We start from the raw sequence: 288,358 nt of genomic DNA on the forward strand, positions 1-288,358 counted from the left end.
CTTCTTAGCTCCACCCAGACTGATGCTATATTCAGATTTTCTGAGCCAATATCCTCTCTCTCTATCGCATTGATTTCATCCTTAACTAACAATGCCATTCTACCTCCTGTTCCTTTTTGCCTGTCCTTCCTAAATATTGAATAAACTTTGGATATTCAGTTCCCAGCCTTGGTCACCCTGCAGCCATGTCTCCATAATTGCAATCATATTGTACCCGTTTACATCTATTTGCGCTGTTAATTTGTCTACCTCATTGCGAATGCTCCGTGTATTCAGATACAGCGCCTTTAGACTTTTCTTAACATTTTTACACATTTGTTTTGTACTTTGGCCCAACTTGCTACTAGCCATTGTTTCCTCTGCTTTCCACATTTACTTCCTACTTTTCTGTCTTTCATTCCTATCTTTGTTTCCCTCTCTTGTGTCTCCCTGCTCAGGTTCCCATCCCCCTCCCAGTCTAGTTTAAACCCTCCCCCACAGTACTAGTGAATACCCCTGCGAGCATATTGGTTCCTGGTCCTGCTGGGGAGCAACCCGTCCAGCTTGTACAGGTCCCATCTTCCCCAGAATCAGTCCTAATGCCTCAGGAATCTAAATCCCTCCCTCCTACACCATCTCTCCAGCCACGCATTCATCTGGTCTATTCTCCTATTCCTGAGCTCGTGAGCACATGGCACTCTGGGTAATCCTGAGATTACTATCTTTGAGCTCCTGCTTTTTAATTTATTTACTAACTCCCTATATTCTGCTTTCAGGACCTCATCCCTCTTTTTACTTACATTGTCGGTACCGATATTGACCATGATCTTTGGCTGTTCACCATCCTCCTTCAGAATGTCCTGCAGCTGCTCAGTGGCATCCTTGACCCTGGCACCATGGAGGCAACATACCATCCTGGTGTCACATCTGCAGCCGCAGGAACACCTATCTGTTCTCCTTACGATAGAATCCTCTATCACGATTGTTACCCCACTCTTTTTTCTCCCCCACTGTGCAGCTGAGCCACTTGTGGTACCATGGACTTGACTTTGGCTGCAATCCTCTGAGAAACCATCTCCCCAGCAGCATCCAAAATGGAAAGTTTGTTAGAGAGGGAAATGGACCCAGGGGATTCCTGCACTGCTTGCCTAGTGCTTTTACTCTGTCTAACGGTTATCTGTTCTCTTTCTGCCTGTGCACTCTTTATCCACCTCACTGTACATGCTATGCACAAAACCTCATCCTTGCAGATGCTCCACAGTGACTCTGACTGCAGCTCCAGCCTGAAACATGCATTTCGAGTAGCTGCAGCTGGAGACACTTCCTGCAGAGGTGGTCGCCCCGAACACTGGAAGTGTCCCTGACTTCCCACATCGCACAGAAGGAGCAGTCCACTTGGCCAAGCTGCCCTGCCATGACTTAGCCTTAAATTACTCCCTTTACTTTTACTTCCTTAGTTTAGAGAATATTAAGGACAGAAGAAATACTCACCAGGTCCTACTTACCAAGGCTGCACTCTTCTTACTGAGGAAAGGTAGAAAATGAAAGGATCCCTCCTTCCCTCTTCACCAAATTCCCTCTCACCAAACTCCAATTTGAGCACTCTAATGCAGACAAAAGCAGCACTGTAGATGGCTTGCTTTTATGCTGTCTGAATCTAGCATCTGAAAACCCGTTTAAGCCAGTTAACTAATTAACTAGCTGCAGCTGCAAGCAGAGCCTGTACGACCCCTGTTTTAAAGCTGAACTAAAACTCACCTCCTCCCAACCCAAACAGAAACTTTTAGTTAGTTGCTAAATTAAAGGAAGATTAGACTTTTGATAGAAATTAACCCTTAAAGGTCCCTCTCTCTCCAAATTCCAACTTAAGTACTCTGATGCAGCCCAAATTCTTTCGAGTTATCAACAGTCACAGATTGCAACTCTTTCGAGTACAATCACAGTTCTTGGTTTCCGGGAGTGGGACATGAACCCACAACCCTCTGATTCAAAGGCGAGGGTGCTATGAACTGAGCCACAGCTGAAGCAGCACTCCAGTCACCAGGAAGTCACATATAGGTGGTTGAACTCTCCAGAACACATAAGGTGTATCAATTAGGCATTTTTAGATGATGATCCCAGAGATATTAATCATTAGTGAAACCACACATCCTCTGATCTCAAATAAGCAGACACACAAATGACACTGTGGTGCCTCTTTATCTTAGTGGAAAGTTATAAACTGAATAAAATAACAAGGAAAAACTGAAATAAGAAGGATGCTCCCATAAGTGACTGACATCTTAGGGAACCAGTCAGGAGTCAACAGGAAGTGATGTCAGTAAGGTGACCTTCACCCTTAAGTGACAAATCAGACAGTAATTACACACCACCATCAGTCTCCATTAGGGACTGATCATGCGTTGCCTGGATCAATCAGAGCTCAGGGATGCTACTGACCATGCACAGGAGTGCTAGCAAGGGTTAATAAGCAGCAACTTTTAGCAGCCAGGCGCACAGCATGAAGAAGCAAGAAGAAAGAAGATAGGCTATGGTCAACAGAACACCTCAAGAGACAGCGCCACAGTCAACTGGAAGACATAAGCTGGTGTTCCAAAGTGAACTAATTGCTTCCACTGCCTTTGCTAAGTATTACATTTTTGTACTTAGAATCATATAAAGTTTATGGCACAGAAGGAAACCACTTGGCCCATCATGTCTGTGCCGGCCGTAAAACAAGCCACCCAGCCCAATTCCACTGTCCAATATTTGGTGCGTAGCCCTGCAAGTTATGGCACTTCAGGTGCATATCTAGCCACCTTTTAAATGATTTGAGGGTTTCTGCCTCTACCACCCTCTTAGGCAGTGAGTTCCAGGCCTTCACAACTGTCTGGGTGAAAACATTTTTCCTCTAATCTTTCTACCAATTGCTTTAAATCTATTACCCCTAGTCACTGACCTCTCTGCTAAAGTAAATAGGACCTTCCCATCCACTCTATCTGGGCCCCTCACAATTTTGTACATCTCAATCAAATAGTTCCTCAGCCTCCTCTGTTCCAAAGAGAACAACCCCAACCTATCCAATCTTTCCTCATAGCTGTATTGTAATTGTCTTAATACACTTGTACCCAGCGTGGTTGTATCTAATGGAAACTGAGAGTTCCTTTTAGATAGCTCTGTCAACTCAATCTGATAATTGTAATTGACTTAAGTCATACGATTAAAGCTAAAGTGAACCCCAGATCTTACATCTGCGCTGTAACAATTCTGTAATTTAGGTGGTTGGTCCAGTTAAATTTCTGATCAATGATAACTTCCTTACTTTGACAATGATAATACCATTGAAAGGGAAGGCAGTTAGATTTTTCTCTTGTTGGAGATGGTTACTTCCAGGCACTTATGTGATTTGAATGTTACTTGTCATTTATCAGGCCAAGCCTGAATGTTGTCCAGTTCTTGCTGCATGTAGGCACAGAATGCTTCATTATCTGAGGAACTGGGACTGGAACTGAACATTGTGCAATCATCAGTAAACATCCCTACTTCTGACCTTATGATGCAGCGAAGGATATCGATAAAGCCACTAAAGATGATTTGGCCTCAGGGAGAGCCCTGATGAATCCCTGCAGTGATGCCCTGGGCTAAAATGATTGGCCTCCAATGACCATAATCAAAACAGAAAAGATTAGTAAATAGAAAAAGAACTGTATCCAACAATATCTGAAGGGATATTTATTTGTGAATTTCCAGTGTCAGCTAATTTGCTTACCTGTTGGAGTAGTGACTGCTATGAAATTTTTGTAAAGAAAGAAAGTCTTTAATTTATATTGTGGCTTTGACAACCTCAGGACTTCCCAAAGCATTTTACAGCCAATGAAGTACTTTTTAAGTGTACTGTGGTAATGTATATTGATGGCCAATTTGAATATTGCAAGGTCCCACAAATAACAATGCAATAATGACCAGATTGTCTGTTTTCATGGTGTTAGAGGATAATATTGGCCAGGATATTGGTGCAAATTCCCCTACTCTTCTTCAAAATATTGACCTGATATCTTATACATCTACCTGAGGTAGAAGACAGACCTCAGTTTAACATCTCATCCATAGTGTTGTAATATGCCTTTAAGGGGTATCAGCTTGACATTACTAGAAGGGAAATATCATGTGATCCAATCTTAGTTTCACTTTTGCTTTACGCAGAGCACACATACACAGCTCTAATGACTTCAAGTTTTCTATCCATGTATAACTTTTCTTATGTGCCTAGTCTTAATAAATGTATTTACCCAATCCCTTGTGAGTGATTGGTATCTTGTGTCTAAATAAGCACAAGGTATTATATTATCATAATAACATGGCATAGAGTACTAAGAAATTAGAGTGCAATCTCTGAAAGGCCAATAATGGATGAAGATTGCAGCAGCAGGTAGGGGAGTTACAAGTAAGTAAAGAGGATTGCTTGTCTTTGTTAAATTATTCTTAACTAGCTTGAAAGTGGCTTTGTGCCATTTTTAAAGAATGTCCACCACAGCTATCAACAGCCTTGAGGTTACCATTGACCAGAAACTGAACTGGATCAGCCATATAAATACTGTGTCAGGAAGATATAATAATTTTCATAATGTTATTTGGAGTTTATGGCAAAGTAGAGTAATTGTGAGGTCTCTGTCTATGTATGTGTGTGTGAGACTTAATTGAATTAGAGACAGCTAGTCTGAAGGCTTTGATGTAAGAAGAGACACTAGGTTTGAAATGCTTAATAGGTAAACATGGATGAAGTTTTAGAATGTAAGGTGTAAGGGAATGTAAGGGAACATTTGCATTTTTAAATAAATCAGAGTAGCTGGAATTCAAAAGAGGGGATGAAATATTTCACTTAGCCAGGAGAAGTTAAGAAACAGTGTTTATTTTTCCCAAAGATTACTAATAAAATTGGTACTTTGATAAACTTTTATTATTAGAGAGGTGAAGTCCAAAGGCATAGTGAAACAATGGGAATTTGCATTCAAAGGAGAAAATGTGTATAAAGGAGAGAAGGCTGTGTGCAAGGGAAGGCATTTTTAAGATCTAACACAAGTGTGAAAAACTTCTAGTTCCTGTCTACAAGGAACCGAAGCTGAGGAAAAACTCACTTTGATTTTGACTGTCCAGGGTGTGTGCTTTGCCAGGGTCTGTTTAAATCTATGTGTTTTACTGTTGCCTTAACGGAGGTGTAACTGGGAGTTAGATTAATTAGGAGAGCTAAGAGTTATCATAGTAGTAATTGGTAGACCTATGTATGTGCTTAAAATTATTTCTTTTATTAATAAATGTTTAATTTAGTTTTGTAAAAACTCTCTAAGCCTCTGTGGCTTTCTTTTTATTGAATTCAAAGCCGCATCTCGCAATAAGTACAAATTGTAAATAGTTGTGGCAGATGCTTCAAGTTTCATTCTGGGATTTGAGCAGGTTGGCATTTACCATCCCCCTACCAGAACAAAATTGGGGGCTGTTTGCAGAATATATTTGAATTTCTTGATTGGTTTGGAGATGGTGAATCTTAAGGTTATGAGTACGAGAAGCACTTTAAATTCAGGAGTTGGTGTGAGGGATTTTTAAAGTGGTGAGACTGCAAAAATGGCTGTATCCATGGCTAAAACTTTTTTGGAAGTAGAAGATATAACTCTGATTGGATTACAAAAAGTATCTAAGGGTAAGTTAACAGGTTTGGTGGATAAGTTGCAGTTGAGGTTACCAGTAGGAGCAAAGAAAGCAGACATAGTTGAAGCAATAGCATATCATTTAAAGTTGGAAGTGATACCCGACACTAGTGAGTCACAGCTTGAGGTAGTGAGACTTCAGTCACAAATGAAGAAGCTTGAACTTGAACAAGCAAAGGAACTGAAAAAACTTGAATTAGAGGCAAAGGAAAAAGAAAAGGAAAGAGAAAGGGCATTTCAAAGGGAGCAAGCAGAAAGGCAGGTGAAAGAAAGGAAGCTGGAACTGGAATGCCAGGCAAGAGAGAAGGATAAAGAAAGAGAGGCAAGGGAAATAGAGAAAGATTGAGAAAGGGAATACCAGCTTAAAAGGCTGGAAGTTAAAACAAGAGATCTCGGATTCTGAGGAAAGTTCTGATGATGAAAAAACCTTTAACCTAAAACCGAGTGGGGAGATGTTTAAATTTGTACAAGCTCTTCCAAAGTTTGAGGAAAGGGATGTTGAAGCATTCTTTATTTCATTTGAGAAGATGACGAAACAGATGAAATGGCCACAGGAAAACTGGACATTGTTGTTACAATCCAGGTTGGTAGGTAGAGCACATGAGGTTCATGCTTCACTGTCAGAAGGAATCTCGGTGAACTATGATGTGGTAAAAAAGGTTATTTTGAGTGCATACGAGTTGGCTCCTGAGGCTTACAGGCAGAAATTTAGGAATATGAAAAAACAGCCTGGACAAACTTATATTGAGTTTGAGAGAGTAAAACTAAATAATTTTGACCAATGGATATTGGCACTAAAGATAGAGACAACATATGCAGCTCTTAGAGAAGTAATTCTTTCGTAAGAATTTAAAGATTTGATTTCTTTGGTAGTGAGAACTCATGTGGAGGAACAGAGAGTTCAAACGGTAAGACAAGCAGCAGAAAAAGCCAATGATTATGAGTTAGTTCATAGAGCTAAACCTTTTTTGTCACTTTTTTAAATCAGGAAAGGATAGAAAATGGGAAGGTGAAAGGAAGGTAGGTAGTCAGGGAAGAGGAGTAGGCGGAAATTCACAGGAAGTTTTTTCTCAGAATAACAAGGAAGATGCTGAGGGTAGAAGTGCCATTTGACAATTGAGGTATTTTCATTGTAATAAAGTTGGACACACAAAGTCAGTAGATTGGAAATTGCAGGGAAAATGTGTTGGGATTATTGAGGTACAGAAATATTCTGGAAGTAAAAGTACCATGGGTTTTAAGGTCCAGGCATAGGGAAAACCAGTGGTTTGTGTACAGGTAAAACAGGAAGAATCAGTGATAGGTAAAGAAATGGGAACGTGTTCACAATTTACTTAAGAGAATTCTGAGGAGCAGGTTGCAGAAATGTTTAAAGATTTTGTATGTGAAGAAGTCTTTCCATGTGTACGGGGTGGAGTAGGTAAAGATGTTAAAGTTTTAGGAGACACAGGGGCTTGTCAATCCTTAATGTTGTGGGATAGTGACATTTATTGTTCAGAGGGAGTATTGCAGGAACAGGTGATTAAAAAGTGGGGTTCATGAAGATGCTAAACCTATTCCATTGTGGAAGATAAATTTAAAGGGTAAGTGGAAAACAGGTGAGGTGATTGTTGGAGTAGTAGAAAAATTGTCCATTGCGGGGATTCAATTTATTTTGGGTAATGATATAGCTGGGTCCCAGATGTGGGTGATGCTTATGGTAGATGAGCAGCCTGTAGAAGTGTTTTCAGCAGAAGTGTTGCAGATGGAGCATCCTGGATTGTTTCCAGATTGTGTGATAAAAGATCACAGGCTCACAGGTTGAAACAAGAAGAACAGGAAGTTCACAGGCAGAGCGAAGGTGTGGAAGTCCAATTAGCAGGCACTGTATTTGATAACATTATACAGGAAGAAAGAGTGGAAGACAATGCAGCTGAGATGTTTAGCTCAAAGTAGTTAGTGGAGTTACAGAAAGAAAATTCATAAATAAAACAGGTATATCAGACAGCTTACTCAGACATAGAGGCAGAATGTATCCCAGGATGTTATTACCTTAAGGGAAATGTTTTATTGAGAAAATGGCAGCCATATCTTGTTTCAGAAAATGAGAGCTGGAGGGAGGTAGATCAGATTGTAATACCATTTGGATATAGAAATGAGATTCTGAGAATTGCTCATGAAATTCCAATGGGTGGACATTTAAGAATTAGAAAGACACTGGCAAAAATACACACAAAAAATTATTGGCCTGGATTGCACAGGGATGTGGTTAAATTCTGTAGAACATGTCACACATGTCAGATGATAGAGAAACCACAAGTAGTGATTAAGCCAACTCCAATTCCAGCATTTGAAGAACCTTTTAACATGGTTATGATTGATTGTGTAGAACCCCTCCCTAAGAATAAAAGTGAAAATCAGTGCTTGCTGACAATAATGGATGTGTCTACAAGGTTTCCTGAAGTGATACCTTTGAGAAATATTACAACAAAGAAAATTGTGGAAGAGTTAACTAAATTTTTTACAAGATATGGTTTACCTAAGGAAATACAATCAGATCAGTGTCCAAATTTCATGTCAAGCCTGTTTAAGGAAGTAATGAACAGTTTGGGGATAAAACAACTTGAGTCAACAGTGTACCGTCCTGAGTCACAAAGGGCTTTTGAAAGGTGGCATCAAATTCTAAAAAAATATGATCAGGGCGTATAGTCAGGATTATCCACAGGATTGGGATGGGGAGTTCCATTCTTGTTATTTGCTATTAGGGATGCTCCTAATGCATCAACTGATTTTAGTCCTTTTGAACTAGTTTATAATCATGAGGTAAGGGGACCACTGAAATTGATTCATGAGAAATTGGTGGGTCAAAATTCAGAAACTACGTCCTGGATTATGTATCAAACTTCAGCGAGAGATTGGACTGAGTTGGCTAGGGAACATTTAAAGATATCACAGCAAGTGATGAAAGTGAAGGCAGAAAGGAAAGCTACAGGTCGTAGTTTTGTTGCTGGGGAGAAAGTGTTAGTTCTGTTACCATTACTGGGTGACTCATTAAAAGCAAGGTTTAGTGGGCCTTACAGGATTGAAAAGAAGCTGAGTGAAGTAAATTATTTAATAAATACTCTAGATAGAAGCAAGAAGTCATGTAAATATGCTTAAAAAGTACTTTGACAGGGTAGAGGACCAAAAGGAGGTGTTAGTGGTGGTAGATAATGGGAAAGGGGTAGAAATGCAGGACTCTGAAATTGATTTTGTTTAATCAAATTGGATAATGAGGAGGTACTTGAAAATTTAAATGTAATATTGAGTTACCTTCCAAACAAGTGTCAAAGTGACTTGGAGAAGCTATTGCAGTCACATAAGGCTATTTGTGGAAATAAGTTGGGGAGGACAAATTTAGCTATACATGATGTGCCTGTAGAAGTTTCATCTTTGATAAGACAAGATCTTTATAGATTAAATCCAGAAAAGTTATCACAAAGACAGAAAGAAATTGAATTCACGCTTCAAAATGATATAATTGAGTCTAGTTGCAGTAACTGCAGTTCTCCTATTGTGCTGGTACCGAAACTGGATGGAACACAAAGACTGTGGGCGCAATTTTCCTGAATTTACACTAAGTGCAGTAGTGGCCGGGTAAAACGACTCTTGAGTTTTCATGGCGGGTGGGCTTTAAATCGCCCGCCGGCCATCACGCCACCGCCGCATCAGGCCGGGTGCAATGTTTAAAGTCCAGCTGCAAGCACAGCACTCATTGCTTCCAGCTCACCGCTGCTGCATGGAAGACATTGCCAGCAAAGGAAAAAAGACTGGAGCCCCCCGCTTCAACGACAGTCCCTTGAGTGGCAGCTGGATGCTGTGGAGGCCCGTCGGGATGGCCTGTACCCCTCCTCTGGCCGCAGGACGGGCAGCAACGTGACCAATCCAGCTTGGGAGGCGGTGGCAGCGGTGGTCACGCAAATGTCCTTCAGAAGACAGCCACCCAGTGCCACAAGAGGATAAATGATCTCCTCCATTCTGCCAGGGTAAGCCATCCATGGGACCACTCACACCCACACATGCCAGGCATACTTATCATCTGGCCTGGTAGGCATCCTGCTTACACTTTCTCCATCTCTATCCATGCAGGACAAGCAAGCACACAACAAGAGAGAGAGGTCACAGGCCAGTGGTGGATTGCCTGAAATCAAGGTCCTCACGGACTTTGAAAACAGAGCCCTTCAGGAGCTCTGTTAGGTAGCTGGCCAGCCATGATCTGGACTGGTCCTGTAGTGATGGTAAGGTCTACCAAGTGAGGATCCAGCAGTGCAACATCCATCAGACAACTATGCTGTGAGTGATGCGTCCTGTTTCACAGGTCACTGCCATGCATTAATTATCTCTCCCTGCTTTCGCAGGCACATCTGCCAAACAGCTGATAGAGTGCTTGACCCAGGGCCTCCAATCAAGACCCGAAGAAACCTCTGGAGAGGAATATGGAGGCACCTTCCCTGAAGTCCCGTCACAGCGCTCACCCACACCCTCCACCAGTGCAGAGACACACACCTTGGTGGGACCTCGCTTTAGAGTAGTCCCGGGATCACAATCTGGTGAGCACATCGCACTTCCCAGGTGTCCGGCACTTGGAAGGCTCCTAGAGGCCAGAACGTTGCTTAGTCTGAGTCAGATGATGAGCCTCTGGACTCAGTCATGTCACAGTTGCTGGAGCTACAAAGGCAACCTCGGGAACGTCAGGAAGGGATGTCCACTGCACTCCTCAGATTGCAAGACACAATGGAGGAGTTGGTCTGCTTTCAGGTTAGGTGATAGTGCCGGCATGCAAACACACCAAGGTCAACACTGGTAGGGTGGTGGCGGCCATGGAGACCTTGGTTGAGGACTTCGCTCCTGCACTGCTACGCAGGCTCAACTCCATCGCTGATGCCATAGTTGGCCTCTAACAGTGTGTACGCAAGAGGGGTGCCGGGCAGTTCAATCTCATTCCAGCTACCCCTGCTCCTCAAGGAGTCAGCTTGGGGTCCCCGGGCACCCATAGGGAGGAGGATCAGCGGGTCCACACTCCGGGTCCATCCATCCAGGTGACTGAGAGTGTTCGACTCCCCTCTTCCTGTGACCTCAGCAGCTCCAGCTCCACAGGCCAAGGAGGGTGCCACTGCCCCACAGCATGACCCCAAAAGCAGGCCGGGGCCCTACAAGTCTCAGCCCTCCAGAGGACGCCCACTAAAGTCATCACAGACAGGGCGTTACAGTCAGCAGGCTGCCTCCACCTCCACTGTGGATGTCTGGGGAGCAACAAGACGTAGCGGCAGGGTTAGGAAAGTTAAGGAGAATTAGTTTCACAGCCTGGGCATGGGTGCTAATCGCTTGTACATACTGTTCACTATTGTCAATAAACCCCCAAGACTGTCTCCCTGCCTATGGCTCCTTGTTCTGATGAGCAGTGTTCTTTTCATTGAGATGTGAAACCTTTCTGCACAAGATAAAGGTAGGTGTCTCACTCCAGGGCCTCTTCCCTGTGTTCTGTGCAGCTTTCAGACCAAAGTGATGGTCCAGCCTCACACTCCCTGGAAATATTGCTGATGCCTGCACCTCAGCAGTGCTTGCATTGCTGCCAGAATGTGGTGGGCAGGCACCACAGAGTTTTCTCATTCTCTCGGTGTGCCATTAGCACCTTTGAGGAGGGGCTGTCCCCCATCTCTTCAGCATCTGTGACCACTGATGCTGTGCACCAGCTCCTGAAGGGCTCAGGTTTTGAAGGCGGACAAAGCATCAGAACTTCTGAAGTTTCATGGCTGCGTCTCTATGATATGACCCTGATCACAGAGTGCAAGCTCTCAGCCAGACAGGAGTCAGACACTCTCAGAGGCCATGCTGAGGTTTGTTTATGGAGTGTCCTCACTGCATGTCGTCATCATCCTTCTGCAATCGAGTGACTGTTAGGGCCTCCATGGCATCTCCATGACAGGAGCATTCTCACAGAGGGTATTCGTGCTGCCATAAACCAGACTGGAGTCAAATGTTCACAAATGCGATGTGAGGATCTATGGGGTCACCTCACTGCATGTTGTCATCATCCTCCACAAATCTAGCAGCTATGAAGTCCTCCCGAGTGTGCCTGCATCGTCTAGCCATTGCGAGGGCCTTAGCCCCGTCATTGTCGTCTCCGAGGATCTCCTCAGCCTCATCCCCGTCGGCATCCTCCTCATCGGTGGAGACGTGCAGCTCCTCCAACTCCTCCTAAGCCAACTCGTCTCCATATTGCAGGGCCAGGTTGTAAAGGGTGCAGCAGATGATGACAATGCACGACACCCACTGCGGACTGTATTGCAGGGCTCCACCAGACCGGTTCAGGCACCAGAACCTCACCTTCAGCATCCTGATGGTCTGCTCCACCAAGTTGCAAGCTACAGCTTGAACCTCATTATACCGTCGCTCTGCTGCAGTCTGAGGCTGCCACATGGGTGTCCACAGCCACGGCCTCTGCAGGTATCCCTTGTCCCCGAGGAGCCATCCCTGCAGCTTCTGTAGACCCTTGAATACTCCAGGGATCTGTGACCGACTGAGGATGTAGGCATCGTGCACAGTCCCTGGAAACCATGTGCATACCTGCAGGATGCGTTTCTGGTGTTTGTATACCAGCTGCACTCTCAGTGAATGGAATCCCTTGCAGTTGATGTAACGACAGAGACCTGAGCTCCACATGGGTACAGTCAATCGCACCCTGCACCTGTGAGAATCCCGGGTTCCGGCAGAATCCAATGGCCCTTGCATCCTTGCTGTCCTAGCCCCGGGTGAAATGCACAAAGTTCTGTGCCCTCAAGAAGATGGCATTTGTGACCTCATGGATGCATTTGTGGGTGGTGGGTTGTGATATCCTACAGAGGTCATCTGTGGAGCCCTGAAAGGAGCCACTGGCACAGAAATTAAGCGCCACGGTCACTTTCACAGCCACTGGCACTGGATTACCTCCATGTCCCCTTGGCGCCAAGTCCTGCAGTAAGTAGCAGATGTGAGCGACCAGGTCCCGAGACATGCACAGTCGTCGGTGACACTGGTTCTTGGTCATCTGCAGGAATGACAGGAGGCATCTATAGACCCTGGGTGTCGCTAGGCACTAACCAGTCACGGCTCACTGTCACTTCTGGGCAGCATGTTTGGAAGCCCCAGCAGCCCCTTCTTCCTGAGGTTGCTGCTCCTGCCTTCGTGCGGCCAGGAGCCTCAGTCGCTCTCTCCTCCGTCTTCTCCACTCTCTGTAGGCCATCAGGCATACAGATAGGTTACCAGGCTCCATGTTCCTGGTGTGGTCCTCCTGTGGCATGAAAGAGAGACAAGGGTGTACATAGCGCCTTCCCGGGCCCTGTGTGATGGCCCCTTAACGCTTTCCGGAGAGTGCTGGCCACCCCTCGGACGGCCACAGATGAGGGTGCTGCATGGTTGTCCTGTCAGCCTGCGACACGGGGGAGACTGCTCCTAACCGGGATGCTGAGATTGCAAGGTGCTGTGAGCGCCTCCAGCATTGACTGTCATATGGCCAGTGTTGGCGAGGAGATTGTACAACATGTGCAGCCCAACTGCTCCATGGTCCAGTAAAGTGGCCGTGGATTTGCAGTCTGTGCTGGGGGTCGGTGGGGGTGCAGGGGGGTGGAAGTGGAGGTGGGTAAGGTATGGAGTGCTTGGTGGTACATTGATGCGTCAGCATTGCTTACGTGGGCAGGCAGTCTAGGAGTCTGACCCCAATCATATCACTGTGGCTGTGCCTGAACTATTTCAGTTGCAGAGGAATGGTCAGTTTATACAGATGTCCCTACTGCGTGGCCACTTCCCTCGCCTACCCTGCCCCAACTTCGATTTCTTGTGCAAGGGATCCAATACCAGGGCAGCAGTTGCCCCAGACACTCCCATTCCCTCCCCACCCCCCACCGCCAACAACAGTCGCCTCCGAGGCTGGGTAGCAGTTGCCTTGGTCTCCCACCGCCCCCCCAGACAACAGTTGCATCTGAGGCTGGGCAGCAGTTGCCCCCAGACACCACCTCCCCTCCTCCTGACAGCAGTCGCCTCAGTGGCAGGGTGGCACTGAAGCCTGCAACACAACAGGTGAGGTCTGTAGAATGATGCTGTTCACTCACCTCCAGTTCCCCCAAAGTGAAGGCTGCCAAGTGCACGTCACCTATGTGTTGTTGTGAAACTCGTCGGCTTTCTTGTCGATGTGGACGGATGATCTGGCAGGGGTTCAAGAGCCTGATGGGATGGCCTTTTAATAATATGCTGATGTATTACAATGAGCTCCCTAACTTTGGCGGGAAACGTTCTAAGCCTTTGGTGGGCTGAGCGGACGATCACTACCTACTTTCCTGCTGTTGTGAAACCGATCGCGCCATGTTGTCCACACACGCCACCTATCATGCCCGCTGCCAGCGTGCACGGAAAATTCAGTCCTAAGTGTTTCACTGTTGCTTTGATGGAGGTGTAACTGGGAATTAGATTAATTTGGGGAGTTAGGAGTTATCATAGTGGTAATTTGTAGACCTATATATGTGCTTAAAATTATTTCTTTTATTAATAAATGTTTAATTAAGTTTTGTAAAAACCTTCTATGCCTCGGTGGCCTTCTTTTTACTGAATTCAAAGTCTGCACCTCAAAATAAATACAAATTGCAAATAGTTGTGGCAGCTGCTTCAATTTTCCCCTTGAGATTTGAGCAACTTGGCATTTGCCACCCGCCTGCCGTAACAACTGTGACTACAAGAACAGGTCAGAGGCTCGAAATTCTGTGGTGAAGAACTCACCTCCTATCTCCCCAAAGTTTGTCCACCATCTACAAGGCACAAGTCAAGAGTGATGGATACTCTCTACTTCCCTCCAACAACATTCAAGAAGCTTTACACCATCCAGGACAAAACAGCCCACCTGATCAGCTCTCCATCAACCGCCTTCAACATTCACTTCCTCCATCACCAACACGCAGTGGCCTCCTTTGACAGCACTTTCCAAAGCCGTGATCTCTACCAACAAGGGCAGCAGATGCATAGGAACACCACCACCTACAAGTTCCCCTCCAAGTCACACACCATCCTGACTTAGAACTATATCACCGTTCCTTCACTGTTGCTGAGTCAAAATCCTGGAACTCCCTTCCTTACAGCACTGTAGTTGTACCTAGACCAGTTGGACTGCAGCAGTTCAAGGAGGCGGCTCACCACCACCTTCTCAGGGGAATTAAGGATGGGCAACAAGAACTGCCCTGCCAGCTATGCCCACATCCCTTGAAAGAATAATAAAAACACAAGTACAGCTGGCACAGTCTGCCAATCATGGAACAGAGGCAGAGTTGATGATGCCATAATATCATCAAGTCTGACCATAAAAGCCCCCCTGATTATGGGCATTAAACCAGCAGGACCAGCTTCTGCCCCAATTTGCAGCTGAAACCATTTACTTACTCTGATTCTGTACTGAAATTACACAAAAACATCATAGAAATTCTTTCCCAAGGTGTTTCATGAAATTTATAAATAACTATCAAAGTTTAGAAAGTTATAGCACAGGAGAAAAAACTGAAATCGTGTCAATCAGAAAATCTTTTCCAAAAATCTACTTTATTTATAAAAAAGTACATTACAAGACACTTTAAAGTTCTTTATGTAAAGTTCAAATGAGATAAGAATCTTTCAATACAGTATGTGGCACTCTTAGTTGTCTCACTATACTTGCAATTGCAACTTAAATTTACAATATTCATCCCATGTCAAACAGACAGCCCAAGGGCTTTTACATGGTTTCCAACCTCTCAGTATACTACAGTGGGAGTGCCTTAGACAGGAGCCTTTTCCAATTCTGCCTTTGCAGCAGCTGCCCCAAGCTTTAGTATGTCTCTCAGCACGTGGTCCTGGACCTTGGAATGTTCTGGTCTGCAACACTTGGTTGTCGACAGCTCTTTGCACTGGAAGATCATCAGGAAGAACTGGAATAACAAATAACTTCCCTACTGCAACCCCCTTGGGGGCATCACGTGGAGTTAGTGTGACTTCAGACATGCAGGAACAACCTGACGGTGAGGGCTCTTCTCAACACCAGCCAATCTACATTTTGGTGCTTGTTTGAAAGTTCTGGCAATGAGTCATTCTGCCAAATGACTTGGACAGTCTGTCTGGGGAACAATCCGACAGTATCCACCATTTTTTTCCATAGGGCCTTGAGAACTTGAATTTACCATGCAGGACAGGTAGTATGGCACATTCCAACTGAATGCAGCATTCCGTGACAACATGTCCAGAACCATCTTTCACAACACCAGGGAAAGATAGAACCATGGCAAGTAGTGACACTTGGGCTGAGATCCTCTGGTTAGCGGTAATGCAGGGGTAATTGATGCTGACTGTGAAGATCTCTGCGCTCTTGCCATTTTGCATTCTTCCAGCTGGAACTTCTGATCCTGGCTGCATCAGTGATGATTCAGTGCAACCATTCATGGGGAACACTAGCAAAGAGCAGCATCACAGATGATACTCCCCCATATTTACAACATCAGCTGCCATATTCAGGTAAGTGTTTAAAGATCTCAAAGGTTTTCAGTGAGTGACTGAGCGAGCGGGTGGGTGAATAAGTGGGTGGGTGAGTGAGCGAGTGAGTCCATGTTTCCGTCACTGAGATCGGTGTAAGAGACATTTGCAGAGGGTCCAGGGCAGTGCAAATCAGCCCATCATAAGTATAAACTTCCTGTGCAATTACAGCACCTGTGTGTGCATCAGGACATACTCAGGATCCTGACATGCAACAGCAACTTTCAGTCAGTGCATCGCTGCTCCCAATACTGGAAGATCTGACTGTTGATGTTTGCATGCCCAGGGTGTGGTGATGCAGCCGCACACAAAGGTGGCCGTCAGGAGGACTGCGATGTTGGGTACGTTGTTTTCCTCTTTTATCTAAAGGTTTGTACTCTTGTCACCCTCATCTACAAATGGAAGAGGGAAAAGGAAACAACATATCCAACACCACCCTCATCCTGATGGCCACCTTTGTGTGCGGCTGCATCACTACAGCCTCGGTAGGCAAACACCAAAGCTCAGATCTTCCGGTATTGGGAGCAGTGATGCACTGAACTTCTTCCTTCAGGCGGCTGATCACAGAGCTTTCTCTAGGAAGAGAAAACATGAGCATGTCTCATTCTGCTCCACGGAGCAGACTCTAGACCAGAAGATGATCTTGGAAGCCTCCATGGCAAAGGACGAGTCTTGCTGACTCTTGGAGATCCTCCTTGAAATTGACCCCCATCGACTGCAGTGGAGCAGACCGTGCATGCTTCTCTAGATTTGGGATATTTCCCTTTGTCTCTCCCTTTTCCACCTTCTGAACACCTTTGAGGATTTAGAACCTCTTGATGTTTGCCTTGATTGCTTCCCATTAGTATTTTGAGGACTCACAGAGGAGTTTCACAGTTCTCCAATCATTATAATCTCTTTTGAGTTCCTCAATGTTTTCTGGGGTCAACAATTTCACGTAGGTGACAGTCAGCCAGTAGGAGAGAGTGGTCAGAGAAGAACACCGGCTTGATGTTGGTGGATCTGACCATGATCGCTCAGGATACAACTAGGAAGGCAATTCTGGAATTGACAGACCCATCTGGCCTTGACTGAATGTATATGCATGGCGCTCTGTCCATAGGGTTTTGAAGTAATGAACTACTTGACCCAGCATTATTTCCAATGGCAGTAAAATTCAGGAAAATGGAGGGGGACCAAAGCCTGCCATAAACATGTGAAGCAGACTAGAGTGGGATCACTTAAGCAGCAAGTGGATATTTTTAGCTTCAAAAGGATATTTTTTGTTTCAGGTAGCAGATTCCATGAAAGTTGACAGGACTACCTGCTCTCCTCACCACCACAGAAAAGGTTGTCTATTTAGCATTTTTGCTTTGTATGCTTGTCAGTCTCCTACTCGGATAGCCTGAAGCTGGAGCAATCGGGAAAGCAGATGGGGCTGTGTCTTTCCTTCAAGATACTTTTATGTTTAGAGCCTCAGCTGATCAGATCATGGGAGGGTGACATCCTGTGGTGGCTGTTTGCATTTGCAATCTACACCACTTACAATGGGAGTGCTCTTGCGAATGTCATCCTCCTGCTATGCCTGGTGGCCAGTCGAATCAGCAAATTAACTTCTAAATGTTAACTTTCTGTGATTTGTGTACCAGGGCACCCAAATCCCTCTGAACACCAAGGCCTAAATTTTACCTTTGGCAACCACGCGCCATCGGCGGGCCCAAGAGCGGTTGGGAAACGGGCCCCTGACTGCAATCGGCCCCTGACCGCAATTTCACACTGACTGGCCAATTAATGGCCAGCCAGCGTGAAATGCACGTGAAAAGCTCAGCACTGCCAGGGTGGGGGCGGGAAGAGGGTGGGCGATGATGTTTCTGTGGGTACGGGTGAGTGCTGCGAGAAAGCTCCCTGAAGGCAGACAGCTTGAAAATCATCAAATAAAGGTTTAAAATTCTGCAAAAAATGTCCATGCATCACGATCAGGCACCTGAAAATATAGCTGATAAAAATGCTGCCCACAGATATTTATTTTTATTTTATTTCATCATGGAAATTTCATCTCATCTTGGATGAGGTTTGATGAAAAATCAGAATGTAAAGGGCGCCTGGCCGATTCGCTTGTCTGCCAACTGTAAGGTCGGACGGGCCACAAAAAGTCTGAGACAATTGCGCCGTTAATGAGCTTAATTGCCCTCTTAATTGTTGGCGGGCACAGTTCCGACTTTTGCGCACGCTCGCCAAGCAAAATAGCATGCAAGTGCACAATGACTTTGGGGCACTCTTTCTTGCGCGATTTTACGCTTGATCGGGTCGAGCGCCCATCAGAGAGTGGGTACAGTCCTGTCAACTTTCATGGGAATCTGCTACCAATATCCTTTTGAAACTAAAATTCAGCCCCTACATTTCCCATTTACTCACTGAAAAAAAAAACTTTTCCTGTCAAAATGGATAATTCACATTTCTCAACATTATATTCCATTTGCCTCATTCTTGCACATTCATTTAACCTATTTATATCCCTTTGCAACCTCTTTATGTCCTCCTCGCTGTTTGCCATCCCACCTAACTTTGTATTGTCAGCAAAGTTAGATAATGTACATTACGTTCAATCCTCTCATCTAAGTCATTGGTATAAATTATAAATAGGCCCAAGAAGAGATTCTCGTGTGGCACCTTATCAAATGCTTTTTGAAAATCCAAATACACCACGTCCACTGCCTCTCCCTAATCCACCTTGCTTGTTACATTGTTAAAATATTCTAAAGATTTGTCAAACAAGATTTGCCTTTCATAAATTTGTGTTGACTCTGTCTAATCATATGATTTTCTCAGTGCTCTGTTGCCATATTTCTAATAACAGATTCCAGCATTTTGCCTAAAAATGATGTCAGGCTAACTGGCTTATTGTTCCCTGTTTTCTCTCCCTCCCCTTTCTTGAATAGTGGGGTTATGTTTGCTACCTTCCAATCCAAGGAGATCATCTCGAATTTAGGAAATTCTGGAACATCAAAACCCATACATCCACTATCTCTGTAGCCATCTCTTTTAAACCCTTAGGATGCAGGCCATCAGTTCCATGGGTTTGTTTGCTTTTAGTCCCATTAATTTTTCCGATACTACTCGGCTAATTCTAATATGTTTAAGGCCCCCATTTTCACTAGACCTTTGGTTCACCATTATTTCCAGTGTTTTTTGTGTCTTCTACTGTGAAAACTGGTACAAAGTATTTGTTTAATGTCTCTGCCATTTCCTTATTCCCCATTATAATTTCTACTGTGTGTGCCTCAAGAAGACCCATATTTACTCTCAATAATCTTTTCCTTGCTGCCATACCTATAGAAGTTTTTACAGTTGATTTTTATGTCTCTAGGTGATTTACTCTCGTATCTTTTTTTTAACCAGTTTCTTTACCATCCTTTTCTGAATTTTAAAACATCTCCAATCCTCAGACTTACCACACTTTTTGCAACATTTTAAGCCTCTCACTTTAATCTACTACCATCTTTAACTTCTCTTGTTAGCCACAGCTGACCACTTTTCCTGCGGAGCATTTATTCCTTAAGGGAATGTATAACCATTGCAAATTATGAATTAATTCTTTAAACATATCTTTTGATCTAATCTACCTCAGCCAACTCGCCTCTCATATCCATGTAGTTTGTTTTGTACTAATTTAAGACCCTAGTTTCATACTCAACTAAATCACTCTGAAACTCAATATAAGATTCTTTCATATTATGATCACTATTCCCCATATGTCCCTTTACCAGAAGGTTATTAATTAGTTCTGTCTCATTACAAAAAAATGAAATTTAAAATAGCCTGTTCCTTAATTGGTTCCTTGGCATAGTAATTTATAAAACTGCCTTGAATGCATTCCGTGAATTTGTCCCTCACACTATTACTGCAAATTTCATTTGCACAATCTGTGTGAAGATTAAAGTGCCTCATTATTACTGTATTTCCCTTGTAACTTCATGATTTATACTCAGCCTGACACTATAACTATCATGAGGGACCTATAAACTACACCCACTGATATTTCCTGCCCCTGCTGTTTCTTATCTTTGCCCAAACATCTTGATTTACTGAGCTAACATCCTCTCTACTTCTTTAACTCATCCTTTATTGTCAGAGGAAACCCCCCTCCTTTTCCATTTTGCTACTTCTTCTAAAGGTCAAGTATATAAGGATATAAAACAAAATGGAAGAGGGCCAGTTTCAACGCAGTGAGAAGGAATATGGCCAGGGTGAAATGGAACCAAGGACTGACAGGAAGAACTCTAATGGAACATGGGTTATTCTTAAGGGAGAGATGCTTCAAGTACAAGCTAGGTACATTTCAATGAGGGAAAAAGATAGGGGAGCCGAAAGCAGGACTCCTTGGATGATGAGGGTGATAGTTATTTATGACAAGACAAAAAAAAAGGGTATATGATTCATGTGAGGTGAATTCTTCAAGTGAAGAGCCAGTGTCACGGTCAAGTGAACATGCACATGTGTGATATTAATCTGTAATTTCAATAGCTGATAAAACATATTGAGCTGTTTTAAAAAAGACATTTAAAAAGCAAGCAAAGACACTGACTTAATATGGCTGCCATCAGTCACCTGATATCTGGTATTACAAGTTGACTAGTTTCTGGAAGGTTCCAATGGTGAATTGCAATTGAGATACATTAAGACAACCTCTTAAGGAATTTCACACCTGCTGTTGTCAAGAACTACTTCAAAAGATTTACTGAAACTCACTGGACCTCACCATTTAGTTTCTATAAAGCTACCTCTCAAGCAGAGACAGAAGCTCTACTGGAACAATAGCTATGTGGAAGCTGGCATCAAGATGGAGGTTGGATTATTCAGAAGTTGGGACATTAAGCAATTTAATCACCTAGGCCATAAAGCAATAGCCACAGTCTGTCCAGACATGAGTTAATCAATTGCCTTCTGAAATCATTATAGGGAGAAATGTCATGTGACTGGAATAACTATTTTTGAATGTCTTATTACAATACCCCAAGCGGCTAAGGAGGAGTCTGGAAGAGATCTGCCAATGGTGCAGGAACACCATCTCTCTCTCCCTTGACCCTTTCTCTCAAGTACAAGACCATATCTCTTGAAATCCAGCACAGAGATAGAAAATTTTCAAATGAAAGGAACATCAAGTGCAAAATCATTGACTTTTGGAAAAGATGGATTATGTTTTTAAAAAATCAATTTTCTCCAGAAATTGCAGTTCAATTCCACTGAAATTTCAAGACCACTGTGGAAAAAATCTTTAGCCACAGGTGCCTGACTCAAACAATGGACTTTTTTTTAACCTTTTATCAGTGAATTTTAATTCAGCCAGAAAATAACTTCATACTGCATAACTTGTAATTTTGCATGCTTGAGTGTATGTGTTGCAAATGTTTACTTTTAGAAGCTCAACGTAAACTGGAAGAACAGCACCTCATCTTCCGACTAGGCACTTTAAAGCCTTCCGGACTGAATATTGAGTTCAGCAATTTTAGATCATGAACTCTCTCCTCCATCCCCACCGCCTTTCCGATCCCTCCTTTTTTCCCCCAATAATTTATATAGATTTTTCTTTTCCCACCTATTTCCATTATTTTTAAATGTATTTCCATCCATTGTTTTATCTCTACCTTTTAGCCTTTTTCGAGTCCTTCACCCCACCTCACCCCCACTAGGGCTATCTGTACCTTGCTTGTCCTGCTTTCTACCCTTAATTAGCACATTTCTTAGATAATATCACCACCTTCAACACCTCTTTGTCCTTTTGTCTGTGACATCTTTTAGTTATCTCCACCTATCACTGGCCCTCTATCCAGCGCTACTTGTCCCACCCCCCCCCCCCTTTAAACCAGCTTATATTTCACCTCTCTTCTATTTTTACTTAGTTCTGTTGAAGGCTCATTCAGACTCGAAACATTAACTGTGTTCCTCTCCGCAGATGCTGCCAGACCTGCTGAGTTTTTCCAGGTATTTTTGTTTTTGTTCTTTACTTTTTGTGGGTTTACTTTTTAAAATATCTTTACACATTTACCTGGGTGGGTTTTTGTTCAATAAACCTAACCCGTTTTGTTTAAAGAAAGCCTATCTGATTGGTTTTTTTGCAGTCAGCACGTAAATGGTTAAGCGCGGACATTGAATTAATACCTTAATCCTTAATATGCCTTTATCCTTATAAATTCACAAAAAACCCTGTTACGGTTAGACATGGAGAGTTGGAATAGGGGATTCATTTTTACCCCTCCTCATGTGGTCGTAACACCAGTCAAGTACAGTAGGTTGAGAGGGGAGGTGAAGAGGAAAATAAGGCTGACAAGGAGAGAATGTGAAAATAGAATGGTGGCCAAAATAAAAGGAAATACAAAAATCTTTTACTGGCATGTAAACATTAAGCAAGTAGTAAGAGGTGGAGTGGGCCTTATTAGGGACAAAGAAGATGAATTATGCTTAGAGGCACAGGGCAAGGCTAGAATATTTAATGAGTGCTTTGTTATTGTGTTTACTAAGGAGGAGGAATTTGACAAACTATCGGTCGAAGCGGAGATAGTAGAAGGAATGGATAGGGTGAAAATTGAGAAGGGGGAGGTACTGGAAAGATTGGCTAAACTTAGGGTAGATAAGTCAGTTGGTCCGAATGGCTTGCATCCCAGGTTGTTGAAGGAAGTGGGGGTGGAGATAATAGAAGGCTTTCTGATAGTAGAAGGGCTTGCTATAATCGTCCCTAGATAAGGGGGAGGTGCCAATGAATTGGAGACTGACACATGTGACACACATATTCAAGAAAGGATGTAAGGACAGTTCTAACAATTACAGGCCAGTTAGTTTAACATCAATAGTGGGTAATGTTTTAGAAATGCTTAGCTAACCTAATTTAATTTTTTGATGAGGCAACAGTGAAGGTTGAGGAAGGGAATGTGGTGGATATTGTCTATATGGATTTTAAGAAACTGTCCAACAAAGTACCAGATAAAAGGTTGGTTAACAAAATTGAGGCTCATGGAATAGGAGTGTCATTATCCAATTGGATTAAAGAAAAATGACTTGAGAATAGAAAACAGCAAGTCATGGTATGTGGTTATTTTTCAGACAGGAGGATGATGTTCCCCCATGGTTCTAGAATCATAGCACCATAGAGGATAGTGCGAGAGGAGGACCCTGGGACAGGCAGTCAGCAGCACCTAGAGGAGAGTGCGAGAGGAGGACCCAGAGCAAGGCAGTTAGTAGCACCTAGCACCTAACATCACAGGAGAAACAAAAGTTCGGCTCTCAAGAGTCATACGGACTCAAAATGTTAACTCTGTTTCTCTCTCCACAGATGCTTCCAGACCTGCTGAGTTTTTCCAGCATTTTCTGTTTTTGTTTCAGATTTTCAGCATCTGTGGTATTTTGCTTTTATTATAGAAACATAAGTTTATTGGTTGGTGAGAAACTGCAATTAGGGAGTATCATCAAGGAGCTGAGAATTAGAAAAGCACATTCTTTTTAAAAGGGGTACTTACATTTAAGTAAGAAACTCAAGCCCTAGGAAAATAAAGTTAAGTCTAGGCCAGGTAAAATAAAGTTGCATAAGTGAACCATAGTAAAATGAAGTTAACGCAAGGGAAGTACATTGAAGCCATGGCAGGACAGCTTGGTCATGTGGAATGCATGTCCTGTAATTTGTGGGAAGTTGTAGACACTACCAGTGTCCTGGACAACCACATGTGCAGCAAGTGTCACCAGGTGCAGAACGTTGAGCTCCGGGTTTCAGAGCTTGAGCTGTGGCTGGAGTCGCTGTGGTGCATCCGTGAGGCTGAGAGCTAAGTGGATATCACATTCAGAGACGTAGTCACACCGCAGCTTAGGGACCTGGAGGCAAAAATGGAATTGGTGACCACCAGGCAGTCCAAGAAAATTAGGCAGGTAGTGCAGGAATCCCCTGGGGTCCTGTTCACCAATCGGTTTTCCGTTTTGGATACAGGTGAGGACTTTCGTTCCTCGGAGGAGTGCAGTCAGAGCCAAGTTTGTGGCACCACGGGCAGATCTGATGTACAGGAGGGGAGAAGAAGAAGAGCAGTAATAATAGGCATTTCATTAGTTAGGGGAACAGACAGGTGTTTCTGTGGCCATAGACATGATTCCAGGATGGTATGTTGCCTCCCTGATGCCAGGGTCAAGGATGGCATGGAGCAGCTGCAGGACATTCTTCTGGGGGAGGGTGATCGGCCAGAGGTTGTTCTCCACATTGGTACCAATAACATAGGTAGGAAAGGGGATGAGGTCCTGAAAGCAGACTTTAGGGAGCTAGGAAAGAGATTGAAAAGCAGGACCTCTAAAGCATTAATCTCAGGGTTACTCCCAGTCCCACATGCAAGCAAGTATAGAAATAGGATAATTGAGCGAATAAACACATGGCTGGAAAGCTGGTGTAGGAGGGAGGGCATCAGATTTCTGAGGCATTGGGGTCGGTTCTGGGGAAGGTGGGACCTGTACAAGTCTGACGACAAGTCTACACCTGAACAGGGCTAGGATGAATATCCTCGCAGGGAGATTTGCTAGTGCTTTTGGGGGGTGGTTTAAACTAGATTGGCACGGGGATTTGATCCTGAGGGCAAATTCAGAGCAGGGAACAGGAGATGGAGAATTAATGAGTCACTCTGAAAGACAGAAGCAGCACAGGTTAAAAAGTGTTCAGCACAGGAATTTGGCATTGTTAAAAGGTATATATGTAAATGTAAGGAACATAGTAAATAAAGCCGAGCTGAGGGCACAGATAGACACATGGCAGCATGATATCATTGCTATAACAGAAACTTGGCTTAAGGAGGGGCAAAAATGGCAGCTCAACATCCCTGGATAAAGAGTTTTCAGGCAGGATAGGGAGGGGGATAAAAAGGGTGGTGTTGCAGCATTATTGGTTAAAGAATCAATTACAGCTGTGAGGAGGGATGATATACTAAATGAAACATCAAATGAGGCCATATGGGTTGAGCTCAGAAGTAAAAAACGGGCAGCCATACTGTTAGGAGTGTGCTATCAACCCCTTAAACATTGAGTGAGCCAGACTACGCCGGAGTGATATGGAGACCGAGAGCTCAGCCACAATTTAATCTGAAACAGCCAGAAACTTCCAATTTCCATTGTCTTCAATGAACCAAGAGAGAATCCTTCAGGCTTGCAAGGTTTCAACCACCATCTTGAGGACCTGGAGGCAGGAATCACCACCTGGTGGCTACTGCCCGGAGTGGGGCAGCACGTGCAAACAGTGAGATCGCGAGGCCGCCACTGCTCTTTATGAATCCCAGGGATAGAGGTCCTGTGGGAAGGAGAAAAGAGGACTGAAGGAGTATGTGTGTCTGTGTGTCCTAGGCCCACATTACGGAGCCTGGTCTCCAGTAATCTAGGACCCCGTTGCCACTGGACCAAGGCCTTTTTCTGTCAAGCCTATGTGGTAGCTGGTGTGCAACAGCCACCCCACATTAAAAGACCTCACATACAGGCATCTTCCACCCGCTTAAAATGAAATTCGGGACCTGGGACATAAGGACCCTCATAAACAATCCAACAGCTACAGACTAGAACAGCATACTGCTACCATTGCCTGGGAGCTCAAATGTTTTGACATTGACATCGCCGCCCTAAGTGAGACCCAGTGGGCAGGGGGAGGCCAGCTCAAGAAACAAGGTGATGCTTACACCTTCTTCTGGAAAGGTAAACCAGCAGAAGATCGCTGTCTCCATGGGGTTGGTTCGCCATTAAAAACGAACCGGTTGGCTGTCTCAAAGACACCCCTTGCGGGATAAACGAGTGCCTAATGACCCTTTGGCTCACCCTAGCCCAGAACCAATGCGCTACAGTCCTCAGCACGTACACCCCAACACTGGATGCCACAGGCGAGTTGAAAGAGGAATTTTACACCAGCCTCGAACAATCCCTGGCCCGAGTCCCAGCGGGTGATAAGCTGATCCTCCTTGGTGACTTCAACGCCAAAGTTGGGAAGGACACAGACCTCTGAGGAGATATAATAGACAGAGAGGGGGTAGGGAAATCCAACACCAATGGCACCCTGCTCCTGATAAAATGCCTAGAACACGGCCTTGTTATAACCAACACCTTGTTCCGTCAGAGAGACAAGTACAAGGCCTTATGGAAACGCTCTCGCTCCAAGCACTGGCATCTGCTTGAAAACGACATTGTCCGAGTGAGGGACCGCAAGGACGTGTGTATCACCCGTGCCATGACAGGAGCCGACAACTGCTGGATGGACCACTGCCTAATTTGCTCTGTCATCAACATAATTCACTCCGTCATCAACAACAATGTAGCCCTGAAGCAGCGACGGCAACAGAAACAATGTCACAGGAAAATCAACACTGAGGCACTTAAGGACCTTGATAAGAGAGCCCTATTCAGCCAGCACCTCATTGCCAGCCTGGCAACGCCCCGTGACCTAGAGACACAGAGCATCCACAGCGCCTGGTCTGCCCTCAAGGCCTCCATAATCAGCACCTGTGAAGAGACGCTTCGTCACTAGACCAGGAAACACCAAGACTGGTTCGATGAGAATGATCAGGAGATCCAGGAGCTGATTAGCCCCAAGCGCAAGGCATTTCTGAACCTGAAACAGCAACCCAACTTGAGAGCAAGAAAGCAGCGCTACAGACAACTAATGGCTGAGGTCCAGCAAAAAATCTGCGAACTAAAGAGGAGGATGGATGGAGAAAGCTCAGGAGATCCAACGGTTAGCTGACAACCATGATGTGCGAGGTTTCTTTAGTGCAGTCAAGACCACCTACAGCTAAGGACTCAAGGCCCAAATCCACTGCTGGCCAAGAACGGAGAGGTGCTCATCAAGGACAGAGAGGCAGTCAGCGCTCACTGTTAGGAGCACTTCAAAATCTTAACATAGATTCTGTCTTCAATGCCAATGTCCTCACATCCCTGGCCCAAGTCCGCCCGAAGTGGAGGGAAAGCATCCGGGAAGGAGCTGAACACCTTCAGTCTCATCATCAAGAGCTAGCTGAAGCCAAACGTCAACAGCGAAAGGAGCACATGGCAATCCAGGCACCCCACCCACCCATTCCCCCTACCACCGTCTGCACCACCTATGACAGAGACTGTTGGTCATGCATTGGACTCTTGAGTCAACTGAGAACTCATTCTTAGTGTGGAAGAAAGTCATCCTCAACCTCGAGAGTCTGCCCAAGAAGAAAATAGACCCCCAAATAGTGGAAAGGATTTAGAGGAGCAAATATGTAGACAAATTTCTGAGGCAAAAACAATAGGGCAGTAATCGTTGGGGACTTCAACTACCCCATAGCAATTGGGATATGAACAGTGTGAATGGTACAGGGGACGCAAAATTCTTGAACTGCATTCAAGAGAACTTTTTTAGCCAGCATAAAACAAGCCCAATGAGAGATTTAGTCTTAGGAAATGAAGCTGACAAGTGGATTAAGTAGCAGTAGGGGGTCATTTTGGAGATAGTGACCATAATATAGTTAGATTTAGCATCATTATGGAAAAGGACAAAGAACAGGTGTAAAAGTTCTAAACTGGGGGAAGACAAATTTTATAAAGCTGAGAGGTGAGCTGGCAAGAGTGGACTGGATACAACTATTAGAAGGAAAAACTGTGTCAAATCAGTGGGAGGCATTCAAAGGCAAGATTCTACAGGCATGGTGTAGACATGCCCCCACAAAGAAAAAGGTGGTACTGCCAAACCTAGAGCCCCCTGGTTATCCAGAAGCATACAGGCCAGGATAAAGCAGAAAAAGAAAGCTTATGAAAGTCACAAAAAACTTAATACTGTAGAAAGCCTAGAGGAGTATAGAAAGTACAGGGGCGAAGTAAAAATAGAAATTAGGAAAGCAAAGAGAGGATATGAAAAAATATTGGAAGGTAAAATTAAAGCAAATTCTAAGGTGTTTTACCAATACATTAAGAGCAAGAGAATAACTAAGGATAAGGTAGGGCCTATCAGAGATGTGTATGGTAATCGAATCATAGACGTTTACAGCACAGAAGGAGGCCATTTGTCCCATCATGTCCAAACCGGTCACTTGTGGGTTGATGCAGAAAATGCGGGCAGGGTTCTCAATGAGTACTTTGTCTCTGTCTTCACTAAGGAGAGGGATGATGCAGACATTCTAGTTAAAGAGGAGGAGTGTGAAATATTAGATACAAAAAGCAAAGTGAGGGAGGAATTACTGGAGGGACTGGCATCCTTTAAGGTGGATAAATCACCAGGGCCTGATGGATTGCATCCCAGGTTATCGAAGGAAGCCAGAGAGGAAATAGCGGATGCTCTGAGGATCAGTTTACAATTCTAACTAGATACCGGTGACGTCCCAGAGGACTGGAGGTCTGCAAACGTTGTACCATTATTTAAAAAGGGTGCAAGGGATAGGCCGGTCAGTCTGACTTCAGTGGTGGGCAACTTTTTGGAAATAATTCCGAGACACAGGATAAACTGTCACTTAGAAAGGCACGGATTGATCAGGGATAGTCAGCATAATTTTATTAGGGGAAGATTGTATTTTACTAATTTAACAGAATTTTTTGAGGAAGTAACAAGGAGGATTGATGAGAGTAGTGTAGTAGATGTTATCTACATGGATTTCATTTGACAAGGTCCCACATGGCAGACTGGTCAGGAACTCATGGGATACAGGGGAAGGTGGCAGGTTGGATTCAAAATTGGCTCAGTGACTGAAAAAAAGGTTAATGGTCGATGGATCTTTTTTACGAATGGAAAATGATTTCCAGAGGTGTTCCACAGGGCACAGTTTTGGGGCCCTTGCTGTTTTTTGTATATATTAATGAGTTAGACTTAAGTATGGGAGGCATGATTGGGAAATTTGCAGATGAACACAAAAATTGGCCATGTAGTTGATAGTGAAGAGGATAGCTGTCGACTCCAGAATGATATTACTGGTTTGGTTGAGTGGGCGGAGAGGTGGCAGATGGAATTCAATCTGGAAAAGTGTGAGCTAATGCATTTGGGGAGGGAAAACAAAGCAAGGAAATACTCAATAAACGGGAAGTTATTGAGAGGGGTTGAGGAAGTGAGAGACCTTGGAGTGCATGTCCATAGGTCCTTGAAGGTGGCAGGACAGGTGGACAAGAAAGCATATGGAATGCTTTCCTTTATTGGGCGAGGTATTGAACACAAAAACAGGGATGTAATGATGGAACTATATAAAACACTGGTTAGGCCATACCTGGAATTTTGTGTACAGTTCTGGTCACCACATTACAGGAAGGACATAATTGCTCCAAAGAGAATGCAGAGGAGATTTACAAAAGTGTTGCCAGGCTTGAAAATTGCAGCTACGAGGAGAGATTGGATAGGCTAGGGTTGTTTTCCTTCAAACAGAGGAGGCTAAGAAGTGACCTAATTGAGCTGTACAAAATTATGAGGGGCCTAGACAGGGTAGACAGAAAAGACTTCCTTTCACCTAGCTAAGGGGTCAATTACCATGGGGCATAGATTTAAGGTGATTGGTAGAAGGATTAGTGGGGACATGAGGAAAAGCTTTTTCACCCAGAGGGTTGTGGATGTCTGGAATTCACTGCCTAAATTGGTGGTTGAGGCTGAAATGCTCAACTCATTTAAAAGGTACCTAGATCTGCATCTGAAGTGCTGTAACCTGCAAGGCTATGGAGCAGGTGCTGGAAAGTGGGATTAAAATGAGCTGCTAGTTTCCTTTTTTCTCTTTTTGGCCAGCACAGACATGATGGGTTGAATGGCCCCTTTCTGCACTGTAACTTTTCTATGGTTCTATTTTTTTTTTTTGCTATATATAAATGACTTGGATCTTGGAATTGTCAAGAAAACAAGAAATTGTAATATTTTTCTTCTAGTAATAACCCTGGTATATGTACTGGAAGTCAGGCTGTAAATGGATTAAGCACTAGAGTGATAGCAAGGGTCTAAAGCTAACAGTGGTTTTGATATGTTAATGAACCAAGAGGAACTTCAATCAGAGTTTTACATCAAACAATAACAGTTTTGAATTGAGTCGTTTTAGCTCAAAGTGGGTATATGTAGGTTGTAAAAGGTGTAGGAAATAAGGTAAAGATAAGGTAAGTTTGTTTTTACAAGCCTAAGAGTTAAAGTAAAGAACAATTTAATCAATTCTGGGAAGAAAGCATTTCTGAAAAGACTGGTTGAGATAATAGAGAGCTGAAAGGGAACGCATTTAAGGAAATATTGAAGCCTATGTGAGGGTGTAGCTGCTTGATCTCCCAAAAGACAGGTCTGGCCTTGTTCACACTGAAGACCTAGTTGCTTTCAGCCTCAGAAGATACCCCAAGGAAAAAGCAATGTGTGGTAAAATTAATGGACTTCTATAGATTTGAAGATCTATAAGGATAGTTGCTGAACAGAAAAGGGGTAAGTTAGCTCTGACAGTAATTAAGTTAAAAACTTGTGGAGCTGTTTAAGTACTGTTCACTGTGTAAAGCCGTTCTTGTGTTTAAGTATAATTATGTTTTATTTTACTCCTTTATTCTTTTAATAAAGGTTCACTTCACTATATAATCATTTCCTGATTTCAGAACCTCTCCTCATACTATACAAATTGCAAAAACGGTTTTGGCAGCTGTTTCAAGTTTCCCTGTGGGATTTGAGCAGCTTGGCATTTACCATCAACCGTGCTATAACATGGTTTAGAGCAGAATTTCAAATGTTGTTGACAATGCCAAACTTGGAGCAGTGGTAAACAGTGAGGATGATATGAATCACCTTCAATATGACACAGGCTAGCACAATGGGCAGATAGTGGCACACGGAATTTCATACAGAGAAACGCAGGAGGGATCCTGGGTGTATGTGCATAAATCTTTGAAGGTGGCAGGACATATTCAGTGAATGATTCACAAAGTATATGGGATCTTGGGCTTCATAAATATGAGGCATTGAATACAAAAGTAGGGAAGTTTTTGCTGAACCTTTATAAAACTCTGGTTAGTATTTCTTTTATTGCTGGCAAGGTCAGCACTTGCTGCCCATCCTTAATTGCCCTTGAACTGAGTGGCTTGCTAGGTCATTTCAGAGGGCAGTTAAGGGCCAACCACTTTGCTGTGGGTCTGGAGTCACATGTAGGCCAGACTGGGTAAGGATGGCAGATTTCCTTCCCTAAAGGACATTAGTGAACCAGATGGGCTTTTACAACAATCGATGATAGTTTCATGGTCACCATTACTGAGACTCATTTTCCATTCCAGGTTTTATTAACTGAATTTAAATTCAATCAGCTGCTGTGGTGAGATTTGAATCTGGCCATAAGGGTGGTGGAAGTGGAAACAAGCAATGATTTCAAAAGGAAATTGGACGGGCATTTATAGGAAATAAATCTGCAGGGCTACAGGGATTGAGCAGGAGAGTGGGACTGACTTGATTGCTGTGGAGTGCCGGCATGGTCTTAATGGACTGAATGACCTCCTATCTGCTGTAAATGACTCTATCTTGGAATATTTAATTTTCAACCTTGGTCATTCTGCACCCACAGGTAGAATTTTCTGGACTTAGTCCAGAAATGTGGGATCATTTGTGGGTCAGGAGTGGATTTTACCAAGGATTTTTTACTGAACCATGACATTACCATCTCGACCAGTCAGGAAGGGTGGGTGGGATGACACCCTAATCATGTAATCAAAGGTCTCTATTTAAAGGGACCATGTCAGGGCTCACAATGGTAGCAGTAAGTGCAGCATTGAATGTACTGGTGGGAAGGTGGAAACTACTTGCAGAAAGGCTGCCACCCAGTTCTCAGATATGTCTTTGGAGGTCATGATGGATGCAGTGAGAGCCAGAAGATAAGTTTTCTTCCCTGAGGATGTGAGGATGAGGTCAGCAACTTAATACTCCAAAGATAGACAAAGAACTGGGGTGTCCCTGCAGCCATTGCCACCCTGAATGTGATGGAGGATGATGCTTGGAGTTGTGCAGGGTGGCACAAGTACTGGCCATTGGTGATGGAGATAGGGGGTTGACACAAAGGCCTGGTGACAGTATTAGGTGAAACACTGCCACTTGACTCTTAACTGTCACTCAACGTGAATTAATATCATCATTACATTAAATATGATCTACACTACTCTAACTTTGAAACCTGTTTCACCTACTTTCAGCCATAACTCCAGTCTTGTATCTTGTGCAGGTGCATCTCAGATCCCAATGGAGGGGATGAGGGAGGAGCTCAAGGAAATCTCAGAGCATTCTGAGGGTGCACTGTCACAAGACTCCTATGACTCTCCACCAGCATAGACCTCCGTGGGTCCAGCATTACAGATGGATGGGGAGGTAATGGTGAAGGGCACATCATATTGAATAGCACCAAGTGCTGGAGACATGCATTGGAAAGTCCCCACTGGCAAGCACAGGAAACTCCAAGCTTTGCTCAGCTCAACACATGCTGAGTCTTGGGGGTCATCAATGAAAGGGAACTTATGGAACACCAACGGGAATTCTGCACACCTCAGTCAGCATCTCCAGAGGCAGTGCACACTCTTGCAGAGAGAATGGAGGAGTTCATCTCTATCATGAGTTCCATGGTGTCTCAGGCATTTGAGCTGATGATCACCTCCATTGAAAGAGTGGCTGACCTCATGGAGAGTCAGACGTAGCAGGCTACACCAATGACCTGCACACTCTCGCTGTCAGTTTACAGACAATTAAGTAAAGCCTTGGCAGCTCAGCATCAAAATGACATGCAGCCCAGTACTCTAATGCTCTTGGTTAGCAGGGAAATGCAGGTGGGCCCTGTGAGATGAAAGATGGAGAAGGGGCACATGACGGTGAGGGCTCTTCTCACGATGCCTCACTTCTCGGCCCTTGCCATCCCACCCAGGCAAAGATGCACAAGCTGTCTCCTGCCCTGATGACTGAGTTTTCCCCTGCACAGGTGTAGTTGTGGCAGTATTCGGCAGGGGCCTCACAGGCTCCAAAGCCTAGAGGACAACTGCCACAAGCCCTATGAGAGTCAGAGCAGGAAACTGAGCAGACTGCCCCCAACTCAAAATGAAGCCACAGGGGTACACCATATGAAAGTAAGGGAATGCGCAAGGGGAAGACATTTAGTTTCACAAAGGGATTCACTAGAGTGGTTTTAACAATGTTAGTGTTTCATGAATGCTCTTTATTTCAACGGAAGTGTGAATCAATGTGAACTTCTCATTCTCATGGCCTCTACTATATTTCATCCCACATTTGGCCCAGTTAGTTTCCTTCAGTGAATGAAGCGATCAGCTTTAATGAGGAGGAAAGGGTGTGACTGTGATGGTCAGAGGAGTGACTGTAGGAAGTTGCTGTTTTGGGTGTAGGTTGGTGGAGAGGGGGGTGATTCTTTCCTCAAGATTCTTGATCAAAAGTATAAAATACTGCAAGGACACTTTTTTCCAGTGAAGTATGCCTGGATGAGGCTGTCACGGGCTTCTCTGGCAGCCAGGTGTGTGGCTCCATATACCAACTAACCTCCTCCTCCAGCTCTGAGGATGCTGGGCATTCCTCACCTTCTTTGAGCACCATTTCCAGTCCTTTCTGCAATGTCATGTTGTGAAGGGTAAAGCAGACCCCAGAATCTTGGAGACCCTTTGCTGGGGCATATTGAAATGCACCTCCAGTTTGAGCCAATGACTTAGTCTATTGTCACCCTGAAGCTGACATGGCTTTTGTTATTACTTCTCCTGTGCCTCACTGGGGTCAGCAGCCAGATCTTCAGTGGGAGTCAACTGCTGAGGTAATTTAGCAGAGAGCACTCCTGCAGTACATGAGAATGCCGCAGGATGAAGGAGTCACTGGAGCTGCCTGGATACTTGGTGCAGACATGTGTAATGTTCTTGTGGTGGTTACAGACCAGCTGCACATCAAGGGAGTGGAAGACTTTCTGATTAATGAAGAAGTCTGGCTGATCTGTTGGCACTGTGATTGATTGCACTGACATGGCAATCAGCCCGCGGGCCTGTGGAAAACCTGTGAGTGAAGTAATGTCAACATCCTCTGGGTTTGACTCACCTCAACATCAAAGTTTACCTTGGCAAACATGGCATCGGTGGCCTTGGTTGTGCAGTTGTTTGCTGCAGTTTGTGAAATCCTGCAGATATCACCATCAGATACCTGGAATGAGCTGGACACAAGAGATTGAGGGCTAGCAATACATGGCCACCTGGTTCTCTGGGGCAGAGGTCTGCTTCCAGAAAGATGCCTGTGAATATTTGCCCTGAGAGCTTGAGCCTAATGAGGCATTGTCATTTGGGTATGTCAAAGAAGCTTGCCGTTGGCCTATAAACTCTGTGTTAGGCATATTGTCTCCTTCAAGGTGCTGCTCTGTCCATTCCCTCTGTCTCATGGAGTTGTGTGTGGTTGTAGAGAAGACAGCTGCTGCTGCTTGGAGTTGCTGTGGCTTCTGAGCTGGGCCAAGGTGCTGCTGCTCTTCAGAGGTATTGTACATGCCACTGAAGCATATGTAGTTGCCAAATTGTGGAGAAGTCACACAAGCAAGAAGTTGAAATTTAGCTTGGTTATTGCACAGTGCTATTACCAAAGGAATTTGTGAATTCAGCTAAAAGAACCACAACTGCCAATGCAAGCCTTTCACTGTGGCTAACCACAGGCTTGCTGATTTCAGTCTTTATACTGCTATAATATTTAGCATGATCAACCTAAACGGAGTTAGTGTATTTGGTGACCGATTTGGTGCCTTCAGAGAAGGCATGTTTGGCCAGTTCCCCTGGCAGCATGAGGCAGATGGCTGCTCTGCATCTCCCTGGCCGAGATGATGTGGCGCTTGTTGTAGTGAATGAGGTATGAAGCCTTGGAGGCGATGCGCTTGAAAATGTCGACAATGAAGGAATTCATAACATTCATGGCCTTGGACGAGGTCCTGGTGGAAGGGTGGACCGAGGTCAGCACCCTGTACATGTAAATGGAATAGCTCTGCTTGCGAGATTTCCTCCACTTCTTGGGCGGCTTCAGTCAGCGATTGCTTTGACGCCTTGCGGGACTCATCGCCTTAGCCACAGCCTCAGGCATTCCACTCAACTTGGACCAACTCAAGTCAGCTCAAGCCTACTGCACTTGGTATTCCTGGGCTGTCTCCCATCCAAGTGCTGACCAGGCCTGAGTCTGCTTAGCTTCTGAGATCAGACGAAATTAGGCGTTTTTAGACTAGCATGTTGCTAGCAGGTTAATTTAAGTAAATAATGGCTTCCTGTTGTGCAGTGTCCTCCAGCCTGGCAAGATGTAGAAACAGTGTGGAACTTGTGCACTGGCAGTGAAAGACAGAATGTAGGGTTAAAGAAAGACTTCATTGACTTATTAAGCATTTTAATTGGTTTCCTGACAGATCCAAGTGGGTTCACTGCTTGCCTTGGAACCCACCCCAGTTAAACCTGGAAGAGGGTGGGTTGATGTTAGGTTCCTGATTCAACATCACTTTTAGCAGATTTAATGCCCTGCAAACACCAAAAGCCACCTCACCTTGTCTGGGGAATTTCCACCCTGTACCTCCATAGTAGCTATTAGATTAAAGTCATTAATTTCTATCTGTACTATTAATTCATCTATTTTGTTGTGAATATTTTGCATAAATATAGTGCCACTAGCTTTATTTTTTTTTCTATTTTTCCTGATGTGATCCTAGAGTCTCATGTTCCATTATTTTTGTTAAGCTCTCTCTCCCTTCCTGATCCCACTCTGCTGAATTTTACCCAGATCACTACTCTGCTCTACAGACTCAACATTTCACTCATTGCTTTTGAATTTACCACCACTCACTTCATCAGTTTAAAGTCCCATCTGCTGTCCTAGTTATTCAATTCATCAGGACACTAGTCCCATCCCGCTTTAAAGTAGAACCTGTCCCAGTGGAACAGATCCCTCCTTCTCCTCAAACAATCCCCTCATCCTACGACTCAGCCTAGTGAACCTTAGTTGCAGTTACCCCAAGGTTTGTAAATCCATCCTTAGGTAAGGAGAACAAACTGTATGCAGTAGTCCAGGTGTGGTCTCATCAAGATCTTATGCAATTGCAGAAATATAAATTAGCCTTCTAATCTGTTTGTCCTTATGCCAATTTTCACATGGTTCAGATAACAATGCAGAGATTATTATCCATGAGGTTCTGTGGTTTAATTTAGACTCTAGCTCCTCAAACCCTCTCAGTAGAATGTCATTCCTTGTTCTACTTATGTAATAGGTTCCAACATGGACCATGACAATTAAACACTCCTGCTCTCACTCCAAGGACGGTACTTAAAGCAGGCGACAAGGGTCTTGCCTGCTTGCTGGAGGGCTGGTGAGAGCTCTGCGAAGCCTCTTTTTGGGAAGGCCCACTGAATTAAATGCGAATCAGGCACTCAGTGCCCAGTGGCTGGCCATCCCTGAGATCAAGGACCTCAGGGATGGAAACTACTCTTTAATAGCTGCCAGCCAATCAGAACACCTCCCCAAGAGCCTGCAAGAAAACATGACAGGGTTTGCTTTTACGATTCCCACGTGGTTACTCCTCTGCAGGATGAGGCCCTTAAGTGGACTTAATCAGGACAGATGCATGGAGGCAGCAGGGTCCACACCTGCCAACCTATCACCCGATTAATGCCTCCTCCCTCCAAACCTGCCTCAGGGGAGGGCATTAAATTCCACCCCGAGTTCTTCTCCAGTCTGCAAAAAGATGTCCTTTAACACTGGCACCGGCAAGCAAAACAACCTTCTGAAATCTCCGTTGCATCCTGGGGGAACAGTATCTATCTACCTGATTATACTGTCACCTACCACATTCCATTTCATTCCCCCGCTTGAATCGCCTCCTATATCACAAAGCTAAAGAATGTCCTGCAGTCTTTGCCCTCATCCACACAGGCAGTAAGAACCTCGAACCTGTTGCATAAGGGGAAAGGCCAAGGCTCCTCCAGAACTGCACATGGGGTCCCCTTACCTGTCTAACTTGCTGTCAGACCCTTCTAACCCTGACCACTAACCTGACCTGTACAACTTGCAAACCTAAGTGGTGTGACTGCCTCCTAGATCAAAGTGTCCAGATAACTCTTCCCCCTCCTTGATGTCCTACAATGTCTGCACCTCAGACTCCAGCTTAGCAACTCTGAGCTGAAGTTCCTTGAGATGCAGACATTGCAGACGTGGTTGTCTGGGATCATAGTGTTCTCCACATGGGTTATACGTAGATTACATATTTACTTGTAAATTACCCCCACTGCCCTTGCAATGTTATTTTGTGATTTGTTTTTTCTTATGCTGTTCTCAGACTCACAGTTGCTCAGCACCTCTTTTTCCTTTTCAAATCATTGTTGGTCATGGTTCCTGTTCTTTTTAATCAGTTGTGCAGTGCTAGAAATACATAGCAGCTCTGGCAGCATCTGTGGAGATAGAAGTTAATGTTTCAGGTTGATGACCTTTTATCAGAACTGGAAACATTCCAAGATGTGATAAGTTTTAAGTAAGTATACAGGTAGGGAAAGGGGGAGGTGGGAGAACAAAAGCTCTGTCTAAGGCTAGAGAGGTTAATTGACAACAGAGACAATGGTGCAGGGCAGAAACTGACAGACAAGAAAGGAACAAATGATGAGTCTAGCGGAGGTGTAAATGGGAATAGTAGAATCATTACCCCAACAGCTGCCATCCAAAATCAAAATTTTAAAAAATGGGGGCAGACAGTATGATCTGAAATTGTTGAACTCAAGATTGTCTCAGAAGGCTGTAAAGTGCCTAATGGAAACATGCAGTGTTGTTCCTCAAGTTTATGCTCAGTTTCATTGAAAGCTGAGGACAAAGAGGTCAGAGTGAGAGTGGATAATTAAAATGAGAGACAATCATTTGGGGTCACACTTGCAACTGAAGTGTTCAGTCCAGCTGTTTCTTATGTGAATTTACAGGAGAATGCTGAGGACAATAAATAACTGATTAATCTGTGAAGGGATTATTGAAGGTGGTACTGTCTGAAAGGACAATGACAGGTAATGGCAATGAGATGTGTATAGCTGCTTGACTTGTTTGAAATAATTGATATGTTTAGTAGGATTTAAGGCTTCTTTGTCATTGACCCCTATGGTGACAGGAAATGGTTTTTCATTTGCTCAATATAGGGGATAAACAGGGATTGTTTAAGTGACAGGTTTAAGCGCCAGGCAGTGTATTTTGCGACGCTCATAGCTTTTGTGGGGGCTCTCCCAAAATCCTGATGTAACTTGGACAGAAATACCAGAGAAATGGCACAACTGGTAATTTATGTAATTTCACCAGGGTTTCTGTCAACTTATGCCAAAGGGATCGCGACAAATATTCTCTTCTCATAATTATTCACCTTGATACAGAAGTGTAGAAATATGAAAACTAGCAACTTCACAACTTGCTTGTAGTGTAACTCAATGGTTGTCAGAATCCACAGAACATGGACATCAGACCTTAAATAAATTACCCTGATTCCAGTATTCTTCTCAAATACCAGACCTGCCACTTGTTGGTTACTTGGTATTGCCACTTAAAAGTTTATTTTAAAAAAGATAATGGCCTCCAGCTTTTGAAACAAAGCCAAAGATTTCTACTTTTTATTCAGTGTCTTTCTCACCAAATTAAAAACTCCACTAATTTGTCAATGTTGTATTACACATTTAACTTGTACTGCCCAGCAGGATATGGAAAGCCAACCACTGATAATAAGCTTATTAATAACAGCCTGTTAAGCACTCATTAAGTAGTTAGATCTGCATCAGTCACATTCATAGCCCAATGACTCACTTTGAATTAATGCTGCTGACTATAAATTAAAATAAATTAAGAAACGGGAGTTGACAATGTAATGGAATCAAAATGTGCACATTAAAAATGTCATTTAAAAAAAGAAGGGGGCCTCCTCCTGGGGTCCCCAGCATCACAGATGCCAGTCTTCAGCCAATTCAATTCACATCACTTGATATCAAGAAATGGCTGAAGGCAACTGGATACTACAAAGGCTGACAACAATCTGACAATAGTACTGAAGACTTGTGCTCCAGAACTAGCCATGCCCCTAGCCAAGCTGTTCCAGTACAGCTATAACACTGGCATTTACCCGGCAATGTGGAAAATTATCCAGGTATGTCCTGTCCACAAAAAGCAGGACAAATCCAAGCCGGCCAATTATCGCCACATCAGTCTACTCTCGATCATCAGCGGAGTGATGGAAATTATTGTCGACAGTGTTATCAAGCAATAACCTGCTCACTCTCCACTTGGAGTCATACCTAGCAAAGAAAGATGGCGTGGTTGTTGGAGGTCACTGAATCACAGTGCAGAAGAGGCCCTTTGGCCCATCAAGTCTGCACCGACACGTGAGAAACATCTGACCTACCTACCTAGTCCCATTTACCAGCACTTCGCCCATAGCCTTGAATGTTATGACGTGCCAAGTGCTCATCCAGGTACTTTTTAAAGGATGTGAGGCAACCCGCCTCCACCACCCTCCCAGACAGTGCATTCTAGACCGTCATCACCCTCTGGGTAAAAAAGTTTTTCCTCACATCCCCTCTAAACCTCCTGCCCCTCACCTTGAACTTATGTCCCCTTGTGACTGACCCTTCAACTAAGGGGAACTGCTGCTCCCTATCCACCCTGTCTATGTCGCTCATAATCTTGTACACCTCGATCAGGTCGCCCCTCAGTCTTCTTTGTCCCAACGAAAACAACCCAAGTCTATCAAAAACAAAAACAAAAATACCTGGAAAAACTCAGCAGGTCTGACAGCATCTGCGGTGAGGAACACAGTTAACGTTTCGAGTCCGTATGACTCTTCAACCAAGTCTATCCAACCTCTCTTCATAACTTAAATGTTTCATCCCAGGCAACATGCTGGTGAATCTCCTCTGCACCCCCTCCAGTGCAATCACATCCTTCCTATAATGTGGCGACCAGACTGCACACAGTACTCCAGCTGTGGCCTCACCAAGGTTCTATACAACTCCAACATGACCTCCCTACTTCTGTAATCTATGCCTCGATTGATAAAGGCAAGTGTTCCATATGCCTTTTTCACCACCCCTCTAACATGCCCCTTTGCCTTCAGAGATCTATGGACACACACGCCAAGGTCCCTTTGTTCCTCAGAACTTCCTAGTGCCATGCCGTTCATTGAATACTTCCTTGTCAAATTACTCCTTCCAAAGTGTATCACCTCACACTTTTCAGGGTTAAATTCCATCTGCCACTTATCTGCCCATTCGACCATCCCGTCTATATCTTCCTGTAGCCCAAGACACTCAACCTCACTGTTAACCACCCGGCCAATCTTTGTGTCATCCGCAAATTTACTAATCCTACCCCCCACATAGTCATCTATGTCGTTTATATAAATGACAAATAATAGGGGACCGAGCACAGATCCCTGTGGTACGCCACTGGACACTGGCTTCCAGTCACTAAAGCATCCTTCTGTCATTACCCTCTGCCTCATACAACTAAGCCAATTTTGAATCCACCTTATCAAATTACCCTGTATCCCATGTGCCTTTGCCTTCTTTATAAGGCTCCCATGTGGGACCTTGTCAAAGGCTTTGCTGAAATCCATATAAACTACATCAACTGCACTACCCTCATCTACACACCTGATCACCTCCTCAAAAACTTTAATCAAATTTGTTAGGCATGACCTCTCTCTGACAAAGCCATGCTGACTATCCCTGGTCAAACCTTGCCTCTCCAAGTGGAGATAGATACTCTCCTTCAGAATTTTCTCCAATACTTTCCCTACCACTGACGTGAGACTCACTGACCTGTAGTTCCCTAGCTTATCTCTACAACCCTTCTTAAATAGCGGAACCATATGAGCTGTTCTCCAGTCCTCTGGCAACTCCCCCGTGTCCAGAGAGGAATTAAAAATTCGGGTCAGAGCCTCTGCGATCTCCTCCCTTGCCTCCCTCAGCAGTCTGGGACACAAATCATCTGGACCTGGAAATTTGTCCACTTTTAAGCCTGCCAACACCTCCAATACCTTGTCACTCCCTATATCAATTTGCTTAAGAACCTCGCAGTCTCTCTCCCCGAGTTCCATACCTTCATCCTCATTCTCTTGGATGAAGACGGATGTGAATTATTCATTCAACACTCTAGCGATGTCCTCTGGCTCCACCCATAGATTGCCCCCTTGATATACTTATAGAATATCTTGGGATTTTCCCTACTTTTACCGGCCAGAGCTTTCTCATATCCCCTCTTTGCTCTCCTAATTGCTTTCTTAAGCTCCATCCTGCACTGTCTGTCCTCCACTAATGCCTCTGCTGATTTGCTTCCCTTGTACCTGCTAAAAGCCTCTCTTTTCCTTCTCATCGTAACCTGAATATCTCTGGTCATCCATGGTTCTCTGGACTTGTTACTCCTTCCTATCATCCTAGAGGGAACATGTTGAGCCTGTACCCTCCCCATTTCCTTTTTGAACGTCCCCCACTGTTCCTGTGTAGATTTCCCCACAAGTAACTGTTCCCAGTCTACCTTGGCCAGATCCTGCCTTATTTTACTAAAATCCACTCTCCCCAAATCAAAAACATATTTTTGCAACTTGTCGATTTCTTTGTCTATAACAAACTTAAACTGTACCATGTTGTGGTTGCTATTGCTAAAATAATCGCCCACCACCACCTCAGCTACCTGTCCAGCTTCATTCCCCAATCAACTCAGACCTAGGGCATTGCTGCAGGAGCTCCTCAGGATAGTGTCCTAGGCCCAACCATGTTCAGCTGCTTCATTAGTGATCTTCCCTCCATTAAGGTTAGGAGTGGGGATGTTCAAGGATGATTGCACAATGTTCAGCACCATTCACAATTCCTCAGATACTAAGGCAGTCTGTGTCAATAGGCAGCAAGACCTGAACAATATTCAGGCTTGGGCTGATAAGTGGCAAGTAGCATTCATACCATATGAGTGCCAGGCAATGACCACCCCCAACAAGACAGAATCTAATCATCCTCCCTTGACATTCAATAGCATTACCATCACTGAATCCCCCGCTATCAATATCCCAGGACTTACCATTGACCAGAAACTGAACTGGACCAGCCATATAAATACTGTGGCTATAAGAGCAGATCAGAGGCTAGGAATCCTGCAGCAAGTACTCACCTCCTGACTCCCCAAGCCTATCCACTATCTACAAGGCACAAGTCAGGAGTGTGATGGAATACTGTCCACTTGCATGGATGAGTGCAGCTCCAACAACTCTGAAGAAGCTTGACACCATTCAGGACAAAGCAGCCTATTGATTGGCACCCCTTCCACAAACATTCACTCCCTCCACCACTGATGCATTGTGGCAGCAGTGTGTATGATCTACAAGATGCACTGCAGGAACTCACAAAGGCTCCTTAAACAGCACCTTCCAAACCCATGACCACTATCATCTAGAAGGACAAGGGCAGTTCGCTCCAAACCACTCACCATCATGACTTGAAAATATATTGCCATTCCTTCACTGTCGCTGGGTCAAAATTCTGGAAGTCCGTCCCTAACAGCACTGTGAGTATACCTACACCACATGGACTACAGCGGTTCAAGAAGGTGACTCACCACCACCTTCTCATGAGCAATTAGGGATGGGCAATAAATGCTGGCCTAGCCAGTAACTGCCAGTTCCTGTAAAAGAATATTAAAAAAAACATTATTAGTTCTAAAGTAGTTTGTTCCCTGCGTGGTTCCAGAATGCACTGTTCTAAGAAACTGTTCTGAATACACTCTGAGTTCATCTTTAAGTCTACTTTTGCCAATTTGATTCATCCAACCTACATGAAAATTAAAATTGCCCATGATAATTGCAGTACCTTTCTTACAAGCCACCACTGTTTCTTGGTTGGGGGGAGTAATCAGAAATGTATTGGTAGTAGGGGACAGTATAGTCAGGGGGATAGAAACAGTTTTCTGTAGCCATGAGCGAGAATCCAGAAGGTTTTGTGGTCTGCCCGGTGCCAGGGTTTAGGACACCTGCTTGGGGCTGGAGAGGAACTTGCAGTGGGAGGGAAAGAATCCAGTTGTTGCGGTCCACATGGGTACTCAAGTGGGTACCAGCAATATAGATAGGACTAGGAATGAGGATATGATCAGGGAGTACGAACATCTAGGGGCTATATTAAAAAGCAGAAACTCAAAGTTAATAATCACTGGAGTGTTATCTGAGCCAAGAGCAAATTGGCATAGGGTAACTAAGATTAGGGAGTTGAATATGTGGCTCAAAGATTGGTGCGGGAAAAATGGGTTTTGATTCATGGGGCACCAGCACCAGTACTGGGGAAAGTGGGAGCTGTACTACTGGGACAGTCTTCACCTGAACTGTGCTGGGACCAGTATTCTGGTGAATCATATAACTAGGGCTGTAGAGAGGACTTTAAGCTAAATAATAGGCATGAGGTATTATATGAGGGAAGATTAAATAAAGGGGGAAGGACAAGGCAAGAGAACAAGGTAGCAATAAGGATAATGAGAGATTTTAAGCTACACATAGATTGTACAAATCAGATTGGCAATGGTGGTCTGGAAGATGAGCCCATAGAATGTTTTTGGGGCAATTTGTTAGAGTAGCGCACGCTAGAGCCAACCAGAGCCAGGCTATAGTAGACCTGGAAGTGTGCAATAAGGTAGGCTTTATTAATGACCTTCTTGTAAAGGAATCTCTAGGTAGCAGTGATCACACATACAAACATCCGAATTAGGAGGAGTAGGCCACTCAGACTCTCGAGCCTTCTCTGCCATTCAACATGGTTGATTTGATTGCAACCTCAACCCCACATTCGCAACTACCCCCAATAACCTTTCAGCCCTTTGCTTATCAAGAATCAATCTACCTCAGCCTTAAAAATATTCAAAGACTCTGCTTCCACCACCCTTTGAAGAAGACGGTTCCAAAGATTCACTACCTATTGAGAGAAAAAAAAATTCTCCGATCTCTATCTTAAATGGGCTACCCCTTATTTTTAAACAGTGACCCCTAGTTCTAGATTCTCCCACAAGAGGAAACCTCCTTTCCACATCCACCCTGTCAAGACCCCTCAGGATCATATGTTTCAATCAAGTCGCCTCTTACTCTTCTAAACTCCAGCAGATACAAGCCTAACCTGTCCAACCTTTCCTCATAAGACAACCCTCCCATTCCAGGTATTAGTCTAGTAAACCTTCTCTGAACTGCTTCCAATGCACTTACATCCTCCCTTAAATAAGGAGACCAATACTGTACACAGTACTCCAGACGTGGTCTCACCAATGCCCTGTATACCTGAAGCACAACCTCTCTACCTTGCAATAAACAATAACATTCCTTTAGCTTTTGTGATTCATGCACTAGGACATCAAGATCCCTCTGCTTTACAGAGCTCTGCAATCTCTCACCATTTAGATATTGTCTAAGTAATTAGGAAAGCTAATTCTTCCTGCCAAAATGGACAATTTCACAGTTTCCCATGTAATACTACATTTACCAGATCTTTGCCCACTCACGTAACCTATCTATATCCCTTTGTAGCTTCCTTATGTTCTCTTCACAACTTACTTTCCTACCTTTCTTTGTATTATCAGCAAAAATTCAATCATAACATGATTGAATTTTGCATTTAGTTTTAGGGAGAGAAGGGTGAGAAGTGTGGGTGTAGCGGGTAACATAACTAACCTATCCTCTATCTACGTGACTAACAGGAAGTAGAGATTAGGGATAAATTGGTCATTTTTGGGTTGGAAAGCTGTTACTAGTGGAGTGCCGGGCCTCAACTATTTACAATCTATATCAATTAATTGGATAAAAGGGCTGTAGGTATGGGTAGCTAAATTTTCTGATGACACGATGATAGGGAGGAAAACAAAAGTCGTCAAGAGGACATAAGGAGTCTACAGAGAGATTTAGATAAGTTAAGTGAGTAGGCAAAAATCTGGCAGGTGGAGTATAATGTGGGAAAATGTGAACTTGTCTATTTTGGCAGGAAGAATAAAAAAGAAAATTATTTGAATGTGGAAGAGACTGCAGAACTCTACTGGACAAAGAATTTGGGTATTCTGATATAAGAATCAAAAAATTGGTATGTGGATGCAGTAAGTAATTAAGAAAGCAAATGGAATGTTAGTGTTAATTGCAAAGGGAATTGTTTTTTATTCATTCATGGGATGTGGGCTTCGCTGGCTGAGCCAGCATTTATTACCCATCCCTAGTTGCCCTTGAGAAGTTGGTGGTGAGCTTCCTTCTTGAACTGCTGCAGTCCATGTGGCGTAGATACACCCACATTGCTGTTAGGAAGGGAGTTCCAGGATTTTGACCCAGCAACAGTGAAGGAATGGCAATATATTTCTAAGTCAGGATGGTGAACGATTTGGAGGGGAACTTCCAGGTGGTGGTGTTCCCTTCTATTTGCTGCCCTTATCCTTCTAGATGGTAGTGGTCATGGGTTTGGAAAGTGCTGTCGAAGGAGCCTTGGTGAATTCCTGCAGTGCATCTTATAGATTGTACACACTGCTGCTAGTGTGCGTCGGTGGTGGAGGGAGTGAATGTTTGTGGATGTGGTGCCAATTAAGCAGGCTGCTTTGTCCTGGACAGTGTCAAGCTTCCTGAGTGTTGTGGGAGCTGCACTCATCTAGGCAAGTGGAGAGTATTCCATCACACTCCGGGCTTGAACCTTGTAGATGGTGGACAGGCTTTGGGGAGTCAGGAGGTGAATTACTCATTACAGGATTCCTAGCCTTAGGATTCCTGCTTTTGTAGCCACAGTATTTATATGGCTAGTCCAGTTTAGTTTCTGGTCAATGGTAACCCTCAGGATGTTGATAGTGGGGGATTCAGTGATAGTAATGCCATTGAACATCAAGGAGCGATGATTGGATTCTCTCTTGTTGATGGTCATTGCCTGGCACTTGTGTGGTGTGAATGTTACTTGCCACTTGGCAGCCCAAGCCTGGATATTGTCCAGGTCTTGCTGCACTTGGACATGGACTGCTTCAGTATCTGAGGAGTCACGAATGGTGCTGAACATTGTGTAATCATCAGCGAGCATCCCTACTTCTGACGTTACAATGGAAGAAAGGTCATTGATGAAATGATGGTTGGGCTGAGGACACTATCCTGAGGAACTCCTGCAGTGATGTCGTGGAGCAAAGATGACTGGCCTCTTAATAACCACAACCATCCTCCTTTGTGCTAGGTATGACTCCAACCAGCCAAGAGTTTTCCCCGATTCCCAATGACTCCAGTTTTGCTGGGACTCCTTGATGCCACACTCGGTCAAATGCGGCCTTGATGTCAAGGGCACTCGATCTCACCTCACCTCAGGAGTTCAGCTCTTTTGTCCATGTTTGAACCAAGGCTGTAATGAGGTCAGGAGATGAGTGGCCCTGGCAGAACCCAAACTGGCGTCAGTGAGCAGGTTATTGCTATGCAAGTGCTGCTTGGTAGCACTGTTGCTGACTCCTTCCATTACTTTACTGACGATCGAGAGTAGACTGATGGGGCAGTAATTGGCCGGGTTGGATTTGTCCTGCTTTTTTTTTGTGTACAGGACATACCTGGGCAATTTTCCACAAAGCTGGGTAGATGCCAGTGTTGTAATGTACTGGGACAGCTTGGCTAGGGGTGTGGCAACTTCTGTAGCTCAAGTACTATTGCCGGAATATTGTCAGGGCCCATAGCCTTTGCAGTATCCAGTGCCTTCAGCCGTTTCTTGATATCACGTGGAGTGAATCGAATTGGCTGAAGACTGGCATCTATGATGCTGGGGACCTCCGGAGGAGGCCGAGATGGATCATCCACTCGGCACTTCTGACTGAAGATTGTAGCAAATGCTTCAGCCTTATCTTTTGCACTGACGTGCTAGGCTCCTCCATCATTGAGGATGGGATATTTGTGGAGCCTCCTCCTCCAGTGAGTTGTTTTAATTGTCCACCACCATTCACGGCTGGAAGTGGCAGGACTGCAGAACTTTGATCTGATCTGTTGGTTGTGGGATCGCTTAGCTCCAGCAGTTGCTGCTTATGCTGTTTGGCATGCAAGTAGTCCTGTATTGTAGCTTCACCAGGTTGACACCTCATTTTTAGGTATGTCTGGTGCTGCTCCAGGCATGTCCTCCTGCACTCTTCATTGAACCAGGGTTGATCCCCTGGCTGGATGGTAACGGTAGAGTGGGGGGATATACCTGGCCATGAACACAGATTTTGTTTGAGTACAATTCTGCTGCTGCTGATGGCCCACAGCCTCATGGATACCCGATCTTGAGTTGCTAGATCTGTTCGAAATCTATCTCATTTAGCATGGTTGTACTGCCATACAAAACGATGGAGGGTATCCTCAATGTGAAGGCGGGACTTTGTCTCCACAACAACTGTGCGGTGGTCACTCCTACTGATACTGTCATGGACAGATGCATCTGTGGCAGGCAGGTTGGTGAGGATGAGGTCAAGTATGTTTCCCCCTCCCGTTGGTTCCTTCACCACCTTCCGCAGGCTCAGTCTTGCAGCTATGTAATTTAGGACTCGGCCAGCTCAGTCAGTAGTGGTGCTACTGAGCCACTCTTGGTGATGGACAATGAAGTCCCCCACCCAGAGTACATTCTGCACTCTTGCTACCCTCATTGCTTCCTCCAGGTGGTGTGGTGTTCAACATGGAGGAGCACTGATTCATCAGCTGAGGGAGGGCGGTACATGATAATCAGCAGGAGGTTTCCTCACCCATGTTTGACCTGATGCCATGAGACTTCATGGTGTTTGGAGTCGATGTTGAGGACTCCCAGGGCAACTCCCTCCCAACTGTATACCACTGTGCCGGGTCTGTCCTGCCACTGGGACAGGACATACCCAGGGATGGTGATCATGGTGTCTGGGACATTATCTGTAAGATATGATTCCATGAGGATGGCTATGTCAGGCTCAAGTCTGAGAGACAGCTCTCCCAATTTTGGCACTAGATGTTAGTAAGGAGGACTTTGCAGGGTCAACAGTGGTGTGCCATTGTTATTTCTGGTGCCTAGGTCAATCCGGTTTCATTCCTTTTCTTGATACAGCTGAGTGGTATTTAAGAGTCTTACCTGATCTGGAGTCACATGTAGGCCAGACCAGGTAGGGAACAACAGATTTCCTTCCCTAGAGGGAATTAGTGAACCAACCGTTTCATGTAGGCTTTTATTTTCAGATTTTTATTGAATTGAAATTCCACCATCTGCTGTGGTTGGATTCGAACCTGGGTCCCCAGAGCATTACCCTTGGTCTCTGGATTACTAATCTAGCGACAATACCACTACCACACTGCCTTCCCCCATGGAGTGTAAAAGTAGGGAAGTTATGCTACAGTTGTACAGGGCATTTAATGAGATGACCTCTGGAGTAGTGTGAACAGTTTTGGTCTCCTTAAGATATTGCTGCATTAGAAGCCGTTCAGAGAAGGTTCACTCGAGTGATTCCTGGGATGAAGGGGTTAGCTTATGAAGAGAGGTTGAGTAGATTTGCCCTATATCCATTAGAGTTCAGAAGAATGCGGGGTGATCATATTGAAACATACAAGATCCTGAGGGGGGTTAGGGTGGATGCTGAGAGGATGTTTCCCCTTCTGGGGGAGTCTAGAACCAGGGGACACAGTTTAAAAATAAGAGGTCTTCTATTTAAGACTGAGGTAAGGAGAATTTTTTTCTCTCTCAGAGTTGTTAGTCTGTGGAATTCTCTTCCCCAGAGAGCAGTGGAGGCTGGGTCATTGAATTTATTCAAGGCTGAGTTAGATAGATTTTTGATTGACAGGGGAGTCAAGGGTTATGTAAGGCAGACAGGAAAAGGGAGATGAGGCCACAATTAGATGAGTCATGATTTTATTGAATGGCAGAGCAGCCTCGAGGGGCTGAATGCCTACTCCTGCTCCTAATTCTTGTGTTCTCTGTCCTACAGTTTAGCTCCAGGGGGCTTAGAAACTACTCCCACCAGTGACTTCTTTCCCTTGCTATTTCTTATTTCCACCCAAACTGATTCTACATTTTGATTTTCCAAACCAAGATCATTTCTCACAATTGTACTGATCTCATCATTTATTAACAGAGCTACCCTATTTCCTTTTCCTTTATTCCAATCTTTTTGAAATTTCAAATGCCTTGAATATTCACTTCCCAGCCTTGGTCAACTCTTAACCACATGTTTGTAATGACTATCAGATCATACCATTTATTTCCATTTGTGCTATCAGTTCATTCATCTTGTTACAAATGCTGAATGCATTCAGATAAAGAACCTTTAATTCTATCATTTTATTCTACTCTGGCCTTATTTGCTGGTGCACTGTTACATATACATGCTCTGTCCCTTTCTGTCACACTTTGGTTATCATTCCCCATAACCCGACCCGCATTATTGCCTTGTCCTTTCATGTTAACTTTCAAAATCTTGCCTCACACGAACCCTTCTACCCCCATTATTTAGTTTAAAGTCTCTCTGCAGCCCTAGTTATACTATTCCCCAGGACACTGGTCTCAGCACAGTTCAGGTGAAGACTGTCCCAACAGAACGGCTCCCTCTTTCTCCAATATTGCTGCCGGTGCCCCATGAATTGAAAACCATTTCTCCCACACCAATCTTTAAGCCATGCATTCAATTCTCTGGTCTTACATACCATATGCTATTTGCTCTTGGCTCAGGCAGTAATCTGGAGATTACCACCTTCGTGGTTCTGCTTTTTAATTTAGCCCCCAGCTGCTCCTACTACCTCAGCAGAAGCTCTTTCTTAGACCTACCAATGTCAGTGGTACCCATGTGGACCACAACAACTGCACCCTTCCTCTTCTTCTCCCACCCCATGGAGTTGTTCTGAACCTTGGCAATGGCAGGCAAAACAGCCTTCGGAACTCATGCTCTCAGCTACACAGAACAGTGTCTGTCTCCCTAACTATCCAATCCCCCACTACTACTGCATTTCTTTTTAATCCCCCCATTTGAATAGCCCTCTGTACCAGTGTGCTGTGGTCTGTTTGCTCAGCCTCCCTACTCTCGTCCACACCTGCTGCAAGAAACTCAAACCTATTGGACAAGTTGGACAAGACCTGTTGGCAAATGTTGCAGCTCCCCCACTGCTACCTCTGGATCCCTATACCTGCCTCACTCAAGGTCACACGCTCCTGTCCCTTACCACAGACCCAATCTAAAGTGCCTAACCAAAGGATTGTGACTGCCTCCTGGAACAAAGTATTCAGGTAACTTTCCCTCTCCTCGATTCATTGCAGTGTCCAAAGTTTGGACTCCAGCTCCTCAACTCTGAGCAAAGCTCCACAACCTGCAGACACTTACTGAACACCGCTGGTGTTCACTAAACTCCCACATGCTACAACCTGCAATGAAATTGCAACACATTACCTGCCCTATTATCTGTATTGAATTTTCTTTAACTAATTAGGGTTTCAAATTTAGAAATATCATTCAATGAGTATTTGTAGTTATAGTGAAGAGTTCAACTAGTTAAACTATAAAATATAATACAGGACTTATATCTCCTCAATACTTTTTTGAATTACTGCCCTAGTTTAGCAACCTTAAAAAACATCAATCACCTACCTACTTAATATCTCTGGACTTCGACGTGGGGTGGGGTGATCACTGACTCTCACTCCCTCTTTCAGATCACCTCTTGTCTTGTGAAAGGCCAGAGCAGCACCCTTTCCTTGAATGCATTGATCGCCCTCACTCACCAAATTCCGTGAGTGAGGTATGTAGTTACTCAGTCTAGCAGTACTCTGTCAAGCTGTACTTCATGTGTTAACAAAATCTTCCGTATTTACATAAAAGCAAAATACTGTGGATGCTGGAAATCTGAAACAAAAACAAAAATTGCTGGAAAAACTCAGCAGGTCTGACAGCATCTGTGGAGAGGAAGACAGAGTTAACATTTCGAATCCATATGACTCTTCATCAGAACTAAAGAGAAATAGAAATGTGGTGAAATATAAGCTGTTCAAGGGGGGTTGGACATGTGAAGCTGGATCCTCTTTCGAGTTATCAACAGTCACAGATTGCAACTCTGTCGAGTACAATCACAGTTCTTGGTTTCCAGGAGTGGGACATGAACCCACAACCCTCTGATTCAAAGGCGAGGGTGCTATGAACTGAGCCACAGCTGACACAGGGCCAGTGATAGGTGGAGGCAAAGGAGAGATTGCCAAAGATGTCATAAACAAAAGGTCAAAGGGGTGCTGACAGTGGTGGCTAAAGGATGTGCTAATGGTGACATTAAGGGTAGAAAGCAGGATGAGCAAGTAACAGATGGCCTTAGTGGGGGTGGGGTGATTAGGGTTAGAGTTGTAATTCCAGATACCTGAGGCAGGCCTGCTAGTGAGGGAACCAGTTCAAACTAGCCACCCAATTAACTAACAAGCAAGCAGCTTGTTTAGCACTAAGACTGAAATAAACTACAATTTAACAATAAAGTTAAGTTAAATGCTGCCTTGACTAGATTTTTAAGAGATCACCCATAAAATTCCCTCATTTGCCAAATTCCCTGAGTTACGGAAGTACTCTGTTGAGCTGGACTTCATGCCACTTACTGAGGCAACATGAGGGGAAATTTTTTTATGCAATGAGTGGTTAGGGTTTCAAGGCACTACATACAAGGGTGGTAGATACAGATTCAGTAGTATATTCCAAAAGGGAACTGAGAGAGAGACCACTGGTGGTGAGTTTAACCTGAGGGTTACCACACCTGGAATGAGGTTGAGGAGGCAAAGCCTTCATGGATTACCTCAGCTCGGACGGGAATTGAATCCATGCTGTCAACATTACAAGGCATCACAAACCCTCTACCAACTGAGCTAACTTGAAGGAGAACATATTGTAGTGATATGGGGAAAGAGCCGGAGAGTGGGACGTACTGGATTCTTCCAAAGAGGAAAATTTGACTTAATGGGTCAAATGCCCTCTCTTTACTGCATTTTACTATTAAATGCTGTAATAATCACGAAAACCTCCAACCGCCCACTGACAGGCTCGCGCCATTACCCCCGCCCACTGCCGGCTCGGGCAGTTCGGTGGTGTCTTCTGGGAACCTGGAGCGGCGACTTTCCCCGGGGGAGATAACGCAAGGGATACGACATTCAAATAACCCCAGAGCCGCAACGGCTTCGCTGAAATTACGCAGTAACCTATAGCTGCAAATTCTGAACCTTAACATTAGTCTCCTCCTGACGGTTGTGTAGCCCGTTTGAAGTTACCTGTAAACCAGCCCTACCTCCCAACCCCTTCCCACGTTCTGATGGAACCGCTCAGGTGGGAAGGCGGTGACATCATGAGCCGCATGCACTTCTGGATGTTTCTAGAAGCTACGAGAAGGGCAGTTAACGGTTGAGAAATGGCTAATAAAGTCGGGGTGAGGCTTTTATTGTCTGTCCAAACCGGGGGAACATAAAAGCACTTCTCAGTTTTAACAAATTTCTTCAACATAATCCTGCTCTTGTTTGTTGTTTCTGTGGAGAACGAAACAAAGTGAATGTTTCGAATGGGTGGAGATGACAGACGGACACCAACTGCCGTATAATTTGTGTCTGCGATAACAGGGTCCTCACCCCAGGGACTTCATCGAATTCAGCTTGGAGCTGCGAGCGTGTGTGGCGTTTACTGTTAGCGGCAGTCATTGAAATTTTAGTGTTTTGCGTGCACTCGGTCTCGCTTGATCAATATCAGAGCTTACTTGGTGTTTCTGAGCGGGCTATTGTGTCAGTAGGTGAATTACCTTCGTAACAAGAGGTTTTGGTGGTTGTATCCTGATTGACTGTTTCTCCCTGAAACAGTTTAACCACAGTCAGAGTTTTAACATGCAGCTCCCTTTGACGTAAAAGTAGACTAAAAGGTTTACACCAGTAAATCGTCTTTGTTTTAGTAGAAACGAGTGTAACTTGGAAGAGGGAAGAACAGCTGAAGTCTGTGATGCTTAGTATCTACGTGGAGGGAGTTAGTGTGTCCAAGATGACTATTCACACACACACATTACTTGACCTCGAGTTCAAGGTTTTTAAGCTTGAACAGTTTATGATACTTCAACATCCAGAAAGTTTTGCACGTACATTCCATCACGTTATCAGCCTGCTGGCAGAGCAATTTAGTGAAGAGAGTGGGTGACTATATATTGAGATAGTTCACGGATCTCCCAAGAGTGAATAGGGACAGGAGTGGGCCATTCAACCCATCAAGCTTGTCTGCTATTCAGTCACAATATCGTTGATCTCTACGTCAACTTCATTTTGCCTGTCCTTGCTTCATATCTCTTGATACCCTCACCTACCAAAAATCTTTTACACTCAGTTTTGAAATTTCAATTGACTCAACATTCACAGCAGTGTGGGGTGATTTACACTACACATTGTGTGAAAAAATTCACCCCTACATGTTCCAGCTCTGATTTTAAGATTACGTGCCCTTGCTCTGAATTCTTCAACCAGCGGTGTAGTTTATTTGTATTTACACTCTCATATCCTATATTGTTTTAAATACCTGATTACCTGCAAGTTGTTATCCAACATAAGAAAACATCAAAGCTGCTTCACAGGAGTGTTATCAAGCATAATTTGACAATGAGCCACATAAGGAGCTATTAGGAGGTGTCAGCTGTGGCTCAGTTCATAGCACCCTCGCCTTTGAATCAGAGGGTTGTGGGTTCGTGTCCCACTCCCGGAAACCCAAGAACTGTGATTGTACTCGATAGAGTTGCAATTTGTGACTGTTGATAACTCGAAAGAATTAAGGAGCTATTAGGGCAGATGACCAGAAGGTAGGTTTTAAGCATCCTCTTAAAGAGAGAGAAGTGAGAGGTTTAGGGAGAAAATTCTGGAGTTTAATGCCTTGACTGTCAATGGTGGAGTGATTAAAATAATGGATGATCAAAGGCCACAATTGGAGGAGGGCTGTAGGAGGTTACAGAAGTGGGAAAGGGCAATGTGATGGTGGGATTTGAAAACAAGGATGAAAATTTATAATGTATTTTAACATTTTTTTTAAGTTGCTGTTAAACTGGCAGCCAGTGTAGATTAGAGAGCACAGGAGCGATAACTCCTCAGATGTCTAAATTTGAGGGAATAAACACCAAAGTTCATGCAAGTTGTCCTTGTAATTTACTCCTTTAAACCCCTACCTCACTGATTCTGCACTGTACCTCCAAGACCAATATGCAATTCCTGAGGTTTGTCACCCAAAACAAAAAGCAGTACTTCAAGGTTTACAGCAGTAAATCGTCTTTGTTTTAGTAGAAACGAGTGTAACGTGGAAGAGGGAAGAACAGCTAAAGTCTGTGATGCTTAGTATCTAAGTGGAGGGAGTTAGTCTGATCAGGATGCTGTACAACTGGGGCATTACTTCCTGATATAAAGGCCAACATTGTATTAGCCTTTTTGATTACATTTTGTATCTGTGCTCTAGCTTTTACTTGTATACCCAGACACCCAACTTCCTTTACTCCTTCACAGCTCTTTGTCATTTAAGCCACAAATAAAGTATTTTGATTTGTCTTTCTCAAAGCCAAAGTAGATGTTCAGTTGAAACACAGGTATTTGGTACTGAATAGTTGAGGCAGATTCTTTGAATATTTTAAGGCAGAACTAGGTAGATTCTTGATAGGCAAGGGGGTGAAAGGTTATCAGGGGTATGGAGGAATGTGAAGTTGAGGTTAAAATTAGATCAACCATGATCTTATTGAATGGCGGAGCAGGCTTGAGGCGTTGACTGGCCTACTCCTGCTCCAAATTTACATTTCGTATGTATGCGTTCAGGGCTGAAACGAGGAACATTCTGGGAAATGAAGTGAGGCTGCTAAGTTATATAAGAATACGAGAACTTATTGGGGAAATTGTTACCGCAGCATATGTAAGCTTAATGTAGGAATAGAAAAAGGATGATGAAACCTCAAAAATAAGGATGCTGGGCTGAAAAAAAGGATGAAGAGATCTGTCCCAAATAGGTCAGGCAGAAAAGTTAACAAGCAAGTTGACAGATATGCTGTGGGAAATATTCAAATTTGAAATGATTGCATTCAATGTTCAATTCACATTACCTGTTGAATGTATCTGACAGTTGTAGTCTAAACCAGAGTCCAATGAAATGTTTATGCTATGTTCTGAAGTTGAAGATCACAAGAGTGTGTGTGATGGTAGGAAGTTGTCTTCCCAATTCTTCAGAATGCTGCAAGTTATCTAGATAATGGGCAGGTAAAGGCACACGGGGCCAGAGGGTGTGAGGTTGCCCGTAGTTGAATTATGGATTTAAATGTATTTATCATTATTCAGTAAGTTAAAAACTTACAAAAGATTATCCAAGCCTGCAGAGGGTAGCATGATATGCCACACAATGAGAATTCCATTGCTCAGTTTTGGAGATTAATAGAGCAAAGTAGAAGCTCTTCCAAGTAGAAATTGCAGCTAAGATTCGGTTTCACATCTTACACTGGATTGTGCACAGAAATAACCATGATGAATAATGGAAGGTGGTGTAATGGTTCAGGTGGTAGAGAGCTAGAAAATACCCAAATACTTCTTGGTGACAAACTCCTGCCTCATCTGTCCAAAAAAGTATTGGGTTTAATTTACTTAAATGATTAGCAAATAACTATTTTATAAATGAAAACTAGGTCAACCTTTGCACAAAAATGCATTTAACCAGGAAGTACTGTCTCAGTGGTCCTCACAAACAGCCCCAGAAGTCTAATAATTTTTTTCTTCTTTTCTTTAGCACAGTACATAATACCTGTGCGAGAAAGGATAGCATGCAGGTACAGCAAAGAACTAGGAAAGAAAATGACATGTTGGCCTTTATTGCAAGGGGATTGGGGCACAAGAATAAGGAAGTCTTTCTACAGTTAAACAAGGCTTTGGTCAGATCATACCTGGACTACTGTGTGCAGTTTTGGGCTCCATATTTGGGGAAGGATATACTTGCATCGGAGACAGTAGAGCGAAAGTTTATTAGTATTGGTTCCTGGGATAAGAGGGTTGTCCTATGATGAGGCTGAATAAATTGGGCCTGTACTCTTAAATTTAGAAGAAAGAGAGATGATCTTATTGAAACATACATGATTTTGAAGGGCCTTGACAGGGTAGACGCTGAGAGGTTGTTTCTGCTGTCCGGGGAATCTAGAACATGGGGGCACAGTCTCAGATTAAGTGGTTGATCATTTAGGACTGAAATGAGAAATCTCTTTATTTAAAGGGTTGTAAATCTTTGGAATTCTCTACCGCAGAGGGTTGTGGATGCTTTGCTATTGAGTATATTTAAGGCTGGGATAGACAAACTTTCTGTGTCTCATCGAATTGAGGTATATGGGGAGTGGGTGGGAAAGTGGAGTTGAAGCCCAATATCAGCTATGATCATATTGAATGGTGGAACAGACTGGATGGGCCATATGGTCTACTCCTGCTCCTACCTCTTGTGTTCTTGTGTCTAAAGCACATAATTGAAGCAGAGCAAAGAGAACATTGACTATGTGATGATACAAAGTCAGTTTGAGTATAACATTTATTTCCACATTTTAAACCTGCGTTGGCCTTAAAAGCTGAAAGAATTATTATGAATTGGATCACTAAAGCAGGAAACACATTTTATTTTCTTGCTCTAACATTTCTAACCCTGATAAATTTTACACAAAGACTCAAGTACTATGCTTACTTATTCATTATCAAATTGTTTTAATATAAGCAAGTTATTACTCTTGAAAAATTATGAAAATTATTAAAAATTACCATTTTTTGTTTCTGATTTAAACTTTGCTCTTTATCTTGAGGCTGAAAGCGATCAGCAATTGGAGAATGAATTGGACACACAAGATAATGAGCAGATCAGATCGGAAAGGTAATGATATTGCTTCAAATTTAAGACTGACTTGTAAATCTTTGGGAAGTATTGTTGCAGATAGTAAATACACTTTTGGTGAAATTGTTAAAAACCTTTTTTTGAGTTATTGTGGAATAGCAGCAGTCTTGACTGAAGCTGCAGCTAAGCTGACTTACAAAAGTCTGGAGATCTGTGCTATTAGTCAAGTTGCAAGGGCAATTAGATATGGACAATAAAAAAAATGCTGGCCTAGCCAGCGACGCCCATATCCCATGAATGAATATAAAATAATACATTATGCCCAACAACCTGGGATTTTGTTCACACAGTTGGTTTTATAGGTTAGGCTTTTTGGGCTTTTTCACTTGCAGTCACAATTGTTTTATGAAAGAAGAACATAAAAGTTGAAACAATTTTTTCTGCATCAACCAAAGTACCCTAGTGAAGTTCAACAACAACAAAAACCTGTATTTATTTATACAGCATCTTTAATGTAATAAACCACCCCAAGACATAAGATTACTTAAGTTACACATCACAGAAATAGACTATTCAGCCCAACCATTCCCTGGGGCAGAATTTTGCCCTTGATGGGCGGGCGGGCCCCACCGAATCGGCGGTGGGCAGGCAGCCGATCGCTGCCGCCGAAATGGGCCCCGCCACCATTTTAAGTGGGCGGGCCGCCCGACGGGAAGCGCTATGCGCTTCCTGTGCGGGTGGGGGGGAATTCCCCAACTGCCAGAGTGCGCTCTTTTGCGCATGCGCGCGAAAGAGCGCACATCTGCCTGAGACTAAGTGCTGCCTCAGGGAGAGCACTGAAAGTTTTTGAAAGTTTAAAAATAGAAAAATAAAAAAATCATTAACATGTCCCACTCATGTGACAATGTCACATGAGATGGGACATGTTAATAAATATCACAGAAACTTTATTAAAGTTTTTTAAAACCGACATGAAACCTCATCCCGCCAGGTTTCATGTTTTTTCAGAAGCCCGCCGGGGCTCCTGGCCTGCCCACCAAAGGTTGGAGGGGCAGGGCCTTTAATTGATTTAACTACCCTGTCAATGGCCTCAATTGGCCATTGACAGGTCGGTGGGCAGACAGCTGATTGCGCTGTTCCCCCGCCTTCCTGAATATTTAAGTGGAATGGGATGACGTTGGGGGTTTCCAGCCCCCAACTTGCTGATGGCAAAATTCTGCCCAAAACGTCTTATGAGCTGGATGCTCCTTAGCTGGATAGTGATGAAGGTTTGAACCTTCTATTAGAGTTCTTGGATGAAATTTACAAGAAGTACGATCTGTTAAGTGCCTAGAGGGCATGGTTTGACTTTGATCGATTTTGGAACACAGGTTGGCATTTCATGGAAGAATATATCATGGACTTTAACAGATTGTATTAGGTTTGAAAAATTCAATATAGAGATCCCACGTTTAGTGTTGGCATTCAAATGCTGGATTGTGCTAAGGTGTCACATATGTATAGGCTACTGGTTGTAATTTAGGTTTGGTTCTTGGAGAGGGAGCGCTGTTGCATCAGATGTCAGCTGCCTTGAACAAAATTCTGGGGCAACAATCATTTTCTTAAGCCTTTGGGGAACAAATGGGGCGTTCTTATGTGACACCAAGAATAGAGCATCCAATGAGTGCTAGATTTTGGAATCGTCCAGATATTGGCCACAGGCACTACCAATACAATTGAAGGATTAAAGACGGGCACTATGAGGATGAAAACACCCTTATCAGATCTGGTGAGTAGAGCAGAAGACAGATTAGAACTGCAATAATAGAGAAATGAATCTCAGGAGTGCCCAAGGACCAATTTGTAAGTGTTTCATATGTGACTCAAAGTACTATTATGTGATGAGCTGTCCAAAGTAGAGAGGCAAGATCCTTGAAATGACACATGACAAAAGGTGTTCTGAGGAACAGGATGAAAATAATGATGAATTTGAACACATACTGGTCACAATGAGTTTTAGTCCTCTGAAGATGTTAGTTGTGGACTTATTTAACTACAACACTGGATAGTGCTTGCATTTCAACAACATGTGGAACGGAGTGGTTGAAATGTTATCTTGATTCAGTAAGTGGTGAGGATCAATGCAAGGTTAAGAGATATAAAAAAACTACTTGCATAAGGTTTGGTGATGACAATACATTGAGGTCACTAAACAAAGTTGTAATTCCATGTGAAATAGCTGGAGTAAGTTATTTTGTAAATACTGATATAGTCTTTTGTGAGATACCTATGCTATTGAGCAAACCTTTCATGAAAAAGGCACAAATGGAACTTGACATGGAGCATGATGATGCAGTTATTTTTGGGAATTCAGTTGATTTGCAGTTTACCTAGTCAGGATACTATTTTACCCCTTAACAAAACTTGATGTTTCTCATCAGTGTTTGACAAGTACTAACGGCATTAAGTGGGAATTAGAGAGACAAAATGCAAATTGTCTTTAAGTTACATGGACAGTTTTGTCATTCTACTTGTTATGGCTTAAAAATCCAGCTAAAGGATGCAGGCATGGTTGATGAAGAGTAGATGAGGCCAGTAGAAGAGATTAATGTGAGATCTGTAAAGAAAAAAAAATGACAGTATTGGAGGACACCACCACATCCTACTGGAAGTCTTCCATTGGCATATGACTTTAGTTGCCATGGATCTAAAGGTATGGGATAAAGACAAATATTTTAATTCTACATTCTGTAGACTTGGCAACCAGATCTAGTCTTTCTGAGTAATACTAAGGACAAAAGGGTTATCATAGATAAAATCATTGGGAAGTGGATAGAGATCAAAATTAGCTCAACGGTGAAGTTTCTTTTTGTAAAACAAATTGTTAGGGGTCCTAGAGGAGCTTTGTATAGAATATGGAGTATTTTGATTTAATTTGTTTTGAAATTTTAGTTGTGCATATTAAATTTAAAGAGAGAAAAAAATCTGTTTAATGTATATAAATTGTGTTTAACTATATGCCGGAGGTGGGCATTTTTTACTGGGGATTAACCTGAATGCTGAGACTAAAACTGTGGTTGTGGGGTGAGGAGATATGCTTCTTATGTCTAACTCTGTAAATAAATGGAGGGAAATTTGCCAATGATGAGCTCAGAAACTTGTGAAAACATGATCTATTATGGTACTGAATGCTGCAGTTGAAAGTCCTTACAGCAGTGAACTCTGTGAAAAGAATCATGGATTCATGGAGTTTATTCTGAAATACCAGATAAGGACCACCCACCTTTGTCATATAAGTAGATTTGCACTGAAAAGTTCCTTGAAGATGGGACTCAGAAGGCCAAAGCGAAGCTAGTTGCTAGGGGTTTGGGAGAGCGACTGGTTGATACAGATGTTAGAGTGGATTCTCCCACAGCTGGAAAAGTAATCTTGAAAATCATTTTAGCTCTTTTGGTCATATATTCATGGAGTCTAGCTCAATTGACATAAAAGCTGCATTGCTGTAGGGTGACACTTTTCAGAGGGAAGTGTTCCTGAAATACCCAAAGAGGCAGCAGAGGCAAAAGAAAAACTATGGAAACTAAACTAATACATGCATGACCTGAATGATGCTTCCTGGCTGTGATATCATTTGGCGAGATCTGTTTTGCTGAAAAGCTGTTGCGTTCAGCTAAAAACATACCCTTCAGTGTTTTAGTGGTAAAGGAAAACTTTCAGGCATTTTCATGATTAAGGTAGATTATTTTATTATGGGGTGGTATTGCAGAATTTGCAAAATATGTTGTTAAGGTTAGAGTAGAATTTAAAATTGTTTTCCAGCTTGTGGGTTTTTAAATATATTGGTTTAGATGTTAAGCAGAGTAGATCTGTAATAACTTCAATTCAAAAATCCTATTTGGAGTGTGGTACTCCCATCCCAATTAGTTGTACTAGGTTCTCACAGAAAGATAATGTTATATCTAAAGAAGAGACAGCAATTCTGAAGCTTTGATTGCTCAGTTGAACTGGTTGCGCAGTCAGACTAGACCAGATGCTAGTTTGGATGTGTTCGAGTTAAGTGTTATGATGACAAACCCTAATTTCGAGAATGTTGAAGGATGAATAAAACATTAAAAAAAATTAAATCTGAAGAAATGCACACTTAAAAGGTTTGTTAAAAGAACTTTAACTGCTGAAACACTGGTTCTTGTGGAGGCATTGGATATGGGATTCTAATTGTCAAAATCTTTAAGTTAGATTCTGTACATTGGGCTTACTGAAGATAATGGGCAGGATTTTCCCATTGGAAAGCGGGGGGTGGGGTCAGCTCGCCGACACGTAAAATGACGTGCGGTGACGCCGGGCAGATCTCCTGACGTCACCATGCCACATTTATATTTTCAGGTAGGCAGGGGTGCAGCAAAATCAGCTGTGTGCCCGCCAACCTGTCAATGGCCAATTGAGGCCATTGACAGAGTCATTGAAGTGATTAATGGACCTGCCCGTCCAACCTTAAGGTTGGTGGGCAGGCCAGGAGCCCTGGCAGGCTTCAGAAAAAGCATGAAACCTTATCCACGGCCGAGATGAGGTTTCATGTAAGTTTTAAAAAATTTAATTAAAGTTTTTTTAAAAAGTTATGGACGTATCCCAACTCAGGAGACAGTGTCACATGAGGGGACAGGTCAGGGAATTTTTTTCTTTTTTTTTCTATTTTTTATTGCAGAGCCGATCTCCCGGAGGCAGCACTTAGCCTCAGGGAGATGAGTGCGCTGTTTTGTGCGCATGCGCAAAAGAGCGCACTCTCAGGTTCAGGGATTCCACCCCCGCCCGTACAGGGAGCGCACGCTCCCATGCAGATGTCACGCGGAGCGGGCCTTAATTGGCCCGTCCATGTAAAATGGCAGTGCACCCCTGATCGGAGGCGCCGATCGGAGGTGCGCCTGTTGCGCGCCCGCACTTCTACTTGCCCCCCTGACGGGGGGAAAATCCTTCCCAATATACCCATTGAATGTACACTTTACAAAAAGTGAGAGTGAGAAAAGGTTATGGATTGACTTTGCTGACTTAAATGCTGGAGAGAAAGGAAGTCTTAAAAATTTAATGAGTGGATGCGAGTCATCAACTTGTGTTATTATATGTGTCTTTCTTTTTGTAAAACAAAGAAATTGTTAAGGGTCCTAGAGGAGAGGTAGCTTTGTATAGAATATGGAGCATTTTTAATTTGTTTTGCAATTTTAGTTGTGCATATTAATTATATTTAAATAGAGAAAAGAATCTGTTTATTGTATATAAATTGTGTTTAACTATATGCAGGAAGTGGGCATTTACTGGTGATTAACCTGAATGCCGAGACTAAAACTGTGGTTGTGGGGTTAGGAGGTGTGTGCTTCTTATGTCTAACTCTGTAAATAAATATAAAAGTGTGTAAAGTTGTCTCCAGTTCTATCATTCACCAACTGGCTTTCTGGACTGCAACAAATACTTCGTAATTTCCACCCTTAGTTCCCTCAGCATCTTCAGATATATTCCATCCAATCCTGGTGATTTAAAAACTTTAACTACAGCCAGTCTTTCTAGTACCTCTTTTTTACATCAATTTTTAGCTTAGTATTTCAACTACTTTCTCTTTCACAATGACTTTGGCAGCACCTTATTCCTTGGTAAAGATAGATACAACATATTCATTTAGTTCCAAAGCGATGCCCTCTTCCTACACGTGAGTCTCCTTTTTATTCCCTAATTGGCCTCACTCTTTCATCTTACTAGTCTTTTATGCATCTATAGAAGACTTTTGGATTTCCTTTTATATTAGCTGCCTGCCTCTTCCCCAGTGTCCCATTACCCCTCTTCTTTCCCTTTTCATTTCTCCTCTGAACTTTCCACATCTAGTCTGACTGTCACTTGTATTATCAACTTGACATCTGTCACAAGCCCCTCTTTCCTGTTTCATCTTACTCTCTATCTCTTTTGTCATATGGGGAGCTCTGGCTTAGCTTGCCGTACCACCCCCTTATTGGGAATGTACCTAGATTATACCTGAACTATCTCCCGTTTATGGTTAGCCATTGGTTGATTACAGTTTTGCCTGCCAACCTTTCATCCCAGTTTATCCGGGGAAGATCTATACTCAGCCCCCTGAACGTGGCACTCCTCCAACTAAGTATTTTTACTGCCAATTGCTCATTGTATTTTTCCATAGCTAATCTGAACACTTTAGTACCATGATCACTGTTCTCTAATTGTTCCCTGACTGACACTTGACCTACTTGTCTCACCTCATCCCCTAAAACAAGATAGTCAACTAGATGTTAACACAAGAACTAATGCAACATAAGCATATTTAGTTTTATCTCATGATTAATAAAGTATTTCAACGTAAATTGATAATTTTTTTAATATCATGACAGTGGCCCGCAGCCAGAGACAACTCTAGATGTGGAGCCAACATCTGAAGGTGAACCGCCCTCTAAAATTAAAAGGTTTGGAACTTGTATGTGATAGAGAAAAACCTGAATGTTTTTAGTCATGTTATATCTTTGGAAACAATAATAAGTTAAGGTGGCATTTTTAGGGGAGGGGATTAAAACATGTCACAAGCTGGTAGCTGGATAGTGAAACAGGACAGACGTGTCACAAATTGATCCTAATGGTGCTGACAGCAGAAAAAGGTTTAGAAAAATGCAGGTTTACTATAATAATAAATATTAACTAAACATTTGTTTATTCTGTATTCAAATTTCTGTTCTCTGGAACAAAACTTCAGGATCTTTACTTACCCATAGACTATGTATGAAACAGTTATCCTGTGCAGATTTTTTATATTGATGGCGAATGCCAAGGTAGATCTGTAGTTGTAAGACGTCTCTGGCATAAGTGTGGAGATCTGTGATAAATGTAAAATAATCATTGAGAGAATGTTCATATATTTTAATTCAGATGATATTTCCTCCTTCCAGTCCCACTTCTTCTGTCTTCACACCTGGCAAAAAATCCTCAAGTCATTTACTACTGCACTTATAAATTCACAATTGTCTGTCTGGCCTTTGCTCCTCCATTTGCTACAACATTTCTGCAACTACCAATCTGCTCAACCATGACTTTGCCTCTACCTTTGATGGTCTTGCCTCAGTAAAACCTTTACTCCCTCTTACCCTGGTTGTTTCCACCTGGTACGGTTACCATCTCTGCTCTTTTAAGTCTAGAGGGCACAGGCTTGAAAGTTTATGGCAAACAAGTGGTTTAGTCATTTAGCATAATAGCTGACTGGACCACATAAAGCACGACTGGGTTTTGCTCTCTCTAGCCATTGTTTACTTCTAGCCTCCTCGGTGTTTAATTGGAGGAAATGTTTGCTTATCCAGTACTGGATGTTGAATAAACAGTCTGATAGTTTCCCTTAGAGGGTGAGACTGGGGAATTTAATAATGAGAAAGAAGGAGATGGTGGAAGCATTGAACAGGTGTTTTTTGTTGCCTTCACTGTAGAAGATGCAAAAACCATCCCAAGAGTACTTGAAAATCAAGAGGTAAAAGGGAGATAGGAACTTAAAACAGTCAGGTACTAGGAACATTATTAGAATTAAAGGCTGACAATTCCCCTGGACCTGATGGCTTTCATTCTAGTGTCTTAAAAGAAGTGGCTGCTGAGGTAGTAGGTGCATTGGTTGTGATCTTCCAAACTTCCCTAGATCCTGGAAAGATCCCAGCAGATTGGCAAATCGTAAATGTGATAACTCTATTCAAGAAAGGAGGGAGACAGAAAGCGGTAAACTGTAGGCTAGTTAGCCTAACATCTGTCAAAGGGAAAATGCTGGAATCCATTAAAGATGTAATAGGAGGACACTTAGAAAGTCATAGTAAAATCAGCAGAGTCAACATGGTTTTGTGAAAGGGAAATTGTGCTTGCCTAATTAAATAGAGTTCTTTGAGGAAGTAACAAGAGTGAGAGACTCAAACCTCATCCTGTATATTTTTTAATATAAAATATATAGAAATACGCTCATTGTTATCTCTAAAAATTTCAAACTGGACGAAGACATAAAATGGCTGAATCTATGTCTGTCTGTGACCCCAAACAAAAGAAGCTACCTGACAGTTTTGGGGAAACTCACGTGTCGCTATCCTTAAACAGTCACGGACAACCCCCCTGTGAGCTGCACAGGCCAAATTCAAAGAGAGCTATACAAAGGCCATCTGCATTTCATAACGCAGGCTGGCCAACAGGAGTCTGCCCACCTGCCAAGACAAAGTTCCCCGCAACCTTCCTTTCAATTCTTAATGGTTGAGGCATTTAACAATCTTGGGGACCCAGACGAGGGATACATGTTCTTTGTCAAAGACAGTGTGGAGAAGTGGGAGTCTTGTGACATAGGCCTCTGGCTTGCGGAAAGAGTAATATTGGCTTGCTGAACTGCAAAGTCTCAATTTGCTTTTTTATCATCTGACTAGCAACCTCACAGACAAGGAGCTCTGGCCCGGTTGGACACCTGGCCTCCATCTATGCTGCTTCTGCTGGAAACTCTGTACCATCACCCGCAAGACTGATTCTTCGCTGCATACCTTTCTCATTGCGCAAAGTTATCACCACTGGAAAAGTGATTTATACAGCATCAGCTTCCAGCTCGCTAACCTCCATGAAGAAATTCCTCATTGGACTTTGATTCTGAACTCTGGAACCCACGTGAATCAATATTTATTTTCATTGTGGTCTCTGTATTGTAAATCATTTTCTCTATCCTTCTCTTTACTGTCTGAGTGTGGAGGCGGTGCTGTGAAGATCCTCCCACATGTTGAGTGTGTGCAAATAACCTAACCCTTTGAGTTCACCCTATCTCGAGTTTGTTGTGGGGGTTATTAATAGAAAATTGGATCCCACCAAATCCAAGGTGTTGAGAAATTTGCCACCGCTTATAAAGAGGGAAACAAATCAAAACCCCTTTCTGTTTACGGACGGATGGTGAGCACTAGTAATTAGTGCTGTTTAAATTAACCCATCCCCTCCTCTTGTCTGTCGCAGAAATTGGGAGCTCAAATCCGGGATCACCCATTTCAATCTGACCAAAATCCAAGTAAGGCATGAGCCAAATCTGCAATAAAAGAGCCAATTGGAAACAAAAACGCAAAAACATGGTGGCTGAAACGAATTTTAAAACACAAGTAACTTATCACAGTAAATTCCTTTTCCCTAACACCGAAGAAGGTGGCAACCTTTGATGCCCAGATGTGGGTCAGGCAAGGAAATTTGAACAGCGAAACATTAGCAGCCCTTAGCACAGAGCAACCGAAAGCTGTGGCTAGGGAGGTACAGTTAAAATTGCCCAGCAAAGTGAAGAGAAATGAACTAACCCAGTTGCTGGTAGAATATTTGGATCTCACGTAACTGATATAGCAGTTAGCTCTAGGGCTTGACCATGACTCCAAATCCCCGCACCTCCCCCCCCCAGTCAAATTCGAGCTGGAAAAGCTCAGAATACGGCCAGAATTTAAGGGAAAGAGAGCGAGAAAGGGAAGTTTAGGAGAGAGAAAGAGAGGCTCAGGAGCGGGAACAAGAAAGGGAAAGAGAATTCCAGTTCCTAAAATTAGAAATGGAGCTAGCAGCTCAAAGGGAGAGAGGGAGAGAAAGAGAGAGACCAGAGAGCTGGAAGCTGCAAAGGAAAAACTCTCTATCCAGTAGCACTCCCTTTCTACCTGATCCAGAACCACTCTCTGAGGCCCTCAAATATGTTAGATATATTCCCAAATTCGAAGAGAATGACGTGGACTCATTTTTTGCCACTTTTGAGAGAATAGCAAGACAACTAAAATGGCCATCAGATATCTGGACATTTTTAATTCAAGGGCAGCTGTCAGGGAGAGCCCAAGAGGTCTACTCCATGCTGACTTCTGATTTGCCCATGAATTATGAGGAGACCAAGGCTGCAAAAACTAAATGCCTAAGGGCAGAATTTTGCCCTTGATGGGCGGGCGGGGCCCACTGGCTCGGTGGTGGGCGGGCAGCCGATCACCGCCGCCGAAATGGGCCCCGCCGCCATTTTAAGTGGGTGGGCTGCCCGACGGGAAGCGCTATGCGCTTCCTGTGAGGGGGGGAGGGATTCCCCAACTGTCAAAGTGCGCCCTTTCACGCATGCGCACGAAAGAGTGCACATCTCCCTGAGACTAAGTGCTGACTCAGGGAGATCACTGACAGCGTTTTAAATATCAAAAATAGAAAAATCAAAAAATTATTAACATGTCCCCCTCATGTGACAATGTCACACGAGATGGGACATGTTAATAAATCTGACTAAAACTTTATTAAACTTTTTAAAAACGGACATGAAACCTCATCCCGCCAGTGGATGAGGTTTTATGTTTTTTCAGAAGCCCGCTGGGTTCCCTTAAGGTTGGACGGGCAGGGCCTTTAATTGTTTTAATTACCTTGTCGATGGCCTCAATTGGCCATTGACAGGTCAGCGGGCGGACAGCTGATTTCACTGTCTGCCTGCCTTCCTGAATATTTAAATGGGGCGGGATGACGTCGGGACGTCGGCGAGTGGGCCCCGTCCCCAACTCGCCGACAAAAAAATTGAGGCTTAAGAGTCCCAAATGCATATTGCCAGCAATTCAGGAATGCTTGTAAAAAGCCCACATAAACAGAGTTCGAGTGGGTGAAGCAAATTGCATTCGACTGATGGGTAAGGTTCCTAAGAATCCCATGCACAAATGAGGGGTTGTGTGAGTTGATATTGTTGGAGGAACTCAAAAATTAATTACCCTTCAGCCTGCACTTAGAGGAGCAGAGAATCCTCAAAGCCAACGATGCAGCAGTCACAGCAGACAGCTACGATTTCACCCATAGACTTGGAAACTCAGGCAGACCCTTTCCAAACCATTCCCATGACTATTGGAAAGATAAGCAGGGCAACCCAGATAGGAAAGGCCCCCAACCCAGAGAAGAAAACACAAAGGAGGGTGCGAGAAGCCCTCCTGCAGCCTGAAAGGAGGGATGCTGGTGTGTTCTCATTGCAATAAAATAGGCCATTCCAGACCTGAGTGATGCAGATTGTGAGTGAAGCCTGAAGGTCTAATTGGTTCTCAAAGGACGCCCCGATAGGTAGTGCAGCAGCGCAGTCAGACTCTCGCTACAGAAACTTACCCCTTGGAGGGCATGGCACTATGTGTGCCTGAGCCAGACAAACTCCCAGAGAGCTTCCTGAGTTTTGTTCTGTCAGGAACATACCCATCCCAGAATATGAGCAAATCCGTTGTACTGCTCTGGTACACTGGCCACTCAGTCCTCAATGTTGGAGGGAAACCTTAACCTACTTGCGCTCCCACCCCCCCCCCCCCCCCCCCCCCCCGGCCCCCCAAAGCCCTGATCAGTGGAGTGGGAGGAGGATCTGGTTTGCATCCCTCCATAGGGTCCACCTAGAGTGTGACCTTGTTTCAGGCCCTGTCTTGGTAGGAATTGTCCCTGAGTAGCAGTAGCAGGAATCGGTTTTCTCCTTGGAAACGATTTGGCTGGCAGCAAGGTGTTAGCCAGTGAAAGAAAAGAGGTCAATGTCAGCCAGCAGAAAAATGGAGTAGAGCAGAAAACTGGGAAGGTCCAGAGGCCCATAAGGGTGAAAAAGTACCCATAAGCATTGAGCAAAGACTGTTCGAATGTAGCCAGGTCAAAGCCCGGCCAGTAAAGTTAAGATGAAACGGCTTTACAGAATATCCCCAAATTAAACAGGGACCAGAATAGTCCTGACGCAGGGAAGAGATAGTGAGGGAGATGCCCCATGTAGTTGAAGAGCCTGAAGGAAGATGAGCTATTAAACCAGGAAAGATAAATGTTAAGGAATTGCTGGAAGAATGGCTGGCAGAAATCTTCTTTCCGATATTAAATAGGGGCAAAGGGAGTTCCCAATCGATGAGCAGATAGGGAGTGAGATGCTTCCCCCAGTTGAAAAGCCACAAGGATTGTAGCTGGAGCTGCACCTCCACTTGAGGGCAATGGTGTTCCAGGGGACTTGGAACAAGTCAGGAGACCGGCCTCTCCCAATCTAAAGGCACTGGCTAAGAAGTGAGTGATTGGTTTGGCCGGCAGCTTTATGGCAAATTTAAATGGGGATCAGGAAGGTTCCCAACTTGGCCCAGAAAGAGTGAGGGTGATGGGTCACTTAATTGAAAAGCCACTCAAAGGTACAGCAAGAGCTGACCATCCACCAGAGGACAGTGGTGTTCCAAGAGACATGGAGCCTCCTACCCAACTGACCAGATTGGATCCCACAATGTTCAGCACCATTTGTGACTCCTCAGATACTGAAGCATTCCATGTCCAAATGCATCATGACCTGGACAGTATCCAGGCTTGGGCTGACAAGCGGCAAGTAACATTTGCACTATACAAGTGCCAGGCAATGACCATCTCCAACAAGAGAGAATCTAACCATCACCCCTTGACGTTCAATGGCAACACCATCGCTGAATCCCTCATTATCAACATCTTGGGGGTTACCATTGACCAGAAAATGAACTGGACTTGCCATATAAATACTATGGCTACAAGAGCAGGTCAGAGGCTAGGAATCCTGCAACGAGTAACTCACCTCCTGACTCCCCAAAGCCTGTCCAACATCCACAAGTCAGGAGTGTGATGGAATACTCTCCATTTGCCTGGATGAGTGCAGCTCCAACAACATTCAAAAAGCTCAACAACATCCAGGATAAAGCAGCCCACTTGGTTGGCACCCCATCCACAAACATTCACTCCCCTAACACTGACGCACAGTGGCAGCAGAGTGTACGATCTACAAGATGCACTGCAGGAACTCACCAAGACTCCTTAGACAGTACCTTACAAACTCATGACCGCTGACATCTAGAAGGCAGGAGTTGCATGGGAACACCACCACCTGGAAGTTCCTTTCCAAGCCACATGCCATTTTGACTTGGAAATATATCGCTGAACCTTAACTGTCGCTTGGTCAAAATCCTAGAACTCCCTCCTTAACAGCGCTATGGGTGTACCTGCACTACATGGACTGCAGCGGTTCAAGAAGGCAGTTCACCAGCATCTTCTCAAGAGCAATTGAGGATGGGCAATAAATGCTGGCCTAGCCAGTGACACCCACATTGCATGAATAAATAAAATAAAACACACTCACATTAATGCAGAATTGCGAGGTAATCTGACAGGGTTGCCCACTGCATTTAAAATTATCCATAATAATCCCCCCCGCCAGGCTACAGCACTGTAGCCATACCTAGTATGGATGTGGGAGTGGCCCCTTCCAGAAAACTGTCTTCTATCAATCAAGCCCAGAAAGGCTAGCCCAAGTTCAGGAGCAGATTGCCCGCCTGAAGCCAGGTCAACCTGAAGCACCTATCAACAGAAACTGGAACACCCCAGTTGTGCTAGTGCCTGAGCCGGATACTGAACCGGAATTCCCCAAAGAGACCCAATTCCCATTAAAACACCCCAATCTCCTGACAATCAGTATAACCACAGTCCCTGGGTTTGAACAGCTGAACCCACAGGTTACCAAGCGGGACAAGGAGTTAAGCTGGATAAGAGCTGTTCAGCCCTATGATCAAAAGACCTGGCACCCACAGAGTAAGACACCCAGTATTCTCCTGCAGAAAGCCCTGAGCAGCTTGACCATCACTTAGCCCCTGAGTACTAAACACCCTGTAAAAACCCTCAGACCCTTTCGAGGATACCTAATCAGGAGTTAGGCAGGCAGAATTCTGAAAACAATGGCTTTGCCTATGCCTGATTCTCAACAGAGCAAAATTCAGAATTCTGACCTCGACTAGACGTCCCCATGATGACAGATTTTGAACCATCCCAAGTCAGCCTACACATTCCACATCACAGGACAGAACAATGTCCTTTCTTATGCACTAACTCAGATATGAACGTCAAAAACAGAGAATGTAGCAGTGAGTTGCCATTGCCCCTGCTAGCTCTGTGTCTGTCATGCCAGTATGAATGAGGGAATGAATGCATACTTCTTTACTTCATATTCTTCCTTCACAAGAGCACATATAAAAAAAATGAAAAAGAATTCTTTTTTTTCCCCCTGAGGCTGCAAGGTCAGTGAAGATCTAAGACCTCACCCTGTATTTTTTTTGTAAAATATATAGAGATATGCTCATTGCTATCCCTAAAAATTTCAAACTGGACAAAGACCTAAAGTGGCTGAATATATGTCTGTCTGTGACCCTGAACTAAAGAAGCTACCTGGCAGTATTGGGGAAACTCACTCATCGCTATCCCTGAAGAGCCACTAACAGCCCCGTGTGGGCAGCACACGCCAAATTCAACGAGAGCTATATAAAGGCCATCTGCATTTCATAATGCAGGCTGGCCAACAAGAGTCTGCCCGCCTCCAAAGACAAAGGGCCCCACAACCTTCCTTTCAATTCTTAATGGTTGAGACATTTAACAATCTTGGGGACCCAGATGACGGATACATGTCCTTTGTCAAAGACAGTGTGGAGAAGTGGGAGTCTTGTGACATAGGCCTTTGGCTTGTGGCACCAGTAATATTGGCTTGCTGAACTGCAAAGTCTCAGTTTGCTTTTTTATTATCTGACTAGCAGCCTCACAGACTAGGAACTCTGGCCCAGGTTGGACACTTGGCCTCCGTCTACACTGCTTCTGCTGGAAACTCTGTACCATCACCTACAAGACTGATTCTTCGCTGTGTGTTTATTTCATCGTGCAAAGTCATCACCACTGGAAAAGTGAATTATACAGCATCGGTTTCCAACCTGCCGCCCTCCGTGAAGAAATACCTCATTGGACTTTGATTCTGAACTCTGGAACCCTCGTGAATCAATATTTATTTTCACTGTGGTCTCTGTATTGTAAATCATTTTCTCTATCCTTCTCTTTACTGTCTGAGTGTTGAGGCAGTGTTGTGACATTCCTCCCTCATGTTGAGTGTGTGCAAATAACTTAACCCTTTGAGTTCACCCTATCTCGAGTTTGCTGTGGGGGTTATTAATAGAAAATTGGATCGCACCAAATCCAAGGTGTTGAGAAATTTGCCACCGCTTATAAAGAGGGAAACAAATCAAAACCCCTTTCTGTTTATGGATGGGTGGTGAGGGGCGAAATTAGTGCTGTTTAATTTAACCCCTCCTCTGTCCATAACAGAAGCAAGGTGGATAAAGGGGAACCTGTTGATGTGGTGTACATGGATTTCTAAAAGGTATTCGATAAGGTGCCACATCAAAGGTTACTTCACAAAATAGGAGTTTATGGTGTAGGGATTAACATATTAGCATGGATAGAGGATTGGCTATCTAACAGGAAGCAGAGTAGGGATAATGGGTCATTTTTGCATTGAAAAGCTGTAACTAGCGGAGTGTCGCAGGGATCAGTGCTTGAGCCTTAACCATTTACAATCAATATCAATGAATTGGATGAAAGAACCAAATATATGGCAACTAAATTTGCTGATGACACAAAGATAGGTAGGAAAGTAAATTGCCACGAGGACATAAAAAGCCTACAGAGGGATTTAGATAGTTTCAGTGAGTGGACAAAAATTTGGAAGATTGAGTATAGTGTGGGAAAATGTGAACTTGTCCACTTTGGCAGGAAGAATAGAAAAGCAGTAATGGAGAGAGACTTCAGAATTCTATGGTGCAGAGAGATCTAGGTGCCCTGGTACATGAATCACAAAAAGTTAGTATGCAGGTACAGCAAGTGACTAGGAAGGCAAATGGAATCTTGGCCTATATTGCAAGGGGAATTGAGTTTAAAGGTAGGGAATTGTTGCTACAGCTGTACAGGGCTTTAGTGAGATGCATCTGGATTACTGTGTATAGTTTTGGTCTCCTTGCTTAATAAAGTATATAACTGCATTCCAAGCAGTTCAGGGAAGGATCATTCAACTGTTTCCTGTGATGTAGGGGTTAGCCCATAAGGAAAGGTAGAGCAGGTTGGGCCTATACCCGTTAAGAGTTTAGGAGAGTGAGCGGTGATCTTATTGAAACATAAAAGACCCTGAGGGCAATTGACAGGGTGGATGCTGAGAGCATTTTTTGTCTTGAGAGGATCTAGATCTAGGGGACGCGGCTTAAAAATTGGGGGTTTCCCATTTAAGACTGAGATGAGGAGAATTTTTACTCTCAGAGGGTCATTAGTCTGTGGAATTCTCTTTCCGAGAAAGCGGTAGAGGCTGGGTCATTGAGTCTATTCAAGGCTGAGTTAGATTTTTGATCAACAAGGGAGTAAAAGGTTATGGGAGCATTCTGGAAAGTGGAGTTGAGGCCAAAATCAGATCAGCCATGATCTTATCTATGGTAGAGCAAGCTCGAGAGGCTGAATGGCCTACTCCTGCTCCTAATTCTTGTGTTCTTGTAGTTTCAAAACAGAGGAAGAGTCTAGAGATAAATTGATGATGTATAGCTGCATGTTGTCAGGGTGAAAATTAACGCTGTGCTTTCTGATGATGTCACTGAGGGGCTGCATTTAGATCTGAAATGGGAGGGGCCAAGGATGTTCCTTGGGGGACACCAGAGATAATAATGCAGGAGTAGGAAGAGAAGCCATTGCAAGTAATTCTCTGACTATGATAGATGAGAATGGAATCAGGCATGAGCAGCCCCACCCAGCAGGATGACAGTGTTGAAGGAGGATGGTTGTCAACCATTTTAAAGGTGGGAGTCAGCTCAAAAAGAAAGATGAGGGAAAAATCATTGGCTGTAAAGTGCTTTAGGACATGCTGAGGACATGAGAGAGTGCAAATTCTTTTCTGAACATTATCTCCATTGTACTCATTTCTGTTTTTTTCTTATTTGTTCATGGGATGTGGGCATCGCTGGCTAGGCCAGCATTTATTGTCCATCCCTAATTTCCCTTGAGAAGGTGGTGGTGTGCTGCCTTCTTGAACTCCTGCAGTTCATGTGTTGTAGTCATTTACCCTCCAAAGTATCTTTACATTCCTCATAAACTCTTGTACCCTCTGGTTCATGAACATGACCCATTCTTTTACATTCCTAATCAATATATATTTTTACATTTATTCTCAAATTTATTATATTAGTGTCTCATCATGCATCCCACAGCACTTACAGATCTGAGACTGAATTAAAATTATGAAGACAGACAGCACAGAAACAGACTATTGGACCCAACCAGTCCATTCTGATGTTTATACTCACTCTAGCCTCCTCCCATCCTTTCTCATCTATCTCTAATTCTATCACCATAATCCTCAATTCCCTTCTCCTGTGTATGCTTGCCTAGCTTCACCTTAAATGCATTTGTACTGTTCGCCTCAGCTACTACCTGTGGTAACGGGTTTCAGATTCTCACCATTCTCTGGGTAAAGAAGTTTCTTCTGAATTCTCTATTTGATTTCATGGTGAATATCTTTTACTGATGGCTCCCAGTTTTGCTCTTGCCATAAGTGGGAACACACTCTGTCTATCCTATCAAAACCTTTCATAATTTTAAAGATTGCTGTTAGGTCATCCTTCAGCCTTCTCTTTTCAAGAGAAAAGAAACCCAGCCTGTTCATCCTTTCCTGATAGGTTAATCTCACACTTCTGGTATCATCCTTATAAATGTATTTTTGCACTCTTGCCAATGCTTCTTTGCCTTTTTTGTAATATAGTGACCAGAACTCCTAATTATGGCTCAGCTATAGTTCAATATAAGTTTGTCATAACCTCTCTGCTTTTCAATTCTATCGCTGCAGAAATAAACCCAATTGCTTGGTTTGCTTTTACTTTGGCCTTAATGACCTACGTTGCATGTTTATGTTTTGTGTATTTGCACTCCCAGGTCCCTTTGCTCCTCTCCCCATTACGATTCCAAGTACTGTGCAGTTGTCTTATTTTACTCAAACATTGTACCCAACACTTAACCTATGTCAAAATTCAACAGCCAATGATATGTTCAGTCTGCAAGTTTATGTCTTTTTGTAAGTTGTTGCAGAGCTCCTCAGTGTTGACTATCCAGCCTAATTTGGTATCATCTGCAAATTTAGAAATTGTGTTTTTGATTCCAAAATCTAAGTTCTTAGTATACATTGTAAATTTTGAACAATGGACTTTTCAGCATTGGTTATTGGGATCCATTTATCTTTTGCCAACCTGAACAGCTGACTGTTCCTGAAGTTAAAATAAAAAATAAACCCCCGGATTCCAAATGAATCAGATTGGTTCAGATGAGTAATATTTCTACCAGTCTAATGACATAATGGAATTATGCATGTATAGGCTTGCACACGACAGCAATGAGGGTGATGGTTCCTCAGGACTGCAGCAAGAGCTAAGTTCAGGGCACCACAGGTGGCTCAGCTGCACAGGTGTGACGGAAGAAGAGTGGAAGAGGAATAGTGGTAGGGGATTCCATAGTTAGGAGAACAGACAGGTGTTTCTGCAGCTGTTGATGTGTCTCCAGGATGGTATGTTGCCTCCCTGGTGCCATGTCAAGGATATCACAGAGCAGCTGCAAGACATTCTCAAGGGGGAGGATGAACTGCCAGAGGTCATAATTCACATTGGTACCAATGACATAGATAGAAAGAGGGATGAGGTCTTGAAAGCAGATTTTAGAGAGCTAGGTAAGACATTAAAAAGCAGGACCTCAGAGGTAGTAATCGTCAGATTACTACCAGTGCCACGCGCTATTGAGCATTGAAATATGGGGTTAGAGCTGATGAATGCGTGGCTGGAGAGATGGTGTAGGAGGGAGGGATTCAGATTCCTGGGGTATTGGAACTGGTTCTGGGTGAGTGGAACCTGTAGAAGCTGAATGTTTGCACTTCAATTGGGCTGGGACCAATATCCATGCTGGGAGGTTTACTGGTGCTGTTGTGGAAGGTTTAAACTAGTTTGGCAGGGGGATGGGAACCCGAGGTAGATTCAGATGGGGCAAAATCAGAAATAACAATGGAAGGCAGAAAATCAGTGAGTGAGTCTGGAAGACAGAAGAAACAAAAAATGGAAAATAAAGAAGAGAGTTTTACAGTGCTCAAGGGCATATGCTTCATTGCAAGGAGTATAGCAAATAAACGACACGAGCTGAGGGCACAGATAGAAACATGGCTTAAAGAGGGACAAGAATGGTAGCTCAACCTGGCTGATTATAGGGTTTTCAGATGAGATAGGGAGATAAAAAGGGAGGTAGATGGAAATTTTGGTTAGAGAAGCAATTTCAGCTGTGAGGAGGGATGATAGTTTAGAAAGATCAATTGAGGCCATATGGAGTGAGCTTAGGAACAAACAAGGGCAGTCACATTACTGGGAGTGTACTATAGACACCCAAACAGTCAGAGGGAGCTAGAAGAGCAAATGTATCGGCAACTCTTTGAGAAGTGCACAAACAGTAAGGCAGTAATAGTCGGGGATTTTAACTACCCCAATATTAACTGGGATAGTTTTTGTGTGAAAGGAATGGAGGGAGCAGAATTCTTGGGGCAGAATTTTGCCCTTGATGGGTGGGCGGGCCCCACCGGCTCGGCGGCGGGCGGGCAGCTGATCGCCGCTGCTGAAATGGGCCCCGCCACCATTTTAAGTGAGCGAGCCAATTAAGGCCCGCCTAGCGGGCCACCTTTCAGGAAGTGCCATGCACTTCCTGTGTGGGCGAGGGGGGATTCCCCAACTGCCAGTGTGCGCTCTTTCGCGCATGCGCGCTAAAGAGCGCTCATCTCCCTGAGACTAAGTGCTGCCTCAGGGAGAGCACTGAAAGTTTTTGAAAGTTTAAAAATAGAAAAATAAAAAAATTATTAACATATCCCCCTCATATGACAATGTCATACGAGATGGGACATGTTAATAAATATCACAGAAACTTTATTAAAGTTTTTAAAAACCGACATGAAACCTCATCCCACCGGTGGATGAGATTTCATGTTTTTTCAGAAGCCCGCTGGGGCTCCTGGCCTGCCTACCAACCTTAAGGTTGGACGGGCAGGGCCTTTAATTGATTTAACTACCCTGTCAATGGCCTCAATTGGCCATCGACAGGTCGGCGGGCGGACAGCTGATCGCGCTGTCCCTACGCCTTCCTGAATATTTAAATGGGGTGGGATGACGTCAGGGGGTTCCCCGCCCCCAGCTCGTCGACGGAAAAATTCTGCCCTTGAGGTTCATTCAGGGGACCTGTTTTTGGCCAGTATGTAGCACGTCCAACAAGAGCGGGTGCAATTCTGGACATAGTTTTTGGAAATAAAGCTGGCCAAGTAGAAGGAGTGACAGTGGGAGAGCATGTAGGTGGTTGTAATCATAATTCAGTTAGTTTTAACACAATTATGCAGAAGGATAAAGATAAAACAGAAGTTAAAGTTCTAAATTGGGGCAAGGCCAATTTTACTAAGCTGAGTGATTTAACCGAAGTGGACTGGAAACAGCTACTTGAAGGTAAATCAGTGTCAGAGTCGTGCAGGCGTTCAAAGGGGAGATTCAAGGGGTTCAGAGTAAACATGTTCACATAAAGAAAAAGAGTAGGACGGCCAAATTTAGAGCCTCCTGGATGTCAAGGAGTTTACAGGGTAAGATAAGGCAGAAAAGGAAAGCTTATGTCAGACACAGAGCTCAATACCACAGAAAGCTGAGTGGAGTATAGAAAGAGGAGGGGTGAAAACAAAAAGGAAATTAGGAAACCAAAGAGGGGTCATGAAAGAATATGCACAAGCAAAGTCATGGAGAACCCAAAGATGTTTTATCAATACATTAACAGTAAGAGAATAACTAAGAAAAGAGTAGAGCCCATAAAAGTCCAAAAAGGTTACCTATGCAGAGGCAGAGGATGGGGGTATGGTTCTGAATGAATACTTTGCATCTGTCTTCACAAAAGAGGGGGTCCAAGCAGACGTTGTAGTTAAGGAGAAGGAGTGTAAAGTATTGGATGTGATAATCATAGGGAGAGAGGAAATATTAAGGGGATTAGCATCCTTGAAAGTGAATAAGTCACCAGGGCCGGATGAAATTACCCCAGGCTGTTAGAAGGAGCCAGGGAGGAAATAGCAGAGGGTCTGACCAACATTTTCCAATCCTCGCTGGATGTAGGTAAGGTGCCGGAGGATTGGTGGTCTGCTAATGTTCTACCTTTGTTTAAAAGGTTAGCAAAGGTTAGACTGAATAATTATAGACAGTCTGATCTCAGTTTTGGGCAAATTTTTGGAATCAATTCTGAGGGACAGGGTAAACTGTCACTTAGAAAGCCATGGGTTAATCAAGGACAGTCAGCATGGGTTTATTAAGGGGAGGTTGTATCTAACTCATTTGATTGAGTTTTTTGACGAAGTAACAAGGAGGATTGATGAGGGTAGTGGAGCTGATGTGGTCTACATGGATTTTAGCAAGGCTTTTGACAAGGTCCAACACAGCAGACTGGTTAAAAAAATAAAAGCCTATAGGATCCAGGGGAATATAGCAAGCTGGATACAAAATTGGCTTAACAGCAGGAAACAAAGGGTAATTGTTGATGGATGTTGTTTGTCACTGGAAGGCTGTTTCCAGTGGGGTTCTGCAGGGCTCAGTACTAGGTCCCCTGCTTTTTGTGGTGTATATTAATAATCTGAAAGTTAAATATAGGGGGAATAATCAAGAAGTTTGCACAACACAAGAATTGGCTGCGCGGTAGGTAGTGAGAAAAATTACTGTGGACTGCAGGAAGATATCAATGGACTGGTCTGGTAGGCAGAAAAGTGGCAAATGGAATTCAACCCAGAGAAGTGTGAGGTGTTGCATTTGTGGGGGTCAAACAAGGCAAAGGATTACACAATAAATGGGTGAATACAAGTAGAGAAAGTGAGAGACCTTGGAGTGAAGGTCCACAGATCCCTGAAAGTTGCAGGACAGGTTGATAGTATTTAAGAAGGCATATAGAATCCTTTCATTTATTAGCCAAGGCATAGAATGTAAGAGCAGGGAGGTAACGCTGGAACTATATAGTTAGGCCTCAACTTGAATTCTGTATGCCGTTCCAATCACCTCATTACAGAAAGGATGTAATTGCACCAGGGAGGGTACAGAGAAGATTTACAAGGATGTTGCCAGGACTGGGAAATTGCAGCTATGAAGAAAGATTATATGGGCTGGGATTGTTCTCCTTGGAACAGAGGAGGTTGAGGAGATACTTGATTGAGGTGTACAAAATTGTGAGGGGCCTTAGTGGATGGGAAGGATCCATTTACCTTAGCAGAAAGGTCAGTGACTAGGGGGGCATAAGTTTAAAACGATTGGTAGAAAGATTAGAGTGGAGATGAGGAAAACTTTTTTCACCCAGAGGGTTGTGGGGGTATGGAACTCACTGCCTGAAAGGGTAGTAGCGGCAGAAACACTCAACTCATTTAAAAGGTGCCTGGATATGCACCTCAAATGCCGTAACCTGCAGGCCTACAGACCAAATGCTGGAAAGTGGGATTAAGCTGGGTGGCCGGTTTTTCAGCCGGCGTAGACATGATGAGCCAAGTGTCTTCTTTCTGTGCTGTAAATTTTCTATGATCTCACTCAACCATATATTAAATAATAATTAGATTAATTTCAGGCTTCAATCTGTATTAGAACACTGAAGTTAGTTGACGGAGGGCAGAAAGCTATTGCAGACAGATACCATCGTAGTCAGTGAAAACAAATAGTTTAGTTAAATGTGAGCATTAAATCAGCTCAATGATTTACCATTTTCAATGCTTATATTCATTCTACAATCTCAATATACACTTAAACATGCACCCATGTTTACACAAAATGTTTACACATAAAACACTCATCTCCCCCCTACACAAATATTTACATACAATGAATATATCTCATACCACTCATGCTGAATGAGACTTACAATGTCAATCAATAGAGGCTATAAATTAAATCTTTCTATGATTGACTAGTTGTTTTGTATGTTCAGCTTCTTTAGAGCTTGTGGAAAGAAATATGAACAGCAGCAAGAATTCTTTTCAAAGCACAGAAAAATTATTTATCGTGTAATTCTGATCATCTTCCTGACAGGTAGTGTTTAAGATATTGTGAATAACTGAAAACAACATGATTAATATACTTATATATTGTTATAATCTAGTATATAGTACAAACTTCCTGTCCACGTACATTACTTCCTATAATGTTTTTTATGTTAACACTTATAAGGGAAACATTCCTATGTAAACATTTAGAATGGGAAAAATAGCATGTAAGCATTTGGCTATAACGATTTTGCTTTTTGAAAAGCTCATTTGCAATTTTTTTCACAGCAACTGAAATTGCAATGTTTAAATAAGGATAGGATTTCTGCAGGAGTTTTCATGATCTCTATGTCTTCGCCTTCCAGGTTAGTTAGTGTTTTCAATGTAGAAGCACTGACTGTTTACCTTCAGCCTTGGGTGCATTGGTTGGAGTCCTTTGAGCCACCATTTTGAGCACTTACAAAATCTTCAGGTTAGGACTTACAGGACATCTGTTCTAACATTAGGACTGTTTACCCACTCATTAGCGTGCATCCGGACCCTGGGATAACAGGGGTCCAAGTTGTAAGATATTGTTTCCTTTTGGCCAGTCCTCTCATGTCTTCGTGTGTGGTAGCAAGAAGAGATTACCAGGCTGTCACGGTAACAATACCAGAAAACCACCTCTGTCACAGGTTCACCCCTGAATTCAGTAAGATTCTTGTGTATGTACCCTGGCCCTCAGGTGATAAGTAGAAAGAATACCATAATAAGTGAAAAAACAATTCAGTCGAGCACTAGGGAAAGGAATCTGCGGATAAACATTACATTATTTCGACCATGTTTATAGTAAATGGGTTGAAATATTAAAGGCCTGTTGGCTGAGTGGTATGTCTATATTTGGAAGCATGAGACAAGGTTACTATTGGATTTGACATTGGTGTTGAGAAATGCTGTGGTATAATAGTGGATTGAATATGATCATTACCATGGGCAGGATTTTCCCTTTGTCAGCTGGGCGGGCCTGGGAGCAACTGCAAAGCGGACCGCCACCCGCGATCGGGCCCCGACCGCAACTTCACACTGGTGGGCCAATTAAGAATTAAGCGTGGGCTCCGCATTGGCTGGGAACGGCCGAGCAGGGGCAGGGGCCTGTTGGCCGCTGGTTCCAATGGCGACCCGGTGGCTGGTTTAAAAACGGCCCAGGCAGTTCAGAAGGTTGCCATGGAGGACATCTCCTGTATGTTCGCAATGGAGCTGAGTGTGACTGGAATCGGCAGGCAGGAGGACAGGTCGGGTGGGCACTCAGCCCCCCACTTCTCTGATGAATGCCTTGCCGTCCTCTTGGGACACCCTTATCCCCAGGGATGGGAGGAGGAGGCCACCGCACCTCACCAAGAGGGCATGGGAGGAGGTGGCAGCGTGGTCAGCAGCTGTGATGTGGTGCGGCTTTCCTAAGTGCAGTGCCGGAAGTGCTTCAATGACCTGTTGCGCTCAGGAAGGGTGACTGCCATGTTGGCATGGATCAGTGTGCAGATGTGTTAAGGTCTGGCCGTCCCCCCGTGGACTTCAAGGGTGTTAAAGTCTGAATACCAACTGTCAATCATGTCGGAGCTGGCCAAGGGGGTGAGACCTGGCTTCTTGGACTGATTGCCTTGTGGCTCAAGGGTCATGACTCAGAAGTGCCCTGCCAGGTGCTCCTCAGCTGGTGTTGGCCAGGCTGCAATGCTGCTGCATGTACAGAGTGGACTAATCAATGCTCCTCTGTTCTTTCAGGAGAAGACTGCCCACAACAATATAGAAAGGTCACGGACCGGTGGAGCCCCGCAAGCCTCCTAATCCTTTCGAGCTATGAGCAAGATGCCGTGGAGCTTGAGAACTGGCACGCCCCACGTGCAACTGGGCGTGGAGAGGTGGGGATGCCAGACGAAGGTAAGAGTGCAGTGCACAGAGGTGAGAATTTCAGATTGTGCAACCACTCTAGTGTAGCCTCTTCAATGATGTGAGCCTCGAACCTGGAGTCCGCATTGATCATTGGAAGATGAGGGCACCATGATGCAGATCTCTGTTGTCTCACCAAGGTTCCTGGCATTACAGTGACAATGTGATGACTTTAACTAATGATGTCCTTCTCCTCCCTTTTAGGTTCACCAGCAGGCATTCAATCTCTGGACCCTGAAGGGCCAACTCCGACACTGGAGGACCACTGGGCATCATTTGCACCTACCTCAGAGCCGCTCTTTGAAGCAGGCACCAGTGCAGATACCAGCACCTCGATGGGCAGTAGAGCAGCAGCTAGTGTATCGGTGAATATTGACGAGGGCACTTCACAATTGCTTGAGGTGCGACGGCAGTCAGAGGACTGCTGGGGTTCAGGACGATGCTCAGTCAAAGGCTGATGATGAGCTTCTGGAGGCATCCATTAGGTGTCAGATACTGGATGTCCAGTGGTATGTGCAGGAGGATCTGGCAGAGATCCATGAGGGTCTGCATGCCATGGTCTCCATGAAGGAGACGTGAGCACTGTGGTGACTGTCACAGTTGAGTGCATTTCCTCCTGCATTGAGAGAGTGGCGACTCTCATGGAGATGCAACTCCAGGGACAGAACGAGGGGATCCTGGGGTTGTGCTTGGACCTGCAAGCCCTCACACAGGTGCTGACCTCAGGTGGTCAGTGTCAGTGTGGGAGATGGATGAGGCACCCAGTGCCCGTCTATAAATAGTGTGCACGGAAGTCCACAGCAACTTCACGCTGGCGCACAAACTGCCTGTCGTCTCTGCGGGCTTCTCTCAGGGTGCTCCTCCGCCCCTCCGCCAGTGACCGTGACATCTGATGAAGCTGCAGTGACTGGGGCGACATCAGCCATGACACTGACCGCTCCATCCCAGGTGGGGCCAGCACAGGCTCCACTGGCCAGAGGACGACCTCCAAGGTCATCAAAGTCAACAAGACAGCAGAGTCAGCAGGCTGTCTCCAATACTGGCGCTAGTGAGGGTGGAGCACCTAGATGTAACACTCGCAAACGTGAGTTAAAAGCACCATGAGCACAAGAGGGACAGGTCATGGGTGACTTTATGTTCATTTTTGTTAACTTTATTTATACCAGTCTGATGTTGAATACCAGAAGCGTTCCTATTAACATTATTGAATTGTTAGAATGACATAAATTGTGTTTTTGTCTTCATGGCCTGAGCATGCTTCACCTTTTTATATCGTTGGTGCGGGGAACACCAGTATGTGATGCTGGATGTAGGTGGCTCTGAACTTTATTGCACAGGCACTTAGCGTTCTTTGTGTTCAAATGAAAGGGTCCTTTCAGACATCCGGGATGGAGGCGGCAGCCCTGGCATGTATTTGAAGCTGATCTTTGGTAACCTAACTGAAGGAGTATTGGATCAAGGCATCCCTAGTGTCCCTGCCTCCCTGCAGGTTACTGAGCTCTGGCTCCACGCTGACTGTGTTCTCCTCACCATGCTCCTCTTTGGGCTCACTACTGGACTCATCATCCGTGGCCTGTGGAGCTGCATTACAATCCTCTTCCTCCAGTGCCAGATTGTGGAGAGCACAGCATGCTACCAAGACCAGTGACACCCAATCTCCTGGGTATTGTAGCACTCCCCCTGAATGGCCCAGGCATCAAAAGTGCACCTTGAGAAGACCTATGACTCTCTCTACCACCACCCTTGTGGAGGCATGACTCGTATTGTAACCCTTCTCTCCGTCTGTTCTTGGGTGATGGAGAGGCGTCATGAGCCACCTCTTCCACGATAGCCCTTGTCACCCAGCAGCCATCTATTCAGTTGGGCTGGAGTACTGAAGAGCCTTGGCACCTGGGAGTGTCTGAGGATGTAAGCGTCGTGGGAGCTGCCAGGGTACCTTGCACAGACTTGCAGAATCTGCATCCTGTGGTCACACACTATCTGCACGTTCATGGATTGGAATCCCTTCCTGTTGACGAAGGCTGACCTGCTGGCGCCTTGATGGCCACATGTGTGCAGTCGATGGCACCCTGGATGCGGGGGAACCCAGCAATCGCTGCAAAGCCTCTGGCTCACTCAGCATTGCTGGCCCTGTCCGTACGGTAAAGAATAAATTTCAGTACCCGCCTGAACAGTGCTTCTGTCACCAGCTTGACACAACTGTGGACAGCTGATTGGGAGACCCCACACAGATCCTCCACTGAGCCCTAGAAAGAGCCGGAGGCATAGAAGCTGAGGGCCACATGACCTTCAGAGCTGCTGGCATGGGGTGTCCACCCACACAGTCGGAGCTGACCTCAGGCCGAATTGTCTGGCAAATGGAGGTCACGCTCTCCCTCGAGAGGCAGAGCCTCCTTCGGCATTGCGCCTCGGACATATTGAGGTACCTGCATTGCCGCCTGTAAACCCTGGCAGCGGGATAGTGGAGTCTTCTGCAGCCCCTTTGGCCTTGGACTACCTGCTGGCCATGTACTCCTTGTGCCTGCGCCTCTCCTCCCACAGGTCCCTCCCCTGGAAGCTGCATTGGGACACCTGGCCTCCTCTCCCTTCTGCCCCTCTCTTCCTCCTCAGAGGAGGTGCCTTCAGGGGAGACCACCCAATGTCACTGCACACTATTTTACTCCCGTTCGGGTCAGGTGTGCGCCCGCCCACTGGATGAAAGATTCTGCCCCATGAATCAGGTTCCCTTGCCCCCCCACTTTGTTGATTGCCATCTTTTATTCCCCATCAAAACCTGATCATCTACCTTTGTGAACTGTGCTGTTTCACTTTCCTTTTCAGTTATTTCATTTCTAGACCTTGCTGAAGGCAAAAATTTTAGAGAACACAATATGTGATCATAATTTTGGAGATTTTACTGAGGACAAGCTGCAGGACTTCTGTGCCCAATGTGGCATATAGAATGATTCCTTCAACATTCCAGTAGCTTGTTTGATGTATATTTGGATGTGTGAAACTCATTGCATCATCAGTCAGCAACTGTGTTGATTTAATGTGTCATCAGCTATGAAAGGATGGTGCTGGGCAATTAAACAACTATCTTGAGGGGGAGGGTCTGCGGACACCCTACTCTCAGTGATGGCGTCACCCAGCACAGTTGCAAATGTTTGCAGCCACATTCAGTCAAGTAGTGCCGAGTGGATGATCCATCACTGCCTCCTCCTCTGTCCTAGATACCAGTCTTCAGCCTATCGATTTGTTCCACTTGATATCAAGAAATAGCTAAGTGCACTGAATACTGCAAAGGCAGTGGGCCCCAACAACATCCTGGCTATGGTGCTGAAGACTTATGCTCCAGAAGTAACTGTGCTCCTAGCCAAGCTGTTCCAGAACAGCTACGATACTGACATCTACCTGAAACATGGAGAATCTCCCTGGTATGTCCTGTGCACAATAAAGGGAGACAATCCAACCAATTGCTGCCCCATCAGTCTACTCTCAATCATCCGCAACGTGATGAATGGTGTTGTCAACAGTGGTGTAAAGTGGCACTTGCTGATTAATAAGTGCTCAGCAATGCTCAGTTTGGGTTCTGCCAGGACAGATCAGCTCCAGACCTCATACAATCTTAGCCCAAACTTAGCAAAAGAGCTAAATTCTAAAGGTAAGGGGAGAGTGACTACCCTTGACATCAAGTCAGCATTTGACTGATTTGTGACAAGAAGAAGCTCTAGTAAAATTGAACTCAATGGGAATCAGGGGGAAATCTCTCTACTGGATGAGGTCATATATAGCACAAAAGAAACTTGTTGGGCAGAATTCTACGGCCCCATTTCGGCGGGGACGGGGCCGTAAAATGCGGCAGGCCGTTATAAATCCCATTGACAACAGCGGGAACATAAAATCCCGCTGTCGTAAAATTCTGCCCGTTGTGTTTGCTGGACGCCAAGCATTTCATCCCCAGAACATTGCTGCACGAGTTCCTCAGTATAGTGTCCTAGGCCCAACCATGTTCAGCTGCTTCATCAATGACCTATCACTTCATCATAATGTCTGAAGGGGGGATATTTGCTGATGATTGCACAGTATTCAGTTGCATTTGCAACTCCTCATTCTGCAGGAGCTGGGCAACATTCAGTCTTATGCTAATAAGTGCCAGGTGACATTTCTGCCAAATTATATGTGCCTTTGACATTCAACAGCATTACTATTGCTGACTGATGTGCCCGGCTTCTCTGGCTGTCTCCTCTTCCTCCAACATGTGCACCATATGTAATGGGATTTCCATAGAGAACCTCATATTTAAATTTAATTTAATTTTAATTTTAGAAAATTCCTTTGAGAGCCCACCCACTCCAAGTGGGAGGCAAAGTCTGAGCTCAGGTGTCTGGAGTTCAACAAAACAGTAATTTTCAAAATTGCTCTGCAAAACACAAGATTGCAGGTAAAATGTCAACTCCCTTTTATTAAGTTACTTCTGCCTTGAACAGCTGGCCCTGACAATCAAGAGTATATACTGACAGGTCGGCTGAAAGGCATAGTTACATAATAAAAGTGAAATACTGCAGATGCTGAAAATCTGAAATAAAAAACAAAGTGCTGGAAAAGCTCAGCAGCTCTGAAGAAGAGTCATATTCGATGTGAAACACTAACTAAGTATGTTTCTCTCTCCACAGAGGCATAGTTACATCATGTGTGGCTGAGCATGTGATGCTGTTCACTATTTTAGCAGAATTTTCCATGAGACTAGAAATTGAGCAATAATCCCTGTGGATTTAGTGCTAACCCCAAATCCTGTCCCATGATTTGGTGCTATACAGCCAATAAAGTACTTTTGAAGAGTAGTCACTGTTATAGGGAAATGCAGCAGCCAATTTTCACACAGAAAGATCCCACAAACAGCAATTAGCTAAATGATCAGTTAACCTGTTTTTGTGAAATTAGTGAGGGATAAATGTTGATCAGGACACGGGAAAAATCCCTTCTGAATCCTTCACATTGAAAAGTGCAAATGGATCTTTTACTTCACCTGAGAAGGCAGGCAGTTGAACATCTCATCTGAAAGTCAGCACATCCACAGTATAGTACTCCCTCACCACTGAAATGTCAGAATATATGCTCAAGTGTCTGGAGTGGGACTTGAATCCATGATAGAGATGTATACATAAATTGAAAAGTATTTCATTTCTTTTGCAGGCTACTTTTGCATGGTGATTGCAGCATGTATTTTGAACTTTAAAAGAGCCCTTGGACTCCTTGTGTTAACACTGCTAGCCATTTTTTTTTACTTTTGGGATATGCTTATTGCAAAGTATGAAGACACAATTGTTAAGATGTTTGCTTCACGGAGCGGATTCTTCAAACGGTACTCTATTCTGTTCAAAATGTGAGTAAAGCATGCACTTTTATAAATCCTAGAATTGGTCTGGAGATTCATGTCAACTCAACTTACTTTAATTCTTCTTATACAATTTGGTATATTTTTTGTGCCCATCAATTTAAATGTTGGCACTTAAATTTGTTATTTTACTTTCAGCACTATATGTATCAAGTACTCCCAGCGGTTTTGTGAGGACTTTGGGCACCACTTCTCAGTAGCTGACAGTTGAGATTTTCCAGCTGCATAAGTCTAGCTGGCACTGGGGATTGGCCTCATAGCTCTATGTCAATGAGTGCTCTCTCACTGACTTTGCAAATTCCGGTTGGATCAGTGATGGAGAACGTCCACGGATACAGCCTTGGCATTTACACCTGTGTATTCAGGACAATATTTCAAATGAGGTCATACCAAAATCTTATTATAGTGGCCATAGTTTTATAATGAATCATCCGGATGATACAACTTAAGGCCCTGTTGCAATGCAAGTGACTTCCTGACTCTGAGTCTGAAGGTTGAGAAAGTGATCAATGATGATCCCCAAAACTATTTCCCACGAATTACCTTTAATAGACATGCACTTATTAGATTCTTTGCCCTGTTTACCTTGGGCTAATTTACTCAATCTGTCAAAATCCAGTTTCAACCTATTTTCCTCTTATAAGTTAATGACTTTTCCACCAAATTTGGTAACATTTTCAAATTTAATTAATAATGCTTTGCTGTCCTCTGGAAGTGAACAGAAGAGGATTCAGCATTGAACCCTGGGAATCCTACTCACAATCAGTCCTCCTTGGGAAACTTCATTTGAAACCACTTCTCCTGTACTATTCCATAGTCATTTATTTTCAAACACAGTCATCATTTGATACTTATCAAGAACCTTTTGAAAATCCAAGAAGGTGACCTACTGTGTAGAAGCAGAGTAAAACTCCAGCTCTTCAGCCCAAGGAAATACTTTAAACTTGCCCATAGAATAACATCCTTTCATGTGTTTTTATTTTATTTCTAAGGAATTTTAGATATTTGTAATTAGGCAAACTAACAAAAGCATGTGTATGTTGATTAACTTCTTTAAAAAGAAGGTAGATAAATATCTAGTTGAGGATGGTGTTTTAGATTTATCCAAATGTTACATGATCAAATACTAAACATCTATGATGTTCTGTGAAATAGAACCGGTGGGAAGACGAGCACTGATTGTGTAAGATTGTGTAGAGATGACGGTGTAAGATTGTGTAGTGGAGACATGAGGATGAATAAATATTCTGGAGATAACTTCAGGGTCTTTAAGTATTCATATGGAACTTTCCCTTGGAAGAGTAAATGCTGGGTAGAGGATTTATTTATTTTTTATTTAGTTCTTAGGATGTGGGTGATTTTGGAAAAGCAATATTTTTTTGTCCATCCTGAGTTGCCCCGAGAAGGCGACAGTATGCCTTTTTCTTGAACCACTGCAGTCTTTATGGTGATGGTTACCCCAGAACGGTCTTAGGTAGGGAGTTCCTGAATTCTGACCCAAATGATGGAGGAACAGTGATATGTGTCCAAGTCAAGCTGGTGTATTACTTAACAGGGTGTTTTTCAGGTAATTCCAAAGTTATGTCAGAGCCTGATAGAATGGCTAGAGTTTATTGCTTCCTTACAATGTAATAAAGCTGACCAAACTAAGACTTTGCCAAACTTTTATATTTTCTTTTACTTCAGAGCTCTGTATGTGTCTTTATTTGCATTTATTATACTTTGGCTTGCACTGGACACAGCCAAGCAAGATTCGAACCAGCTCATTTCCTTTGTGGGACTTCTCTTGTTTATTATCCTCTTGTTCATCTTTTCAAAATATCCAGAAAAGGTAAAGTCAGTACATGTTTTTTCAATTTTTGTCATTCCTACCAGGTAACCAGAAAGTAGTTTTAACAAATAGTCTTTAATTATATCCTGTAGTTTTGTTCTTTATTTTGGTCGTGTATGTCCAAATCAGTTTAATCCATGGAGTGAATCATGTTTTTAAAAAAAAAACAGTCGAAATGATGAAGTTTTATACTTAATTAAGATGCCAGTGCTGAGAACTGAAATGTTAGTGCCAGTTACTAGGGGTAGGTTTTTTACTTTGCTATCTGGCAGATAATTTGGCTGTTTTGCAACCTGTGCAATTTTAATTCTGTTGCAATCAATGGACCAGAAATCAGGCACCTTCTACAAATTTTGGGCGATCCGCTCTGCCAGGATACCACCCAGCTTGTAAGGTTGAAAAAGTATCTCCACCACGTTAAGGAGTTTCTGAATCAAGTTAGTCAGGGGTAGAGTGGTGTTTCTGCAGCAACCGACATGAGTCCTGCATGATGTGTTGCCCCCTTCATGCAGTGTAAAGAAAGGAAGGAAAAGGACTGAGATCCTTCAGCCAGAATTTCAAGACCAAAGACCTGGTTTGCTCTCAGTACCATGCATACAGTGAGTATAAGAATAGTTGTAAGGGGTTCTTTGCGAGCGGATCACCCTTACTGTTAGTTCTTGACTTTAGGATTTTATAAAGGTCAAACTTATACGGACACATGGTTTTAGGCTCAACCGCAAACTTGTTTATAAACAAAGCACCTCCAATGCCCTAATACAAGAACTCTAAACTAGTGTAACGACACCACATAACACTCAAAACTACGACTTTATTAATAAAAGCCTCCACTGAAAAGAAAAACCCACAGGCAAAACCCCAAGTTCCTGCCCAAGGTTTACTTGGTCCAGCTCAAGCCCCCTTAGGCTTTAGTTGCTACCCTTAAAACTATCCTTAAACTTCAGCCCCAATGTCCCTCGGTTCTGGCTGATACTTACAACTTCCCACCAGCTGGCTGTTCTGGTGCGAGCTGTAGGTCCGTGAATCAGGTTGACCGTTCCTGATCCTCCTTGGTGACTGCGGTCTTTGGCATTTTATTACAAACTTTATTGACAATATCAAAGCATATTTCCTGGAGACATTCTGTTGGATGGTTGGTGTTTAGCGCCTTTTTAATCTCTTTAGTCTGGTTCCTGCCTTGGTCTAGAAAAACCGTTCATCGCGATATTGTTTCCACGACTGAAACAATGGACCCCATCCAGGTGTGATGTCTCTGACTCCCAAGCTGATGTGCATGTGGTAAAGTCCATTCACCTTAGCTATTGTCAATGCTTGTTTCTGTGATGTCTGTTGTCTGGGGCCACCTGCTGGGATGGTCTCCCAGTTTCTTTAACTGGATTGTCTGATGGCACCTGCATTGTGTCTTTGTGATGATAATGTCCCAGTGTCTTTACATAGTATTGACTCGGTTTTGGCATTGACATGCTTTGAAGATTAACCCCAGGCAGTACAGCCTGCCTCTGTGTGTTGAGGTTTGGCCTGTTTGTTTTGCAGTATTTATGTCCATGAAGCAAAGTTTTTTGGGGGGTTTTATATTCAATAAAAGCCCAGTTGGAGGGGATTCCGATCCTACATAGTAGAACAAAATAAGTTAACCTGTGACTGGAGAAAAGGTGCAGGAGGGAGGACTCCAGATTCCTGGGATATTGGAGCCAGTTGTGGGCAAGAGGGACCCGTTCAAGGTAGACAGGTTACACTGCAGCAGAGATGGTATGTTTGTGCTCATGGGAAGATTAGCTAATATTGTGGAGAAGGATTTAAACTCGTTTGACAGGAGAAGGCCACATGATGAAATACCAGAGAGGAGAAACAAGGTAGACAGAAGGTTGGGAAAAACAAATAACTGCAGAGTAAAGAATAGTTTAGAAACAGGAGGCATCTTGCAGGGGGCAAATGTCAAGCAGCCTAAGATGCATTTGAAGTGCATGTATGTAAATGCATGGAGCATGGTAAAATCATGAGATCATAAGAATTAGGAGTAAATTTGGTCCATCACACTTGCTCTGCCATTCAGTAAGATCATGGTTGATCTGATTTGGCCTTATCTCTGCTTTCCTGCTTGTTTCCCATAACCCTTAACGCCCTTGTCGATCAAAAATCTGTCTAACTTAGCCTTGAATATATTCAATGACACAGCCTCCACTGCTCTCTGTGGAAGAGAATTCTAAAGACCAACGATCCTCTGAGAAAAGAAATTCCTCTTTATCTCTGTCTTGAATGGGAGACCCCTTATTTTTAAACTGTCCCCTCGTTCTGGATTCCTCAGTGAGGGGAAATATCCTCTTTACCACTGCCATTAACACTCCCTTTGTCTTGTGTCCATGATATCTTTGTCAATCTCTCCTTAGCTGTCACCTATCCCCGACCTTCGATCTTGATCCACTTGCTCCACCTCCTCTTAATTGGATAAAATCCATCACATCACATTTCTACTTCTCTTTAGTTCTGAAGAAGAGTCATATGGGCTTAGAACATTAATTCTGTTTCTCTCTCCACAGATGCTGCCAGATCTGCTGAGTTTTACCAGCATTTACTGTTTTTATTTAAGATTTCCAGCATCCACAGTATTTGCTTTTCTCTCAGCAGCTACCCTGTTAAGCCTGTTTGGGAGAGATGGTGGTGTAGTGGTAATGTCATGGGACAAGTAATCCAATGACCCGGGCTAATGCTCTGGGGCCATGGGTTCAAATCCCACCACAGTAGCTGGTGGAATTTGAATTCAATTAATAAATCTGGAATGTAAAGCTAGTCTCAGTAATGGTGTCCATGAAACTATCATCGATTGTTGTAAAAACCCATCTGGTTCACTAATGTCCTTTAGAGAAGGAAATTTGTCATCCTTATCTGGCCTGGTCTATATGTGACTTCAGACTCACAGTGTGGTTGACTCTTAGCAGACCTCAATGAAGGACAATTAGGGATGGGCAATAAATGCTGGCCTAGCCAGCGAAGCCCACATCCCATCAACAAATTTTTAAAAAGTGCCCTCAGAATTTTATATGCCTGGATAAGATTGCCTCTCATTCTTCTAAACTTCAATAAGTATAGGCCCAAATTGCTCAATCTTTCCTCAAAAGACAACCCTTTCATCTAGAAATCAACCTAGTGAACCTCCTCTAAACTGCTTCCAATGCAAGTATATCCCCCCTTAAGTAAAGAGACCAACTGTACATAACTCTAGGTGTGATCTCAGCAATGCCCTGTCCAGTTGTAGCAAGACTTATATGCTCCATCTCCTTTGCAATAAAGGCCAAGATATCATTTGTCTTCCTATTTACTTGCTGTACCTACATGCTGACTTTTTATGATTCAAGCACAAGAACACCTAAATCCTTTTGTACCAGAGCAAAGCGCAGTCTCTCCATTTAAATAATATTCTGCTTCCCGTTTTTTTTGCTTTTTTGTTTTTAAATTATTCTTTCATGAGATGTGGGCATCGCTGGCAAGGCCAGCATTTGTTACCCACACCTAATTGCCCTTGAAATGATTGGCTTACTAGGCCACTTCAGGTAATTTCTGATCCCTGGGCGCTCCACTAGTTACAGTTTGCCAACCTGAAAATGATCCATTTATCCCGATTCTGTTTCTTGTTACTAGCCAATCCTCTAATCATGCTAATGTATCACCCCCCAACACCATCAGCTCTCATCTTGTGCAGTAGCCTTTAATGTGGCACTGTATTAAATGTCTTTTGGAAATCCAAATACACTACATCTCCTAGTCCCCTTTATTCACCCTGCTTATTATACCTTCAAAGAAATTTTCTGAATTTGTCAAATACAATTTCCCTTTCATAAAATCATGTTGACTCTGCTTGATTGTATGATGATTTTCTAAATGTCCTGCTACTACCTCCTTAATAATTAATTCTGGAATTTTCCCAATGACAGATGTTAGTCTAATTGGCCTATAGTTTCCTGCTTTCTGTCTCCCTCCATTCTTTAATACTGGTGTTACACTTGTGGCTTTCCAGTCCTCTGGGATCTTTCCAGAATCTAGGGAATTTTGGAAGAATACAACCAACGCATCCAGTATCTCTGCAGCCACTTCCTTTCAGATCCTAGAATGCAGGCCATCGACTCCAGGGGACCTTTTCAGCCTTTAGCCCTATTAGTTTTCCTCATACTTTTTCTCTAGTGATCATGATTATTTTAAGTTCCTCCCTTCCTTGTACCCATCAGTTTTCTACTATTCTTGAGATGCTTTTTGTGTTTTCTACTCTGAAGACAGATACACAGAACTGATGAGCTGCAGGCTTAAGTTGCCACATGGGATTGTAAAACAACAGTAACAGAGACAAAAACAAAAATAGCTGGAAAAACTCAGCTGGTCTGACAGCATCTGCGGAGAGGAATACAGCTAATGTTTCGAGTCTGTATGACTCTTCATCAGAACTAAGGAAATATTTCTATATTTCCTTAGTTTTGATGAAGAGTCATATGGACTATTTTTGGTTTTGTTTCAGATTTCCAGCATCTGCAGTATTTTGCTTTTATAACAGTAACAGAGAGCTAGCTCAAAGAGGGAAGGATTGAGAAATTAATATTTCTGATCACAAGGTATCTAGGAAAAATTGAGTATAGAAAAAAGGGAATTGGTAGGATTAATCAGAGACTATTACAGCACTGGAAAAGGATGAAGTAGTTGAGAGACAAATATGGTTAGAATAAGGAATAGTAGAGGATCTATTGGGCTACTGGATGTATGCTATTGGCCACCAACAAGTGGTAAGGGGATAGAGGAGAAAATTTCAGGCAAATTACAGAAAGATGCAAGAGCTTTTCCTCCCTAGACGACTGAAAGTGTAGTGCCAGCGGAATGACAGATGGCTAACGTTATACCTTTATTTAAAAAGGAAGATAAAACATGTCCAGGAAACTATAGACCAGTCACTTGTCTTTGGTAGTGGGAAAAATAATGGAATCTCTCTTAAAGAAGAAAACAAAAAATGTCTAGAATCCAAAAAGGTAATATAGAATTGTCAATATGAATTTCAGTTGGGAAAGCCTTGCTTGACCAATTTCATTTAATTATTTGAAGAGGTAGAGAGTGTGGACAATGGTAATGCAGTAGATGCAATTTATATAGATCTCCAAAAAGCCTTTGAGAATGCACCATATAATGGACTAATTAATAAGTTTAGAGCATGCGAAATCGGGGAAAAGTAGCAGAATGGGTAGCTAGCTGGCTGCAGGGCCTGGAAGTGGTGGGTGCGGAAGGTCTTAATCACCAGGGCTTGTGCCTCTAGGGGGGGCCCGGGCTCATTGAGCAAGTAGCCTGACAATCTGGATTGGTCAGTGTCCAAGGCAGTCAACCTGGCACGTAAACCATTCCGGTTGACAGGCTAATCGGCCAATGATTACTGTTATTCTGAACAGTAATAGGATGTGCCAGTTTCCCCAGTCCCTCCTTCACTACCTCCTGGACTTGTATTTGGACCTTGTCATCATTGAGTGCTGCTTCCTTTAGCTTTACTCTTGTTTCTTCAGAGCTGGTTGGAGGCTGCTGGAGCAGAAAATAAGAGGTAAAGCACCTAGTGTCTTGCCTCTCCGGCCCTGCTGACCCCCTCCAGCTGCTACTCTTAATGCAGAGTTCCATCCACCACATCATATCATGTGAAAAACTCTTTCAGCTCCATCTCATCAATATCTTGAAGCAGGCTCCTGACCAATAATTGAGGACTATTTGGTTAACGATTGTTTCTGTATCCCCCAGTTAATTTTCACTGCGACCTGTCCTAGGGCTTCGTGGTGGCACGCTCTGCCATTCCCTAATTTGCTGATCATGAGGCCTTGGGGGTGGAATCTGTATTTCTTGTTTTGTCTCCAGCTTGGGCTATGCTGTTGGGGTTTTAACAAAACAAAGTGGAATTCCAGTGGTGGGGACAATGCCACGAGCAGGCAGATTCTTAGGGATGGAGATTTTACCACATGGTCCTCAGCAACTTTCACCTCCAAAACAGGCTTCAGCTTTACTTCCTCCACAGGTGGCCTGGTTCTGGTTCTGGTTCTAAAGGTTCTATGTTCCTATGTTCTCCCCTGACCTCAGTCCTCCCTTGATGGTGAGTGCAAGTGCGAGTGTGACTTGTGTGAGTGAGAGAGCGAGTGAGTGTGTGAGTGAGAGAGCGACAGAGAGAGAGAATGACAGTGTGTGAGAGGGGGTGTGTGCGTGAGGGAGAGTGACAGTGTATGTCTGTTGGTAAGAGTGTGTGAGAACCCTGAGACTAGGAGTGAACTCAACTCAACTGCTTTCTGTGGTAGCGAATTCCACAGGCTCACCACTCTCTGGGTGAAGAAATTTCTCCCCATCTCAGTCCTAAATGGCCTACCCTGTATCCTCAGACTGTGACCCCTGGTTCTGGTCTCCCCCACGATCAGGAACATCGGGGTACCGCAGGGATCGGTGCTGGGACCCCAGCTATTCACAATATATATTAATGATTTAGATGAGGGAACTAAATGTAATATCTCCAAATTTGCAGATGACACAAAGCTGGGTGGGAGGGTGAGCTGTGAGGAGGATGCAGAGATGCTTCAGTGTGATTTGGACAAGCTGAGTGAGTGGGCAAATGCATGGCAGATGCAGTATAATGTGGATAAATGTGGTTATTCACTTTGGTAGCAAAAACAGGAAGGCAGATTATTATCTGAATGGCTATAAATTGAGAGAGGGGAATGTGTAACGAGATCTGGGTGTCCTCGTACACCAGTCGCTGAAGGTAAGCATGCAGGTGCAGCAGGCGGTAAAGAAGGCAAATGGTATGTTGGCCTTCATAGCGAGAGGATTTGACTATAGGAGCAGGGATGTCTTGCTGCAATTATACAGGGCCTTGGTGAGACCACACCTGGAATTTTGTGTGCAATTTTGGTCTCCTTACCTGAGGAAGGATGTTCTTGCTATAGAGGTAGTGTAGCGAAGGTTTACCAGACTGATTCCTGGGATGGCGGGACTGACATATAAGGTGAGATTGAGTTGGTTCGGATTATATTCGCTGGAGTTCAGAAGAATGAGGGGGGGATCTGATAGAAACCTATAAAATTCAAACAGGATTAGACAGGGTAGATGCAGGAAGGATGTTCCCGATGGTGGGGGAGTCCGGAACCAGGGGTCACAGTCTGAGGATACAGGGTAGACCATTTAGGACTGAGATGAGGGGAAATTTCTTCACCCAAAGAGTGGTGAGCCTGTGGAATTCGCTATCACAGAAAGTAGTTGAGGCCAAAACATTGTATGTTTTCAAGAAGGAGTTAGATATAGCTCTTAGGGCGAAAGGCATCAAAGGATATGGGGAGAAAGCAGGAGCAGGCTATTGAGTTGGATGATCAGCCATGAACATAATGAATGGCAGAGCAGGCTCGAAGGGCTGAATGGCCTACTCCTGCTCCTATTTTCTATGTATGTTTTCTATGTAACTCACACACACACACACACTCACACTGTTCGGTGTGGGGACAGAGACCCTCCCCCTCCCCAAAACCTATCCACACACCGGGTGGGGAGAGGAGGGAAACCCAGGCTGAAAGGCAACCCACTTCTGACCCCAACTTTCATATGAATTCTAGAGTGGCTTAGTTAAACTTACCTCCTTAGCTCAGCTCCTGTCCCCTCCCAGTTCCCTGGTGACCTACACATGGGGCCTAATCTGTCTGTCTCTCCAGCTCTGCTTCTTGAGCGAAAAGGCAGAAAAGGTTTTATTAGTTTGCTCTGCTGCTTGACACTTTTTTATGGTCATTTTTAATAATTAGTTTTTTTTTAATTATCAATTTATTGTTTTGACATTGATTTTTTTTTGGGGCCCAGCAGTTTGTATATGTTTTCTTTATACCTTAACATTTTTTTTGAAATTCATGTTTAATGTTGTGCCAAACCAAATCTCAGGCAGCTGCTGCTGGGTTTCCTGCAAAAGGGGAATGAGAGGCTCAGAAGAAGTCTGATTGCTTTTTCAAGGGCTGGAAAAAGGGTTATTTTTGCTCCAATAGAAACTGGAAATGTTGGAAATGCTCAGCATATCTGATGGCATGTGTGCAGAGAGAAACAGAGGCCTGTGACCCTTTGTCAGAACTAGTGTAGATCATGGACCTGAAGTGTTGACTCTGTTTCTCTCTCCATAGATGCTGCCTGGCCTGCTGAGTGTTTCCATCATTTTCTGTTTATATTCCAGATTTCCAACATCTGCTGTACTTTGCTCTCCTAATATATGCTCCATGCTGGGAATTTCTAAGAGTGTAAGGCTAATTTCAGTTTAAAATTAGAAAATATTGGTCTCAATGCAAAGTGTAATCTTTATGCTAACAAAGTCCGCTTGTATGGATAGAAATAGCTCATTACTGCAGGTCAATTGGTTAGTAAGTTACTGCAAGGTTTTGCCATTTTTAAACTTGGAAGTGAAACCAGGAGTCATGCACCAATAGAATATGTCACTGTTAGTTCAAGATATTCTCATTTATACATACAATTGTTTTTATGGTGCTTGTGAGGTTCAAGTCTTTTGGATTTTGCTGTCCGGATATTGCATGGGGCTAGGTTCAAAGAAGCGAAACTGGATGAATAATATGAACAGTTAAGTTGGATGGACAGCCATGGTTGTAAAGTATATCATGCTGAAACCTGAGCTTTCGATGGTCTTTATAAATAGAGTACAAAAACCAAGAAGCTTTGCTAAACCTATACAAAATAGTTCGACCCCATTGTGGCTCTAGTTCCCAATTCTGGATACCTGAAGGATGTGAGGGGGCGAGTTAAAGGTGGGAGGGGTGGAATAAGGGTCCTGGAAACAGGAGAAGCACCAGGACCCATGATTTCTCTCCCTGGCCCTGGCTGGCTGCAAGACAGAAAGCAGAGTGTAGAGGTAAAGGGTAGCTATTCAGAATGGCAGAGTGTGTGTTGTATTTGATCCAGAATTGAACTTCCAGCCACTAAGACACTACTGCCATCACTAAGACACCTACTTCCTCTGCCTGAACATTATCTTAATTCGCCCACGCCTAAGCTCACCTGCTGCAGAAATGCTCACCCATGCCTTTGATACTGCTAGACTTGATAATTTCAATTTGCTGCTGGCCAGCCTCCCATCTTTCACCTTCATAAGCTTAAGGTCATCTAAACTCTGCCAATGTATCCTAATTTGCACCAGGTCTCATTCACTCATCACCCTTCTGCTCCTTGACCTACATTGGCTCCCAGTTGAACAATGCCTAGATTTTAATATTCTCATCCTTGTTTTCACATCCCTCCATATGCTCTTTGTTATGACCGATCAGTTGGTAAAGCCGAGTTATTTCAAAATCCAAGAGGGAAACTTTAAACAACTGTCATAACCTATAATTTTAAGTGTTATGTTTGAGATGCAACTCTAAATTCAGGAATCAGACCACTAGTTCTCAAGATTTTACATTAAACTAAATGAAACATTTTATTATTTTACACAGGTTAAAATATATATACACATGGCTACAAATTATTATGATCATAACTTTTAACAAATTCCCAAACTAATCTCCATTAAGGCAACAGCAACCCATAGACTTAACCAGATACCAGGCAAAGCATTTCCACCATACAAATTCAAAATGAGGTTCCTTTCATTTTGGTTCCTTGCAGACACAGTGGTAGGTTACAGGCTTTGACCTTACATTGCCTCTGCTCTGCACACCCAAAAACTGCTGAAGTTATACCTAGCACTGTTCATTGAATGTAAATTCTCAATGTATCACCAGCCTCTTTGAACTCCACCTTTTAATAATAAAACTCCTTTCATAGTACCAATTTTATTAGTAATATAAACACATTGCTTGGTATCTGCTAGATATGTGTCAGTTTCACCCCACTTCGTGAATGCTCTATTCAAAAAAATGCATATGCACTCTATCTCTCCCACATATCAAACTAGTACACATCAAAGCACCCAGACTATCTGGCTTTAATCCAATTAAGCCACTGCCACAGATTGAACCTCTATTTTAAAAGAAAATATTTTCCAATAATATTATATACATTAATAGCTTCATGACACTCTCCCATCCCTATTTCTATAATCTCTTTCAGCCCTGCAACCCTCTGAGACATCTGTGCTTCTCCAATTCTTGTCTCTCGCACATCCCCAATTTTAATAGCTCTACAATTGGTGGCTGCACCTTCAGCTGCTTAGGCCCTAAAACTCTCCGCCTTTCTACCTCTATTTCTTCCTTAAAACCTACCTCTTTGACCAAGTGTTTGGTCATCTGCCTTAATATATCTCCTTATGTACCTGATGTCAAAAATTTGTTCTATAATGCTTTTATAATGCTGTGAAGCGCCTTGGGACATTTTATTACTTTAAACATGTTATATAAATACAAGTAGTTGTTGTAGAAGTGGGGTCCCATAAGGGCCAGCACTGGGGATCCCTGGTGTTCATAATTTATATTGATGCTATAGACTTTGGAATCAAGATCACAATTTCTTAATTTGTGGATGACACCAATTTGGGCGGGGGGGCGGGGGGGGGGGATTTTCAACACTGATAAGTACTGCAACAAATTACAAGAAGACATTAATAAACTAGTAATATGGGCATATAATTGGCAAATGGATTTCAATGTAGATAAGTGAGGTACTTCCTTTTTGTTAGAAAAATAACGGTACTTATTACATGGAAAATAAGAATCTTACTGAGAAGCAAAGGGATCTGGGAGTGCAAATATGCTTATCACTAAACGTTGTGCCATGGTCAATTAGACCATAATGAAAGCAAACCAAGCATTAGGGATTATTTCTGGAAGATTAAAATTGAAAAGCAGAGAAGTTACAGTAAACTTGCATTGAGCCTTAGTTAGGCCATATCTGGAATTCTATTTACGGCTCTGGTCACCATATTATTAAAAAAGATATTGACGCACCGCTGGAGGTGCAAATAAAACGGGTTTACAAGATGCTACCAGAACTATGAGATGGTACATATCAGGAAAGGTTGGACAGCCTGGGTCTCTTAAAAAGAGAAGGCTGAGGGGTGACCTAATATTTAGAATCATGAAAAGTTTTGATAGAGTAGACAAAAAGTGTTCCAATGTATGGGGAGGAGCAAAACTAGAAACCATCAATATAAAATGGTCACCAGGAAATCACATCGAGAATTCAGAAAAACTTCTTTACTCAAAAACTGGTGAAAATGTAGAACCCACTACCACAGAGTATGGTTGAGGCAAATAGTATAGATGCATTTAAGGGGAGGCTAGATAAGCAAATACGGGAGAAGGGAATAGAAGGTTATGCTGATTGAGTTAGACAAGGAAGGAGGGGAGGAGATGAGGGTGAGACATATATGGACTGATTGGGCTAAATGTCCCGTTTCTGTGCTGTATATTCTTTTTGGTGATAGTGAGGCACTTCAGTTATCCTAAAATAGACTTGTGATAGTGACAGTGTATGGGGAAAAGTGGGGGAGGAATTCCTGAAATGTGTACAAGAGAACTTTCTTGATCACTGTTTTGAAAACAATGAGGAAGGAAATGGTGCTTGACCCAGTTATGGAGAATGAAACTTGTTTCTGTGGGAGAGCATTTAGGGAAGTGATCATTATATCATCAGGTTTAGAATAGTTATGGAAAAGGACAATGTACAATCAAACATGAAAATGCTTAAATAAAAACAGAAAATGGAAAAACTCAGCATGTCTGGCAGCATCAGTGGAGAGAGAAAAACAGAATTTGCGTCATATGGACTCGAAATTTTAACTCTGTTTCTCTCCTTACAGATGCTGCCAGACCTGCTGAGTTTTTCCAGCATTTTCTGTTGTTATTTCAGATCTCCAGCATCTGCAGTATTTTGCTTTTATTTCAGTGAAAATACTTAACTGGAGGAAGGTCTAACTTCAGCGAGTTGAAAAGAGATCTGGCCCAGGTGAATTGGAATCAAAAATTGGTGGACAAAATGGTAATTGAACAATGGAAGGCCTTCAAAGAGGAGATGGATTGAATATAGAGTCCAAACATTCCAATGAGTGGGTAAAGAAAGGACAGTCAAAGCTAGAACTCCGTAGATGACAAGGTATGGAGGTTAAAGTGAAATAGAAAAAGGAAGCTTATGACAATTGTGGGGTTCCTAATGCAGGAGAGAAACAAGATTAATATAGAAGTACAGAGAAGAAAGATGAAAGGGGGAAACCAAGGAATTACAGACTAGTTAGCCTAACATCTGTTGTCAGGAAATTGCTAGAATCTATAATTGAGGATAGATAGGATAACTGAACACCTTGAAAATTTTCAGCTGATTAGAGCACCAGCATGGATTTGTAAAAGGTGTGTTACTCCTGAAAAATTTGATTAAAGGTGACTAATGTAGTGAACAGGGGAATGTCTATGTATGCTATTTCGATGAACTGTTATGATGTGGCAGATGATGTATGCTAGGCGTCCAAATCCACAAGGGAAACTTGGTAGCGCTATCACAATGGTTTTGCAATTTGTATTTATTATGAGATGTTTGCACTGAATTCAGAAGTAATAAGTCCACCAAGACCTTTAGAGATTTTAAAAATTAAATTTAAATATTTATTAACAAAATATAAAAGATTTCCAGCACATATATAAGGCTACAATTACTTACTACTATAATAACTCCTAAAATTCCTAATTAGCCTGACTCTCAGTTACACTACCTTTAAGACAACAGCCCAAAATAGATTTTAGATTTAAAACAGAACAACAACTTAACACAATACCCACTTGATAGTGGAATTCCAAATGGCTTTTCCCTAACTTCAGTTTCGTTATATAGCAGACATATGCACAAATTCTGGAGACCTCACTAAGGCTTTTTTACACACACCTGTTAGATCTTACATGGCTTTCTGACACATTGCCTTTCATTCTCCTTTATATATGTTTCTCTCTTAATATGTAAATTCTATTGTTCCATATGTCTTTGAAACTGTATCTTCCTCATAATATAAAAAAAACTTTCATGTTGCCAATATTGTCAGTAACCTTTGGGAAAAATAAACACATTCCTTGGTCTTGCTTATCTGGCTAGTTGTAAATAGACTAAGATCACTTTGAAATCCAAATCTCTTCATTTATCTAAAAATGCAAATTCCCTTCACACCTTACATGCTAAGTCAGCATCCATGTTTACTCATTAGCATGTCAAGCACCTAACTTCCTTTGATGATTTCAAACTTGCAGTCTACTTGACTCCAAATATAATTAAATCACACACAGACCCAATTATAGTTAGCCCCATAAACCCACTTCACAATAAACCAGAAAAATATTATCAAAATTATTATACTTTCATCACAGAACTTGCAGAAGGCATTTGACAAAGTTTCTTATAAGTGTTTGTTGAAGCTAAAGTTGAAGCTTATGGAACTGAAGACAAATTACTTGGTTATGAAATTGGCTGAGCAGCAAGAGGCAGAGTAGGGATAATGGGCAAGTACTCTAATAGGCAGAATGTGACTAGCGGTGTTCTGCAAGGATTTGTGTTGAGGCCTCAACTATTCTCTCTATTCATTTACTATTTAGGTGATTGGATAGAACCATATATCCAAATTTACCAGTGACACAAAGATTGTAGATGTATTGTAAGATTGTTAGATGGAAGCTTAAATTTAAGAGAGGCATTGATAGATCAATTGAATGGGAAAAGCTGTGCCAAATGGATTTCAAAGTCGGCAAATGTGAGGTTATCAGTTTTGGACCTAAAAAGGATAGAACAGGGTACTTTCTAAATAATGAAAGGTAGAAACAGTGGCGAACCAAAGAGACTTGGGTTGTGAACAAGTAAAAAAAAATCAAAAGCTAGTGGAAGGCTGGCCTTTCTGTCTAAAGAACTGGAATACATGGGGTTAGAGGTGTAAAGTTTGGGTTTTTTTTGCACACATTTAAGGCAGGAACAGACTTGGCAGCAAAGCTTTGTTGTGAATCAACTTTATTGAGACAAAGTCAGGACAAGTTTGTTCAGTTCTCAGATAACTGTCAACAAACTTGGGTGGTGATTTATAGTTTAACATGGATAATACTCGCTGTGTCAAAATCTAGATGGTAGAGTGCACAAAATGGTTTCTTTCTCAGCTTTGGTCTTTTGGTCTTCGAGCCTCTCTCCCTCTGTCTTTTTTTGTTCTTGTCTCTGAATGGTCTTTCTCTCTGCTGCGAAGTAGGCAAGCTCAGGGCATCCTTTATTCTGGCTGTTATCCAATTAACCCTTACCTCACCCCAATCATCTTCAGCCCTGTGTGTGAGGACACCTTCCTTGACCAACCAGTTGCTAACCTTGCATATTTATGTAAGTACTGTGCTTTGTATCGAAAATGGTATCTCAATGCCTTTACACGCTGTGGTTCCTTATCTGATGGACAAAGACACCTACGTTCTAATCACACACATGCAATTTTTCACAGACAACCTTCAAGGTCGTGTCCATTTTTGCTGTGAACAAGCTTTTTATAACTTGACATAAACTTACAGAATCCCTCTATCTTGGCATCTTTTCTATCCTGTGCCCTACCTCTAAGTTTTCCACTTTATTGTTCTCCAAAGAAGAAGTATCTATAAAGTCAAGTGTTATTAAACTACAAGGTTAGATTTTAGTTTCTTATAATAAAATTAGATTTTAACTATTAGTATTCTTGTTAGTAATCTAATAATCTTACAACTCCCTGGTTGAGTGGAAGATATTTTTATCGACCTGTTACAATTGAGTTCCTGCTAACCTCGCCATTCCTTAGAAAATATATTGATTGCCATTCTACCCATAGATTATTTCATTTGATATCCCTACTTCTTTTGCATTGGTGCTGCTAATCACTAAGCTATTATCATATAAGTACATACAATTAAAGCAACTCTTTCTTCACCTGTATCCATCTTGTGGATAATACTTTTTAAGTATTATTTCTCTCTAGCCTTCGATGCCAACAAAGCCCCAACCCAAATTTTATCCCTTTTACTTAATTTTATTCATTTTGATCATTATCAATGTATTTAATTCTATCCTGATTCCTTTAAAGTCAGTTTCTCTACTGTTATGATCCCAGCTGATGTTATTACTGGACAAGTCAGATCTCAGAATGGAACCTGGCTTGATAGAACATAATCTTAAAATTTTTTTCTTTAAACTGTGGAGGGTACTTACTGTAACAGATTCACAGGAGTCTGCTGTTGATTTTTTTAAACAAAAAGATAAAACATTCGTTAAACAAGAAACATTAACTATATTACACTAGCCAACAAAAAGGTTGGAAAGATTTCAACACAGACACAAAGGGAAAAAAATGATTCAGACTCATGCTATCCCTTTTATGCCAGCAGTACCCTTACAGACCCAACACTCCAGTGAAGAGGTACCACTATTTTCACACCAAGGCTAGAGCTGGTTCAGTTGCAAAGAGGTTTATTTTCCAGTAGACTTCTGAACGTTCAATTGAAATTTTTCCACAATTGATATCTCCCTGGAGATATCCAGAAAACTTACTCTAAATTCACTATTATTTTAACTTTATAGCAATACATATGAGTTCCTTAAACTAATTTCCTCAGCAATCTGGCATCATTACCAGCTAGAGAAATTCTTAGACCTTTTCTGTCTTCATTCTGTGGTATACACATACCAACTGAACTAAAATATGCCTTTCTGCCTCTCCCTGAGGGTCTCTTTCTAACCCCCTGTTGCGAGGCAACAGCAGTTTTTTCCCACTTTTTGTGTATTAACTTCCCTAAACTCCTAAACCCCTTGATAACCTATCTCTTCACTTAAAGAGTTGGAAAATCTCATTAAAAATGCATACAGGCCCCCAGACTTGCTGGCGTCATCTTGCAAAAAAAACTCTAAACTGAAACCAAACCCAGGTTTGATCTTTCCTAATACACAAATAAAAAAGTATATAAATTAAACTTAAAGTTAGATCTTGTTCCTAACACCCACAAATACAACTTACTTAAAACAGCCTCTAGTTCTTAACACTATAGCGTATGTGTTGGTTCCTTGATGATTTAAAATGCTGTCTTATTCTAGTGGCCACATTAATCATTTCATGTCATGCTGTTTGTCAAGTAATTGCTCATGTCTGAGCCCATTCCTCTGAATTTCACAGTGCAATTCTGCATGCTAGTTGCTTTACACATAATAAGTCATATCTGCATATTTACACTGGTGTCCCAACATCATGTCACACATTCTTGACTTTCAGGTGATCTCTCAAAAGATCAAGGAGGGTGGTATCTGACCGAAGAGCTTTGCTTGTCTGCCCTTGCATGGTCCCAATGTCTCGGTTAGTGGCCAGACTATCAAATTCAGTTATCTTAAAAAGTTCATAGGCAAGCTCACAAATATCTCCATGAGAGAGTCTCAGATACATTTTCCTTTCACTAGCGTGTACATCAAATACAGATTGACATATTTCATTGCACTACACCTAAGGTGAGTTATTCTAATTCCCATTTGGTGGAGTGACATTCCTGTCACTATCTTTTATTTTAAGTGGGGAATCACATTATTTACCATTCCATCTCATTCAGGAGCCCTGGAAAGACTTTGCAGCCCAATAAAATATTCTCGTAATATCTTTAAAACCGAAATCAAACATTCCCACGTGGTCTCAGTTATTAACAAATTTTGTTTGTTCTTGTTCTTTATTTCAGATGACATTATTTTCTCAAAAGTAACCCTACTAAATTATACCTGACATTTTTGTTTGCATTTCAAAATTATCCCATATTCAAATAACAGTGTTATTGGGCTAACAGGCTTTCTTAGTGTTCAGTTTATTTCTCTCCAAAATAAAAATTTTTTCTTATTTTTTGATACACAGAAACTACCTAGGCTGGTTTTCCATTACCTTATTTTAATTAAAAAAAACTAAGATTTGATTATCCCTTTAAACTTCAGGTAAATTTCCCTTTGAGTGCTTGAAATAGCAAGTCATATCAATTTATTTTATCAGTTTCAATTTCAGAAACAATTAGACCCAGACTTGGTGGTTTTAAGTGGTATTTTTACAACAGTGACAGTAGTGCTTGCAATGACTTCAGAGGTGACTTCCATATCCCCCGTCCTCAAACATTTTGTTCAGAAGGTAACAAATGGTTTTCCAAACTATGTTCCGTGGAACCTTGAGCTTCCATATGATATATCCTGGGGTTCCACAAAAAAGATTTGTGTAATGTGGGAGTAGGCGAGGTGACAGATTTATTTAGATTAGAGTTGGTCACACTGTGTGAAATTGAAAATGTTTTCTGACGTCATGTAAGTGGCTGTACAAAAGGTTTTGTATCGCCTGCTTGACTGAACACGTTTTGTTGTGCGCATGTGCAGTCGGCTGTTGAAAATGTCTTGTGCTGCCTGCTCGTGGTTGCTGACAGTGCTCAGACTCGCTAGTGATAATCTAGTCGTGCAGTGTTTCAAGGAAACAACACGCTCCTCTTTTGTTTGTCAAATTTCTTAATATTGCCGCATCTGACAATCACTCATAATGTTAATGCATTTGTGAGCAAAAGAAGCAGCTTTACTCCTCCCATTAAAAATAACAAAAAGAAGGTAAGACTTAAGTACTTTGTTGAATAAAATAACTTCTTAATTATAATAAAGGTGTACATATAAAAAATAGAAAACATTTCTATAGAGTTGTTTTTGTATGTTTATTCCTATTGCACAAAAACAATCAATTTTTTGCACTTTAACTTTTCAACATAAGTGTTTCTTACGGGTTCCGTCAATACTTTTGGAGGCCGAAAGTGCTCCGTGGCCGGAAAAGTTTGGGAAATGCTGGTCTGAATGATGAAAGCCAAAGGCGGAATTTTCCGTGCTCACTGGCAGTGGGCGTGATAGGTGGTGTGCATGGACAATATAGCGTGATCGGCTTCACAATGGCGGGAAGGGTGGGCTGCGTTTCCCGGCAACAGTTGTCGGGGAGCTCATTGAAATACATAAGCATATCATTAAAAGGCGATCCCACCAGGTTCTTGGACCCCCGCTGGATCGTCCGTCCATGTCGGCAGGAAAGCATGTCAATGTGTTTCACAATGGCGCACAGGCGACGTGCACTTGGCGGCCTTCACTTTGGGGGAACTGAAATGAGTGAACAGCATCGTTTTCCATAGCTCGCCAGGGTTGCCTGTTGCTTTGCAGGCTTCAGGGGTGCTGCGGGGCCTCAGTGAAATGCCGCCCTGCCTCGGAGGTGACTGTTTCTGTTGTCGGGGGGGGATGTGGGGCGGGAAACTGCTGCCCTGGTGTTGGATCCTGCACACAAGAAATCGAGGTGGGGGGACAGGGTGGGCGAGGGTAGTGGCCACGCAGTAGGGACACCTGTATAAACTGACCATTCCTCTGCAACTGAGACAGTTCAGGCTCAGCCTCAGTGATATGATTGGGGTCGGGCTCTTAGGCTGCCCTCCCATGCAAGCAAAGCGGAGGCACCAACGTGCCACTAAGCGCTCCATACATCCCCTGCTCCCCTAAACATTCCCCCCGCACAGATTGTGAGTCCGCGACCACTTTACTGGGCTGCGGAGCAATTGGACTGTGCATTTTGTACAGTCCCCTCGACAATGCTGGCCATGTAGCAGTCACTGCTGGAGGTGCTCACAGCCCCTTGCAATCTCAGCAACCTGGTTAGGAGCTGTCTCCTCCATGTCGCAGGCTGTCAGGGCAGCAATGCAGCGAACTCACCTGTGGCCATCCAAGGGGTGGCCAGCACTCTCCAGGAAGCCTTAAGGGGCCATCACACGGGCCAGGAAAGGTGCTAAGTTCACCCATGCTAACCAAGTCTCTCTCTCTCTTTCATGCCACAGCAGGATCACATTAGGGGCATGGAACCTGGTAACCTAGCTGTATGCCTGATGGCCTACAGAGAGCGAAGAAGATGGAGGAGAGAGCGACTGAGGCGCCTGGCCGCGCAAAGGCAGCAGCAGCAACCTCAGGAAGAAGGGGCTGCTGGGGCTCCCACACACGCTGCCTAGGAGCGACAGCGAGCCATGGCTGGTCAGTGCCTAGCGACACCCAGGGTCTATAGACGCCACCTGTCACTGCTGCAGATGACCAAGAACCAGTGTCGCTGACGACTGCACATGTCTAGGGACCTGGTCGCTCACATCTGCCAATTACTGCAGGACTTGGCGTCAAGGGGCATCCAGTGCCAGTGGCTGTGAAAGTGACCGCGGGGCTCAATTTTTATGTCAGTGCTCCTTTCAGGGTGCACAGTTGACCTCTGTGGGATATCACAAGTCACCACTCACAAATGCATCCATGAGGTCACGGATGCCATCTTCTCGGGGGCACATAACTTTGTGCATTTTGCCCGGGACCGTGGCAGCCAGGATGCAAGGGCTATTCGATTCGCCCAGACCTCGGGATTCTCACAGGTGCAGGGTGCGATTGACTGCATCTATGTGGCTCTCAGGCCTCTGTTGCTACACACAGTGGACAATGTCAACCGCAAGGGATTCCACTTACTGAATGTGCATCTGGTATGCGACCACTAGAAACACATCCATGCAGGTTTGCGCATGGTCTCCAGGGAGTGTGCACGATGCCTACATCCTCAGTCCCTGGAGTCTTCCAGGGTCCACAGAAACTGCAGGGATGGCTCCTTGGGGACAAGAGCTACCCGCAGAGGCTGTGGCTGATGACACCCGTGCGGCAGCCTCAGACTGCAGCAGAGTGACAGCATAATGAGGCTTATGCTGCAGCTCGCAACTTGGTGGAGCAAACCATCGGAATGCTGACAATGAGGTTATGGTGCATGGACTGGTCTGGTGGAGCCCTGCAATATAGTCCGCAGAGGGTGTCAGGCATCGTCTTCTTCTGCTGCGCCCTTTACAACCTGGCATTGCAACGGGGAGATGAGTTGGCTGAGGAGGAGATGGAGGAGCTGCACGTCTCCTCGGATGAGGAGGACGCCGACGGGGATGAGGGTGAGGTGGTCCTCGGAGGCAACGATGATGGGGATGAGACCCTCACGCTGGCTAGACAAGGCAGGCGCACTTGGGAGGCCCTCATAGCTGCTACATTTGTGGAGGATTATGAAGACATGCAGTGAGGTGACCCCATAGATCCTCATGTCATATTTAACTCTAGTCTGGCTTATGGCAGCGCGAATTCCCTCTGTGAGAATGCTCTTGTCATGGAGATGCAGTGGAGGCCCTAATAGTTGCTCGATTGCAAGAGGATGATGACGACATGCAGTGAGGACACTCCATAAATATTCACATAGCCTCTGAGAATGTCTGACTCCTGCCTGGCCGAGGGCAGCTCACTTGCTATCCCTGATCAAGGCCCTATCATTGAGATGCAGCTGAGAAACCTTAGAAGCATCTGATGATTTGTCTGCCTTCAGCACCTGAGCCCTTCAGGATTTGGAGCACAGCATCAGTGGTCACAGATGCTGAAGAGATGAGGGCCAGCAGAGCACATTGAGGGAATGAGAGAACACTGTGGCGCCTGCCCACTACATTCTGGCAGCAATGACAAGCACCGTCAAGGTGCAGGCATCAGTAATGTTTCCAGGGAGTGTGTGACCAGATCATCACTTTGGTTTGAAGGCTGCACAGAACACAGGGAAGAGGCCCTGGACTGAGACACCTGCTTTTATCTTGTGCAGAAAGTTTTCACATCTGAGAGACAAGAACACTGCTCCTCAGAACAAGGAGCCATATGCAGGGAGACATTCTTGAGAGTTTATTGACAATATTGAACAGCATGTACAAGTGATTAACACCCATTCACAGGCTGTGCAACTAATTCTCCTTAATTTTCCCAACCTTGCCTCTACGTCTTGGTGCCCCCTGGACATCCACAGCTCAGGTGGAGGCAGCCTGCTGACTGCAACACCCTGTCTGTGATGACTTTGGCGGGCGTCCTCTGGAGTACTGAGACTTGGAGGGCCCCGGACTGCTTTCGGGGTCCTGCTGTGTGGCAAAGACATCCTCCTCAGCCTGTGAAGCTGGAGCTGCTGAGGTTACAGGAAGAGGGGATTCGGATGGGTCTGTCACTCCTGGAGTCACCTGAGGTGGATGGGCCCAGAGTGTGCAACTGCTAATCCTCCTCCCTATGGGTGCCCGTGGGCCTCTGGCTGACTTCTTGAGGGGACGGGGTAGCTGGAGTGAGACCAAGCTGCCCGGCACCCCTCTCACATACACACTGTTGTAGGCCAACTATGGCGTCAGCGATGGAGTTGAGCCCGCACAGCAATGCAGGAGCGATGTCCTGGACCAAGATCTCTGCCATTCTACCAGTTGACCTTGGTGCGTTGGCATGCTGGCGCTATCACCACAGCCTGAAGGTGGACGACTCCTTCATCGTGCCTTGCAATGTGAGGAATGCAGCGGATATCCCTTCCTGGTGTTCCCGAGATTGCCTTTTCAGCCCCAGCAACTGCGACCTGACCAAGTCCAGAGGCTCGGCATCCGACTTGGACTCAGCACAATTCTGGCCTTTGGCAGTCCTCCGAATGCCGGGGACCTGGGAAGCCCCTGCCGACGTGTGCTGTGGATCAGACAGTGTAATGTGCTCACCAGATTGTGATCCCATGTCTATTCTAAAGCTAGGTTCCACCAAGGTGCCTCTCTGTGCTGGTGGAGGGTGTGGTTGAGCGCTATGATGGAACTTTGAGGAGGATGTCTTCAGATGCCCCTTCAGAGGTTTCTTCAGAGTTTGATTGGAGGCCCTGGGTCATGGACTCTGTCGGCTGTTTGGCAGATGTGCCTGCGAAAGCAAGGAGAGATAATTAGAGCATGGCAGTGGCTTGTGAAAGAGGACACATCACTCACACATGGTTGTCTGATGGATGTTGCGCTACTGGATCCTTACTTGGTAGAGCAGCGCCGACCTCACTGTCAGCACAGGACCGGTCCAGATTCATGCCGGCCAGCTGGATGGCTCTGTTTTCAAAGTCCGTGAGGACCTTGATTTCGGGCATTCCGCCACCGGTCTGTGACCTCTCTCTCTTGTGTGCCAGCTTGTCCAGCATGGATAGACATTGAGAAAGTGTAAGCAGTACACCTGCCGGGCCAGATGATAAATGTGCCTGGCCTGTGCGGGTGGTGAGTGGTCCCAAGGACGGCTGAGGACAATGAAGGTGTGTGAGAGAGTGAATGGTGATGTCCCTTGAACTGGCAGTGAGTGAGGGCCTGCGGGTGTGTGCTGGGTTTGTGAGTGTGCGAGTTGAGAGTGATGAGTAGAGTAACTTACCCTGGCGGAATGGAGGAGATCATTCATCCTCCTGCGGCACCGGGTTGCTGTCCTCTTTTGAAGGGAATTGGCGCAGACTACCGCTGCCACCGTCTCCCAAGCCGGATTGGTCACGTTGCTGCCCATCCTGCGGCCAGGTGGGTTTGGGACGATACGGCGTGAAAACCCGTCATCGCAGCCAGCGGGTAAAACACGTTTTACCCATTCACTACCGCACTTAGTGCAAATCTGGGAAAATTCCGCCCCTGGCCTCTGAAAGGCAAAGCCCTTAGTCCAAGTTAGAAGTCTTTGGATAAGATCTTGAATTTGCAAGACTCTAGGTCCCTTGTTGCTGTATTGGTACTCGTGGCCCTGGAAACCTGTTTTTAAAGAAAAAACCCAAAAACTAAATCCACAGGACATCCCGGGAGGCTACTACAGCAACCAGCAGTCGCTCAAGGGACCCATCATTAAACTGGGGGGCTGCGGTCTTTTTTCCTTTGCTGGCCATGTCTCCTGGGCAGCGGTGGTGAGCTGGTAGCGATGAGTGGAGTGCTGGCGGCTGCCTTTTAAACATGGTGGCCGGCATGATGCAATGGCAGGGTGATGGTGGAAGGGCGAATGACAGCCCGCCTGCCATGGAAACGGTGTGTTTCCCGGGAGTGCATAAATAATGAGGCGGGTTTGGGACGATATGGCATGAAAACCCGCCATCGTGGCAGGTGGGTAAAATGCCGTTTTACCTGCCCGTTACCACATTTAGTGCAAATCTGGGAAAGTTCCGCCCCATATCTCTGAACGGCAAAGCCTTTAGTCCAAGTTTGAAGTCTGTGGGTAAGATCTTGAATTTGTAAGATTCCTGAGTCCCTTGTTGCTGTATTAGAACTCTTGGCCCTGGAAACCTGTTTTTTTAAAAACAAAAACTAAATCCATTATGGCTCTGGTTATGAGCCCAGCGAGTTAATATGTCCAACCATATCTGCAAATTTAGAAACTCAAAATTTACTAATGTCCAACATATGCATTTGGCAATACGAAAGTTACGTGGTTAATTAAAAAAGCAGTTGTTGGCAACAACAATTAACTTCTCTGCTTGTTTTTCCAAGGGGTGGAGCAAAACACCCTCAAGTGCATTCAATTGCGTCACTTTATGTAATTTTTTTCAAAAAAGTTTCCAATCGAAAGAACCAAACTCCATTTTAAACTCTGCTTTAATTAAAAATTCTTTTGTTACCTTTTCTTCAACTTTGCCCAAATTTTAGATTAAATTCCAATTGTTTCAAAACTTTTTAGCATTTTGTAAGATGTTTCTCAGCTAAGGTTGTTTTTTGGTACAACCAGGACGATTAAACAATCAGAATTAGTTCAAATATCTTAAATTCCAATTCACATCATTGATAATTTAAAATTTGGAACTGCCAAGCCTTTGTGTGAACCTTATATGGAATTATAGATTCCTACATACCTTGACATAATAACTAGAAAATCACCATAGCCACCTAATGAAACCCTAGTTTTCAGAACTTAGCAGGTAGTTAACCTTAATAATCTCAATTTATTTAATACCAACACTTATTAACTAAACACAACATAATACATATTCTAAGAAGAAAAGATAAATTATGTCTTTCTCCAGTTCTCCAGGTGCTTTTCAAATGACTGAAAAGATTAGACAGAAAAAAACTAAAGGAAACGTTAGCTTTTACAGCATTCTAAGAATGAAAAGCGTTAAAGGGGGACACCAGCTTCTTAAAAAGACAACACTACAACCTTACAGACTAACTATAGAGAAAGAACAGAATCTGTCCCACATCGCTTTTGTTTTTCCTTTCTCTCCTTTAAAAGAAGCAAAATGTTTTGAACAGTTAAAATTGGATCCCTTCCAAACATTTTCAAGGTGGGAGCTTATCTCTTACAAGACAAGCTGTCCCTTTCCACAGTTGTAAAATGAATTTAAACATGAATAACACACAAACCAGCAGCTTTAATTTAAAATGTAATATATTTTTTATATTTTTCCAATTCTGGCTGCATGATCTTAAATTAAAACAAACAGACTCAACAATCCCATGCAACTTTGAAATATTGATTTCTGTAATGGGTTATGAATTCAAAGTGCCAAAATCTGTATGTTTCTATTCCCAAGCCTGAGAAACACAGTTTTCAGCTTGTTCATAACCAAAATATGACTCAAGTTTCCACAAAAATATATATGTGTATAAATAGAATAAGAAACAAATTGTACTGACAAAATTAAAGGCCAGATGACAAAGAGTTAATGAATTAACTGCCAATCTCTTTTTATGCTCTCTCCTGGCTTTTCTTATTAGTTTTTTCACTTCCTCTCTAGTCCTTATCTATTCAGCTTGATTCTCCATTGTATTTCCTACCTGACATCTGTTGTACGTGCACTTCTTCATTTTCATCTTCACCCCTATCTCTCTCATCATCCAGGGCGCTCTGGATTTATTTGTCCTACCTTTCTCCTTTGAGGGAATACACGTTGACATTGCCTACAATACTGTTTCTTTGAAGGTGGCCCATTGTTCAGTCACCGTATTTCTTCTAACATTTGATTCCAACTCACTTGACTCAGATGCATTCTCATCCCATCGAAGTTGGCTTTCCCTCCTTTAATTATCGCAGCTCTGGATTGTTCTTGGTCCTTTTCCATGGCCAACCTAAACCTTATGATACAACGTGGTCACTGTCCTTTAAATGCTCTCTCACTGATATTTGATCCACTTGGGCAACTCATTCCTTGGAACAAGGTTCAATAATGTCTGCTCTCTCGTTAGACTGGAAATATACTGCTACAGAAAATTATCACAAAAGCATTCCAGGAACTTTCACCCCTCTTGTCCTTTTGCACTATCCCTATCCCAGTCTATATTTTGATAATTGAAGTCCCCGTTATAATTACTCTATAATTCTTGCTCCTCTCTGTAATTTCTTTACAAATGTGTTTCTCTACATCCCTTCCCCTTGGTTGGTGGTCTATATACCACAACGATCAATGTTATTGCACCTTTTTCATTCCTTACTTCTAGCCAGAGAGATTCCATCCTTGACCCCTGTGGAACATCCTCTCTCTCCAGTACTGTAATGCCATCTTTAATCAATACTGCCACTCCCCCACCTCCCCGGCTTTTCTCCCTTTCATGTCTCTCCTAAGCACCTTGCCCATCTTTGAGCCAGGTCTCTGTTTTAGAATAATACCATAATTCGATTTGTCAAGCTGAGCCTGTAGTTCACCAATCTTAATAATCACACTCCGTGTATTCACTTACATGCACGTTAACCCTGATTTAGCCTTTTTTACTTTCCCTCTTATAACTTGGCTGAGGCATGACTAACCCTGGAGCACAAGTCTTCAGTTGTATTGACGGATTGTTGTCAGAGCCGACAGCCTTTGCAGTATCCAATGCTTTTTGCCATTTCTTGATATCACATAGAGTGAATGAAATGGGCTGAATACTGGCATCTGTGGTGCCCAGGAGGAGGCCTAGATGGATCATCCAGTTTGCACTTCTGGCTGAAGATGGTTGCAAATGTTTCATTCTTGTCATTTGCACTGATGTGCTGGGCTCTCCCAACATTGAGGATGAGGATATTTATGGAATTTCCCCCTTCTGTTCATTATTTAACAATTTAATTCACGACTGGATGTGGCAGGACTGCAGAACTTAGATCTGATCCTTTGGTTGTGGGTTTGCTTAGCTCTGTCTATCGCATGCTGCTTTCGCTGTTTGGAATGCAAGTCATCCTGTGTTGTGGCTTCACCAGGTGGACACCTCATTTTTAGATATGCCTGTTACTGCTCCTGTCATGCCCTTCTGCACCCTTCATTGAACCAGGGTTGGCCCCTGGCTTGATGGTAATGGTAGGGTGGGGGATATGCCGGTCCATGAGGTAACATATTGTGGTTGAATACAATTCTGCAGCTGCTGATAGCCCACAATGCCTTGTGGTTGCCCAGTTTTGAGTTGCTAGTTGTCTTCAGAATCTATCCCATTTAGCACAATGGTTGTGCCAGACAACACAATGGTGGGTATCCTCAGTGTGAAGATGGGACTTCATTTCTACAAAGATTGTATGGTGGTCATTCCTACCAATACTGTCATGGACCATAAGACGTAGGAGCAGATGTAGGCCATTCAGCCCATTGAGTCTGCTCTGCCATTCATTGAGATCGTGGCTGATCTGATAATCCTCAACTCCACTTTCCTGCCTTTTCCCCATAGCCCTTGATTCCCTTAATGATTAAAAATCTGTCTATCTCAGCCTTGAATATACTTAACAACCCAGCCTCTACAGCCCTCTGCGGTAAAGAATTCCACAGATTCACTACACTCTGAGAGAAGAAATTCCTCACCTCTGTCTTAAATGGGTGACCCCTTACTCTGAGATTATGCCCTCTGGTCCTAGACTCTCTCACAAGGGGAAACAGCCTCTCAGCATCTACCCTGTCAAGCCTCCTAAGAATCTTATGTGTTTCAATAAGGTTGCCTCTCATTCTTCTAAACTCCAGGGAGTACAGGGCCCAATTGACTCAGCCTCTCCTCATAAGAAAATCCCTTCATACCCGGGATCAACCTAGTGAACCTTCTCTGGATTGCCTCCAATGCCAGTATATCTTAGATAAGGGAACCAAAACTGCTCACAGTGTTCTAGGTGTGGTCTAACTAGTGCCTTGTATAGTTTTAGCAAGATTTCCCTATTTTTATACTCCATTCCCTTTGAAATAAAGGCTAACATTCCATTTTCCTTCCCTATTACCTGCTGAACTTGGATGTTAGCTTTTTGCGATTCATGCACGAGGATTCCGAAATCCCTCTGTGCTGCAGCCTTCTGCAGTCTTTCACCATTTAAATAATGTTCAGCTCCTCTATTCTTCCTGCCAAACTGCATAACCTCACATTTTCCCACATTATATTCCATCTGCCAAGTTTTTGCCCACTCACTTAACTTGTCTATAATCCCTCCTTGTGTCATCCTCACCATTTGTCTTCCCACCTATTTTTGTGTCATCTGCAAACTTTTCCATAGTACATTCACTTCTCTCATCCAAGTCATTAATATATATTGTAAATAATTGTGGCCCCAGCACTCATCACTGTGGCACTCTACTAGTTACAGTTTGCCATCCTGAAAATGCCCCCCTTATCCCAACTCTCTGTCTTCTATTAGCTAGCCAGGGCAGATGCATTTGCAACAGGTAGATTTGTGAGTTCGAGGTCAAGTAGGTTTTTCCTCTTGTTGGTTCCCTCAGCATCTGCCGCAGACCCACTCTAGCAGCTATATCCTTTAGGACTCGCCCAGCTTGGTCAGTAGTGGTGCTATTGAGCCATTCTTGGACACTGAAGTCCCCCACCCAGAATACATTCTGTGTCCTTGTCGTCCTCAGTGTTTCTTCCAAGCGGTGTTCAACATGGAGGAGTAGGGAAATGCAGATGGCCTTGCCAGGGTGCTCTTGAACAACTCTAGGCCTTGAGAACCTGGTGTCAGATTGTGAAAGGGCCTTTTCATCAGTGCTGTCGTGTTGAGCACTCGCTTTTCCTCCTGAAGGTCTGTGACTCGGCAGGTGGTAGTTTTGGATGCTTGAAAGCAGAAAATCAGAAAGCTTGAGGTTGGGTGAGGGAAAGGCGGTGGGCTGGAAAGCAAGAAGTTCATGGTCACACCATCAGCACCTTGCAGATCGTACCAAATAACAAGTTGAGTGTGAGGAGGAAGTTGAGAAGTTGCAGATGGCAGGAAAACACTGTCATCCTTAATGTTCTAAATTAACCCAGATGCCACAAGCTAAGTTGCAGCTTGCCCCATGATGTGAAAAATCATCTCCTCCATAGGACTCAAGAGGTGCAGATGTCCTTGTTTGCCACAGGTCTGTACTGCATTGGGTGATTATGGGCTACCTTGTCCTGTAAGAAAGAGAAAAAAATGTCATTGATTGTATTGCACTCTGCTTGGCTGATGTACCTGTCACAGTTAAATAGCTGTGGAAGCAGTGGAGCTGAGCATGAGGTTAACATCATTGCCATGTGCATTTGGGTGGAGTGGAATATCTTATTGTTGGGCCTGAGACCTGACTACCAGGGACTGCTAATGGGTGTGTGAATGGCGGGGCTGTGGTGCATTCAGCAGCGAGAAATCGATGGTGTGGTGGGTAGGAGATGTCCTTTTGAAGATACATTCACTGACCTTGATCACCTTTGTGAGACCTTTGAACTTCTTATGACACTGCTGTCAGGTCCCCTGGGCCAGACTTCAGGCATTGACGTCCCTGACCACCTAATCTCTATCCTTTATGAGGGTTTGCCTTGAGGACAACCTTGGTCCCCTGCGGAAACATGACCTCTCTCCTGCCATCCTCCACCACTAAGGTCTCTAGCACTGTATCCGTAAATATAGGAGTCCTCTCTGTTCCCTGGCGCTCTATTTGTGCAGATGCTACTTGCAGCCGTTGTCAGTACAGACAGTCAGTGGCAGCTCCCTTCCACCGTGTGCAGCTTCCCTTTTCAAGGCAGACCACCTTTAAGGGGAGCATGCTGGCTGCACCACATTATATCTGTTGCTAGGCCTGATGCTAAGCACTCAGGCAGCCTGCAGCGCAGACCCCACTCTAACCAATGTTACAATTATATAGCAGGGTGACACCAAGCTTACATGCTACTTGACACAATGGGAACAGGTGCAGGCAGATCACGAATCATGATCCTGTACCTGAAAACAGACTGAAGTGTTTTGTCACTTCTTAGCAATTTAAAAAACAAGTACACAAACACCTATCTGCTTCTAAACCCCCAGCTTCCTGTTTAAAACCGGAAGGCACCTTTATTCTTTTTCTACATCAGAGGGCAATACATCTGGGACTTAGCACACCCTAGTGGCAGGTTTTTTTTTATATAGCACTTCTTTTTAGCTAAAATGTCCTTTTACAAAAAAGCATAAACGTTAAACACAAACATCACATTCCTCTCCCTTTAGCCAGGAACAAATCGGTCAGGCGGTTTATAGATTCGCTTTGGTCTAGAGAGGAATGTTGGCTTTGGAATTTCAGTTTGTTTGCTTAGAAATGTAAGGTTCTGCTGTTCCACTTGTTTCTTTTCAGGTTCAACAGTTGCAGGTACAGGTGCTACAGGTTTGTCAGTTGAATCAAGTCGGGTTTCACCAACTGGAGCAGATGTTTCCCAGAAATCTTCCGTTGTGACTGGAGATTCCTGGAAATTTGGTTCCTTAGATTTGGCTTCTCTGATCTGGTCAGTGTGTCTCTTCCACATTCCACAGGAAGATTCAACATTATAGATCAGTGGTCCTCCATGTTTGATGATTCTTCCCAGGAGCCACTTTGGTTTTCCACAGTAATTTCGGACCAAAACAGACTGATCCAGATTAAACTCACGAGCTGGTTTACTTGTGTCATGTGACCTTTTCTGATCAAGTTGCCTTGAACCAATCTTTCCTTTCAAATCCGGACACAGCAAATCCATTCTGGTATGCAGTCATCTTCCAAACATCAGCTCAGCAGGAGATATGCCTGTTGTTGAATGTGGAGTGTTACAATACATTATCAAAAAGTTGTTCAGCTTCAACTTCCATTCTGTTTGCATCCTCCCCTTCAACATGACTGTTTTGAATGTCGGGACAAAGCACCCCGCTTCACTATTTGAGAATGGGTGGTAAGGCAAGATGAGAATCGGCTTGATCCCATTGTTTTTCAGGAATGTTTGAAATTCACATGATGTGAACTGTGTGCCATTGTCAGACACAATCTGCTCTAGCAATCCAAAAGTTGTGAACACATTCCGGAGAGCATCAGTGGTCTTTGTTGAAGTAGTCGACTTCATGGTAATAACATGAGGCCATTTTGTGTGGGCATCCACCACAATCAGGAACGTATGTTCGAGAAGTGGCCCAGCAAAGTCCACATGAAGTCTCTGCCATGGTAGCCAAGCCAAGCCCATGGACAGGTGCAGGAGAAGACTTCTTTTCTTGGCATGGAAGGCAATCACTGACCAAGCCTTCAATGTCTTTATCCCAGTATGGCCACCATACATGTAGACAAGCCAATGCTTTCATTTTGAAGATTCCCATGTGACTGAGTTGAAGTTCTTCTAACACTTGTATTTGGAATTTTGGAGGAATAACAACTCTGATTCCACATAACAAACAACCGCCTTGCAGAGTCAGCTCAAATGTACACATGTAGTAAGGTCTAAGCTCAGTAGTCACTTCTTGGGGTGTACACCAACCTTTCTGTGTGTATAGGTAAATTTTGGAGAACACAGCAGCCCCCTGCATCTCAAGTCGAATTTGATCCACTTTAGCAGAATGACAAAATTTTAACGGCACAGAAGGAGGCCATTCGGCCCATCTTGTCTGCACCAGCTCTCCAAATGAGCATTATGATCTAGTGCCATTGCCCTGCCTTTTCCCCGTAACCCTGTACATTGTTTCTATTCAAATAGTCATCTCATGCTTTATTAACTGCTCTCTTCACCAGTCCTGCCACCTTCAGTGATTTATGCACATATACACACATATACAGGTCTTTCTGGGGGTGCTGCTGCATCCCCTTCAAAATTTCACCCCTTAATTTATATTATCTCTCCATGTTCTTCCTACCAAAATGCATCACCTCACATTTCTCCGCATTGAACTTCCTCTGCCATCTATCTGCCCATCCCACCAACTTGCCTATGTCCTTTTGAAGTTCTACACTGTCTTCCTTGCAGTTTACAACACTCCCAAGCTTCGTATCATTCGCAAACATTGATATTGTCCACAGCACACCAAGATCTAGATCATTAATACATATCAGGAAAAGCATGGGTCCCAATACCGACCCCTGGAGAACTCCACTACAAACGTTCCTCCAGCCCAAAAAATATCCATTGACCATTACTCTTTGCTTTCTATTTTTCAGCTAATTTTGTATCCACGTTGCTACTGTCCTTTTTATTCCATGAGCAATAATTTTTCTCACAAGTCTGTTGTGTGGCACTGTATCAAATGCCTATTGAAAGTCCACGTACACCACATCAAAAGCATTACTTCATCAACTTTTCCTCTTACCTCTTCAAAAAACTCCAGCAAGTTAGTTAAATATGATTTCCCCTTTAGAAATCCATGCTGGCTCTTCCTTATCGTCCCATATTTTTCCATGTGACTACTAATTCTTATCCTGAATAATTGTTTCTAGAATCGTTCCCACCACTGAAGTTAAACTGACTGGTCTGTAATTCCTGGGCTTATCCTTACAACCTTTTTTGAACAATGGCGTAATGTTTGCAATTCTGTGGTCCTGTGGCACCTCCCCTGAGTCGAGGGAAAACTGAAAAATTATGGCCAGTGCCCTTGCAATTTCTACTTTCACTTCCTTCACTATCCTTCGATGAATCTCGTCCAGTCCCTTGTCAACTTTAAGTGTCTATTCAACACTTTCTCCTTATCAATTTTGAACCCTTCTAGTGACAGTTTCCTTGTCTGTCACCACAGCCTGGGTAGCATCTACCTCCTTGGTAAAGACGGATGCAAAGTATTCATTTAATATCTTAGCAATGTAAAATTCCTTCATCCATGTGTAAATTCCCTTTTAGGTCCCTAATCAGCTCTACTCCTTTTATCACCCTTTTACTATTTATATGCCTATCGAAGACTTTGGGATTACCCTTTATGTTGGCTGCCAGTCTTTTCTCATAATTCCTCTTCGCTTCTCTAAAATGCTTTTTCACCTCCCCTCTGAACCTTTTGTATTCCTCTTGGTTCTCAATGGTACTTTTTACCTGACACCTGTCATCAGCACTTTTTCTTCATCTTAATTTCTATCTCCTTTTTCATCCAGGGAGCTCTGGATTTGTTTGCTCTGCCTTTCTCTTTCGATGGAATATTCTTTGACTGTGCCTGAACCAATTCTTTTTTGAAGGTAGCCCATTGTTCAGCTATAGCTTTTCCTGCCAATCTTTTGTTCCAGTCTATCTGGCCCATTCTTGCTTCATCAAAGTCAGTTCTCGTCCTGTTAATTTTTCTTACCCTGGATTTCCTATTGTCCTTTTCCATCATCATCCTAAAACGTATAATACAATGATCGCTGTCTGCTAAATGTTCCCCCACTGACCCTTGATCTACTTGGCCCACCTCATTTCCAAGAACCAAGTCCAACAGTGCATCTTTTCTTGTTGGATTGGACACATATTGCTGTCGGAGATTTTCCTCAGTACAATCTCGGATCTTTTGCCCCTCTCCACTTTTTACACTACCGCTGCCCTAGTCTACATTTGGGTAATTAAAGTCCTCCATTATAACTACTTGAAAATGCTTGCATCTCCCTGCAATTTCTCTGCAGATTTGTTCTTCTAATTCTTCTCACTAGTTGGCAGTCTATAGGTTGTGCTGAACAATGTAATTGCACCCTTTTTGTTCCTTAGCTCTAGCCAAATTGATTCTGTCCTTGAACCCTCTGAGACATCCTCTTTCTGCAGCATTGCAATGCTGTCCTCAACCAATGCCTCCACCCCTCATCCTTTCCTTCCTTTCCTTTCTTTTCTGAACACTTGTATCTGGGAATGTTTAACACCCAATTCTGCCCTTTCTTGAGCCAGGTCTCTGTTATCACCACAACATCATATTTCCATATGGCAATCTGCGCCTGTAACTCCCCAATCTTATTTACTATACTCCATGCATTCACATACATGCATAGTAATCCTGATTTAGATTTTGCTACTTTCTCCATCATCCTGACTTCACCTGTTAACTTACTATTCTCTACACTAGTGCTATCTGTCCCTCCCAGTATTTCGTGCACCCTGGTATTCCTCTCTAATATTTTCTCTTGGTTCCCATACCCCTGCCGAGTTAGTTTAAAGCCCTCCCAAAAGCACAGCAAAATGTCCTGCAAGGAACTCAGTCCCAGCTCTGTTCAGATGTATAGGTGCCATCTCCCCCAGAGACAGCTCCAGTGTCCCAGGAATCTAAGGCCCTCCCTCCTGCACCATCTTTCCAGCCACACGTTCATATGCCTTTTCCTCCTATTTCTGTACTCACTGGCATGTGACAACTGGGAGTAATCCGGAGGTTACTACATTTGAGGCCCTGTTTGCTAATTTCCAACCTAACTCCCTAAATTCTGATTTCAGGACCACATCCCTCTTCCTATCTAAGTCATTGGTACCAATATGGACCATGACCTATGGCTTTTTACCACCGCCTGCAGCCACTCTGTGATGTCCTTGACCCTGGCACCAGGGAGGCAACATACCATCCTGGAGTCACGTCTATGGACACTGAAACGCCTGTCTGTTCCCCTAACTAATTAATACTTATCACTATTGCTTTTTCTTTCTTCTGTACAGCCGAGCCACTTATGGTGCCACAAACTTGGCTCTGACTGCGCTCCTCTGAAGAACTAGCACCCTCACTAGCTTCCAAAATGGAAAACCGATTTGTGATTTACTTCTCATGGACTGCCTGGTGGTCACCCATTCCATCTCTATCTCCAGGCCCTTTTAAGTTGCGGTGTGACCACCTCTCTGAATGTGCTATCCACGTAGCTCTCAGCCTCATGGATGCACCACAGTGACTCCAGCCACTGCTCGAGCTCTGAAACCTGGAGCTCAGGTTTCTGCAGCTGGCAGCACTTCCTGCATATGTAATCATCTAGGACACTGGTAGCATCCATGACTTTGCACATATTACAGGACACGCATTCCACTCAACTGAGCTGCCCTGCCATGTCTTAACTCTGCCTCCCTTAAGTTAACTTTATTCTACTTTGGATTATTTATATTACTTTATTATATTGGCCCTAAATTTCCCTTATTCCTGGCGCTTCTCAGTTAAATCCAAGTATAGGTACTTGTTTAAAAATATTACACTTTTTAAATTTACTCACCAGGTCCTACTTACCAAGCCACTCTTCTTTCTGAGGAAAGGTAGAAAAGAAAAGGAGCACCTCCTTCTTCCTCGCCAAACTCCCTCCGTCACCTCTGCTCTCGAACTCTCGCCGCTTCTCGTGCTGATTTTTTAGCTCCCCTGCTCTCCTGTAGGTGCTGCTAACTGCCTGGCTCAGGGTCCTCCTCTCACACTTTCGTCTAGGTGCTGCTGACTACCTGTCCAAGGGCCCTCCGCTCACATTTTCCTCTATCAGGTAACGTGTCTATCTGGTTCACATTGAAAGCAGTGACTTCACTTCGGGTTATGGAGCTGTGGTGTAACTGAAGTCTGGAAAGTCCGTTGGCATTTCCATGATTCTCAGTGGAACGAAATGTAATTTTGTACTGGGAAGCAGATAAGATCAGTGCCCACCTTTGTAGGCGTGCAGTGGCAAGTGTCAGGGTTTGTGATTTTGGGTTAAGCAACCAGATCAAAGCTTGTGGTCTGTAATTAACATGAATTTACGCCCATACAGATATTGGTGGAACTTCTTGACTCTATAGATTAGCCCAAGAGCTTCCTTCTCAATTTGGGCATAATTTGTTCTGAATGGTAGTTGTTTATATTGATGTAGACCTCTGTGTGTGCTGATGGTTGTATACTTCCTGGAACCTTCACCCAGCTGCATTTGCAAAAATGCTTGTGATAGGTCAAGCTTTGTGAATAATTCACCTCCATTCTGAGCAGGGAACAGGTCCTCAATTTTCAGTAGCGGGTACTGATGCACTTCTAGGAAAGGATTAATGGTGATATTATAGGCACCACATATCCTGATAGATCCGTTATCCTTCACTACTGGGACTACGGGAGCTACCCACTCTGCATAATCAACTTTCTCAATTATCTGAAAGTTTTCAAGTCATTCTAGTTCCTGCTCGACTTTCTGTCGCATTGAGTAGCGAACTGAGCGTGGTTTGAAGAACCTTGGAGAAGCTTTGGCCTTCACAGCAAGTTTGGCTTTAATGTCTTTAATAACTCCAAAACCTTTTTTGAAGACATTAGTATGCTTGTCTAACAAGGACTGCAACATGGGATTGCAACGCAATTTATGTATTTTATTCCAGTCCAGCCAAATTTCTTTTAGCCTGTTTCTGCCCATAAGCGATGGACGATCTCCTTTCACAATGATAAGTGGCAACTTAGCTATTTGATCTCCATATTTAGCATGAATGGACATTTTTCCAATTACATTCACAGGCTCACCAGTATAGGTGCTAAGCTGGAGGAGGGTTTTCTCCAATGGGCATTTCTTGAAAATTTTCTCCTATGTCTTCTCTGAAGCAATAGAAACAGATACTCCACTGTCAACCTCCATTTCAACCATTTTACCATTTAAGGCCATGCCAGCTTTTAGTCCGTCATCTAGTTTCAGACCAGCCTGAATGCAATATAATTTCTCTTCTGCATTGTCGCTTTTGGTTTCACTTTCTGTCTCAACTGGACTCGCATTACTTTTGTATTTTGTTTCCACATAATGCGCCTTTTTGAACTGCCTGTTTATTTTCAAGCACAACTTGTCTGCGTGCTCTTCATGATGCCCTTTTCTTGGTGGTACTGCTTTACTGTGATTATCCTTTGATCTACATGCATGCTGTATGTGTCCTTTTTTACCCACAGTCATGACAATCAGCAGTTTTCCACATACAGACTTTTACATTATGCCCTATTTCATTACAACGGTAACATGTTTGGAAGCGAGTATTCCCTGACTTTACTGCTTTAACTTTGGCATGGTTAGAATGTGCTTTGAAATTACCAGCTTCTTTCTCTGCCATTTCTATGCTTTGCGCAATCTCGAAAGCTTTCTTGATTTGCTAACAATCTATGCTAAATTCTTTCATTTCTTAGTCCACAAACCAAGCATCACGCAAACTTCTTCCAGGTAACCTTTAAAGTCACAATGTTCCACTAATTTTTTTCAACTCATCCGGAAACTGGGAAACTGACTCACCCTCATGCTGTTCTCCTCAGTGAAACTTGAATCTCTTGACAATAATTGCTGCCCTGGGATCAAAGTGCTTTTTCAAAATGTCCATAAGCGCTTTAAAGTTTTTATCTGCTGGCTTGTCAGGGGCAAAGAGATTTCTCAGTAAAGTGAATCTTTTCATTCCGATGACTGTAAGAAACACTGAGGCCTGCAATGAAAAACTGTTTCATTTGCTTGACATAAACTCCAAAGTCCATAGCAGCTGGATCAAAAACCTCTAATGATGATGATCCCACTCTTGTCGCTATTTGAAGTGTTTTGTCACTTCTTAACAATTTAGAAGACAAGCACACACACACACCCATCTGCTTCTGAATCCCCAGCTTCCTGTGTAAAACCGGAAGGCACCTTTATTCTTTTTCTACACCAGAGGGCAATACATCTGGGACTTAGCACACCCTACTGGCAGGTTGTTTTATATAGCACTTCTTTTTAACTAAAATGTCCTTTTACAAGAAAGTATAAACGTTAAATACAAACATCACACAGACCTTAGTGAATTTTTAGTCCATTCCAACACTGGCCTAATCATTGCCTTCTATGGACTTAGCATTACTTTTTGCTTTCAAACTCTATATTCAATTTATAAAATCTCAGACTTCATATGTTTTCTCTTATAGCTTTATTAGTTTGTCATATCACTTTGTTTGAACCCTTAAGTCTCATTGCTGCTCTACTTTTTAAAGTGTTTCCGTTTAGTGTGCATCCCTTATTCTTCCTCCAAATGTATTATCTCCATATTAAATATAATCTGTCATTTATTTTCCAAATTTGCTAACCTTTCGTATTCCTCTGTTATTTACAGTCTTCACAATTAACCATGCTTCCTATTTTTATTTTGTCTCTGAATATGGATAATGTGCGCACACTCTCATATGTAGACTTGGATAAAGAGATATAAAAGTAATGGTTCCAATAGCTTACATAATTCTACTGCAAACACATCCATTAACTACAATCTCTCTATTCTGTAACTAACTTCCTACCCATTCTTCTATGGTCCCTTTGATACTGTGTAGCTTAAATTTATCAACGAGCCCTTGTTTAGCGTTTGTAAGTGCCTTTTCAAAATCCACATGCATCTATTGTATATTTCCTTTATTGTCGCACACAATAGCAGCTTTATATCACAATTAATGTGAGCTGACTCACATTATAGTACCAGGAAACGCTATAGGGAACATGCACCCTTCTTAGGCATTTCTGATTAAGTATTTAAACTCCTTTCTGCATTCCAGAGGAGTCCTGGGGTCAAAAGATATGATACCAACTGTCACTTTGTTTCCTCAATGATATTTAACCAGGCAGATCTCAAATGGGATGTACCAGTCAGTTCTATTGTTAAATGAGCCGTTTGTACATGCCTCAGAAACTGAAATATCATTCCATCTCAAGCAATGATCCTGTAATCACTTTCACAACTTCTGTTCGCTCCGTATTGGCATACAGAGCACCTATGTGGCTCGGTGGAATCAAAAAACAGCAATATAAAGCCATTGAAAATGTTCAGTAATGGCTTGGAGAGTCATTCCTGGCTCTGATTACCATAGTTGCTCAAATGCTTTACACGATTGTGGTCTGATATCATTTGAGACTTCTGCCATTCTTTTGCGAGATCGCTGCTGAACTCCAAACTTCACTACTTGCTACCCACAGACAGGATTAATTGCAGCTACCAGCCATGGAACTCAAAACAACTAACTGAAATAAGATGTGAAACGACAAAATTTAAGAACAGTCTGATGCTATATCTCTTTTGCACAATGAATAAACTAATGATTGTTAAAATTTAAACTCTGAAAAGAGAAAAACCTAAACTAATAATAAATACATTATTTCACTGCTTTTTCTATAATTTTCTCTGACCTCTTGCCACCCCATCTGCATTCATCAAGCTAATTGCTGGTTTTCACTATGAGAGTTCTTGTAGATTTCTTCCTCTAGCTCAAAGCCAGGCAAATCTTCCAATTTCTTTCCCATAAGAACTCTGTCTCCAAGCTGAGCACAAGTTTTCACCTACATTCTGCATGATGAACAATCTAGTTAGTATTTTCTTTGCTTAAAGTGCGGACCCTGCTAACATTTATCTCTCCTTTCGATGCAGTGAGCTACAACTGTCTGTCTGTCCCTAAAAATGGACTGCTGACTGCTTGCTTCCCAGTCTGCTCCCAGAACCCTTCATAGCTTTCCAAGCTGACCCTGCTGGCAGCTCTCTCTTTCTCTCCCCAAGTGTTTCAATTACACAAGAGCAAACCTGCAACTGCCTTCTGTGAGAAACAGTTAGAAGATTGTTCTAACTCCCACAGCCCACCTCCGTGCTTTGGGATGTTCCCATACAGAAATGCAAACATTTTTTTTTACCTTCAAAACACTATTTGATTCTGTGACTCATATGAATAATTTATGTCTGTAATGACATTAGTGTCCCCCTTTCCCAGAATTGCTAGCTTTAAGTGTCTTTTATTGAGATAATGATAGAGCTGTGTGGCTGTACCAACAGTTCCATAGATGGGTCATCCAATGTTCAGCATTTTCAGGCTCTGACCTTGTAAGATAAACACAGGTTTTCTTTTAACTATAATTAAGCCAGGCTTGTTTGGTTTGTATTCACTTTTAGGGTTGTTTGCTAGGCTCTGAGTCAGGTTTTTCCATTTATCTTCCATTTAATACTTTAATCCCCAACCTCAAAGTAATGTTCCTACAACTAAAAATTATACCTCTAAAACACATGAATTATGGAATCAGATATTATCATCCCCTTTGTCATTTAGTCTCTCCTGCCTTCCATCCAATCACACCTTCTCTCTAGTTCATTCCTCCCTCCCGCTCTTTCCCTACTTCTGTACTTGCTTAAAACTTATTACATCTGTAACTTTTTCTAGCTCTTATGAAAGGTTATTGATCTAAAACATTAACTTTGTTTTCTCTCCACAGGTGCTACCTGAATTGATTTCAGTTTTCTGTTTTTATTTCAGAGTTCCATCATCTGTAGTATTTTGCTTTTGTTTTGCCGATGCTGAGATACTTTTTGCCCAGACAACATAATGTTCCTCTTCTCTTTATTGGGGGTCTCTTAAGGTAACATGCAGGGCTTCAAAATGCAAGAGGTCTTCCATCATAAGCTCCTGCCTATATAAGCACCAGCACAAATATACTCATGTTGGAGCAATTACTTAGAAGGAAGACAATTGAGGACCAAATGAAAGTGCAACAAAGGAGCAGGAACCAGCTGAATGGCGAGTTCTAGATGCTCATCTGCTGGGGTCATAGGACCTGGGCTGCTTTCCAAGTGAACCTGTGCTTCATCTAGTTTTGAGAGTGTTCATAGAGCACCTCCATGGAATGACAGAAGTGCAGTTCTGACTAGCTTTCAACAACACGTGATGTGTTTATAAATATACCGTCCATTGTGTAATAAGTCTCCATGAGAATCTACAACAGAGCTCTGAGGACAGAAGTTAAAAGTGCAGGTGTTATTCCTCTAATAAGCATTATAAATGGCAGCTATGCAATATGGGGCAGCAGCTTAGAGGAGGCTCACACTTTTGGAGGGGACAAACCATAAAATCAGATTGACTGAATCTTGATGGCAAGCTTTGTATTCCTTGGTGATAACTAATGATATTTTTGTAGGTACAGGCATGGCCCTGATATGGCTTTTCACTGGGAACTGAGGGGAGACAAGAGTGTAGCTGCAATCAGAAGACATATAGGCCCAGTGATCCTGCTGTAAGAGGAGAAGCTGAGCTTGCCTATTATTGGCCCAGAATTTGCAGTTGTAATGACTGCAAAACTGTCAGCACTTGCCATCATTGTGCAAAACTGATATCTCCTGATATGAGCAGTTAAATGCAGAAATCTGGAAATTGCTGTCAGTGGTACCCTGCTCCTTCACAGATGAATTGCATTCTTTGCTGATGCAATCAACACAGATTCACTGATTTTACATGAACTTGAACTCCTTATGCCGTATCCTTGCTGTAAAAACTAATGAAAAATGTCTTGTTCAGTCAGGAGTTACTGACAGCTTACTAAGACATAATTACTGCAGAACAACTTTTCTGCCCCTAAAAAGCTAACTTTGCAGGTCTTTCATTCAGAACAGTTCAAAATTGTGTGATTTTAAAAATGTATCTAATTTTTATTTTCTGAAAGTTTCTTTGTTATTTTAGATTCTCCCATAATTCAATTCATATGTCCCAATCTTCGTTTTCCCTGCAATGATTAAAATTTGCATTATAATCCATGCTTTTTACTTCCTGCTTTGCTATCTGAGAATTCTTCAATCTGATTGGCTGATCAGTCTGCCTGCCTGGCTGATCAGTCTGCCTGCCTGTTGTTGGATGCCATAGATGCCCGACAAATGGAACCAAATTCAAAGTGGTGTCAGAATAGATAGGAAATCTATGTTCTAGAGCCTACTAAATCTTTGTGGGTTAGCTTTTTCAACATCGTTGGCGAGTGCTGTCCCTTTACTTCTGATTGCAAAACCTGGGCCATTGTCACCTTTGGATTGCTCTCAGGTCAGATAAGAATCCCAGTGTAAGCTTCACCACCATCTTTTTTGGGGTGTTTAGGTGCCTCATGGATGGATGAAGAGGAAGTTGAGGCTGTTTATACATTATTCCTTGTCCTTTTCTATACCACTCTAAACCCAGACATCCAAATTCAACATAATAACACACAGCTTCGGGGATGAAGGCAAGTTAACACCAAACATATCAAGTAGAATTGCACCTGCCTTTATTTTACATAATGTCTTGTTCCTCTTTTAAATCTAAGACTGCCATAGGAATGCTCAAAAGTGCTGACCATTCACTTTTTATATGTGAAGTAGCATCTGTTAGAGTTTTGAGGATAAGATTGTGTAAGCGACCCTTGACCCCACTGAACCTGGCCTGTTCTGCATGACCCGAAAATTGGCGAGATCTGAAATCCAAGAGAGATTCAGTCCTGAGGTTTCTGGTTTTGAGACATTGTACCTGTAGTTGATTTTCTTTGGCTATGGATACTCAGCATTGATAGTGAATCATTAAAGTATTCTGAACTATGACACAAAGATTCTTCTGCCTCAACTGATTTTAGTTCTGTTCCATGTAAGGTAAGGTGTTTCTCCTTCCATCACTATATTGATGATTGGGGGTAGGTTGATCGGATGGTAATTGCCTGGGTTGAATTTTTCCTTTTTGAGCTCAGGACACACAGTAAGTTCCCCGCTTTAAGTGGCCCCGCTTAACGTCGTCTGGTTTTAAAGTTATTTATTCTTTAGAGTCTGTTTTTCCGATTTGCGTTGCCATTTTTGTTTTTTCATCATTTGTGTACGGTGTCAGCATCGGGGTTGCGAGTCAGCATCGGAGTTGCACATTGTCGTCGCAGATCAGCATACAGGAAGTTAATAGAAATCCTCTTTACATGAATCTGTGGAAATTCAGGCATAGAATACTGGAAACCCATCTGAAGGTGATTGAAGGGTTAATCATCTGTGACACAGGATTAAATGTTTTCTTCAAAAAGTGAAGAATGCCCGGGAAGAAAATCAGGGGGCAACTAAAAGCAATGTGCAGAGATAAAAGGAGATCTGAAAATGTAATGCAGAATTTCATGTTTGAAAATTTACCTTTCAAAAAGATTTTTAAAAAAATGCATTTAGTTGTAAGACTGGAAGAGCTGCAGAAGAAAGCATGTAGGGTACAAGATTTCTGAATCTGACAGAGGAAAATATGGCAGAGATTTTCTGTGGAGTTCAGGGAAAGAGCCAGAGGACCAGACTCAGAGGCCTCTCCTCAGCTTCTAATCATAGAATATTGGAATTATACAGTACCGAAGGAAGCCATTCAGCCTATTATGCCTGAACTGGTTCTTTGAAATACTGTAGCTATCAAACTAGTCCTAATCCCCTGCTCTTTCCCCATAGCCTTGCAATGTTTTCCCTTCAATTTACACAGTATTTCTTGTATATTTAGTGACTTATTTTGTTCTGCAAGTTATTTCAGATAGGAATTCATAGTGCTGCACATGTATGGTAGAGTATTTAAACTTGTTTATTCTGGGCGAGAAATGTCCAAAGGAACCTAACTCTGGCTTTAACATTGATTCCTATGGGAACCCATAATTCACTTAAATTTGTTTCAGTTAAAGTCACGATTTTCAGGAATGCAACTGCAACTTTAAGTGAGGACTTACTGTACCTTGAAATTTTCCATATTGTATTATAACTACTATAGCTAAGGGCGCGAATAGTTCTCAAACAGCCTGCGCCTGGATATTGTCATGGGCTTTGCTGGGTTCAGTGTGCTTACTGCTGCTAGATGTCATGGAGAGCAAATCAAAGTGGCTGAAGACTGGTATCTATGATGGTGGGGACCGAAGCACGAGGCTGAGACGTATTATCCACTTGACATTTCTGCCTTGTCATGCCCCAGTATATTCTGAACTTCAAACTTTTATTTATATTTTAAAATTGGACTCAAAAGAACAATAGAATTCCGGCTGGTCTGTCTCTCTGCTTCACCCTGGACTAAAGGGAACAATGAAACTCAATGGGCTGAATTTTCCATTTGTCGGGCAGGCGGAGCTGACCCAATCGCGGGCGGGCACGGACCCGATTGCCGCCATTTTGCGTGGGCGGGCCAATTAAGGCCCGCCCAGTGCATTTCACACTCCCTTGGAGAGCGGGATTTTAAAAATTGCGGTGGGCGTGTACAGACTGCTGGTTCCAATGGGGAACCGGCAGTTTGTATAAAGAAAGGCCAGGCAGCCTCCTTTAGGCTGATCACCATGGTCAGCTCCAGGTGCAGGGGGTCTGCACAGCAGTGGAGGGAAGGCCAGAGGAGGAGGGCAGGCTGCAGGGTAGGCCAGCGGGGGGGCCAGTGTGCCCCTCGCTTCTCTGATGCCTGCCTTGCTGCCCTTGTTGAGGTGGCAGCACGGCGAGAGGTCCTGTTTCCCCAGGATGGCAGGAGGAGGACCCCACATTACGAAGCTGGCCTGGCAGGAGGTAGCCAGTTCCATGGATGCTGTGCGGTGATCATGGACCCAGTGCTGCAAGCGCTTTAATGATTTGTTGTGCTCTGGAAGGGTGAGTACCATGTTGGCCTTGGCCATTTAACCCAGCAGGTAGCCTTAGTCTTTGAGGCCACCCCCCCCCCCCCCCCCCACCCCACGTCTTAGTGTCGTTACTGCATTGGGCATTTGCCGCATGCTGGGTAGGCAAGCAGATAGTTACCATGCTTACATCAGCCTTAGTGGTTGATGAGAAGATGGGTTCTCCCCACAGCATATGTTGGTGTTTGTCACATTTGAGTAGTCTCGGGGCAACCTGCAGGAGAGGCAGCTAGACAATAGAACTCCAACACATGTCTTATTGACGGTGATGAGATGGTGGAAGGGGAACCTCAAGGTGTCGTGGCCAAGAGCCATCTAGTGACCTTGGCGCCGCACCTAGTTGCACCTCCTTGCCATGGGTGCTAAGACCCGTGTGTTATTGAATGTGATGGACGGTGAATGTGTCCAAGGTGGCCGTTGTGGGGGGGCGTTGGGAGCAGCCGTATTATCTTTTGGTGACTGATCACCAATAGTGTGGACAGGAGCCGCTGGAGGCCTCAGATGGGCCACTGTGGTTGGGGTGCGGCGTGCACATGCAGAGTACATGGGTGATGAGCCCCAATAAATGGTGTTCTCTGTTCTGCAGGCGAAAACTGTGCACACCACCCATGAGCGTTTGCGCACTGGTAGTGGCCAGGCCATGCTCCACATACTGACCCAATTTGAAGAACAGGCCATGGAGCTGGAAAGGAGCCAAGTGGCCAGGTCGGCAGGTGTCGGTGATGCTGGGGTGCAGCGGCCAGGTATTTGAGGCCCACAGTCCCATCCACTCTGTCTTCCCACCATCCAAAGCACTGATGATTGCTGCAATCGTTAATGAAGCAACACTGCTCATTCACAGACTGATACAGTCAGATATGTGGGTCGTACACAAAGATCCCTCGGCCCCTTGAGGATGCATATCTCGAGCACCTTCCAAAGTCACTTTATCCCATTTCTGACCACTATCCCCAAGGCCTAACATGCCATGGCATTGCTGCTGCACATCCAAATACTTATTGCATCTTAGGAGGGTTTGTACCTCCACCACCCTTTCAGCCAGTGCGTCCCACATTACTCTGTCCAAAAGGTCCTCAGCACTTCACCTGTCAACCTCATGGCACTCAACTTAAATAAATGCCACCACGTTAGTCATCCCTCCACCAAGGGGAAATGTTGCTTTCTGTCCACCCGGTCTATGCTCCTCATAACGGTATTAAGGTCAATAATGTGACCTGTCAATCTCCTGTGTTCCACGGCAAATCTCACAAGTGTATGCAATGTTTCCTCATAACTCCAACTCTCCAGGCCAGCGTATATCCTGGTCAGGAACCTATGCACTCTCTCCACTCCAATGCCATCCCTCCCATGAAGCGCAGGTCACAACTGAATGCAGAAGTGTAGCAGAAGTGTAGCTGTGGCCTCAACAGCGTTTTCTGCACTTGCAACATGACATCTCTTTTCCTACATTCTATTCCTCGGCTAATAAAGGCAAGTCTGGCTTTTACCTTGTTAAACGCCTTATGTTCCTGTTCTGCTACCTTAATGGGTCTGCCCAGCAAGGTCCCTGTAATCATCCTTACTTTCCACGGTCCTCCTATTTTTCCTGTATTCCCATACCTTGTTTGTCTTGCCCAAGTGCATAACCTCACACTTATCCACATAACATTCCGCGTGGCATTCCTTAGGCCATCTGACCAGCTTGTCTGTATGCGCATGTAATGTCTGGGCCTCCTCTTGATTATTTACCACCCCATCAATGTTCGTCTCCTTAGGTTCTTGAAGGTTGAGCGCATTATGAGCCTGGGGGGAAAAGGGATGAAATGTGTTACTGACTGAATGCTAACTGATGCACTGTCCTTGTTGTTAATTTCAGCATCACCACCGCGTGGCCGCCAGCAGGACGTCCAGAGTCCCCCTTCCACACCTGAGGGGCGTCAATTGGCACGAGTGTCACATCATTTCAGCGAGCCAGGCACTAGTGCAGCGACTACCACATCGGTGGGGAATATAACGTCGGCTAGTGTCCTGGGGCACTGGAGAGGGCACTTCACAATCACTGGAGCAGATGGCATGGACAGAGTGCCGATGGCGCCAGCAGCCGGAGGACTGCAGGGGGGACCAGGCACATGCTGAGTTGGGCCGTAATGATGTGCCTCTGAAGATGTCCGCCATGCAGCTGCAGGAAAAGCGACCAGGTGCGTGGGAGCATCTGGCAGTGTTCCATGAGAGCGTGCTTCACTTGGTCTCTGTGGTGGAGGAATCCAGGCAGAGTGTCAGTGATGGCATGAACCTCATGTGAGAGCATCAGGCTTCCTCCATGGAGAGATTGGCGACTCTCATGGAGAGGGGCTTCCAACAGATTGATCAGCATCTGATGGGGTTATGCTCGGACTTGCAAGTCCTCACAGCGCTAATGGCCACAGGTGGTCATTGGCAATGTGGGAGATGTTCTGGGCACCAAGTGTCCCAGCTCGGTGCCCACCCATCTGCAGTGAGCAGGGAGGTCCAAAGTGACCTCACGTCGACGCAGCAGCTGCCTGTCATCTCTGCGAGCTCCTCTGGGGGAACTCCGGATGAGGGCAGAAGCTTCTCCACCCCTCTGCCAGTGACCGTTGCATCCGTTGAGGCTGCGACAACTGGGGAGGTGCCAGATCTGGAACTGGCCACTCCCTCCCAGGCGGGGCCAGCACAGGCTCCAAGGGCCAGAAGACGTCCACCAAGGTCATCGAGGCCAACAGGACAGCAAAATCAGCAGGCTGTCTCACAAGCCACTCTGAGCGATGGAGCGGCACCAAGACGAGGCACCCGCAAACGTAAGCATAAGGCACGTTAGGCACTCCACGGGTTTCTCACTGGTGCTTTTCTGTTGCCCCTAGATTAGGGAATTTATATTTGTCAACGTCAGAGCAAAGTTTTGTTTTTTGTGGCACCATCTGATGGATGGGAATAAAGTCCACATTTGTTACCATGGCTGAGGGTGTCTCCTTTGTGCTGCATTTGTATGTTTCACAGACATATCATGAGAGTTTGAGTGGACATTGATGTTTACGTACTAAGCCCTTAGTTGCAGCTGATGAAGTGGAAGATGTAGCATTTAAGTGGCGCGTATGGATGCGCCAGGCAATGCTGGTCCTGCAGATCCATTTGTGTGGATTAAAGTCTCCCGGATGTCTCTGCCTGCTTGGTGTACCTGTGGGTCGGCGTGCTGCTCCTCATCATTGCTCTGTGCTTACTCATCCTCTGAACCACTGCTGGAGTCATCGTGTGCAGCCGCATCCACTGCGTCAAGGTCTTCATCGTCCACTGTGTTCCCCCTTTCCACCGCAAGATTGTGCAGAGCGCAGCATGCTACCACTATCACAGAGACACAATCTCGGGGGTACTTGAGTGCACCCCCTGAGCGGTCCAGGCATCGGAAGCGCATCTTGAGAAGACCGATGGCTCTCTCCACCACAACCCTTGTGGAGCCGTGGCTCCTATTGTAACGCTCCTCAGCTTCTGTTCTTGGATAGCGGAGAGGTGGCATGAGCCACCTTCTGAGGGGGGAGCCATTGTCACCCACCAGCCATCCATCCAGCCGAGCTGGAGCACTGAAGAGCCCCGGCACCTGGGAGTGTCTGAGGATGTAGGCGTCATGGGAGCTGCCTGGGTACCTTGCACAAACTTGCAGAATCTGTATCCTGTGATCACACACTATCTGAACATTCATGGAGTGGAAGCCCTTCCTGTTGACAAAGGCACCAGGCTCACCTACTGGCGCCTTGATGGCCACATGTGCGCAGTCTATAGCACCCTGGACACGGGGGAAGCCAGCAATGGCCGCGAAGCCTCTGGCACACTGTGCCTGACTTGCCTGGTCACAGCAGAAGTGGATGAAGGTCAATGCACGTCTGAACAGAGCGCCTGTAACCTGCTTGGTACAAGTGTGGACAGCTGATTGGGAGACACTGCAAAGATCACCCACCGAGCCCTGGAAGGCACCAGATGCATAGAAGTGGAGGGCAACTGTGACCTTCAGAGCTGCTGGCATGGGGCGTCCGCCCAGACAGTTAGGAGAGATCTCCGGTCCAATCATCTGACAGATGTAGTTGGCTGTTTCCCTTGGCAGTCAGAGCCTCCTTCGGCACTGCACATCAGTCTTTATTGAGGTAGCTGCTTTGCTGCCTGTATACTCTGGCAGCAGGATATTGGCATTTTCCACAGCTCCTTCCACCTTGGACCACCCCTTGGTCCTGCGCCCCTTGTGCCTGTGCCTGGCCTCCCAAAGGTGGCTCCCCTGGAGTCCAATCCTGGCCTCCTCCTTATTCTAGCCCTCCCTTCCTCCTCAGAGGAGCTGCCTCCAGTGGAGATGTCAGAACCCATACCCAGGCTAAATGGAGGCCTCCGGAAAGCTGCAGGCCCGAAAAAGATTCCTGACTGCAGAGTGCTGAGCTGAAGCTTCAAAGTACAGAGAAAGCTGCTGGAATTTGTTCTGAACTGCTACAGATCACACAGGCAAGTTTAAAACACTTGCTGCAATAAATACTTCACATAAAACATTGACAACCCCACTGAGCCCACATATCCCGCCCGTGGATGGGATTTGTTAATAAGTCAATTACCTGCCTGCCCGTTGTGCCCAATCACCGAGCTGAAGATCGCATGGGTGCCTCAAAATTGGTTTCAATTACTGAGTTAAGGGCCTTAACAAGCCCTTTAATTAATGGTGGCTGCGCGTCGCACTTCATCATGCGCCCTCCCAGCTAAATATCGCGATGGCGCCTGGTGACATCTTTACACTCGCCCCACGTCAGCGTGCGCCATTTTAAGTGCTGACGTGCGGGGCCTGCCACCCGCACATTACCCAGAAAATTCTGCCCAATATGTGTAGGCAGATGTGAATGGATCCTATCAACCTTTCATTGTAATATGATGGCTTCCCTCATCCAAACTATGCTGGGTGAATCTCAAGGGATTAAACAACACAGGATGCTTGAATCCATCCACACCCCACCCATTTGTTTGGAAAAAAGACTTTGAACTTGTACAAGTCGCATGTTGAGGAAACCATGTTGCAGCCTGCTTATAAATCAGCTAGAAGCTGTTTTACAGACAGAATTGCACCAAAAGCCATCAAATTAGCTGTGTCTTCCAATTAGCCAAGGTATTTAACAGCAATACCATGAAAGTGGGAGTTCCAAACAGAGAGAAGGCCTCCCTGAACCTGTTCCAGTGTCAAGTTTACCTGAGAACCAGCCTCCTAGAAAATTGACTACAAGAAACCTACCTAACAGCCTGTTGAGAATCCTTTGCTTTACAAGACCCTTACTTTAGCCATAAAGCATTGAAACCATCTAAGAAACCACAGGCCTGACATGAAAGCGATTGAGATAATTACAATCTATAACAGTATGATACCGTCACCTGTATCTAATCTTTGTGTGTGTGAGGGTGTGTTTGAAACAAGTGGGTGAAATTTTGCGTTATTTTCATGGTAAGTGAGTGTGAATAACTAACCTTATTTATTTTTAAACTCAAAAAGCTTGCTGCTGGAATTGTTTAATTGGGTCCCACACGCCAAGGGTAAGAAAACACACAACTTTCATCATAAAACATACAGATCACGGGCAGTAAGGAAACACATAAATTTTGTCCATGACAGTCTGACAATGATGGCAATCCCTTTAGCTTTGTCTTTTGCACTCACATACTGGCCCTCATCATTACTAAAGATGAGGATATTCCTGGGGCTTCCTTTTTTTGTCAGTTCCTTAATTGTCAACCAGCATTCATGGCTGCATGAGGCGGGGTTACAGAGCTTTGACATGATCCATTGATTGTGGAATTTCTTTGTTCTGTTTGTAACATGTTGCTTTTGCTGCTTAGCACGCATGGGCCTGAATATTGCCGTCGGCGGGCAGGGGTGGGCCCGGCACACCGACGTGCAAAATGACGTGAGTGCCCTGACATCATTTAGATCTTTCATTCGGCTGCGCGTCCGCCAAACTGTCAATGGCATATTAAAGCCATTAAAAAACCAATTAAAGTTGTTTGCAATGCTGACCATCCAGCCTTAAGGTTGGCGGGCAGGCAAAGAGCCCAAGAGACCTTTGCATTTTTTAGGAAACCTCATCCATGAGCGGGATGAGGTTTCCTAAAGCTTTTATTAATTAAATGATAAAATTCCCCTAAATATAAAAACATGTCCCAGCTCATATGACACTGTCACATGAGGGGACATGTTTAAATAGTTTTGTACTTTACGTTGCTTTAAAGATTTAATTATAAATAATCTCCCTGAGGCAGCACCGTGCCTCAGAGAGATTCCTGTTGCGAAGGAGCGCAGGCCCCGACTCTCTCTCCTCCTCCCGCTACCGGCCATGCATCACTCTGGGCGGGCCTTAATTGGCCCGCCCACATTAAATGGCAGTGCGCAGCCGATCGCGGGCGGCGATCAGCTCTGCACCTGCCCCAACCCACTCCCACCTAGCCCACCCGACACAGGTAAGTTTCTGGCCATTGTGTTGTAGCATTGAGATTGGCACTTCTTGGCATTTCCAGGTATGTCTGATGCTATTCCTTGTATGCTTTCCTACATTCTTAATTGAGCCATGGCTTCATGATAATGGAAGAATGAGGGGATGCTATAAGTGCTTACAGTTTGCTGTAATATATAGTCCTGCTGCTACAAGTAGCCCACAACACAGCCCCTAGATTTTTGTCTTAATCTATCCATTTAGCAGAGCCACACAACATGATGGAGCAATGTGGATACGGAACTTGGTTTCCACAAAGAAAAGTACAGCACAGGAATAGGCCCTTCGGCCCTCCAAGCCTGCGCCGATTATATTGCCTGTCAAACGAAAACATTTTGCACTTCTGGGGTCCGTATCCCTCTATTCCCACCCTATTCATGTATTTGTCAAGCTGCCTCTTAAACACCACTATCGTACCTGCTTCCACCACCTCCTCTGGCAAATTCCAGACACTCAATACTGTCTGCGTAAAAAAACTTGCCCCGCACATCTGCTCTAAAGTTTTCTCCTCTCACCTTAAATCTATGTCCCCTAGTAATTGACTCTTTCACCCTGGGAAAAAGCTTCTGACTATCTACTCTGTCCATGCCACTCATAATTTTGTAAACTTCTATCAAGTCGCCCCTCAATCTCCGTCGCCCTAGTGAGAACAATCCGAGTTCCTCCAACCTCTCCTCATAGCTAATAACCTCCAGACCAGGCAGCATCCTCCTCTGCACCCCCTCCAACGCCTCCATATCCTTCTGGTAATGTGGCGACCAGAATTGCACGCAATATTCCGAGTGTGGCCTAACCAAGGTTCTAGACAGCTGCAGCATGACTTCCCAGCTTTTATACTCAATACCCCTGCCGATGAAGGCAAGCATGCCATATGCCTTCCTCACTACCTTAACCACCTGCGTTGCTACTTTCAGTGACCTATGGACCTGTACACCCAGATCCCTCTGCCCGTCGATGCACTTAAGGGTTCTGCCATTTACTGTATAATTCCTACCTGTATTAGACCTTCCAAAATGCATTACCTCTCATTTGTCCAGATTAAACTCCATCTGCCATTTCTCCGCCCAAGTCTCCAACCGATCTATATCCTGTTGTATCCTTTGACAATCCTCTTCACTATCTGCAACTCCTCCAACCTTAGTGTCATCTGCAAACTTACTAATTAGCCCAATTACATTTTCCTCCAAATCATTTACGTATACTACAAACAGCAAAGGTCCCAGCACTGATCCCTGTGGAACACCACTAGTCACACTCTCCATTCAGAAAAGCACCCTTCCACTGCTACTCTCTGTCTTCTATGACTAAGCCAATTCTGTATCCATCTTGCTAGCTCACCTCTGATCCCGTGTGACTTTACCTTCTATACCAGTCTGCCATGAAGGACCTTGTCAAAGGCCTTACTGAAATCCATGTAGATAGCATCTACTGCCCTTCCATCATCGATCATCTATCACTTCCTCGAAAAACTCGATAAAGTTAGTGAGACATGACCTCCCCTTCACAAAACCATGCTGCCTCTCACTAATAAGCCCATTTGCTTCCAAATGGTAGTAAATCCTATCACGAAGAATCTTCTCCAATAATTTCCCTACCACTGACGTAAGGCTCACCGACCTGTAATTTCCTGGATTATCCCTGCTATCCTTCTTAAACAATGGAACAACATTGGCCTTTCTCCAGTCCTCTGGGACCTCGCCCATAGCCAGTGAGGATACAAAGATTTCTGTCAAGGCCCCAGCAATCTCCTCCCTTGCCTCCCTCAGTACTCTGGGGTAGATCCCATCTGGCCCTGGGGACTTATCCACCTTAATAATCTCCAAGACGCCTAACACCTCTTTTTTGATCTCAACATGATCCAGGCTATCTACACACTCTTCCCTAGACAAACTGACCTCTAAGTCCTCTTTGGTGAATACTGATGAGAAGTACTAATTTAATATCTCTCACATTTCTTCTGGCTCCACACACACATTCCCACCTCTGTCCTTGAGTGGGCCTACCCTTTCCCTGGCTACCCTCTTGCTTTTTACATATGTATAAAAGGCCTTGGGATTTTCCTTAATCCTGGTTGCTAATGACTTTTCATGACCCCTTTTAGCCCTCCTGACTCCTTGCATAAGTTTCTTCCTACTTTCTTTATATTCTCCACGGGCTTCATCTATTCCCAGCCATCTAGCCCTTTCGAATGCTTCCCTTTTCTTTTTGACTAATCTCACAATATCCTTCGTTATCTAAGGTTCCTGAAACTTGCCATACTTATCCTTCATCCTAGCAGGAACATACCAGTCCTGAATTCTTATCAACTGACGTTTGAAAGCCCCCCACATGTCAGTTGTTGATTTGCCCTCAAACATCCGTCTCCAGTCTAGATTCCTCAGTTCCTGCCTAATATTGTTATAATTAGCTTTCCCCCAATTAAGCACCTTAACCCGAGGACTCTTGTTATCCTTATCCACCAGTACCTTGAAACTTACTGACTTATGGTCACTTTTCCCGAATTGCTCCCCTACTGAAACTTCGACCACCTGGCTGGGTTCATTCCCTAATACCAGGTCCAGTATTGCCCCTTCCCTAGTTGGACTATCTACATATTGTCTCAGGAAGCCTTCCTGGATGCACCTTACAAATTCTGCACCATCCAAACCTCTAGCACTAAGTGATTCCCAGTCAATATAGGGAAAGTTAAAATCACCCATCACAACAACCCTATTGCTTTTACATCTTTCGAAAATCTGCCTACATGACTGTTCCTCAATCTCCCACCAGCAATTGGGAGGCCTATAGTAAACCCCGAACATTGTGATTTCTCCCTTCCTATTCCGCAGCTCTACCCATATTGCCTTGCTGCATGAGATCTCCGAGGTGTCCTCCTGTCGTACAGCTGTGATATTCTCCTTAACCAGTAGTGCAACTCCCCCACCTCTTCTACATCCCTCTCTATCTTGCCTGAAACATCTAAATCCTGGAATGTTTATCTGCCAATCCTGTCCATCCTTCAACCAAGTCACTGTAATAGCAATAACATCATAGCCCCAAGTACTAATCCAAGCTCTAAGCTCATCTGCCCTGCGTGTTATACTTCTTGCATTGAAACAAATGCATTTCAGACCCCCAGTTCTGCTGTGTTCAGTAATTTCTCCCTGCCTACTCTTCCTCTTAGTCCTACTGGCCATATTCACTAGTTCCCAGTCATTTATTTCACCTGCTGACCTATTGCTCTGGTTCCCAACCCCTGCCATACTAGTCTAAACCCTCCCAAGTGACACTAGCAAACCTCGCTGCCAGGATATTGGTGCCCCTCCAGTTTAGATGCAACCCGTCCTTCTTGTACAGGTCCCACCTGCCCCAGAAGAGATCCCAATGATCCAGATATCGGAAACCCTCCCTCCTACACCATCTGTTCAGCCACGTGTTTAGCTGCACTATCTTCCTATTTCCAGCCTCACTGGCACATGGCACAGGGAGTAATCCTAAGATTACAACCCTAGAGGTTCTGTTTTTTAACTTTCTGCCTAACTCCCTGAACTCCCGCTGCAGGACCTCGTCACTCTTCCTGCCTATGCTGTTAGTACCAATGTGTACCACATCCTCTGGCTGTTCTCCCTCCCCCTTCAGAATGTCCCGTACCCGCTCAGAGACATCCTGGACTCTGGCACCAGGGAGGCAATATACCATCCTGGTGTCTCTTTCACGACCACAGAAGCACCTATCTGAGCCCCTGACTATAGAGTCCCCTATGACAATTGCTCTTCTGTGCTTTGACCCCCTCTACTGAACAACAGAGCCAGCTGTGGTGTGGTGGTCTTTTCTATCATTGCTATCACGGATTAATGCAATTGCAGCAGGTAGATTGGTGAGTCTGAAGCCATAAAGGTTATTCCCTTATGTTAGTTGTCTCACTGCCTGCTGCCTGTCTGGCAGCTACATCCTTCAGGACTCTACCAGCTCAATTAGTGTCCGTACTGCTGAGCTAACCTTGGTGAAGGATGCTTGTGCTTTCTTCAATTCTTTCGGTAAGCGTGTTAGACATGGAAGAATGATGAACGTTCATACTGAGGGAGGATGGAATGTGGTAATTGCTGGCAGGTTTCCTTGTTCACGTTTGACCTGAAACCCCGAGGTCATGGAATTCAGAGTTAATGTTGAGGACTTCCCTAGACTCTTATCAGTAAGATTTTAGCTCACTCAAAGCCCAATCACTTACACAGTTAAAATTGGGTTCTATACCATTTACTTCTAGAGAGACAGGACATAAGGAAGGACGGTGATTGAGGAGTGTGGTCACTTTTCTTATAGCTGCATTCAAATCTCCAAAGTGGGGTTTGAACTCACATTCTGCTGGATTATTCATCCAGGCCTCTGGGCTACAAGCCTAATAACAACCACAATGCTACCTAGTCCAGTACACAATGTATTCTTCATGCTGATGATTTCAGCCACCCACCCAGGAAAGGCATCATGAATATATGATACAAAAGTCAGCAGGCTTGGTATTTAGAGCTCAGGAAGTGGAAATTATGTAAAAAATTGACAGAAAACACATTTCAGGAATTAAAGACTTTTTGCTATGAAGGAATAAAAAACTGCAGTCATGTCGGAATTATTGTGTTCCAACTGCAATCAAAAAAACACATCTTATTAAAAAGAAAAAAAAACAATTAAGAAGTAATGGTGATCTGTGCAAATGCACATATGTACCCAGACCATCTAAGATAAAATCCAAATCAAATAGTGTAATAAAAAGGTACTCAATTATTGTTCAAAGTTTAAATGTTTCCACCAGCATGAGAAATTCAACAAGAGATGTAACACACAGGTTACTGAACAAGTTTGAAGAAAAGGGGGCTATCTATATGTTGAATACGTAACTAGCATTGTTAGAAATATACATTTGAACCTGAATACAGTGATTTTGGATTCAGCATCTGAAGCAGCTTGATTTTGGATTGATTTGGGTCTTCTATTTGGTTTGGTTCTTGCTCCCAACAAGATTTTCAGTTAATAATGAGAAAAATGCTAAAATGATGGTTCTGTAATTAAGTTCACCTTCTTAAATCATTCTTATTGGGTTTATTCTTAGGTAAGATGGAGAACTGTTTTTTGGGGCATAGGCTTGCAGTTTAGTTTTGGACTCATCATTTTGCGAACAAAAGCCGGATTCTATGCTTTTCAATGGATGGGAGAGCAAGTACAGGTAAGTGGACGATCAGGAGTTCTTTGAAGAAAGCACTGAACTCGAGTTTGCCAAATAACAGTCGGTCTGCACTATCATTGCTTTTGGTTTGTGGGATGATAGGTTGTTTTATGCTATATACAACGCAGAAGAGCCACTGAATTGTGATTGAATAATTTAATGTTTTTATCATATAATTTGAATGGAGAATGTGCAATACTTTTGAGTTTAAATTCAGTGATTATGTTCATATTTTTGTGGAAAGTGTAATAAACGTTATGAGTTTTTTAAAGCCGAGGATCCAGTGGACGATGGTGGGAAAGATGCTCTGTGTAGCTGGGTAGGTGATATGTGGAAATATTGGAGTGGAGGTGATGATATGGCTGAGTAGTATTGGGAGAGTAGCCCAGGGATCGGGGAGCACTGTGATACTGATGTTGGGTGTAGAAACATTGGGAATGGGAGATACTGAGTGTGTAAATACTGAGGGGAGATATTAAAGGTGAAAATATTAGGATAAGGTTTGCAGTTAGCTGCTGAGAAAAGTGCCATACCTGCATCTCTGGCCATGGCTTGGAAGGTAGATGCAAGTTCTTTAGGCCCTGAAATTGAATAGCCATTCCAGTGGACTTCCACCATATAAATCCAGTGGGAGTTTACTGAAATGGCTGTAATCCAGCACTGGATATGCCCCGCCTGCTACCACACTTCGTGCAAATCTAGGACAATGCTGCCCTTTGGTGAACTATCTCTTTCTTAATTCTTCTTTTCCCACTATTATTCCAATAGAATACCTTGTCTATTTTAACATTCTTCGATATTTTCATTTCTTATTTCCTCCTTGCTTTGCTAATTGTCATTTTTATCTCTTTCCAAAGCTTAACATATTCTCTTCAGCCACCTTCTCCATTGTTGATTATGCACTTTGTTTATGCCTTTTACTTTAGATACAATTTTATCCTCGTCTCTTTACTTATCCAAGCCTCCCAATCTTGGCTAGTTTGTGCTAATGTTTCAGTGGGATATATTTCAGCAGAATTCTGTTGATCTCTCCTATAAATATTGCACATTATTGTTCTAACTCTTTGTTAATGTTTTTCTTGATTTACCTTCCTGAACTCTATCCTCAATATATCATATAGGTTTTTCCCAATCTATTATGGTAAAGTGCCACCGTTTGCATCTTCCTTGTTCGTGTTTTCACTAACCCATGCTTTGTACTTTGTGCACAGCATTGCCCATCGCGTAAGCAATGTTTGCATATCCGCTTATCAACTGAAGTGCGGCCCGCTCGAAGGGATTAACCCGGCTTTGTCCAAATTGCTGGGTTTAGATCTACGATAATGGCTCAATTCAATTTTAAATCTTCACCAATGTATTGCTCAAAGGCTCTCCTGTCTTCCTAAACATGTACTGTGTCACAGTTTTGCTGGAGAATCCAGTACTGTCCTCGCATGACTGGAACCTATCTAATTGCGCCCCATTAAAAAACTTGTTCCCCATTTGCAATTTTGCCATTTGCGAGATTTTGCAGGAATGTATGACCCACAAATGGCGGGACTTTACCGTATTTTGGCCTTTGAACAATCTGTATCCCTTAAGATCAATATCTTAAACCTTATTCTGTGGTGATCAGTGTTAATTGTATCTGAGGAGTCACGAACGGTGCTGAGCATTGTGCAATCATCAGCGAACATCCCCATTTCTGAGCTTATGATGGAAGGAAGGTCATTGATGAAGCAGCTGAAGATTGTTGGGCCGAGCACACTGCCCTGAGGAACAGCTCCAGGACATTACTGCAGGGTGGAGAAGGGGGCGGGGGGGGGGGTGGTGGGGGGATGTGGTGAGTGTGGGGGCGCTCGAAGGTCTTATCAGGATGCCATCAAAGTCAGAGGTAATCAGATTCAGGCTTGTTTCAACTGAGTGTCTCTAACCCAGGAGGAACTGCATGACGTCACTCATTTTGAGTTGTCTGTGAGAACACTTCCATTGAAGATGCAGCCTGGAACAGATCAATTCTTACCACCTGAAGGATCCACATCTGCCCAGTTGTTTCATTGTCACTGTTCTCTGACTCTGGCTCGCTTCACCACTTCATTCCTCTTTTCTTGTTCCACCACGTGTTAATATTTACTTGGTGCTCAAAAAGACAAAAAATGCACTTACAGATGAAAGAAACCCAGTGACTCACTCACTACTCAGCTAGATGCGGTAGCCTCCACTCTCAGCCATTTCTGCAGAGCTGTATGGGATGAGGTCGAGACAGCCTGCTCACTTGACTCTGCTTGCAGCTGAAATGCATCTGGTAGGCTTGTAGCAGAGGTACCAGTTTGGATACCTCAAGAGGCTCTACACTGGCGCCACTGCAGGGGCAACCTTCAACACTGGACCCTGCTGCACAGGTACGTCCTCAGTCAAGAGGGCCTGAGGAGGCCTGTGATGATGATGGCACCCATGAGGGTGGCACTCTCATCCTCTCTGATAGCCTCAGCCCTTGGCTGGCGCTCTGGATGGCTGGAGGGGACCACTAGTTTGGAGCAACTGGCATCTCCTAACATCTCTGTGCCATCAGTGCCACTGATTGGTCTATCTGAGCTGGTGGAGGGTGTGCTTGTAAGCTGTGACGGTGCTTGCTTTGAGGTCTGCTCTGACAGCGCTTGGCCCGATGATGGATCAGGAATTGGTCTTTGTGTCTCGATGACTGAACCTGTGGGAGACACAAGAAGAAATCTTGAAAACTAAACTTAGAGCAGAAGCCTCTGCAGTACCGAGGCTTCCTAAAGCAGCCAAGTCTTCAGCCTGCTGTCAGACTAGGTAGCGTTCAATGTAACCCTTTAGTCTATGCATTCTAGTTTCTACTCACTCTTTCCACCAGGAATGCCCATCTCATCTTCCCCGACCTCCTTATGACTAGAGACCCCCAGTGATGTCCATTGCTCCCTCTTCGATGGTGGTGACGGTGTGGAGGATGGGGACTCCTCCTCCTTCCAGGGCCTTTTTGTGAGCCTGTTTCTCCTGCAAGGACAAAAGAAAGAGAAAGATAAGGCATGCTGGCTTGTTTGGCCAATGCCAAATTCACACATTCGTAAGAAGCTTCATGTTTTGGTGCTGGCAAGTCCTCAACAGTGCTATGGCTCTGAACCTTGCTGAGGAATCATAAGTGCCTTGGACACACATTCCTCCCATGGTCAGAAGCAGCATGTGCCCTCAGGCTTCTCAGATGAAGTGTTTGCTGAAGGTTGAGTAACCAGAGATCTGCCCTGAGGGTCTGTCGAATGTAGAGGCAGAGCCACAGGACCTGGCCAGATCACAACAGGCCGTGAAAAATTCAAAAAAGGAAAGTAGCTGAAAGGAGGAAGAATAATCCACTGTGCAGATGAAAAGAAGAACCTGAGTGAATGCGGAGTCAAGGAACCTAGCCAAATCACAAAAAGGATGAGCAAACTAGAGTAAAAAGGCAGAAATTACCTTTTAAAATAGGCAGCAATCAGGATCAGCACTAGCAAAGCAGAACGCAACTGGAATAAGGCTGCAGAAATGGGTCCATAGCCGGCACCATAACACGTGATGGCCAAGCTTAACTGAAAAAAAGTTTCACAATTGAAGGCAGAGCTTAAAAATTGCCTTCCAGTACTTTTCCTCCAATTTAAAAGTTCAGTAGATTGCCCAAGCTTCTTGTTTTAAAGGTTTCCTGCAGAGAGAACAAGTTTTAGTGTCAGAGCAACTGGAGCCTGCCGAAACCCAACAAATGTGGGAAGAACAAAGAGAAGAGAAAAATTTGGCTGCTGCGGAGTCATCATGAAGGAAAAAAAAAATAAAGAGGTACTCAGCTGTTATGAAAAATGCCATGGATAATAAATTAAACTACTAGTCCAATTTGAGCTCATACAAGTGCCAAACCAGATGCAAAATTGGGTGTCATGGAGAAGATGTTTAGATTACAGGAGTACATCAGGATTAAGTAAGAAATCAGAAAAAGTACAAGTTATTGCATTTTTATTCTTCTTTGGTGTATTTGCAAATGAAGTAATCCTAATGCAAGGCATTGAATTATCCTCAACCACATTTGGTAAGATATTAAAAGCCTTTGACAAATATTTTCAGCTCAAGCCATGGAGAGCGCAGACCTTAAAAAAAGGTCTAGAACATGCCCAATAAAGCACTGAAGAAGCAAGGAGACTCCAAAGCAAGGGAGACAATACTGAAGCAAGCAACAAGGTGGTTGCAGACCAAGTCAGTGCAATGCAATACAGGAGCCAAAGAGTTTAGTGCAGGAGAAAGAAGAGACTGAGAAGCAGCTGAATGGCTTAAAAGTAGAGCTTTTTGAAAATGCCGACACGTTACCCAAACTGCAACAGCAAGTGGCAGTGCAGAGCGAACAACTGGCTGTCAGTGAAAGAAAGCTACCTGCAGTAATCCAAAAGAGTCTGTATCTCAAAGTTGTCCTTGTCCTCAGTTTCATTTTATTCTTCGTCTCATCCGCCGCCTTAACAAAAAACTTCTCTTCCTTTCAGGTATTAAGGAATACAAACGTCAACAACTTATTAATACCAACGCCCATCCAGGACCCTATGCCCCTTCCTGTCCCTCTGACCCCACCCCTTCTTCTAAACCCAGCTCTTGCCATGTATTCACCATAACCTCTGATCTTACCCTCTCTGATGCTGAACGTTCTGCACTCAGCAAAGGACTCAGTTTCACCCCCCTACACCCTCACCTCAACGAATTTAGGGCTCGGCGTGATGCTGAACTCTTCTTCCGTCACCTTCGTCTCCGTGCTCACTTCTTTGGGCAGGAGTCCTCCACCTGTTCACTGGATCCTTTCATCCGCCTCCAGTATTCTCCCTCTACCTGGACCCCTCCCTCTGGCCTCCTGATCGTTTCATTGAGAAGTGTCAGCGTGATATCGGCCGTATAAATTTCTCTGCTCCTCTCACCTACTCCAACTTGCTGCACTCCGTTCCCTCAGGCCCAACCCTGACTTTGTTATCAAACCTGCCAACAAGGGTCGTGATGTTGTTGTCTGGCGTAATGACCCCTACCTTGCAGACGCTGAGCGCCAACTCTCAGACACTTCTTCCTCCCTTCCCCAGGACCATTACCCCACTGTTTCCAGGACTTTCCCTGACCTCATCTCCTCTGGAGATCTTCCCACCACAGCTACCAACCTCAGAGTCTCCCAACCCGCAAAGCCCCCTCTACTTGCTTCCCAAAATCCACAAACAGGGCTGTCCCAGTAGGCCCATCATGTCAGCCTGTTCCTGCCCCACGGAACCCATTTCTTCCTACCCTGCCTCCATTCTCTCTCCCCTTGTCCAGTTTCTTCCCACCTATATTCACAATTCCTTTGATGCCCTACGTCATAGCAACAATTTCCAGTTCCCTGGCACTAGCCACTTGTTCTTCACCATGGATATCCAATCCCTCTACCATCTTCATCCTCCACCAGGATGGTCTGAGGGCCCTCTGCTCGTCCTTGAACAGAGGCCTGAACAATCCCCATCCACCATCATTCTGCTCCGCCTGGCTGAACTTGTTCTCTCACTGATCAATTTCTCCTTTGACTTGTCTCACTTCTTCCAAATAAAGGTGTGGCTATGGATACCTGCATGGGCCCCAATTATGCTGTCTTTTTGTAGGGTATGTGGAAAATTCCTTGTTCCAGTCCTACTCAGGCCCCCTCCCCTCTTTTTTTGGTTCATTGATGACTGCATCAGTGCTGTTTCATGCTCTCATCTGGACCTGGTAAAATTTATTGATTTTGCTTCCAATTTCCAGCCCTCTCTCACCTTCACAAGGTCCAGCTCCGACACTTCCTTTCCCCTCCTTGATATTACAAGAAAACTCAAGATGAAGCAATTGAGCTTCGAAAAGAAAAGGAAAACCTGTTGAAAGACCATCACCCACTATAAGGTTAAAATTAACTCAGGTTAAAATTTGAAAATTACGAAGAGAAGCAAAATGAATTTAATGTCACAACGAATTGAAGAACCAATTGGCAGAGAAGACTCAGCAATGTTCAATGTTCCCGGAGGAAGCCAAGAGGTATAAGAAAGAGACTGAAGAGCTGAAGAACAAGCTGAATGGAAAAGAAGAAACATTAAAAGGAAAAGCCATAGATCTTTCCAAACTGTGAGTATATAAAGAAGCCATGAGCAGCACAATTACAGAACTGAAATAAGTTAAGACTTTGCCAGACATAGACCTGGCTAACATGGAAACCAAAATGAAGGACAATGACAAAGCTCTGCTGCAGGCAGAGAAAGAAAAGACAAAAATAAGATCGGAAAATGCAAATCCAATTCTGAAGCTCAAGGAATTAGGAGAGAAAACAGTGGATGCCTCGAACTTACTGGGAACCTTTAAGTTGCTGCAAAATGAAATGGCTGAAATGAAAATCAAGAACCTAGAATGTTAGGAAAAATTTGAACAGTTGCAAGAGAAAATAGAAGTTCTCACAAAGAAGCATGAAGAGTCTCAGAAGCAACTAGTAGAAGTAAAATTAAAGAACGTGAGTTTTAAGTATAGCACACAGGAATTTGGCTGTGCTGAGGAAAAACCGTTCAATGTAGAGAATCACCTTTCATGTACAGAAGATGAGTTTGTTAATGAAAAATTAAAACTTGAACTTCAAATATCATAAGTATCTGTTAAGTATTGTAAAAATGCATGGAACAGGAAAAGGAATTACTGATGAATCAGAACAGTTGGCTGAATGCAGAATTAACAACCCAAACTGGTGAAATGTTGGAACATCATTGAGAAAAGAGCAATGAAATTCTTGAACTTCGATCCAATCTGAAGAACATGAAAGATGAGCTGTGCAGTATAGAAGAGCAAATGCAGACATTAAAAGCAGATATCTCTGAAAATAAAGACAACTGAATGCACTAGAGTAGTTGTTGAGTTGAACGAATAAGTTCATAAGCTTGAAAAAGGATTGGATAATGAGAGAGTAAACAAATATTTGGCTAAAATTGTGAAACAAGTGGAAATGAAGACTCCATTTTTGAAACATCAACGTCCAGCAGGATCATGGCAGACCCCACGAAAAACAAAAATCCGAGTCCAGCCTAGGAATGAACGGAGTGAACGTTCCCTCCTGAAGGAACAGGACAAACCCATGGTGCCCTAATAAAGCAGGCGGTTGTCGATAAAGAAACACAACTTGATGTGTAAAAAGCGAATGAAATGGAGACAACCAAGTGTCAGAAACACAGAAGACTACAATTTCAACACCAAACTGACGAAGTTAACCCAAAACAACTGAGACTACCATTCCTCTAAATGTGACAGAACATGATCTGGAAGAATTGTGAAGCTTCCAGACAGTCTGAGTTTATAAAGTCAGAGATTTGAGATGGGGATAAGGGGTAACATGGAAGTAAGGAAGATTGTATTGCAAATATATTTGGTAAGGATTTGGGGGGAGGTGTAGTATGAGGGTGTTTTGGCAGAGCAAGGGTTAAAGTGGTGCTGGAGAACAGTACCACCCACATAGTGATGTAAGAGAGTCACATGATGGTATACTGTGTCATTGAGCCTAGAAGAATCCAGCATGGAGACAGTATCCATGCAGGGCTGTACCTTGGAGATGTATATAGTTATGGGTTAATGATTTATGTTCAACTATACAAGCCTCCAGACCTCTTAGAGAGACACCAAACAACCTTACAACACTCCATGGTTGTGATTTTTTGTTTTTTCATCATTGCATAGATTTGCCTCCCTTCATTTCTTTTCCACATATGATGGTCTGTCATGTATCCTTAATAATTTGCCCAACCCCTTCCTTTATTTCAGTTCATATAGGTTATGTTTCCATCTCTTTGTTACTTATGTCCTTCCTTGCTACTGCCATTCTTATTTGAATAACATAGCTAACCTACACCTTTTTTCCTTCCCTAACTTCCTAAATACCTTATAGCCTACAACATATAACTGCTAATTCTGTCATCTGTGCTACGTTGCTTCCATTAAGTCTGTTGCATCTATTACATCACTTTTAGTTGAAGCCTCCAATTAGCCCATTTTGTTGCTGATGCTCTATATGTTATATAAGCAATGTAATATAGTGTTTTTTATTTCATTGCTCCTGCTTCATTTCAACGGGCATTTTATTGTTAGGTCCTATAACCAATTTTGTTCCCTGGGTATTTATGTTGGTGCAAAATTTGATAGCCCCTGATAACAGGCTTGGAGATTGTGATGAGCGATTAACCCACACCTATTCTGATGCTGGCAGCATTCAAACTTCATGCTGCCTTTTCATTTAAATGATTCTAGCATGCAGCCCAGCGCTAAGCATGCTTTTGAGAGGCTGTATGCCTCATCAGGAAGCCTAAGATTGTATGAGGCTAGCACCACTAACAGCCAGTCTGCACCTCTTAAAGGGGAGGCACATTCTGGCTGCAGTGGGTGCTGAAACTGGCTGGGGAAGAGTCTCTGACATTACTAAGGTGCAGCAGGGGAGAGCATACTCCAATATTCTCAGATGCTGCATTGGAGGCTGTAGTGCAGGAGATGGATAGCGGGAGAGGCACAGGGGACCGGGTGGTTGTCATGATCAGTGTCACTAATATACTTTTGAGGACCTGGATGCAGTGCCGCAGGAAGTTCAATGACCTCACACGGTCATCTTCAAATTCCACATCCTCCTTTCCTCTCCCTCTGCCACCGCATCCTGATTACAAAAGCCACTTGTTGGTGAGGTTGTGCAGTATGCAGCAGAGCACAACAATTCTTGACACAAATTCTCACAAGCACTGCAGGGTTCCTCTACAGGTAGCAGAAGTGTTTTTAAGCACCCCAATGGTCTACTTGATCAGATTTTGTGTAGCAATATGGCTTTTGAAGTTCTTGGCTCACCCATTGCACAACCCCACCACTCAAGTATCAAAAATCCCTATAAATCACACTCATACCTGACATTCATATCTTCATCTCATCCTCGTATATTTACCAATGCCGAAAGCTTCACACCGACATTTCCCAGCCTGCACTCGTTACCTACTATCCATATATGAAAGGCAGATCACCTAAACAGATTGCTTTACACTCATTGCAGGGGACTCAGATGAGAACTTCAATCAGGTGGCATACAGAAGAAAGCAGATGGATATGCACATTGAAATGCTTAGTGCATTGACAGACCTGCCAGAAAGCCTGTGCTGAATATCAAATTGCATGGAGGAGTTCAGCACCAGTTTGGCACAGGGCTTTGCATGGAGCTTAGAGTCCATCCTCTGCAGCATGGCAGTGGTGGCCAGCTTCATGAGAATACTTGTGGACCTAAGAATGTTACAGCATTTGAAGGCTGATGGATCAGCTTCTATTGCAGCCAAGCAGAAATTACCCAACATTTAGGTGCCATAATCTTTAGAAAATCGACCTAAACAGGTGTATTTGGTGACTGCTTTCGTACCTTCGGACACGGCATGCTTGGCCAGTTCGCCTGGCAGCATGGGGTGGATGGTGCTCTGGATCTCCCTGGCCGAGATGGTGTGGTGCTTGTTGTAGTGAATGAGCTGCAAAGCCTTGGAGGCGATGAACTCAAAAATGCCAACAACGAAGGAATTTACAACGCTCATGGCCTTGGACGAGGTCCTGGTGGAAGGTTGGACCTGGATCAGCACCCTGCACATGTAAGTGGAATGGCTCTGCTTGCGAGATTTCCTCTGCTTCTTGGGCAGCTTCTTGGTGACTTAAGTCAGCGACAGCTTCGATGCCTTGCGGGACACACTGCCCTTAACGCAGCTGCCACCTCAGGCATTCCACTCGACTTGGACCAACAGCCCAGTTTGATGCCATGCTTGCTGGCACACAGGTTCAGACTGCTGTCATGGAAACTCAGCTGCTGCCAGCATAGCTGCGGATATTAAAGGGGCTTGCAGGATCTCACAGCAGTCTGTCCTCCAACATTACTAGGATTGATGAGGTGCCACCCCATGGAAGTAGCAGTGGATGAAGAACCTGCTGTCCTTTATCAGGATGACAGCATTTGTCCGCCAGCCACTCCAAGTGTGCTTTCTGTTGCCTGCCAGCCAGCCAGCCCAGAATGTTGCTATTTATATCAAGGTGGCGCAGTCCGAAGTGAGATCTTCTAGGGTCAGACCTTCTTGAGGTCATCCAGCAAGGTCACCTGCATTCTCACCCAGTGAAAGTCAGCAACCTTCTATTAGCCAAGTTGCAGCATTGGGGTAGTTGTACATTGGAGAACTAGGATAGATAACGGCTCACATAAGGCTGATTAATTGACTTCTATATGAAATATTGGATGGCTTATGGCTGATTTATGAAGTTCATTTGGAATATTTGTTTTATGGTGGCTTTTATTATTCCATTGTGGCTTAGAGGACGATGTGATTGTCAGTAACAGGGAAGGTAAGGTGTGGAGCTTTTAGTGAATGGAGAACTGGGAATGTGTTCACTGACGTCAGAGTTAGATGAATTGATCACAGTCAGCTTGACCAGAAAGATGTGTTGGATGGCTCCTCCTTTCCTCTCCCCCTTCATGTTCCTCTGCCACAGTATCCTGATTACAAAAGCCGTGCTCTCTTGTTGGCGAGGTTGTGCAGTATGCAGCAGAGCACAACAATTCTTGACACAAATTCTGGCAAGCACTACAGGGTTCCTCCAGAGGTAGCAGAAGCATTTTAAGCACCTCAGTGGTCAGCTCGATCAGACTTTGTGTGGCAATATGGCTTTTGTTATATGCACCATGTTTGCTTAGATTGTGCATTGGAGCCATCAGTGAGGCATCAGCTGTCCACTGGTTTGTCATGGTGGTACAATGGACTGCTGCAGAATGAAGACATCATGACTGTTGCCAGAATACTGGGCATTGACCTGCATGAAACCCTGTATATTGTTGTCTCCTAGCTGGACATTGTGAGAGTGGAATCCCTTCTGGTTGTGGTATGTCTCAGATTGCACATGCGACACCTGTAAAGCAAAATGTGTCCAGTCAGTGGCAACCTCCACTGTGGGGAGGCTTGCAATCCTTGTGAAGTTGCATGCTCTTTTTATCTGTTTCTTTTTGGCAAGAGAGAATAATGTTGTCTGCCCTCTTTGCATATAGTGCAGCTGTGAATGGCAAACTGGGGGATGTTGCAAATATTGCCTGTGAAAACCTGAAAGGTACCCAATGCATTCATGGCCACGATCACCTTCATATTCATTACCAATGCTGTTCCCGTCCCGTTCTGTGGCTGCAGTTTTGGCTGCAACAGGTGGCAGATTTTAGTGAGCACCTCCTTAGTGAAATAGAGGGGTCTAACACTCTGTTCCTTGCTGAAAACCTTGGCGGATTCGGCCTTTTGACAGCCCTTCTCTCACTCCTCCTCTTCCTCTTGAAGCAGTTTGTCCTCCTCTGTGTTGTCTTTGCTCATTATCCCTGTCATGCTGTAGGCCAAGGGGAATACAAACTACTGCGGTCATGTCTGAAAAAAAGTGTTAAGACCAGAACTCTTGGAGTCAGGACCAAGTCCCTCAGTACATGCTACACCATGTGCAAATTTACTTAACAACACAAATGACGAATGCCTTCCACATACTCAGCAACAACCAGCGAAAATTAAGCATCATCTAACCTGAAATAATTGATGATCATTTTAAATAGTGCTGGTTTGGGGGTGGTAGGAGGGTAGGGGTGTGGAATCCTTCTTGCTGGTGAATGCGTGTTCAGCTTTGTGAGGTTAAGAAAGGGAATTAGCTGGAGTGTTGAGGTTGAAACAGACAATTCTGGCTTCCAGTCAGTGTTACATACTCTCTGATGTCATGATCTGCCCAGTTTTCTTACTTCTTGCACATGGTCACTGCCTACATGCTCACACCCTCAACTAAATGTTGCCTAGTGTGCCCAGCACCAAAATTGTGTGTGCATGTCCCAGACATCATTCTGGCACTGAAATGGCATCCATTGCACTGTAAATAAGCAACCACATTTTGTAGCCTGCATCTTGCATTTTGACCCTTGCTCTCGTCACTTTGTTTTTGTTAGGCTACTATTATATCCAAAAAAACTATCTTCCGCTTTAAAGTGCTTTGTTTTGTCTTATTTATCCTTCCACTATCCTCCCAACCTGTGAACTTCTTTGCGGGGGGGGAGTGGGTGCCCCCCAATTCCACCCCCACCCCCACCCGGTTACTCGGCCCTGGAGCTTGGCAGTTACGGCCCATTATCTCCTATATATTTCTCTAGTATAATCTCTTTAAGCATCTCAAAATAGTTAATGGTGCTTCCTCATCCTAGTGCTGAGATACCAGCATGAATAGAAGATGTACTCGGCTAGGGGGTTTTCACTTGAGTAGAAATTCTAGCTTTGTTTACTGCTCTTGTAAAGACCTCAAATTGTCATCCAGTGTGATGCTGACATTTGTGCTGGTCTACTAATGCCCTTCAGCACTAGTCCTGTTGGAGTGTGGGATAAGGGTGAAGGCACCTCATTTGCATTTCCTGTGTTATTCGTAACACATCGTAAGTGCTCATTGTCCCAAAAGTGCTAGAAAATCTGATGAAACTTGAACATACCCTGAGAGATTGTTGGGCACCCCCAGTGCTGGAAAGCACTTATCATTGCCTCCACAGGTTCCCTTTGTGAGACGGCTGCAGTTACAAAAGCTTTTAAAATTCAAAATGGCGCTTACACAATCCCAGCCTGGACTCACTTCTACTCTTTAGGTGGCCAGTATGCCTTTTCTCCCCCAGCACATGAGCTTCCACAATTAAACTAGATTCCTCCACTCGAGGGAATCTCTTTTGTATCAGCGCTTTGATTTGGGCGAACAGATGCTCCAGCTCCAAACAAGTCTACAGAAACTTCCACATAAACTGAGGGCCTTATATATCTGGGTTTTGGCAGAATTTGGAGACATTTCATTGGACTCCTAATGGAGTCATAGTGATAGTTTGCTGGAATGAACAAGCCATTTCAATTTGAAATTGTTTTTGACAAACCTTTTCTATTTATAGAGGAAAAAAGCTGTATGTGTTTTTTCACATGGACATCGCATGCAGTTGACAGAATGATGAGTTTTGACGTGATTCATTCACATGCACTTTTAAAAAAAAATTCGTTCATGGAACGCTAGGCCAGCATTTATTGTCCATTCCTAATTGCCCTTGAGAAGGTGGTGGTGAGCCACCTTCTTGAACCACTGCAGTCCATGTGGTGTAGGTACACCCACAGTGCTGTTAGGAAGGGAGAAGAGAGAATTGCTGAGCCCAGTACTTCAATCTCCTTTATTATTTTCCTAATCCCACGATCAGGCTTTTTTCTCTTGTCTACTTCCTTTCTGTTCATGCAATCAAGCCAATTTTCATTTCTCCCTCAAGTATTTTTGCATTCTCTATCCTAACCCATCATAATTCTTCTGCCTTCCCACTCTCCTGTTATTCTAGGCCTGAGTGTCCTTTAGCTGTTTTGGCCACATTGTTTGGAATTCCTTCCCTACACCTGTCTGTTTGGGTACCTCTCCTCTTTCCAGACCATCCTCAACAGCCATCTCTTTTACCAAGCTTTTGTTCACCCTTCCTAATATTCCTTCTTTGGCTCAGTATCTATTATTTGATCGCCTTTGCGAAGCAACTTCAAATGTGTTTTTACAATAAAGCCACCATATAAATGCAAATTGTTCATTTACAACATACATTTGTAAGCAAATAGGGTTTGTCAAACATTTGTTGATGGTGATAGTGTTATTTTAAACGTTTATTTTGTGAAGCCATATATATTAAATATTTGGCTCTTATGTATTATTATGAAGCTTGACAATTATTCATATGCCTTTGAAGAAACATTTACACAATTTAATTACTTACTTACAGATTTTTTTGAATTACGCGGATGCTGGTTCAAGATTTGTATTTGGTGAGGCGTACACAAACCACTTCTTTGCTTTTAAGGTCAGTTTAACATGCATCTTGCACTTTGAAATGCCTAAAAAGAGCTGGTGATGCCACAATTTAAATGCCAACATTCCACAAGAACACAAAAAATAGGAGCAGGAGTAGACCATATGGCCGATCAAGTCTGCTCCGCCATTCAATACGACCATGGCTGACCTTGGGCTTTAACTCCACTTTCCCGCTCACTCCCCATATCCCTTGATTAACTGAAAGACCAAAAATATATCTATCCCAGCCTTAAATATATTCAATGTCCGAGCATTCATAAACCTTTGGGGTAAAGGACTCCAAAGATTCACAACCCTTTTAGTGAATTAATTTATCTTCATGTCAGTCCGAACTGATTGGCCCCTAATTCCGAGACTGTGCCCCCGTGCTTTCGATACCCCGATCAGTGGAAACAATGGGCAGAATCTTCCAGTCCCACCAGCAGCGGGAAGCGTGGCGGGCAGGGGAGCCTAATTTGGCATGAGGCCAAAAATCAGTTCCCTGATGTTGGGATGAACTGTAGGAATTCTGTTCTTGGAATTTTAATAGCAGCTTAAAGGTGGGTGGAGCTTCCTGATGAACAATGTTGGGAAGCCTTTTTGCATGTACGAGCATGTTCACTAAAAGGTTACCTCGCCAGAATTAAGTTACCCGTCCAAATTAATTTCCCTGCCAGCGAAAAATTAGACTGCTCACTTTTCCGACTGTATATAAGTGGTATGCACCTGGTGAGCTTCACTTCTTCCATGACTTTGAGGTCAACAGACACTGTTTTCACCTTTTTGGGGATGTTCATAACTTGACTCATATTGGGTGCCGGTAGCAAAAGCTGTGCAAAGGCAGGAAACGGGAGGCATACGCTGGAATTGGGGGTGTAGGGTGGAATGGAAGCTGGACATAGGAGGCAGGTGAAGGGTGGAGGGGGTTAGGATGGAAAGGTGGAGCGGAGGCTGGACATGGGAGGCAGGTGTAGGGTGGAAGGGTAGAGTGGAGGTTGGACATGGGAGCTAGGTGAAGGATGGAAGTGGGAGGCTGAGGAAGGAGAGGGGAGAGTGTCTGGGGAAGGAGGGAGGCAGTGAGTGGATGCAAGGGTGCAGCGACATTGGATGGAAAGAAGGGCGTTTCTTGTTGGGTCTGGGGCTCCTGCGGCTGGCTGGGGCTGGGGGTTTTATGGGCAAGGATGGTTGGCGACAGCAGGTCCTAGAGGGTGGTGTCCTGGGGGCTGAACTGAGGGTGCTGGGCAGAGGAGGGAACAGTCAGAATCAGAGGGGGGAAGTTGGATGTGGTAGGGTAGCAGGTCTAAAGTGATAGCCTGGTGGGTTAAGGTTTCCATGGGTGGGGGCTGGTGGGTCACGGAGGTGTACTACACTGGTGGCTCAGTTAATAGGAGGAGTCAAGGTGGACATGGGGACGGTAATGGGTGTTGGCCATGAGGGGAGGGAGGGCATGTGGAGGTGAATGGTAATAGGGTCCAGGATAATGGGGGGAGGTTCAAAGGTAACAGAGGGGAGAGAAATGTTGATATTGGGTGTGTCAAGGGTGATGGGGGAAGTTGGTGGGTGACGGGGAGGGTAGAAGGTTGTGGAGCGAGTTTGAAAGCTAACACGCACCATTTTCTGATTTTCGGCAATGCAAATCAATCAATTTAAAACTGCGATATTTTGAAGTAGGAGGAGGGTCTATTTGGGTGGGTGGATTTCAAGGTCAGCACAGTTGGCCAACTAAGAGGACACCCTAATAACCATGAGGCAACTGGATGTCAACCATGCACAGTTGTCTTCTCTCTGTGGTGAAGCCCAAACAGCAGCAGGCTTGTTCCTGACTCATGGGTCCCATAACATTGAGGTTCCAGCAAGGTTTGGAGCTGCCATTCATTCTGTGCCATTTGCCATCTGCTGCTGTCAGAGTCAGGGATAAAGGGAGGGATGGAGGTGGATGCCTCCAAGGGAGCGCAGCTGGTGGGCAGCAGCTAATCCCTGACTCCAAACCTCCATCCGCACGGGCGAATAGTCATAAAAACAGAAAATGCTGGAAAAGCTCAGCAGGGCTGGCAGCATCTGTGGAGATGGAAACAGAGTTAACGTTTCGAGCCTGTACGACTCTTATTTATGACTTCTGAAAAAGAGTCATACGCACTCGAAATGTTAACTCTGTTTCTCTCTCCACAGATGTTGCCAGACCTGCTGAGTTTTTCCAGTATTTTCTGTTTCTATTTTTGATTTCCAGCATCTGCAGTATTTTGCTTTCATCAGATGAATGGTCAACCCTGACAAGAGCTCATGTGGTTAGTCTTTCTATGTTGCCAAGGCAATGGTGTCTCCATAGATTCTCAAGGCAAGCAGAATAGTGTCAGAGGGAGGCTTCTTGCACATGGCTGTCATCACCCTGGTCAAAGAGCAATGTCCCCATGCGCAGTCATGTATGAACGGGAAGAACATTCACCTCTGGTCCTCCAGGATGTCTTTCACCTGGAAGTGGGATGAAATGGGGATGCCATGTCTAGATGAAGGCCAGGCACAGGGCTTAGCACTGGCTTGGTGGCTCTGAGATGGGGGAAAACTTGTAAAGAATGTGCTCACTATATTTATGACTTCAATGCGTTCACTGATCCACTGAGGCTGAGATGATGCAGGGTCCCAGCAACCCTGCCTTGGTACTGGTTCAGCCAGGTGAGGAGAAGGAAGGCTCATCACAGGTTGGCACAGGGCCAGGAGGAGCAATGGCCTGAGCAGCAAAAGGCTGCATGGCCTCAAAAAAGCCAGGATGCTGGCAAACAGGGTCACCTGCATCACCTGCAAAGGTGAGCATTGGCCCAACTACGGGTGTGTGGCAGCTATCTACAGATGAGTGAAAGGCAATACCAGAGGCGCCTTAGAATTTCCAGAAATATGGTTGCTCACATCTGCCAGCTTCTCCATGATGATCTGTGGCTGCAAGGACTTGGAGGGAATCCCATGCCAGTGACATCGAAGGTCCCTTCCACCTTAAACCTCTTTGCTAGTGGTTCCTTCCAGGGTTCCACTGGGGACCTAAGCGGTATCTCCCAGTCAGCGACACGCAAATGCATGATGGAGGTGACAGATGCCTTGTTCAGGGGAGTGCATCACTTTGTCCAATTCCACCTGGATCCTGAAAGCCAGGCTACAAGAACATTGCGATTTGCAGCAATCTCAGGCTTCCCGCAAGTGCAGGGCACTATTGACTGCACACATGGCCTTGAGAGCTCCCTGACGACAGCTAGTCGCACTCCATGTGCATCTCATATGTGATTGCAGGAGGCAACTCCTGCATTGTGCTCAGTTCCCAGGGAGCTCTCATGATGCCTACATTCTGACCCACTCCCAGGCGCCACAGATTTTTGAAAGACCTCAGCGATTGCAGGGCTGTCTCCTCAGGGACAAAGGATACCCCAGAAGACCTGGCTGATAATGCCAGTTCACCATCTGCAGAGGGCTGCTGAGGAGGGCTACAATGATGCACATTCCTCCACCAGCTCCGTAATTGAGCAAATGATAGGTTTCCTAAAGATGAGGTTCAGATGTTTGGACTGCTCAGTCGGGGCACTCCAATACTGCCAGCAGAGAGTGTCCCACATCATTGTTGTCAGTTGCACCCTGCACAACCTGAAGAAGTAATAGAGGACCACGATGTCTCCTCCAGCAATGAGGATGGCGAAGGGGATGGAGCTGACGTGGGCCAGGCTGTCGATGAGCCACATGCAGAGGGCATAGCAGTGCTACGACATGGCAGACGGGTCCATGCCAATTTAATAGCTACCAGATTCCAGATAGATTAAGATGCTGACACGTTTCTTTAACTTTTTTGTTTTCTATCCTCTGCTGGCTGGAAAGCCCCAGCTTCATTTTAGTTACAGCCATTATACTTTGCTCTAATGTACCTTGATTTAGGAGAACTGAGTTAAATTGCACTAGTTACTGTCTGCCCTGTTGGTGGTTTGATCCTTTACATGCGCCAAACTATGCTAATATGCAGCACTCTGGTGCCAAATGCACAAATTAAAACCTGCACAGCACTCCATCCTCCCAGGACCTTGGGCACATGGAAGTGGAATTGTGTCTTTACCCATGTTCTCACAAAGTCTGTGTGCATGGCAACTTGGAAGCAATCTCAAAACCAACCTTGGCAGGGATGCACTCATGTCAACCTCACACCTGCTCCCAAAGGCCGATCTGGAAGAGAGCTCTTTCAGGCAGAACCAGATAGATAGGTTCACAGAGGAGCAGCATGAGAACACTATTTGGCCCCTCGAGATCGCTCCTCCATGCAGATTGATCAGGGAAGATTGTGTTCCAGCCCCCACAATCGCCACACCTCATAGTAAACCCATATCCTTTGACATCCTTATAATGCTGAGAAGTTTCAAGATCATTTTGGAGTCCACTCACTGAGTCCCTCGCCTGCACTATGGGTGACTGAGATGCAACTACTCCAGATCGTCCAATCACAGAGACTCCGACAAGTCTCAATCCTAGATGGCCTTAGCATTAGTGCGAGACTGTGATCGTCATTCGTCATTGTGGACACCCCAACCAAGGTAAACTTCTTTCCTGCATGGACCCTGCAGAGGAGACCTGCTAGAGCTGTTGATGCTGCACATGGAGAGCCTCACAGTCCGCAGCACAGTCCAGCACATAGGCCCATTCTATTCTTTCTCTCCTCATTGTCTAAAGCACCAGTCCTTCAATGATGTCCCATGCATTTGAGTTGCAAACCCTTTATGCGAGATCTACTGCCACCCTTGATAAGGAGACAAGTAGGCCAAACAAATATCCATGTGAGGTCTGACAAAGGCTTCAGTCACCTGCACAAACATCTCTTAAATCCTACACTGAAATTCCTCTTGCAGTCAAGCCTAATTTGCCCATGGCCTCCACTGACAGGCTTCATCTGAATATTAGCTCAAAATGACAAATCGCCAAGGAAGGCCATTAACAATTGGATGTGCTCACTACAGCTTTCTCCTGACATATTGGGCAGCCTCTGGTTTTCTACTGTTAAGATGTCAGTGTACAGCTTCACTCTCTCACCCTTGAAACTGCATCTACAGTTTTCCTTGCCACTCACATAGCAGATTTAACTCCCCTCTAGTACTTGTGGCATCCGCCTATGTCTGACATCAGGGCAACAGTAGCAGGAGATGCAATGACCTCAATGTGCACATTTTCAGAGGTCAGAACATGGTGAACTGCAAGTAATGGCATGCATGATGCATGGCCAGGCAGCACATTCACAAATAATAGCCAGTGCTTAAATCATGTACGTGTAGGATTATTGAGTAATCATTATGTTGATCATGTGAGAGATGTGAATCTATAGGAGTTCATGGTCGAACCCTGATGGAGGCCCACAATCTAAACTCCTAAATACCCACGACTATTGAAGCAACCAGCAGCAAGATGAAATCCAGGACACTTCTAAACAGTACAAGTGAACAGATATTTACAAATGCCAAAACTATATACAATAGTTGTACACCCATGCTACCTGTGTGCCTTCAAAACTTCTTAATCTTTTGTTGCCTACTGCTATGTCTTGGTGCAGTCTTAACATCCATATCTGAGGTGGAGCAGCCTGCTGACTGCTATGTCCTGCTGATTGTGATGACTTTGGTGGATGTCCTCTGGTGGTCCAAGGCCTAGTGAGCCCCAGTCTGCTAAGGGTTGTCTGTTCAGGTGCAGGTAGAGGTACGCTCTCCTCAGTCTGATTTGCTGGAGATGATGGAGCCCCTGGTAGAGGGGAGGAGTGGCAGTGCACCCTTGGAGTCTCCTGGGATTAAATCCCCAGGGTGCCTGCTTGATTTGCATTCCACCTACAAACATTTACTCCCTCCATCACCAACACAGTGGCATCAGCATGTACCATCCACCAGACACACTACAGGAATGCACCAAGACTCCTCAGACAGCACCTTCCAAACTCACGACTGCTACCATCTAGAAGGACAAGAGCAGCAGATATATGGGAACACCACCTGCAAGTTCCCCTCCAAGCCACACACCATCCTGACTTGGAAATATATCACCATTCCTTCACTGTCGCTGGGTCAAAACCCTGGAACTCCCTATCTAACAGCACTGTGCATGTACCTTCTCCACATGGACTGCAGAGATTCAAGAAAGCAGCTCACCAACACCTTCTCAAGGACAGTTAGAGATGGGCAATAAATGCTGGCGTAGTCAGTGACACCCATACCCCATGAACGAATATTTTAAAAATGCTGCACCTCACCTGTAGCTAAAGCGACGGAGTGCAGGTCCGAGCGCACATCCGGCAGCAATCGTGTGTTCTTTTGGACCTGAGTCTCCAAGGCAGCCGCCATCCTTTCCGTGGAGGCAGATAAACGCTCACATGTTGGAGCCACGACATCAGACAGAACGTAGATGGACTCCTCCATCCTTCGGTCCAGTCTGCGCATGGCCTCTGGCATTTCTGCCAATGTTTCCCTGGCTGTCCCTGCATCTCCAACAAGTCTTTTAGGGCCGAGTCCAGAGGCTTGTCATCTGCATGGGGCTCAGCAGGGGCCGGTCTCCAGCATCCCCCTGAGTGTCAGATACCTCGGCTGTCACTTCCTTCGCCAGCTATGGACCTGTGTCTGTGATGTGCTCAGTAGATTGTGACTTCGAGCCTACTCAAGAACTAGCACCCTCCGAGTGTGTGTATCTGTGCTGGTGGAGGGTGCATGTGAACACCATGATAGTGCATCCCCTGAGGGCTCTGAAGCATCCTCCTCAGAGGTGGAGTTGGAGATGGGGCTGTGGCTGGTCCTAGTTGATGGCCTCCTTTTCTTGCTAGTACCTGGAATAGAGAAAAGAAAGATTTAGTGCTTGATTAAGCAGGCTCCTTAGTTAACTAAATCTCCCACTCTGGGCACAGCTGACAACCACAGACTACAGGCATCTTCACTGGCTTCCTTGGGGAATTCTATCACACCCTTAGCACAGGCATAGTCCTGCTCCTCCCTGGCTATCTCTGAATTCCAAAGATTCACAACCCTTTGAGTGAAGTAATTTCTCCTCATCTTAGTTCTAAATTATCAAACACTTATCCTGAGATTGTGCCCCATGATTCAGGTTCCCCGATGAGCGAAAACAATCTCTTAGCATCCATCATATCAAGCCCCTTCAGAATCTTGTACATTTCAATGAGATCGTCTCTCATTCTTTAAACTCCAGAAAACTTTACACAGCCGTTCACCATAGGCCAAAACTGCAGACAGTGGGTGGAATTGTCCCAGATTTGCACTAAGTGCAGTAGCGGGTGGGTGGAAGGATGTTTTACCCATTACCCATTGGCCGCAATGGCGGCTTTTCATGCCGTATTGTCCCAATCCCACCTCATTAATCACGCATTCCAGGTAACATGCTGGGTGGCTGGTGGGGCGGGGGGGGTGGCCTCTCATTCGCCCACACCACCATCACCACAGGCCTTCAGTAAACTAGGAGCCATATTTAAAAGCCACCCCTGCAAAGAGCTCGTACTCTTCAAGGGATAGGAAACTGCTGCGAACTGATGGCTGCCAAAGGGGGGAAACATGCTGCCCCCAGATTTAATGATACCTCCCTCGAGCATCTATGGAAGCAGTGGAGGCCCACCTTGATGTCCTCTACCCATCTAGGCAAAGGCCAGCATGCAAGGCCAGCAATCCTTTATGGGAGGAGTTGGCAGCAGTGGTTAGCGCCAACGCCCTGCAGAAGAGGACTGCCACCCAGTACAGAAAAAAGATGAATGATCTCCTCCGTTCCACCAGGGTATGCCATTCTTCTCATCATTCTCAACTCTCACACTCACAAACCCATCACACATCCATAGGGATCTCAAACACTGCCAGTTAAAGGGACATCACCATTCACTCTCTCACACACACCTCATTGTCCTCATCTCGTCCATGGCACCACTCACCACCCACACATGCCAGGCATACTTGTCATCTGGCTTGGCAGGCATCCTGCTTACATTTTCTCCATCTGTATTCATGCAGGACAAGATGGCGCATAACAAAAAGGAGAGGTTGCAGATTGGTGGAGGAAAGCCTGAAATCAAGGTCCTCGTGGATTTTGAAAATAGAGTCATCCAGTTGGCTGGCGATGATCTGGACCGTTCCTGTGCTGATGATTAGATCAGCAGTGCTCAACCAAGTGAGGATCCAGCAGTGCAACATCCATTGGACAACCACGCGGTCCTGTCTCATAGGCCACTGCATGCACTAATTATCTCTCCTTGCTTTCACAGACACATCTGGGAAACAGCCGAGAGGGTCCATGACTCAGGTCCTCAACTCAAGCCCTGAAGACACCTCAAAAGAGGGATCTGCCTAAACCCTCATTGAAGACCTGTGACAGTGCTCACCCACACCCTCCACTAGCACAGAGACACACATCTCGGTGGTACCAAGCTTTAGAGTAGCCTCAGGGTCACAATCTGGTGAGCACATCACGTTGTCTGATCCACAGCAGGCAGCAGCAGGGACTTGCCAGGTTTCCAGCGCTCATAGGACTGCTGGACACCTGAAATCTGCTGAGTTTTTATTGGCTTTTTAGCGGTTTGATACAACTGAGTGCTTGCTAGGCCATTTCAGAGGGCATTATGAGTCAACCACATTACTGCGGATCTGGAGTCCCATGTAGGCCAGACTAAGCGAGAATGGCAGGTTTCCTTCCCTAAAAGACATTAGTGAACCAGATGGGTTTTTACGACAATGGTTTCATGGTCATCATTAGACTTTCAATTCCAAATTTTTATTGAATTTAAATTCCACCATCTGTCATCAACCACAGGACCGCAGAGCATTACCCCGGGTCTCTAGATCACTAGTCCAGTGACAAGACCACTACATCACAGCCACCACCTCCCCTCAGATGAGGAGCCTCTGGACTCAGTCATATCTCAGTTGCTGGAGCTGCAAAGGCAAGCTCAGGAAGATCAGGAACGGATGTCTGCTACACTCCTCAGACTGCAAGGCATGATGGAGGAGTCCGTATGCCTTCAGCCTGAGGTGATAGTGCCAGCATGCCAATGCACCGAGGTCAACACAGATAGGATGGCAGCTGTGATGGAGAACTTAGCCCAGGACATTGGTCCTGCACTGCTGCATGGGTCGAACTCCATCGCTGATGCTGTAGTTGGCCTCCAACAGAAGAGGTGTCCTGGCCTCGGCTCTCCAGAGGACACCCGTTAATGTCATCACAGACAGGGCCTAGCAGTCAGCAGGCTGCCTCCACCTCCTCTGTGGATGTTGGGGTGGCACCAAGATGAAGCGGCAGGGTTAGGAACGTTAAAAAGATGTAGTTGCATAGCCTGGGCCTGGGCGTTAATCACTTATACACAATGTTCACTCCCAATTAACTCCCAAGAGTGTCTCCTTGCCTATGGCTCCTTGTTCTGATGAGCAGTGTTCGTGTCACTCAGATGTGAAACCTGGTACCTGCACAAGATAAAGGCGGATGTCTCAGTCCAGAGCCTCCTCCCTGTCCTTTGTGCGACCTCCCCAGCACACTGATGGTGTGCCTTCACTGTCACTGGACACAACAGTCATGCCTGCACCTTGATAGACCTCATTGCTGCCAGAATGATCTGGGCCAGTACCACAGAACTCTGTCATTTCCTCTGATTGCTCCCAGCACCTTTGAGATGCGGCAAGGCCCTCATCTCATCAGCATGTGTGCCCAGTGACAGTGCGGTCCTGAAGGGTTCGGTTCATGAAGGATGCCATAGAATCAGGAGAAGTTAGTTTCTCCGCTGCATCTCCATGATATGACCCTGTACCCAGATCACAAGCAAGCTGCCATCAGCCAGACAGGAGTCAGACATTCACATAAGTTATGTGAGAATCTATGGCGTGTTCCCACTGCATCTGTTATGTCTCCATGACAGGAGCCTTATCACAGAGGGTATGTGCGCTGCCATCAGTCAGACAAGAGTCAAACGTTCACAGATGCAAGGTGACTGTCTCCTCACTGCATGCTATCATCCTCTATGAACCTAGCAGGTATGAGGGCTCCCGAGCGCGCCAGCCTCGTCTGGCCAGTGCGATGGCCTCATTGCTGTGATCCTTGCCTTCGAGGACCTCCTCATCCCCATTGATGTCCTCCTCAACGGAAGAGAATTGCAGCTCCTGCATCTCCTCCTTAGCCAGCTCCTCTCCCCGTTGCAGCGCCAGGTTGTGAAGGGCGCAGCAGGCGACGATTATGTGTGATACCCTCTGTGGGCTATATTGCAGGGCTCCACCAGACCGGTCCAGGCACCGGAACCTCATTTTCAACATTCCGATGGTTTGCTCCACCAAGGTGCAAGTTGCAGCATATGCCTCGCTGCAGTCTGAGACTGCCGCATGGGTGTCATCAGCCATGTCCTCTGCGTGTAGCCCTTGTCCCCGAGGAGACAACCCTGCAGCCATAGAGTCATAGAGCCATAGAAATCTACAGCACAGAAAAAGGCCCTTCAGCCCATCAAGTCTGCGCCGGTCAAACAAGTACCTAACTATTCTAATCCCATTTTCCAGCACTAGGCCCATAGCCTTTTATGCCATGGCATCGCAAGTGCACATCCAAATACTTCTTAAATGTTATGAGGTTTTCTGCCCCTACCACCCTTTCAGGCAGTGAGTTCCAGATTCCCACCACCCTCTGGGTGAAAAAATTCTTCCTCACATCCCCTCTAAACCTCCTGCCCCTACCTTAAATCTATGCGTCCTGGCTATTGATCCCTCCACCAAGGGGAAAAGTTCCATCCTGTCTACCCTACCTATGCCCCTCATAATTTTATACATCTCAATCATGTACCCCCTCAATCTCCTCTGCTCCAGGGAAAATAATCCCAGTGTATCGAATCTCTCCTCATAATTAAAACTCTCCAGCCCAGGCAACATCCTGGTAAATCTCCCCTGCACTCTCTCTAATGCAATCACATCCTTCCTATAATGCGGATTCCAGAACTGCACGCAATACTCTAACTGTGGCCTAAACAGCCTTTTATACAGTCCCAGCATAACCTCCCTGCTCTTTTATTCTGTGCCTCGGCTAACAAAGGCAAGTATCCCATATGCCTTCTTAACCACCTTATCTACCTGTCCCGCTACCGTAAGGGACCGGTGGACATGCACACCAAGGTCCCCCGATCCTCGGTACTTCCCAGGGTCCTATCATTAATCGTGTATTCCCGTGCCTATCTGGGATTAATAGGCCAGATTATTGGCCTATAATCTAGGCCAATACCTATCTGGATTAATTTCCATTTGCCACTGATCAGCCCATCTGACCAGCCTGTCTATATCCTCCTGTAATCTAAGACTATCGTCCTCACTATTTACCACCCCACCAATTTTCGTGTCATCCGCGAACTTCCTACATTCAAGTCTAAATCGTTTATATATACCACAAACAGCAAGGGACCCAACACCGATCCCTGTGGAACCCCACTGGACACAGGCATCCAGTCACAAAAACACCCCTTGACCATCACCCTCTGCTTCCTGCCACTCAGCCAATTCTGGATCCAATTTGCCAAATTGCCTTGGATTCCATGGGCTCTTACCTTTGTTATCAGTCTCTCATGCAGGACCTTATCAAAAACCTTGCTGAAGTCCAAGTAGACTGTGTCAAATGCATTGCCCTCATCTACACACCTGGTCACCTCTTCGAAAAATTCAGTCAAATTGGTCAGGCATGACCTCCCCTTAACAAAACCATGCTGACTGTCCTTGACTAATCCCTGTCTCTCCAAGTGTAGATTCTTTCTGTCCCTCAGAATTGCTTCCAATAGTTCCCCCACCACTGAGGTTAGACTGACTGGCCTGGTTTATCCCTTCTGCCCTTCTTGAATTACAGTACCACATTGGCTGTCCTCCAGTCCTCTGGCACCTTTCCTGTGGCCAGAGAGGCATTGAAAATTATTGCTAGCGCCCCTGCTATCTACTCCCTTGCCTCACTCAACAGCCTGGAATACATTTCATCCAGGCCTGGAGATTTATCTACTTTTAAGCCTCTCAGACCACTTGGAACCTCCTCCCTTTCTATGCTAATTTCTTTAATTATATCACAGTCCTTCTGCCTGATTTCCATATCCACGTCGTCCCTCTCACTTGGGAACACTGATGCAAAGTATTAATTTAGAACCCTACCTATGTCTTCTGGCTCCACACACAAATTACCATTATGGTCCTTAATAGCTCCTACTCTTTCCCTAGTTATCCTCTTACTCTCAGTGTACTTGTAAAATAACTTTGGATTTTCCTTTATTTTACCTGCCAATGTTTTTTGATGCCCTCTTTTTGCTCTCCTAATTTCCTTTTTAAGTTCCCCCCTACACATTCTATACTCCTCCAGGGCTTCCGCTGTTTTGAGCCCTCGGTAACTGCCATAAGCCTCCCTTTTTCTCTTTATCCAATTCTGTACATCCCTCGACATCCAGAGTTCCCTGGATTTGTTGGTCCCACCCTTTGTCTTTACTGGAATATGTTGGCCCTGCACTCTTCCTATTTCCTTCTTGAATGAATCCCACTGCTCTGACTGAAATTTACCTAAAAGACGTTGCTCCCAGTTCACTCTGGCCAAATCATATCTGATCTTATTAAAATCAGCCTTCCCCCAATTTAGAACTCTGATTTCTGGCCCTTCCTTGTCCTTTTCCATAACAACCTTGAATCTAACGGAATTATGATCACTATCTGCAAAATGCTCCCTCACTGATACCTCTACCACTTGTCCGGCTTCATTCCCTAAAATTTAGCTCAGGACTGCCCCCTCTCTTGTAGGACCTTCTATGTACTGGCGTAAAAAGCTCTCCTGGATGCATTTTAAGAATTCCTCTCCCTCTAAACCTATCACACTATGGCTAACCCAGTTGATGTTGGGGAAGTTGAAATCCCCCACTATTACTACCCAATTATTTTTACACTTCTCTGAAATTTGCCTACATATCTGCTCTTCTATTTCTCTCTGACTCTTTGGGGGCCTATAGTACACTCCCAGCAATGTGATTGCTCCTTTTTTGTTTTTCAGTTCTACCCATATGGCTTCATTTGAGGAGCCTTCTAAGATGTCAACCCTCCTTACTGCTGTAATTGATTCCTTGATCAATATTGCGATACCCCCTCCTCTTTTACCTCCTTTCCTGTCTCGCCTGCCTCTGTGGACCCTGGAAGATGTCAGGGAACTGAGACCTACTGAGAATGTAGGAGTCATGGACACTCCCTGGGAACCGTGCGCAGGCCTGTAGGGTGCATTTGTGGTGGGTGCACACTAGCTGAACATTCAGCGAGTGGAAGCCCTTGAGGTTGATTTAGTTGACCGCATGTTGCCTCAGAGATATCAATGCCACATGCGTGTAGTTGATGGCACCCTGTACCTGTGGGAAACCTGAGATCTGTGCAAATCCCAGCTCTCTTGCTTTCTGGCTTTCCTGATCCCGGGCGAAATGCACAAAGTAGTGTGCTTTTGCGAATATGGCCATGGATGCATTTGTGCATGGAGGCTTGTGATGTCCCACCGAGGTCACCTGTGGAGCCCTGAAAAGACCCATTGGCATAGAAATTGAGCACCGCAATCACTTTCACAGCAGTGGAAGTGGATGCCCTCCATGTCTTCGTGGCACCAAATCTTGCGCAGGTGGTAGATGTGACCGACCAGTTCCCTGGACTTGCGCAGTCTTTGGTGACATTGGTTCTCGGACATCTGCAGAATTGTCAAGTGGCGTCTATAGACCCTGGGTTTAGCTGGGCACCGACCAGTGACAGCCCCCTGTGGCTCTTCAGTGGCATGCATGGGAGCCCCAGCCGCCCCTTCTTCTTGAGGGTGCTGCTCCTCCTTCTGTCCAGCCAGGCACTTCTGTCACTCTCTTCTCCTTTGTCTCAGCACTCAATGCCATGAGGCCTACAGCTAGGGCACCAGGCACCATGCTCCTGATGTTGTACTGCAGGATGAAAGAGAGATGCGTGGGTTAGCATGTGTGTACTAAGAACCTCACTTGGTTAAGTCTGAAGGCTCCGTAACGCATCCCAGAGAGTGATGGCCACAACTTAGATGGCTAGACTTTAGTGTGCTGTATGGCTGCCCGACACCTTTTCCACCTCCACCTCAAACCACCTGACTAATTTGTGGCAACTTTGCCCACTGGACTGCATGTTGTGCTCTCAGCTCAGGCACAGGCATTCTCCTAACCCGAACTGCAAGGTTGCGCTGCTAGCTTGAACCATGTGAGAAACTGGTCCAAACCTGAATGATGACATTGCAAGGGGCTGTGAGTGCCTCCACCAGTGACCTCTTCATGGCCAGCTTTCACAAAGATTGTACAACTTGCCCAGTCATCCAATTGTTTGCAGTCCACTCAAACGCTCATTTAATTTGCAGTCCGTGCCCAAGGGATGAAAAGCTCTGGAGTATTTGGTGGCACTTTCACACCTCTGCATTGCTTGAGTGGGCATATAAGCTAGAGGCTTGACTCCAAGCATGTCAATATGGCTGTGCATGAACTGTCTCAGCTGCGGAGTAATGGTCACTTTATATAAGGTTCCCCTAATGCGTGGTCACTTCCCTACCCCATCCCCTGCACGTGCTTGTGCACTACCATCAACCGCAGTGCAGCCCTTGCCCCCGCCGCAACTTGCTCTAACTGCAGTACAGCCCTTGCCTCCCTGCCAACTCGCCCCAACTGCAGTGCAGCCCTTGACCCCCCACAACTTGCCATAACCGCAGTGCAGCCCTTGCCTCAGCATCACACTGTCCATCAGGTAGGGAAAGGTGACTTGCCTCTGCCCCCGCCTGAATGTGGGGCTCCTCAACTTTGAAGTCCAACAGGCAATTCTCAGAAGTACTGCACAATGTTAGTGTGTACTCACCTCCGAGTCTCCCTCGAAGTGCAGCTCGCCAAGTGTATGGCCGACGTGCCTGGATGATCCAATGTGGGAGATGATTCCGGCAAGCAGTGCTTATAATGATATGCAGGCATATTAAAATTAAGTTCCCAATGTTCGGCGGCAGGAAAGGCAGCCCACCATTGACTGGTGGAGTGGACGATTGCAAACTGCTTTCACGATGTCGTGAAACCGATTTTTGGCCTTCTCACCATATTGTCTGCTCATGCCCGCCAGGAAGCCCGACGCCAGTGGGCATGCAAAATTCCGCCCAGTATTCCACGTGTTGTCTCACCAAAGCCCTGTACAATTGTAGCAAGACTTCTTTATTCATGTCCTCCAATCCCCTTCCAATAAAGGCCAACATACCATTTCCCTACTAATTGCCTGCTGTACCTGCATTTTAATTTTCTGCGTCCCTTTTATGAGCACACCCAAGTCTCTTTGAATGGCAACATTTTCACACCTTTTAAAAAATATTATGCTTTTCTATTCTTACAACTAAAGTGGATGACTTTACAGTTCCCCACATTATACTCCACCTGCCAACTTGTTGCCCACTCACTTAACCTGTCTATATCTCTTCACAGCCTCTCTGTGTCCTCCCCACAGCTTATCTGTGTACCTAACTTTGTATCATCAGCAAACAGATACATTACTCTCTGTCTCTTCATCTAAGTCATTAATATAGTTTGTAAATATCTGATGCCTCTTGTGGCACTCCGCTAGTCACAGCCTGCCAACTTGAAAATTCCCTGTTTATGCCCACTCTCTGCTTTCTATCCCTTAACAAATCCTCTATCAATGCTAATATATTACACCCAACTCCATGAGTCCTTATCTTGCCCATTAACCTCTTGTAAGGCACCTTATTGAATGCCTTTTTGAAAGACAGATATACTATATCTACTGGTTCCCTTTCATCTACCCTACTAGTTACATCGTCAGAAAACTCTAACGAATTTGTCAAACAGGATTTGCCTTTTGTAAAACCATGTTGAATTGTAGTAATCATACTATACCTTTCTAATGCATTGTTAAGAGTTACTTAATAATAGATTCCAGCATTTTCTCAATGACTGATGTTAGCATATCTGTAGTTCCCTGTTTTCTCTCGCTCCTTTCTTGAAAAGTGATGTTACATTTGCCAACTTTCAATCTAATGGGACCGTTCCCAAATCTAAGGAATTTTGGAAAATCACAGATAGCACATGCAATCTTTCTGCAGCTATCTCTTTTAGAACCGTAGGGTGTAGACCATCAGGTCTCAGGGATTTGTCTGATTTTAGTCCCTTAAGTTTCTCCGACATTTTGTCAGGGCTGTTATTAATTACCAGAATTTCTTTTCTCTTTCTAGCCCCTAAGTTACCCTCTATTTCTGGTATGCAACCTGTGTCTTCTAGTGTGAAGACAGACACAAACTATTTATTCAATTCCTCTTCCATTTCCCCATTCCCCATGATAATGTCTCCTGCCTCTGCTTGTAAGGCACTAAGGTTTACTTTTGTTACTCTTCCTTTTTATATACCTATAAAATCTCTTGCAATCTGTTTTATATTTCTAGCTAGTTTACTCTCATGCTCAATTTTTTCTCCTTTCTATCAACCTTTTGGTGGCCCTTTGCTCGTTTCTAAAACATTCCCCATCCTCAGAGTTGCTACTGTTTTTTGCAACATTATAAGCTGCTTCTTTTAATCTAATATTTATATCTAATGTCCTGAGTAAGACGCGGGTGTGCCTTCCTTGCTGAATTTTTGTTTCTCAATGGAATGTATTTTGTTGAACATTTTGAATTGTTTCTTTAAATGTTTCCCACTGTTCATTTACCTCCATACCCTAACCCTAACCCTTTCAGTCCATTTACCCAACCAACCTTAGCCAGTTCTCCCCTTATACCTATGTAATTGGCTTTGTTTAAGTTTAAGATTCTTGTTTGTGATTGGAGTATGTCACTTTCCAACTTACATGGAATTCAGTGATATTATGATCACTATTTCCCAGAGGATCTTTTACTATGACATCACTAATCAATCCTGCTTTATTTCGCAATACTAGACCGAAGATAACTTTATCCCGAGTCAGTTCTGCAACATATTGCTCCAGGAAACTGTCACAAAAACATTCTGCAAACTCATCTTCTAGACCACTCTTGTCCTGTCTATATGAAGATTAATTTCTCCCACAATTATTACATTGTTTAATGCTCTGTCCAATGGTATACAGTAACTACTTAGGAGGTCTATCAACTACTCCCACCAGCATTTTCTGACTGTAGCTATTCCTAAATTCCACCCATACTGATTCTACCTCATGAGCTTCTGAGGCCAGCTCCTTTTTCACCAATGTCCTTATGTCATCCTTTACTATCAAGGCTACCCCTCCTCCTTTGCCATTACATCTATCTTTCTGAAATATTGTATACCACGGAATATTTATTTTCCAACCTTGATCACCTTGCAACTATGCTTCTGTAATTATGATTAAATCTAAACCATTTCCCTCTATTTGTGCTGCTAGTTCATCTAGCTTATTGCGGATGCTTCATGCATTCATATCAAGACTCTTTAATTTCATTTTTTACTTCTATTCTCTGCAATGACCTTATTCGCTGGTGCAAAGTTTATGTGAAACTCTTTGTTCCTTCCTGTCCTACTCTGCTTGCCTTTACTCGCATCGCTACATTGTTCAATTGCCTCAACCTTTCTCTTTGGATTTCTAACACTCCCTTCCACCACTCTGTTATTTTAAAGCCCTGAACACAGCCCTAGTTATACTATTGGATAGGACACTGGTCCCAGCCTGGTTTAAAGGAGCCTTTTCCCATATAACAGCTCCCTTTTCCTTGAGCAATGCTGCCAGTGCCCCATGAATCCAAACCTTGTCTTCCCACACCTTGAGCCGTGTGTTTAATTCCCTAATCTGCTTGACCCTATGCCAGTTTGCGTGTGGTTCTGGTAACAATCCAGAGATGATTACCTTTGATGTTCTGCGTTTTAATTTGGACCCTAACTCCTCAAACGCTCCTAGCAGAACATAATTCCTGGTTCTACCTATGTTATTGGTTCTCACACAGACCATGACAACTGGATCCTCCCCCTCGCACTCCAGGTTCCTCTCCAGCCATGAGGAGATGTCCTTAACCCTGGCACTTGGCAGGCAACACAACTTTAGGAGCTCCCGATCATGGCTGCAGAGAACAGTATCTATCCCCCTGACATATACTGTCTCCTATCTTTTTTGCTCTCCTTTCACATTTCTTTTTACTTCTGTCTATTGAATGGCATCCAGCACCATGGTGCCATGATCAGTCTGCTCAGCCACCTTGCAGTCCTTCTCCTCATCCACATACCTTTTGGGCAAAGTCAGGGGCTGATTTTCCTCCAACACTTCAAGCTAGTTCCCCACACTTGCATGACTCGCAGTCACACCCTCCAATCCCGGACCACTGACCAACTCAAGGTGTGTGACTGCCTCCTGGTACAAAGTATCCAGTAACTTTCCCCCTCCCTGATGTGACACAGTATCTGCAGCTCAGCCTCCAGCTCAATGACCCTGAACCGAAGTTCCTCAAGATGCAGACACTTAATGCAGACATGTTTTCCCTGGATCACACTGGCATCTAGGAGCTCCTACTTGCTGCAGCCATGACATATCATCTGTCCTGCCATCTTTATGTGATTTAATTAATTACTTAATTATTTATTCAATTATTTATTTTCTTTTATATATTTTACAAATCCTACCACAAATTCCTGTATACTTTTGAACCTTAGGAATAGAATAGCCTATCCACTTACCAGATACTTACCAAACAGATACTTCCCTCTAGTATAGCAAGAACCAATTCCTTTAGGGTGAAAAACTAGGAAAAAACAAAGGGGGTACCTCGCTCCCCTCCTCATCGAACTTCGTCAGCTCACCAAACTTTCACACACTGTTAAAGTCGCACTCAGTGCTAGTTGCATTGAGAATGTCTGAATTGATATGTCCTGAAACAAAGGGAGTGAGCCCAGGTACAGAACAGAGCTAGGTCCCTTAATTAACTATTTCAGCTGCTGCCAATGGATAGCTTCTGTCTCCCTGTTTAGGCCCTTGTTGGATAAGACTTAGAATTTAAACTGCACTTACAGTATAATGTTAAATCTACACAATATTAGATTTTTGGAAAGAAATTTAAGATTCCCTCAACTGACCAATACTCTCACACTCTGTTGAGGTAGTCTGTAAGGTTGAAGTTACCTGTAATTGCTGGAATTCCCAAATGAAGCAGGTCTAATTGCCGCAGTCACGACACACCAAAGTGTAACACAGCTCAAGTGTAATACAGCTAATTCTGATTTCCTTTATCGCTAGGTTTTGCCAATAGTAATTTTCTTCAGCACAGTAATTTCCATATTATATTATCTTGGGTTCCTACAGTGGTTCATTTTGAAGGTAGGCAAGTGAATACACTTTTTAATTATTTTAAAATGTTATTATTTGCCCTCTATTGGTCAAATGGAAAATACACTAAAATCATAAGCATTAGTGTGGACCAAAGGCAGGTCATTTACCAATGTAGATAAGCTCAACACTGGGAGAACCATAAATGAGGTTTTCAGAAGAATATCTGCCTGATCTTGATAGAGACCTGCACCCAGAAAGGGATGTAAATCAAGTTGCTGTTGAGGCCTTAGGCTTGCACCATGGGAATGAACACTGGTTGTAGGGGTCTTATTGTTTCTCACAAACAACAGCAAAAATATCTTCTGTTCTAATTGGCATCTTGCTGGAACAAAACCACTTGACTTCTGGATGGTGGTAAATGGACTGCTCCGACCCTTTGACTAAATGGGGCTGGGCTCAAGGGTTAGTGCCTGTTTCCTTTGGATTCACTTACTAATAGGCTGCTGTACCAAAAGACAAATGAGTTGAAAGTTTCCCTTAAACCCTTTTTATTTTATTTGCATGACCACTTTATACATATGTCAGCCTCAGGTGCAAACACACCATTCCATCTCAAGGATGCCTATGAAATGTAAGGTGACAGTAACCTGGTGCCTTAATTCCTTTTGCCTTTTTCTCTGCCTGGGATCTGATGGTCTTGCAAGAGTTGTAGCTTGAAATGTGCTGGAAGCGCAATTTGAGCTCTGCTATTTGATCAATGTTCCTGTTTCTTTCCTTTCTTACTCCCTCAAAACTTTCAAATATCCTGCCCTCGGCATGTTTCCGACTTCTTAACATTCCATTTGCGTTGAAGTCAAGACTAATCCACAGTTAAACTCTTAACTTATTCTTTCTTAAGAGCTCAGAATTTGTTATTCCCCCCACTCCAAAACATCTCCCTGCCCATACAATCTTCAAATCCAATCTAGGTACCAACCATTTACTAAATACTGTCATTTTATTCCTTACGAACTTTAGACCTATATTTTGATTTGAATTCTTTCACAATACTGCTATACAAAAATGTGACAAAGAAGATCAAAATTCAAATTTGTTAAAACAAATAGGGAGCAGCTTTATTTAATTCTTCAGCAGCCTCATAATAACAGGAAACAGCAAAAAAAAAAAAAAAAAAATTCTTCAATGGCAAGTTTACGAAAACTGCAATGCAACACGCTCTGCTTTATGTAACATTCATCACTTGGTGTCTTCCAGTGACCTTACATGAATGAAAATGATCAATTTTTCTAATGCTGATAGATCCCCTTTGGAACCATACCACGAATTGTATAATGAAACTTTCCATTATATAATCTTACCATGTTAAAGGAACAACTAAAAATAGACATCATGGCACGTGTTACTCCAGTGATGGAGATATCAAGTATCTACCCATTTTGTGGTCGTTAGTTTGGAATCATTATGCTTCATCTTTCAAATAGCTTTCTTTATCTCAGATTTGGTAAAGGTCATCATCACTTTTCCTTAAAATACCTCCAAATTCAAAAATCAGCCTGTATGTGTAACATTCATCACAGAAAGGTTTGTGACATTCAGGAGACAATGCAAAAAATGTGAAATGACCTAAATATTAAAAATATATGATTTTAATTAACTGAATAGAAATACTATCAAAAGGATGACCAGGCACTCTACTTCAAATGGAAAATAAACAGTAACAGTCGAGAATTCACTTTTACTTCTAGGTGATCCTGATAACAGTCATTACCCACTAGGACACCAGCCTCAATGACTGTTACCATGTTTTGCTAGTTTTGTATCTTTCCAGTCTTTGTGACACATCCATATCGTTTTTCAGGGTTATTGGATACACTCTGGTCACATTGTTTTCCTATCAGATTGTTTCAACTATCTTCTAATGAAGTATCTTAATTGCATTGAAGTTCATTTCTAAATGTCACATATTGGTGTCCATCTTGGTTGAAAACTGGAATGTAATTTAATTATCACAACGAGAATATTGCTTTGATGTGCACAATGTTATCTCAGTTATATATATCATATATATTCTATCAAATGATAGAACAATTATAACAGGTCAATTTTAAACTTAGCCACAAAAACCTCTCCAATGTTGAAAAGATACTCATTTACAAAAAAGTATAATTTTAATATGTTACTGTATTTAATTTTCTTTGTAACAATATTCCATGAGAAAATACTTTAGGCTCTTTTCCATTGTTCAGATTGGCTGGATGATGCAAATTTCCATGAATACATCTCCCACAGAGTCATTGGTGGCAGCAGGCAACATATTTGTGGGACAGGTGAGTGCTACTCAGATGGATAAGGTTAGTAGAGTTAAGATTGGTTATCTTCCAGATTTACACATTACAAGGTCAAATTTTCTTCTGCCATTTGGGAACCAGGCAGACAGAGCTCACCTGATTTGTAATCTATTTATAATGACCTGATCCTGCCTGTATAACCTCTCCACACTCCTGGTGCAGGTTGCGCCCAACAGGGCCTTGTGTCTTGAAATTTTGTTGGAAATACAGCCTCTGCCTTAGGCCTCCCTCCTGGCTTTGCCGCTTTCCCTTCTCAGATATGAAAAGGAGCAGGCATAAAGCTTATGGCCAAACTTTTTTAGTGCCCTAATGTTGTAAGGATGTTCGGTGCTTTGGGTTGACTTTGTCAATTTGGTGATAACATTGTAGAACTCTGTGTTTCTGGCACTTGGTTGTGTCCATTTTGTTCGCCTTTTGTGCCCCCTCGAGTTGAATTTCTGTTTGTCAAGAACCCGTCTGCTTTGTTTGGACACCAAGGGTTTGCCCCACTCCTTCCAGAGGCAATGTTCATGCCATTTATTCCTAGAGTGGCTTGTATGGTTAAACATAAACCACTTATTAGTAACTCATAACTCTATACATCTCCAAGGTACAGCCCTGCATGGGTGCTGTCTTCATGCTAGCTTCCTCCAGACTCTATTAAACACAGTCTAGCATCATGTGAGTTTCCACATCACTATGTGGGCAGTACTGTCCTCCAGTCCCTCATTAGCCATTGCGCTGCCCAAACACCCTTATACTACACCTCCCTCCAAGTCCTTACCCAAATATATTTACAATACAATCTTTACTGGCTACTCCTTCTCCTTCTCCTCCCTGTTCTTGGCACATTTGGAGGAATGATAGTTTCGCTTGCTCTGGGTTGACTTTGTCAATTTGGTGATAAAATTGTAGCATTCTTTGTTTCCAGCACTGGTTGTGTCCATTTTGTTCGCCTTTTGTGCTCCTTCGAGTTAACTTTCTGCTTGTCAAGAACCCTTCTGCTTTATTCAGACACCAAGGGCAGAATTTTGCTGTCGGCGAGCAGGGGGCAGGGCCCGCTCGCCAACGCGTAAAATGATGCAGGATGATGTCGGGCGGAACCCCTGATGTCATCCCGGTCCATTTAAATTTTCAGGAAGGCTGGCCCGCAGCAGTCAGCTGCGGGCCCGCCGACCTGTCAATGGCCAATTGAGGCCATTGACAGATCAATTAAAGTACTTAGTGTACCTGCCCGTCCAACCTTAAGGTTGGCAGGCAGACCAGGAGCCCGGCGGCAAACAGATAAAACATGAAACCTCATCCACAGGCAGGGTGAAGTTTCATGCAGGGTTTTTAAATTTTTAATAAAGTTGTTATGTTGATTATGAACATGTCCCATCTCATGTGACATTGTCACATGAGGGGGACATGTTAGGGATTTTTTCTTTCTATTTTTAATCTTTATAACAGTGTAAGCGATCTCCCTGAGGCAGCGCTTAGCCTCAGGGAGATGTGTGCTCTTTCGTGCGCATGCGCGAAAGAGCGCACTCTCGCTTTTGGGGAATACCCCCCGGCCTGCACAGAAAGCGCATAGCGCTTCCTGCCGGACGTCATGCTGGGTGGGTCTTAATTGGCTTGCCCACGTAAAATGCCGGTGGGGCCCGCTTCTCCGGCGGGGATCGCCTCCCCGCCTGCCGGAGATTGGGTCAGGCCCGCCCGCCCGCCCGCCCGACAGGCAGAAAATTCTGCCCCATGGGTTTGTCCCATTCATTTCAGAGACAGTACTCACTCCATTTATTCCTAGAGTGGACTCGGATTTTCTTTTTCTATGGAGTCCGCCATGTTCTTGTTGGACGTTGATATTTCATAACTGGTACCTTCATTTCCACTTGTTTCAAAATTTTAGCCAAATATTTGTTTACTTTCTTATTTTCCAATCCTTTTTCAAGCCTGTGAATTTTTTCATTTAGCTCAGTAACTACTCTGGTGACCTCAGTTGTCTTTGTTTCAGAGTTACCTGCAAAATTCTTATACATGCTTAACAACTTAATCAGGACATTCAGGTTCTTTCAGAATCTTTCTTCCATGGTCACTGACTGCCCCTTAGACTCGTTCAATTCACTCGTTAGATCATCAATCTGTTTTTTAGATTTTTCTTTTTCTGCTTTCAAAGTCTGGATTTGCTATTCCAAACTGTGCATCTTAATTTTTTTCAGATTAGATTGAAGTTCAAGAATTTCATTGCTCTTTTCATAATTCATTTCCAACATTTTGTCAAACTCATCTTCTGTATGTGAAAGTTGGTCCTCTACACTGAACAGATTTTTCTTAGCAGAGCCTAATTTCCTCTGTGCTATCTTTCAAGCTCATATTCTTTAACTGTACTTCTGCTAGTTGTTTCTAAGACTCTTCATGCTCCTTTGTGAGAACTTCTACTTTCTCTTGCAGCTGTTCAACTTTTTCTTGACATTCTAGGTTCTTAATTTTCATTTCAGCCATTTCATTTTTTAACAACTGAATGGTCCTTAGTATGTTTGAGGCATCCAGTGCCTTTCCTTCTGGTTCTTTGATCTTCAGCATTGGATTTCCTTTTTCCAATCTTATTTCTGCCTTTTCTTTCTTTGCTTGCCACAAAGCTTTGTCCTTGTCCTTCATTTTGGTTTTACTGTTGGCCAGGTCTGCCTCTGGCGAAGTTGTAACTTGTTTCAGTTCTGTAAGCGTGCTATGCATGGCTTCTTCATCCACTCACAGCTTGGAAAGTTCTATGGCTTTTCCTTTCAATGCTTCCTCTTTTCCATTCAGCCCGCTCTTCAGCTCTTCAGTCTCTTTCTTGTACTTTCTGGAATATAAAACATTGCTGCATCTTCTGTGCCAACTGGTTCTTCAGTTCGTTCAGAGTAATATTAAATTCATTTTGCTTCTCTTTGTAATTTTCCAGAGGAACAAGCTTTGACCTGAGGGATCATTGTAGCATGTGAAGGTCCTTCAATAGGTTTTCCTTTTTTGTGAAGCTCAATTGTTTCATCTTGCATTTTCTTGTAATTTAACAGAGTCTCCTCGAGTTTCTTGTGCTGTTCTTCTATTATGCTGTTCAAGATAGCCTTCATTTCTTCATGCTGCTGAAGGGTTATGTACTCCTTTTGTATTTGTTTTGAAGGACAATCAGCTGTTCTTTCAACTGTTTTATTCTTGTTGACTCCTTGCCAACACATGCTGCGCTTCAGTGCATTGCTTTGCCGCTCCTGATAGTTCCAGCGCAGCTTTTTCTGAAGTAGCATTCAACATTCTTTTTAGCTCCTCATGTTTTTCCTGGGTTACGAAATGATTCTTCAAAGAGTCTTTCAGGGCAGCAACTTTTCTCAGTACATTTTCTACATGCTGTTCAGGTGAGTTCTGGTTGAGTTCTTCCGACTCAACTTTGATACAAACATTTTCCTGTTGAATACCTTCATTTTCTTTTTGCAGATTTTGTTTCTTTTGGGTTACTTCAGATACCTTTCCTTCACTCACAGCCATCTGCTTGCTTTGCATTACCACCTGCTGTTGCACTTTGGGTAATGTGTCACCATTTTCAAAAAGCTCTATTTTTAAGCTATTTGGCTGCTTCTCAGCCTCTTTCTTCTGCACTAAAGTCTTCGGCTTATCCACTTCATTGCGCTGACATGGTCTGCCACCATCTTGCACTTTGCTTGAGTACTGTCTCCCTTGGCTGGGGTCTCCTGTCTCTCTCGGCTGGGGTCTCCTGTCTCTCTCAGCTTGGGGCTTCCTGTCTCCCTTGGCCTGGGGTCTCCTCTCTTCCTTGCCCTAGGGTCTACTTGCCCCTTTGAGCAGAATTTTCCATGCCCGATGGCACAGGCGTGATAGGTGGCGTGAGTGGATAATATGGCACGATCAGTTTCACGACGGCGGGAAGTCAGATCGTGATTGTCTGCTCAGCCCTCCGACGGTGAGCTGCGTTTCCCGCCATCAGTCGTCGGGAACCTCATTGTAATACATCAGCGTATCATTATCAGGCCACTGCCTCCCAAGCCGGGTTAGTGCTCTTGCTGGCCATCCTGCAGTCAGAACGGGGTTAGAGGACATCCCGGCGGGCCTCCACAGCATCCAAAAGTCACTCGAGAGACGCATCGGTGAACCTGGGATCTGCAGTATTCTTCAGTTTCAGGGTCATGTCTTCCATTCAGCAGTGGTGAGCTGGAATCACTGAGATGTGTGCTTGCGACTGGACTTTAAAAATGGCGCCCAGCGTGATGCAGGGTCTGGTCTGGAAGTATTAAATTATTATCCATGGCCATTTATTTGAGTAGCTCTTTAAATTTTTTTTCCTCTTCAAGACGGCTCCACAATTCTTTTTTCTTTGATTTTCCCATGCTTGTCAGCTTTTGACAGGCTTCCGTTACGCTGATGGGGCCATTTTTTTTTACTAAGAGTGGAATCGTCCCACATTTGCACTAAGTGCAGTAACAGGCAGGAAAAAGGATGTTTTACCTACCAGCCACAATGGCGGCTTTTCGTGCCATATCGCCCCATTCCTGCCTCATTAATTATGCAGCCACAGGAAACATGCCGTCTCACTGGTGGACGGCCTCCAATTTGCCCGCCACGTTGTGCAATTTGCCCACCTCTACGCTTCCTCATGCAGGGCACCATATTTAAAGTGCAGCTGCGTGCACACTTCTCAATGCTTACAGCCCAGGAGGGCACCGGTAAAGACGTGACCCCAAAAACCAAGATGAGTACAGCCCCTAATTCAGTGATGCATTCCTAGGACACCTTCTGGACACCGTGGAGGCCTGTCATGATGTCCTCTAGCCCGCTCTGGCTGCAGGAGGCCCATCAGCCTAACCACTCCGTCTTGGGAGGCGATGGCAGAGGTGGTCACTGCCAGTGCTGCACACAAGAGGTCAGGCATCCAGTGCAGAAAATGGATGAATGATCTCATCCATGCCGCCAGGGTAAGGCAACCAGCTCATCACTCTAAACTCTCACACTCACAAGGCCATCACACATTCACTGGCATCTCACTCACTGCCAGCTCAAAGGACATCACCACTCTCTCTCACTCAAACCCTCACATCTCCATCTAGCCTCATCTCCCCTGGAGACAGCCTACTCAGCCCTCACCATCTTGAGGTCACTTACACAGATCAACATGTGCCCCCCACACACCCTGGGATACCCCCCTTCCCCAGTACAGCCTTCACCTTGCAGCCCCTTTCATTGCCTGAGGCCACTTCTCCCCCTTCCCCAAGCAAGCCCTTGTCCTGCAGCCATTGAAAAGCCACGCCCGCCTTAATGCTAGTACGGTTGGTAGAGACCTGCCCATGAGCCCCCCTAAAAGTGATGTGGTGTTGCCTGCGAAGCCTGGCGCTAATGACCATGAGTGCTGCCTGAAGAAAAGTAGGCAAGCAAGCCTCAAAGTCCCAAGTGAAGTGCAGCTTGCCAGGTGCACATCACTTATGTACAATATTGAAACACGTCGTTGTCCAATCATGCCAACATACCCAGATGATCCAGTGTGCGGGGATGATTCTGACGAGCATATGCTAATGTATTAAAATGACTTTCCCGACGTCCGGCAGTAGGAAATGCAGCCTGTCATTGATGGGCAGAGCAGACGATCGCAAACTGGTTTCACGACAGTGTAAATCCGATTTTTGGCCTTCTCGCCATATTGTCCGCTCATGCCCACCATGACGCCCGAACCAACGAGTGCGGAAAATTCTGGCCTTATTCTCTCTGCAGGAAACTTTTAAAACAAAAAGCTAGCTACTTGCTTTTTTAAGCCTGGGAATCAATTGGAAGATTTTTTTTTTAGCTCAGTCTGCTGTTTTAAAAACTTTTATTTCATTCGGTCAAGCTTCGCCATCACATGTTAAGGTGCCTGCAGTAGACCTGTTGCTGCAGCTTTCTTGCAGTTGCCTCTGGATGTGCTGATCCTGATTGCTGCCTATTTTAAAAAGGTAATTTCTGCCTTTTTACTGTATTTTCCTCATCCTTCATGTCATTTGGCTAAATCACTTGACTGTGTTCACTCGGGTTCTTGTTTTCATCTGCACAGTGAATTACTCTTCAGCTTTCTTGTTTTACTTTGATTTTTTCTCAGCATTTTGTGATATCGTTAGGTCCTTTGACTCTGCCTCTGTGTCTCATCTGATCTGGCTTTTCATCTGCACAGTGGATTCTTCTGCGGCCTTTCATCCATTTTTACTTTTTTTTGAATTCTGCTCAGCTTTTTGTGATTTAGCTAGGTCTTTTGACTCAGCCTTCAATCAGGTCTGGCATTGGACCTCCATTAGTCCTGGAGGAGCCCTTCAGCCTCCATGTCTGCAGTGGAGCTTCTTTTTAGGAGATATCCAACTGTGTCTTCAATTTAGGTGCATTTCTTTCAGGTCAGGCTACAGTTTCTTTACTTTGTCATACTTTGAAATTATGGGTTCCTGCCCCATCTTCTCTGGGATTTTGGGGTCCATCCTTCACAGCCACCATGTTGTAAGGTTGTTTGGTATCTCATTAAGAAGTCTGGAGGCTTGTATGGTTGAACATAACCGTTTATTAGTAACCCATAATTATATACATCTCCAAGGTACAGCCCTGCATGTGTGCTGTCTCCATGCTGGCTCCTCTAGACTCTACTACACAAAGTCTACCATTATGTGACTCACTACATCACTATGTGGGTGGTACGTTCTCCAGTCCCACGTTAGTCCTTGCTCTGCCCAAACACCCTTATACTACAATGGCCAAAATTTTCTGGTGCCCTAAATTTGGTCAGTCGCCTGGTGTATCAAGGATTTGAGACTCTGATAGACACCTCCTACCTGATGTCCATAGCCATGTCTTGTTTTTGCACCTTCCAATTGCTGATGTTTCTCTCCAGGGATCAATTTCCATGCTATCACTGCTGACCTAGCTTGATGACGGATGGAATATCCTCCCTCATTGGAACACAAGTAGCCACTTTTTAGGAACTAAATTAAAGTTTTTTTGCACTTTCAGCACACCTTTCGGTACTCTGAGGTATAGAAGCTCTCAGAATTTTAGGTCATATCGAGTTGGGTTGGTCACAGCAGATGGAGTGGGCATTGCCTGTAATGTTAGATAATTTGTTGAAAGGGTTCCCCAAGCAGTGGAGAAACCTATTTAAAATATTATTTAAAATACATATTAGCTCTGTTTTGAGTAATAGAATTTTGCCCTCTGCCTGGTTCCCACCCCTGAGCACCATGCCTCCTCAACTCCTGTTCCCACTGAACACTGCAACTGCATATCACTCAGAGGAACTTAATTGCACCCTTCTACTTCACAACCTCTATGATTCAAAATCATTGTTGAGGCTTCTCTTCAAGTATCAAAGACCATGCTCCTGCACACTTCTAAGAGCTGATTTGCCTCCTCCAGCTCTCTCCTTTGACCTCTCGCTCCAACCACCCCAGCTCCCCTACCAACTATCCATGACATTCCCACACTGCCAACACCACCCCATTGCAGAATCCATCAGCAGATTAAACAAATTTGGTTACAAAAAATAATTTAATTCTCCTAATAAGACAACTGACAAGTATGCCCATGGGCAAAGAACCCCTTATTCTGGTGGTAATGATGGGATTCTCAGACTATCTTCTATGAGAAAAAAATGAGATGGGTTCCATTTCAGGCATGTACTCCAGCTTGCCCTATTTTCTGACATTTGCTATGCCTGGGCACAGATGGAGAAAAATCTGCCCTTCAGTCTTCGTTATACCAATGGAGTTATGCATCAGGAGGCATCTGTGTTCTGGAGCATTTTGGAGTATTTCTTCCTGATAATTACCATATTGGACTGCTACCATCCTTGTCAACATATTTTAAAAAATACTTTACTTTTTCTTCTTATGAGCTTGGTATTCTACTAGAAGCCCCCTTTTCATGACAGGACTGTTGAGATCTTCATCTGAATGCCTTTCTGCCGTAAGCTAGTATTTGTTTATATTCTACTCAGAGGCATAATTGCCCAGTTCTACTACTATGGACGGAATCGTCCCAGATTTGTACAAAGTGCAGTAGTGAGCAGGAGAAAGGACGTTTTACCCACCGGCCACAATGGCGGTTTTTCATGCTGTATTGCCCAATTCCCACCTCATTAATAATGCATTCTTAGGAAATATGCCAGGTTGCTGGCAGGGCAGCCTCTGATTTGCCCGCCCGCTGTCACCTTAGGCCTTCAATAATCCAGGCATCATGTTTAAGGGGCACCCCTGTACAGAGCTAGCACTCTCTAAGGCATCAGAAGCTGCTGGAAATTCATGGCTGCCAAAGGGAGGAAACATGCTGCCACCAAATTTAGCGACATCTCTCTCAGGCGCCTACTGGATGCTGTGGAGGCCTGCCGTGAAGCTCTGTACCCCTGCTCTAGGTGAAGACCAGCAAACAAGATGACAAATCCAGTGTGGGAGGCGATGGCAGCGGTGGTCATTGCCAATGCAACCCAGTGCCGAAAGAGGATGAATGATCTCTGTTCTGCCAGGGTAAGTCACTCTCATCACTCTCAGCTCTCACACCCACAAACCCATCACAGATACACAGGGATCTCACTCACTGCCAGTTCAAGGGACATCACCATTCACTCTCTCTGACACACCTTCATTTGCCCTGAAGACCGTGTCCGCATCCCATCCATGGCACCACTCGACACCCACATGTGCCAGGCATACTTATCACCTGGCCTGGCAGACATCCTGCTTACAATTCTCAACCTGTATTCATGCAGGACAAGATGGCACACAACAAAAGGGAGAGGTCGCAGACTGGTGGGGGAATGCCTCTCATCGAGCTCCTCACAAACTTTGCAAATGGACTCACCCAGCTGGCCAGCGACGACCTGGACAGCTCCTGTGCCGACGGTGAGGTTGGCGGTGCTCGACCAAATGAGGATCCAGGAGTGCAACATACAACAGACAACCATGCTGTGAGTGAGTTCCTCTGTTCCGCAGAGCCATGCACTAATTATCTCTCTTTGCTTTCGCAGGGACATGTGGGAAGCAGCTGAGGGGTCCACAAGCCAGGTCCTCAACTCAAGCCCCAAAGACACTTTGGAAGAAGAATCTGATGGCACCATCATTGAAGACCCAGGTCACAGTGCTGACCCACACCCTCTACCAGTGCAGAGACACACACCTTGGTGGGACCTAGCTCTGGAATAGCCTCGGGGTCACAATCTGCTGAGCACATGAACTGTCTGATCCACAGCAGGCGGCAGCAGGGATTTCACAGGTTTCCGGTACTCGGAGGACTGCTGAAAGCCAGAAATATGCTCAGTCCGAGTCACATTAGGAACCTCTGGACTCGGTCATACCTCAGTTGCTGGAGCTGCAGAGGCAAGCTCAGGAACATCAGGAAGGGATGTCCGCTGCACTCCTCAGATTGCAAGGCGCAGTCTGTTCGCCTTCAGTCTGAGATGATCGCGCTGGCTTGCGCACTGAGGTCAACACTGAGAAGATGGTGGCCGCCATGGAGACCTTGGGCCAGGACATCAGTGCTGCACTACTGCGTGAGCTGAACCCCATTGCTGACACCATAGTTGGCTTCCAACGGTATCAACGCGAGAGGGGTGTGGAGCAGCTCGATCTCACTCCAGCTTCCCCTTCTCCTCAAGGAGTCAGCCAGGGGCCCTCGGGCACCCATAGGGAGGAGGATCAGCAGGTGCGCAGCCTGGGACCATTCATCCAGGTAACTCTGGGAGCTTCCGAACCATACAAATTCCTTCTTCCTGTGACCCCAGCAGCTCCAGCTCCACAGGCCGAGGAGGGTGTACTACTGCCACACAGCAGGACCCCGAAAGCAGGCCGGGGTCCTCCAGGTCTCAGCCCTTCAAAGAATGCCCGCCAAGGTCAACACAAACAGGGCCTAGCAGTCAGCAGGCTGCCTCCTCCTCCGCTGTAGATGTCAGTGGAGCACCAATACGTAGCGGCAGGATTAGGAAGGTTAAGAAAGTGTAGTTTCACTGCGTGAGCATGGGTGTTAATCACATGTACATAATGTTGTCTATTGTAAATAAACTCCCAACAATGCCACCCTGTCTATGTTATATTGAGCTGTGTTCGTGTCAGTCTGAAGTGAAAACTTGGTTCCTGCACAAGATAAAGGTTGGTGTCTCAGTCCAGGGCCTCTTCCCTGCACTTTGTGCTACCTTCCCAGCACACTGATGGTGCAGCTTCACAGTCACTCGGCACATCAGTCATGTTTGCACCTTAATGAGCTTATCATTGCTGCCAGAATGTTGTGGGCTGGTGTCACAGAATTCCTTTGAGGTGCAGCTGGCCCCCCATCTCATCAACATTTGTGTCCAGTGACAGTGTGGTCCTGAAGGGTTCAGCTCACAAAGGATGCAATAGGATCAGGAGAAGTTAAAGTTTCCCCACTGCATCTTCATGATATGACCCTGTTCACAGAGCGCAAATGAGCTGCCATCAGCCAGGCAGGAGTCAGACATTCACATAAGCTATCTATATGTCGCCAAAATCCTCCTGGAATGTAGCGACTTGGCCATCTGCTGCGTCTCCATGACAGGAGCCTTATCACAGAGGGTATGTGTGCTGTCATCAGCCAGACAGGAGCCAAGCGTTCGTAGATGCAATGTGAGGATCTATGGAGTGCCCTCACTGCATGTCTTCATCATCCTCCACGAATCTAATGGCTACGAGGGCCTCCCGAGAGTGCATGCCTTGTCTGGATAATGTGATGGCCGTCACCCTCACCTTTGAGGACCTCGGCACCCTCTTCTCCATCAATGTCCTCCTCATTAGAGGAGACATGCAGCTCCTCCATCTCTTCCTCAGGCAGCTCCTACCCCCGTTGCAATGCCAGGTTGTGTAGGATTCAGCAGGTGACGATAATGCATGACACCCTCTGAGGACTGTATTGCAGGGCTCCATCAGACCAGTCCAGGTGCTGGAACCTCATTTTCCACATCCCAATGGTTTGCTCCACCAAACTGAGTTGCAGCATAAGCCTTGCTGCACCTTCTCTCTGCTGCATTCTGAGACAGCCGCACAGGTGCCATCAGCCACATCCTCTACATGTAGCCCTTGTCACCGAGGAGCCAACCTACTGCCTCTGTGGATGCTGGAAGATGTCAGGGATCTGAGACATACTGAGAATGTAGGAGTCATGGAGACTGACTGGGCATTGTGCGCAGACCTGCAGGATGTATTTGCTGTGGTCGCAGACTAGCTGAACTTCCAGCAATCGGAAGCCCTCACGGTTCACATACTGCATTGCTTGTTGCCATGGAGATCTGAGCGCCACATGCATGCAGTTGATGGCACGGTGCACCTGTGGAAAACCAGAGATCTGCGCAAATCCCAGTGATCTTGCTGCCTTGCTTGATCACGGTTGAAATGCACAAAGTTGTGTGCCTTCGCGAATATGGCGTCAGTGACATCCTGGATGCACTTGTATGTGGAAGCTTGCGAGATCCTGCAGAGGTCACCTGTGGAGTCGTGGAAGGAGCCACTGGTGTAAAAATTGAGTGTCGCTGTCACTTTCACAGCCACAGGCAGTGGATGCCCTCCTAGTCCCTGTGGCGCCAAATCCTGCAGCAGGTGTCATATGTGACCCATCTGCAGGAATGACAAGAGCTGTCTGTAGACCTTGGGCCTAGTTAGGTGCCGACCCGTGATGGCTCGCTGTGGCTCTTCAGTTGGTGTTTGCAGGAGCCCCAGCCATCCCTTCTTCTTGAGGCTACTACTCCTCCCTCTGTCCAGCCAGGCGCATCCATTGCTCTCTTCTCCTTTGTCTTCACTCCCTGTAAGCCATGAGGTGTTCAGCCAGGCTCCATGCTCCTCATGTACTCCTCCTGCAGGATGAAAGAGAGAGACACATGGGTTAGCATTGGTCACCTAGGGACCTCTCATGGTTACGTGTGCGGCTCCGACTCTGTCTTAAGGCCCCTCAACCAATGCCAGAGAGTGTTGGCCAGCACTTGGGTGGCCAGAGTTTTGTGCGCTGCATGGCTAGCTGAAACGCCATCCATCTCCGCCCCACTCCACCTGACCAATTGGGGCAGCTTCACCCACTGGACTGCATGCTGTGCTCTCAGCTCAGGCCCAAGCATTCTCCTAACCCGTACTGCTAGGCTGCGCTGTTAGCTTGAACCATGGGAGAGACTGGTCCAAACCTGAATGAAGACATTGCAAGGGGCTGTCAGCACCTCCACCAGTGACTGCTCCATGGCCAACTTTCACAAGGAGTTGTCCAATTGTTCTGCAGCCCCCTAAAACACTCATTAATTTGCAGTCTGCACCCAAGGGTGAAAAGTTCAGGTGCATGTGGTGGTACTTTCATGCCTCTGCTTTGCTTGAGTGGGCAGATAAGTTAGATGCCCAACTCCACACATGTCAATGTAACTGCTCCTAACCTGTCTCAGATGCGGAAGAATACTCATTTTATACACGGTTTCCCTAATGCGTGGCCACTTCCCTACCCACCACCACATGTGCTTGTGCACTTCCATCAGACCGTACTGCCTTGCACTCCCCACCTCGCCCCAACCGATGTGCAGCCCTTGCCCCGGCATCACTTTGTAAGCCAGCTGGGAAAAAGCAACTTGCCTATGCCCTCGCCTGAATGCGTGGCGCCTCTTACTTGAACGGGCAACTCTCACGTGCACTGCGCAACAGTAGTGTGCACTCCCCTCCGAGTTCCCCTCGCAGTTCAACTCGCCAGGTGCACGCATTTTAAATGCTGTTGTGAATCTCGTCATTCTGAAGTCAAGTTGACATGGGAGATAAATTTGATGTGGGGGGATAATTCTATTGGGCAGGCAAGTTGATGAGGTGCAAACGCATTGAAATTATGTTCCCAACGTTGGACGGCAGGAAAGGCAGCCAGCCATTAATGGGCGGGGTAGATGATGGCTAACTGGTTTCACAATGACGCAAAACTGATTTTTGGCCTTCACATCATATTGCTCCCCCTCAGCCCACTATGACGCCCGCCGCCCATGGGGGTGGAAAATTCTGGCCATGTCTTCTGGCTTCCTTGTGCTTAGTATGTCACCTAATGCCCTCTTCTCATCTAAACTATCTACTTTAGTCTGTCCCAGACTATGAGCTGGATTTTATGTTTGGAACTCACTGGGAGTGGGGGAGTTGCTAATGCATGGAAAACCCAGAAGTAAGTGCACAGTGACTATCACTGTCTTTTTAACCCAGCCACTCTGTTATCATATGATTTCCGGGTCTCCTGACCAATTAGTGTCATCAGGGATGATGCATAACATGATTTCAACGACAATATTTATATAGACATTCCAAACATGCATGTTGAAAGAGCTTGCAGTTGAGAGCCAAAGAGAAGCAAGTGCCAGAATGGAATCCATATGGTCGAAGATTGCGCCTCATTTCACTGATGCTTCCCTGGACATGATGCTGGGGTTGTGAGGACCTGGAGACGTGTGCTGTTCCCTAGCGACAGGAGGAAGAAGCTGGCTGGGAATTCCACGCTTCTGGACACAATGCAGGAAGCAGTTCAATTACCTAAACATGGGAAGGTGAGAGCAATGGTCTGGTTACCTATGTCCTGATGTGCGTATCATCCCAACCCCTTCAATCTGTGTTCTCAAGTCTACTCTTGCATATTACTCCTCACACCAACTTATTTTGCCTTACACTGCTCCTTCTTTGCTTAGGCACTTCCTCATATTCCTATCTGTCTACCCAACCCTGACACTCACCCTCAGCCTTATACAAAGGGCTCGATTTTCCCCTTTGAGGTGTGAATTAGGAGTCAGGAAATTTCCCGACATCGTGATTCTACCTCCTAAGTGGCTGTGCCCGCACACCATATTTTCACCCCGCAGAGTTGGGGGCGGGCTAGAGTTGGGATCATGGCCTGTCGAAGAAGCACAGAGGCGTAATCTGCAACACAAATGGTGCTGGGAGTGGAGGCGGGTCCATCACATCCGAGGCCCAACAAAAGGCCTGCCACCAGTGCCATACTTTTATCACTTCACCTCATGTTAAGGTGTTCAGAAAGAGACTGCAAATGCTGAACAATGGTCAGGAAGTGACTGTCAACACTTCACTAGGTGGCTGAACTTTGACCTGTGAGTACATACTGTCATTGTTGATGTAATTGGTTGATACATTGTTGCCCTGTGAGATACCTATTATGAAGAATTCCTTAGTGTCCTCCCAACCTACTGTGAGGTTAATTGCTGTCCTCATCTGCTGCTGTGCAGACTCAACTCTGAGGACTCTACTGGAACAACCTTTTGCTGCATCCCTCCTGCAAGTGTCTGCACTCAACCAAATGCACGTGCAACAGATCACAGCATCGCTCTGCAAGTGCTGCGTAGTCTCAACACATGCTACTCTGCAAATTGTACAAGAACAGCGAGACCACCAAGCCTCTACATGGTGAACCCATCACTAATAATGCCAGGCCACAAAGCACGATCCCCTCACTATCATGGCATCTTGACAAGCTACCAATGCACCACACACTTGGATAACACAGATACTAATTGAAGTACTTTTCTACTCAAATGACAGAATAGCTGAAAGAGAGCAGGCAGGAGACCTAGGACATTCAGGAATCAGAAAGGCCCTGGTGAATCCCAACCCCACTCTGGGTCATCTCGATTGTGGCTGGGCCAGGGCCTGCTTGAGCAGTGGCGTCCTCTCCTGCCAGCTCTTGGTGGCAGGACTTCCTGCCTGAGGGAGGCAGAAGCCATGACTGAAGGCAATTAATTGCCTGAGGTAAAATCCGATCTTGGCTACCAGAGCCGGCAGCAGCAGGGTTGCTCCTCCACATAAAATTTCAGCTTCAGTTTCTCATCTCCCGTGTCTTCTTCCAGGATTCTTCTTGCAGTATCTGTGGAGATACAATGAATCACTGAGAATTTTAGATAGATAAGGTTACTGCACATTTTTCCTTTAATGCTCCTTCAGATGCCTCTCCACGATAATAACTCCAGATACATGAAGGAATAGAATTTTCATTGTGGCACCTTGGACATACTCTTGTCTAGGCTTCTGTAATACAAATTAAGACTAGGTACACAACTAGTATAGCACCTAACTTGCTTCTCTTTTCAAATCACCTTACTTTTTCCTACGTTGCAGGAATATCTGAGGGTTACAGAGGATCTGCTTATCAGTGCACCTCTCAAAAATGCTTGAACTGAGTTTTTAGTCTTTTTGCCTCCTGACTGCAGAATGATGTCCCTATTAGAAACTCCAACTCACTTTATTAAAGTTTTTAGCTCTTCTTTTCACCCTGTTCACTGGTACAATTTCTCCTTTCTAGTTCGTTACATTGTGAGATAAATAACTGGGTCAACATCAGAGTTATAGGGTGTTTTAGAAACTGTGAGCCTCATCTTGAAAACTGAATCTTTATAAAATGCCAGATTTCATTTTACTATGTTTATATGAATTAATCACTCCTCTCTGAAAGAGCAGTGCACTTTTGACAAATTGGTGCTCTAATGTCAGATTTTAAAATGTCTATTTTATTATATGTTCTGGATAGACCGAGTCTCCACTGCTAATTCGTCCATATATAGTGGATCTCACAAGATCGGAAATACATTCTGTAATGACTAGTGGATTTGCATCTGTTGCAGGATCCGTCCTGGGAGCATATATTTCATTTGGGGTGAGTGATTGACATAGGCTATTTCTGAATGACAAAAGTAGAAGCTTTTTGTTCTGTTATGATTGTGCATAATATTAATCTACAAGTTAATCGGAACAATACAACTTTTTCCCAATTTTAACATGGCTGATAGACTCCATGGACTCAGTTATTCTCCTTATATTAGAAGAGGGTGAGAACTGGGCTTCAGCCTGCTGTCCCAACTCGGTTCCCTGAGTTGAGAGCATTACCTAAATAGCACAAGCTCCTGCAGGAACCTCATTACAGAGAGGTAGCTTCCTACTACTCAGGAGGGAGGTGTGGCAATGGAAAAGTGGGATAGTTGTTGCAAGAGCATGAAGATAAGAGGTGATGTTCAAGGGGACAGATGTTTTGATTTTATTTGTTCATGGGATCTGAGCATTGCTGGCCATCCTTAATTGCCTTTGAAAAGGTGGTGGTGATTTGCCTTCTTGAACTGCTGCAGTCACTGTGCTGTGGGTACACTGTATTAAAGTAAGGTAGGGAGTTCCAGGATTTTTGATCCAACAATGATGATGAAATGGCGACATATTTCTGAGTCAGTATGGTGTGACTTGAAGGGAGATTTGCAGGCGGTAATGTTCCCATGTGCCTACTACCCTTGTTAGTCCAGGCATTTGAGATAGCGAGTTAGGAAGGTGGTGTTAACAAAGTGTTTATGAATTATTATAGATGATATACAGTCTGTTGGTGGTGGGGGGGTTGAATTTTTAAAGTGATGGATATTGTGCCAATCAAGTCAACTGCTTTGACTTGGTTGGTGTTGATCTTCTTAAGGGTTGTTGGAGCTACACTCATCCAGGAAGTGGAGAGTATTCCCCATCAGAGTTCTGACTTGTGTCTTGTGGGTAGAGGAAAGGCTTTGGGGAGTCAGGAGGTAAGTTGCTCACCACAGAATTCCGAGTTTCTGACCTGCTCTTGTAGCCACAGTATTTATTTTTGCAGGTCCAGTTAAGTGTCTGGTCAGTGGTTAACCCCAGAATGTTGATGGTGGGGATTCAACAATGGTAATTCTGTTGAATGTCAAGGGAGACCACACCATCCTCCTCCAGTACGTTCAGCTGCCTAGGGCTACTCACACCTGGTTCCATTCTTATCTATCAAATTGCAGCCGGAGTATCTCTTGCAATGACTTCTCTTCATCCTTCTGCACCATTATCTCTGATATGCCAGAATGATCTATCCTTGGTCTCCTCCTACTTCTCACCTACGTGCTGCCCCTTGGCAACATCATTTGAAAGTGCTGTAGTACTTTTCACGTGTACACTGATGACTCCCACTCTGTCTCAAAATCACCTCTCTCGACTCCTCTATTTTGGCTACATCATCAGACTGCTTATACGACATCCAACACTGGATGAACAGAAGTTTCCTTCAATTTAATATAGGGAAGGCTGATGTCATTGTCTTCAATCCCCACTCCAAATTCCATTCCCTAACTACTGACTCCATCTCTCTCCATGGCAACAGTCTAAGACTAAATCAGTCTGTTCACAATCTTAGTATCATATTTGACCCTGAGATGAGCTTCTGACCACATATTCATGTCGTCACTAAAACTTCCTATTTTCATCTTCATAACACCATCCAAATTCGCCTGTGTTTCAGCTAATCTACTGCCGAAACCCACATTCATGCCTTTGTTACCTACAAATTTGACTATTCCAATGCAGTCCTTGCTGGTTTCCCACACTCTGTCATTCATGAAGCTGAGATCATCCAAACCTTTGCTATCCTTTCCTTAACTCTCACCAAATCCTGTTCATCTATCTCCCCTGTGCTCGCTGACCTTACATTGGTTCACAGTCAAGTAATGACTTGATCTTAAAATTCTCATACTTGTTTTCAAATACCTCCATTGCCTCACTCTTCCTTATCTCTGTAACCGCCTCTGACCGCACAACCCACCAAGATATCTGTGCTGATCTAATTCTGGCTATTGAGCATCTCCAATTTTAATTTCTCCACCATTGGTGGTTCAGCTGCCTGGATCTGAAGCTCTGGAATTCCTTCTCTACACCTCTCAGCCTCCCTAACTTGCATTCCTTCTTTAAGGTAATCCTTAAAACCTATCTTTTTGACCAAGCTTTTGGCCATCTGACCTAATAGTACATCAGGAGTACTGCGTCCAGTTCTGGATGCCATACTTGAGGAAGGATATAAAGGCATTGGAGAGAAGACAGAGGAGATTCACAAGAATGATTCCAGGGATAAAGAACTGTAGCTATGAGGATAAATTGGAGAGGTTGGGACTCTTTTCCTTGGAGGAAAGAAGGCTGAGAGGAGACTTGATAGAGGCATTCAAGATCATGAGGGTTATGGACAGAATAAATAGTGAGAAACTATTCCCACTCAAGAGAGCATCAAGTACTAGAGGGCACAGATTCAAAATAATTGGTAAAAGGAGTAAATGTGCTATGAGGAAAACTTTTTTCACCCAGAGGATGGTTGGAGTCTGGAACGAACTTCCTGAAAGGGTGCTGGAGGCAGATTCAATTGAGGTGTTCAAAAGGGAATTGGATTGCTACCTGAAAATAAATAATGTGCAAAGTTATGGGGATAGACAGGGGAGAGAAGCTAGGTGGAAAGCTCTTTCAGAGAGCCAGGGCAGACTCGATGGGCTGAATGGCCTCTTGCATTGTAATGATTCTGTGATTCTATGATTTCCCCACTAGGCGCAATTCAGAAAATTTACCTAATAGATTGCTGTTACAGATGGTCATAATATTGAGCCTGACCACTACCTCCTATTACGCACGATCATAAGATATCAGAGCAGACACAGGCCATTTGGCCCCTTGGGCCTATGCCACCATTCAAAAAGATCAAAGCTGATCTGATTGTGGCCTTAACTCCACTTTCCTGCTGGCTCCCATAACTCTTGACTCCCTTGTAGATGAACAATCTGTTTAACTCAGTTTTGAATATAATCAATGACCAAGCCAACACTGCTCTCTGGGGAAGAGAATTCCAGAGATTAATGATGCGCTGAGAGAAGAAATTTCCCTTCATCTCCATCTTAAATGGGAGACCTATTATTTTAAAACTGTGCTCCCATTTTTTTTTAATATTCTTTCATGGAATGTGGGTGTCACTAGCAAGACAAACATTTTCTCATCTCTAATTGCCCTTGAGAAGGTATTGGTGAGCCACACGCTTGAATCACTGCAGTCCATCTGGTACATGCTCCAGATTCCCCCATGAGGGGAAATATCCTCTCAGCACCTACCCTGTCAAGCCCCCTCAGAATTATTAATATGATCACCTCTTATTCTTCTAAACTCTAATGAGAGTATAGGCCCAATTTGCTCAATCTTTCTTTGTAAGACAATCCTTTCACCCCAGTGAACCGTCTCTGAACTACTTCCAATGCAAGTGTATCCGCCATAAAGTAAGGAGCCAAAACTGTACACAGTACTCTAAGTGGGGTCTCACCAATGCCCTGTACAGTTACAGCAAGACCTCTCTACTTTTGTACTCCATCCCTCTTGCAATAAAGGTAAACATTCTGTGTGCCTTTCTAATTACTTGCTGTATCCACATGCTAACTTTTCGCTATTCATGTACAAGGACATCAGATCCCGTTGGACCTGATTCCAGAATTCCCACCCCCATACCTGGCACCCCCAATTTTCACTAGTGCAGGTTAATGGTTGCAAGCCACTCCCAACCTGGTTGGCTCAATTACAGGGGTAGGCATCTCCTAGCCCCCAACAATTTTCTTAGAGACGGGCCAGCATTTTCACAGCAGACCATTAAAATATCAATAGCAGAGACTTCAAACACTTCACACCTGTTAATCTTCTCTAAATAAACATTGAGACTTGACAAAGAGGTCACAGTCAACTTAGTATAATCACTAAAAGATGTCAATCAAGCAAAGTCACCAATTCATTTCAGTTGTCAAAATAGAACCCCCTGATGAGTTAATGCTTTTATTGGACTGGGCTCACAGCCAAACATGCATAATAATGCTACCATTCGTTAATTATGGATTCCAGCATTTCCCAATGGCAGATATAAGGCTAATTAGCCTGTAGTTTCCTGCCTTCTGCCTCCCTCCTTTCTTGAATAGAGGTGTTAAATTTGTGGTTTTCCAATCCGATGGAACCTTTCCAGAATCTAGGGAATTGTGGAAGATTACAGTACAACCAATGCATCCAGTATTTCTACAGCCACTTCTTTTAAGACCCTAGGATGCAGGCTATCAGGTCCAGGGGACTTTAGCACCCCCATAAGTTTTCCAAGTAAATTTTCTCTAGTGATAGTGATTGTTTCAAGTTCCTCACTCCCTTTAGCCTCTTGATTTTTTAATAATTCAAAATGCTTTTTGAGTCTTCTACTGTGTACACAGATGCAAAATACTTGTTCAACGTCTCTGCCATTTCGTTGTTTTCCATTATTAATTCCCCAGTCTCATCCTCTAACGGACTAACACTTAGTTTAATTACTCTTTTACTTTCAATATGATCCACTGCCTCTTAGACTCATCTCATACAGTGGTACATCCACTTCCCCAGGCATCAGATGAAGTCTGGTGCTGTGTTCTTCCATCATACGCTCAAGGCTGTTTAATGCATCGATCTTTTGTCTGCCTTCACTTTTTTTTGCTACTTTTTTGTTTCTTCCCCCTGCAAACTTTAGAAAAACTGACAATTATTTAAATTAATACTTTCACCCTTTCCCTTCCGTGAGTGTACTTTGTAAGTATTCCTTTTAATTTTCCAGCAGCACTTAAGGTGTTCCGGTATGCCCTTCCTCTTACCTTCTCCCATTAATATATTCCATACCTAGGCTTGTGCACCAGATACATATTAGTATTGTTTAAATCTAAATCTCGTGAACTTGAAGTAATCAGATCTGTGGGCTAGTTGCACATGATGCGTTCCAGGAGCACCCATCCTGCCACCATTGTGATGAGACTACATAATTATTCTCAATATCAGCCATAGTTTCTTACAAAATAACTATTCCTGACAAATGATTGAATGTTCAGGTTTTCACATGCATGGGAACCAAATACTGGTGCTGGCCAGCATACCATTCTCGCCACCAGTGTGTTTCACCAAGGTGGGGGGAGGGTGGCCTCGAGAGCCAACTCAATCTATTAACATCACCAATTAACTTTGTGAAATAACTCATTCAGAGCTCATTAAGGGGCTTCAGATTTTCACGAGAGCACACTGGCTCCTTTCCTGTGACTCCAGCGGCCCTGCTTTTGTACCCAGCTGAGCAGGACTGTGCCCTATATCCTCTGTGGGGGATTTCCCACAGCTGCCTCTGCCTCTGGTACCTCCTCTACCACATTAGTTCCACCTTACCCAACCGTGCATGTGGACACACCAAGGTGACTGTATCTGTGCTGGTGGAAGATGCTCTTGTAAGGCGATGATGCCTCTTCTGAGCCCTGCTGTTGCTGCGCTTGGCCAACTGATGGTGAGGAAGTTGGCCTGATTACCTGGATGTCTACATCTGTGGGAGACATGAGAAGATATCATGGGAACTAGGCTTGGAGAGCGTAAGTCTCTACATTCCTGAGGCTTCCCAATGCAACTGAATCTTCGGTTTGCTGCTGGACGGGTTGGAGTGCAGTGCACCCTCTTAATTAACGCATCAGTTGTTAAAGCCAGTTTCATTCGAGGCTATTTTGTATGCTGGTAACATTACAATAATTGATCAGAGGATATTCTAACTGTAATAAATTGGCCATTTTTATTTAAACACTTTTCACCCCTTCCCCACTCAAAAATAATGGAAGGAGGTTGTAAAGATTAAATCTTTAAAAGTTTTATATATAAGATCTTTAATAAGGCTTTAATCACCATTTCCACCGCGGGTGTTCATTTCACCTTGCCTGATTTCTTTATTATCTGTGACCCTGGTGATGTCCATGGCTCCTTATTCCATGGTGTTGATAACATGAAGATAGGGATCCCCTACTTCTGTTTGGGTCTTTTCCTGGGCATTATGGGCCTGTTTCTCCTGCAAAGACAAGGGAGAGTGTGATAAGGCACTGCTGGCCTCAATGGCCATAGTCATCTGTTCCTATTTATTAGACGCTGCATATTTCAGACCTGGCAGGTCTTCAGCAGGATTATAACTGAGGACTTGAAATATCTAAATTATAAACTTGTAAAAGCAAATTTAACAAATTTGCTTTTACAAGTTTATAATTTAGATATTTCAAGTCCTCAATTAAGTGTTCTTCTTTCTGTGACTGGTTCTCAATTGTTCTCACCAATTCTCTTTCATTATCAGATTCGTCTTTCATACATGAAAGTTAATTTTCTACACTGATCAGGTTTTCCTTCAATTGCTTGTTATCGGCAATAAGTGTTTCATTTTTGGCCACTGTAGTTTCTTGAAGTTGGTTTGGATCAACATGATCAACCGCTTATTGCCACATTACTGTCTCCACTAGCCAAATCATTACCCAGAATAAAATAAACTACTTCAATAGGTGATTTAGGAATAATTCCCATGATAACAGTTCCATTTACAAAGTGACTTTGTAAGTTAACTTCACAAAGAAACAGGTTCATAAATTCCATTACTGCCCCTTATTAATACTTTTTCTTTCATAAAACTACCCGGAATGCAAATTGTATCATCAGTCACCATCAATGATTGATCTGCCCCTGTATCTCTCAAAATTTTGATCTGTTTACTTATTTTATTGAAGGAATAGGGGAACACTTCTCCCTTTGACACAAAACATCCAGAACGTCTGTTAGCCTGACTTCCTTCACCAGTAATAAAAGAAGAATTCCCTGGACTATCCTGAACCATACCCCCCTTTCCTGTATGTTCTCCGGGAACATGTTTCACCTGTACTACTACTACAGTTTTAACAACATTTCCTTTTCTGATGCAACCTTTCCTGAGGATTCCTTAGATGTTCCTACTACTGTAATAGGTCTACCATGTAATCTCCAATCTTCCCTAACATGTCCCACCTTGTTACAATGAAAACGCTTGGGCTTTCGAATGTCACTTCCACCCTCAGTACCTTCCTTTCTGGTCTGAGAAGAAATTTCCTGGGAATTCCCAACTGTCCCTTTTCTTCCCTGGCTACTTGTCTTCCTTTCACCTTCCCACCTTCTATCCTTCTCGGGTTTATGTGGATCACGGAAAAAGGGTTTAGATTTATGGACCAGATCATAATCGTCAGCCATCTCCACTGCCTGTCTAGCTGTTTTAACCCTCAACATGGGTTCTAACTACAAGAGGAAGTGAATCTTTAAATTCTTCCAAGAGAATTATTTCCCTAAGAGCTTCATACATTGTCTCTACCTTTAATGCCTGTACCCAACAGTCAAAATTACTTTGCTTTACCCTTTCAAACTCAATATAGGTCTAGCCAGGCTGTTTCCTTATATTCCAAAATTTCTGCCTCTATGCCTCAGGACTAACTCATAGGCACTCAGACTAGCCTTTTATACTGCATCATAATCCACTGAAAGCTCTTCAGAAAGTGAAGCATAAACCTCATGAGTTCCACCTACCAACCTAGAATGTAAAAATAATGTCCAGATTTCTTTTGGCCTCTTCATTTTCCTAACCACCTTCTCAAATAAAATAAAGAATGCCTCTACATCCCTTTCCTCAAACTTTGGGAGGGTTTGCACAAACTTAAACATCTCCCCACAGGGTTTTAGGTTGAAGCTTTTTTTCATCATCAGAACTTTCCTCAGCATCTGAGACCTCTTTTTTAACTCCAGCCTTCTAAGTTGGTATTCCCTTTCTTGTTCCTTCTCTCTCGCCCTTGCCACTCTTTCTTTATCCTTCTCCCTTGCCTGAAATTCCAGTTCTAGCTTCCTTTCTCTCTCCTTCCTTTCCATTTGCTCCCTTTGAAATGCCTTTTCTCTTTTTTTTTTGCCTCTAATTCAAATTTTTTCAGTTCCTTTGCTTGTTCAAGTTCAAGCTTCTTAATTTGTAACTGAAGTCTCACTATCTCCAGCTGTGACTCACCCCCTGGACAACATGGCCTCTCTATTATCCCTTCCAGTTTTAAATGTTGTGCTATTATCTCAACTATGCCTGCTTTCCTCACCCCTTCGGGTAATTCTATCTCCAATTTATCTACCAAATCCATTAGCTTACTCTTAGTTACTTTCTGTAAACCAGTCAAGGTTACATTTTCCATCTGTAAAAAGTCTTAGCAACTTCCAAAGCCATTTCTAATTCCAACCTGTATAATACCTCACAGCAACTCCTGTTTCTATGTCCAGCACCCCTTTACCTCCACATACTTGTTAAAGGATTCACAGATCCCATCAATGTTCAATCCCAGACCAATTATTATTCTGCATCCAACCACCTGCTGTCTAGGTTTCAAATCCTGCAAGAGCCCCCACATTATTACGATCAGGGGAGATTACCCCTGATCAAGCCTAATCCTAGGGTAGAACCCAGCTTGATAGATCCTAACTTTTATTTGTCCGTTTAAATACGTGGAGAGTAGCTACTGAATAGAGTCACAGGAGTCAGCTGATGAACTTTTGACAAAAGAATAAAACATTTATTAAACAAGAAAAGATGAACTATATTACAATATTCCTTCACCCACAACTATACCTTTTCTGAAAAAATACAGATTTGTAAGGATAACACAAGTTACAAAAGCTATTTTTTACTCTAATATTCACAGTAAGTACACAGTCTGTCTGCCTATGACGACCTGTGGTTAGACACACCACACTCCGAAACCAAGTGACAGATGTCACCTCAGCCAGATGCTATGAGGATCTCTCCTCAACTCCCCTAGACACTTGTTACACCGTAAGCCAACCAGTCTCACTGAACTCCGTCCTTCACACGAGGGTTTCCAATCCACCCTCCACGACCTCACCTTGGAATCTTCTCCCAAACCGACGCTTTCTTTCAGATGCCTTCCACAAGGGGTCATCTCCAGGGTTTCGAACTCGCCTTCTGATTTTCTTCTTCCCTGGGTCACCACATGCATTCAAGCTGCCTTCCACGCACTCTCTCTCACCGACTCAGTGTTAACAGTACACCACTGCATCACATGCCTATAGCAAAGAGTTATAGACCTTCAGTTGTCTCTTTGGACCTTCTGGCCTCTTGCAAGCTGCTCTCACTTTAAATCTGCTTTCTTTAGCTTTTGCTTCTTTAAATTTGAAGTTTGGAGCCTTTCTCTCTGCCCCTCACTCTTAACTTCACTTAACAGGACCTTTTCCAGGTTCCTGCCCTTCTTTTGACCAGAATGTCTGCTGGGGACTTTCTCTTGTTCCACTCCCCTGGATTTTTGGGGTTTTTATTTAGCTTGGGATTGGCTATCTGTCCCCTTTGCTCCAGTCTCCTGGCAACAACTTTCAAAAACCAACTGAACTCCACAGCTTCCAAATCAAAATGCTGTTTCTAGCTTATCTGTGTATGCCTGTGGGAGGGACTTGCTTCTCTGGACCGCTGTTGCTAGGCAATAGACCAATTCTTCCACCCTTGTTTGTTTACCTTAGCTTACAATTGTTAAAAAAACCCTCATTAGAAATGCAAGCACCTTTTTAAAGTGAAACTAAAACTCAATTTGACTTTTCTTAACATGCACATACAAAAATACAAATCAAACTTAAACTTTAAAGCTAAAACTCATTCCTAACAGCTACAACTACCAATACTTAAATTGTCTCTATTTCCTAACAGCGATTTCCCACCTGAGGTGTGTTCAGGACCCAGAAATGGCCCCGACCTCTGTTTTTCACCCCCAGAAGGAAAACCCTACCCAAAATCTCTGACACAATGTACAGAAATGTTTGCAAAGCTGATTTAGGACTTGTAAAAATTTTCTGTGAAGATTTCTAAAACAACTGAATGTCTCAATGAGTATTGCAGTATCCACTTGTGCTTTTATGTGAGTGAAATATAAACTCATATATTGTGCAGGTCAGTATCATCCAGTGTCAATTTTGTTCAGCTCTGCACAATGGTTCATGTCAGATTTAGATTACATTATTAAGAATGAGGCTGTAACGTGCATTGAACTGCATTGTTGCTGTAAGCTAGGCCTAAACTCTGGTATTTCAAATGCAGGTTCCAGCTGCCCATTTGTTAACTGCTTCAGTGATGTCTGCTCCTGCTGCTCTGGCTGTTGCCAAGCTGTTCTGGCCTGAAACAGAAACTCCAAAGATGTTAACTAAGTCTAACCTCAAGTTGAATAAAGGGTAAGTTTCATTGCTTTCTTCATTGCTATATGAAGATGAAAATCATGTATCAAGTATCCTGTACTTCCGATAACAAAAGAAATGAGAGGGAAAAAAAATCCTAAGTGCCAAATCTTGCTAGAATAATTTTGGTTAGACTTCTTCCTGCGTCCGTCAATTCTAATATAATTTGTGGCGTAACTTGTTGGAAGTGCGAAATCTTGCTGGAATGACTTCTTTCTGTATCCTTCAAATCAAATACAGGGCTGAATATTACAATGTGAAAATGGGGGAGTTATGCACCCGCACTGACATATTATTGGTCATGATGATGTCGTGTTGCATTCCTGATGTGTTGCATCACGGCTGTCCCGGATAATATGTCAGGTGGGCGGGGCTAGAAAGCAGGAGCCTGCCCACATTATTCAAATTTATTCAAATGGTATATTTAAGCTCATTAATGGTCCCAATTGACTCCAATAATATGCGGTGTGAGCAATAAAACACTTGGAGAGTGTATTTCATGCCAGGTGGATTTCTCATTTTTCTTAACAGCTTGTTAGGGCAGGTTTAAAGTCTCCAACTTCCAGAAGGAAGACCCTGCCCAAATAAAGCACTGAGTACTGAGTTTGAACTCAGCAGTTCAGGGTGCTATGACTGCTAGTAGTGCTTTATTAAAAAGGGCCGAGTTTCCATTTCATACCTCCCTTATTTTGATGCCTTACTCTCCCCGCTGAGAGGTCAATTTTGACCCTCATCAGCACCTCAGCTTTCTTACTAGGGAAAAAATGGATGAGAAGCGGAGCTAAAATGACAGCCATGGAAGAACCAGGTCCATCGTCAAGCAGACAACTGGGCTACTGAAGATGAGGTTCAGATGCCTTGAAAGAAAAGGAGGGACATTGCAGTACGCTCCATCACATCTGTCACTCATGGTCATAGTATGCTGTGCCCTCCTTAACCTCGCCATTCAGAGAGGGGATGCTCTTGAGGAAGAGGGGATGCCAGATAGCGGGCATTCAACTGAGGATGAGGAAGAAGAGTAGGTGAGGGAACATCCCAACATAGTGGTGCAAGGCCCTGGATATGATCACATGGATGGCTTTGACATAAGGGATGCCTTGATAAGGCAGAGGTTTCAATAAGTTATGTAGTCACAGCCTCAGAGATGCATGCACTATGTCTTAACATCATTCCATGTGGAATGTGAGATTCACGTCACCGTCCTGTCAGCGCAATTGCCATGTTCAGTCCTTGCCATTCAACGCATCCTGCCCTGCCTTTAATTATTAAAGTTCATGTTTATCTCCTGCAGGAAGTTCAACAGCAATGACATATAGAAATAACTTCTGCATAAGGGATAGTAAAGTTAAGGCTTACTAACAGAAGCAAGATGAGACATATCATGAACAACCAGACTGAACACAACCATGTGACCTGCATGTTGACTAGTCTGGAGTTTTCTTAAAGCACATCCCAGTGCTCTGACATAGTGCACCCCCCTCGCTTGTTGCTGCACTGGATAGAGGCTCCTGATCTGTTTCTCCCCTTGCCCTGGATGACTTTGGTCGGTGTCCTCTGTGCGGCTGAGGCCTTGAGGGTCTTGCCACATTAAAAGACTCCTGCAGTGTGGCAGGAGGAGCGTCCGTCACCATGGTACTGGACAAGGAAAGTGTCAATGGTGGATGGACGGAGGAGAGGCTGCCAATCACAAGTGCCCTGAGAGATGCTTCCAGATGGTGGCAGCAGCTGCTCATCCTCTGCCATGAAGACCGCTTGTTCCTCCCTGACTTCCTGTGAAGTCCCAGGAGCTAGCTTAGGGACCTGGCTTTCAGTCCTCCTGTCGTCCAGAGCCAGGGCGATGGTGTGCAGGTCGGAGCACATACCCACTACTGTGCAACATGTTCATTTTTCCCCTCCAGGACAGTCACAGTCTGTCCATGGAGGAAGCTTGGGGCTCTGAAGAGTGGGTGAGCGCAATGCACATGGCCTGGATGGACACCTCCACAGTATGGCCCAGAGCATGCAACCCCTCTGACATATCCACCAAATCTCCACACACCTCATGCTGGATCTCCAGCATCTGGTGCCCTATGGGCAACTGCAGAGGCTCATCTTCCGACTTGGAATCAGTCTCTGGGTCACCTTGGACACTCTTTCGACTCCCCAAGGTCTGCTCCATCACACATTCTGGCAGCTGCATGTGCAACTGTGGAGTGCCCTCACTAGATTGTGCCTGCCCTTGTCCCGACATGCTAATCCCTGCCTAGTTGCCAGTATTTGTGCTGGTGCTTTGTGCAGAGAGAGGATGTGATGGTGCTTCTTCATCTCAGAGGAAATTGTTGGATCAGCATTGATATCGTGGCACATGGAAGAGGCTTCACCTGCACAGGAGACACAGAAAAATGGGCATTAGTTGGCATTGGAAACCTTTCAACGGCTGTGCAAAGTCACAGTGCCCAGCACCATTACATGTGCAATATGAGATATGACACAATGTGATCATTATAGCACACTTGTAGCAGCATCACAAGCTTTCCACTAGGAAGTTTCCCTGGCTTTGAGCAATGAGATGACAAATTTTACATTTGTTGAATCATGCCAAGCATCAGTCCCCCTCCCACTTGGCCTCTCCCCTAATGTCCTGGTTTCAGCCACTTGTTATCTTATCAGACCCATGCCCTCCTCCAATCTTGCCTGTGCCAATCGACCTTAAGGAATCAGCTGAGGAAAGCACGTGAACCTCTTCCTCGTGCAGTGCTAGGATGGCCATTTCTGCCCCTCTCCCTGACATTTTGGGCGCACTTTTCCAGAATGTAGGTGTAACATTGCAATGACTAACGCAATTTGGTTAATTGATGTCACCCTGCCTCCAAGATAACTGAGAAATGCAGCCAAGATGTTGTGCACCTTCCTCATGTACAGCTCCCACTGAACCAAAACGACAAGGCTACAGAGGCATCAACACTAGGACCAATGTCATTGCTGCATAATATTGCCTTGAACCTCTGAACACCCCTCAAGCCTCCAGCATTCTTGAGGCTACCCTGTAGCTTCCTGGCACAAAAATGCGCATAATGAGAACTTACTCACCTGGCTGTCCTCAAGAGGTCATTGAGCCTTTTCTGGCATTGTGTCCAAGTGCAAGGTACTAGCCCTATGCTGTGACCTCCGCAATGATCCCCTCCCAGGCTGCATGTCTGACCGAGGGAGCTCTCTGCCTCCCGTCAGCTGGCCTTAGTTGCTCACACCTGGTGGACACAGCCAGGAGGAGGGCATGGAGAGATGCTTCATCAAATCTTGGGGCTGCTTTTGCCCTTCTTCTCTGCCTGTCCCCTCACTCCGTTGCCCCAGGCATCTATGGAGGGAAACATGCCATAACGAGACAGCTCCTCTATGTTAAGATCTTGAAAACATGCTTGTGTTCAAATTGAATGCCACCTGTTATCAGAGGCATGAAACAACATAGGCTATGGATATTTCAGAGAAATATTAAAGACATTCACACTTACCTGAAACCAAGCCTGATACTATATCCTCAAAATAAATCCTTCAGATCCATGTAGAAGGCAAATATTTGCTGGGTCACCTGATACTGCCCCATACCAGGTGGCCCTTTAAATGAGTGGCTGTGACCTCCTTCCAGGTCATGACCAATGACTTTGGATGCCGTACATCCTGCCTGGATCCAGCACTGATGGGCACTCTCACTTTGAGCCGCGTGGGCTGGAAACCTGCCCTCCGGTCTAAATTTGCATAATTGCCATTTTATTATGCGTAATTTGACGGCGGGGTGGGAGTCAGAAAGCCGTCCACTTCCGGGTGCCAGTCCTGCCCACTCCGACTGCATGTATTATTCAACCCATAATTTGTGCTATAACTTGGTGGATGTGTGAACTGATAATGGTGGGTTGGGGGCAATGGGGCATTTGGGCTATTAGTGAACAAATTGACCAATAATATATCTCCTTAACCAATAGGATTTAAGGATTGAGAAAGAACCAGGTATGACAGAAACAGGGGCCTGTAACTTCCGCGCTCCCCAGTGTCCTATTTGGGGGTACCCCAAAGATACGCTGGGGAATCCCTCTGGCAAGTTCCCAGGTAAGGGTTTGCACAACAATTGCCCGGAAGTGCACACTTCCTCTGGACAATTGTGCTGTGCTGGGAACCATCCAAAAATGTGATTTAAATCGCAAACTTTGGATGGTTCCACCAGGGTTATACCAATAGTTACCCAGAAAAAATAAGAGAAGAATTAAATCCTCTTCTAACTTCTGAGATTTCAAACAGCCCCCCGCACCTTGGACACCCACCACCACCTTGGACCACCCCCCGTCACCCCCCTACCCCCCTCCCCGACCTCGGACAACTCTCCCCGCCCCCCCCCCCCCCCCACGGACTTTGGACACCATCCCCCAACCTCAGGACCCTCCCCCCCGACCTCAGACAGCCTCAACTCCTCCGACCTTGGACACCCTCAAACCCTCCAACCTTGGACACCCTCAACCCCCTCGTCCCCTGACCTCGGACATCCCCCCTCCCCCAACCTCGGACATCTTCGACATACCCCACCCCCGACCTCAGACACCCTTAACACCTCCAACCCCCGGACACCCCCAACCCCCAAATCCTATCTACTTACCTTAAACATTTACCTTCCCTGGTCTATCAATTTCCCTGGCCCTTTAAACTCACCTGCTTTACGGAAGCAAGTGCCATAAAAGGGAGGCGTGGCCTCCTTGAATATGCTGGAGCTACGCTTTGCTGGGGCCTGCGAGGAGTCTTCTAATGCTGGCCCCAAGCAGCTCCGGCAATTGGATGTATCAACGTAACTTTCAAGACCAGGTAAGTAGGTATTTATTTCTTCTAATTTCTGCGGTCCAGCACTTTCCGACACTAGTCGGAGGTTACGGCCCAGGGTGTATTAGAGTCAAATCAGGCGGAGAAAGAGAAAAAAGAGTAAAAGCTTAGATTAAGACAGAGAGAGAAAGGGACAGAAAGGAAAAGCAAGAAAGAAATAGAACATAATTAAATTATAAGTTTTTTAAATCTACTATTTGCAGGAATGAGACTCCACAGTTTAATTTGTTCCCTTTCTGGGCTGGAGAGATTGATTGGCTTTGCATCAACAATTACTACGTCACTAAAAGAGTACTTGCGCTGTTAATTAGTAGCCCTAACTTTCTACGATAATTTTAATGGGCAATTAATATGAAAATCGAACAAGTGCTGAAGAATAGTGGAAAGGGTTAGGTTGAGGTACCTTTCCTATGAGGCAAAGAGCGGAATGGCGTAAATCGATTGGCAGGTTCTGGAAGTCAACAAATCACGGCATTTCTCTTCTTCCCCTGATAGCAAATTGGTGCATTAGTAATGGTGTGTATCATGAAATACCTGTTATTTTTCCAGGCAGATTTGGCCCTAAGAATTTTTGAGTGTTATGTACAATGAATGGTCTTTTACGTTATTTACTTTTTGTTCTACAGTGAAGCAACAAACATCATAGAAGCTGCCTGCTTAGGAGCATTTACCTCAATCGCTTTGGTGGCAAACATTGCTGTTAACCTTATTGCATTTCTGGCACTCCTAGCATTTCTTAATGCTGTGCTCTCCTGGTTGGGAAACATGTTTGATGAGCCTGGGCTCAGCTTTGAGGTAATTTTCTTTTTTAGACCTTATTATATCATTGTTCTTGAGGAAGTTTGTGATTCTGAAGAGTTGAATTCTGTACCTAGAAACCAATTTATATTTTCAAAGCATACATATTTGTTTTAGGAATAAAAATGACTAATTGAATTTTAATAAGTTACCTCCATTATTAAATGGGCATTCATTCTGAATTTAGTTTGGTGATACAGTGCTCAGATATTTATCCAATATTTTGGTCATCCTAAATTCTAAAAAATTGACATGTTAATTGTATATGAAATTGGGTTTAATTATATGGAGCTGAAGGGAATTAATTGGAGTTTCATCTGAGCAGATATAAAGAGACACTGAAACTGGGGTGCAGTTGGGTTAGGTGGTGTATGCTTGTAATGTTTCACTCTCTAACTGATTAAAGATTGGCTCCAGTACAATCCTTCACCAACTGATTCACTGGAATATAATAGCCGAGGTACAGTTCATGTTCCAATCAACAATGTGAGGGCTCTGAGAATCACTAGAATCCTGCTGAATATAGATCTGGTAACTCTGCTTTGAAAGTCCAAAGAGAAATAACCCCCATGTTCATAAGTATAGAACAAGGAAAAGCTATGTTGTCCATTGAATATGCTTCTTCTAATATCACACTGCTGTAAATACCACAAAGCCATCACAAAGAAATCTGCAACTAAGGAGATGTTGGAAATGAAGGTTTAAAAGCACATAAGTGTAGGAATTAAGAGGAGATACTGCAGTTAAGAAAAATATATTGGTAATGCACACAGATCGGGTTGGAATAAACATTTGGAATCATTTATATAGGGATGATTTAGGGCAAGGTGGGGACTGTGTGAGGCAAAGAATAATAGATGCTTTCAAATGGGAGCTTTGGTATTTGTCAGTAAAGACAAGAGTTGATATAGTTGCTAAATGGGATCATGATGATAACATTTTGCAATGGGCTTCTTTTGCAGATGTCTGGCAGCTGAAAATAGATGCTGCAATGCAAGATGTATCTAAATCAAGGTCATGGTTGTATGTTGACCTTGGTCATCTTTTTGTTAATATTCCATGCTGTTAGGAAGCATCATTATGCAGCACCCAGTAAACTAAAGCATTATGAGAGACCTTAGTAGGACTGCACTGGACTGCTTGTCTAGATTAATCTAGGCATCAGAAGGGTGTCTTTAGGATCTCTATAGTCTGCTCAAATATAGATCTGATGACACCAAGACACTTATGGTATCATTCCTTGGGGTTCACTGGGATCTAATGCAATGTCTGCAGCCATACCTAAAGATAGTAGCCTTGGTTACCAGTCAACCATCCAGATACCTCCTTTAAGTGACAGTGGGATTATGGATTGCCTTAAAACTTATAAATATTAAAATTTGAAATAAAAATAGAAAGCGCTGGAAATATTCAACAGGTCAGTAGCACCTGTGGAGAGAGAAACATTTCATCAGAAATTACCTTTCATCAGAAATATTGGACATTCCTTGGATAGCGAGCATTCACGTGCATCACACACGCACACCAGTGCGCATTAACAAACTGATACTCTATCCTGATGAGAAAGCTGATGGCATTGTTGATTGAGGTGCATAGGGGGCTGCAAGTGTTGTCAACTGCATCTTGCATCGAGGAAAATTTAACCCATCTGTAAAAATTGATGGATCTATCATTGTTGTGCAAGATCTGAAGAAAAGATGAATTGAGCTTGTTATAATTTTGGTCGAGACCAGTAACGTTTTTGTAAAAAGAAGAAATCCGAAATCCCAGTTATTTACTGAAGAATGAAGCCCCAAGATTCCACGGTTTAAAACAAAAGAATTTTTAACATTTAAGAGTCAAACATAGAAAACACTACTTTGGGTAATCACCTATACTCAAAGCCCCGAATCAACATAAGTTAAACATGAATTAACAGGCAAATTGTGAACTATAAATTACATATTGGGCTGTCATCGTATTGGTGGGGTACCCCAAAGATGTGCTGGGGAAACTTCTTCAGATGATCACAGATAAGGTTTGCATGGCAATAACCCAGAAGTGCAAATTTCCCCTGGGCAATTGCCTAGCACTGGGAACCATCTTCAAAAATGCGACTTAAATCGCAAACTTCGGATGGTTCCAACTGGGTTACATCAACAGTTACCCAGAAAAAGTTGGAAGAATTAAAACCTTGTCGAGCTTGTGGGTAACCCACGGGACTCCCCCCACACCTAGGTCTACCCATCCCCCCCAACCCCTAAGGTGTCTCCCACCAGACAACCCCCCGCAGGATACCCCCTACTGCACTGGGACCCTTCCCCCACCTATCGTGTCTATGGTGGTTCCCCGAAAGAAATCATAGTTTCAGTGTCCCCAGAAGTTTTGGTTTTCAATCTCAGTTTCAGTCTAAGCTTCCTTAGAAACTGGATGGGTCAATTTCTTTTTTCAGCTAGGGTCTGTCTCAAAAAATACAAACTTTGAAACCACAGGTCCCATCACACATCCCACCCCCTGCTTGGGAAAAAGAAAGCTTTGTCATGGTAAAGTTTTCTTTATAGCAATTTTGAAATATAGCGAGATCTCGTTGTCCTATTTTAGCAAATAGCTTACCACATACTGCACAGGCAATCTTTTCTTATTTCACAATTACACATTATAATTATAAAATTATAAGGGCTTAACTAAAGCAGAAGCAGTTAAATGTAGCAATTGGGATTATCAGGATTCAAACATCATAGAATTATCTTAACTCAGAACCTCACCTCTCCTACACCCCTTCTTTAAACTCCAGACAGAGCACCAGTAATTGCTTTGTTATCCCCAGCAACATGCACAACTCATAGGTTGAAGAGCTGCAGCATCAAACTCCAGCAAAACAACCAAGGAGTCTTTGTGCATAACCTCGCGAAAAAAATAGCAGTGGATTATGATCAGTGTAAATTAATGTTTCTTCTTGATTATTCAAAACATATATTTAAAATTATTGAAGAGCCAAGACAAGACTTAACATTTCCTTCTTAGTTGTAGAGTATTTTTGTTGATATGTATTGAGAATTAACTGGCTGGATGCTCTATACCAGTACCATCATCTTGTAGCAACACCACACCTTCACGCCTACATTACTAGCATCAATAGCTATTTTGAATGGTTTATTGAAATTTGGAGCAGCCAAAATATATGGCGATATAAAGCCTTAAACCTCTCAAAGCTGGTCTGTCTTTTAACTTTTATATTTTTCTTCATTAATGTAGTGACTACTACATTGAAATTCAGGACAAACTTCCTGTAAAACCCAAACATTCATGCCACACAAATGCCAGGCAGTGACCATTTCCAAGAGAGAGTCTAACCATCTCCTCTTGGCATTCAATGGCAATACCAGAATCCCCCACTATCAAAATCTTGGGAGGCTACCATTGACCAGAAGCTGAACTTGATCAGCCATATAAATACTGTGGCTACAAGAGTAGGTCAGAGGCTGAGAATTCTGCGGTGAAAATCTCACCTCCTGACTCCCCAAAGCCTGCCCACTATCTACAAGGCACAAGCGAGTAGTGTAAGGAACACTCTCCCCTTGCCTGGATGAGTGAAGCTCTAACGACACTCAAGAAGCTTGACACCATTCAGGATACAGCAGCTCGCTTGATTGGCACCCCATCCACCACTTTAAACATTCATTCCCTCCACCAGCGACGTACAGTGCAGCAGTGTGGACCATATACAAAATGCACTGCAGCAACTCACCAAGGCTTCTTCGACAGCACCTGCCAAACCCACGACCTCTACCACCTAGAAGGTCAAAGCCAACAGATGCATGGGAACATCAACACCTGCAAGTTCCCCTCCAAGCCACACACAATCCTGATTTGGAACTATATCGTTGTTCCTTCACTGCAGCTGGGTCAAAGTCCTGGAACTCCCTTCCTAACAGCACTGTGGGCATACCTACACCAGATGGACAGCAGTGGTTTAAGAACATGGCTCACCATAAACTTTTCAAGGGAAATTAGGAATGGACAATAAATGCTGACCTAGCCAGCGACGCCAAGATCCACTATCAATGACTGAACTGCCTCAGTATCTCTCAAAATATTAGTTTGTTTACTTGTTTTGTTGGAGGAGTAGGTGAATGCTTTCACTTAGGGATAAACCTCCAGTATCCTGACTCACTTTATCAGTATCCAGGGAAGAATCCCCTTGATTATCCTGAGCTATATCCAGAACTGTAATAGGTTCTGAGGGAACACTTTGCAATTGTACTATTGCTGCTGTTTTATCACTAATTTTTTTTTACTGGTGAAAACTTTTCCGAAGACTCCTTAGGCATCCCTATTACTGCCACTGATTTACCTTCAGCTTCTAAAAATTCACTTTATACTCCCTGTCTTAAGGCAGTGAAAGCAGTCTGTTATTTTTTCACATTACTTTTACCCTTTATACTATCATTTTTATTGACTGGAACAGCTTCTGCTATCTCCCTAAAGCCAGGATTTTTTTTTCCATTTTCTAATTTCTATTCCTCCAGTTTCCCTGTGGGCTTACAAATGGAGATCTACTGCCCTCTAGAGGCCTATGTGCTATATCATAGCCATCTGCCAGAACTACAGCTTCCTTTAGTTTAGGAATCTTATGGGCCTGAATTTCACACTTGGCATGTGCGCTAAGCTGGCAAGAACGGAAGCGGATGTGGAATCCGCTCCCGACTAGGGTCACATTGCAACTGTGATTTCAGGCTGCATGGCCAATTAAGGTCCGGCCAGCGTGAAGCACGCCCTCTCAATGGTTGGGAAGGGCCAGGCAGGGGCGGCAGCCTGTCAGGTGCCAGGTCCAATGGCGACCCTGTGGGTGCTTTAAAACCGACACAGACAGTTCCCTGAAGGCTGCCAGGGGAGAATCTTTGGAGTCTGTCCAGGAGACTGGAACAATGGCCTTACCCGCAGCTAGAAACATCAACTGATCTTCTCTGGATAACTACTACAGTAACATACCAAAATGCTATTGTACCCTTGGTGAATCCCAAACATCAAGAATTTTCTCAGTGCAGCTCTCACTCTGCTGCCATGCCTCTGCTGCCGGAAATGTGGCAGAAATTCTATTTCTTCTCTTTGAATAATTCCTCCTTCATGTCTTTTCTTTAGTTGCCATAATCTCCATTTTACCACCAAAACATTACAAATCACTTTTGTATAGGCTTGCTTCTATTTGTTAGAACAGAAAATTTGAATAACTTCTCAGTTAACCTATTGTAGTAAGTTAAATTTTGGTGAAATTAAATCTTTGCTCTAATCATTCAGCCATTGGTTAATGAAGCAAAGCTAACTAAAGTGCTTTTACTCTCAAGATATTTTCCCCATGAAGTTTAAGGATGAATAAAATGTTGAGTTTGGTTCCACCTATTTATGTCAAGCATGGAGGCCTTCTGTTCTGCCATGTTTTGTTAATCTGTTTACTGGTGCAACCATTAACATCATGTATTATGTTCATTTGATGTGAGTGCCAACATGATATAAATTTTGCTTTTGTCTTAATGGCCTGAGTATGCTTCACTTGTTTTGTAGGTGCAGGGCACGCCAAAGCTGGACGTGAGTTGCTCTAAACTTTATTGCACAGGGACTGAGTGAACTTTAGGTTCAAAGGAAAGGGTAATTTCAAACATCCGGTATGGAGGCGGCACCCCTGGCTTGAGGTGGAAGCAGATCTTTTGCAGCCTAGCTGAATGAGTGTCAGTTCAAGGTGTCCCTGCCTCCCTGAAGGACCCAGAGGTCTGCCTCCATGTCCTCACTCTGCTCCTCACCGGGATCCTCTTCTGACTCACCACTGGATTCATCACCTGTAGCCTGTGGAGCTGCCTCGTGATCCTCTTGCTCCAGTGGATCCCCCCTTGCCAGGGCCAGATCATGGGGAACACAGCATGCAACCACTATCAGTGACACCCGCTCTGGAGGGGAATTGTAGACTCCCTCTGTACTCCCCAGGCATCGGAAGTACATCTTCAGAAGACCTATGCCCTCTCTATCACTGCCCGTGGAGGCATGATTCCTATTATAACGCTGCTCTGCCTCTGTCCTTGGGTAGTGGAGAGGTGTCGGAAGCCACCTATTCAAGGGATAGCCTTTGTCACCCAGCAGCCATTCACTGATGTCGAGCTGGAGCAGTTAACAGCCTTGGCATCTGTGAATGTCTGAGGATGTAAGCGTCATGGGAGCTGCCAGGGTAACTTGCATAGACTTGCAGAATTTGCGCCTTGTGGTCACAAACTATCTGGACGTTCATGGAGTGGAAGCCCTTCCTGTTGCCAAAGGCACCTGGCTGACCTGCCGGTGCCGTGATGACTACATGTGTGCAATCGATTGCACCCTGGATATGGGGGGAACCCAGCAATCACTGCAAACCCTCTGGCTCACTCATCCTGGCTGGCCTCATTCATATGGAAATTAATAAATGTCATTACCCGCCTGAACAGAGCATCAGTCACCAGCTTGACGCAACTGTGGACAGCTGATTGGGACTCCACAAAGATCCTCCACTGACCCCTGGAAAGAGTTGGAGGCTTAGAAGTTGAGAGCCACTGTGACCTTCAGAGCCACTGGCATGGGTATTCTTAGGCCCAATCACCTGACAAATGGAAGTCACAGTCCTCCTGGAGAAGTGGAGCCTCCTTCAGCATTGCACCTCGGACATGTTGAGGTAGTTGCATCGCTCCCTGTAAACCCTGCTGCAGGTTGGTGGCATCTTTTGTGGCCTCTTCCGCCTTGGACTACCTTCTGGCCCTGCACCCCTTGTACTTGCGTCTCTCCTCCCACAGGTCGCTCCCCTGGGAGCTGCATAGGGACACCTAGCCTCCCCTCCATTCTGCCCCTCTCTTCTTCCTCAGAGGAGGTGCCACCAGCAAAGAACACAATTCCCATTACCAGGGTAACAGAAAGCTGTCTGATGTCTGGAAGGGTCCACAGTCAAAATCCTCCAGGGGCTTTGGAGACACCGATGAGTTCTGAAATGAAGCCTAGAAATGCTAAGACTGAAGCTCAGAACAAAGATAAAACTGTCGAGTTCAGATAAGCAACTAACATTAAACTCCTCACTACTCGCAATGGTAATGCTGCAGACCTGCTTTATCTCGCCCTTGGATGAGGTTTCGTTAAAACTGCCTGTTTTGCCCATGCGATGAGCGCGAAATCACACAGGCAACGTAAAATCGAGTACAATAGGCTTTTTAATGGCTTTAATTGGCCCTTTAATTGTTGGCAGAGTCAGCTCCAACACCCGTGTGTGCCTGCCGACTGAAGATTGCTTGCGTGCCGGATGATGCCGGGACGCTTGCCCGGCGTAATTTCGCGCTACTTCACGTCCATTCGAGTCAGGTGTGCGCCCGCCCACGAGACATAAAATTCTGGCCATTGTCTTCCAAATATGACTGAATAGCTATTGGGATGCTGCTTCTAAATTCTTCCATTATTATTATTATGCTCCTTACATCCTCAAAAGTCCCCTTCATTGACAAACCAGCAGTCAAACAACATATCTTTTCCCTAGCAAATTATATGCATGTTTGATTCTGTCTTTCATCAAAGTCCAACATTTTAAGTGATATACTTCAAGAACAAGCTCAGAAACATTAAGTATCGAAGTTTTAACCGGTTCATAATCGGAAGACTGTTCACCTGAAAGACTTGAATAAAAACCCAAGGCTTTCCCTCATAAGACACTTTGCAAAAGAATAGTTCCACCTCCCTGTGGCAAGCTAGTTTTTTAGCAATTTCGTCAAAGTGTTATGATCCTTGGCCAGACTCCAGGATGTGGGGGAGACCCAGTTAGGGACCAATAATGTTTTGTTTTAAGTAGACAAAGTTTGAGATTCAAGACTCTTACTAAGTGAATAAAGCCACAAAATTCCACTGGTTTTGAACAAACAAAAATTAACTTTACAAGTTTAGAAAGATAAAACAATTTACAATAGCTGTCTTATACTCTCACATTCAGAGTAAGTATGAGGTACAGGTGAATTAACAAGCAAACTGTGGTTGAACACATCACACTGCCTAATAAATGACAGATGTGACCAAAACAGATTCCAAGGATTTCTCAACAACCCACCCAGATGTCTGTTACATGTGAGCCAAACAATCTCACTGAAACTTTGTCTTTCTCACAAGGTTTTCCAATTTCCACATTCAAAGTTCTTGCCTTGGGATTCTCTCCAAAAGTCACTCTTACTTGGACGGCTTCAACAATAGCCCACCTCACATGGTTTCAATCTCGCCTTTCAAGATTCTGTTTCTCTGGATTCCCGTGTACATTCGAGCATCATCTTACAATACAATTTCAGATCTTCGGCCATACCAAGCAGAACACCACTGCTCCAAAGGGGTACCTTTGCCCCAATGGCCCACAGCACGGAGTCATCAACCTTTGGCTGCCTTCTTGCATCTTCAGGGCTTCTCTTGAGCCCTCTTTGACTATCAGGGCTTCTCCCGAGCCCACTTCACTTAAAATCTGTTCCCCACAGCTCCTTCCTTAATTGTAGATTGTTTCTCCTTTTCTTAACTTGACTGGGACTTCTTCCTGTACCTTGTCTCTTGTCCCTGCCTCTGGGAAACTCCTTGGGACCTCTCCCTGTCCCCTTCCCTTGTCCCTTACCTGGAACACTTACTGATACCTTCTCCCTGTCCCCCTCCCTTGTCCCTTACCTGGGAGACTTGCTGCTCATGGCACTCCGCACCTAGTTACCTGACCCGGGTTTTCGCACCATTCTTCTTTTTCCTCCAGGTGCAGGTGCGCAGGGCCAGTCCTGAGCCTGAAGAACGTCAAAATGTCAAACTGCACATGTGCAGCCCTCTCCTGGCCTGCGCATGTACTTGGAGTCCTCAACCTCCCCCCCTGACAAGAAGATAAGTATGAGTTTCATAACAAAGGACATAAAGTACCTATCAACTCCTTCCTAATTAATTTTAGGCATGAGGTGAATATCCTTGGCCAAATGAAAACCCAGAAGTGGATTAAAATCATTTTCTAATCTGCCAGTCATTTCCCCTCCATATTAAGGAAGCTTTTTCATGTTCATGCTGCTTAATTTCTTTCTTTCTTTGAAGCTACCTTTCTCATTTTCTTTTCTCCCTTGCTAACTTCTCTTTCTTGAATTCAATTTCAAGATTCCACATTACTCTTTACTTTTCCACTTCAAGCTACTTCATGCGCTATTGAATCCTAGCTAACTGAAGATGTGCTGCATCTGGGTTAGGCTTTTCATCTTGAAATTCCAATGCCTGAATTTCACGCTCCCCTTCCAGCGGGCTTTTAGGCACAGTGGGTGGGGGGGGGACTGTGAAATTGAAGGAACGGGACTCCCTCTGAGTTCCCACCTGCCCCAAGCTTGCAGTGATTTTATGCTGGGGTCGGCTAGGCCTTGGATGGGCAGCCTGCCCTTGCCCAAATTGAGGCCCTTACGTGGATAATTATTGACCACTTAAGAGCCTTTTCTGCCCAGCCTCAATCTTTAAGCTGGCAGAAGGTTTTACCTGGTGTGGGGGAAGCCCGAATAAGAACGGCTTAGGCCACGGGTGGGAAGAGGGAAGGGTGCCTCCATCAGAAGCCCCCTTCTGACTTCAGGCCCCTCTCTTAAGATCCAGTGACCACTGGACCTCCCCCACAACCCTCCCCCCACCGGCCTCTCACCAACTTTCCATCCCCACAGGCCTTCCCTACCCTCCCTGCCCTGGGACCCCCAAAACCTACCTTGAGGTCCGGTCCTGTCAATCTGATTGACTGGAAGCTCTCTATGGCAAGGCTCCCTCCCTCCCTAGAGGCAGAGGTCCTGCCATTTGATGCTCATTCGAGCATGGAATGGTTGTGCAGCAGTCAGAGTCGGTGGGGAACTCTTCGGATAGCAGGAAGATAAACCCCGTCATCTGAAATATTCAGGCCCAAATGCTGTGCTACTGTATCAGCTTTTTCAGCCCCTGTTTTTTACTCTATCATCAACTTTGCTGCTAGTGGTATTAGTGTAACATTTGTTAATTGTTGCAAATCATTCAAAGATAAATCTGCCTTCTCAAGAAAAGCTTCAGCAATTAATAAAGCCGTTCTGCTTTCCAATTGGTACAGTAAAATCCTATTATGTTAAATTTTAGCAAATCCCAGCACATCTGTGGATTTAAAATTCCACAAAGAGCCCCCAATTTTGTTCTAATCTTGGTCAAGACCAGTAACTTTTTTTTAAAAGACAAAATCCAAAATCCCAGTTATTTACTGTGTTAAGATCCTGTTTGGGACTTTTAACATAGAGAAATTCAAACACCTTCCAATTAGCTGACAGAACTATGCCACAAGATTTCACAGTTTTACACAAAAACAAACGTTACTGTATATAAAAAGAATTGAGCAAAGCAATCACTATTAATTTAACACCACAGTTTATTACTACTTATGCTGTGAACTTAGTTCTACTTTTTGCTTCCCCCCCATGAGTTCCCTTATACATCACAAGAATCTTGAAGATTCATTCACTTTTCCTAGGACCAATTTGAAGGTATGCCACATCCCCCAGAAGTCACTCTGATTTCTCCTCAGTATTCCAGCTAATCTCCGAAGTGTGAAATTTCATGGGGATCCTTCCATTAGCATTTGGCTAAGCAATCCTCCAAATTCTCTTCAAAACCTCACAACTGTGGACTTCTCAGCTCAAGCATAGGCTTCACTGCATTCTTGCTTAGAGATTTAAAAATGAGGAACACCCCTGGTTCCTATTGGCCCTCTCTGCTCCAACAATTCCTGGCCCCACAGCTGATTCCAAGCTCCTGGCAGATGATAGTTCTCTGCCTATTTCAAGCTGACTGACTATGCTGACTGCTTCCAAGCTAACTGCCTTCTACCACAAGGCTCTATGGTGACCACTGTAGTTTTTTTTCTCTAGCTTCAAGCTAGGCAAATATTCCAGCATCTTTTCCTTACAAATTCCAATGTGAGCTCAAGCCTCATCTGCATTTTGTGCAGTGAACAATAAAGTTAGCATTTTATCTGTTTAAGATGCAGGCCTGGCAGCTATTTATTTCCATTGGCTCTCCCAACTCAGTGAGCTGCAGTTACAACAAACCAAATACTGCAACTGCCTGATTTCTGAACAAACACTCAGGTAACTTAAACAAAAGAACCTTCTACCCCCACATCCCACCTCTGTGACAGTGTGGCGTGCTTTGGGATGGTCTCAAACAGAAATGTGCATGAATTGTTTTACCTTCAACACAACTTTCTGATCTGCAGCCCATATGAATAATGCATATTCCTAATAGGTGTAATTGCCTTCTTTCCATATTCCCTAGCTCCACGAAGAGGCCCAGAAGTGGGTCACCCATTGTTTACGTTATTTTCACTTTCAACCCTGACCTTGTAAGATTAACACGGTACCTTTTAAATGTAATAAACTCAGGCTTGTTTTTACATCAGGGGCAGGATTTTTCAGTCGGTGTGCGGCGGTGGGCCCGACACGCCGACGTGTAAAATGACATGCGATGATGTCCGGCGTGTGTCCTGACGTCATTGCGCTGTCTCGCGATGTTTCACTCGGTGGGCGCACGCTGGAGTCGGCTATGCATCCACCGATATATAAACAGCCTATTAAGGCCATTAAGGAACTGACTAATGTAATTGTCAATGCTGCCCGTCCAGCCTTAAAGTTGGCAGGCAGACGAAAAGGCCAAGTGACCTTCGCATTTTTTAAGAAACCTCATCCATGAGCGGGATGAGGTTTCCTAAAGCTTTTATTACTTAAATAGAAAATTTTTCATAAATATAAAAACATGTCCCATCGGGGCCATGTTTAAATGAATTTTTAAACCTTTTATTCATTATTTACATGCGTGAAAGAGCGCTGGCCCTGACTCTCTCTCTCCTTGCCCCCCCCCAGCCTGTACAAATAGCACTGAGTGTCATGGCTCACATCTTACGCTGGGTGGGCCTTAATTGGCCCGCCCGTGTAAAATGATGGCACAGAGCTGATCACGGGTGGCGTTCGGCTCCATGACCGCCCTCACCTGCTGCTGCTGAGCCCGCCCACCGCCTGAAAAATTCAGGCCCAGATTTTTTAACTAGTTTTTCAACCAGATGCTCCAATGTTTCTACAGTTGAAACTTTAATTCCTAAGTGGAAAGCTATAATCTAAAACATTTGAATTACGAACTAGATATCTGAAACAACTTTAAGGGATGAAGCCACAAGATTCCATTGTTTAAACAATGTTTACTATACAAGAGTCAAGCAAAGCAAACACTAAATATAATAAACATAAGTTAAACATGAAATAAAAGGCAAATTGTGGTTTGTTATAAAATAAAAATTACACATTAAATGCCAGATACAAGCAAGATAGATCTTATGAACTGGTAGCAGTCCACTTAATATATATATTATCAATCTTAGTCACAAAGTCTTCAAAACTCTGGGCAGAATTTTCTCTGCCCATTGGCGTCATGTGTCATGGTGGGTGTGAGTGGACAATATGTTGGGAACGCCAAAAATTGGTTTCACAACATCGTGAAACCAGTTTGCAATCATCCACTCCGCCCGTCAACGGCGGGCCGCCTTTCCCGCTGCCGGACATCAAGAACTTCATTTTAATACATCTGCATATCATTATAAGCCCTGCTCGCCAGAATCATCCCCCGCTACTGGATCATCTGGGCATGTCAACGTGATTGCATGCCAACATGTTTCATAACTGAACGTAAGTGACGTGCAGCTGGTGAGTTGCACTTCACTCGGAACGTTGAGGCTTGTTTGTCCACCTTCAGGCAGCACTCGCGATCATCAGCAGCAGTCTTCACAGACAGCACCACATCACTTTTAGAGGGGGCTCACGGGCAGGTTTTTACTTATGAGACCAGCTGTAAAGCAGGGGTGGCTTTTCAATGGCTGCAGGGCTATGGCTTGCTTGGGGAAGGGGGAGAAGTGGCCTCAGGCAAGGGAAGAGGCTTCAGGGCTAGGGCATTACTGGGGAAGGGGGGTATCCCAGGGTGTCTGTGGGGACACATGTTGACCTGTGCAAGAGTCCTCAAGAGTGTGAGGGCTGAGGAGGCCAAATGGAGATGTGAGGATGTGTGTGAGACAGTGAGTGGTGATGTCCCTTGAGCTGGCAGTGAGTGAGATGCCAGTGAATGTGTGATGGGCTTCTGAGTGTGAGTTTAGAGTGAAAAGATAGTTGCCTTACCCTGGTGGCACGGAAGAGATCATTCATCCTCTTTCTGCGCTGGATGGCGAACCTCTTCTGTGCAGCATTGGCACTGACCACCACTGTCGCTGCCTCCCAAGCTGGAGTGGTGACACTGATGGGTCTCCTGCAGCCAGAGCAGAGGTAGAGGACATTGCGACGGGCTCCAATGGTGTCCAGAAAGCGTCCCAGGGATGCGTCACAGAATTGGGGGGCTGCAGTCTTCTTGTCTTTTGAGGCCATGTCTTCTGTGCCTCTCAGGTAAATGTAAAATTAAATCCAGTTGCTGTCATCCTAGTGTCATGGACAAATCTTCCCTGAGCCAACATCACTAACTATTTTCTACTTGAGGAACCTTGCTGTGTACCAATCAGCTTTGATAATTGCCTGTGCAACAATGCAACAAAGTGCTATATTTTCTTCTCCTCTTTACTCTTCTCAAGCTAAAAAGGAGAAACACTTGATGTCATATAATATAGCAACATTCTTGAAGTTAGTGTTAATGTCACAGGGGGAAAAAAGAGAGAGCTATTCAATAATTGGCCCTCTGGTCAATGACAAATATTCCTTTCATTAAATAGTGATTATCGTGGTAAGTGGGGGGAAGCATCACATGCGATATAACTATTTGCCCTTGCCACTGGTGGGGCAATGTACATTAATGATGGTACAAAAACTTAACAGAAAAATCATCTTGGCAGCAAAACAAGATTAATTACCCATTTTACACAGGTGAGGAATGAACAGAATTTGGAGCAGGACCAAATTCTGCCAGATTTCTGCCACATCTCTTATGCATTACTAAAATTTCTAGTGCTGACATTAGAAGAGATGGGATGATGGTATTCACTAGAAATCTCACTTCTGTTTTATCTGCTCCCAGTACAATGGAAACCTAAATGATGCAGCTATAGAGGAACTGGGGAAGGTACAAAAAATATTTACAAGGATAATACCAGAACTATAAAATTATATCCATCAGGCAAGTGTAAAAAGCCCGGGTCTCTTGAAAGAGAAGACTGAGAAGTGACCTAATCAAGGTCTTTAAAATTATGAAAGGTTTGACAGAGCAGACAAAGGGCGGAATTGTCCATGCCTGCTGGCATCGGGTGTCATAATGGGCATGAGCAGACAATATGGCAGGAAGGCCAAAAATTGGTTTCAAACCATCGTGAAACACACTTGCAACCGTCCGCTCCGCCCATCAATGGCGGGCTGCGTTTCCTGCCGCCGGATGTTGGGAACTTCATTGCAATACATATGCATATCATTATAAGCCCAACTCGCCAGAATCATCCCCCAACATCAAATTTACTGCCATGTCAGCAGGTAAACATGCAAGTGCAGAACATGTATGACAAGAGTGATGTCCAGAAGTTGGGACTTACTGTCAGGGCCTTGCTCACACTGCAGACACCCGAGGAGCAGACGATGGTGGAGCCCGACTACAACGGGACCCTAGAGGAGCGTCCATCGCATGCTGGGTAGATCCTCATGGACATGGCTCTGCTGCGAAGTAGCTCATGGAAGGTGGAAATCACTGCTTAGGGTCTGCTTCGGGACTTAGTGTCTTGGCTGTGGACTGCTACGGATAATTGTTGAGGGGGTGGAGAGAAAGGTCCAGCTGTGAGTTGGAGAAGACGATGTACTGATGGGTGGAAAAGGATGGTGTATCAGTTGGGGGGTGGTGGGGGGGGGGGTGAGGCGTGAGGTTGCGGATCAGTTTAGAAGTGGGGGAACAAAGGTGTCGGGGGGATGAGGTTGGAAGTTGGGGAGCGAAGGTGTTGAGAGGGTGAGGTTAGAAGGGGGGAACGAAGGTGTCAGATGGGTCAGGTTGTGGGGGAGCAAAGGTGTTGGGAGGGTGAGGTTGGCAGGAGGGGAACAAAGGTGTCAGGGATGAGATTGGAGGGGGGCACAGGAGTACAGGGGAAGAAGGGGTAACGGGGGAGAATACAGCAACTGGGGAGGTTGGTATAAGGGGGAGGAAGGTGTAAAGGAAGGAATTTGGAGGGAGGGAGAGAGGGAGGAGTCCAGAGTGGGGGAGGAGTCTTGGGGGAGGAAAGAGTCTGGAGTAGGGGGGGGAATGCCCAGGTAAACGTGCAATGGAGGGCTTTGTGGAGTCGATGACTGCCTCCTGGAGAGCAAAATGAGGGTGGGCATGGTAGGAGAGAATGGTGAGAACGGTAGAGGGCAGAGTGAGCTGGTGGGGTGGGAGGGAGAGGGTGAGATAGCATCGGCAAAATGGATGGTGTGGGTGGTTGGTGGGGCCTCAGAGGCAGACATGGACCCTGGGGGTGGAAAGAAGAGGTCAGGGCGGTTAATGTGGATGGGGGTGGGATTTTTGGGAAGGTGTGGTAAGTGACATTGGGGAGGTCGAAGGTGATGCCAGAGGTCGACAGTGATGGGGGAAAGGACGCAGGTGACTGGGGAGGGGAAAGGAAGGGGGAGCTAAAGAAGAATGTTAAATGCATCATGCTTGTAAATCCAAAAGTGAAAGGAGACTTGTGGTGGGCAGGAACAGGTGCTGCATGTGGGTATGATCAGTGGGTGCTTAGAGATGCAGGTCAGCTCAGACGGACAACTGAAAGAGAACCCCAGTAGGCAGTATTGAAAATGCTCCGGATATTGAGATGAGTTGATGGAAGAAGGATCCGTGTGCATGGGAGAGTACTTGCATGAGGCTCCGAAAGGCTGTGCCACAAACACATACTTCTCCCTTCAGAATCATTCGTAGGCCAGTTGCGTGTTACTAAACTGCAAGTCGGTTGGGGGAAGGAGAGATGCAGTGGGAGGACTTGCGAAGCCTGTAAATGAAGCTAAAATACACCATTGTACATTATTCAGGTAAAGGGATCTCGGAGGGAGAGGACAGCCTCTGAGATTCCTAAATGGATGATGCAGGGGTGTCCAGCTGGCCCTCTTCCCCCTTCGGGTGCCCGAGGGCCCTGGCCTGACTCCTTGAGGGGAAGAAGCACCTGTAGGGACATCAAGGTGCCCCATTTTCCTTTCGCATTGCCACTGCAGGAACTTGCCCCGGCTAACACGATGGAGTGCAGGTCTGCGCGCATCTCCATGTTCTGCTGGACCAGGGCCTCCATGGCACCCACCACCCTTCCCATGGCAAACTCTACACATGCACATGTGGGCACCATTTTATCAGAGAGCTGACGGACACACTCCTCCAACACGTGTGCCACTCTGTTAAGGGCTTCCAATAGTTCTGCATGATGTCCCCCTGCATTCTGCTGATTCTCCAGGATGAGTTGGAAGGCTGAATCCGGAGGCTCGTCATCTGACTTGGACTCACAGATTCCTCTTCCTCAACAGTCCTCCGAGTGCCGAGGACCTTGGCTGAACCTGTCTCCTCCTGCTGCAAATGCGTGTTTGTGCGGTGACCACCAGATTGTGAACCTGAGCCTGCTCTAGATCTAGGTCCTAACGAGGTTTGCCTCTCTGTGCTGGTGGAGGGTGTGGGTAAGCGCTGTGACAGATCTTCCAGGCTGCTTATTTCCAGCTCTTCAGTGAAGGAGGAGTTCTCTTGGCTGGAGGTGAGGACCTGGATGGAGCTCAGGGACTGGCTGGCTGAAGGTGTCGGTTGCTTGGCAGAGCTCCCTGTGAACCAAAGTAGAGATGATTAGAGTATGACAGCAGTGTCAAAAACAGGAGAGAGAGAACTCGCAGTTGCGTTGAGCGAGGGATGATGTGGTGCAGGATCCTGACGTAGGTGTTCGCTGCCGACCTCACCGTTGCTGCAGGCACGGTCCACGTCCTCACCAGTCAACGCGATGACACACTCCTCAAACTGAGTGAGGGGCTAATGTGGGCCACTCCATCCCCGGTCTGGGACCTCCCCCTGCTGCTTTGAACCAGCTTCTACTGCATTAAAATAGATGGAGAGAGTGTGAGCAGGACACATGACACTGTGTGGAATGTTTGTGTGGTAAGCGGAGCCATGGATGGGATGAGGACGCGAGTGCGAGAGAATGAGTCTGATGGAGACGTGAGGATGTGTGAGAGAGTTAGTGGTGTTGTCCCTTGAGGTATGAGATCCCTGTGGATGTGTGATTGGTTTGTGAGTGTGTGAGTTGAGAGTGCTGAGAAGTGTGATTTACCTTGGTGGAACAGATGAGACCATTCATCCTCTTTCAGCACTGGGTGGCTGTCCTCTTTTGCAAGGCGTAGGCGCTGACCACTATTGTCACCACCTCCCATACTAGATTGGTGATCTTGATTGCTGTCCTTGGCCCTGAGCAGGCATAGAGGACATCATGGCTGCCCTCCACTGCGTCTAAAAGGTGCTTGAGGGAGTCCTCAATTAATTGGGGGGCTGCAGTCTTCTTGCCTTTTGGAGCCTTGTCTTCTGTGCAGCAGTCCTGGTCCGGAAGCACTAAGATGTGTGCACATGGCTGCACTTTAAATATGGCACCCGGTCTCAGGAAGCGGTGAGATGATCATGTGGTGGGTGAATGAGAGCCTGCCTGCCTGCCATCGAAACAGTGTGTTTCCCAGGAATGCAATAATAATCAGGCAGAATTGGGATAATATGGGTGAAAAGCCGCCATTGCAGCTGGCATGTAAAATGTTCTCTTTGCCGCCTGCTACCTCACTTAGTGTAAAACTGGGACAATTCCGATCAAAAAGACAGTGTTTCCATTTATGGGGAAGAGCAAATCCAGAAGCCACCGGTATGAGAAAGTCACCAGGAAATCAAACAAGGAATTCAGAAGGAACTTCTTTACACAAAGAGTGGTGAGAATATGGAACTCAATACCACAGGGAGAAATTAAGGCAAATATTATAGATGCATTTAAGAGAAGTTAGATAAGCATATGAGAGAGAAAGAAATAGCTGATGGTTAGATGAAGGAGGATGTGAGGGGGCTCAAGTCGAGCATAAGTGTTGGCATGGATGGTTGGGTGAAATGGTCTGTTTTGTGCTATATATTCTATGTAATTTAATGATCCAGGCTGGCACCTAAGTACTGTACTGAGCGAGCACTACGCTCTTGAAGTTATTGTCTTTTGGCGGACTATAAAAAATTCCATTAAAAAGCGCAGGGGAGTTCTCCCAATGGCAAATATGTATCCCTCACCTGACATCCCATGATCTGGACAGCTTATCTGGCCATCTACCTCTGTTTTTGGGACCTGGCATTGTGTGAATTTGGTGCAGTATTTCCTGCATAACAACAGTGATCACACTTCAAAAATATTTAATTGGCTGTAAAATGCTTTTGGATGTCCTGATGTTGTGCAAGTTGCAATATAAATACAAGTTCTTCCCTTTCATTAAGTTGCAGCTCTGAAATTACTGCTTCAATGATAGATACTAGCCGAGGATCAGAAGTGCGACAGGTATTCACTTTTCCATGGGAATATTACTATCTCTGGAATGTGGAGTTAGGCTAAATTGCCAGCACTGCAGTGGGGCACCAAGAATTTTGGGCTTAGACTAAGGTATTGAAATTAGATGGTAGGAACATTGTTTTGACTGGAGTTTGGGAGAGAAAACAAATGATAGATTTCATTATAATGGAACAATCCTTACTAAGGTGATGAGAGATCTGGGCCGAGAAATTGTGCTTCGTAGCACCACTGGTGCCGGCAGTGCTGATGTTGGTGCTATATGGAAGCAAGCAACTGCAAAGACATCGCTGAGATGCACCTGGCCACTTCTGACACGGCTCACATGGTGCACAGACTGTAAGGGAGATAGCTCAGACATACCATGCATGCGTTGAAAGTATGCAGAGTTGGTGGATTGTGATATCAATCAGTGTCAAATGCTGATTAGTTGCATGATATGCCATTTTGTACTGTGCAGGTACAGTTAACACCCTCTTTTAATCACTCCTAGCTGAACATGTGTTCAGCCACATAAAGCCCCTCCCTTCCCTACCACTAGTGCTATTTAAAAAGTTAAGCATCCAATTTTCAGGTTGAGTGTGCCTTTAACTTTCTTTTACTGATACTGTTAGTGGAAGCACTGTTTGTAGAGAACAGGTCTCTGCATATGAATGTATGTTGCTTCTAGCAGGTATAAATGAGCCACGTTATGAGCTCAACTGATTGATTATCTTAAATTGGTTCTTAGTGTAGCTATTAGTATACTCAGGATTGTTCAGCAAGTGCTGCCCAATCGAGGAACCATATCTAACAGTAGACATTTTGTTTTGGGTTTTGTAAACTCGAGTTGGCTGAGTTGGGACATACGGCCTATGTACCTGGCATTGCACCACCACTGAAATTCATACATATTGCATACATGGATTCTTCCACTTTTGCGAAGACTATATGTGTCCTTCAAACTGATAGCAATGCCTTGCCCATGTGCTCGCTCAACATTGCGACATTTGCACTGCATTTCCATATCATGGCAGTACAGATGCGTCACCATTTTCTAAATCTGTATTCATTGAACTAATGAACTAAGCAACTCACACAGTCAAATTCACTTTTAATGACACCACATATGCCCAAATCAATAGTGTGGCCATGAGACCCCTTCTAGGTCCAGTGCTTACTAGCATTTTCGTCAGTTTCCAGAGACACACGTTTTTGATGGAATGATACCCTAACCTACCCCGTGCATATTTCTGATACGTAGATAATACATTTGTAATCTTTGAATCTGCAGTCACGTATAAGGATTACCTCACCTTAATACACTCCATCCTGCGCTCCAATTCACTTTTGAGATGGAGCAGTTTAACGTGCTTCTTTTCCTCAATGTGCTAGTTAAGAAACCCTCTAATGGGTTTTCCACTACTGTCTACTGCAAGCCAACTTTCACCAGTCAATATGCTGATTCTTATAGCTCCACTGGCTATAAGAATGGCCTTATCAGAACCTTGTAAATATGGCCCTAGCCGTTTTCTCACCTTGCAAGCTTGATGCTGAAATAGAGCACATCAAAGCTATCATGTGGGACATTGGCTATCCTGATCAGATCATTGTTGGCTGTGTGTCATGCAAATGTGCCACTTTCAGATCTGAAAATTACCCAGTCTGTCTCAAATTGCCCTGGAAAGGCACAGCATCACCAAAATTTGAACAGATAAAGCAAGCACGCTGCCTCTATGCAGTGGCTACACAAGTAATATTTTCCACTAACAGGTTGCTGCCCGCAGTCCAAAAAGATGTTCTGCCTACCACACAATTGAGCAATGTCGTGTATAAATTTCAGTGCCAGTGCGATGTCAGGTACATAGGCCGTACATCCCAATGAATGGCTGATCAAATCAAACAGCATGTTCCTTTAGTTGTTCATAATAAGCAGAGAACATACTTTGCTCAACCGAGCTTACAAAACCCAAAACAAACTGTCTACTGTTAGATGTGATTCTGCGATTGGTTAGCACTTGTGAACAATCTCAAGTGTGCTAATAGCTACACTCGCAACCAATTTAAGATAATCAGTCAAGCTCGTAATGTGGCTCATTTACACTCGCTAGAAGTGACATACATTCATATGTTTTCTGCAAACAAAAGGATTATGTTCAAACTTTGTGCCTTTTTTGAATTATATTGGAGTTTGGGAAGTCTATAGTTCCCCATGTTTCCTCCATGGCAACTCCTCAGCCAATCAGAGTTGGCTTGCCAACTGATCAGCATCCTTTTCTCCTGTAGCGTAAATTGTTGCGATCATTTGAAATTTGGCGTTCTTGTGTTTGTCCTGATGAGTCCAAGACTTAAAGCTTTGGGAACATGTCCCTCTTTTCAGTAAACCAAAGAGAAGGTCTCTGACAGGCTGGGGAGCAAAAGAGATTTAATTTCAAAAGCTTTCATGGTACAAAGCTAAAGGGAAAGGTAATGGAACAAGTAATGAAACAGAAACACGTATAGAGGAGTTGTGAATGGCAGGATAGTGGCCTTCCAAATGTAAAGTAACGGATTTAAGAAAGAAACGAGAAAAAAAACGAACCAACAAAAAAGCCAAAAACAAAATGGGGGCAGATTTTATGATCTAACCATTGTTGAGTTCAGAAGAAAGGTGAGGTGCTATTCCACAAGCTTGCGCTGACATTCATTGGAACACTGCAGCAGGCTAAGGACAGAAAGGTCAGACTGGGAGCAAGGTAGAGAATTAAAATGCTAGGCAACTGGAAAGTCGGGGTCATGCTTGCAAACTGAATGGAAGTGTTCCACAAAGTGGTCACCCATCCTGCATTTTTTTTCTCCAATGTAGGGGAGACCACACCATCAGCAATGTGTATGGTAAACAAAATTGAAAGAAACACTAGTCAATAACTGTTTCACTTGGAAGGGGAGTTTTTGGTCTTTGATGGTGAGAAGGGAGGAGGTAAAAGGACAGGCCTTGCTTTCCCTGTATGGAAGGGTGCTGTAGGAAAGGGAGGGGTGTTGAAGATGACTGAGGAATGGACTAGTATGTCGCAGAGGGAATGGTCTCTTTGAAATTCTTAAAGGGGTGGGGAAGATATTCTTGATGGTGGCATCATGCTTGAGGTAACGGAAATGTTGGAGGATGATCCGTTGAATATGGGACTAGTGGGTGAAAGGTGAGAACAAAGGAAACCCTATCATGGTTCTGGGAGGGAGGGAGAAGGGGTGAGAGCAGAAGTGTTTGAAATAAAATGGAAATGGCTGAGGCTTTGTCAACCACCATGGAGGAAGGGAGACATATCGAAAGCACTAGTGTGGAAGGTTGCATCATCTGAATAGATGGGATGGAAAAGGAGAAACTGCATGGATGCAATGGAGTACTTAATTCAATGTTATGCAACGTTTCTTCCAGCTAATTTGTTCCTATGTCTTCATGCCGTTGGCCTTTATGATGGGAGTAGACTGGAATGACAGCTTTATGGTCGCTGAGCTCCTCGGAGTGAAAACTTTCTTCAATGAATTTGTAGCTTATGAAAGGTTATCTGTGCTGATTGCCAGAAGAATTGAAGGCAAACTTGAGTATATTGATGGTATGAAGCAGTATTTGTCAGTAAGTAAATATAATTATTTCTGTATGATATTGTACTAATAAAAGCATTATCATACTTATTTTTGTCTAACTAATCAAAAGGATATTATTCTTGTTCATCACACAAGACCTGCTTTTGTTAACTAGCACATAACTGTAATACGCTCAAGGGTCAATACCTATATTCATTACCAGTAAATTAACCAGTAACAAAATGAATTGAAGTTACCCAATGTGGAAAGATTGGCCAAGGTCAAGATCTTTATGATGGGAGAAAGTCTAGCCATGCTGGAGATGTGTCCCAGTTCTGCAATAGCGTGTGACTGCTATCGTGGCATGCAAAGTGAAATAGGTGACAATAATATGAGCAATACCCATACTTGTAAACGTGAATTAGGAAACTCAACAATATTTCATACTTCACTCTTTTAGTATTAAATCTTTTCCTCAAATAATTTGTTCCATTTTGTAAATTCAAAACTATTTTGCTCTATATGAGGAAATTCAAGTACAGTATCACAAGAATATTATGGCCTTTTTACAGAATAATCAAGTATTCATTTTCTTAACTTTTTGGCTCTTTTATAGATACGTTCCGAAGCTATTGCTACATACGCTCTGTGTGGATTTGCTAACTTTGGTTCTATTGGTATTGTGATAGGAGGACTGTGTAAGTTTTTATTTGCTCTTAATGTGTACTTACAGAAAGAGATGTGCTTTGAAATTATTAGGTGATATTGGTAAATTAGGTACTGTATTTGAACAACTCAATTTCACTCTATGTTGTCAAAGCAGACATCAGATTCACTCATTCAACCATTCCAAATTATGAGACTATAAGGTAAATTCTTTAATTGTGTTTTCTGATGCAGTACTTCAAATTACTGTTGCATACATGTGATTTACTGATGTGTGTTCCAAGAGGATATGACACCAAGCTGGAAATGTATAGTTTGAAAATGTATCCTTCTACTAATTCACTCTTGTTCATTCTTGTACCCTGAACATTATAAAGCTATTAGTTATGTTATGATCCCCAGCTGAGATTACCCCTGGACAAGCCTGATCCCAGGTGGAACCTATCCTGATAGATCGAAACTTTTATTTGTTTGTTTAAATACGTGGAGAGTAGTTACTGAATCACAGGAATCAGCTGATGAACTTTTAACGAAAGAATAAAATGTTTATTCAACAAGAAAAGCTGAACTGTATTACAGTATTCCTTTACCCACAACTATACCTTTACAGACATACAGATTTGTAAGGATAACACAAGTTACAAAAGCTATCTTATACTCAAATATCCACAGTAAGTACACAGTCCATGTAAACCAAAAGGTGACCTGTGGTCAGGTGTACCGCACTCTGAAACCAAGTGACAGATGCCACCTCAAATAGATGCTATGGATTTCTCATCAACTCCCCCCAGACACTTGTCACACTGTGAGCCAACTGGTCTCACTGCACTCTGTCTTTCACATGAGGGTTTCCAATCTCCACTCTCCCAAGACCTCGCCTTGGAATCTTCTCCCAAACTGATGGTTTCTCTCAGATGCCTTCTGCAAGTGTTCACCTCCAGAGTTTCAGACTCTCCTCCTGATGTTCCTTTCCCCTGATTCACCACATGCATTCAAGCTGTCATCTATGCAGACTTTCTCATTAACTCAGCCATTAACAGTACCACTTCGCCACATACCCATAGCAAAGAGTTACAGACCTTCAGTTGTCTCTTTGGACCTTCTTGCCTCTTGCAAGCTGTTCTCGCTTTAAATCTGATTTCTGCAGCTTTTGACTCTTTAAACCTGAAGCTTGGCGCCTTTCTCTCTGCCCCTCACTCCTAACTTCATTTAACAGAGCCTTTTCCAGGTTCCTGTCTTTCCTTTAACTAGAAGGTCTGCTGGGGACTTTCTCTTGTCCCACTCCCCTGGATATTTGCGCTCTCTTTTTTTTAGCTTGGGACCAGCTATCTGTCCCCTTTGCTCCAGTATCTCCTGGTAGCTACTTTCAAAACCAACTGCACTCAAACAACTTCCAAAACAATCTGCTGTTTCTAGCTTTTTCTCAGGTAGGGACCTGCCTCTCTTGACCCATTGCTAGGCAATAGCCCAGTCCTTCTACCCTTATGTTTGCTTAACCTCTTAAGTCATAAACTCTCATTGGAAATGCAAGTATCTTTTTAAAGTGAAACTAAAACTCCATTTGACCTTTCTTAAAACAGAGATACAGAAATACAAATCAAACTCAAACACCAAAGCTAAAACTTATTCCTAACACTCAAAAAATACAAATATAACTTACTTAAAGTATATCTATTTCCTAACAGTTAGTACTTCATTTTTTAGAAGCTTCTTAGTTCTACAATTTTACAGAATTAACTAACTGCTTCCTAATACTGTGAATTTCACTTGTTCTACTTTCTGTTGACAGATTTTTACTTTGCTGCTTTTTCAGCAGACATAATTTATTTCTTTATTGTTTCCCATTTGTTGTCACTGCTTTCAACAGGGTTGCATGTCTTTGCTTAGAATAATAATGTCAATTTTTTGCAGCTTCTACAACATGGCCATTGTAATTATGCAGTGGATAACAATCCTGTTATTACTGCTGGTCTGTTGTAGATTCTCTCTCAGATTCAGTGATATCAGTTGCTCCTGTAAGTGGTCTGTGCATCTTACCTTTAATGGAATTTGCATCATATTGCCTTATATTTACATGTACCACATCCATCTTGATTCACGCCAGTGATAGCAAGAAATGGCTGAGCACACAGCATGCAACAAAACCTAACAACATCCCAACACGAGCATTGAAGACCTGTGTTCCAGATGACCTGTGTTTCTTAACTGTCAGTAAACTCCCTGAGACAGCGCGAAAGAGCGCACTTTGACAGATGGGGAATCCCTCCACCCCCCTCACAGGAAGCATCGGGAAGGCCGCTGGGCGGGCCTTAATTGGCCCGCCCACTCAAAATGGTGGCCGGCCCCGTTTTGGCGGCAGCGTTCGGCTGCCCGCCCGCCATCCGAGGGCAAAAATTCTGCCCCATGTTTTATAAAAATGACTTTATTTACCAAGTCGGCTGAAACCAAAGGATAAGTTTTAAAAAGATTGACAACAATATTTTTAAGTGAGCTATGCAACAGGTCTCAAAATAGCCAAACATTTACATAACTTCACTTTGAAAATTCCAAAGTTATCAGAAAGGAATCATGCTGTCGAGAAGTTGCCCAGCTGGTCAGTCAGTTTAAACTAATGTGAATGGCCCATGCCCTGAACTATTCACAGATGACATCCAATCCAGGTGGGTGCAGACTGAGCCGTTAAACTCGATCGTTTTGGACAATGGACCCCAGCTGAGAAGAGGGCTCCACTGATTATTTAATCTAATCTCTGTAAACAGTGGACCTGGAATGAGGATTTCCCATCTTGCTATGACCATATTTAATAACTGCCTAGCTTGTGACTGGAGATCATGTGATAGCAAGCAAGCCCTTTGCTTTAAAAGAGACACTGCTTTTCCAGAGTCAGACAGACCATGAGTGGATAGCAGTGAGAAGAGAACTCGTGGTACCCCTCTCTCTCCAGCTTTTCTGTAAGCGTGTATCCCATCCGTATCTGACCAACCAAATGTCAGCAGGCAGGATCTTCAACATAAACCAGAGGTTGTCTATCAAGGTTTTAAATTGTCTCTTCACAGAATCCGGAAAAATCACCGAACACAGCCTGAAGCCATTCAGTGCCTACAGGATCCGTACATGATTGACTTTCTTTTGGACATTCTTGGTTGCATGTGTGAGAGTGAGTTGGAGTGTTTTTCATTATTTTTATTTATCAGTTGTTATGAAACTCACAAGAAAACCTGTCTGTGTGTGTCTTTTACAGTAACAGCACTTAAACAGTTAAGTACTTACTAGATTGGCAAGCAAATTCGTTTAAAACATTTGTTGCGGTCATCTGAAAGGCAGAAAGAAAGGGGAATAATTCTACTATTTCTCTCCTGACCATAACGGCATCAAGGAAACATTTGACTTGAGTGTGGCACCAGTGAGCAGTCCTCATAAAACCTGTGTCAGTGGAGATCAGGGAGAAAGCCCTCACTGGACGGAGTCATACCTAACACAAAGGAAGATGTTTGTGATGGAGGCCGATATTCCTAGCCGTAGGACATGGTGGCAGGAGTTTTTCTGGGCAGTGTCTTGGGCCACTTCATTAATAACCTTCCGTCCAATATAATAATAACCTTGCCTCCATCATAAGGTCAGAAAAGGTTGCTCATTGATGATTGCGCAGGGTTTAGTTCCATTCACAATTCCTCATAACGAAGCAGTCCATGCCCACATGTAGCAAGACTGGGACTATATTCAAACTTGGGCTGATAAGTGGCTAGTAACATGGAGCATGATTTTCCAATTTTGAAACTAAATGCCGTGGTGGGCAGGTTCTGTGCACCTTCCCACTGGTGGGAGTGGCGGCAACTCATGCTGGATTTCGCATTCGGAAGCTAATGCATTATGCATAGGCCGAATCACATGGCAGGTCGGGAATTGATTCACCCACCCTGCCATTACCTAATGGGGTCGAAGGTCTGGGCGCCATATTTGAATGCCACCTAAACACAGACATTTACTGTCTCCAGCTCAGCTGTGCCCAGGAGGTGTCTCAAGATGGTTGCACACAGGAAGAAGGATGCACCAAGGTTTAGCCATGACTCCCTTGAGGCTTTGATAAGAGGAGTGTGCCAACACTGGGATGTTCTGTACCTCAGGGATGGCTCCAGGAAGCCCATCAACCTTACCGTGCCAGCCTGGGAGGCAGTCGCAGGAGAGGTCAGCTCTTCGGGCACCCGCCCCAGTTACGCCATATAGTGCAGGAAAAGGATGAATGATTTCATCTGCTCTGCCAGTGTAAGTCAACCTTCATCTCACTCCAATCTCACACTCTGAAAATGGCATCATGCACTCAAAGGGTTACATTGCACAGGCATCTCACACAATATTAGCGAGGGACACTTTAACATCACCAGCATCTCATCTATCACGCTGCACTAACTCCACCCTTCACCCTTACTGGGGAAGGCTCACCACACACAGGAGGCATGCATGCTTCCCAACCTCTGCTCCATCCCTCACATTGCATTATACCCATTTGTCTTCATGCAGGCCAAGCTTGCCCACAACAGGAGGGAGCCCACAACAGGAGGGAGAGATACCAGACCAGAGGAGGGATGGCCAGCATCCAGGAGCTCACCCACCTCGAGAAGGGTGTCGCCAAACTGGCAGGGGAGGACAAGGATCGCTCCTGTGGGGAAGACGAGATTGGCCTCTCCCAGCAGCCCAGTACAGATGAGCCCTCCATGAGTTGATCACGACATGGCATTCACAGTGAGTGACATGCAATCTTGTATTCCGTCTGTTCATGAACTAAGTCTATGTTTTCTCTCTTACAGGCATAAGCAGTTCCAGGTACACCAGCAGAGCCTACACAAGCCCCAGCCCCGGCCCACCTCAGAGGAGGTTGCTGAGGAGCCTTCAGAAGAAGATCCGTCACAGTATTCACTTGCACCCCCCACCAGTGCAGACACATAGTTGGCTCATAGTTCTAGATTAGGCTTGAGGTCACTTCTTGGAGAACACTTCAATGACACATCTCCACAGCAGTCGGAGGCTGTGACAGCCCAGGTCACTGTCATTTGGGGGACTGCTGGAGATCAGGTAGCCGCTGAGTTTGAGTCAGATGATGAGCCTCTGCAAGTGGTCGGCGAAAAATGCTGCAAATGCAGAGTCAGGCGGAGAAACCTCAGACAGAATTTTGAGAGGCAGTCAACAGACTAGTGCGAAGGATGGAGGAGCCTGTCCACGTTCTGTCTGATGTTGTGTTTCCGACATGCGAGCAGCTCGAAGTCATCATGAGAAGGTTGGCGGCTGCCTTGGAGACCTTGGTCCAGCAGGTTCTGCTGGATATGTGCTCGGACCTGCACTCTATCACTATAGGCATTGGTGGGATCCACCAGTGGGTTGGTGAGAGGAGTGGGAGCACCTCGACCTCCCTTCAGGGTGCCCCTTCTCAATGAATCAGGGAGGGGCCCTGGGGCACCCACAGAGAGGATGAGCATCAGCCGGACACCCTAGGGACCTCCACACAGGACTCTCCAAGGGTGTCCAGCTGTGCTGAATCCCCTATGCCTGTGACCCCATCAACTCCAGCTGGTCAGGCTGAGGAGGGAACATCTGTCCCTGAGCAGGCGATCCTTATCAGGCCAGGACCCTCGAGGCCTTTGGCCTCCAGAGGACGTCTGCCAAGGTCATCTCAAGCAACAGGGCATAGCAGTCAGCAGGCTGCCTCCAGCTCTGCTGCAGATGTCGGGGCTGCACCCAGGCGTAGCGGTAGGTTTAGAAAAATTAAGAAAACCTGACATAACTTCTGGGTCATGAGTTTTCAATCACTGTATATATAATGCACATTTGTAAATACATTTGCTGTTCATGAGAATGGTCTCGTCATTTGAAAGCATCATGCAAATACATCTATGTGTTCTCTTATTGCAAGGGTGAGTCATGCTTCCACTCAGTGATCACCTCCCTTTGTGAGCCTCACATTCATGTGATGTCTACCTGACTCATGATAGTCTCTCTACCCTTGTGTTATGTCAGGAAGATGTATCAAAATTTTTAATTGGAAGTATGTTCAAAATGCGTTAGTAACCATTACTCCTTATAAGGCAACATGGAAGTAGGCCTACTCAATAGCCTTGGAGGGTTAGCTGAAATTGGATTTCTTTGGTAGTGCCAAAACACAAGACCTGCAACCATGATGATCTCCCCAACCATGTGCGTATCTCATTGTCCGCTGAAGTTTCTCAGTAAGTTGGTGATGACAGCATCAATTCCTTGAGTGCAGCTTTTGTGCTGTTGTGCTGACTTTCACTTCTCTGAGTGCATGGATACAGGGTTCACCGCTGAGCCTTCCAAATATTAGGGCATGGTGAATCATGAGGGTTGAAAGTGCAAGTCTGAATGCGGAATTTGCTCTCAATGTTACTGGCTGTAAAGGTCTTCCAGTGCATGGCATGGCATTAAGGGGCAGGAGGAATGTAGCCATCTCCTGTTGCCTGTACCTTACTCCTCCTGGAATCTTGTGGCTATCAATGTGGCACAGGTACGTCTTCCACGTCATGCTTCTTCAATAGCATCCTTATGTGGAAGCTGACCCTCATCTCCCTCTTCAGTTTCTTGCCCTTCCTGCTTTTCATCATCCGAGGAGCTCTCAATCTCCCTCATGCCTCCCTCTGGCAAGGGATTCCCTCCTTAGAATGGTCAGGTTGTGAAGGGCGCAACAGACCGCGACTATGTGGGACACCTTCTGTGGTGAGTACTGCAGAGCCCAACTGAGCGATCCAAACATGGGAAGCACGTCTTCAGGATGCCAATGGTCTGCTTGATGATAGATCATGGGGAGCTATGTGCTGCATTGTATCTTTCGTCCGAGACTCGGCGCATGGGTGTCATGAGCTATCGTTTATGCTGGTGCCTCTTAACCCCAAGCAGCCAGCCCTTGTAATCGCTTGGCCTTCCAAATATGTGAGGCACCTAGGAGTGACTCAGGATGTATGAGTCATGGGAACTCCCAGGGTATCTGGCACAAATGTACATTGTATGCTCCTGATGATCACACATCAGTTGAACGTTCAGGGTGTAGAACCTTTTCCTGTTAATGAACATCAGGCACTGGAGCCCTGAAAGCCACACGTGTATATCAATTGCACCCTGTACTTTAGGGAAGTCTGAAATAGCTGCAAACCCATGAAATGTAGCAGCCTGGCTAGCTTTATTGAGTGTGAACTTCACATAATGATGAGCCTTACTGTAGAGGGCATCTGTCACCTCCTTGATATGTTTATGTATGGAGGACTGAGATGCTGCATAGGTCCCCTGTTGATCCCTAGAACAGACTGCAGGCAAAAAAAATTGATCATGGTGGTGACCTTCAGGGCCACTGGCAGGGATTGTCCTCCCGGTCCACAGGACATTAGATCCTCCCACAAAATGTGGCAGATATGATCCACCACATTTCCGGACAAGCACAGATGTGCCTGGCATTGTCTTTCTCTCATTTCCAGATAGGAAAGCCTTCTTCAGTAGACCTTTGGTCGTGCAAGTCACCTCCATGGGATGGATCTAACCTCCTCATCCTCTGGGTGTTGCTGGGATTCCCCTGGACCATAGGCCTCAGACAGGGCCTCCTCTCGAAGCTGCGCTATGCAGCGCTGGGAATTCTTCTCCCCCTTCACCAAGAAGGTAACATTGAGCACAGACTCCATTTTTCAATCCTCCTCCCTATGGACTGATAGATGTATCAGTTTAATGAATATTGGGAAAATATAGTAGAGCTCTCACTTGCAAACAGAAAGCCTCTGTCATCCCTTAGAGCTGTGTCTGCACTACTAGCTTGTCGGAATCATAAAATGTGCCACCTTATCAAACTCACTCCTGCAATCTCTGAATTGGCATATTGATTAAGGTTAACTTGCACATGAGCAATGACTGGATGTCCATTGGCCCATTATCCATGCCAATAGAGAAAGCTCATTAGAGGCTTTCATTGATGATCTGGCAGATATGCCTCCTTAATGGTTGTCTGCATTCTCCATTAACACATTACATTCTGTTAATGCAGAAATGGAGCAACTGTATTGTGAAGCCAATGACTACTGCAGTCTCTCATTAATGCGCAGCAAAAGGCTCCAATGGCACCTTCTCAAGGAAGCCTCCCTCTTTTCTCTCAGCTCTGCCTCTATTTCAATCTTGTTATGCTAAGAAGTTTGAGGGTGCTCCCTGAAAGGGCCTCTTAGTCCAGCTGTGCGCTCCTCCCATACTGCCTCAGGCCCCTCCCATGCAGATTCTTTTCCAGTTTCAATTTTAAACTGTGCTATTACTTTGTGAATGGTGCTCTATTTTTATTTTGAGACCAGCTTTGGCCCTTCCCCTGTCAGTGTTCGGGTCTCTCCAATTTTCCTGGAATCTCACGATGTTCAGGTAGATCTTCCTCCAGTTATTCTCCAGCCTCCCCCAGTAACACTGGATCCCATTGTTCTCATGGTGGACCTTCTAGCCCTCCCCCTGAGCCCATCACTGTTGATATTCCCATACTCCATTTGGACCTCACCCCTCCTCACCTCGAAGCTGCATGCATGGTCATATACAGAGGACAGCCACCCCCCTCCCCCACCCTCCAGGAGAGCTTTGGGTACCCCCCATCTATTATGTTTTCCCCATTTACAGGCTGCAGATGCCTCCTGAAATCATGACAATCACATCTGCAGTTCAATACCAAGCCCGCAAAGCCCCAGGAGCGCCTTTAATCTCTCACCCTGACTGTAAGGTGCACAAAGCCTCAGGACTGTCTTTAACCTCTCACCCTGAATGTGAGGTCCATAGAGCCCCAAGACTGCCTTTAATGCCTCGCTCCGACCTATTGGCCCAGCCCAGAGTCTATGACTATCTTTCAATGAGCTCCCTCGTTTCCTCATGACTGATCACAATAGTCTCCCTTCCCTCTCCCCACCACACCTGTCCCCATGAGTCTCTGTACCACCCATCCCTCTTGTGCCATACTAACACACACCCGCTCCTTCCTGTTCTGGAGTCTGCATACATCCTTTCCCATTCATACAGTTTGATTCCCATCCACCCCCTTGTGTGACTATGTCCTAGTCTTCCATATCGGGCTCCAACTTCCCCACCCTTGGTCTCCCCTCTGTGTGACATTGTTTCCCCCACCCCTCCCACCTTCCAATCCCTTCACATCCCATTGCCCCACATGCGTTCGCCATCCTCCTCAATACACCCCCCCAACCCCGTTGCAATGCTGGCCTTTGTTTGAGGGTGCAGCCCTGCCTGTGAGCTGCTGCACATTGGTGTCCTCTGGGAGTATGAAGACACCCACTTTGAGCAGACCAACCCTACATCTCACCAGTGTCGTTTCCCACTGCCATCACTAAGAAACTGGAGCAGCGCTGTCGCAGGAAGGCTTTGAATGTTGCACTCATCTCTAAGTCACAAGCGAAGCAAGAGCTGACTGATGCACACCATTCATTTTCAAACGTGTTTCAGACTCGTCTGAATCTCACTAGCATGATGCAAGATTGGAAGGCAGAACGTGATTCCGGTGAGTAACATATTTAATGAGCATTCATGACATGGTAATGCATGCAAATGTCATTCCCGACATTGATCAGTGGGATACCTGATTCGCCATCGACCCGCCATGAAAAGGGTGGGTGGAAAATTCCAAACTTTTTTCCCACCAGTGGGAATCCGATTTTTGGCCACTCTCCAAATTTTCCACTTCAGATTGTTGTGAAACCTGCCTGCCATGAAACCCGCCGCAGGCAGGTGGGGAAATTCTGAAAATGGTGTCACATAAGTGCCAAGCAGCGACCATTAATATCCGCTGTGGTTTAGTGGCTCAGTACTCTTGACTCTGAGTCAAAGAGTATTGAGTTCAAGTTCCACTTCAGGACTTGAGCACAAAAATCAAGCCTGACACTAAGGGCAGAATCATCCCAGATTTGCACAATGTGCAGTAGCGAGCAGGAAAAAAGCCGTTTTACCCGTAGGCCGCAATGGCGGGTTTTTGCACCGTATCATCCCATTCCTGCCTCATTAATTATGCAGCCACAGGAAACACGCCGTCCTGCTGGCAGGCAGCCTCCGATTTTCCCACCACACCCATTACCTCACTGCTTCCTCACGCAAGGTGCCATACTTAAACTGCAGCCGCGTGCACAATTCTCAGTGTTTGCAGCCCAGGACTGCTCCGGTGAAGACATGGCCCCAAAAGCCAAGAAGAGTGCAGCCCCCCGATTAAGATGGTTGCTTTATGCTAAAAGTGATGAGGCGCTGCCTGCGAAGCCTGGCGCTAATGACTGCGAGTGCTGCCCGAAACAAGGTAGGCAAACAAACCTCAGGCCCGAGCAAAGTGCAGCTCGCCAGGTGCACATTTCGTATGTATAGTTGTGAAACACGTCGGCGTGATTGCACGCTGATGTGACCGGATGATCCAGCGTGGAGGAATGATTCCAGTGAGCAGAGCTTAGAAGGAGATGCTAAAGCATTGAAATTAGGTTCCCGACATGCGGCAGCAGGAAACGCGGCCCGCCATTGATGGGTGGAGCGGAAGATCGCAAAATCGTTTCAAGATGGTGTAAAACCAATTTTTGGCCTTCTTGCCATATTGTCCCCACCCATTCCCACCCCACCCTCCCCAAAAGCCAAGAAGAGTGCAGCCCCCCTGGAAATCTTTTGGACACCATGGAGGCCCGCAGCGATGTCCTCTACCCCCGCCCTGACTGCAAGAGGCCCATCAGTCTCACCACTCTGGCTTGGGAAACGGTACCAGAGGTGGTCAGTGCCAATGCTGCACATGAGGTCGGACACCCAGTGCAAAAAACAAATGAATGATCTCATCCGTGCTGCCAGGGTAAGGCAACCATCTTATCACTCTAAACTCACACACTTACAAGGCCATCACAAATTCACTGGCATCTCACTCACTGCCAGCTGAAGGGACATCACCACTCACTCACACACAGCTTTGCATCTCCATCTGGTCTCATCTCCTCTGGAGTCTACCTCCTCAGCACTCACCATCTTGAGGCCATTTGCACAGATCAACATGTGCCCTCACACACACCCTGGGATACTCCCCCTTCCCCAGTACAGCCTTTACCCTGCAGCCTCTTCCCTTGCCTGAGGCCACTTCTCCCACTTCCCCAAGCAAGCTCTAGCCCTGCAGATGTTAAAAAGCCACCCCCGCCTTACGGCTGGTCTGGTAGGTAGAGACCTGGCCATGAGCCCCCCTAAAAGTGATGAGATGCTGCCTGCGAAGCCTGGTGCTGATGACTGCGAGCGCTGCCCAAAGCAAGGTAGGCAAACAAATCTCAAAGTCCTGAGTGAAGTGCAGCTCGCTAGGTGCACATTTCTTATGTATAGTTGTGAAACACGTCGGCGTGATTGCACGCCGATGTGACCGGATGATCCAGCGTGGAGGGATGATTCCAGCGAGCAGGGCTTATAATGAGATGCTAAAGTACTGAAATTAGGTTTCCAATGTGCAGCAGCAGGAAATGCGGCCCGCCATTGACGGGTGGAGCGGACGATCGCAAACTGGTTTCAAGACGGCATAAAACCAATTTTTGGCCTACTTGCTGTTTTACCACCATCTACCACCCTCCACTTGCCTGGATGAATGCATTTAAGTATTCTCAGGTATTTAGCTGGCCGGTGTCAGGTCCTCCACGCAACCAAGCCCCAGTGGGGCAGAAATTCCACTCCCGAGAGTTGCTGGCCAATCAGAGGCTGGCAACTCTCCATTGCCAGCAGCACGAATGAGAACCAACAACACTCAAGAAGCTTGACGTCATCCAGGACAAAGCAGCCTGCTTTATTGGCACTCCATCCACAAACATTCACTCTCTCCACCACCGATGCACAGTGGCAGCAGTGTGTACCATCTACAAGATGGCTGCAGGAACTCACCAAGCTTCCTTATACAGCACCTTCCAAACCCACAACCACCTACCATCTAGAAGGACAAGGGCAGCAGACACATGGGAACGCCAGCACCTGGTAGCCCCCCTCCAAGCCACTCACCATCCTAACTTAGAAATATATTGTCGTTCCTTCACTGTCGCTGGGTCAAAATCCTGGAACTCCCTCCCTACCAGCACTGTGGGTGTACTTACACCATATGGTCTGCAGTGATTCAAGAAGGCAGCTCACCACCACCTTCTCAAGGGCAATTAGGGATGTGTAATAAATGCTGGCCTAGACAGCAATGCCCATGCCCCATAATGAATTTAAAAAAGGCATTTGTCAGGAGTGCAGTGAGATACTCTGCATTTGCTTGGATGGCAGCTCCAACATCATTCAAGAAGCTCAACACCATCCAAGAAATACAGTGCACTTGATCGGCACCGCATTCACTCCCTCCACCAGCACTGCATTGTGGCTGTTGTGAATACCATCTACAAATGCAGTGTGGAAATCCACCAAGACTTCTATGACAGCACCTCCCAGCAACCTCCGCCCCCAAGAAGGACAAGGACAGCTGGCATATGGAAACACTGCCATCCTCAAGTACCCTCCAAGTCACATACCATCCTTGGACATATTGCTCCATTCCTTTATCGTCACAGGAGTAACATCCTGCTACTCACTGAATAATACTGTGGATGTACCTTCATCACATGGAGTGCAGTCCAAGAAGGCAACTCACTATCACCTCTTCAAGGGCAAATTGGAATGGATAATACACCCTGGCTTTGCCAGCGACATCCTGATCCTGAGAAATAATTAAATAAATATTTTAAATAGTCCAGGGGAGTAACAGTCCAGGTACATCCTGCGCATTGTGGGAACTCCAGGATGCTTCCCGTGTCCTGGGCAACTATTTGTGCAGGAAGTGTCATCAGTTGCAACAGTTGCAGCTCCAGATTTCGGAACTTGAGCAGCAGCTGGCGTCACTGAGAGGCATCCATGAGACTGAGAGCTACATGGATAGCCCATTGTTAGATGTGGTCACCCCACAGCTTAAGAATATGCAGGGAGAGAGGGAATGGCTGACCACCAGACAATCAAAAAGGAACAGGCAGGTAATACAGCAGTTCCCTCAGTGCATCCCACTCTCCAACCAGTATTCAGTTCTGAATACTGATGAGAATGATGGTTCATCTGGGGTGGATCAGCTGCACAGGGAGGATACAAGAAAGTCACGAACAGCAATAGTGATAGGTGATTAGATAGTTAAAGGAACAGATAGGCATTTCTGCAGCTGCAGACATGAATGCAAGATGGTTTGTTGCCTCCCTGGTGCCAAAGTCAAGGATATCACTGAGCGGCTGCAGAGAACCCTGAGGTGGGGGGTGAACACCCAGCAGTCGTGATCCAAATCAGTACCAACGACATAGGTAGGAAGAGGGATGTGATCCTGCAGTCAGAATTTAGGGAGCTAGGTGGAAAATTAGCAAGCAGGACCTTAAATATCGTAATCTCCGGATTATTCCCAATGCTATGCACAAGTGAGAAAAGAAATAAGAGGATAAAACAAATGAATGCATGGCTTGAAAGATGGTGCAGGAGGGAGGGCTTTAGATTCTTGGGACATTGGGACTGGTTCTGGGGGAGATGAGACCTGTGCAAGTCAGATGGGCTGGATCTGAACAGAGCCAGGACTGAATTCCTTATGGGACATTTTGCTAGTGCTATTGGGGAGGGTTTAAATTAACTCAGCAGGGGTGTAGGAACCAGGAGAAAATATCAGAGAAGAACACTAAGGTGCACAAAATACTGGGAGAGACAGATAGCACTAGAATAGAGAACAGTAAGTTAATAGGTGGGGTCAGAGTAAGGGAGAAAGTGATAGAGTCTAAATCAGGTGCATGTATGTGAATGCACGGAGTGTGATAAATAAGATTAGTGAGTTACAGGCACAGGTTGGCATGTGGAATTACATGCTGTAATAATAACAAAGGCCTGGCTCAAGGAAAAGCGGGACTGGGTGTTAAATATTCTTGATACAAGGTATTCAGGAAAGATAGAAAAGGAAGATAATGGGGAGGGGTGGCGCTCTTGATTAAGGAGAGCATTGCAGTCCTGGAGAAAGAGGATGTCCCAGAGGGGTCAAGGACAGATCAATTTGGTTAGAGCTGAAGAACAAAAAAAGGTGCAATTACATTGCTCAGCGTAGCCTATAGGCCACCAACTAGTGCGATGGATGTAGGGAACAAATCTGCAAGGAAATTAGAGAAGTGCAAAAATTATAAAGTAGTTATAATGGGGGACTTTAATTATCCAAACATAGACTGGGATAGTGGTAGTGTAAAGGGCAGAGAGGGGCAAGAGTTCCTGGAGTTTGTTCAGGAGAATGACACAGCAGTATGTGTCAAGTGTAACGAGAAAGAAGGCACTGCTAGACCTGGTTCTTGGAAATGAGGTGGGCTATGTAGATCAAGTGTCAGTGGGAGAACATTTAGGGGACAGTGATCATTGTATCATAAGGTTTAGGATGACTATGGAAAAGGGAAATGAACAATCCAGAGTAAGCATAATTAACTGCCGGAAAGCCAACTTCAGTGGGGTAAGAACGGATCTGGGCTGAATAAATTGGAGCCAAAGGTTGGCAGAAAAATCAGTAGCTGAACAACGGGCTACCTCCAAAGAAGAGATTGTTTGGGCACAGTCAGGGTATATTCCCCAGAAGGGAAATGTAGGGCAAAGAAATCCCGAGCTCCCTGGATGACAAAGGAGGTTGAAATTAAAATAAAGAAGAAAAGGTGTGCTTGTGTAGAAAATAGAATTGAGAAACAGGCTGAATACAAAAGGTTCAGAGGGGAAGTGAAAAAACAAACAAGAGAAACAAAGAGGGAATATGAAAAGAGACTGACAGCTAACATAAAAGGGAATCCCAAAGTTTTCTACAAACATATAAATAGTAAAAGGGTGGTAAAAGGAAGAGTAGGACTGATTGGGGATGAAAAAAGGGGTTTACAAATGGAGGCATGGGGGCATGGTTGGGGTATTAAATGCATGCTTTGCATCTGTCTTTACCAAGGGAGAGGATGCTACCCAGGCCATGGTGAAAGAGGAGGAGATTCAGTCATTAAAAGGGTTTAAAATTGATAAGGAGGAGGAATGGATAGGCTGTCTTTATTTAAAGTTGACAAGACACTGGGGCTAGATGAGAGGCATCCAAGGATACTAGGGAAGTGAGAGTGGAAATTGCAGAGGTGCTGGCCATAATTTTTCAGTCTTTCTTAGACTCAGGGGTGGTATCAGAAGACTGGAGAATTGTAAGCATTAATACCTTTGTTCAAAAAAAAGGTTAAGGATTAGCCAAGCAATAACAAACTAGTCAGTTTAACTTCAGTAGTGGAGAAACTTCCAGAAACTATGGCCTGAATTTTTCCCTCATCGGGCACGGGCAATCAGCCACTGACCGTGACTTCACACTGGCTGGCCAATTAATGGCCAGCCAGTGCGAAACGCGTGCGGAGAAGCTCAGCGCTGCAGAGCTGGGGTCGAGAAGAAGGCGGGTTATGACATCACCACAGGCGTAGGTCAGCGCTTTGAGAGAACTCCCTGAAGGCAGACAGCTGCCACAGGGAGCAGCAGACCTGCAAATAATAAAATACAACTCTAAAAAGCTGCAAAAAAATATTCATGCATCACAGTCAAGCATCTGAAAGCATACTTTATAAAAATGCTGTCCCCAGATATTTCTTTTTATTTTATTTCCTAACGGAGATTTCATCCCACCCTTGGATGAGTTTCATCAAAAATGTGAAGGGTGCCTGGCTGATCCGCCCAACCGCCAACTGTAAGGGTGGATGGGCCACGAAAAATCGCAAACAACTGCATTGTTAATGGGCTCAATTGCTCACTTAATTGTTGGCGGGCGTGCTTTCGACTGCTGCGTGCGCCCACTGAGTGAAATAGCACATGAGTGCGCGACGACGCCAGGACCCTCAACTGAAATCATCTCGCACAATTTTACACCCAATTGGGTTGGGAACGTAAAGTTCTGCCCTATAATTTGGGACAGAGTTAATTGTCACATGGACAAATACAGGTTAATTAAGGAAGGCCAGCATGGATTTAAAATGCAAAAATTGTATTTAGTTAACTTGCTGGAGTTTTTTGAAGAGATGACAGAGCTTGATGAGGGCAATGTTGTACATGGACTTCCAAAAGGCATTTGATACAGTGCCACACAACAGACCTGTGCGCAACATTATAGCTCATGGAATAAAAGGGACAATAACAACATGGATACAAAATTGGCTGAGTGACAGGAAACAGAGGGTAGTGGTTAATGGATGTTTATCAGGCTGGAGGAAGGTTTGTAGTGGAGTTTCCCAGGGGTCAGTATTGGGACTCTTGCTTTTCCTGATATGTGTTAATGATCTTGACCTTGGTGTTCAGGGAGCATTTTCAAAATTTGTGGATGATACAAAACTTGGAAGCAGTGTAAACTGTGAAGAACAGTGTAGAACTTCCAAAGGACATAGACAAGTTGGAGGAATGGGCGGATAGGCGGCAGATGAAGCTCAATGTGGAGAAATATGAGGTGATGCATTTTGGTTGGCAGAACATGGAGAGACAGTATAAAATAAAGATGTTACTCTAAAGGGAACGCAGGAGCAGAGAGACCTGAGTGTATATGTGCATAAGTCATTAAGGGTGGCAGGACAAGTTGAGAGAGCAGTTAATAAAGCATGGCGTATCCTAAGCTTTATTACTAGGAGTATAGAACACAAGAGCAAGGAGGTTATGTTGAACTTGTATAAGACACTTTTCAACCTCAGCTGGAGTATTGCATCCAGTTCTGGGCACCGCACTTTAGGTAGGATATGAAAGCATTGGAGAGAATGCAGAAAAGATTCAAGGAAACGGTTCTGGGAATGAGGAACATCAGTTATGAAGATAGTGCGATGGCTGCTTTATAACACTATTATTTTTATTTTAAAAATGGTCAAGGCTTTACCCTGTCTAGCCATGATTCATGCCAGAGGAATTTCTAAGCTTCAGAAACCAGCAGGCACCTCATTATCTTGAAAGTGATGTGAATGCCCTCTGTGACTGCCGACAATCAAATTCCAAAGAAATGCACCCACACACTTTTGCATTTCTAAGGCAGAGCTCCGGCCAACGGAAACAGTATGACTGCAAAGGACAAAATTGGACCTGACTCTTCTATTAAACATCTCAAGATTCCAGACCCAGGAAAATACATTTTTTGTCTTGACACCCAGCAGAAGAAGAGGGAGGTATGTCACATGATCTTCCCCGAGCTGCTAGAACCTGTAATATTGCCATGTGGAACTGAACCCAGGCAGTCTACCATTTTATCATCTACAGGTAACATCAGAAAGGGCTCTGTCCAGGTGAAGTGCCTGGCCCTCATCTACACTGCGAACTACTGGAACATTGGAACTTCTGTATCTGTGCCTTCAAGACAATTAATCTCTATATGCCTTCTTCCACCGTGGATGCCCTCACTCTGGAAAGTCAGATCACCCTGCAACAGTTTCAGCCTGCTAACCACTGAAGGAATATGCCACTGGACTTTTGATTCTGGACTCTGGACTCACGTGAAACCATAACTCTTATTTTTATCGTGGTCTTGCCCTGTGCCCTTTCTTTCTCTTATCCATCTTTTATTGTATGAATGCAAAAAGGGGCGGGAATTGCAAAACCCCTTTCATGTGTTTTGTGTGTGTGTGTAAAATAAACCAGCCCTCTTACTTCACCTTATCTCAAGTTTGCTATGGGGTTATTAATAGAGGATTGTATCTCTCCAAACTGAAGGATTATGGAAAACATGCCACCACACATACGGGGGGGAATCAGAAATCAAAAACACCTTTCTGTTTATGGATGGGTAGTGAGAGGAGAAATCAGGGCTGTTTAAATTAATCCCCCTCCGGTCCGTAACAGAAAATGGGGGCTCAATTCCGGGATAACCCAATTGAAATTGACCAGAGTCCAAAATTTTAAAACAAGCCTGAATTGGCCACTGAAAGAGACAGATTGAAAGCCAAAGAAGGAAAATTCGGTGTCCGGAACTGATTTTTAAGACAAGTAACCTAACACAGCAAATCCTTGACCTAACACTAAGAAAATGGCAACATTTGATGTCCAAGTGTTTGTTCAGTAAGAGAACAAGTGGGGTAAGTTTGGAGACCCTTAACAGAGATGAATTGAAAGCTGTAGTTAGGGAGATACAGTTCAAATTGCCCAGCAAAATCAAAAGAAAGGAACTAATCTTGGCATTGGTAGAACATTTGGATCTGACATTACCAGTAGAGCAATCAGATGAAGAGCTCAATCACGATTCCAAATCCCCTCCCCTGGCCAATTTCGAGCTGGAAATGCTTAAATTGGAGCTAGAATTTCAGGAGAGGGAAAGAAAGAAAGAGAGGGAAGAGAGATCAAGGGAACAAGAAAATGAAAGAATTCCAGCTCCGAAAATTGGAAACGGAGCTAGCAGCTCTAAGGGATAAAGTGAGCAGACAACTAGCCGCTGCAAGGGAAAATCTCTCTCTACCCGGCAGCACCCCCTATCCCCCTAACCCGGAACCACTCTCTGAGGCCCTCAAGTATGCAAGATTCCTTTTTAAATTTGAAGAGAGTGATGTGCTGTCATTTTTACCACCTTTGAGAAAATAGCGGGAGAGTTAAAATTGGCATCCGAGATCTGGACATTTTTAATTCAAGGGCAGCTGCCAGGGAGAGCCCAAGAGGTCTATTCCATGCTGCCTTCTGAGGTGTCCCTAAATTATGAGCAGACTAAGGCTGCCATTCTAAGTGCCTATGAGTTCTTCCCAGAGGCATACCGCCAGCAATTGCAGAACACTCGTTAGAAGCCAGCCCAAATCTACATCGAGTTTGAGCGGCTGAAACAAATTGCGTTTGACCAATGAATAAGGTCCCTAAAAAACCCATGCACCTTTGAGGGGTTGCATGAGCTAGTACTCTTGGAGGAATCCAATAATTTCTTACCCTCCAACCTACAAATACACCTAGAGGAGCAGAGATTCCTCACAGCTAGGGGTGCAGCAGTCACAGCAGACAGCTATGATCCACAAGCTACATTGGAAAGCGAAGCAGGGCAATCTAGATAGGAAAGGGCCCCCACCCAGAAAAGAAAACACAAAAGAGGGCACGAGAAGCCCCCCTACAGCCGGAAAGGAGAATTCCCGGAGGCTGGTGTGTTCTCATTGCCCTAAAATAGGCCAATCCAGACACGAATGCTAGAGATTGCAAGGCAAGCCAGTTGGACCAGAGGTCCTCACATGAGTAGTCCCCAAAGAATGCCTCAATGGGTAGTGCAACCGAGCAGGGAGAACCTCTCGCTACAGAAACGTATCCTTCAGAGGGCATGGCATGATGTGTGCCTGAGCCGGACAAACTCCCAGAGAGTTTCCGGAGTTTTGTGCTTTCAGGAATAGTGTCCCCCTACCCGTCCTAGATGTGAGCAAGTTCATGGTACTGCTCCAGGACACGGGAGCCACTCCTGTTGCAGGGAAATTTAGACCTACCCCCTGATTCATTCCTGAAGGCCAAAGCACTGGTCAGTGGAGTGGGAGGAGGATCTGTGTTTGCAGTCCTCCATAAGGTCCACCTAAAGTGTGACCTTATTTCAGGCCCTGTTACAACAGGAATTTTCCCTAAGCTACCTGTAGCAGGACTCGATTTCCTCCTTGGGAATGATTTGGCTGGCAGCCAGGTGCTAGCCAGCGAAAGAAAAGAGGCCAAGACCAAGCAGCAGAAATCTGCAGAAGGTCAAAAATCTGGAGAAGGTCCAGAGGCCCAAAAGGGTGGGATAGCACCCATAGACCTTGAGTGAGAGCCGCTCGAAGGTAGCAAGGCCAAAGCCAGGCCAGCACAATTAAATGGGGTCCAGAGAAGGCCCCTAGAATCTGAAATAGATTCCCTGAATAACCTCAAATTAAATAGGGATCAGAGAAGTCCTAAAGCAGAGAAGGAAATAGTGAGGGAGGTGCCCCACCTGGCCTAGAGAAGGAAAAAAGACAGGTTATTAAGCTTTGAACTTGCCTGAAATATGTCTGGCAGAAACCTTTCTGGCATTAAATATGGACAAAGGGAATTCCCAAACCAATAAGCAGAGCGGGAGGGCGATGCCTCCCCAAGTCGAAAAGCCACCAGGGAGGGTAGCTGGAGCTGCACCTCCACTCGAGGGCAGTGGTGTTCCAGAGCACATGGAACATTTTAGGAGAGCACCCACTCCAAAGCCGGGAAGCCCGTGATTGATTTCATTGACCACTTTGTGGTGAATTTAAATGTGAAGCCAGAAAGTTCCCAAATTGGCCCAGAAAGAGTGAGGGTGATGCCTCACCCAGTTGATAAACCACCCAGAGGTACGCAAGAGCTGACCATCTCAGGGGACAGTAGTGTCCCAAAAGACACTGACTCTATCACACAACTGACCAGCAGAGGAACCCCAAACAGATTGGACTCCATGCTCACCCACCATCATGCAGAATTGCAAGAAGACCAGACAAAGTTAACTGCCCCTTTTAAAATGATCCATAATCTTCTGCTAGGCTACAGATTGTTACCATATTTGGTATGGATACGGGAGAGGCGCCTGACAGAAGGCCATCTTCCTTTCATAGAACCATAGAACACTACAGCACAGAAAACAGGCCATTCGGCCCTTCTAGTCTGTGCCGAAATATTATTCCGCTAATCCCATTGACCTGCACCCAGTCCATAACCCTCCAGACCTCTCCCATCCATCATCCCGACCCAGAAAGGCTAGCCCAAAATCAGGGGCCAACTGCCCACCTGCTACTGTGCCAACCAAAAGCACTTACCACCAGAAGCTGGAATTCTCCAGTTGTGTTAGCACTCGAGCTGCACCCCAAACCGGAATCCCTTAAAGAGGTCAAGGTCCCTTTAAAACAGCCCATGCCCATGACCTTCAGCCAAATCCCAGTCTCTGGGCCCAAACACCTGAGTCCGCAGGTTACCAAAGTAGACAGGCAGGAGCTAGGCTGGGCAAGAATAGTTCAGCCCTTTGATGCCAGGGCGTGGCAACCACAGATTATGATGTTCAGCACTCCCCTACAAATCGCCCAGAGCAGCTTGACCATCACTCGCCCCCTGAGTGCTAACTATACTGTAAAGCCCCCAGACCCTTTTTGAGGATACTTAATCAGGAGTTTGGAATGCCTGACCCCAACAGTGCTCTGACTCTAACTCAGAGTTGGAGACTATTTTTTAGGGTGTTATGACACAGCAGGTAGTAAATGCTGAGCTGTTCAAATCCCAGAGGGAAACTTGAAACAAATGTCACAATTAACTTTCAATTTGTATGTTTCGAGGTGCGGGCTTTGAATTCAATAATAAGACCACCGAGTCTTAAGAGGTTTTTATAAAACTAAATTAAACATTTATTAAGAAGAGAAATGATTTTAAATAAATATATAGTTCTACAGATTACTGCTATGATACTTCTAAATCCCCTAATCAATCTAACTCCCAGTTACACTTTCGTTAAGGCAACAGTAACACACACAAATTTTAAAAGACCCAGGCAAAGTAAACGATACCCTGAATAGTTGGATACAAAGTGAGTTATTTTAACTTCAGCTCTGGAGGCAACAGTTTGGTACATACAGGTTGCAGGCTTTTCACACTTGTTGGATCTTAAACTGCCTCCCTTACAAATAGTCTTCGCTCCTTTATACATATTTTGTTCTTTGAGTGCAAATTCCCATTGTTTCACTAAGGGCAGCATCTTCTGGTCGGTGAGCGGGAGCGGGGCCCGCTCACCGATGTGTAAAATGATGCAGGGATACATCGGGCTTGTGTCCCGATGTCACCCCACATCATTTAGGTTCTCACTTCTCAGGCCGAACATCAACAGCCTATTAAGGCCATTAAAAACTAATTAAGACGATTAATGGACCTGTCCATCAAACCTTAAGGTTGGCGGGCAGGCCGGGAGCCCAGGCGGGCTTCGAAAAAAACATGAAACCTCATCCACATGCGGGATGAGGTTTCATTAGGGTATTTAAATTTTTATGAAATGTTTCAATAAAAGTTATGGACATGTCCCAACTCATGTGACAGTGTCGCATGAGGGGACATGGCAGGGAAATGTTTTTATCACCTTTATTTAAAGTTTTCAATTGGAGCCGATCTCCCTGAGGCAGCACTTTACCTCAGGGAGATATGTGCGCTCTTTCGCGCGTGCATGCGCGAAAGGGCGCACTCCCGGCTGGGGGAATGCCCCCCCTGCCCGCACAGGGAGCGCACAGTGGATGTCACGCTGGGCGGGCCTTAATTGGCCCACCCACATAAAATGGCAGCACCCTCCCCTCACCGACCAGAGGCGCCGATTGGAAAGCCGCTCACCCGCGCCTGCTCTAGCATTCCACCTCCCCCCCACCGCCGAAGGGGGGAAAATGTTGCCCTATGTCTTTTGAACTTCACTTCACTACTCATCAAAAGTCTATCCTGGTCCCAATTCCGCCAGTAATCTTTGGGAAAAATAAATAAACACGCTAGTTCTTACTCCTTCTGCTGGCAAGGTATACATTACACCCCCTCCTTTGAATTCAAGCCACCATAGCTTGTTTAAAAATGCAAATAAACTTCACATTCTCAAACTTCCCATGTTTACCTAATTAACATTTCAAACCTAACTTCTCTTCTTGCATCAAAGCACCCAGACTAACTGCTTCTAATTCAATTAAGTCTCACTGACACACACATAGACACATCCCACTATTACTTAATTTTACAATAAATTCCAATAACATTATGGAAATTATTATATTTTCCTGACAAGGGTCTCCGGGAGCATGGAAATTGTCCATCGGAAGTTCAAACATACTGGGCAATTCCCACTGAGTCAGTGTGTTGGGACTTCTGGGGCGTTCCATAGCGCATCTTGGGGGGTACGTTTGGTCTCTGACAAAATACAAAGGGGGGAGTTGGGCGGGAATGGGTGTGCAGCCAATCACCACCCGTGATCGGCTGCGCGCCGCCATTTTACGTGGGCGGGCCAATTAAGGCCCGCCCAGCGTGACGCGCACCTGGAAGCGCTGTGTGCCCCTTGTGCAGGCAGGGTGGAGTAGGCTGAGTTGGGGCCTGCTCTCTTTCACGCGCATGTGCACAGAAAAGAGTGCATAAATCTCCCTGAGGCACAGAGTTGCCTCAGGGAGATTACTTAGATTTTTTAAAATTTCAATAAAGGAAAAAAAATTTAAAAGACATGTCCCCTCATGTGACAGTGTCACATGAACTGGGACATGTCTATGGATTTTATTAAAAATTTCTATTAATGTTTTAAAACCTTCATGAAACCTCATCCCGCCTGTTGGTGAGGTTTCATGATAAATGCAAAGGCCGCCTGGGCTCATTGCCTGCCTGCCAACCTTAAGGTTGGACGGACAGTTCAGTTAATTATTTCAATTGGAAATTAAATGGCTTTAATAGGCCTGTGACAGTTCGGCGGGTGCACAGCCGACTCCAGTGTGTGCCCACTGAACTGAATACCTGAATGGTGCGCGGTGACATCAGGACGCAAGCCCAATGTCACCGCACATCATTTTACACATCGGCAAGCGGGGCCCGCTCCCGCTAGCCAACCCGAAGATTCTGCCCAAAGTCTTTTAGAAAAATACATTGTATTGAAGTGTAATTTTAGTATTGAAAAGAATGCCATTTTAAAACATATATTCTCAACTCCCAAGCACCATATTATAATGGAGTGAGGCATTGTCTGAACACTTTAAAAATTAATGCATTTACCATACATGATATTTTGAATAAAATGTTGATACCAAGGTATGTGGTTTATGTTTTGCTGGGTTGTCATTAGAGACACATGGAGCAAATGTATTTTTCTATGGGGAGAGGAAGAAAAATGGAATGCATGAATTGCTCAATTCATTTCTCAATTGCCAATTATAAAGTTTAATTTACGGAGACTGCAAAGTTTCTAATTAGTAATTTGATAAAGACAGCGAGTAATTGAATTGTACAGATCAGATGGTCCTAGATATGATTCTGGATCAGAGTTGAGTGATCCCATTCTGTGCAACAGTAGGCAGTACAATTAACCTTGATTGTTCTGGGCTGGGAAGAGAAAAATCAGCATGGTGCCCACTACCCAGTCATGTTTGCTTATTAGTGACCACTTTTGGAAAGTCTCTGCATGTTTAATAATGACATGTATTTTCCTGAATTGCCTACTTCCTACGGCTGAGGAAATTCTCCCAGAGACACAGTGTGGCTTTTGTGTGCCTTCCAGAGGAACCTCTGACATGGTCTTTGTTGCCAGAAAAATCCAAAGAAAAATGTCAAGAATAACACCAGAAACTCTTCTATAATAGAAACAGAAAAGGTTGGAAAAAGCTTAGTAAGTCTGGCAGCATCTGCGGAGAGAGAAACAAAGTTAATGGGCAGAATTTTTAGCTTGGCTGGTGGGCAAAGGAGCATTGATTAGTCCACTTTCCACCTGCAGCGCCATTGCAGCCTGGCCAATCCCACCTGAGGAGTACCTCGCAGGGCTCAGCCGATTTGTGACCCTGGAGCCGCAAGGCATTCAGTCCAGGCAACCAGGGCTCACCCCCTTGGCCAGATCCTGTCTCACTGACATTTGGCATTCACATTCTAACACCTCTGAGGTCCACAGGGGGATGGGCAGCTCTTAACTGTTCTGCAAAGTGACCAATGCCAACACGGTACTCAGCCTTCCTGATTGCAGGAGATCGTTGAATCGCTTCCGGCACTGGATCCATGCGCGCCTCACCATGTCGTGGCTGCTGACCCTGAATTCCACCTCCTCCCAGGCCTTTTTGGTGAGATGGGGGGCCTCCTCCTCCCATCCCTGGGGACAAGGGTTTCTCTCCCCGCTGCCACCTCCTCCAGGAGGGCTGCGAGGCACTCGTCCGGAAAACACAGGGTCGACTGCCCCGTCGGCCTGCCCTCCTGCCTGGAATGCTTCCGCGTCCTTCGGTGGCAGCTTTCCAGGGGCTGCCGAGTCCGTATTTGTATCAGCCGCTGGGTCACCATTGTACCCAGCGGACATCTGCCTTCCTGCCCCCGCTGATCCTGCACGCCAAGGGTAAATTTCTGCCCAATGTTTCGCGTCCATATGATTCTTCTTCAGAGCTTCAGGAACTCTTCATTGCGTTCATCAACCTGACCAAAGCATTTGATTCACGAAATTATGAGGCATCAAACAAATGTGTGTGTCCTTTTTGAAGACAGCTCCACAAACATTTAGGCAAACGTCCTGCAAAATCAACTTCGATGGACTGGACACTGTTCACAGATGACTTAAATTGTCTCCCCCACCAGATCTGTTTTCTCAACAGAGAAAACGATTTGGATGTCCAAGAAACCTCATCACAATCCTGTAGTTACTTCATGATGATATGGCTGCATCTTTCTTGAGTGGGAGATCTGAAACAGATGCCAAACTGGAGGAACAGCACCTCACCTTCCGACTGGATATTTTATAGCCTTCCGGACTGAATATTGAGTTCAACAACTTTAGATCATGAACTCTCTCCTCCATCCCCACCCCTTTTCCGATCCCCCTTTTTCCAATAATTTATATATATTTTTTCCCCACCTATTTCCATTATTTTTAAATGTATTTCCATCCATTGTTTTATCTCTACCTTTTAGCATATTTCGATCCCTTCCCCCACAACCCACCCCCATTAGGGCTATCTGTACCATGCTCGTCCTGTTTTCTACCCTTAATGTCACCATTAGCACATTTCTTAGCTAATATCACCACCGTCAACACCTCTTTGTCTTTTTGTCCATTACATCTTTTGGCAATCTCCACCTATCACTGGCCCTCTATCCAGCTCTACCTGTCCCAACCCCCCTTAAATAAGCTTATATTTCACCTCTTTTCTATTTTTCCTTAGTTCTGATGAAGAGTATTTCGGACTCGAAAAATTAACTGTATTCCTCTCTGCAAATGCTGTCAGACTTGCTGAGTTTTTCCAGGTATTTTTGTTTTTGTTTTCCATCAAAATCCTGACCGGGGTCAAACAAGGCTGTGGGAGAGCCCCCCATACTTTTTAAAATATATCTTAATGGTGGCTATTCACTTCATCAGAAGACCATAAGACATAGGAGCAGAAATTAGGCCATTTGGCCCATTGAGTCTGCTCCGCCATTCAATCATGGCTGATAAGTTTCTCAACCCCATTCTCCCCGCCTTCTCCCCGTAACCTTTGATCTCCTTACCAATCAAGAACCTATCTATCTTGGTCTTAAATACACTCAATGACCTGCATCCACAGCCTTCTGTGGCAATGAATTCCATAGATTCACCACTCTTTGTTAAAGAAGTTTCTCCTCATCTCTGTTCTAAAAGGTCTTCCCTTTACTCTGAGGCTGTGCCCTCGGGTCCTAGTCTCTCCTACTAATGGAAACATCTTCCCCATGTCCACTCTATCCAGGCCTTTCAGTATTCTGTAAGTTTCAATCAGATCCCCCCATATCCTTCTAAACTCCATCGAGTATAGACCCAGAGTCCTCAAACATGCCTCATATGTTAAGCCTTTCATTCCTGGGATCGTTCTCGTGAACCTCCTCTGGACCCTCTCCAGCGCCAGCACATCCTTCCTGAGATATGGGGCCCAAAATTGCTCACAATATTCTAAATGTGGTCTGACCAGAGCCTTATAAAGCCTCAGCAGCACATCCCTGCTTTTATATTCTAGTCCTCTCGAAATAAATGCCAACATTGCATTTGCCTTCCTAACTACCGACTCAACCTGCAAGTTAACCTTAAGAGAATCCTAGACTAGGACTCCCAAGTCCCTTTGCACTCCAGATTTCTGAATTCTCTCCCCATTTAGAAAATAGTCTATGCCTCTATTCTTCCTACCAAAGTGCATGACCTCACACTTCCCCACGTTGTATTCCATCTGCCACTTCTTTGCCCATTCTCCTAACCTGTCCAAATCCTTCTGCAGCCGCCCCGCCTCCTCAATACTACCTGTCCCTCCACCTATCTTTGTATCATCTGCAAACTTAGCCAGAATGCCCTCAGTTCCTTCATCATTAATGTATAAAGTGAAAAGTTGTGGTCCAACACTGACCCCTGCGGAACTCCACTAGTCACCGGCGCCATCCTGAGAAGGACCCCCTTATCCCCACTCTCTGCCTCCTGCCAGACAGCCAATCTTCTATCCATGCTAGTACCTTACCTTTAACACCATGGGCTCTTATCTTACTGAGCAGCCATCCTATGCGGCACCTTGTCAAAGGCCTTCTGGAAGTCCAAGTAGATAACATCCATTGGCTCTCCTTTGTCTAACCTACTCGTTACCTCCTCAAAGAATTCTAACAGATTTGTCAGGCATGACCTCCCCTTGATGAAACCATGCTGACTTTGCCCTATTTTACCATGCACTTCCAAGTATTCTGAAATCTCATCCTTAATAACGGACTCTAAAATCTTACCAACGACCAAGGTCAGGCTAATCAGCCTGTCATTTCCTGTCTTTTGCCTCACTCCCTTCTTAAACAGGGGGGTTACATTAGCAATTTTCCAGTCCTCTGGGACCCTCCCTGACTCAAGTGATTCCTGAAAGATCACCACTAACGCCTCCACTATCTCTTCAGCTATCTACTTCAGAACTCTGGGGTGTAATCCATCTGGTCCATGTGATTTATCCACCTTCAGACCTTTCAGTTTTCCTAGCACCTTCTCCTTGGTAATGGCCACCATATTCACCTCTGCCCTCCGACTTTCTTGAACTTTGGGGATGTTACTCGTGTCTTCCACCGTGAAGACTGACGCAAAGTACCTATTCAATTCCTCCGCCATTTCTTTGTTCCCCACTACTACTTCTCCAGCGTCATTTTCCAGCGGCCCAATGTCCACTTTTGCTTCTCTCTTACCCTTTATATATCTAAAAAAAACCTCTTGCAATCTTCTTTTATATTACTGGCTAGTTTACCCTCATATTTAATCTTCTCCCTCCTTATTTCTTTTTTTGTTGTCCTTTGTTGGTCTTTATAGGCTTCCGATTCCCCTGGTTTCCCACTGCTCTTCGCCGCATTGTATGCTTTCTCTTTAGCTTTTATGCTGTCCCTGACTTCCCTTGTCAGCCATGGTTGCCTTGTCCTCCTTTTAGTATGCTTCTTCTTCCTAGGGATGAATTTTTGCTGTGTCTCCCAAATTACTCCCAGAAACTCCTGCCATTGCTGTTCCACTGTCTTTCCTGCTAGGCTCATCTCCCAGTCAATTCTGGCCAGCTCCTCCCTCATGCCTCTGTAGTTGCCTTTATCAAAGATCAACTGCCCTCTGTTGTCAGTATTAAATACTGTATAGATGGAAAGCTCTAACCTTATTTGTCTCCATGCCAAAACTAAACTAATTACACATAATCTATAGTTTGCAGATGATTGCAAAGTTTTTGCCCACTCAGCGCCAGGTTTGCAAGTCACCCTCAATCTCTTTAATTTTGCATACAAGAAACTTGGCCTGTACTTGAGTGTTGCTGAAACAAAACTATCAACCCACCCCAGCTAACCGAATATTCCACCTCTCATATCTATTGAAAGAGAGACTCTGGAATATGTTGAGCACTTCCCATACCTTGGAACGACCTCTCTCAAAAGGCCACCATTGATAAGGTCTAATACTGGATCAGCTACATCAGCTCAGCCTTCTACAAACTATGGCAATGAATGTTTGACAACAAAGATCTCCGCAAGATTAAGAAAGTCCTAGTGTAGAGAGCAGTTGTCGTCACAGCACTCCTATACTACAGTGAGACTTGGACTGTGTATCAACTACACATAAGAGAGCTAGAGAAATACCATTATCAATGCCTCTGGAGAACCATCAAACAAATGTGAGTGTCCTTCTTGAAGACAGCTCCACAAACATTCAGGCAAACGTCCTGCAAAATCAACTTCGATGGACTGGACACTGTTCACAGATGGCTGAAAATTGTTTCCCCCGACAGATCTGTTTTCTCAACTCTCAAATGACAAACATTACAGGAGAGGACAAGGAAAATGCTTCAAAGCCACTCTAAAGCCCTCCTTGAAGTGTGGCAGCATTGACATCAATGACTGGGAGGAGCTTGCTACAATTTGTTCAGAATGGTGACAACCTGCCCATCCAACTGCATGATGCTTTGAGCCCCAAAGTCTTAATGATGAGGCAGAATGCCAGCAGAGAAAAAAATAAAAGGAAGCAACTCCTGCACTCTGGAACCCACTACCATGTGGAAAGTCCTCTCCCATATGCCCAAGGATCTGTGGGTTGAGAATCAGCCAGTTCAGTCACCTAAAGACTCCTTACAGGAACTTGTAACCTCAACTGGACATCATCTTTGAATTGAGGGACATAGAAATAAAGAAACTAGGAGCAGCAGTAGGTCATTCAGCCCTTCGATCCTGCTCCGCCATTCAATATGATCATGGCTGATCCTCTATCTCAATGCCATATTCCCGCTTTCTCTCCATACCCCTTGATGCCCCTAATATCCAAAAAATGATGAATTTCTTACTTGAATATACTCAACGAACTGACCTCCACAGCCTTCTGTGGTAGAGAATTCTGCAGGTTGACCACACTCTAGAGTGAAGAAATCTTTCCTCATCTTAGTCCTAAATGGCCTGCCTCGTATCCTGAGACTGTGGCCCCTGGTTCTAGACTCCCAACCAGGGGAAGCACCCTCCTTGCATCTAGCCTGTTAGAATTCTAACTCTGTTAGAATTTTATACGTTTCAATCAGATCCCCTCTCATTCTTCTAAACTCTAGTGAATACAGGCCCAGTTGAATCAATTTTTTTTACTAATACTGATTTTCTTTAATTCCTCCTTCTCACTAGACCCTTGTTCCCTGGGAAATTTCTGGGAAATTATTTATGTCCTCTTTTGTGAAGACAGAACTAAAACATGTGTTCAATTCTTCTGCCATTTCTTTGTTCCTCCTTATAATTTCCCCTGTTTCTGACTATAAGGGATCTACATTTGTCTTTGCTAATCTTTTTCTCTTTACATATTTATAGAAGCTTTTATAGTCAGTTTTTATGTTCCCTGCAAGTTTACTCTCATGCTCTATTTTCCCCTTCTTGATCAATCTTTTTTGTCCATTTTTTGCCGAAATCTAAACGGCTCCCAATCTTCAGGCTTGCTGCTTTTTCTGACAATTTTATATGTCTTCTCTTTGGATCTAATACTATCTCTAATTTATTTTGTAATTCACGGTTGAGCCACCTTTCCTGTTTTATTTTTGAGCCAGACAGTAATGAATAATTGTTGTCATTCATGCATACGTTCCTTAAATATTAGCCATTGCCTATCCACCGTCAACCGTTTCAGTAGGGTTTCCCAAGTCATCATTGCCAACTCATGCCTTATATCCTCGCAGTTTCCTTTATTTAGATTCAGGACCCTAGTTTTGGATTCAACTTCTTCACTCTCCACCTGAATGAACAATTCTATTATTTTATGCTCGCTCTTCTCCAAGGGACCCCACACAACAAGATTGTTAATTAATCTTTTCTCATTGCACAATACTGAGTCTAGGATAGCCTGCTCTTTAGTTGGTTCCTCAACATATTGGTCTAAAAAACCATCACGTCCACACTCCAGGAAATCCTCCTCCACAGTATTATTGCTAGTTTGGTTTGTCCAATCTATATGTAGATTAAAGACACCCATGATTACAGTTGTATCCTTATTGCATGTGTCTCTAATTTCCTGTTTAATGCCTTCCCTTACATCTCTGTTACTGTTTGGGGGGCCTATACACAACCTCCACCAACGTTTTCTGCCCCTTGGTGTTTCTTATCTCCACCCAAACAGATTCCACACCATGATTTTCCGAGCCAATATCCTTTCTCACTATTGCATTGATTTTCTCCTTTAGTAACAGTGTTACCCCACCTCCTTTCCCTATTTGTCTGTCCTTCCTAAATATTGAATACCCCAGGGTATTCAGTTCCCATCCTTGGTCACCCTGCAGCCATGTCTCCGTAATTGCAACTATATCATAACTGTTTATATCTATTTGCGCTGTTAATTCATCTACCTTATTGTGAATACTCCACACATCAAGATACAATGCCTTTAGACTTGTCTTTTTAACCTTGTTAGTCATCTTAGCTTTATTTTGCACTATGACCCTATTTGTTTCTCGCCCTTGTTTTTTCTGCCTTCCACTTTTGCTTCTTATTTTTCTGTCTTTCCTTTCCATTCTTGTTTCCCCTTCCTCTGTCCCCCTACTTAGGTTCCCATCCCCCTGCCATTCTAGTTTAAACCCTCCCCAACAGCACTAGCAAACACCCCCCCAAGGACATTGGTCCCAGTCCTGCCCAGGTGCAACTTGTCCTGTTTGTGCTGATCCCACCTTCCCCAGAACTGGTCCCAATGTCCCAGGAATCTGAATCCCTCCTCTCTACACCATTTCTTCAGCCATGTATTCATCCAATATATCCTGTTACTTCTACTCTCGTTAGCACGTGGCACTGATAGTAATCATGAGATTACGACCTTTGAGGTCCTACTTTTTAATTTCTGTCCTAACTCCCTATATTCAGCTTGTAGGACCTCATCCTTTTTTTTTAACCTATGTCGTTGGTACCAATGTATACCACAACCACTGGCTGTTCGCCCTCCCACTTTGGAATGCCCTGCAGCCTCTCCGAGACATCCTTGACCCTGGCACCAGGGAGGCAATGTACCGTCCTGGAGCCTCTTTTGCGGCCACAGAAATGCCTGTCTGTTTTCCTTACTATTGAATCCCCTATCATTATAGCCCTGCCACTCTTCTTCCTCCCCTGTTGTGCAGCAGAGCCACCCATGGTGCCATGGACTTGGCTCCTGCTGCTTTCCCCTGAGAAGTCATCTCCCCCAACAGTATCCAAAATGGGATATCTGTTAGAGAAGGGGTTGGCCACAGAGGACTCCTGCACTACCTGCCTTCCTCTACTCTGCCTAGTGGTCACCCATCTCCTTTCTGCCTGTTCAGTCTTAATCTGCGGTGTGACCATCTCACTGAATGTGCTGTCCACGACAATCTCAGCATCACGGATGCTCCACAGTGAATCCGCCCGCAGCTCCAGCTCCGAAATGCGGTTAGCCAGTAGCTGCAGCTGGACACACTTCCTGTACACTTGGTCGCCAGGGACACTGGAAGTTTCCATGACTTCCCGCATAGCGCAGGAGGAGCACATCACAGGTGTGAGCTCTGCTGCCATGACTTCCCTTTAGATTTAGCTCATCAGATACTCACTTTAAAGAATACTAACTACACCAGGGGTCTTATTCCACTCCAAACACTCCCACTACAGTCCAAAGTCCTCACCTTATTTTGTTTAAGATAATGGACTGCAACAGTTTAATTAGTAGAAAAACTAGAATTAGAAGTACTCACCTGACCCTACTTACCAATCAGCTGCCTCCCCTGCGTCGCATTACTTTTTGAATCATGATGCCACTTCAAACTCCACCGCCTGAAGGTCCTGAAGGTACACCTCTCCTCTCTGGTCTCAGCCTCTGTTTTGGGCGCCCTTTTATACTGCTGTTGCTAGCCTCTCCTCTCTGGTCTAAAACTCACCTTCTTTCAGCCCTAATAGCAACTTTTAGCTAATTGCTAAGTTAAAGAAAGACTAGACTTTCGATAGAATTTAACCTTTAATTTAACCTTTAAACTCCCTCAGTCACCAATCTCCAACTGAAGCTCCCAATTGCAGCCAAACACAGCACTCCAGTGCAGACAGCTGACAATGGATACAAAAACAAAATGCTGGAGAAACTGGAAATCAAAAATAAAAACAAAAATTGCTGGAAATACTCAGCAGGCTAGGTAGCACCTGTGGAAGAGAAAACGTTAACATTTCAGGTCAATGACCTTTGGTCAGAGCTGTAAATAGTTAGAGATAACTGGTTTTAAGCAAGTACAGAAGTGGGAAAAGGCAAGAGGAGAGGAAAGAACAGAAAGGCAAGTGGTAGATGGAAAGCTGGAGTTATAAATAAGAAAAGGGATGATGGTGCAAAGGAAAATGGAATGGTAATGGACCAATAAAGAAATAAAATATGCATCTGGAGGAGATTTAATTCAAAATCGTAAATCATTCCCAACAGCTGCTGTCGAAAAACAAACAAAAATGTAAGAATCAAAAATCAGAAGGCATTTTCTGTTTTTATTGTATATGTTTAATGTTAGCTGAGGATTGTCTTTGATATTGTTATGGTTGACTATTCTAATACTCTGTATGGGCAAAGTCAAGGATCATGCATAAAGAGTCGCCACAGCGGAGAACTGTGGATCTGCAAATCAGCAGAAATTCTGTCATCAGGAGAGGTGAACAAAGGATTTTTTTTAAGCACCTTACTGGAAAAAAGTTAGTCGATAAAGGATTGAAAGTTGACCACAGTCATTTTTTTAAATTTTAAAATTAGATTTTCTTTTAAATGAGATGGGGCAGAAATATATTTTTTAAATAAGAATGATTGTATGTTTTCTAGTACTCAATACGGATTTTTTTTTGTGCAGTTGGAGTGTCTTACCTCTGAGCCAGAAGCTCCAGTCCCACTCCGGTACATGATAGCCATGGAAGATGTGTTCACAATGTGCCCATAAATGTTGATTATCAACCTGCAAATCCTTCCAACTCAGTTATGGCAGGTGGTAAGAGCAGGAGAGTCTCCTGGTTAGCCAGAACCTGCAGAGGCATTGGCAAAGCACTGCAGTATCTTGCCAACCATAAACATAGACCAACACATGGAAGTCCATGGTTTCTAAAGCCCTCTTAAGTCATGCTACCTAAAGAGAGTGAGTAGAAATATATTGTGAAATGGATTGCATTTTCAAATATTGATAAATATTTTAGGATATTAACTGGTAACCACTGATAGCAACCTCAGATTGATTTGATCAACCCAAATTATAACTGTCTTTTGCATTGCTTGCAGACCAGGAATAAAAGTCGCGTGCATGCTTGCTTCACACTGACCTAATTATAGCAAATATATATATCTCAATCATATCAATATATATATCTATACATGTATCAATTTATATGTTTATCAATTTGATTTTTTTACAGCATCTTTGGCTCCACCAAGATTTCGTGACATAGCAAGTGTTAGTATTAGGGCTTTAATCGCTGGTACTGTCGCTAGTTTCATGACCGCCTGCATAGCAGGTATGATTTTCATATTATTACTAAAACAATATGGCTCATAATTATCTGCAGAAGGACAATGAATGGCATCCACTGTCAGTTAGACATACCCTTGCCCATTTAACCTCAGTGATATTTTGTGCCCCAAATTGGTTAAAGAGCAAGCTTGGTAACATTGCAATTAAGGAAACTGGGCATCTGGGACCTGAGTGAACGAGACAAGCAACTACATATCCCCTTAACAATTCAGATTTTATTTTGAAAGTTAATTATATGATTGTGAAATAAACAGAGAAATGACTGAGTAGGGTGAATTAGACTGAGTGAATTCAATGCCAAATCAGGTACAAAAAGAAGAGGAAAATAAAGATTGTATGAAGGAAGAGACAGAAAAGAGAAGTAAAACATGTTAACATTTGAAAAATGTTTCAGATATCCTATGACAATTAAAACCTGAAGGAATGAGACTCCACAATTTTAATGGAAAATTCTCAATGCTAGATAAATCATTGGCAGTAATTAACACAGGGTACATTGTTAAAAGAATCTCTGACAACAAATCTAGGCATGACTTTAAATGACTTCCAAGATAGGCTCGTTGTGTCACTTCCGATCAGCTCTAACTTTCCGTGGCGAACACTGTTCTATATCTACTTACACCAATGTGTAACCATGCTTGCAACTATATAATTCTGTTTAATTTGGAACAGATATTTATATCTTCCATTTATGTATCTCCTCAATATCTGACTGTGGACCAAGTTAACACGAGAGGGGACAAAGTTTGATTCACCTTGTAAGGTGCTTCATACCACAGAATGATCAAACAAACAGAACGACATTCAGTGACTTAGTTCAGCCGATACAACTGGCATTCACTTAATTATATCAAAATAATGAACATCAGGTACAAAAAAGAAGAGGAAAATAAAGATTGTATGAAGGAAGAGACAGAAAAGAGAAGTAACACAACTTTGATTGTTAATATGAACAGAATAACTACTTCTCATTCTGACTCATTACAGTCAGGGGCAGAGCCTCCCCTCCATGCTTGTCTCTTGTTGTCTCTTGAACCTTAATTGTGGAACTTTAATCTTCATATAAACTGGACAAACCAGATTGGGAAAGGTAGACTGAGTATGTGGAATGATTTTACGACAGTTTCCTGGAACAATACGTGTTAGCACCAAGTAAGGATAAAACCTGTCTTAGATCTAGTATTGCACAATGAGGCAGTTTGAATTCGTAATCTGAAAGATCCTCTGGGACAAAATGATCATAATGCAATTGAATTCCATATTAAGCTTGAAAACAATATACTTTGCACCAAAGAAGAATTTTAAAGTTAAACAAAGCCAACTAAATAGGTATGAGAGGAGAGCTGCCCAAGGTGGATTGGATAAATAAACTAAAAAGTGTGGTGGTAAATAAACAGCAGGAAACAATTCAAAATGTTCAGAAATACATTCCATTAAAAAAGCAAAAACTCAGCAAGAAAGATCTATCTGTGGCTTACTAGGGTAGTTCAGGATAATATTACATTAAAAGAAGAGGCTTATAATGTTGCAAAGAATGGTAGTAAATCTGAGGACTGGGAGTGCTTTAGAAACCAGCAAAGGGTGTCCAATATGTTGATTAAAAGGGGTAAAAATACAAAATGAGGGTAAACTAGCCAGGCATATAAAAACAGGTTATAAGAGCTTTTACAAGCATATTAAAAGAAGTAGACTAACTAAAGTAAAAATAAGTCTCTTAGAGGCAGAGACAGGAGAAATTATCATGGGGAATGAGGAAATGGTAGCACCATTAAACAAGTATTTTGTGTCTGTCTTCACAGTGGAAAGCACAAATTATATACCAGAAATGGAGGGTAACCAAGGGGTTAATAAGAGTGAGGAACTTAAGGTAAATAAAATCAGCAGAGAAAATGTATTGGAGAAACTTAAGGGACTAAATGTCGATAGATTCCCAGGACCTGATGAACCACATCTAAGGATTCTGAAAGAAGTACTGCAGAGATATTAGATGCACTGGTTATGGTTTTCCAAAATTCCCTGGATTCTAGAATGGTCCCAGTGGATTGGAAATTAACAAATGTAATGCTGCTAGGCAAGAAAGGAGGGAGAAAGAAAACAGGTAACCACAGGCCAGTTAGCCTGACAGCAGTCATTGTGAAAATCTATTATTAAAGAAGTCTTAATGAACTCAGAAAATTGTAGCATGATAATACAAAGTCAACATGGCTTTACAAAAGGGAAATCATGCCTGACAAATTTATTAAGAGTTTTTCGAGGATGCAACTAGTAGGGTAGATAAAGAGGAACCAGTTGATGTAGTACATTTGGATTTTTAAAAGGCATTCAAGTAAGGTGCCACACAGAAGATTAATACACAAGATAAGGACTCGTAGAGTTGGGAGTAATATATTAGCATCGATGGAGAATTAGTTAATCGAGTGGTAGCAGAGAGTAGGCATTAATGGGCCATTTTCAAGTTAGCAGGTTGTAACTAATGGAGCACCCACAAGGATCAGTACTGGTGCCTTAGATATTTGCTGAGATGAAGAAACCAAGGGTAAAATTTTTACCTCGGCAGGCGAGTGCGTGCCTGACACGACCGAGTGTAAAATGATGCACAATGACGTCAGGCGTGTGTCCCAATGTCATCACGCACTCGCACGATATTTCGGCCAGCGGGCACGCGCCAGAGTCGGCAGCATGCCCGCCGACAATTGAAAGGTCTCTTAAGGCCGTTAATAAGGTAATTAAAAGAAATTTTTCGCTGCCCATCCAACCTTACAGTTGGCGGGCAGGCAAAAAGGCCAAGTAGCCTTTGCACTTTTTTGGAAACTCATCCATGGGCAGGATGAGTTTTCTGAAAGCAAATAAAAATCAAATGAAAACTTTATTTTTTCATTAATAACATGCCCCTGCTCATGTGACAGAGTCACATGAGGGGACATGTTTCATAACATTTATAAAATATTTTGTTGAAACTAGTTCACCTCCCTGAGGCAGCTCAGGGAGATTATGAAGCTTGCACTCACACACTTGCACGAAGCTCGTGCTCGCCTGGCTCCCTCTCCCTTAACCTCCCACCCACACAGGCAGCGCTGAGTGCTGCTGCTGGTGTTTCACGCTGGGCAGGCCTTAATTGGCCCGCCAGTGTGAAATTGCCTTCCAGGCCCAATCACAGGCGGTAGTCGGCTTCTCGACTGTCTCCGCCTCCCCCCACCGAGCCCGCACGCCAAGAGCAAAATTCTGCCCCAAGAGTGATGTATCTAAGTTTGCTGATGATACAAAGTTAGGTGGAAGGTCAGCTGTGAGAAGGACACAAGGAAGCTGCAAAGAGATATGGACAGGTTAAATGAGTGGGCAACAGGTGGCACATGACAGAAATACAGAATGGCGGCAATGTAAATATTGGGAATACAGAGTGACGGCAGTGTAAAGAATGGGAACACAGAGATGTGGAGTTAAAGAGCAGGAACACAGCGCGGTAGCAAAGTAACGAGTAGAAACACAGAGTGGCAGCAGTGTAATGAGCGGGAACACAGAGCGGCAGCGTGTAACAAGTGGGAACACCAGCAGCAGTGTAAAGAGCAGAAACACAGAGTGGCCACAGTGTAATAAGTGAAGCAACAGCGTTTGAAAAGAATTCAAAGTTTGGCATCACCAGAAAATAATGTAAGTGATTGGTTGGTGAGCATTTTTATCTTCTCTTTCTAAACTAGAGCATTTGTTCAAATTGGGAGCTGGGAAATTAAATATTTCAATCGGCATTAGCATAACAGTAAGTGAATTAATAAGGGTATAAGCACAGAGTAGGTCTCGAGTTTATAAATTAAAATTTATAGTTTAAAGAGGGTATTAGCTAGATTGTTAAATAGGGAATAGAAGGTTTTTTACATCATGGATGGGCAGCTGAGACCTGTAGCTTGCAATTCCTGTGGCATGTGGGAACTTTAGGACACTTCACGTCTTGAGGACGTGTGTAGGAAGTGCCTCCAGCTGCTTCAGCTTGAGCTCAAGATTTCTGAGTTTGAGGGGCATTTGGAGTCACTGTGGAGCATCAGGACGGATGAGAGTTTCCTGAATTGTACATTCCTGAGGTGGCCATCCCTCAGGCAGTGAGAGTTCAGAATAGTAGGTGGGTGGCCAAGTGGAAGAGTAGGAAGAAGCTTGAAGTGCAGGAGCCTTTGGGGGTGTCCCAAACAGGCACTCAGTACAGTAAGTCCTCACTTAACATAGTTCAATTACTGAAAACTGCAACTTTAAGTGAAACAACATTTAGCAGATCAAATTTTCTCATTACAACCAATGTAAAAGTTGTACATACATAAGAACATACGAATTAGGAGCAGGCATAGGCCATTTGGCCCTTCAAGCCTGCTCCGCCATTCAGTAAGATCATGGCTGATCTGATTTTAACCACAACTCCACAATCCCAACTATCCCAGATAACCTTCACCTCCTTGCTCATCAAGAATCTACCCAGCTCTGCCTTAAAAATATTCAAAGACTCTGCTTCCATCGCCTTTTGAGGAAGAGAATTCCACAGAGAGAAAAAAATGATCCTTATCACTGTTTTAAATGTGCAACCACTTGGGCAGAATTTTGCCCTTGGCATGTGGGATCAGTGGGGGCGGTCAGGAGGCCGACTGCTGACAGCCACCCGTGATCGGCAGCGCACCATGACTTTACGCAGGCGGGCCAATTAAGGCCCGCCCAGCGTAAGACGCGGCTGTGGAATGAGAGCAAAGGGGCGGGTGGGGGCAGGTGCTCAATGTCCACTGGGCCCACTGGCAACCCCGGTAGCCAATTCAAATGCAACCACGGCAGCCCTTGGAAGGCTGCCACCGAAGGACGCAGAAGTTGTGATAGGAGCATTGCGAGTGGACAAGGCAGTCGGGAGGGCAGGTTGGTGGAGCATTCGGCCTCGGGTTTCTCCAATGAGTACCTCGCTGCCTTCCTGGAGAAGATGGCAGCGCGGAGAGAAACCCTTGTCCCCAGGGATGGGAGGAGGAGACCCCCCCCACCTCACCAAAAAGGCCTGGGAGGAGGTGGCATCCAAGCAGCCACAAAGTGGTGAGGCGCACATGGGACAGCATCTGGCCAAGGGTGTGAGCACTGGCTGCTTGGACTGAGTGCCTTGCGGCTCCAGGGTCACGAGTTGGCTGAGCCCTGCAAGGTCTTACTCAGGTGGGATTGGCCAGGCTGCAATGGCACTGCAGGTACAGGGTGGACTAATCAATGCTCCTCTGTCCTTTTAAGGAGAAAACACCCCAAAACAATGCAGAGAGGTCACGTACTGGCGGGGGACCGCCACACCTACTAATCCTCACTCGTTTTGAGCAGGAGGCCCTGGAACTGGAGAGGTGCCATGCACCTAGGTCAAGTAACCGTGGTGAGGTTGGGGTGCCACAGGGAGGTAACAGTGCAGTGCACTGAGGTGAGAATGTCGGTAATTGCAACCATTCCACTGTCGTCTCTATATTGATGTGAGCCTCAAACCTCGAATCCCCATTGATAATGGAAAGATGAGGGCACCCTGATGCATATCTCTTTCTCATGAGGCTGCCAGGCATGCACAGTAACAGTGTGACGACTTCAACTAATGACATGTCCTTGTTCTTCCTTTTAGGCTCATCACCAGCCCTTCAGGATGAGGAGCCTGAAGGCCCACTCCTGACCCCTGAGGACCAGACTGATCAGCACACACCAGCGTCAAACCCGCTCTGTCAAGCAACCACCAGCACAGATACTAGCACCTCAGTGGGCATTAGATCGCCAGCTACTATCTCAGTGCACGTTGGTGAGGGCACTTCATACTCGCTTGAGGTGCAGGTGGAGGCAGAGAGTGCCCAGGGCACCGGCAGTTGGAGGATGACTGGGGACTAGGATAATGCTCAGTTGATGGCTGATGATGTGCCTCTGGAGCCGTCCATGAAGCATCAGATGCTGGACATCCAGCAGTGTGTGTGGGAGGATCTGGCGGACACATGAGGGAATACGTGCCATGGTTTCTGTTGTGGAGGAGTCCTTGCGGAGCATGAGCAATGTGTTGACCCTCATGGCCGATCACAATGCCTCCTCCATGGAAAGAGTGGCAACTCTCATGGAGAGGCTCCTCCAGGAATTGAATCAGGGGCTCCTAGGGATGCGCACAGGCCTGCAAGCCCTCACACCGGCAATGACCTCAGATGGTCAATGTCGGTGTGGGAGATGGATTAGTATCCAGTATCCCAGCCAGGTGCCCGCCCATCCATGGTGAGCAGGGAGATCCAGAGTGACCTCACATTGGCGCACGAGCTGCCTGTCGTCTCTGCAGGTTCTCTGTGGGCTCCTCTCAGGGCGCTCCGGATGAGGGCAGCAGCTCCTCCACCTCTCTGCCTGTGACCTTGGCATCCAATGAGGCAGCGGCGACTGGGGCGATGCCAGCACTAGCTGCTCCCTCTCAGGCGGGGTCAGCATAGGCTCCACAGGCCAGAGGACCCCTGCCAAAGTCATCAAGGCCAATAGGACAGCAGAGTGAGCAGGCTGTCTCCAATTCCAGTGCCAGTGAGGGGAGAGCACCTAGACGTAGCACTTGCAAGCGAAAACTTAAAGCACCTTAATCACAACATGGCCTGATAATAGGTGATATTTGTTTCCCCTGTTTTTCTGTTCTTGGAAAACACCTGTCAATGTTAATTTGTAGGGTGTTTGCCAGGTACCAGTTAATTAAATGTGTTCTTGTGCAACTGGCCTCTGGATGCTTCATTTGTTCTGCAGGTACAGGGTAAGCCATGATGTTAGGGTGGATGTGTTTCTCCTTAAACTTTATTGAAATGGCACATAGTGTATGTTGTTGACCAAGGAACTGATCCTGTCAGAGATCGAGTATGGACACTGCAGCCCTGACATGTGGTGGTGGATCTTATTTGGTAGGCTAGCCAAAGGAGCATTGAATCAAAGCGTCCCGGGTGTCCCTGCCTCCCTGGAGGTTGCCCAGGTCAGCGTCTATGCCCTCAGCATTCTCCTGAGCGTGCTCGTCCTCAGACACACTACTGGACTCATCGTCTGTTGCCTGTGCAGCTGCATCAAGATCTTCTTCCTCTATTTTCCAGTGCCAGATTGTGGAGAGAACAACATGCAACCACTACCAGTGACACATGATCTGGGGGGGTATTGCAGTGCGCCCCCTGAATGGTCCAGACATCGGAAGCGCATCTTGAGAAGACCCATGGTTCTCTCTACCACCGCACTTGTGGAAGCGTGGCTCCTATTGTAGCACTGCGCAGTCTCTGTTCATGGATGGCGGAGAGGCGTCGTGAGCCACCTTTTGAGAAGATAGCCCTTGTCACCCAGCAGCCATTCATCTAGTCAGGCTGGAGCACTGAAGAGCTTCGGCACTTGGGAGTGTCTCAAGATGTAAGCGCCATGGGAGCTGCCAGGGTGCCTTGCACAGACTTGCAGAATCTGCATCCTGTGGTCACACACTATCTGCGTGTTCATGGAGTGGAACCCCTTCCTGTTTATAAAGGCACCCGTCTCACCCGCTGGCGCCTTGATGGCCACATGTATGCAATCGATTGCACCCTGGATGCAGGGGAGCCCAGCAATCGCTGCAAACCCTCTGCCTCGCTCTGCCTGGCTGGCCTCGTCTGTACAGTAGTGAATGAAAATCAATGCAATCCTGAACAGAGCGTCTGTCACCAGCTTGGTGTAAATGTGGACAGCTGATTGGGAGATTCCACACCGATCCCCCAATGAGCCCTGGAAGGAGCTGGAGGCATAGAGGTTGAGTGCCACCATGACCTTCAGTGCCACTGGCATGGGGTGTCCATTCACACAGTCGGAGCTGATCTCAAAGCTGATCCTCTGACAAATGGAGGTCACTGTTTCCCTTGAGAGGCAGAGCCTTCTTTGGCTCTGCACCTCAGACATATTGAGGTAGCTGCGTTGCCACCTGTAAACTCTGGCAGCAGGATATTGGCGTCTTCTGAGGCCCCTTCCACCTTGGACTTCCTGTTGGCCCTGGGCTCCTTGTGCCTGTGCCTCTCCTCTCATAGGCCACTCCCCTGGAGGCTGAATAGGGATACCTGGCCTCCTCCCCCTTCTTGCCCTCTCTTCCTCCGCAGAGGAGGTACCTCCAGCGGAGACCACAATCCCCATTACCAGGGTAAGGGAAGGTGTCTGATGCCTGGAAGGCCCCAAGTAGTATGAATCCTCTGGGGGCCTGGAAAACAACACTGAGTCCTGAACTGAATCCTCTCATTTCTGTCAATGCAGCTCTGAAGTGAAGTGAAGGTGTCCTGTTCACACAGGCAATCAGCAGCAAGTTATATCCTAAACTACAAACTACTCGCATTTACAAGCCCACTGACCCTTCTTATCCCACCCGTGGATGAGGTTTTTGAAATTGTGGCCTGCCCGCTTGCCCGTTTAGCCCATGCAACGGCCTGAAAATCGCAAAGTCCGAGACAATTGGTGTCTCAAGGGCCATAACTAGCCACTTAATGAATGGCGGGCACGTCTCCATCTTCATCGTGCCTGCCTACTGAAATATCACGAGTGTGCGCGTTGACGTTGGCACGCTCGGCCGATGTCAATGCACTTTATTTCATGCTTGAGCATGTCGGGCGCGCGCCCACACGTCGAGCTAAAAATTCTGGCCCTTATTTTTAAACAGTGACCCTAGTTCTAGATTCTCCCACAAGAGGAAACATCCTTTCCACATTCACCCTGTCAAGACCTCTCAAGATCTTATATGTTTCAATCAATTCACCTCTTACTCTTCTAAACTCCATTGGATACAAGCCTAGCCTGTCTAACCTTTCCTCATAAGACAACCATTCCAGTTATTAGTCTAGTAAACCTTCTCTGAACTGCTTCCAACACATTTACATCCTTCCTTAAATAAGAAGACCAATACTGTACACAGCACTGCAGATGTGGTCTCACCAATGCCCTGTATAACTGAAGCTGTTGGGCTTCAGTTACCTCTCTACTTTTGTCTTCAATTCTCCTTCCAATAAACGATAACATTCTATTAGCTTTCCTAATTACTTGCTGTACCTGCATACTAACCTTTTGACAATTCATGCATGAGGACACCCAGATCCCCCTGCATCTCAGAGCTCTGCAATCTCTCATCATTTAGATATGTTTCTTTTGTATTCTTCCTGCCAAAGTGAACAATTTCACATTTTACCGCTTGCCGCCTCTGTTACATGCTGACCCTCCAGCTCGCCACCTCTCGCTTGTCAACCCTCTGGATCACCCCCTCATCTGCTCCCCGACCCTCCGATTCTCCACCTCTCCCTCTCCCCGCCCTTCCGGGTGATACCGATGGTGCTTGCTGAACCTCCTGCTTGGATACATCCTGCTCTCTGACCCTCCCTCTCACTAACCCTCCCTCTTGCTACCAACCCTCCCTTTTGATGACCCTCTCTCTCTCTAAACCACCTGCTTCCTGCTTCTCCTGCTCATTGGTTCTTTCTCCTGAACCCTTACAATGAGTGAGGGCTCAAGAGATGTATGGTGAGATGCAAAACAAGCAGATTCTGAGCAAGAGCAGCTTCAAGTTGCAGGGTTGCGGAGGTAAGCCGCAAGCTGGACAGGCAACCAGAGCGAGGGTCAATGAGCAGGAGGGACACCAAGAGGGATGATCTCAGAGAGAATAGGTCAGCAGCGACCAGACAAGTTGGCAGTGACCAGGTCAGCAGTGGGAAAGGCTGCTCCAAAATGGCACCGATTGGATCAGGTGACCCATGTCAGAGCCGGTGTGTTAAAACAAAACTCCCAATGTCAAACATGAATAGCAGCCTTGTGAACTATGCAACATTAAAGTGGAACAACTTAAAACAGGGACTTACTGGCTGGATTTCACATCCTCCCACCGATGTATTTGAAGGCTCGGGTGGGCGGGGGGGTTGCTTGTAAAATGCAGTATGTGGTCTTCCCACCACATTCCTGCCCCTCCTGACCTGTCTCCCATTTTAGGGTGGGTGGGGGAGGCATCAGGCAGCCCACCCACGCTTGGGCCTATTGAAGCCCATAAGTGGCCAATTAATGCCACTTAAGTGCCTCATTCCACCTCTGGTGCTATTTTACCCATGGCAGAGGAACAACTACACCAGATGGTTAGCCCAACAGCTTTTACTGTACAGGCTGGTGGCAGGAGGGAGGGGAGGACACCTCCTTTGGGAGTCCCCTGTGCCCATCAGAGGCACCCTCTGAAGGTCATACCCCCACACCCATTTATCACCCCTCCCCTGCTGGCCCCTGAAACCTGTCCTTTCCTCCCCCACCCCCCACTGGGTTTCCCAGCCAGGGACCACCGATACCCTGGACTTTAAAGTCTAGCTCCATAATCTCCTCTTGTTCAGGGACAGCCTGTGGTCCCAGCAGTGGCTGCCACCCAAACATGGTGCAGCTGGGACTACAGAGCTGCTGGCCAATCAGATTTGCCAGCAGCTCTCTAAGGTGGGACTTCCTCCCCAAATGGGGGAGGAAGTCTTGACCTTAGGCAATTAATGCTGCTTCCAGTGTAAAATGGCTGCGGCTTGCTGGCTTTTTAATGGACTGGCTCCCTTGTTAGTTGGTGGAGGAGGGGTGGCATGGAATACAGCGCCCTGTAAAATCCAGCCCACTGTTTTGGAAACTGCTGTGAGTGTCGCTACCCTGACATAGTGTAGTCCAAACCATGGTCCCAATGGGCATTGGACTGCACAGGAAAGATCAACAAAGCATAAAAATGCTGTTGTTATAGAATATTTCACAGTCAGGGGGACAGACAGGCATTTCTGTAGGCGCCATTGTGAGTCTTGCATGGTGTGCTGCCTCTCTGGTGCCAGAGTAAAGGCCATCACAGAGAGGTGCAGAATATACTGCAAGGGAAATGGTGAGATTGGAGCCAAAAATTGTGACATATGTTGGCATTAAAGACTTAGAGAAAGCAGGTGTTGAGGTCCTACAGTCAGATTTTCAGGAGCTAGGGAGGAAGTTAGAAAGCTGGACCTTGAAGGATTACTCCCAGTGCCATGTGCTATCCAGAGTAGAAATAGGAAGATAGGGATGATCAATGCATGGCTTAAGGCATGGAGCAGGAGATTATACAGGGGAGTGGGACTGACTGGATTGCTCCACAGAGTGTCGGCATATATTCGCTAAGCCAAATGGCCTCCTCCTGTGCTGTAAATGCTCTTTGACACAATGATCCCATGACGAATAATGTGGGGAAGTGTGAGGTTATTGACTTTGGTAGTAATAACAGAAAATCTGGATTTTTTAAAATAACGTAAAACTTTTAAATGTAGATGTTTAGGGAGACTTGTGTGCACTTGGTGGGGGAGGGCAAGGCAGCACAGACTGAAGGAAGTACACAATCACATGCTGGGGGAATGGGGGATGAGAGAAGTGGCCACGCACTTCGAAAAGCTTTTCAAAAGCGCGCATTCTTCCACAGTTGAGACTGTTCAGCTGCAGCTCCATTGACATGCTTGGAGTTGGGCCTCTGAAGCTTTCCTCCCATTCAAGCAATGCAAAAGAATGAAAGTGCCACCAAATGCTCCAGAAATTTTCACCCCTCAGGTGCAGTCTGCAAATAAATGTACGTTTTTGGGGGCAGCAAAACAATTGGCCGACTAGGCAAGTTGTCAAATCACCTTGTGAAAGGTGGGCATGGCGTAATCACTGGTAGAGGCGCTTAGAGCCCCTTGCAATGTCTTTATTAAGGTTTGGACTAGTATCCATCATGGTTCAAGCTAACAGTGCAGCCTTGCAGTGCGGGTTAGGAGAATGCCTGTGCCTGAGCTGAAAGCATAGCATGCACCCAGTGGCCGAAGCTGCCACCAATTGGTCCAATGGAGTGGGTTGGAGGTGGGTGAGGTTTCGGACAGCCATGAAGCACACTACACACTGGACATCCAAGTGGTGGCCAGCACTCTCCTGCATGCGTGAAGAGGCCTTCAGACTTAACCAAGAGAGGTTCTTAGGACACCTATACTAACCCATGCGTCTCTATCTTTGATCCTACAGGAAGAAAACATCAGGATCATGGAGCCTGGTGACTTAGTGGTATGCTCATGGCTAACAGGAAGCAGAGAAGAAGAAGAATGCGGTGGAGGCGCCTGGCTCAGCAAAGGGAGGAGCACCTCCCTTAAGATGAAGGGGTGGCAGGGCCTGCTGCGCACGCAGCTGAAGATCCTCAGCTTGTAGGTGCTTTGCTAGACCCAGGGTCTATAGATGGCACTTGTCATTCCTGCAGATAACTGAGAACCAGTGTCGCCGAAGACTGCACATGTCAAGGGAACTGGTCGGTCACATATGTCACCTGCTGCAGGATTTGGCGCCATGGGGACATGGAAGGCATCCACTGCCAATGGCCGTGAAAGTGACCGCAGCACTCAATTCTTACATAAGTGGCTCCTTCCAGGGCTCTGCAGGTGACCTATGCGGAATCTTGCAAGCCTACAGGCACAAGTGTATCCAGGAGGTCACGGACACCATCTTCGTGAAGAAACAGAACTTTGTCCATTTCGAATGGGATCAGGAAAGCCATGAAGCAAAAGTGCTGGGATTTGCGCAAATCTCTGGTTTTCCATAGGTGCAGGGTGCCATTGACTGCATTCACATGGTGCTTAGATCTACATGGCAACCAGCAGTCAACTACATCAAATGCAAGGGCTTCCACTCGCTGAATGGTGTGCGACCACCACAAATGCACTCTACAGATCTGCGCATGATTCCCAGGGAACATCCATGACTCCTACATCCTTAGCAGGTCTCAGATTCCTGACATCTTCCAGTGCCCAGAGAGGCTGCAGGATTGGCTCCTCAGGGGACAAGGGCTACCTACAGAGGACGTGGCTGATGATGCCTGTGTGGCGACCTCAGACTGCAGCAGAGTGACAGTATAACGAGCCTCATGCCACGACCTGGACTTTGGTGGAGCAAATGATAGGCATTTTTAAAATGAGGTTCCAGTGCCTTGACAGGTCCAGTGGAGCGCTGCAATACGGTCTACTGAGGGTGTTGTGCATTATTGTCACGTGCTGTGCGCTACACAGCCTGGCACTGCAAACAGGGGAGGGCCTGGATGAGGAGGAGGTGGAAAAACTGCACGTCTTCTCTGATGAGGAGAATGTTGAAGGGGATGATGGTGATGAGGTCCTTGAAGGCGAGGATGCCAGCGATGAGGCCATCGCACTGGTGAGATGAAGCAGGTGCACTCAGGAGGCCCTTATTCGTGGAGGATGATGAGGAAGTGCAGTGGGAACAGCCCTGATATCCTCACCTTGCATCTGTGAACGTTTGACTCCTGTGTAGCTGATGGTAGCGCACATATCTTTTGTGCTCAGGCTCATGTCATGGAGATGCAGCAGAGGCCCTAATAGTCGCTAGATTCCAGGAGGATGATGACAACATGCAGTAAGGACACTCCATAGATCTTCACATTGTGTCTTGTGAATGTCTGACTCCTGTCTGGCTGAGGGCAGCTTGCTTCCGCTCTGTGATCGGGGTCATATCATGGGGACGCAGCTGTGAAACTTTAAATGCACCTGATCCTTTGGCAGCCTTCAGCATCTGTCACCTTCAGGAGCACACCGTCACCGGTCACAGATGCTGAAGAGATGGGGGGCCAGCCCCACCTCAAAGGTGCTGAGAGCACACAGAGAGAATGACGGAACTCTGTGACACCTGCCTATGACATTCTGGCAGCAATGACAAGCACCATCAAGGCGCAGACACCACTAATGTGCCCAGTGAGTGTGAAGCTGGACCATCACTTTGGCCTGAAGGCTGCACACTGCACAGGGAAGAGTTCCTGGACTGAGACATCAGCTTTTACCTTGTACAGGAACTAAGGTTTCACATCTGAGTGACATGAACACTGCTCATCATAACAAGGAACCATAAGCAAGGAGACATTCTTGGGAGTTTATTTACAATAGTGAACATTAAGTACATGTGATTAACACCTGTGCCCATGCTACGCAACTATATCTTCTTAACCTTCCTAACCCTGCTGCTACGTCTTGGTGCTCCCCTGACATACACAGCAGAGTTGGAGGAAACCTGCTGACTGCTACGCCCTGTTTGTGATGACCTTGGTAGACATCCTGTGGAGGGCTGAGACCTGGAGGGCCCCAGCCTACTTTGGGTGTCCTGCTGTGGGCTAGCTGCACCCTTCTCGGCCTGTTGAGCTGGAGCTGCCGGGGTCACAGTAGAAGGGATTTGGATCTGCCAGACATTCCCAGAGTCACCTGTGTAGATGACCCTGGGGTGTCGAGCTGCTGGTCTTCCTCCCTGTAGGTGCCTGTGGGCCCCTGGCTGACTCCTTGAGGAGAAGGGGAAGCTGGAGTGAGATCGAGCTGCTCCACACCCCTCTCACATTGACACTGTTGGAGGCCAACTATGGTGTCAGCGATGGAGTTCAGCCTGCGCAGCAGTGCAGGACTGATGTCCTGGACCAAGGTCTCCATGGCAGCTGCTATCCTACCAGTGTTGACCTTGGTGCATTAGCATGCTGGCGCCTTCACCTCAGACTGAAGGCAGATGGACTCCTCCATCGTGCTTTGCAATCTGAGGAGTGTAGCGGACATCCCTTCCTGATGTTCCTAAGCTTGCCTTTGCAGCTCCAGCGACTGCGGTATGACCAAATCCAGAGGCTCGTCATCTGACTCGGACTCAGCAGATTTCTGACCTCCAGCAGTCCTCTGATTGTTGGAAACCTGGGAAGTCCCTGCCTCTGCCTGTTTGGATCAGACAATGCAATGTGCTTACCGGGTTGTGATCCCGAGGCTACTCTAGAGCTAGGTCCCACCGAGGTGTGTATCTCTGCGCTGGTGGAGTGTGTGAGTGAGTGATGTGACTTGTCATCAATGATGGTGTCATCAGATCCTGCTTCCAAGATATCTTCGAGCTTGAGTCGATGACCTGGCTTGTGGACACCCGCAGATGCTTCCCAGATGTGACTGCAAAAGCAAGGAGAGATAATCAGTTCATGCCAGGGGACTGCAGAACAAGGGAACTCACTCACAGCATGGTTGCCTGATGGATGTTGCACCGTTGGATCCTCACTTGGTTGAGCACCGCCGACCTTGCTGTCAGTGCAGGAATGGTCCAGATTGTCACCGGTCAGCTGGATCATTCTATTTTCAAAGTCTGTGAGGACCTTGATGTCGGCATTCCTCCACCAGTCTGCGACCTCTCCCTTTAGTTGTGTGCTGGCTTGTCCTGCATGAGTACAGATTGAGAGAGTGTAAGCAGGATGCCTGCCAGGCCAGATGAGAAGAATGTCCGGCATGCGTGGGTGATGAGTGGTACCTTGGATAGGATGAGGAAACAATCCGTAGGTTAGATGAAGGTGTGTGTCAAGAGTGTGAACGGTGATATTCCTTGAACTGGCAGTGTGTGAGATTCCTGTGGATGTGTGATGGGTTTTGAGTGTGTGAATTGAGAGTGATGAGAAGAGTGACTTACCCTGATGGAATGGAGGAGATCATTCAAAATCTTAAGGCACTGGGTGGCTGTCCTCTTATGCAGGGCATTGGCGTGACCACCACTGTCACTTCCTGCCATGTTGAATTTGTCACCGTGCTTGCTGGTCTTCGCCTAGAGCGGGGTAGAGAACTTCACGGCGGGCCTTCACTGCACCCAGTAGGCACCTGAGGGAGGTGTCGCTAAATTTGGGAGCAGCATGTTTCCTCACCTTTTGATCCCTTAAAGAATGCTAGCTCTGTGCAGACACACCCTTTAAATATGGCGCCTGGATTATTGAAGGCCTGAGGTGATGCCAAGGTGGGAAAATCAGAGGCTGCCCCGCCAGCAATCCAGCGTGTTTCCTCTGAATGCATTATCAATGAGCTGGACGTGCCCAGAAGGGGACGATATGATGCGAAAACCTGCCACTGCAGCCGGCGGTTGAAACAATTTTTTTCACACCTGCTACCTCACTCAGTGCAAACCTGGGATGATTTTGCTCATGAAGAATAGGCAGGAAAGTGGAATTAAGTTGATGATCAGCCATGATCTTATTGAATGTTGGAGCAGGCTTGTTGGGCCAAATGTTCTACTCCTCCTAGTTATTGTTTTGTTCTTACTTACTTCCTGTCTCAACAGTTGGTATCAGGTTTTTTTTAAACACCTGACTCCAATGTCAGCTTTTAATTAATACTGACAAGCACCCCTCCCATTCCCAAAGAGTGGAGTCCTAACCAGGCAATTACTTTTCCTTTGTTCAAATCAATAGGGTGGCTGTAGCAGCAGATTGTGATCAAACCGGCGGCCGCAGTGGCAGGTTTTCACATCATATTGTCCCCTCTGGGCACATCCAGCTCATTGATAATGCATTCACAGGAAACACGCTGGATTGCTGGCGGGGCAAAGAAGAGGCGATTACGGCAAAGATGTTATGAGCGAATTACACATTACTTGTTAAATCATTGCATAATAAGAGACCCCCATGTCTTTCTGGCATCCAAAGCCTCCTGTGCGCCAGCATCCGCAGCTGGCTGGCATAGCTCACCCTCTTCGTCATCAGACTCATCCCTTAGACTCCTTGTTAGAGCATGTGACTCCCTCATTACATCTTCCTTTGCCAGGGTCCCCCCTCACTGGAGTGCCAGGTTGTGTAAGGCGCAGCAAAACATGACGATGAGTAATACACAAGCAAGAAACTATTGTGAGGTGCCAACTGTATGGTCCAAACATCCAAATTTCATTTTGAACACACTAATGGTCTGCTCGATGATAGCCCTGATGGATAAGTGGCTCTCACTGCACCACATCTCAGCCTCTGTATGCGGATGTCTCACCGGTGTCATGAGCCATCTCATGAGCGAGTATCCTTTGGGAGCAGAAGCCAGCTTTCCAAAGGTTCTAGCGCACAGAATATGCCTGGAACCTGGAAGTGCCTAAGTATGTAGGAGTCATGACTGGTCCCAGGATAGAGGACACACACCTGCATAATCCTCCCTCTGGTCACAAACAAGCTGGATATTGATTGGCTGGAACCCTTTTCTGTTGACAAAGGCTTCTAGCTGTCCCAAAGCTGCTTTGATGCCCAAATAGGTACAATCTATGACTCCTTGTAATTTGGGGAATTCAGTTCAATTGAACTTCACTTTATTCTCCATTTGGAAATTCATTTCAGGTACATTGCTTGTTCGTTAAAATAAAATTACATACAAATAATAACAATAAAGGAAAGAAAATTACCCTATCACAGAGATCTAACTTTAATTAAATATGTATTGAAACTATTTCAATGCATTAAAATAATCATAATAAATAGTGAGTCCCACCCTGAGTGTTTATCCTTGTCCATATACCAAACTCCTGTTAAAAGTTTTCATAGAGAAGCGTGCAAGTGAGTTCAAGAACCAATTTCTCTTCATCTGAGGGGTCATTTTTTTCCCTGAATGTATCCAATAGTAAAACTGAAACAAGGGGTGATTCTCATTGTTCATGACACTCTTTACTTTTAAAAAATTCTTCGAGAGCAGGTTTCATCAAGAAAAGATCTGCTCAACAAATACCCTCCCTGTGTGGTTCAATAATCTCTGTACCCTTAAAGAGTCTGCTTTCCTAAGACAACAGTGCCAGGCAAGACATCCAAAAAGTATAGCACTCTCAACTACAGCCATATTGGTGAGTTTCATGGTTGTAGGATCTACTCAAAAAGATTTTAATTTCTTAAGGCCGTATGTCCCTTGGCCACCACATCTGTATACTGTTCCATCTACTTTGACACCTAGATACTTGCAGTTATTAACTATTTCAATGTCCACATCATGATTCTTCACAGGAACAATATAATTTGTTAATGGTTCTGCTATCTCTATCCCCTGGCAAAGTAAGCCAATTCCCTTGAACTTATTGCTAGCTTAAAGTCTCAACTAAAAGAGATTCTAAGCATTAAAGGAACTTAGTCTTAGATTGAGTCCTCAAATAGAAGTCCTCGCCTCCAGGAGCCTCAAAGCCCACAAAATATTCTTAGGATGGGACATACATTGAGGCATGTCTTAGTAGACCAACTTCTTTGAAAGTTTACCAATATTAGCTATTAGAAATCTTACTAAGACTTCTAGAGTAGTGTATTTATGTGGATTCTCAAGATAATAAATATTTCAGACTATACGTTCTATGTGCTTCAAAAACATATACATTTTACTGAGGCCCATAATAGGTTATAGCTTATACATGAAGTTATGAATGATAACTAAATCTAAGCATAGCACGTCAATAATGTAAAAGCAAAATACTGCAGATGCTGGAAATCTGAAACAAACATAGAAAATGCTGGAAAAACTCAGCAAGTGTGACAGCATCTGTGGACAGAGAAAAACAGAATTGATGTTTCGAGTCTGTATGACCTCTGAAGAAGGGTCATACAGACTTGAAATGGCAACTCTGTTTTACTCCACAGATGCTGTCAGACCTGCCGAGATTTTCCAGCATTTTCTGTGTTTATTGTCAATAATGTAGTCATAAATACATGAAATTTATAAATCAACCTTATCAGCAAATCCTGTTGGATAACTCAAACAAGCAGCAACAATTAAGAAAGATATTTATTCACAAATTCAATATGGTTATATTAAATTTTGACGTATCCCTGTCTGAACCCAGGGGAATTCTCAAAAGAGAACTCTGACTCTTTATGTTCCAAAGATGGCTGACTGGCCTAATGCTAATAGAACCATAGAAAAGTTACTGTTCAGAAAGAGGCCATTCAGCCCATCATACCTGCACCAGCCAAAAGAGAAAAAAGAAACTAGCCACTCATTTTAATCTCACTTTCCAGCGTCTGGCCTGTCGCCTTGCAGGTTACAGCATTTCAGTTGCAGATCCAGGTACCTTTTAAATGAGTTGAGTATTTCAGCCTCAACCACAAGTTTAGGCAATGAATTCCAGACGCCCACCACCCTATGGGTGAAAATGTTTTTCCTCATGTCCCCTCTAATCCTTCTACCAACCACCTTAAATCTATGCCCCCTGGTAATGGTGTGTACTTTTAAAGAAAGTGGCTGCAGAGACGAAGCAAGCTCTCATTGCCTATTTTATTAATAAATCTTATCAATTTAAGAGTTACTGAAGGCTAAATGTTTACTTTCTAACCTGTGTAATGGGGTGTTTTGAAATGACTGGCTGATTGGCTACCTTCCAAAAATAATTTAGTTTCAAGGCTTAACTGTACTATGTTTTAAAAAAGTTTTTGCACGTCTGAAGTGATTTTGCGTTCAGACTGAATCTAAACACAGATGTCTATTTTGGCTTCATTCCAATTTCTCACCGTCTGAAGGCTCCCTTTGTTTTATAAATTCATTGGCAATAATTCAAGTTAACATCCATCTTAAGTAGCTAAAGTCAATTCTGCCATTTTTTGTTGCTAACCTGATGCTGCTATTCCTAGGATTAACATCTTAAAATCCTAGATTCACCATCTGATATGTAACTTTATTTACACATTAACTGGATTTTTCCTAAAGTCTGTATTTAGTTCTTTCGTCTTGTTTTCGTTCAGTTTAAGAGAACTTATATTGCCTCTTTTTAAGAACCTTTCCACCGAGTCCCTATAGTTTACTTCATTATTCCTGATGCAAGTACCTTATCATCAGCAAACTTCAGGATCATTATGTCACAATGCTTACAAAGTCTCTGGCTCTCTTGGCTTGCCTGGCATTGTCTGCACTGAAAGTGATGAATTCATTAGCATGCCTAAAGATTGCATCTGTCACAACCTTGATGCAGTGATGGGCTGCTAATCACAAGATGCTGCAAAGGTCTCCAGCTGATGCCTGGGAGGACCCACATGCAAAAGAATTCAAGGTTACTGTTACATTCAAAGTAACAGCCATACACTCTGTGGCAGGATTGTGTTGTCTCCTACCTCCAGGTGCCTGCAGCTCTTGTCTCTCCTGTGTAGCAGCAGGTCCCTCACCTGCCTGGACTGCAAGATGCACTTGCACAGCTACCCTCCTCTGTCTCCTTCCCTTTCTTCCCTACTGGAGGAGGAGCCTCTTCCAGAGTGCACTATGCCCATGGGGTACAATAAGCTCCGGGTGCTACACTGGAGTCCTCAAATATCACTGTAGCCCTGTCTGCAGGCCGCTCCTCTCCTTATGAAAGGCTCAGATATATAAATCTATGAAGGAAAAACACTTGCAAATGATCCCACTACAGTAACAGGCTCTCCTGCTAAACTCAACCATAGTCCCACTTGCAACCCTTTTTATCTGTCCTTACACCACCTCCTCGTACCTTTGTGACTCACTTCCAGTGTTTTTCCCGTTTGCCTAATGAAAAATGGATTAAAATCTCAATCAAGTGCCTTGTTAACAAGCTGAATTGCTTGTTAATTAGTTTTTAAAAATGGTGGCGGGCTGCCGATATCAGTGCCCACGCACCTTCCATATTATCCCAGATTGGCATGATGACGTTGGGTTGGTTTTCTGATGCCCTCACGCTGAAGTTTTTGTGAGATCATGGCAATTTGGCAATATAAAATATAAGCCTTGAAGTCTTTCGCCTTTGATCTGCAATTTTCAACTGTCAGCCTTCACAGCAGCATATGTTGATCTATCTTAGTCCTCAGATGAGAAACCAGAAAGGCCACAGCAGCAATGCCAACAACAGCAAGAGCAGCAGCAGGTACAGCCTTCTCAACCATCTGCTGCTACACAGGACAAAGAGTATGAGCACAGTTCCAGGTCACTAAGCAATACCCCAATGCAGAGTACACAGGCAGAGGATAAGTTTACTGGACATGAATGAGCAGGAGGCTCAAACATTCCTGTCAGGTGGCTGCTGACATTTGTA

At 44.6% G+C, this 288,358-nt stretch overlaps 1 protein-coding gene across 2 annotated transcripts; it reads left to right on the forward strand.

The window, feature by feature from the left end:
- The first annotated feature begins 2,432 nt into the window (after positions 1–2,432).
- On the forward strand, positions 2,433–234,020 carry LOC144696457 (solute carrier family 28 member 3-like). 2 transcript variants are annotated; one of them, XM_078567765.1, is made up of 13 exons: positions 2,433–2,607; positions 79,720–79,820; positions 86,870–87,059; positions 88,758–88,902; positions 143,684–143,797; positions 157,605–157,682; positions 176,893–176,973; positions 179,172–179,252; positions 194,751–194,876; positions 204,948–205,078; positions 210,547–210,715; positions 232,654–232,851; positions 233,419–234,020. In XM_078567765.1, exons 1-13 carry the CDS (start codon positions 2,510–2,512, stop codon positions 233,563–233,565), a joined length of 1,659 nt encoding a protein of 552 aa, XP_078423891.1. In that variant the 5' UTR covers positions 2,433–2,509; the 3' UTR covers positions 233,566–234,020. The 2 variants fall into 2 exon arrangements, with proteins under 2 accessions (XP_078423891.1, XP_078423898.1); XM_078567772.1 differs by lacking the exon at positions 176,893–176,973.
- The last annotated feature ends 54,338 nt before the right edge of the window (positions 234,021–288,358 follow it).

The sequence above is a fragment of the Cetorhinus maximus genome, chromosome 2 (assembly GCF_964194155.1).
Source record: "Cetorhinus maximus chromosome 2, sCetMax3.hap1.1, whole genome shotgun sequence".
In the NCBI taxonomy this organism is placed as follows: Eukaryota; Metazoa; Chordata; class Chondrichthyes; order Lamniformes; family Cetorhinidae; genus Cetorhinus; species Cetorhinus maximus.

Excerpts from the sequence above, each read along its gene's own strand:
- LOC144696457 (XM_078567765.1), top strand. The coding sequence starts at position 2,510 with ATGGTCAACAGAACACCTCAAGAGACAGCGCCACAGTCAACTGGAAGA. Across the intron at positions 87,060-88,757 it reads TACTCTATTCTGTTCAAAAT|AGCTCTGTATGTGTCTTTAT; the intron begins GTGAGTAAAGCA and ends CTTTTACTTCAG. Across the intron at positions 157,683-176,892 it reads ACCACTTCTTTGCTTTTAAG|GTTTTGCCAATAGTAATTTT; the intron begins GTCAGTTTAACA and ends CTTTATCGCTAG.